We start from the raw sequence: 288,358 nt of genomic DNA on the forward strand, positions 1-288,358 counted from the left end.
AAATATTCAACAACACTTGGAGGCACTGAACCCTGCAAGCCTGTGCACAGGAAGCGAACTGTACACTGGAAGGTTGCCTTTCCTTTGATAGTGCACAGAATGATGTCAAAAGGAGGTGGAAGGCTCACAGTTACATTTCTTTGCCACGCCGGGGATGTCCAACACAGCCTACACCCCCAGTGAGCAGACTTCTGAAAGATATGTGAGGGGAGCTCGAGAAAGTCCCAAAGTTGCACAAGGATAGAAGTCCACAAGGCCGATGCGGCTTCAAAGTTAATGATGAGGCGATTGCAAAAGTTTTCTTTTCTGAATCTGCCACAAGCCAAGGAGTACCGTGCCGCTTACACTGTCTGTCACTGATATGTGCGTCAGAACAGGGTGTTGACACTATGATTTGTGACTAGGCGCGCTACCAGCTTCCTGAAGTGGAAACCGCAAGGCTGTTGCAGAGGCACGGCTTGTCAGGCGAACATCACGCCGCTCCCGCCTCTCATCCTAGTAGTGCCAAACTCACCGCAGACACCTCCTGTCACAGTGCACTTCTTGCTTCCTGACGCTGGCGCTACACTGCAAGGTTGCCCGACTCACGTGATATCTGTCTGCTCCACACGCCTCCGTGACCCCTGTCACCAGTTCACACACAGTCTTCTCCCGAGTTGTGGGTATGGGCACAGCACGCCTTCAGAGAGCTGACGCATACATTCCGGTTTTCCGACGATTGCATCTGGGGTCTCTCCGCAAAGTTCTTCAACTCCCGCTACGTACAGCTGCTCCACACGCCTTCCGTGATGCCTGTCCCCATTCACACTCAGTCTGCGCTTCGTTCGTAGGTATACACACCGAGTGCCTTCAGACAGCTGGTCCTTCCAGGCGTTACCTTTATTTTCTTGATCCGGGGCTGGTACTTTTCAACTCTTGAACCCGCCGCCGCTTCTCATTACGTTTCATTCGCAGCACTTCAGTCTGCCTTGGGAGCGTCCCAACACTCTTCTTCAGCTGGCAGCGCCTGCCGATCTCACGGGCGTGTTGAGGTCGTAGTTTCAGAATGACCCTCGTCGCCAGTGCGAAAGCGGCCACAAAGATGTAGAGACGATACGTTAAGGAACATAGGTCATTTATTAGGTTCCAGGAATCAAAGTATAGCTTAACAACCTCAGCTACAGCAACTCGCAAAGATGACAGCTTACTCACGCCCCCGGAGCTCGCCTTGGAACGCTGGTCGCGGTGGCATTCTAAGTGATGTCACCGCGAGCAGCTCCATTACATGCGGAGATGCCGGGGGGGAAACAAGGTGGAAGATACCACAGGATCCCCTTTCAAATTTTCGTTTCTTGGGAGCCAAGAACATGAACTAAGCTTTTCCCAAAAAGCTCATCACTGTGCGCAACACATTCTTCAGTGAGCACCTTCAGCTCCTTCGCACTTCATTTTATCTTTCTTTATCTGCTATAACCATCATTATCCGGTTCCTCTCAAGACATGATGGCACAAAGTTGTAGAAAACATTAAAAAAACATTTGCAGTATGCTCAGGACAACATTCATGCCTTCTTATCTGTTACAGAGGCCACCACAGAGCATGTGCTAAAACTCCTTTACTGTGATGTCATCAAGCAGTTTCCGAATGTGACTTCTTGCAATTTGCATTACCGAAATACTGATCTGTATTTTTCCAACTTCGCATTTGGAACTCAGTAAACTGCGCATGAGAATTATACTGATTCATAAATTGGAATAGTATTTCTTAGAACATAGGTTATGTTATGTTATGGAGATTTGTAGAGAGCACTATCACCCGGTACGGTATACTGGCTCTGGGCAAGTGTGAGTCGAGGCACTCGAAAATCCAGGTCTTCAGCTTCTTGCAGAACTCAAAAAGTGAGGAGGCTCTTATGTGTAAAGGCAGGTTGTTCTATGCTTAAGGAATAGTGTAGGAGGAGGCTCTATCATAAAGAATACTGGTTCCCAAGTAGAGATTCGGTTAACATCGCAATTTGTGATTCAGTATTCTTGTGCTTCTTACATCCAGCCCTTACTTGTTTCAAAGTATTTCACTAATTCAACAAAACAAGGTTGATTTGCCCGGCTGAAAAGATCCTCACTTCCCCAAAAAGTTTCTAAGTTTAGGGCCAATGCTGAAAACAACCCAGACAATGCCTTCCTGCGCTGTGACTTCAAATTTGGCCACTTCAGAGTCTTCCTGCCTTCAGTGTTGAGGGCCTCAACCTTCCCGTTGGAGCTGAAGTTCCCACCGAGGTCCTGTGCTTCACCGGGCTACTGTGGCTTGGTCCCTCTTCGGATCCTGCCGATGATGTCGTCAGTTAGGGATCTTCTACAGAAAAACGACTAGGTCAGAAGGTAAACTTTCCACTAGAACAAACTTGTTCTCTGTATCCAACCTGCGCTCCAATGCGGGCTGCCTTAACTATTGACGTTCACCCAGTCTAACGTGACCAGATACCTGCGGTTGGCGCTTTGTGCTTTTTGACTCTAGAAACACTAAAACCTTTAAAAACACATATCTGGTTCCCAAAATAATTGTTTTGGTCATTTTGTTGTTGATTTGTTCATTAAAACTTTCTCTAGTTTATAAATTTGAGTGGTCTTTTTATTGTTTTGTGTTTTCTACTTTCTACCTATTTTGGTACTGATAAATGCTTTAAAAAAAGGTTCTCCAACTTTTTCTGTTATAAGAGCTACGTACGTTCCATGAAAATCATCCTGAGCTACCAATAATATTAGTTTTGTAATCGTGAGCACATAAGAAAAAAATATATTATTGATCACCATATTCAAGTGTAGTGTAGTTCCTATTTTCCCAATAGGCTCTGCGCATTGGAATAACATAAACTATAGTTTAGACGTAGGACTGAGGTCGACTAGGTCTCTATTGAATATGTTAGACTTAATTTAGGTTTGCCAGCTAGCTCAGAGGTCACTAGAAACTTTCTTGAATGAACAGGGATGAGTGAACTTCCCTAATTAGACAAAAAGGGATTCAGCTTCTGACAACCGCATAAACATGACAACTTTGCTCCCCCAGAATAAGGAGTATATCTCCAGAGTCGTGTAAAAACAATAGATAGCTATTTCACTCAGTCAATCGTGCATACTTAGTTTCACCAGAGTGCAGAGAAATAGAGAGACGGATGTTTTCAATAAAAGTTGTTATTTATTGAGCAGTCTTCTTTCTCATGCAAGAGAAATTAATTGCCACAATTGCAATACTTGTTATAAAGTAAAGTGCGTACAGTAAAAGGAGTATTATGAAATAATACTGTAAAAGCATTGATATGGTTTCTGAGCCATATGATACTTAAAAGGTATAAAATATATACAGTTACATACAATGATAAAAGTTTGACTTAACGTACTCAACTGGTGCTTCTAAGATACGCCTACCCCGATGTACCCAACCTAAGCCTAGTACGTGGGAAGGAGTAAGTGAGCTGCAGTTTAAGTTAAGTTAGTTTTTGCCAAGAATCTGACTCAAGAATTCTCTAAGGATCTAATCAGCTCCGTACCTTGGTTTTAGAAGGAGGTCTTGTATCTCGCTCTCAGGACTCGATCTCCCAGTAACCCTCAAGGGTGACTGGAAACACTGGAGCTGGATTTTATCGGCAGGAGAAAAAAGACAGCGTCTTTCTCAGTGCGTCAAATGGGGGGGACGGCTTCCTTCGGCACTCGCATCAGCTGGGCTTCGGATACGTAGATAGCCGCTCTGCTCCAAACCACTGTGTGTTGCTTAAGGCAAACGCTGGTACATTTATACCTGGAAGGTGCCGTGTTTGACGTAAGGTTGGACATAAGACGTCAATAAAAGATGTCACTAAGAACTGGCCGTTCTTTCAGTGCTCGCAGGAGTTCTAGGACAAATCAAAACAAAAGCATGGGGAATTCCCAGGTTGCTGGAGGTTTGGTTTGTTGAAAGAACTCGTTGTACTTTCTAGGAGTCTAAGGAAGTAGCCTTGCTGTATTTGGTTTGCAATGGCTATTACTAAATATGGATTTGATTCTTATGCCTTTATAAGGGTATGATTTGTGATAACCATATAAGGGCATAAATCGGGACTATTTAATTAGGGTCCTAGATACGATCACAACACCCACTCCACGTATAATGTCCATCATTACTAAATACTAAGCAATATATAAACATATAGGTATGCATGTGTTTTCCAGCCCACTCCAAAATACATCAAATGCATTTGAAATGGTATAGATACACGAAAATGAGTATTATACTGTACGCTTTCAAGCAGTGGTATCATTCAGATAATGCAAATATAAATATCAGCTGAATGAATTGCGAAAATTACATTTATGAAATGGCTCTTAATACAGAAGAGAAGGTCGAGACAATTTCATCACATATTTATACAAGATTGTACATGTGCTAGAGGCTGATTCAAAATATTGTCTCTAGAGTCTCTAGGAATAGAAGCTCTGTTCTCTAAGAATAGTTCTACTTTAAGCAGAGTACCTTGTGCCAAAAAAAGGTAAATATTTTGGAAGTTGGGAAAAAAAAATTTCTTTCAAGGGAAAAAATAGTTCCAAATGTTTTCAGCAGTGTTGTTTATAAAAACTGAAGGCCGAATTCAGAGTTCAGGGAACACTGTGTGCTCACTATTTCAATTGTTATTCTCGTTGTTAGGAGAGAACATTACTTCAGCTAGACCAGCAAAAACATTAGTCTACAACAGTAGGTGAAAGTTGGGCCAACGCTGAAAAATCAAAAATAGTGCATATATGCGATGCATAGCCATCCTCGGTGTTAAGATCAGCAATGTTCACAGAAGGTTGTACCTGTGTGCTGCCGCTTTCATCTCGTACTTCACCGCCACCTAATCGTCGTAATGGTGAAGTCTCAACAAATGCTGTCATCAGAATCGGTAGCCGCTGGGGACAACACGTTGCATGAGTCGTTACTAGACAAAGCAAAGCGTCGATATCCATTGGTACTGCTGATGGTACTGTAAGACAGACGTCCAATACGGGAAGATGCCCAGAACCGTTTCAAAAGGTGTTGACAGTCCTGAAAATATTGTCTTAAATACATGTGCAATGCCACTGGTATCTGACATGTTTAAAATTTGGCTTAACATTTCTACGAAATGCACGGGGCAGTTTGTTGGTAATAGGGTATGTATCTCTGCCGCTGTCCTTGCAGCTTGCAGAACATACGTCTCTTTGGAAGAGATCAAAGGCACAGTTGTCTGTAAAAGAATAGACTTCATTCTGCTTAAAGTATCAATTCGAATAGAAGAGATATTCACAGAAGGCCATAATGCCGCCTCCATGTCTGGATTGCTATTTGGATACAATACTTGCATACAACAAATGACCCTGGAAGTAACGCTCACGAGATAGGGTTTTCCTGGCATCTGTGTAGCTGGGGTGCCGTGCAGATGGCATGAAAGGTTGTTTGATGAACCTTTGCAAGATCCATGCAAGTTTATACCTTCACATAGGAGTGTAACGCTCAGTGATGTTTTACAATTATTACCACTAAGAAATACCTCTTTCTTTCCCCCACTCCAACATCTATGTGTATAGGGTAAATTCCAGGTTGATTTGATGTATCCTTTACCCAACCTTTCATACAGGCTTGCTGGTATATACTCTTGGCAGTATTGAAACTGAAAAGTTGTTATCGGGATTGTAATGGTGCCATGTATTATCCATTCAATGACAGGTCTTTCTGACATTGTCAACGGTAATCTCTCAAGTTTTTCAATGCTCAGCACCGTATAGTCTGCTCCTTTTTGTGCCAACGAGATTTGTCTATCAGTAAGGTTAAAGGTAGAAAATAATGACGTTATGTTGATTAGACGCCATGGCACGTGACCTGAACGGAGGTTTTGTAACGTCCAGCCTAGCTGTACAATAGAACGCAATTGGGACTGACCATGTTGTAACATTATCATATCCTGTTCTATTATATCAATAGCAGATGATACAATGCTGTCCAGTGAATAGATTCTGGAGGACAGAGTCGTTAACCCATTGTCCACTACAGAAAGTCTTTTTTCCAAATTAATACGATCAATTTCTCGTATTTTTTCAGCAGTTTCAATTTGATTTAATTTCCAAGCTTCATTGTAAGCTGCGTATATACCGGCGTATATGAAACGTTTTTGACGCTGTTTGTGAGGTCCCAGTATGAAATCTCGGAAGTCAGCACCGTCTTTAAGTAAAGTTAAGTGTTGCTTAATTTCGGGAAGTGTGGATCTCTGTAGCCAGTCGAGGCATAGTTTTCCTATACTGTATGTTGTAACTATCCCTGGATGTTGTCTCTGGGAATATCTTGTGTCTGGCCTGTTCTGTTTGAGCCCCTGTATTTTGTTCAGGAATCTATCATGACAGTTATTAGTGTCTGTGGGCCAGATCAACCATTTGTTCCAATCAGGAAGTGTTCTGTTTTGTTTTAAAATATAGGCCACGTCTAACCCTTCATCTGTAGTGGTGTTTCTATCAGGCATTGGCTTTGGTATAGACGGGTTGTTTAAATCTTTTATCTTGGCTAACCCAAGACAGGTTGTTTGCTGAATTGTGTCATTCAGGAACATTATTTGTTCTGGGATCATGCAGGCACTGAACAATGCTTCCAAACCTTGTACCTGCCATTCTTTTGTACCCCAGATGGTTTTTGTCTCAATGTTAGGGAGATAGAAAGAGAACCGTTTCCACAAATAAAATGGGCCCTGATTGTAGATGGCCCTGAGGGCAAAAGTAAGGATCTTAAAGATAATTTGTTGCGAGACCGGAAGCCAGTGCAGACTGCGAAGATAGTGACGGACGCTATTCCGCCTAGAGATGTTAAAAAGGAGTCTGGCAGTCGCATTTTGGATTATCTGGAGATGATTGGTCAGGTATGCCGGAGAGCCACTGAACAGGGCATTAGCATAATCGAGAGGAGAGAGAATAAGCACTTTAGCCACTGTTTCTCTCGCTGTTCTGGAAAGAAGGGGAAACATTTTTCTTAAAGCCTTAAGAGTTCCAAAGCAGCCACAGGTGAGTTTCTTAATGTGGGACTCAAATTTTAAGTCTTCCCCCAAACCACACACCCAGTTTTTTAGCCGGGATGTTCACAGAGCTCGGAAATGTGACGCCAGCAGGCCACAGTAATTCTCTAAAATGTGGGGGAAACTGCCCATGAAGAAGAATTTCAGTTTTATCTTCATTACATTTAAGCTGGGCAGAGGCCAACCAATTAAAAACTGAGGAGAGACAGGTCTGGATGGCAGCAGTGTCCAGATCCGTAGCAGGCCAGGTGAATAACAGCTGTGTATCGTCGGCATAAGCTATTATTTTAGCACCCAGTTGTTCGGCCAAAGCAATTAGAGGGGTCATGTATATATTAAACAGCAACGGGCTCAAAGTTGACCCTTGAGGCACCCCGGTAGAAAGAAGCTTGGCTGATGACGAAAAAGGGAGTAGCCAGACCTGCTGAGTCTGGAGAAAAAGAAAAGAAGTCAGCCACTCTAAGGCCAAACCAGTGACGCCGATGGCTGACAGACAGGAAAGAAGGAGCTGATGGGGAACCGTAACGAACATGACAGAGAGGTCCAACAATATTAGAGCCGCTCTACCGCCATCGTCCAAACAGTCCCTAATAGCCTCCGAAATTTCCACCAGTGCCGATTCTGTGCTGTGAGCAGTGTGGAATCCGGACTGGGCAGGGTGGAGAGTGTGAGATGTTTCCACAAATGTGTTCAATGTACGGAAGGCAATTTTTACGCAAACCTTGGCCATCCCTGGAAATAGAGAGATTGGCCGGTAGTTAGCTGGGACTGCCGGGTCCAAACCCACCTTTTTCAGCAGTGGCAAAAGTTTGGCCTGCTTCCAGTCTTCCGGAACAGTCGCCGACCTGAAAGAGAGGCTAACGATCTCGGTAATCTCCTGACTCACCACCACAGCCACCCCCCCAAGAACCCTCGCTGGACAGGGGTCAATAGGTGATCCTGATTTCAAGGATTTTAGGACTGCTAGTATATCAGCTCCCGAAGGTGGAGAAAATTCCTCGAAGGTGTAAGCCCAGGAGGAAGGGGGAGAGGAGGTCTCAGGAGCCAAGAAGCTCTGGCTAAAGCAGGTAGTCTGAAGGCTAGCCTGGATCCCTGCTATCTTTTTTTCAAAAAATGAGGACAGATCCTCACACCAGCGCGCAGAAGATGGCACTATTGGGTGCTCGGCGCAAGGGGAAAGAAAGCTATTGACAATGGGAAAAATTTCCCTGCTGTTACTGTTGGCCTTAGCAATCCTTCCCGCAAAGTATTCGCTCTTAGCCATCCTGATACTAGCATAGTACTCTCTCTGAGCTATACGTAGGACCCTGTACGGGATCAGGACCAGGAGAGGTGGGAGGGAGCGACTCTGACACGTTGAATAAAGCTTTCAAAGAGGGCTTTATTTTTAAGTATGCTTTTCTCCGTCTACTAGTTTGTCTAATGCAAGCAAACTCGTCGGGTTCCGTCCTGACTCCTTTGGGAAAAGATGAGAGTTCCAGGGCGTTTCTTCCACGCAGGTGCCGATAGTTCTCCAGACCGGAAGTGTTCAGTGGTCGTCGGGGGCCAAGGTCCTCAACTCCAATCGTGCGTGGGAAGAAAAGAAACAACAAGGAGTCAGGCTGACGGACCTCGCAGGATGATGGGGACCAGGGGGTGAGGGACACCGAGTGAAGGTGTGCAACGAAACGTTACCTCTAGTGCCTATTAGTGCTTGTGAAGGAAAAGGGACAGTGAGGCTACGCTTTTAGCAGTTTCACTCAGTTACTGTACTATTCCGATTCACCCAGCCCGCCACTTTGCCCCATACCTTAGCAAGCCACACTCCTCCCGCGGGAGTGTGGCGGGGCGATTCACAGGACCGTTGGCCTCCTGGCTTGTTGTCCACTGCTGGGCTCGTCAGGGCTTCTTCTCCGCAGGGCTCCGGTTCCGTACTTCGTCTCCAGCCTCGTCCGTCTTCTCCTTGGGAAACGCTGTCCGCCACTTTCCCGATTCCGCCTTCTTTTGAGCGTGTGACGTTGCCGGTGGGTGGAGCCTCGTCTCCCTCGTCGGCAGAGTTAAAGGAGCCGTATTCGTTTCCAGCTTCGTGTCCCTAGGTTGCTTCTGAGCCTGCGCGAGTCCATTCGTCCAACCAGGCTGAGTCCGGCTGCTTGTCGGAAACAGAAAGGGGAACAGCTGGCCACCATTCTTTTAAGCTATCTGGACTGCATTTTCCAGTATTGTCGGACACGAGTCCCACCTCGTCACAGACCCCTTTGGCGGCAGGGCAATAGGAGAGCCGCCAGCATTTTTCTAATCTTTTACAGCCAAGCTTAAGCTCTCTCAAGGCCGGGGAAAACGAGGGTTTGGAGAGGGTGGAGCGGATTTTAGATCTAACGCTCCCTTTAGAGGAGGACTCCACCCCGGAGCAGATCCAGGTATTAAAGGTCTGTTCAGCAGCGGTCAGCTCCGAGCCTAGCTCTGGACGACTCCTACGAAGGGCATTGGACAGGGTAGACAGATTGATCTTCTGGGGGCAAATAATGGATTTGCAAATAAAGGGGATTTTTTTCTGAAGACCAGGAAAACCTGATCGGCCTATGATCTGACCACATAAGGATTTCAGGATCAGATACAGATAAGGGAAAATTAGAACAGACAACATCCAGGGTATGGCCCCCGGAATGCGTGGGCAGTGTGACCCATTGAGTTAATTGGGCTAGGCTAAGGGACTCCGACAAATTTTTGGACAGGGTATCATAGAAAAGTCTTCCTCAATTCGGAATGCCTTTATATGGGCAATACATAACAGCCATAGCTGCGTGCCTCTGGCATAGAGCAAATAATATTAGTAATAAGTCTCTTCAACAACACATGATTTATCACTCAAATATCAGTTGTAAATATATTTTGGTAATTCAACCATTTTTCAACATAAGGTTATGAGTTTTAAAAATACACACATTTTCATTATGAATACACAGTTTTAAATTATTGAGACATAACTGGATCTGGTAAGGAATAGTGCCATTATTACCTACAAAAGACTGGCATCTACTTCAACTAATAATTAAGGCTCCCAGTTTTCCGTTTTTACTGATTTTTACAGATAAATACAGACAGAGAACAATATGTTTCTTCTCTGTATTTATTTTTAAAAGCGGAAAAATGCTGAACATTGTGCTTCTAATGACTGACTTTCCATGCTATCTGCTGTGAATTCCAAGACAATAGATGAGCACTGAGACAGCGTGGGAGTTAAAAAATGAGTTCAGCTATCTTTAAATAAAATATTGGAGAGTGTGGGGTAAATGGCTGGGTGCTGTGGAAGACACTGGATGATTTGCTATATCTTTCCACTGACATGCATTCCCTGGGGAATGAAATTGAGGGTTGCATTGATTTTGACGATGTAAATGATCATTTTCCTTCCGTGATTTTGCTGATTTGTTTGTATTCTTTAAATTCAATACAATTTTAATATAAAAATATATATATATTTAAATACAGGCATATATTAAAATATATTTTTAATAAATTGCGAAAATGTACCTGTGGTTGTAGTGTTTTGCTATATTTGCCTGATGAATTTGCTAAAACGTGACAGGCATCACATTATGAGTTCATGTTTATCAGTTAAATAAAGGTGGAAATGTACCATTTTATACTACATTTATTAACATACCACAAAATAAATGTGAATAAATACTAATAAGATGGCTCAAAAATAAATATGGATAAATACAGACGGAAATGTAAAGAAAAAATACCATAAAACCGGGAGCCCTACTAATAATTCACTTTCTCACAACTCAATTCTAAGAATTACAAAAGGTAATTATTTTGGTCTTATCAATGTTACTAGCAAGCATGTTTTAATGCATAGTGCTCCAAAACTTTCAAGGCTGCCTGTACCCATTTTGCCATTAAGGCATAAAAACTACGTAATGGGCATAATGGAGAACTGCTAATAGTCTCCACCCAATCCTCTAATAGTTTCCACCCAATCCTAGGTGGGATCAGAACAGCCCTAATGAAATCCCATGCCAAAATATACAGGTATGATGTAAACAGGAGAAGAGTCAGCACTCCGCTCTGGTGGACCCCACTACCATTGTAGATCTTAATACGGACTATCTAGCTTGACATAATCTCTGCCCAAGTATCCTGTGCCATAAGTAGTTTTCTCCATATCTGACCCTATCACTGTTATGAAAAGCTGTGGAGAAGTCCACAAATGCACGCTGCAGCAGCACAGCACCTACTACTACAACTCACTTAGCCAGCTGCATGAATACATTGCAAGTTGTGGCTAATCTTTTTATAAAATCTACTAGCAAATCTGGATTCAGTGACTCGACACCATTTCTCCGGACATCGCCTTTCTAACAGAAACCTGGATGAATGCCTCTTCAGCTCCAGACATCGCCATAGCCATCCCGGACGGCTACAAAATCATCCGTAAGGACCGCACCATCCAAACAGGAGGCGGCATCGCCATCGTCCACAAGAACACCATCCGTGTCTCAACCAGCTCAGAAGACAACCTCGCTATCGCCGAACACCTTCACTTCCAGATCCACACCGACCCCAAGACCACACTTAGAGGCACCCTCCTCTACAGGCCACCAGGACCCCGCACTAGATTCAGCGAAGACATCACTGACTTCATCACCCCACACGCCCTCCCCTCAGAAGAATACATTCTACTGGGAGACCTCAATTTCCACCTGGAAAAGAACAACGACAGTAACACCACCACCCTTCTGGACAACCTCCTCAATCTCGGACTCAAACAACTTGTTAACACCCCCACACACTATGCAGGACACACACTCGACCCTATCTTCACTTCCAGCAAGCATATCTCCTTCACGCACACCACACCCCTCCACTGGACGGACCACAGTTGCATCCACTTCATTTACAATAAGACCACGATCCACAACCACCCTCAACCAACTTTGCGAAGAAATTGGAACAAAATCACCATCGAGCAGATTTCCACATCGCTTCTTCAAAAACCCCCGGCCAACTCAACGAACCCTAACCAAGCCGCCATCAACCTCACACAATGGTTAACCCAAACCGCTGACAAACTAGAACCCTTGAAAAAACATCAAATCAAGCAAGGAAGCAAGAACGCCCCCTGGTTCAACGATGACCTTAAGAAATCCAAGAAGCTCTGTCGCTCCCTTGAGAAAACGTGGAAAAAAGACCCAAATACTATCACCCAAGCCGCCTTCAAAAACGCCACCCGCAAACACCACAAACTAATCCGGACAGCCAAGAAATCAGCACTCCAAGACCGACTAGACAAAAACGCCCGCAACAGCAAGGAACTTTTCAACATCATCAAAGAATTCACCAACCCCACTGCCAGCTCAAACGACATCACCCCCTCTCAAGTCCTCTGCGACTCCCTCGCCTCATTCTTCCATGACAAAATCGCCGACATTCATAACAGCTTTGACAACCAACCCGCATACAATTCAACCGCACTTACCTCCGAACCTGTAACTCCTCCGAAGAACCTTCTCAACTGGAACCCAATCACCACAGAAGACACCATTCGCCAAATGAACTCCATCCACTCAGGATCCCCTACAGACCCATGCCCCCATCACATCTTCAACAAAGCAAACTCCATTATTGCACCCCATCTCCGAGACGTCATCAACTGCTCCCTCAACTCCGCCACATTCCCAGAAAGCTGGAAACACGCCGAACTCAGCGCCCTTCTGAAGAAGCCCACAGCTGACCCCACCAAACTCAAAAATTACCGCCCCATCCCGCTCCTCCCTTTCCCTGCCAAAGTCATTGAGAAAGCCATCAACAATCAGCTCGCCGCCTTCCTCGAAACTAACAAATCACTCGACTCCTCACAGTCTGGCTTCCGAGCCAAACACAGCACCGAGACCGCCCTCATCGCAGCAACAGACGACATTCGAACACTACTGGACAACGGAGACACAGTCGCCCTCATCCTCCTTGACCTTTCTGCAGCCTTCGACACAGTCTGCCATAGCACCCTGATACAACGCCTCAGAAACATCGGAATTCAAGGAAAAGCATTGGATTGGATCATCTCGTTCCTCGCTGGAAGAACTCAGAGAGTCTGCCTCCCCCCTTTTAAGTCAAAGGCCACCGAAGTCATCTGCGGCGTCCCGCAAGGATCATCTCTCAGCCCCACCCTCTTCAACGTCTACATGAGCCCCCTCGCAACCATCGCACGTCAACACAACCTCAACATCATCTCCTACGCTGATGGCACTCAGCTGATCCTCTCACTCACCAAAGACCCAATCTCCGCCAAAACCAACCTACATGAAGGGATGAAAGAAGTAGCCGAGTGGATGAAGCACAGCCGTCTAAAACTGAACTCGGACAAAACGGAAGTCCTTATCTTAGGCGCACCCCCTTCCGCCTGGGACGACTCTTGGTGGCCAACGGCCCTAGGAAAAGCCCCCATACCGACGGACCACGCACGGAACCTGGGCATCATCCTGGACTCCTCACTCTCGATGACCAGACAAGTCAACGCCATCTCATCATCATGCTTCAACATCCTACGCATGCTCAAAAAAACATTTTGCTGGATCCCCACCGAAACAAGAAAAACGGTCACCCACGCACTGGTAACTAGCCGCCTGGACTACGGAAACACCCTTTACGCCGGTACCGCCGCAAAACTGCAGAAAAAACTCCAACGCATCCAAAATGCTTCTGCCAGACTCACACTAGACATCCCCAGCACAGGCCACATTTCCGTTCACCTGAAAGACCTTCACTGGCTCCCCGTCAACAAGAGGATAACGTTCCGTCTCCTCACCCACGCACACAAAGCCCTATACGAACTTGGACCTGATTGTCTCAACACGCGCCTTTCCTTCTACACCCCCACCCGCCAGCTGCGTTCGTCCAACCAAGCCCTCGCCGCTGTGCCGCGCATCCACAAAGCCACCATGGGGGGAAGATCCTTCTCCTACTTAGCGGCCAAAACCTGGAATTCCCTTCCCACCCACCTACGCCTTACTCAAAACCACCTAGCCTTCAGAAAACAGCTTAAAACCTGGATATTCGATAAGTAAACCTCCCCCCCTTCCTCAAGCGCCTTGAGACCCTCCGGGTATTTAGTGCGCTATATAAATTCAGACTTGACTTGACTTGACTCCACTATGGTTTACAAGTTATTTACATATTTACAACAAGTTTTGACATTGAGCATAAAAGCTTAGAAACTTATAACTGGTAGGATCCTTCAGCTTTCATTTTTTGGCACTGTACCTGAAACAAAACAGGGATTTCTCACTGTATAGAGAGACCACATTTGAATGCTCAAAAAGTTTAGTGGTATCCTGCTTTTTCGGTGATGTGAGGAATCCCAGATGGCGCTGCTATCCAGACTATCAAATCATTTCTAGGTTGAGACACATGCAGCATCATAACACTGGTAGAGATCCCTACATTATCCTCTTTTGATTAATAAGGTTTTTTATATCCTTGCTTCTATTGTCTGAAGTAGTCATAACACTTACCATTGTCTAATATTAGCATCAAGCCACAGTGGAGATCAAGACCAGCAAACAGCCCTGGCAGATTGCTACTCGACCTACCCTGGGAGCGAGGGGGCTAGCAAGAAGCACCGCTCCTGCTTTTGTTACAGGGGGCCGATATTGCAGCACTTCTGCAAAACCGGACCCCAGTGACAAAACCGACCCCCACAGGCCCAAAACTGTCTCCCGTCCCTGGCCTACCAGGGAAATGCCCGGTGCCCGCTATGGCCAGTCCGGCCTAGGTGATGATGGTTGTAACTATTTCTGCTGCCTTGAGCAAAGTTATTTGACCTCTTTATCGATACAGCTCAATAGAGCACCATATTTGGAGGTCTGGTGATAGCCAAGACCTTTTGATTTTACTAAGATGATATACTTGTAGTGACGTTCAGCCTGCCCTCTTTATCCATTGATCTGTTATTGTGTCATTCGCATTTTTCTTCCTCCCACTTCAGCTATTGGGTAACTTCAATGCCAGTGATAGCATTCAGCCCTTTTACATTGTTCACATCCACACACAAAGTAGTTCGCTTTAGTGACAGGGACTATTAAGGCAATGTCTGCTTTGTGAGACTAAAAATAATATTTGTACTTCTAGCCATTTAAATTTTCATTGACAAGGGCTTCACAACTTCCTGAACAATAACGTTTTTGCATAAACCATGACAAAACAAAGCAAGCACTGACAAAGCCAAAAGGCTGGTAGTCAACCCCAGACCTATCTGCTTCGGCAGTGCTTGTTGAACACTTAATATTAGTTCAACTTTTGGAGAGAAAATGTCCTTCCAGACATCTGTTTCCCAATCAGTCTTGAAACAGATTTGAATTAACAGGTGTCCTCTTTATTTTATCTGATCCATTCTCTTTCATTGAAGCAGTCCGGAGCGTTATCCTTCTATTTTAACAATGAAAAGAAGTGATCAGAGCCAGACTGGCCATATATCTCATCAAGCACGGAGCCATCGGAGGCCATTTTTGTGAGAGGGAGAGAGAAAAAAGAAGAAGGATGAGAAAGGGAGACAGAGCGAGAGAGAGAGAGAAGGAAATGGAAGGGGGAGATGCTGGTCAGAACATACTCCCCATGACTCCTTTATGTCTCAGCTCGTCCCAGGTATTAATAGCTTTTAAATATAAAATATATATCAACGGAAACGTACGGCACAAAAAAGTCCAATATAAATGTATGTAGAATTAATTACAGACTGAGATACACCTTGATCTCGACCAATATGTGCATTTGCACTGTTGATAGTACATGTTAGCGACTGAGAAAGAATTCAAAGAAAACATATTTTTGCACACTGGAAATTACAGGAGCGCCCTGGATGGATTGTTATAGCCAATAGAAATCCTGGAATGGCAGCTGCCAATAACGAGTACTGTTTGCTACATTCTAGATTCATCAAGGTTGTGACACGGGGATATGGAGCAGAAAGGGACAATTAGTCTGTCTGTCCGTCTGTTTTTTTTGAGAATGTGGGCCAGATGTCTTCTTATCCGAATAGCCTTATTGCTTGCATGCTGCCAGGCATAAATAGCACTTTGGCTCACGATTGTGGCATGGGCAATGAACAGTGGCTATGAGCAATACGGCTTTATTAAAGCAGAGCTGCAATGCCAAAAACACACCGCTTGTCCTTGGGGGAAATTAACAGTTGACAGTTATCTCCTTTGAACTTCTAATCTCCATCACAGCTGCAGAACCAAGCCGAATAGTCAGTAAGATTTAGTTAGAACTAATACCTCAGGTAGAAGAGCAAAACAAGCTTGGGACTGGGTGTCCTCTTCATGTACAGACTGCTGATCTCATTAACAGTGGTGTAACTCCCTTGAGTAGGCCACTCTGCCACAGCCCTTATTTCCTTATGCATTATATAAGAGTGTTTCAAATGTTGAATGAAATGTGATGATTGTGGGTGGGGCTCTAAATTGTTACATCCCTGGAGACACTAAACAATGGAGGAAATTACTTCCTGCTAAAGATTCAGATGTCGATAACTGTGGATCGCATCAACTACTACCAACACGTGCTCATCATGGTCCTATTTTCTGCCCAGTAGAATAAATGGTCCCTTCTACACTCCCATCACTTCAGAGTGATCATAATCATGATTCTGAACAACCTTGTTGTCAATAATTGCAAATTCCACAGACAGTGGGTAACTGTTGGGTCCTGGCTTGGTAGAATGAAGTGATGGAATGTGAAATGTAGCCTTTTGACACAAATATAACGTTCAAAGATCAGTTACTGGTGTAGTGACTAGAGCATTCTCGTATTACACGTTTAGTATACCTTCAACCTCGATTTTAGAGCAGGCAGACTTCAGGCCATTTGAATGACACTGTTGAGTGCATGTTTCTCTCTAGAGGTAAGGCCATCATTGTCATCAGGATGGTATGCTGGTGCAGCCATATTGCCATTTGAAGTACCGGCTCTAGTTATTTTCCTCTGGTGCGGTATTACTGCTCCATTCTGAGTTCTGCAGGTAGGAATGGGGTAAGAGTGTTGTGGTATTACTAAGGACTAATTATTTAGTCAGTTTGCACTTGCTTATAAAATTAAGCAAAAGACTGAAAGTCCCATCAATATGCTGCTACTGTAGCCGGGGGGTACATTTACTAGTGCCAAGCAATTATACTCCGTAAAGTGACGTTAAGTAAATTAGTGGTACCCCTAATACTATGATACTCAAGGTACGGCCCGGGGGCCGCATGCGGCCCTCCTGACCTTTAAATGTGGCCCCCTCGTCAGCAGCAGCACTGGGCTGCTGTTTACCCGTCTCAACACTAACATTGAAAAGATGTGAAATAAGCATGCAAGCCTTTATTTAAAGGTTAGTTAAAGTTAAAGAAAGGAAGTAACTAGGGTGTCCTGCATTGCTTTTAAAAAAACACCTTTGGTTTTAAAGAAATCTTGCAATAAAAGTGTAGTAGTATGATAAAAGTCTTTAAAAATTCAAAAAGTGGGGGGGAGGAGCCAAGATGGCGACCGGAGCGGACGTGTAGTCGCCCGGCTCCGCCGGCCCTTGAGCTCCGCAACGCTATCCTGACTATCTTCCTGGTTGACTCCGGCGGCGGAACGCGTGTGAGGACGGGCTGAATGCTCCGTTCCTCTTTCGACTTTCTAGCGCTCCTAGGTGCTGGAGAAACTGGAGGTACGACTCCCGCCCCGGACCCTCGCTTACATGGCCGCATGATGGCGGCGCCTGGATGTTCGAGTGTGATCGGCTCGGCTGGACGGTGCGGACTACTCAGTGGAGGCGCCTTCCTATCCGCGGCTGTCAGTACCGCACTGCTGCTGAACGTCATCGCGGACTACGCTTGCATTAGAACGGCCGCTTTTGAGTAACCCGTTGATGGTGTTTCTACGCTCCGCTGGAAGGTGAGCGACGAACGGTATCTGGCGGTCCACATCAGCGCAGACGATTGCCCTCTTCCCGCTGCTTAGCCGGGTGGGAGACGTCCTTTGGGGGGTGTAACTGCTTTGACTTTGCCACTGCTAATATCGGAGCTCCTCAGCGATATTTGCCTCCATTACACCCTCCCCAACTCTGCTGCTTTGCTATTGGCGCCATGTCTCCCTTTGTTCTCCCGCGGCGAGGGAGAGATGCCATACCCCTGCCAGTGGACAGCCGAGCCCTGCCGGAGCGATACACTGAATTGCGAGCACCAGCGCTGGCACCCGCCTTAGAAGAACATCAACCTGCAATATCCTACAGCACTATCCTGGCTGCCCTCCGTGATTTTCGGTCGGAGATGCTTGCTGGCTTCCAAGCACTGGGTGATCGGCTGGACGCCATGAGGTCTGCAGTGGCTCGCGAATGCAGCGCTAGCCCCCAGCCGAGTGAGTGTCTGCCTTTGCCTCCCCATGATGAGACATTGTTTCCCTGCGCCTACTCTGCAGTTAGCCTTGTGGATGACTCAATTGGAGCCGACGACTGGCAGCCCTTTCGTTCCGTGCCTGTTACATTGTTTCCCTTTCCCCTTGGGCTTGCTTTAATGTTGCCTGCACCGCCGAGTTCAATGGGTGACTCTGCTGAACAACTCCTATCCTGTGTGTCAACTTCTGACAGGGGGCTTTCGATCCTCTGCCCGCCGAATCTGTACTTTATTGATGCCCTGATGGACCTAATCATGGGAGACAAAGGACTTTGTGCTGATGACTGGTGGCCATTTTGGGATCCTGCTTCTTCTCACAGACAGCCCTGTTATCCTGAACTGCACGGGGGGAGGGGCTCTCCTGCTGTGGTTGGCGTGAAAATCCGTCCGCGATCAGGCCAGGGCTAAGCTGCTCATTTACTGCTGACTGATTTGCTGGTTGTAAGGGATGGGGCTGGATTTGACTAGGGTTTTTGATGGGCGCATATCGTATGATGTTTTTAAACACTCGCATTGTAGGCTTACTTGTTGATGTATTTTACCTTATTAATGGCCGATGTTTCAACTGTGGGTCTCGGGAGGGCCGGGATATCCGGGTGTTTAGTAACGAATGGCTCCTCCCCGCCTCCTTTTCTCTCTGGGAATGTAGATTGAATTTTTTCCTTTCTCTCTCACTCCCTATATCAAAGGTGTTAATGTTCTTTTCCTTTTCATTTCTTTCTTATTCTTTCCCTTCTATATTTCGGGTTTCTGGGGCGACAGGCACTCTGTGGGGGGGGGGGCAGGCCGTAGCCTCCACAATGTTGCAGGGTGGGTGGGGTAATTAGCTGTACTCTTGGTTCTATGGGCCTTTCTTTCTATTTTCTGTGCTTTAAACTCTGATTCGTTTCCGGGACTGGGTTGGGGTTGGTAGGGTTGGAGCGACGATGTTTGGGGTGCACGATTGCTAGTAAATTGTTGCCAATGTTTTGCACCGCCACGATATACCAGTTGTTAACCTTCGTCGATGTTTTCAGAATATAACGTCGCCTGCCCGTAGCGTGAAGAAACTGTGCGGACTCGAATCTCCTTCTTATTTTTTCCTTCACTGTATCTTTTGGTGAAGACGTTTTAAAAAACTTAAAAATTAACCTTCACTTCTCCTCTCCCCCGGCGATATGACTCATTCTGATGCAAAGTTTATCGCTCGCTAGTCTTATGGTAGCTGCTGGGGGTCCGTAATGCATGCACCTGTGCTGATGATGTTTCGTGGCCGGCCCGAAGGTTGTAGGCCCGTATTTGTTCTGCTGTTTATGCACAATAAAGGTTTGCAAAAATTTAAAAAAAAAAAAAAAAAAATTCAAAAAGTATATTTCATTAACACGCAGAACCGTTTCACCTTAGTACATCAGATTATATCCTTGCATTTCTATTTATTTTTTAAAGTGATAGTTTTCAAACATGAATTTAGAAACATTAATGTTTCCCCTAGACCCTGACAACAATCTCAATAGTGAACTAAGAGGCAAGTCATTTGTTATGTGCACTCTTTGGGTGGCCTAGGTTTCAATTATACAAAAACAACATTAGTGTTCATTAAATCAAACACAGGGCAAGGTTTTGTATAGCACACATCCCGAAGTGATGTATTTGGAGGTCCTCTTATATGTGATAATGAAGAAAAAGGAAGGAAAGTCAAATAAAACAATTGCCTAGGATCACACAATGTGGATAAGTGGAGAAGACGGAATTAAACCCGAGTTTTTGATTTCACATTGTGCATTTCAGACACTATGCTTTGCTTCCCCTACACCCACATTACCGCCAACTCCTCCCTCTCAAACGCTGACCGCCACCCTGCTGACTTCAATGTGGCCCTTGGTCACATCATAGACCAAGCTTTGTGGCCCCTGGGAAAATGTTTGCAAGTACCTAATAGGAATTTGTGAAAAGCTGCTATGCGTATTGCACTTTGTAATTCTGATTGGGGTGAAATGTACTGTTTGCTATTGGTTAAACGCGCATTGCACTTTAAAATGCTATTGGGCTGAATTAAATGTTCTTATATTGATACGTTTTACTATTTTTAGTGAACGGTTTTAAACATATGTGAAACTTTGGGCTGAAGATTGTATTGGGTTTGGGTAGGGAAAATTGTAATGTTTATATAGTTGAAATTGTATACAAGTAGTGGTGGCGGACAGATACAACCATGAATTCCTGTATTAGTTCACTAAAATTGTCTGGTGTTATCTTTGCTTTTTTCTATGAACTAGAAATGTGTGTAAATATTCCTATAAGAATATATTTCTTGGAAATAAAGTACTTCTGATTCTAGTGCCAAGCAAAAAAGCAGTTGCATCCAACACCAAAGTCAACTAGGACAAAGAGGTGTCCTTTTGTTGTTTGCCATTATTTTCCAGTAAGAGGAAACTGGCCACAGTTTATTGTTTCACATTACATACTCGCTTCAATGCAGGCAACCGCAGCAGTAGAAATGTAATGTTCACATCAAGCCCCCAAAACACACCCTACAGGCGAATTCGAAATACCAGTTATTGCCTTCATGTGATACATTATCTCTTTGGCCAAGTTACCAGCAATTCCTGGAAGGATTAGAAGGACAGATGAGACTGCAGGTATTATTTGGAGGGGGACAGCCTTCTTGTACAGAAGTTTGTCAAAAGAGAAGAAAGGGGTCTGAATGCTGGGGCTGGAAAAATGTGCCCAGAGAAGCTCATGTTCCACTGGAAGTGTTCCTCGCTTTCCTTAAGATGGCCTTTTTCCTGAGTAGCGGTAAAGTCGATAGAGAAAAAACAGATATTGCACAGTGCGCGTTTCCCCAGTGTGTGGTTTGTTTTTCTTATGCGAAGTTCACCAGGTTTTACCAGCAAAATCTGCATGGAGGAAAGTCTTAGATGTATGCTAATTTCGCACACCTTGCAATGGTGAATTGGGCACTCCTTCCATCACAAGGTAGCTTCACCTCGGGACCCCATGTTGAGGAGCACATCTGACTGAGTATTTGAAAGCTACCGTAGGATCTTTGTAGAGCTGAAGAGTTTCTAGTATTGTTCCCAGTTACCCTCGTAGACCTCAGCACGCGCCCACAGGAGTGACAGGCTCATTTTGCACACAACGTGATCCCTCACCAAGTCACACAAGCCACAAGATTCAGTATTTACATGTTTCCATTTTGTAAGTATTTTTTGAACCTTCCCATATTTTTACTAGACTTGTTGGTTCATCATGATGATTTTATTGTGCTTTATTTCTAATTTGTATTTGTTTCTTGACAGGAAAGACTGTGTCCGGAAGTGTATTTAATAAAACTGAGTTGCACTGAAAATCTGCCTACGGCTGTATTTTGATTATGTGTTATATGCCTCTTTCAAGATGTTTAAAATGCTTGATTTGAAATGAAAAAAAGTATTCTGAAAATAAAGAAGAAGCGGGCCAATTGTATTTTTTTTACTGCTTCCATGCTTTCCCAGGCTTCGTCACAATACAGGCAAAAACTTTGCCCTGGCTACATACAGGCCACTGTATTAGTGGTAGTAAATTTTTGATGTTATGCAGATTTATAAAGCACCACCAGGACCCTGGAGGTTATCCTGGCTCTGAGCAGGTGCGTGTCTACCTAGATCTAGGGCCTAGTGGGACTACTTGAAAAGCCAGGTCTCCAGCTTCTGGAGGAATTCAAGAAGTGAGGAGGAGGCTCTTTTGTGTAGACACAGGTCATTCCATGCTTTGGGAGAGATGTAGAAGAAGGCTCGACAGCCAGATCTCGTTTTCTGTATACTTGGAATTTGTGCAAGTAGGAGACCAGACAAGCAGAGGTGTCTGGAAGATTTGTGAAAGCAGATGCAATTGTTGAGGACGGTTAGGGTAAAGTTGCTCCATGCAGATAACAGTACTGCAGGGTGTAGTATTTTCTGGGTCTGGCACTACCACACATTTGTAAGGTATGAGTAGGGGCATAATGCCGAAATACTGTATGTTTCCCCTGTTCAAAGCTTCAAAACTCAGATGTGTGCTGTTTTGCCCTGTTCAAAGTCTGTCACATTCTAAACTGGCAAACTTTGTGTGGGGAAAATGCAGTATTACTGCACAACTAAACATCTTGGTAATTCTGCATGTTTTCCTTCGTGCCAAGATGCAAAACTGTGATTTTGCGCTATTTTCCATGCAGAAATTCTATAACGTTTTAACTGGGCGAAATGTGCATGGGAATACAGTGCAGTGTTACCTCACAAGTTGTAATTCATATTGGAAAGATAGCTTGTGTGTTTTTTTTTAACTTTCGGCCCATTCACAAAGGCATTTGTGAGCACACCATGTAGTACGACAGGATTGCTACTTCTAGTCTCATGAATACCTTTCCTTTGTAAAAATGACCTCAAAATGTCTAACTCCTTGTTTAGAGGAATTCAAAAGCATGCAAAAGTACAAGCAGTGGTCCTAGAGGAGTTGGCCCCATAGTTTATGCCGGGTTGTCTAGGTATTAACATTGTTTTTGAGAGTGCAGTTTGCCAGATGTCCTACCTGAAAACAAACCTTGTCTGAGCCTATATTTTATCCAGATGGAATCAACGAAATATGGCTTATATTTATCGTTAAACAACTTTGCAGGAAATGTTACAACTATTCACAAGAACCCTACCAAAAGCTACAATAATGGCATCTTTATGAAAGAAATTGTGTTTCTTCCTCTCTTCTTACCGAGTTGAAAATGTGGTTGGCAGGATTGCTTTTTTAATACTTTAATGTTGGGTTCAATAATACAGCTTAGAGGTCTTAGCCATTACTATACAATTACAGACATGCTCCGTCAAGCCCTGAAACACCGTGTGAATTGCAGTTGACGCGTAGATATTGTTTCAAGGTACATAATCTGAAGTATCTTCCTTCATTTCTGTACCATTTGCTATTTAAAGTTTCCTTTGGGAGTTTCACACTCCTAGACGTGCACATGCTAAAGAAGATTTTAAATTGTTAACACGTTCTCATGTTTCCATGAATTATCCTGCCGTTGTCATAGTAATTTCTCTTTTTGCTTTTTAATCCAATTAAGATGGCATTTGAATATGACCCTTTAGTTAAACTCATTTTTTCTAGCTGCCTTGCTTTTTGGCATTTTATTTCACTGTATATTATGTTAAAATCTTTTGGTATGAGGGATGAGGAAGAGTGCTTTCTTTAAGACTCAGAGGGTCGCAGGGGTGAGTGTAATGGGTGAGGACTGAACGTGAGTGAGTGGGTGAAATCTCTAGTTTGATATCCCTCTCCCCACTTCTCCTTGGCCTCAGTTTCATCTGCTACTTCTTACTGTACCGCACAATGACAATATCTGGCAGCTACCTTACACAAACAAGCATTGACAAAGACTGGCTTATCACCAACAATGCTTCTTTGTTGAGTGGTGACTTATGTGTGAGTGTTGTGAATGGGCGAGTAGGTGATTGCAAATATAAATCCTAATGAGCTTTAAGCATGCATAGCTGCCTGGTGAACCCACTGTATGAGTAATCCAGCCACAGAGTTTATTCAGGTAAATTTCATAGTTGTAATGGGAAAACCAAATTATTATCACATGTAGCTTTGCTTTTTGCGGTCGAAGCCTACCAGACAGTGCAGCTCGCTGGTTTGCTAACAGCATCTTGGGGACATCGGACAACTTCGCTTGAAATGCATTCTGCCTATTGCTGGCCATTGGCTTTGTGGTTTATTAACTCACATTTGCTTGCTTTCTATTTGTTGGCTCTGTTTTAGGCTGTCAAAATTGAGTACTCCCTTTCCTTGCCCAAACCTTATTTAATGTTTTCTTCCACCAGTGCTGGATTTCTGTAAACAGGCCTTTAAATCTTGATCTTATCTTGTCACATTTGCTGTGCATTCAGAGACAGACGTTTAATGTCAGGCTCTGTCTTCCAAGGAGCTTGGCGACTATATACATTTCTTTCTCTGACTTCAAAGTGAGAGGATTTAAGCGACAATCATGCTGGCTACTGAAGAAGTGATTGAGAAGAGCTGTGCAAAGTTTTTTTTTCTAGTACACAAAATGCAAATGTCTTTAAATGAATTGTGCAGCTATTTCAGAATATATCAGAATTAGAAAGCACCAATGAAATACATTTTTTGGTAATTCTGAAGTGTGAGGGAAACAAATATTGAAATATGATCAAAACAATTTAATTCGCAAGGTGATGACGTTTCCACAGGTTGTTTGTGCACTGTATACTTTTGTCGGTAAAACAGTATGTCTGCGCAAATGTAATAGTCAGTTCAATTGAAGATGTATCTGTTATGGCAGTGTGCTACGACACCATGCATAATCCACTCTACGTCACTCTGGTGTACTCTGCACCACTCGACACTACGCCACTCCACACTGCGTCAATGCACTCTACACCACTCCACTCTTTGCCACTTCACTCTATCCCTCTCTACTCTGCACCACTCTACTTTGTGCCAATGCACTCTACCCCACACTACTCCACTATGCACCACTGCACTTTACACCACGTCAACCAGTCCCAGGATGCTTGTATCTGGTCCAGGGAAGACCTGGCTTGGCAGTTCAGGCTGGACTGTTCCCACGAGGAGCTGTGTCAAAACTGATTAGCATACGGCTCGGTTTGAACTGGAGTGGCGAAGTGAGCAAAAGAACGATGATGGATTCAACACAGATCTAATAGTGAATAGGGGTGAGTGTCAGAAAAGTTTTAGCGCTCCATCCTTCATCTTATTGTGTTTGCCCATTCCACTCTATACCACTCTACTCTGCAACACTGCACTCTACTCTGTACAACTCCACTCTACACCATGCCTGTAAATTAAATCCAATATAAGAAACAAGGGAACCTGTCTAGGTAGTAGAGGACCTCGGGTAGTTACTGATTTTAAAAAAGACAAAGGTCCTAAACTTTTAGATGCAAGGCAAAATAATGAGCACAGATTTAGAATAAGAACTGTGTATCTTTTTCCTCCAATATCCAGCCGGACAAGATGGTGTTTATTTCAAAAGGTTAAGTAAAAGAATACAAAGTTTTAAGTGAAACAAACCACAAATTGATAACTGGGCACAAGCCTGTACTAAGTAAGAAAGGGAAAAACAATACATGGGGAAAAGATTAACAGGCAAACAGATTGGAGCAAGAGGTGGCTTACAATACAATGTAATCTTGTGTAAGCTCAAACCAACAGTGACTGCAACACATATTACAAAATAGAAAGGAAGCAGTACTGTAAATTAAATGCTACAAGTAGGCTGCAGCATTCATTGTGCCATACACTAGAGTAGAACTGTAAAACATGTCTCAGGTCTGCCACTGCAGCCTGTGTGTGCAGCTTAAACTGCCATTTCGACTTGACAAAATAAGCCTACTGCCAGGCCCAAACATTCCTTCATAATACTTATAAGTCACCCCTAAGGTAGGCCCTAACTGCTCATAGAGTAAGGCTCATGGTATTTAAAAAGTAGGACATGTGTACCTATTACATGTCCTGGCAGTAAAAAACGCCTAAAGTCATGTTTCACTGCAGCAAGGTTATCTCTCCCATAGATTAATACTAAGTTACCTTATTACACTAAGTGATTACTTCAGTTTCGGAGAAATACCCCTTCCACTCATTGATTTGTGATTTAAACTCCTCTTTAATGGTAAAGTAGACCTTTAAGTTACAATTCTGAAAATGTCACTTTTAGAAAGTTGGAACTTTTCTGCCTATTTCAAATGTGCGTTCCAGCTAGTGTCCAGGGTCTGATGACTGAATGACTTTCTAGTGGTGTGATGTGTAGTCCTTTCAGATATGGGGACAAAAGGGCTGTGGGTGTGGGGCAGGGTATGCCTCTCCTGAGCAAGATGGTCTGGGGAGGTTGCCTTCAGCCCTTCATGAGCTTCAAAGGGTAGCCTGAGGGCTGTACCTACTCCCTTCTCGACTTCTTGAAAGCTACCTGCTCTTTTGCTGGTACATGCAGCTCACATCTAGGCCTGCTTGTCTTTTGTCTCCCTAGAAAGATGGGAGCGAAATCAAGGCAAAGGGGAAGCTTAGACAAAGAGGGTATCGCTCACACACAGACTGGCACTGGGTATAAGAATGCAACGCCTTGGTAGATTCAAAAGGACTGTCCTGCTCTCTGAGAAGCAATGCTGGACCTGTTTGCCTTGAACTCAGGATACACACAAGGGTCAGCTGTATGACCTCCTATTTGAGCTTTAGGGACAAAACACACTTCCAGAGCACCCTCTTTCCCCGCACATCTTCCCGCTGACCAGTATCAACTGAATCTGCCTGGGCCCTGCTATTGGCCTCCGCAGGAGTGAGTTCTGTTCCCCAAGAGGTGTCCCAAAAGGGCCCTGGATCCTAAGCTTGCATCAGAGCGTACTCCTACTTCAAGACTGCAAAACTGAACTGCAGGGGAAAATCCAGACGTTTTGAGCTGTTCAAGTCCGCCATCGGCTGTTCGCGTTAGCAACAGCCAACGTGTCTCACATCAACGTGACTGAGACATGCTCTTCGCATGAAACAGTGACTGCCCACATCTCCCGGCAATTCAAACTACAGTGGAGACCTGCTCCTCACGCTGAAGACGTTTTCCTCACAGCTCCTGCACACCAAGCTCCATTTTGACTTGTGAATGTAAACAATGGCCGAACCTGGTTCCTATATCCGACCCATGCTATATCGTAGTCAGCCTGAACTTGTGACTTTGACCTGGTCAAGTGCCACCTGAAAAATGCAAGAGGCGCTTTGTGCTTTATAGCACTATTTTCACCTGAAACTTAAAACAGTTATAAATCTGGTTCTACTTACTGGATTTTTGTCGTTTTGGTGTCCTTTTAGTTTTGAAATTGACTCTATTTTTCTAAATTGGTTTTGGGTTTTCTTGTTTTTTCACTGTTGGAGTGCTGCATAAATACTTTACACATTGCCTCTAAGTTAAGCCTTTGGTGCCAAGCTTCCAGAGGTGTAAGTACAGGTTTTTTTGTGAATTCTGAGGTTCACCCTGGCAAGGACTCCGTTTATTATTTGAGCGAGGCGCTCACTCTTCTCAACGAAAAACCTAAATTCTTAAAGTGGGGGTCCACAAATGTGTGCTTTAGTTATGTTAGAATGTCTGCCATGTGTAAAAGATGGGTTTTGGGTGAGGCCCGGCAGAATACATGAAGCTGTTCCTGGTGCTTTATAGACCATATCTAATATTTCCTTATTCTTCTCGCAGGAAAATATCCATCAATAAAAGACTCCTAGCACAGTTAAAGCCTATTAGAAGAGCATCCTATAAATGCTAAAAACAAAAGGCAACACATCAAAGAAAGTTTTACTGCACCAAGTAGCAATTATTCTAGGTTCTAGGCCTCATCTTAAGGAACAATGTTTTGTAACCAAATATGTATGGAAGCAATACACGGTCAAGTTAAAAAATATTCTTATTGCACAAACATGTAGCCCTTTAACATAGACCCTGGCACAATCCCTATGTGACGCCTGCTTGATAATATGGCACTTCAGGGAAAATAATATTGATGAAAGCAAAGGAAAATCTATGAGTACTTGTGTAACAAATATAAACGTTTGACATCTTTGTGGAGCAGTATTTAGGCGTCATACAACATGTGACCTTCGAACACATACATACAAAGTGTTAACATGCTCAGGGCACAAAAACAAGGGAGGATAATGCTTACGGAATAAAACACATTTGGCGGCACACCTATTACTAAGGAAACTGCTTTCACCTCGCAAGCGTCTATGGAGAGGATTAGAAATGTGGACCTGTTGAAAGCCAGGCCGGTGGCTCATGCAGACAGCTGGGAGCTAGATGCCCTTGTAAAAACTGGGATTATTATGAGTAGATATTCAAAAAATGTAATTGGCAACAAATGTTTTGCCAATTATCTAACTTTTTTGAGTCATATACGATAATGTCAAGTTTATTGGGAATGTTTGATAACATGGCCCATAAATGTAGCCCCTGTGCTGGTACCAAGTCTAGTATTTTGCAAGAGAATAAGTGCCACAGTTGAAGTGGTAATGCTACCTCAGTGTGTGTCAGTGTTATTTTGTCTGTACGGCCTATTTGAAGGGGTAGATTGTCTACCAAAAGGGGATTGCAAGCTCCAAGGTGTTTATTCCTTGTTTGTGTATTTTTATGTTTGTGCTTTTGTGCAGGCGATTCTAGTGACAGTCAATGCCGAAGTGCCTCAGCAACATCAATGGAATGTTGGGAGTGAGCTTAAGAGAGTGTGAGATTGTTGATAGTATCAGATTGAACAAATAAGAGTTAGACGAGACGCTGAGGGAGGGCTGCGGCAAGAAGCAGCAGAATTTACAGGTAATCCTGACAGAAGCATTTGTACAGACAATCCCTCTAGTAACTTATAATTTAAGAGTTATTCTCTCTCAGCCTTTTTTGTGAGAGGGGGCCGAGGTTCAAGGGTTTTAAGAACTAATTGCCCTTTCTGAGTGAGGGAGACCCTGAAATAACTATTTTTTCAGGTGAACTCCCAGGATTCCACCTATTAAGCAGCATTGTGGTAATAAAGGCATACCTTCATTTGCCTGAAATTACATTAGAAGATTGCCAGGGATGACTGAAAGAAGGGTAAAGCCTTAATGTAAAGGTAACAAGAATGGGGATTTTTTCTATGTACATTGAATCATAATGACTTCACAGTTATAGGGAAGAATTCAGAGTGAAGCTGTTAATAATGCAGATTTTCCACAGTTTTAATGGGAAGAAAATCATGATTTAATTAAAGGCACGGAGGTCAATATTATGCATAATCCTTTATTGCTCCTCAAACACAACAACAGGAATCTTAGAACTAGAACAACATAGAACTCTAGAACATGCATATAAACCATACACAGGCAGCCATATTCCTCTTTTACTGCTGCAAATTAAACAAGATCTTTTCATGAATTGCGTCGTCCATCTCCTTCTGCTTCTTAACTCTGACCTGAATAAGAAAAAACAACAGACTAACAATGGTCAAATGGGTTGGGCAAATCATGAGAGGGATAATATTAGCCTCCGTGCCTTTAATAAAATCGTGATTTTCTTCCCATTAAAACTGTGGAAAAATCTGCATTTTATGGCAAGGCCCGGAGGACAATACTATGCATGTTCAAAGTTCTTCCAAAACATTCTACAACACATTTTCCAGAGGTTTTAAAGTAGAACTTCTTAAAAGTTGTATCATTAGACCAATCTGCCGCCTTCAAAATATCACTCAAACTTGAACCCCTCATAAAAGCGTTACTTGCCATAGCTCCTCTTGGTGAATGAGCACCAAAAACACTCACGTCAACACCTGCCTTACTCATCACCTCCTTAACCCATCTCGCAAGAGTTGGAGCTGACACTGCCCTAAATGGCTTCCTGTAAGAGATTACAAGCTGTGAACATTTACACCCTCTCAAACCTTCTGTTTTCTTCTTATACTCTTTCAAACAACGTACTACACATAATTTGCTATGCTCTTCCACATTAGGGTAAAAAATCATCCTAAACATAGTTTTGGTCCTCTTCCTCAACTCAAAGCACACTCCTTCCTGCTGGTAACTTTGCGTAGTCACCTCAAAGCACTAATATTTGACACTGTTCTAAAAGAAATCAAACATAAGAGTACCGCCAATTTCCACAACAGGAACTTCAGACTTAAACCAGAATTCAACCCCCAACCATCCAATTGTTTCAATACAACCAATACATCCCAAAGAAAAACGTACTTCGCCTTAGTTGGGAACTCTGAGCGTACACTCTTCACCATCCTTTTAACCAATGTGTGTTGGCCAACTGGCACCCCTTCAACCAATACATGACCAGCTGAAATTGCAGACCTGCTTAAATTGACTGAACTGTGAGCATAACCTCTTCTAAATAGACTCAACAAAAAATGTACAACCTCAACTACAGAAGCTTATACGGGATCCAAGTCCCTTTCAACACACCAATCACACCATTTTCTCCAGCTGGCCTATGGGCTTTAGTTGTTCCCTGCACCCTTAACCCTCTGATGAGCTTTGAAGCCTCCTTTGATTGTCCAGACACCTGCCATACTCTCCAAAAATCAACCATCCAACAAGCCTCATTTTGCCCGACATCACTAGATCGTGAACCTTCCCCTGAGCATCCAAAAATATCTCTGGACATTCGGTAGTAAGACAAGGTCTTCCACCAGCAAGTCCATCACATCCGGTAACCACACCTGGGCTTGCCCAAATGGTGTAATTAATAGCATTTCTGCTTCCTCTTTCTTCACTTTCATCAGCACCCTCTGAATTATCGACAACAGTGGAAAAGTATACAGCCTCCCTGTTCCTCACTCTTGCAGGAATGCATCTATTCCTTTCGCTTCTGAATCAACTCAAATGCGCATTCAATCTGTTCGCAAAAAAAAAATCCACCTGAAGTGGACCCCACATTTCCTGTAATCTCAGGAACACTCCCCTGCTCACATCCTGCAGATACATTGAATTCCAATCCGCTTTTACATTGTTCTTCACTGGAATATACTGCGCCTGCACCATAATCTCTCTGTCCAAACAAAACCTCCAAAACTCCTTTGCCAACTCCGCTAAACCCCTCCCAATTTGTTGCCGTAACGTACTGCCGAGATGTTGTAGATCTTCAACATGACGTAGCATTTTGCCTGACCTTTTAGGAGTTCCAGATATATATGTAAATCTTTCTCTTCCAGAGTCCACTGAACCCCAGTCAACAGTGAACCACATCTCGCTCCCCAATCATGCAGACCTGCATCCGATTCTATCACCACCTCCGGGGCGTCCCCAAAGATTGCTCTCCCAATCTATGCCTCCAGGCTCATCAACCACCACTCCAACTCTTCCTGGCTCTCCTGATTCATCTTCACTTTTTGAGAATACTTTGCTCCCTGTCTTAAATGATATGAGAGGTGTGGCTCACTGGTTAGAGGCGGCAGACCCGAGTGCAGAGAACGGCCCGGGACCAGGGTTCGATTCCCGACGCGGCAGGGTCTTGGACCAGGATCAGCGGACTGATAATTCTCGCATCGGTGCCCACTCCGACCAGGGAGCACACTCGGCAACTCTGGGCATTAGCTTGCCTCATCTCTACAACGGCCCCCACAGACGCCAGGGATGCCTGGTTTCACCCTGGAGATACCCAAAAAGGGACCATCTCACAGGGAAAGCCAGGACGGGTTCCCCAGCAGTCTACAGCGCCGGGACACTCGGGTAGAGTAACTGTGCGCTATACAAGTATCCCACATTTACATGCCCTTTGCCTTTGTAATGCCCTGAAATGAATGGCACTGGAAAAATAGCTTGAATTGATGCAGAGAGCAGCCCAAATAAACTTGCCAACTGGTGCAAATGTATCCAAACCACATTCTTCACTCTCTTCACTTCTCTGCAAATCTTCTTCACTTTCTCCATAGGCAGCTTCAACACACATTCCAAGGTCTGAACCTGAAAACCTAAAAACTGCATCTCCTGCGCAGGCTCCACACATGATTTCTCTCTGTTCACAATGAAACCCAAGTCTTCAAAACCCTTCACAGCGAACTCCATCTGCTCCAAAGCCAAACATCTCTCCTCTGCCATAATCAGAATATCATCCAGGTACACTATTAATTGAATTCCCCTGGACTTCAACCATGCCACAACAAGTCTCATCACCTTTGTAAAGCACCATGGAGCCAACGTCAGCCCGAACGGAAGACTTTTGAATCTCCATTGTATCCTGTTCCACCTCAATTGCAGAGAATTCCTGTGCTCCACACACATTGGAACTGTCAGATATGCATCCTTCAGATCCAACCTAGTCATCCAATCTCCCTTTCTTAACATATCTCTCGGCATATGGAGGCCCTCCATTTTGAAGTGCATTTTAACACACCCAGTCATTCAACTCTCTTAGATTTATCACTGGCCTCATTCCTTTGTCCTTCTTTTCCACCAGAAAAATATTGCCTACAAAACACCCTGGCACTTCTTTCGCTACCTCCAATGCACCTTTTTTTGGCAAAGCATTGAGACACCAACTCCTCCAGATCTTTTGCAAATCTTAACATGCCCGGACACTCCCCCTGAACGGGGGCCTCCATGAAATCTATTCGATATCCTTCTACCATTTCCAAGATCAATGGATCCTGAGTTATTTCTCTCCATCTTGAAACAAACTGGGCTAGTCTGGCACCCATTTTTACGTGAACAGAAATAGGGTCTTTGCAACGTCTACCCTGAAGAACCTCTTCCTCTCCTTTCTGAACGCATCCCACAGGATCTCGTCCTCTGTTTCTGCGGGTAGAAACCTCCATGTTCAGATCTTGTGTTGAAACCATACCCATAACCATAACTGTAGGGTCTGAATCCTCTCGCAAAAGATCACAGAGTGATTCCCTGACCATGGCCAGGGAATCAACCCTGTATTCTCCCAGCTGTACCAAAAACCTTCCTTATATCTTTTTGTGCATTCTGCAGAGAATTGAAGGTATCCACGTACCTTGACATGTCCCTGACAAACTCTTTACCAAAGAGCATCCCTTCACTCTCCAAACTCCTTGTTGGCTACCTCAGACAACTTTGGGTTGATCTTCATCAAGATGCTCTTGTGCCTCACAATGCACAAAGCCGCATTTGCATTTCCCAACAGACAAATAGCCCTTTGCACTCACTGGAGCAACTCTTCAACATCCACTCCTACATTATTTGTATGAGCCTCCTTGCACATTTCAAATACCTTTGTGAGGGGACCAAGAACATCAAGCAACCTGTCTTGACATCCCTTCAGACCCTGGCATCGGAACAACTGCAGGGTATGTAAAAGCAGCGGACGGTCAGGGACCACGATGACCCTCTAATAGCTCCTTACTTGGCGGCCAGAGGGAGCACGGACAAGGAGGCAGCCTATCTGGGACTCCGGTGACCCTGTGAGTGGAGCAGAGACACCAATGTGGCAGCGGCGGTCCAGGCGCAATACGGAACCGCGATTTTGCTCATCTGAATGGCGGCCTCACCTGGCAGATGCAACCAGCAGCAATAAAGTTCCCCCGGATGCGCGGATCGCATTTGATCCCAGGAGGGGGCCGCTGAGTGTGCATTTGCACCCGAGTGAAGGTGGCTGGTGCAGAGAGACCTCCAGGCCAGACACACACATTAAGGTGAGTGGCCCCTTCCCCAATGCTCATTGACCACTAAAGCAGCAGGCAAGGAGCTAAATAGCCTGAAGACAGGTAGAGGAGAGGGTGGTTTACCCAGCACAATCCTGCTGGGCCACATTGCACGCTGGGGAAGGTGGGAACCCCTCAAGGAGATGCATAGTCAGATCACAGTGACCCCAGCACCGAGAGCGACAACTGAATCCACGCACCATATGAACCGGGGGAATCCGTATTCTAGTGTGCTCAAAAGAACCGCATGGCACACTTGGAGGTGGGGTGTGTGCCTGGCCCCTGGTGCTCCCACAGATTCGTCACGACAGCGCCGCTCTCCCTCCTCTGACGCTGTGGCTCCAGAGTGGAGGGGTGTGGGGTGCGACAAAGAACTCCCCCTATGCCACCCAAAAAAGAGCCGCCCAACGCCCAACAAGGTCTTCATCTACTTCGGGGCACCCAAAGCAGGAGGGGTGCAAAAGGAAGAGGGCACACAGGAGACGGGAGAAATAGTGCTCTTCTGGGAGTACCTCCTTGCGACCCTGAAGGACTTCAAAAGGGAGCTCAGAGAGGACATAAAGGTGAACATTGGAGCCTCCTTTGCCTCCTTCGACTCCTTCAAATCGGAAATGGGCACAAAACATAATGCGCTCCTGGCGCACTTGGACTCTATTGGGGCACACACCCTTGACTTAGAAGCGAAATGCCAGGTCCTGGAAGGTCAACACCAACCCAAGCCTGTTCCTGCCCTCACACCAGGACATTTACTCTGGGATCCCTCCCTCAACTATTGAATGATACCCGGTGGAGCTACCCCAATAGCTATTGGAGAGAAGGGCTGTGGATTCCCTCCTCTGCAGTCTCCTGATGCCCGGTGGAGCTACCAGAGAGCTAAAGAGGAGATGGGTTGTGGACCCCCCCTGCCGTCACCTACCCAGCCGGACCTTGGGCAGATATTCCCCTCGTCTCTACCTCTTATCTTTCTCCTACCCCTTTACCCTATCCCCTTACCCTTCCTTGCTCCATTCACCTTGTCCCCTATGTTCTTTAAATGCTTTTCTTGATACTTATGTAACTTTTAACTGGTGTTAATTGCAACAATATTGTTCCTCATGTAAAGCACTCTGATTCCTTCGGGTCTAGCCAGCGCTATATAATAACTCATTAATTAAATATGTTCCCATTTATTACTCTTTCTCTCTTTGTCTACTTCCCCAGCTCCTATCCCCTCTCCCCTGAATCTCTCCCCTTGCCTGCTACTCTGCCTAGACCCTATTCTTTGTGCCCTTTGACTAAGCACTCCTTCTCCCCTTGTTGCGGAAAGATTCAATATTTATACTCTGGAGTCTCAGCGAACCCGCTGAGAGAGTCCACTGCGCCAAGGGAGCCACTCACAGCTGAGGTATGGTATGGCACCCCTTTTCAAAGCACTCCCTCTCCCCTTTTTGGGGAAGGATCGAGTATGTAGGCCTTGGAGTCGAAGAGACCCCTCTGACAGAGTCCACTGCGTAAATGGAGCCTCTCGCAACAAAGATAGGGAAGTGATACCAATTCCATTGGGATCACAGCTTACTGGTCTTTGGACGTTGCTTTGACTCATCTACCGGTTTGTGTCCCCGTCGCCCTTCCCCTCCTCTTTCCATGCAGTGTCTTTCACCCTCCCACCCTCTTTCCCGCCTTCATTATCTGTCTACTTCCCCTGCTCCTACCCCGCTCCCCTGAATCTCTCCCCTTGCCTGCTTTTCCCCTTATGTATTTAAGCTTATTGTTTATCTCGACCTTACAAGTTACTATGTTACCATGCTCTACTAACTGTGTAACCTTTTATAACAATGTAACCTGTAACTATGATCTGACACTCATATAAAGCGCTCTGATGCCTCCGGGTCTAGCCAGCACTATATAAAACATTTAAAATATAAAAATAAAATAAATTATCAAACTCTTCCTTGGGTCACGGCCAGACTTATTCAGAAAAGTCAACATTTTTGTGTCAAGTTCAGGAGTGTATGCTACTATGTTCTCTAAGGTTCGCCTCAGACACTCAGATCTAAGACATGTCTCAGGTCCTTAGGAATCTCCCTTCGAATCCAATATGTTATGTATTTTGCCACATGCTCTGCTGGCATCCATTGTGGCGATAAAGGGTGCTGAACAAGCAGAGCATCAAACATCTCCTCACCAAGAGGATCCACAAAATCGCCCAACTCTAACTTTATTTCTTTGTCATTTACCCTTCGCTTCTTACTTACAATTTCTTCTCCATTTGAATCCTCAAAACTTGTTGAACATGTAAGCTCCACATCTCCACTTATTGAAGATGAATCGCATACCACCACACTGTGGCTTCCCTTCCTTTCCTTTATAGCTACACCTTTTGCCTTTATAGCATACCTTTCATCCTGAACCTTACGTTCAGATCCGTTACCCATTTTTTTTGTCTAGACATTTTTCTTCTTCTGAGTTCTTTTAATGGCTCCTTTTTTGATCCACTGGCCACAACCTCCACCTCCTCTGTGGACCAGAATATCTCATACTAATCTTGTCCTATTCCCTTGCTTGTTCATCCTTTTCTCTACACTACTTTCAATCTCCTTATTCAAGTTAGCGGATAACTCACAAAACATCTTATCAATATATAGCTTCTCTTCTCTCTTCAAAACCTGATCCCTCAGAGTTCTCCAATGTAATCTTTCTTTCCTTACTATCTACACAACACTATCACAAAATCTAACTTTCCTCCTATTCTTCCTCATGAAAATAAACACTCCTTAAGCTCCTCCAACTCTTTACTTCACAAAAAACCTCTCTCTAAAATAGTAATATTAATAATCCTTCTCTTAATATTTACAAAAACTTTTTTTAAACTTTCCTCTGTTAAATTTTGCCCTTTGTAAATTAATAGCTCTTTATTCACCGACCGACCTCCAACTGTACCGTAAACTCCTCGGTCAATTGGCCGATCGATCTCACTCCAAAGCATGTCTGATATTAAACATATGCTTTTAATGCAATTTTGCCCAAGCACTCAAAATGGCCACCTCATGCTAAGTAACGTCTATGGTGGCTCCAATCTGACAATAAAAACCTCCTCAGTGAACATTCTGCTCTTGCCGAGGACACACGCTGAGCCTGTGAAACTAAAGCAGCTGCGCACACGAACCTGGAGCTAAAATAGAATTCTCTGCTCTGCTTGTGCGCCGATTGCCTCGCTCACAACACGTGCAGCTTCAATTACCTTCACCAACGGTATGGCTTGATCTTACTTACCTCATCTACTTATATGGCCGCAAATACCTAATAAGCATACATGAGCGCCCTCGCTTACATTAATAAAATCAATCAAAAAAACAATGATCCCTTCTTGACATAATTTTCAAAACACCCTCAATTGACATGAGATTACTACAAAGTCAACAACATTCATCATTCATCAACTTTTTGCAAAAACTCACATCCTCTATAACTCCTATGTTGAACACTGAATATTCAAATCATTAAAACCATTCAATCTCATACCTATATTGAGGACATTTAAATGATATACTTATCTGTGTATGAGCAACAACAAAAGACTGAAGATGGCTGCCTGTGCATGGTTTATATGCATGTTCTGTATTCTAGAGTTCTATGTTGTTCTAGTTCTAAGATTCCTGTTTCTGCTGTGTGTGAGGAGCAATAAAGGATTATGCCTAATATTGGCCTCCTGGCCTTGCCATAAAATCACCAATATCTAGTGAAGACGTCATATTTTATTGCAAGGTGATATTTACAAATAAGACAGGCTGATTAACAGAGACAGAGACGGTGTAGCGCTCCCACTAGCCATATAACTGTGAAAGGAACAATGAAAAACATGCCAGATCAAGAGCAATGTCTGGTCTCTGGCTCCCATCAGTCACCACTCGGAACCGCCCTTCATCATTTGGGGCTCCGAGGACCAACACTATACTGGATCTTGGTTTCACAACAGAAAGGAATGAACCTCCCTGTTGGTAAGTAAGTGTTGGTGTATTGGTAAAGACCATATGTGTTGGTGAAGTAACTGACAGGGATAAAAAGTGTAGTGTGCAGTGCAAGGAAAACCAGGAAGGGTAGGGAGGAGTGGATAAAATTGGTTAAAAGGAGCAAAAAAATAGTTTAATAGGGTATAGCTCCTAACACCAATATTAAAAGATAGCCAAGACAGGGTAAAGCTATGACCTGTCTAGTGGTGTAACGTGGTCGACATGTTTCAGCAAATATTGGCCAATAGCCTTGCTTTCTTCAGGACAACAAATATACGGCTACTGCAAACAAAACACCAAGTGTGACAGATAAGTGAAAAATAATTAAAATGAAGGAACGACACAGAAAAGTCACCTGGACCTCCAGGGGTGTCTGTTCCGAATCTTCTCACTTGATCAGCAATGGGCTGAAAATAAAAAGCATGGCATGAGCTGATGTCCCATCCCTGTCTGTAATAAGCCTGTCATTTGCACCTGTTGCAAAACTCAACATGGGCGTAGTTCATGTCTCGGGATCCAAACAACCACATTGACAAAGCTAGAGTATACCAACGTTCACAGAAATTGAACTTTTTCAAGTTTCACAAGATCCTTCTTACCTGGCCAGTAAGAAGTATATACCTCACCTCGCCTGGCTACGGCTCAGGACTGGTGAAGCACCGCTCTAAAAAGGTGAATAAATTCAAAAGAAAGAATCATCCACCATGTAATGCCTGGACTTAGTAAAAGAGAACCATTATAGATGCTAGTAATTAGTGAGAAAGCAGCGGAGGGTGTTACATCCGCTTTGGAATTAGAAACTGTACCATATTTATGAGCCATTATTACATGCTTCCTTCAGTGCCAACTAAACTGTGCCAGCAAAGTAAAGAGACCGTCTACTGATCTACACCTCACAGACCAAGGATCGTGGGTGCCCCGTGAGCAAAGGGCCGCCAAACCAAAAGAGTACACCCCCGAAATCAAAACGACCCGCTAAAGAGCGGATCGCTTACCAAACATGCGTGTCGCCGCTCGGAGCAGTTAACAGGCATTGTAGCGACCACTCACCTATCCGTCGGTACTTCCTCGCGGCATCTGTGCCGTCTGGGGAGGTACCGGCGGCACAGATGCCGCGAGGAAGTACCGACGGATAGGTGAGTGGTCGCTACAATGCCTGTTAACTGCTCCGAGCGGCGACACGCATGTTTGGTAAGCGATCCGCTCTTTAGCGGGTCGTTTTGATTTCGGGGGTGTACTCTTTTGGTTTGGCGGCCCTTTGCTCACGGGGCACCCACGATCCTTGGTCTGTGAGGTGTTGATCAGTAGACGGTCTCTTTACTTTGCTGGCACAGTTTAGTTGGCACTGAAGGAAGCATGTAATAATGGCTCATAAATATGGTACAGTTTCTAATTCCAAAGCGGATGTAACACCCTCCGCTGCTTTCTCACTAATTACTAGCATCTATAATGGTTCTCTTTTACTAAGTCCAGGCATTACATGGTGGATGATTCTTTCTTTTGAATTTATTCACCTTTTTAGAGCGGTGCTTCACCAGTCCTGAGCCGTAGCCAGGCGAGGTGAGGTATATACTTCTTACTGGCCAGGTAAGAAGGATCTTGTGAAACTTGAAAAAGTTCAATTTCTGTGAACGTTGGTATACTCTAGCTTTGTCAATGTGGTTGTTTGGATCCCGAGACATGAACTACGCCCATGTTGAGTTTTGCAACAGGTGCAAATGACAGGCTTATTACAGACAGGGATGGGACATCAGCTCATGCCATGCTTTTTATTTTCAGCCCATTGCTGATCAAGTGAGAAGATTCGGAACAGACACCCCTGGAGGTCCAGGTGACTTTTCTGTGTCGTTCCTTCATTTTAATTATTTTTCACTTATCTGTCACACTTGGTGTTTTGTTTGCAGTAGCCGTATATTTGTTGTCCTGAAGAAAGCAAGGCTATTGGCCAATATTTGCTGAAACATGTCGACCACGTTACACCACTAGACAGGTCATAGCTTTACCCTGTCTTGGCTATCTTTTAATATTGGTGTTAGGAGCTATACCCTATTAAACTATTTTTTTGCTCCTTTTAACCAATTTTATCCACTCCTCCCTACCCTTCCTGGTTTTCCTTGCACTGCACACTACACTTTTTATCCCTGTCAGTTACTTCACCAACACATATGGTCTTTACCAATACACCAACACTTACTTACCAACAGGGAGGTTCATTCCTTTCTGTTGTGAAACCAAGATCCAGTATAGTGTTGGTCCTCGGAGCCCCAAATGATGAAGGGCGGTTCCGAGTGGTGACTGATGGGAGCCAGAGACCAGACATTGCTCTTGATCTGGCATGTTTTTCATTGTTCCTTTCACAGTTATATGGCTAGTGGGAGCGCTACACCGTCTCTGTCTCTGTTAATCAGCCTGTCTTACTTTTGACCCTCTGGTACCCTTTTGTGATTTATGTTAGGTGGGCATGTACTCAGAGCTGGTCACTAAATTGCCCGTGGGTCCCCTTTACTGTGTGTGGTTTAGATATTTACAAATAGCCTCCATATACATTCTTAGATGTTTACATGAACTATGAAGTAGTGGTAAAAGCTACCGGAATCCAGGTTGCACAAAGAAACTGACTGGGGTTTTAGAGAATACATTTCTGGACCAGTAGAGGATGTGACCTATATGTTCGGATGCCTGTATACAAGTTAATGAGCAATCAAATATTTTAACCCAAGGAAATGGTGTAGATAATCACTTATTGCAGCTCATTTGTGCATCCTATATTTCAGCATGATGTATTTGCCTGTCTTATATGGAAGAACATGTAACCTAGATATTTGGAACTAGTCAAAGTGGGTCACATTATGCATTAATTCTATGAAGAATTTACTTTATCCCACATTTTAAATTTGTGGTTTCCATAGATTGTCCCTGTACACTTTGAGTTTTCAAATACATCTGATCAGCTTAGCTGCAATCACCTTGTTGAGAGAGTAAAATTGTTTCTTCTGTTACACACTTTAGATGACCAATATGTAAAGAAAGAGCATTCGGTCCATAGTTCTTTTGAGTTAAATGCTAAATACAGTGTCTAACCGACTGTGAATTGCAATGAGCAAGGAAATCCTCTGAATAAAAAGTGTCATTAAGGTGTGGATTCAGGTTTGTAACTGTTGTTGGCAACTTGTGTGCAGTCGTTGGCAATTTGTGTGCAGAATATATCCCACTGTTAGAAGCAGTGTCTTCCAGGAGGCAACTTAAACATAGCTGGTGCAAAATCAGAAGCTCACCACACCTGTATAACTAAATTCAAAATAATATTGTAACACTGAGTAGACAGACACCGGCACTGCGAAATTATGCTGAATAGTCAATCCATTTATTGGGGTTCACATGGCAATATGAAGAGAACATGTTTCGGCTGGTACAGCAGCCTTGCTCATATTGGTTGCCATTCCATACAGACTTTAAAACCTTGTCATTACGTTGCCATGCTGGCCAGTCATAAATCAGTTGGATCCAACTTTAATTTATGTCTGCCATACTGAAACAATCAATTCCTGATATACAGCACTGTATTATGCCCACAGAAATACATGATTTCGCAAAATATCCAACCTAATAGACTGTATAAATCTTAATCTGGTAATAACATATTACTTTTTAACTCATTCTTACGTTTGTCTCAAATACAATATATTGTGAGAAGCAAAATCAGTAATCATAATTGCCAAGATGGACACCATTATTGACATGATCCTCCAATGCTATATTATTTTGTCCCATAATGTGATAGGAATTAATATTGAATCTCACCTATATTTTAGATATAAAATATTTATAAAGTTAATTTCATTATTTCAAAACATCAACCTTTGATATTGAGGCAGCCATTTTGTAATGACCCTTAATGTTGAGGGAATATATCTTAATTTGTAATCAGAGTTCATATTTCTAACCGTCAGTTATGATTCAAACTGAATTAGAGTGACCATTTCGATGTAAAGAGGGAGAAAAGCTCATTTACAATTTAGCAAAGCACATGCTGTACAAGTGTACAGAAACACCGTAATTCAATCTTAGATACACAAACTTGGAAGACATCCAGTTTCAGTTCCCATTTTTAGTCCATATCAAAACACGGTATTTCAAATCTTCAATCCTGCTATCATGCTTTTCTAAAAACAAAGAAATGAATATGAGGTGTTCTTATTTCGATTTGCTCTTTAATGTTGCAGAATTCTCTTGTGAACCACTAATTTTGTGCGTCCAATGTACATTTTATTACATGTGCCTTCCAAAGCATAAACAACAAATGTAGTTTTACAGTTCAAGAATTTAGTGATTCTCATTGATTTCCTTGGTAATGGATTGGTGAAGAACTGGCAATTCCACTCATATGTACATCCTTTGCATTTACCACAGGTTCAAAAACTATTAATTGGGAGGGAGGAGCCAAGATGGCGGACGGGACGGACGCTTGAGCTCCCGGCTCCGCAAGCCGTCTGGTTTCTTTCGGACATCCTGATCATTTCTCCTGACCTGCGCCGTCCTACCACGGTGAAATACTGGCGCTGAAGTGACTGGCGTTCTTCTGGTTCCTTTCCCGGCGGAATTGGTGGCAGACTCGGTGTTTTTCCGACCTCTGGCGCTTCCCCTGGACCCTGCGCTGATGGCCGCCGCTGGACGCCGAGGGACGTGGATGGGGAGACGAGCTGGTGAAACGCTGACGATCATGGGGGAGTAGAGCGCTGCCCGGACGATCGGAGTCGGACCCTTCCAACTGGGTCAGACTCTCTCTCGCGCTGCTGGTGGCGTGGACGACGCTGAAGCCCCCCACGGTTCGCTTTCCCCCGCCACTCCATAGAGAAACGGGTGGACTCCATCTTGGTGCGTCTTCCCTGTGGTGGACGGTCGATACCCACGGGAACCTGGAGGGCTCCCATCCTGTGCTGCCTCCGAGTTGTTCACAGAGTTCCCCCGGCGGCTACACTATTGCTTCTTGAGATACCGCTCTCCCCCCCGCATCGCCATTCATTGTGCGCAGCAAGCATAGACATGGCGCCTGTTCTCCCTGCCGAGACGTTGGCTGATCCTGGGTCTGCAGCGACTGGGGGCCCATATGCCCTGGTGCCGGTGACCGCATCGAGGAAACAGGGGGATAATGCAGACCGGCTTCCGACACGGAGTGACCCGACCTGCGGCGACATCCTGACCGCCCTCATGGAACTAAAAGCTGAAATGCGGAGCACTGTCCGGGCACTGGTCCGGAGACTTGATGAAGCGCTGCCTGACATGGGGCGATCCCGGCTGGATGATCCCCTGCCGCCCCTGTTCCGACCTGGAGGGGATACAATGTTGCCGAATGAAGAGACGGCGGTGGGGCATTCTCCTGGCTACAAGGTACTGTGTTTCTCCATCGACTGTGTAACAGTTGCAGAGGCACCCTCTACTTTTGACGCGACTGCTCTGCCTACAAACTATCCACCGGGGCCCGGTAGCTCTTTTTCCTCGTCATCTGTCCCCCTCGCTGCCTCTATCATTGGAGCCCCTGGGGTATGTTATTGCACTGTTTGGGACCCTGCGGCACAAGGAGTCTTCATTGTCCCCTCTCCTCGTAAGCGGCCATCTTGCTTCTTTGTCCTGGTTACAGGCGCCTCGCAGCAATGGACAGGCCTGGAGAAATTCTGCCGGTCCGGACAGGGTTGATGGATTGTCTGTTGTCGCATTGATTGGATCGGATGGCGAGGACCTGGACTGAAACACGTTTTATGATTTTGGCTGAGTAGTCTTTAATGTCCTGTTTCTCTGCTGCACGTCACTGTCGATTTCTCCTGTTGTTTATTACATCTGCTGGGGGGGGACTAGTGCTAGACTGAGGTACTGGATGTTACTGCTTCTGATCTACTGGGAGTACAGTTTTTTGTCATTGTGTTGTGTACGGCGCGGGAGACATTGACGGCGAGGGAGGCCGGGAGTTCGGTTGCCGGGTGGGCTCCTCCCCGCTTTTCCTTTTCCTGGGAGTAGTAGGGTAGTGTATTCTTCTCTCTCTCCCTACGTGCTACCGTGCATTTATGGACTTTTTCTTTTCTTTCTTCGCTTGTTCTCTATATTTCGGGTTCTCTTTTTGGGGCGACAGACACACTGCTAAGGGGGGGGGTAGGCCATAGCCTCGGCATGCGTGTAGGGTGGGGGGTCTTCATCGGTTCGTTTTTTGTTTCTATGGGCCTTCTTTTTCTCTTTTTCCGTTCTTCTTTCTTACACGCTTTTTCCTGGGTCAGTGGGTGGGATTGGTGTTAGGAGGGTAACGGCGGGGGGGCACACCTCACTATGTTTTGTCATCCTGGTATCCTGGTTTTGTGCCGCCATTTTAGACATGTTTATTGTAAGTGGAATCTCCTGATGGACGTTGCCCATTTATTACTTGGATGTATGTACTGTACACTGATCCGTTCTAGCTTCTGTATCTCCTTATATATAAAATTATTTTAAAATTAACCTTACTATTTCCTGACACTTGGGGCACGTGGATTCACTGTAACGCATATCGTAAGCTTCTACATTCTGACGTGCTACCGAGTGGATGTATACTTTGCTACCGAGCATCAGAAGTGTCGAGGCCGGCCGGATGGTTGTAGGCCCGTATTTGTCTTATGATTCGTGCTCAATAAAGGATTTCAAAAATTAAAAAAAAAAAAAAAAAAACTATTAATTGGAAAGGTTTTTCTCATTTTTAGTTGTGTTTTCTCTTCTTACTAGCGCATTCTGCATTTATTTTACTTTTCCTGAATATCAGAGACGATTTCCTAGATATAAAGTTCCCCATAATAGGGTCACGTTGAACTACTTTCCTTTGTTTGTATAGTATATAACAAATCTGTATATATTCAGTGCAGAATGTGGTGATAAACCTTCCATTTTCCATTTTGACTTTGCTTTATTTTTTTACTCCAAATAGTGATTTTTCCCTGCTTCTGAATTTAATTTTCTTGCTAGCCTCCCCTAATACTTTCTGTGAACATCACCTATCTTCATAACATGATCTTCTCTTGCAGTTCAATTTTTTTTTGGTGCTACAATTACGATTTGCTCTTAAAAAATTACTGTAGGAGATATTCTACTTTTGGGGATCAAGTGGAAAACTCATAGTGTGTAATACATTGTTTCCAGATATAGATTTTTCTACATGAAAATTTTCCAAAAGGATATCCAACAAAATTAATTTTTGCCTTGAAAGTAGCTACAATCTACAACACCTTCCCTGCTGAGGCTCGAAATTGTAGAGGCCTAGGAACCTGTCTGAAAGAATTGGCTACCTCAAATGGCCTTATTAAAATCACTGTTTCCTCTCTCAAGCAATTAAAAGGACTCTTTACGCTAATTAAATCAGGATCCCGTCTTGACCGGCATCGCCAGAAATCCTAATGCAAGGGATTCATGTTATTTTCCCCCACCTACAGCAGCTCATCTCTATGTCATTCATATGAGGTGAAGTCCCTCAAAAAAAGGAAGTATGCAGTTGTGCTCCCCCTACGGAAAAGAACTGATCCCATGCAACTAGAAAACCTCAGACCCATTTTTCATCTTCCTTTTTCTGCAAAAATAACCGAAAAACTTGTAAACATCCAACTAACAAGCTTTATTGAATCTAACAATCTGCTACATCCATCTCAATCCGGTTTCATGGCCTCTCATTCTACTGAGTCAGCACTATAACTGGCCGCAGAAACTTTAAGGCAGTATGCTGAAGGAGGGCAAACCGCTGCCCTGGTACTGCTAGATCTCAGTGCAGCCTTTGACACAGCATTGCATGGCCTACTTCTCCAGAGCCTTATGGGGTGCAGTGTAGGAGGAACTGCACTGCAATGGATGGTTTCCTTTCTCCAATCCTGCAGTTTTCAAGTTGCCCAAAGACCGTTCATGTTGGATACTATATCTTTGCCTCAAGGCGTACCTCAGGGCTCGATCCTGAGCCCTACTTTATTTAATCATTACATCTGCCTCTTAGCTGAGATTATGGAAAGACACAACGTGAAAATGGTGTCATATGCTGATGATACGCAGCTTATTGTTACACTTTCTCAGGACGAGGATGCTGCTGCATCACAGTTCATTTCATGTCTGGACGAACTAGCCTCCTGGTTGGCAAACAGCTGTCTTAAGCTGAATGGTAACAAAACAGAGGTACTGATAATCGGTAAATCCCCTTCCATATGGATATCGGTTTGGTGGCGGGATGTCCTAAGTTAGACTCCCATCCCCAAATCTAAATTCAAAGATCTGGCTGCATGGTTTCACCCTAAACTGTAATTCGAGAATCAGATAAATAGCATAGCGGGTAAATGCTTTGGGATCCTTAAAATCCTGAGGAATACCTTTGACCTGCCCCCTATAGCGGCCAGGAAAACCATTGTGCATGCCATAGTAACCTCTCAAATAGATTATTGCAATGTTCTATACCTTGGGGCTGCTAAAGGAAGCCTGCAGAAACTTCAACAGATACAAAATGAAGCAGCTTGCTTAGTTCGGAAACGTCCTAGAAGGATGTCAATCTCAAATGCTCGTGTCTCTCCAATGGTTGCCAGTGGAAAAAAATAATCATCTACAAGGCTATGTGCTACTGACACAAAATTCTAAAGGGCAATGGCCCCAAATGCTTGCAACCCTACTTACCCTCACGTAACTTAAGATCTGCCAGGACCAACCTAGTGAGGGTACCTCGAGTGCAGAATGTCATGCTAGAAGGTCGTTCCTTTAGCCATTTGGCGGCTAAGATATGGAACTCCCTCCCAAAGCACCTGAGAGCTAAACTAGCAGAAAAGACCTTTTGTATGGGACTTAAAACTTAGCTGTTTAAGTCAGCTGAAACTGTCTCTCAGTGAGCCTCCCGTTCTCTTCTGGTCAGGTCAGGTCTTAGCGCAGGGACACACCGTTGGGTGTAACCATGCACTTTATAAAATGCTTTATCATTGTTATTAAAAAAGCACACTTTTCCTGCTCAATTGATGAATTCCAAATGTAGGTCATTATTGTTCCGCATATCCACAGAAATAGCTATCTGCTCCTCATCCCCTCTCCAAGTAAAAAACAAGTTGTAAATATATCTTGTCCTGATAATAATTTTATAAGCTAAGACTCATATATCTGCTACTCCTACCAGCCCATATGCAAATGTGCATAGCTGGGGGTCAGGTAGGTACCCAAAGCAGTGCCCCTGATTTGTTGGTGCAAACAGCTGTCAAAAATGAAAATGTTTTCTGGTAGACCGCATCTTTAATATCCCAGAAGCATTTCTGAATGATCATAAAGTCAAACAAGTCTTGACCTCAGACAAGGGTGACAAACCATCCTTATGTGAAATGCTGCTATAACCAAGATAACTACAAGGAAGGGTAAGATCTTCCTGAGCTGTTTAAGGAGAAAAAAAAACTTTAATGGAATGTTTTATTTGGCTCGCCAGGGAGAGTTCATGTTCTCAATAAATCCCTAGATTTTTTTGCATTTTAGCAGCAGTTGGAATTTTTGTCCAGCGACTGGGCCAAAAATGATGTGGTAGTGATTACGGTAGATGGGAATGTTTGATCCACAACAGCTCAGTTTTGTCTGAGTTGAAATTGAGTGAGTTAGACTTCAGCCAGTCAGACACCGCAGCCATACAGTGAATAAATGGTTCTGTAAGCTTGGCACCTGACCCATTTAGCAATAAGATAAGCGGAGTATCACCCAAGTAATTCATACACCAGAGACCCAAAGGATGTTATGAGTCTCAATTACGGACAGATATAGATATTAAAGAATGCAGGTCTAAGTGATAAACCCTGAGGACCCCCTGGGCTCAAGGTCTTAAACTTAAGATATGTGTGAAGTAGGAAAACTGCCTGGGGCCTAATGGTCAGGTAGGATCTGCACCACTCCTGGGCCTTTCCTCCGATGCCAATTTCCTGTAGCTTGGTCAGAAGGATAGAATGAGATACTGTGTTGAATGCGGCGGATTATAGAGGGGACATTTTGTAATGAATTCATTACAGTATGCAACTTACTACCTCTCTGATTCGGCTTTGGACGGCATCGATATATCTTAATATTTAGAGTTTTGGGATCATTCATCATCAAGTTGTTAAATGTGTCTGTAGAATCAAAAGGCATCTGGGGTACATATGTAGGATGCGTTTTGGAGTGGGTACTGGCACTCTCTAGTAAATGTTTTCTCATCAGTATCAATCTCAGTACTGTAATCTTTGGCCCTAGTTGCCTCCTTTAGAATTGTTGGTAAATAAAAAAGGCATCAACATTCTTGATACGTAGTTCAACCCCCTGATTTGGCTCATGATTTTCTTTTACCCTTTTAGGTTAAGCTAATGTAAAGAATTTCAGGGATTTCAATCTAATAGGTACCTTCAGATTCACAGATTCAACATGCATTGGGATGCTATGTGGACTGATTATTATATATTCCTGAATTCTACCCATAGAGGCCAAAAAACTATAGAACAATTGGGTAAAAAAATATTTCAAGGGTCTATAGGTCCTGGGCCTGCGGGGGAAATGGGACTCAAACCTGGGAGAGTTGAAGGATAAAGAAAGTACTGAGGCAAAAATGGCATCATGAGTTTTAGCTATCCCTGCTTACCTCAGGTTGATTCAATTTAAATACCTGCATAGAACATACTTCCATCCCCCAAGACAATGACACATAGGTAGGGTTCCCCCGCTACTCTGCACACAATGTACTGATTTGTATATATTATTTAGTCCTGCCCTGTTATTGTCAGTTATTGGACAGGAATACACTGAGGTCTGGAGAGAGTCAGGGGTTATAAAGTACCAATGAACCCAAAGCTTGCAGTACTGGGGATTTTGGATGGATGGGAGGGGGAAGAGGACTGAGAACCTAGGTGGGAACTGGTTTCCTAATAACCAAGCATGATACTGCTAAGAAATGGAGAAGTCTGGATCCACCCATAGTGAGCAAGTGGAAGAGGAGAATGGACCAATGTCCATTAGCATAATAAAGTGTCTCTAGGGCGAGGGGTTGCCCACAAAACATCTAAACGATTTTGTCTTGCTGGGAGAAAGTTACAAATATCCGAGTGATAATTGGGCTTTTCTCATTGGTTGGAAGGGATGTCCCACCTGTTTATTGCTGCTGCGATATCAGGTCTGTGTTCTGTTTATCGATTCAAATCAAGCTGTAACTGCTGGGCCATGTACAATGATGCCTTGTGTTGTGATGTTGGTCATATGTTAAAAGCTAAAAAAACTTTTATTTTAAAAAAATCAATCTACGAATGAGCTTCTAGACATCAACTCTAGTTGACAATAAGATAATTCCAGATTTAACAATTGTGATTCAGCCACATTCAGTTCTCAAGCAGATAAACGAATTTGCATTTTATCATCATATGTTGTGTTTAGTCCTTCTTTGCCCTTGTCCTGCGTTGGCAATCTTTGATGGCCGCTGTTCCCAGACTTTCTTGTCGTTTCCTGCATCTTTTCCTCTTTCTACCATTGCTTCTTTTGATCTATTGTCTTTCCTAACCACAGCAATCTGAATTCCTCCAAAAAGGTCTGGTGTTTTTTTCAGATTATCGGACTTTGAACAGCCTTTTTTTATGGTTAATTTCAGGCCCAGGGCTGACTTCAGAGCTTAACTCAGTTGTTGTAGAAGATTCTTGTTTCAGTCAGTTCATCTCCATATTTTGTTCTTTACATAGAGGCACAAACCTCTGGCAAATGTATAAACCTGTCCAGATTCAGAGTCTATTTTGATAGTCAAATACTTGACCATTTTTTTGTTTAATTATTGACTTTTCTTTTGCCAATTGTAATTTCATTTCTTTTTCAAAAATGTCAAGCATTCGCTGATCCTGATAATTTTTTAACTATTGTCCTAGTGTTGATATTTCATCTAATAGTTGGCTTGTGTCTATATTTGCAATTTGTTTGGATTTTTTTTGCATTTTTTCTGATGCCACCGTATTACTATTCGCCCATTCGTTTCACCTCAAAGGATTTGAATTTTCACAACACTGCATTAAAAGTATTCTTGGACCTCCAGGTACATATTTCACATCTACCTACTTTTTGAAGTGATGTGCTCTCCCACCATTTTAAACTTCACACCTTTCAAGCCTATACCATTTGCTCCCAGAATCAACTGTGGGCAGGATGACTTTAGGTTTATCATGTTTACTACTCGATATAACACCTTCAGAAAATAGTTCTAATACAGCATTTTCGTGTTCCATTTCTACGTCCATTGCCATGATTAAACCTCTGCTTACAGTATCAAAATGCACAGTCTCATCCGAGCAGAAACTCTGGCTTTAATTGCAAACGGTGAAAAGACATACCTCGGAAGTCCCACTCAATTCTCAAAGAACATGTTCACTGCTTTGGCCCTGGGATCTGCACACAAGCTGAAGTATACCAGCAGTTGATTATTTAACTTGGACATGAAGAGATTTGACTCATAAGATCCCATCTATGCATAAGAGCAGCAAAGAACCTGTGGTCGAGCAACTAATCGCTTGGTCCTAAATGAATGTGAAGTTAAATGTTAAATGTTAAATGTCGTATACTTGTAAAGCGCACAGCTGCCCCAGCAAAGGGGCGTCCCGGCGCTGTATACCGCTGGGGAACCCATCCTGGCTTTCCCTGTAAGATGGTCCCTCCTGGGCATCTCCAAGGTGAAGACAAGCATCCCCGGCGCTGATGGGGCCGTTAGTAGAGATTAAGCAAGCTATTGCCCAGAGTTGCTGAGTGGGACCCATGGTTGGAGTAGGCACCGAGGCGAGAATTATCAAGTCCGCTGACCATGGCCCAAGACCCTGCCGCGTCAGGAATCGAACACTGGTCCCGGGCTGACCTCTGCTTTCGGGTCTGCTGCCTCTAACCAGTGAGCCACACCACTCCACTTTTCCAATCGCAATTACATTTTGGGACAAAGAAGGCACACCGCTATCAGTGAAATCTAGCATACCGGGAGAAAATGCCAGAGGTCTTTCACCATCTCTGCCAAACCCTTAGAATGAGTCGACTCCATCCCCCCACCAGGAGATGTATCTGCATATGGCCATGTTCTCCATCTTCTGAATGATAAAGCACAACATTCTGTCCTTCGTCAATGATTTGATAGCAAACAATCCCATCATTAGTTCCAGACAAGTAAAAGTGCAATACAGTTCTGCATCCATCCATCTGCCTTCTATGGATGTCATGCCACACCTGGATACCCAACCCCAATGACTGAAATCTGGCTCTATGATCAGATCTGGAGATGCGCTGAAAATTGATCTCCCATTCCAAGCCTTCATGTGATCCAGCCACAAATGGATCACTATCCTTGCTTCTTGTGACAATGTTATCCACTACAAAGAGGTTCATTCTCTCCTTAGATGAAAGGCCTTGAACCTCCACAGGGCCCTGTAATTCAAGGGATCCAGAAATATTGCCAGAATGGAGGATAAAAACAGTCCCACATTTCTGACCAGCAGCATGAGAGAGAGCGACAGTGCTACAACTGAGTACTGATGCGATAGGTTGAGTGATCCTGTAGGAGTGATAAATTCAAAGAAGACAGTTCCCCACACCTTCTAGAAACAGCCACAGTCCGAACACAATTCTGCACTTCAACCTGAGCAATTTCCCAGAGGAAACGGGAAATGGATTCTTGAGAAAAAGAAAGAGAGATATCCCTTGGTCTGCCAGGCCACTCGCCACATAGGCGTCCCTTCTATTTCTTCTATTTGGTGTCCTCAATTGTAGTGGGGATGATCATGTGTCTTCATCAAAAAGAAAAAACAAGTATGTGTTTTAATCCTTTAGAACTAAAACCTAACATCAATTTTTCTAAAGCTGGGTTACCACAACATCCATTGCAGGTCTTACCTGCTAAATTCCTCTTTCCTATTAGGGAGGTTAAAATCCTCAGTTTCGGGACAGTGTTTATGTTTAAATAAAATGTCTAAACCAGATGTCTTCAATCTGTGGGATGTGCTCTCCTGGCTGTCCATGGCTGTCTTCCCAGGGGGCACAAATGTGTCTGCAACTATGTAAATGATAAAGCCTCATGTTTCCTGCCATAAGGCCAGGAAACAGGAGGCTTTTCCAAGCTGTCTTCATGTACATAAATAAAGTGTGTGACCTACGATCCTGAGTGCCTTGGGGCAGGATCAGTGATGTAGCCCGGGGTAAAAAAAATGGCTGAAAAGAACAAAGTATTCTGTAAGTATTTTGTTGTTTTTTCAGGTTCAGGCAATTGCTTGTAAAATAATGTGCAGAAATTGTAAATGAAAAATAAACGCAAGCTAAGCTAATCAATGGTAAACGTCCTCTTTTACCATGAAATGTAAGTTCGCTAAGGCAATCACTGCAGCTGCGTGTGTGACCAGAGGTTCGCAGAATTAAACACTAGTTGGCACTGGGGACTGATGACTTGTTTATATTGCTACAAGGTCCTAGCATGTGACAGAAAGCACTGGGAATATGTAAGTCATTGCTGTAAAAGCGCCTTAACCACCCCCTGTGCTCAGCCCTGCCCTTCACACTCCACCAATACTTGCCGTAAAATGTTGGAGGGGGCCCGACTTCAACACATTTTATTTAGGGGGGCTCAGTGCAAAAAGATTTGAAGACCTATGGTCTAAGCAAACAAAAACAAGCATTTACAATGCAATAGGTCTCAAATTAATTAAGTTTGAGCTATTGGCATTGCTAAATATTGCAACACCAATTGCAAAAAAAGTCTATAAATTGTAGGCCAAAAATGTTGTATTAATTTTTGTAGCAATGGTGGCATGCTGCGCTTTAAGTGAATATGTTTAAAAGTAAAGTGCGCTATTCTGCTATTGTTCCAATAGTTAATTGTGGATGCTGTAGCGTGCTGGGACTAGGCCCAACACGTGGGTGACCGAACTATAATAAGGGACACAGACACAGTTAGATTATCAGCCGGAAAGACCCCGAGCGGTCTTCCGCATTGTTTATTTATACCCCGGTGCGAGCCCGCCCCGGGGTATGCGTGCGTGCGTGTGTTGAGGAGATACATTGTATGGGAGAGCCCGAGTGGCTCTCTACATCCCTCCTTCAATTTAGTTCTGTCCTTGCAGCATCCACGCGTTTCTTTTGACTCACGGAGATGTCCAGGCAAAGTCCCTCAGATGTTGATTGGGCCTCGGTTTGGGCCTCAGATTATAACGCTGGTTCCGGGCACACGGCGTTCCTGCAAACCCAGCCGGGGTTGCCCCTGCATTCTCGCCACTGAGGGTTGCCCAGGGTCGGTTGTTCTCAGCAGTGGGATTCCGCGGCGTCATTCTCAGTGGACTCTCCCCTTTGTGCGTGGTTGTGGGTGACTCTTGCAGTGACTCTCCTAGATCTAGCCCTTCATCATCTACTGCCTCCTGACCTTCCTCGGTGGGGCGGGCTCCAGCCCCCTCCCTTAGTCTCTTAAAGCATGACACATTACGGGTCACCACTTGTCCATTTCGTCTTGCCGTCACCATTGTTCCTTGGACCTTGTCTACGATCCACACCTCCGACTCATAGGGCATGCGGAATTTCCACCCTGGGTGGCGATCTCGCACTACAACCCTGTTACCTTCCTTGATAGTGGGTTCCTTTGTATGACGATGTTCGCTCGCTTTCTGGTCGGTGTTTCGCCTCCGTGCTTGAATGGTTGCAGCATCTCTTTCTTCTGGCGTCCAGGTGCTGTCTGACGGGATACTGTCACGGGGTGCTCTTTTAAACAGCACATGTGCTGGAGCACATTTGGTAGTGCTGTGAGGCGTCTGTCGGTATGCTCCTAGAAATTGGTCGAGGGCTATTTCCGGATCCTCCCCACTGTCCACCGCGATCCTCAGTGCTCGGTTGAGTGTCCTCATCAGTCTTTCGACTTCCCCGTTTGCCTGGGGCCACAGCGGGGTGATTTTCCTATGCTTGATCCGGAGGCTCTCGAGGTAAGTCTGAAATTCCCTCCCTTGGAAAGGAGGTCCATTGTCGGACTTGATTTCATCGGGAGTCCCATGGTTGCAAAGACGCGACTCAGCACCTTTTTGACTTGTGGAAATGCAGTTGACGATATAACCTCCACTATCGGAAACTTTGAGAACGAATCGACAAGGACCAACATGTGTCTGCCATCGGGGAAGCTCCCAAGTCTATGCTGAGGTGTGTCCAGGGCGTCTGGGGTGCCTCCTCCGTGATCACTGGTGCCGGGGTTGGATCACTGCCCGTGATTGTGCAGGCATGGCAAGAGCGTACCATCGCGTCCACTTGGCTGTCCATGGCGGGGAACCATACTTTGCTCCTTAGACGTGCTTTTGTCTTAGCCATGCCTTGATGGCCTACATGTGCCAGGGCTAGCGCTCTCTGTTGGAGACTCTCAGGCATGACGATGAGATGCCCTCGAGGATGACTCCTTCATCGCCCACGCTCAGCTCACTACGGATCTGCCACAGTTGTTGCCTCGCTTGGCTCACCTCCAGTCGAAGGCTCGGCGCACCATCCAGGAAATGGGCCCAGCGGTTTCCTTCCAGGGCCTGGCGGACCTTCACTAGCGTCTCGTCCGCAGCGGTTGCTTCCCCAATTTCCTTCAGTGACATATTTTCTGGGCATGCGGCCTGCGAGATCATGTGGACAAACTCTTCAGCTTCCACGCCTTCTTCTCTTGGTGGATATTGGCTGACAACATCGGGGTGGCGGGACAGATAGTCCGCCGGGTTGTGCGCGCCGGGTCTGAACACAATCCTGAAGTTGTAACCCTGTAGCTGGACTGCCCAGCGTTCGATGCATGGGGGTGCGAGTCTGGATGACCCCGCGAACAGTGGCAGCAGCGGCTTGTGGTCTGTCACCACGGTGAATTCCTGCCCGCACAGATAAAGATGGAAACGCTGACAGGCCCATTTTATGGCCAGGGCTTCTCTTTCGATCTGTGCATACCTGGTTTCAGTGTCCGACAACGCCTTGCTGGCGTATGCGACAGGTTTCCACTCTTCTGGACCCTATTCCTGCAGGAGCACCGCTCCCAGTCCCACTGGGCTGGCATCGACGATCAGTTCTATCCTGCGTCGGGGTTGGAAGTATGCCATCACTGTGTCGTCGAGGAGGCTGGCTTTGATATTTTGAAATGCCTTGTTGGCGGCTGTTGTCCAGTCCCACTTCTGGTCTATTCGTGTGAGGGCTCTGAGGGGTTCTGCGAGTGCGGCCAAGTTGGGTATGAACCGCCCGCAGTAGGTGGCCATGCCTAGGAAGCTCCGCACCTCTGTGGGATTCCTCGGGGTGCCTGCTGCCTTGATCGCTTCTGCCTTCTTGGGATCCACTTTCAGACCTTCCCGCGTGAAGGTGTAGCCAAAGAAATCTATCGACTCTTGATAAAAGGAGCACTTCGACCTGTGTAGGATCAGTCCGCTGTCTATGAGTCGTTGGAGGGTAGCCCTCAGGTGGGCATGGTGTTCTTCGAGGGTTGCTGAATAGACTAGTATATCATCACTGAGGTTGATGACTCCACTCAGTCCAGATAGTACTTCTCGTATGGCATTTTGGAACACCTCCGCTGCGGAGGAGACACCAAAGCTTAGCCGTTTGTAGCGTCAAAGCCCCACATGGGTCGAGAAGGTGGTGATATACCTGCTAGCTGGTTCCAATTCGAGCTGGTGGTATCCCGAATTGAGGTCTAGTTTTGAGAACCATTTCGCCCCATTTAGATCGGCCACTATATCATCCATGGTAGGAGTGATGTGTCGTTCACGTTTAACGGCTGCGTTGGGTAACCTCATGTCCACGCATAACCTGATCGCCCCAGGTTGCTTCGGTTTTGGTGCGACTACTAGTGGGTAAACCCAGGGTGTCGGGCCCGACACCTTTTCGATGACGCCAAGGTCTTCTAGCTTCCGGAGTTCTTCTTCGACTTGTGGCCTTAGGTTGAAAGGCACTCTCCTGTGCCGGAGTGCAACCGGCCGTACAGACGTGTCTATGTGCAGCTTGAATGTCCGTCCTTTGAGTTTCCCTAGGCCCTGAAACAACTCTGGGAAATCCTTCAGCATGGAGTCCGCATGCGCCTGATGCACCTGATTGGCGAAGAACACCAGGCCAAGGTCTTCTGCCGTGTGGCAGCTCAGAAGGGGGCCTTTTTTTCCCTCGGTGATGTGAAAACGGGTTTCTGTGGAATACTCGCCATTGACGACGGTCGTTTGGATCACCCCTCGTAGAGGTAGTGGTTCAGTGCCTCCATAGGTGTATATTCTCGCAGTGGAATGTGCCAGCGGGGGCTTGGGAGACATCTTCTCATATTGATCGGAATCCATGACATTCACGGACGCCCCCGTGTCTATCAGGGCTTTAATTTCGGTGCCTTCAACCGCTATGGAGCACATAGGCGGCGGCATTCTCCTGGTGGACGCTCTGCTTACGTAGGAGACGACGTACACCTCATCGTCCTCATCGTCTTCATATCTCGGTCGTCTTTCTTGAGCCTGATGGTCAGGGGGGGGGGGGTGGTTCTTGGTCGAGCGACAGCTGTCGGATGCGCTGCGTCACTGCCCTGGCTCTCGGACCAGCTTGCTTGAATTTTCCTCACCTACAGACTGCGGCGAAGTGGTTCAAACGCCTGCACTTCAGGCATGTCTTCCCTTTGGCGCCACATGTGGCTGTTGCTGGATGGTCTTCACAACAGTACCAGCACTGATTTCCTCTGGACGGGGCATTTCGTGGGCGAGTGGCCGGAAATCTTCTCTGGATTGCGTCGACTCTCTCTTCTTTAATTTGCGTCATCCTCGCGGCAGCCGGGGCGATCACCGGTGTGCGTAACGCTGCTTCCATCTCCTCCGCCCTCGCATCAGATAGTGACCTGACTAGGATTAGTATTTCATCTAGCGATATGCCCGGTTGGCGGAGAATGAGCTTTCTCAGCAGTTTCGACTTGCATCCCACTATGATTTGGTCCCTGATCTCCTCCCGTGGGTTGGTAAATGGGCAGGTGCTCACAAGTCGTCGGAGCCTAGCATAGTACATATCGACAGATTCCAACTCCGTTTGCCATGCTCGTTTGAATTTAAATTTTTCAAAGTCATTATTGAGTTGGGGATCAAAGTGTGCATTCAATGCAGCGACCGCGGCGTCGTAGTCATGCTCGGGTCCCGTGTTAGGGAGTGATTCAAATAGTTCATAAATCTCTGGCCCACCGTACAGAATGAGGAGCGACCTTTTCACGGTTCCATCCGTCTCCCTTGTGCCTTTAAAGTATAGGTTGAGTCTCCCAATCCACGCCTTCCATCTCAGCGCCGCCGTCGCAGGGTCTGCCGCCTCACTAAACGGGGGAATGGGCGCTGTTCCGGCGTGTAGGTGGGTGGGTGTCGCCTGCTGGGGAACACCTGCCTGGATTTGGGCCTGTGGCAGCGGCGCGACAATTGCCGGGGGGGCACGACCGCAGGAGGTGGGTTCCGGCCAGCCCAATCCTGGCCTGCCCCTGGGGCCACTACCGACATCGTTCAGTCCTCTTTTAGCCCTTCTGGTGCTTTCCGGTGTGTCCCTGTGTGGTGGAGCTTCCGACTTTTGGTATGACGTGAGGACACTTGCACTTACACCGCTTCTCGTTTCCTACAGGACAATGAATTTTGACCACTCTTGGCTTGATGTGGCTTGTGCTTGTTTTTTTCCCCGTGTGCTTCAGCTCTTCAGTTCGACGTGCGTTGTGCTGTGAGCACAGATTGACGGCTGGGGGCGCGGCGCGGGCCTTCTGGAGCGTGTATTTCCGCTTGCGGCTGCAGCGAAGGCTGGGGGCAGGTCCTAGGTCTCGCCGAGGCCACGTGGTGTTGCAGCGCGAGTCGCGCTAGCTTCTTCTCCTGCCGGGAGGCACTCTGACTCCGCGCTGCCCGAGGGAGGAGGAGGGAGGGACACGAGGGGTGTCGCGCTGGCGGGGACAGGCAGACTCACCCGCAGTTCCTCACAGGATGCACCCTGGGCTCTTCGAACGAGTCCCGCCGGCTGAAGGCGCTCCCTCCTGGGAGGCACGTGGGCGGGTCTCGTGAGCCGGGACAGGACGACAGCAGACGCGGGTGGGCTCCGCAGCAGGAAGCAGGCATGCAGCGGCGCCACCGACAGAGACAGCCTGGCACGCGTGCAGGTAGGCCGGCCTCGTCGCCAATGTGGCGTGCTGGGACTAGGCCCAACACGTGGGTGACCGGACTATAATAAGGGACACAGACACAGTTAGATTATCAGCCGGAAAGACCCTGAGCGGTCTTCCGCATTGTTTATTTATACCCCGGTGCGAGCCCGCCCCGGGGTATGCGTGCGTGCGTGTGCTGAGGAGATACATTGCATGGGAGAGCCCGAGTGGCTCTCTACAGATGCGTTAAGAATTGATTTGTGCACTGATGGCTGGTAGTGTGTGTGTCTGTAGAAATTGTGCACTGATGGCTGGTAGTGTGTGTGCCTGGTGGAAGTGTGCACTGCCGGCTGGTGGTGTGTGTGCCTTGTGGAAGCGTGCACTGACGGCTGATGGTGTGTGTGCCTGGTGAAAGCGTGCACTGATGGCTGGTGGTGGGTGTCTGATGAATGCTTGCACTGACGGCTGATGGTGTGTGTGTGTGCCTGGTGAAAGCATGCACTGACGGCTGGTGGTGTGTGTGTGCCTGGTGAAAGCGTGCACTGACGGCTGGTGGTGTGTGTGTGCCTGGTGAAAGCGTGCACTGACGGCTGGTGGTGTGTGTGTGCCTTGTGAAAGTGTGCACTGACGGCTGGTGGTGTGTGTGTGCCTGGTGAAAGCATGCACTGATGGCTGGTGGTGTTTGTGTCCGGTGAAATCGTGCACTGATGGCTGGTGGTGTTTGTGCCCGGTGAAAGCGTGCACTGATGACTGATGATGTCTGTGCTTGGTGAAAGTGTGTACTGACGGTTGGTTCTGTGTGTGGTTGTGTGTGTGTGGTTGTGTGTGGTTGTGTGTGTGGTTGTATGTGTGGTTGTGTGTGTGGTTGTGTGTGTGTGTGTGGTTGTGTGTGTGGCTGTGTGTGTGTGGGGCGGGTAAGGTGACAGATAAGCGTAATGTTGTCAGCTCTGAGGAGCATACAGTTTATGCTCATATTCTGAAGCATGTGCTTCCAGACTCCCTGCTCCCCCTTGACGGTCGATCCGAGTTATACCTTGCATTGCTGTTAAGCCTCAATAAATCCCAGGCACACTTCCGTTTTGCATCTATCGCCACTGGGAAAAAGCAGTGTACCAGTACATTGATTAATTGGCAGGCTGATGGAGACCCTTCTGTGAAATCTAAAGCATTTAATAAAGTAACCCTCATGTTAGCTCTTAAAGTGACCCTCACAATATATCCTCAAATGACCTTCACGTGAGATCATGAAGTGACCCTCCGGTGGCAAATTAGCCTCTTGAGATCTAAGGGTGATTATACCTGAGACGCCAAAAGAAGCTGCTGTGACATGTCCAGGAGCCACCTAAATTACCCAACTGTATTTACAAAAACTACCAAAATGTGAGAAAATAGATGCAAAATAGGTCATGTGTAAGACCCCGACACGCCGCCCCAACGCTAGACGATTACAAAAGTATGCACATGTCTATTTCTGAGCTTTTAAACTCTCCTGACATAGAAATAGTGGTCTAACTAGAACATTATATCTAGGACCACTGGTATTATGTGGCAGTGATGGACCAAAGCATGCCGCTAAATTATATGGCAAGAAAAGGCAGATTGTGCGGCATAATGCAACACATTTTGTTATATTACTTAACTATTTTGTCTTTTTTACTCACGGTAACACCATCTCGGCAAAGATTTCACCTTATTAGCAGTACCTGTTTAACATCCAAATGCACCAATAAACAAATGAAAGATAACTAGTCAACTATTGTAACAGGTCATCCACTGCGCTTGAACTCAGCGTCAAGCTTTAGAGAGGCTTTAGTGAGCTAGAAGCATGCAGCTAGGAGAAATTAGCTGTGTGCAGAGCGATGCGCTACTGGAGATAGATGTACAGAGAAGGAGAAGAGACGCCTTGTGCGCAGAGCCATCAGGAAGGAAGCGAGGACTCGTGGCATCACCTTACAGTACACTCTTTGTTTAATGCTGTCCACATCAGCAGAGCACAGGCCTGTAGAGAGGTCCTGACAGGCTCGGCTAAGCTCCCTGAATACTGGAGAGGGGGAGGGGGAGATGCCTGGCTGTGGCTCAGCCCGAGGTCCTGTTGGCACCTCGAACCCATGAAGAGCTGAGCCTCCATGTGGCATTGCCTGCCCCTCCCCCCGGGTTCGAGTCACGGAGTCGCTCGACATCCTATAGTTCTGTACGAATTAGCTAATATTCCCGGGACAATAAAAATGAACGTGACTTTGTGTAAGGTAACTGGAATGAATGACGCCCCTTAACAGGAGACACGCCCATCCAAAACCTGCCCTCTCTGAAGAGAGCACGCAGCGATGGTCAGCTATGTGCGAGTGTGTGAAGGGGTGCACAGCGCAGAAGGAGGTGACAATGAGTTGAGAGGGGGTGAAGGATGAAATAACTTGAAATACCACCTACCATCGTTCTGCCCTAACAGCGCCATATGCCGCATTAATTTGTTCGAATGTGAGGGACAGTACAGCAGCAAAAAGTGGATTGCAAGGATAATGCCAGCAGCGTGGGTAATGTAATAAAGGGAGTGGCTTAAATAACGTGAAAAAGAAAAATCGTGCTTAGCTTAGTGTGCTGCCTCACTTGTATTTTAGCTGTTTCTGTCATTGCATCCAGATATATGATACGAGTAGCAGCATACTGACAATAAGTCGGGTTATTGGCTTTGTCAATGGTTGTTAGTTGCATAGGATAAATAAACAGCAACGATCGCTTGGGCTATAGTATGCGGCAGGGTTGGGTATAAAAATAAATAAATTTAAAAAAGAGGCCAAATTATGCGGTATATGCAGCACATTTGGGTGCATGGGGGGACTAAACAGGCGCAAGCTGCGGAAAGCTAGTGGGAACACAAGTCACTTGGGGGACATTACCTGGCCTGTAGTCACATAACACGGCTGATGTACGCCCATCCAATACCTGGCCTCTCTGAAGAGAGCACGCAGCGATGGTCAGCAATGTGCGAGTGTGTGAAGGGGTGCCCAGCGCTAAAGGAGGTTACAATGGGTTGAGAGGGGGTGAAAGGTAAAATAACTTGCAATACTATTTACCATCGTCCTGCCCTAACAGCCCCACACAATGCCTTAATTTGCTAAAATGTGAGGGACAGTACAGCAGCAAAATGTGGATTGAAAGGATAACGCCAGCAGCGTGGGTAATGTAATAAAGGGAGTGGCTTAAATAACGTGCAAAAAAAAAATTGTGATTAGCTTAGTGTGCTGCCCCACTTGTATTTTGGCTGTTTCTGTCATTGCATCCAGATATATGATACGAGTAGCAGCATACTGACAATAAGTTGGGTCTATTGGCTTTTCAATGGTTGTTAGCTGCATAAGATAAATAAGCAGCAACGATGGCTTGGACTATAGTATGCAGTAGGGTTGGGTATAAAAAAAAAAAGAGACCAAATTATCCGGTATAATGCAGCACATTTAGGTGTATTGGAGGACTAAACAGGCGCAAGCTGGGGAAAGATAGTGGGAACACAAGTCACTTGGGGGACATTACCTGGCCTGTAGTCACATCACACGGCTGATGTACGCCCATCCAATACCCGGCCTCTCTGAAGAGAGCACACAGCGCTGGTCAGCTTTGTGCGAGTGTGTGAAGGGGGGAGTGAAGGACGAAATAACTTGCAATACCACCTACCATCGTCCTGCCCTAACAGCCCCACATAACGCCTTAATTTGCTAAAAGGGGAGAGACAGTACTGCAGCAAAAAGTGGATTGAAAGGACAACGCCAGCAGCGTGGGTAATGTAATAAAGGGAGTGGCATAAATAACATGCAAAAAAATTAATAAATCGTGCTTAGCTTAGTGTGCTGCCCCACTTGTATTTTGGCTGTTTCTGTCATTGCATCCAGATATATGATACAACGAGTAGCAGCATACTGACAATAAGTCGGGTCTATTGGCTTTGTCAATGGTTGTTAGTTGCATAAGATAAATAAGCAGCAACGATGGCTTGGGCTGTAGTATGCAGCAGGGTTGGGTATTAAAAAAATAAAATTAAAAAAAGAGGCCAAATTACGCGGCGTAATGCAGCACATTTGGGTGCATGGGGGGACTAATCAGGCGCAAGCTGCGGAAAGATAGTGGGAACACAAGTCACGTGGGGGACATTACCTGGCCTGTAGTCACCTCACACGGCTGATGTACGCCCATCCAATACCTGGCCTCTATGAAGAGAGCACGCAGGAATGGTCAGCTATGTGAAAGTGTGTGAAGGGGTACACAGCGCTGAAGGAGGTTACAATGGGTTGAGAGGGGGTGAAGGGTGAAATAACTTGCAAAACCACCTACCATCATCCTTTCCTAACAGCCCCACATAATGCCTTAATTTGCTAAAATGTGAGGGACAGTACAGCAGCAAAAAGTGGATTGAAAGGATAACGCCAGCAGCGTGGGTAATGTAATAAAGGGAGTGGCTTAAATAACATGCAAAAAAAAAAGCAAATAGTGAAGTCCAGCACAGGAAAGTTATTGATATAGGTAGCAGCACAGAAATTTTGAAACCGGGGAAAACTTTAAGCATTTAAGCACACCCTGGACTGAGTAGGGGTCCGGGTTCAAGCAGAGTATAATAGAATCTGAGCGCTGGACACTCACCGAAAAGAACATGTATTAGAGAAAAACGATGAGGGTGACCACCTGAGTGAACGAAAGGCAATCACAGGGGCTGTGTCGAAGCAGGCAGGGAGAAAACAACAAGCGGTGCACGTTCTGTGCTGGGGGAGGGCTATTAAAGGAAGGGGGCAGAGAGGAGCCTGTGAGAACTTGCGCTGAAAGTTCAGTGAAAAGCAGAGATCAAAAGAAGGGTGTGAGGGACTTTGGCGAGGGGGTGAGGGGGTGTGCAGCCTGGTGAGCTGAATGCGTGTGGCAGCAGAGACGGAGCGCTGAGCGCGCGCGCGTGCAAAGTGTCTGGTGGCAAATGGAAGCTGTGCATAATGCGCGTGGTTGTGCTCACATGCACTGTACCCAATCCGCAAGGAGCACTTTTCAAAGCCCTTACTTTATATCTCGCAAGTATTGCTAACGCAATGGCTCAGTGAGACCTAAAAAGAGGTCATGCACTTATTTCTTGGTACACTGAATCATCTGTTCCTTTTAAGAACTTCTCAAAAGAGCCCTTTCCTTATTAACTGATCTCTGACACAGAAATGATTGTACCAATTTTGCATTCAGAAATTAATACTTAATCCTCAACAATTCAACACACTCCACTGTTTTCAAAATAGTTAAAAAACACGAATGAAGGTAAAAAAATAGGTCTAGTGGCCAAGTTTTGTAAAATAACAATTCAGATTGGTTTAAATCCTTTAAATGTGCCGTGTAAAAGTGAGCAACAGAAGCCTGTAAACTCGTAAGTGTGAACCAAAAACAAACATCTTGCCTAGGTGTCTGAATGTCCGAGACCCTTGAATTGGACAAATTCTCACAAGTCTAGTGCCTTCTTGTATTATACATACCATTGCACTATTTCACTGCAATTCACCATGCTATCACTTGAGCGCAGGGCATTTTCTTTGTTTTATTTGCAGATCGACTGTTGACAGATATTGAAACTAAAATGATATGCAACTCGATCAGGCTCCAAGTATATATGTTTGATCATTGATGTGACACCTGATATGTGACCTTGCATATACTGTATCTGCAAATCCCTTGGCCCACCAGGAACTAGGGTGGTCGCCCCACTAATATTATATTGGCACCACCAGTAATTCTGAAGGTGGTGCCCGTAATTTATAAATAACGGCAATATATTAGCCAGTAATTTGTCTTTTTGTTCTGACAAGCATATTTCCTGGCCTGTGAAACTGGGAGTAGGGTCAATTTAACACTCTGTTCCCGCGCATTTATCCACTTGTGCTGACACTTCGCCTGGGAGGGTGAGTAATGGCTATGTCCTTCTGGAGGAGTTTGGCACCTGTACAATCGAATACCTCACTAGTGGCAAGCCAACATCTCTATAAAATATGTTTTTATTGAGTGCTAAATTATGGCCGATGTAGTGAGCCACTGGGGTACTACGGTATGACCGGGAAACCCGGATGTAGGGCATGACAAAGACACCTCCAAAAGTAATTCACGTCCTCTCTATTATCTGAAGGAAGACCTCCCAGTACTGAAAATTCTATGCTCCATGACTATGGAAGTTCCTTCCCAATGTGTTCTTGTGGTTGGAGTGTTTGCCATTTATTGCAGTATTATCCTTGTACCTGTGTTTGGTACTCTTTTGTAACATGCACACACCATTTTTCTCTTGTAACACACTGTTTGCTACCTCTCAAATTTTGTTTGCCTTTGACACTTGCACAAGTGCCACCATTGCCTTTGTAACGTTTGTTCTTGTGCCTGAGTGTCTAGCATATATTGCAGTATTATACCTCTAATTGTACTTTGCTTTCTCTTGTAACCTGCACACTTGTCACTTTCTCCTCCTGTGCACTGTTTGCTACCTCATGTATTTTGTTTGCTCACAATTGTCACTTTTACCTCATGTAACTTAACGTCTGCTTTTGTAATCTGTTCACGTGTAATGTTCTCCTCATGTATCAGTTTTGTTCCTATTGTGAAGCGCTCTGATGCCTTCGGGTAAAGTCTGCGCTATATAAAAACGCATAAATAAATAAAGATAAAATGCAATGCTCAGGTCTGAGCGCGGCACAGGGTATAAATAAATAGGGTGAAGACCACTCATGGCCTTTCCCTGCAAAAGAACATCGTGTCCAGTGTCCTGCTTTAGTGTGGTCGGGGCTGTGTGAGCCACGGGTAGGCCCCAACACAACATCTGGCAAGGAGGTAGCCCTCGAGCTGCCTCCGATTTTATGCGCCTTTCAGAACCTGTGCAACGCGTTCCGCGCTCCTCCCTGCACGGCCTCGACCGCGCTGCGGTCTGTCGGCCCCAAGCCGCTGGCTCCGTGAGGCGGCAGGGTCCGCTCTACAGGCATCCCGGACGGTGCTGCACCTCAAAGCAGAACAATCTAACTCTATTGTATCCACAGAATAACAATCATTTATTTGTTGTATCTGTTCATAATTGTATACTGTGAGATAATTCTCTGAATGTATCCCCATATGCTGATCTAATCTGATAAAATTCAGTTTCTAACTAATAGGTTTTTCCCGTGTGCTTTCTTCTATTTTTACCTGTCAACAGAGTTTTAGATGCTGACATCAAAGGCGGGGGATCCAAACTTGCTGGGTTCTATCGTACAAAAAGGATTTTGATCACTCCCCGGCGACGCCGATGATGCCCAACTTCTGCAGATGGGCAAGGAGAAGTGAATGGGGGACAGTATCAAAAGCGGCTGAGAGGTCCAGTAGGACCAAGGCGGCCCTGCCCCCATCATCCAAAGTTTCACGAATGGCCTCCGCTACTTCCACTAGGGCAGACTCAGTACTGTATGAGGCCCTAAACCCCGATTGAGCAGGATGGAGAAGGCCCTGCTGCTCAATGAAGAAGGTGAGCTGCTTGTTGACCATTTTTTCGCATACTTTGGCAATGGCCGGAAGCAGAGAGATGGGGCAATAGCTGGATGGGAGATAGGGATCCAAAGTCGGCTTTTTAATAAGAGGGACAAGCAACGCCTGTTTCCAGTCGGTGGGAACGGAAGCAAGTGTAAGCGAGGTATTAATCAGCTGATTCAGGAGTGGACTGATAACAGCAGCTGCTTTAGCCATGAATTTGGCAGAGCAAGGATCATGAGGGAAGCCCAATTTAAGACAAGATAAAGCACCAAGGATTCCAACTGAGATACAGAGTCGAATGAAGAAAGAGTAACATTGGCAGAGGGATCGGATAGGTGATCAGAGGACAGCAGAGAGGACTGGGTATCAAGGTTATGAAAATGCGATTGCAACACCCTGACCTTATGGGTAAAAAAGTTGGAAAATTCTTCACACCATGAGAGTGAAGGGACATGGGCCAAATTCATTGCATTGGGGGAAGTAAAGCTTTTTACAATGTTAAACAGCTCTTTAGCGTTATTGCTTGACTGGGCAATAAGATCAGCGTTATAAGTCCGCTTAGCCAATACAATAGCTGCATAATAAACATTTTGGGCTGATTTCAATTAGATCTTGGCATCTGAACTATAGTTTTGTCTCCATTTCCTTTCCATCCTTTTACACAATGCGGTTTCTGAAATTTAAGCTGTGGCGAGAGCCATGGTTTAAACAGTGGGGCATCATGGCATCTGGGTTTAAATTGCGGAGTGAGATCGACCACCACCTCCTCAATCCAGCTATCAAAATGAGCAAGGGCAGGAGCAAAATCAGCAGGGAGCGAAGGCTGACATTCTGCTAGAGCAAGAAAAAATGCAGCTGGCTCAATTTTAGGAGGCGCCCTACACAGGCCATTTAAACAAGGCCTGAGAGACCTTTGGAAATCTGCTAGAAAAAAGGGATCAAATAGTGGTCAGACGAAGTGACTGGCAAAGGGGGAGTCAGTACCAAGGGCAGACTAGAGCAGATAACATCTAATGTGTGGCCACCACAATGAGTCGTTGCAGACACATATTGTTGGAGTAAAGATGATTGTACCACAGCTAGAAAGTCACGCGTGTCACTCCCATCCGTGTTATCAATATGAATGTTACAGTCACCTGGGAGCAGAAAATATGAATATCGCAAAGTCCTAGGCATGATCCAGATGGTAAGCAGCTTGGGGAAGGAACCATCAGGTCCACAGGGACGGTAAAGCAATATCACACCCAGACAATAGTGAGGAGAAATTTTGATACAAAAATCGAGGGCCCAAATGTAGGCGAATCCATCAGTTCACTAAATTAACACTCCCACTCTTCTCTCACAACCAAAGCAACACCCCTGCCCTGCCCCATTTTGCGATCAGTTCTAAATATCTTAAACCCGTTAGGGATCGCCATTTCAACAACGGGACTAGAGGAAGGGGGAAGCCACGTTTCTGTTACAAAAAGCAGGTCCAAAGACTCATCTGTGAGCAAGTCAAAAATATCCTGATAAGCAGGAATTAATAAGCACAGCCTTATTAGCACCAGACACATTCCCGCCCTCACGCTCACCGCAGAAACGAGGGGGAAAGGGGGGAGTTGAAGCTTACACTTATCGCAGTGTAGTTGTTGTCCACCGCAGCATCCCATCTCCTACATTCCCCACAATTATTAGAGTTTTTTTTTTATTTGTTTATTGACATTTCAACGATTTACAATCAGACATAGCATAAATGGCACATTCAAGGTGATGACAGTACAGTAACTTTATGGCAAGAACACATTTAGCAAAGGCGTCATCACCCCACAGCCCCAGTTCAAATTGACATCACGTCTATAAAATGCCATCACCCTCTCCACTTCACTATATTTAGCAATGCACCCTCCTTCCATCCCACTGTTGGTATCAAGGGCAAAATCCTGGCTGTCTAAGGCAAAGTCTCTGCCAGTGGCGTAACGAACCTTGAGGGGGCCCCCCCTGCAGGGTACGTGAAGGGGCCCCCTCCGGACTCAATCTACAGCTCCCCAGCAGAAGTGCGGTGCTGACGGGGCCCCCTGGAGGGTGAGGGCCCCCCTGCACCGCGGGGGCTGCAGGGGCCTGTGTTACGCCCCTGGTCTCTGCGTCTTCGTGTATTGGTACATCCTCTCGTGTGCCTTCAGTTTCTATAAGTGAGTGTGTGTCACTTGAGTCGCCGTCCCCACGTATAGGCCTCCTCTCCAGGTACAGCGCCCAGTAATTCCTAGGTCGGTTGTGGGGGGGGGGGGGAGGGGGGGGGGGAGTAACTTGCTGTATAGCCCCGTTTGTGTATAGCAATATAGCATGTCATTTGTCCACCTAGCCATCGTCGGGGTCCGGCCACGTATCCAGGTGAGCGCAATCGTTTGGCTATTAAAAAGGCCATATCTACCAGTCTACGTAAAGCTGGCGCTATGTCTTTAGAGTATCCCAGTATGGCTAATAGTGGAGAAGCGATTAGCGATAGGCCAGTGATTTCATTCACTTCTTTGTACACTGCTAACCAGAAGTCTGCTACCTTCGGGCATAACCAAGCCAGATGTAGGAAGTCCGCTGATTGTGCTCTACACCTCTCGCAGCTCGGACTGTCTCGCAAGCCGTATCTGAACAGCCGTTCGGGGGTATAATAGACCCTATTAAGGAATTTAAAATGCAATAGGCGGTGTCGGCTGTTAAGTGATACTTTCTTAACGCTAGCACAACAGTATCCCCATTTGTCTTCTGGGAGGTCAGTGTTCAGATCAATCTGCCACGCCAAACGTGGTTTCGCATAGTGCGTTGTCCGTTCTGTCAGCGTGATTCGAGAGAGACGTGATATTAACTGGGTTGGTGTCTTGGCGGAGACTATGAAGTCGTACGTTAATACCACCTGTGGCTCCGTCATGTCCTCTCCCAGCAGTTTCCGTTGGGCTTGTCTCACCCTGTGGAACTGAAAACGTGGAAGAACTAAGGCACTCGGTCCGCCTCCCGTATCTATGTCCTCCCAGGCGCGAGCCTTGCCATTGGCGAAGAGGTCACCCATGTTGGTGAGATTCAATTTTGCAAGCACAGATAGGACACCCCTGTCTCTGCAGGGGCTAAGCCAAGTGCACCAGGACAATTTCGCCTTCGGGCATACAGTAGTGAGCAAGCCTGGGCATCCATTAAGTGATGCCAAGCATGCGTCACAGCGTTTAGTAAGTCTAAGATGCCTGTCCGCCTATCTCTGGGTTGGGCAAGCAGCGCCGGTAGTGGCGTTGGATCGGACACTATTCCCTCAATTTTCAAGTGTGGAGCATCCATTGGGCCATGCATCCAACCATATGCGTGCGCACCCTGGGCAGCACGGTAATATAATTCAAAGTCCAGGGCATGAAGGCCGCCCTCCTCGTAGGGGCGAACTAGGATGTCCCAGGCCACCCTGGGCTGTTTACCGGCCCAAACCAGCCGCAGTACCAGTGCATGAAGTTGTCGGAAGAACGTGCCCGACAGTACCATTGGGATGTTACTGAAAAGAAATTATAATCGGGGAAGTACTATCATCTTCAATAATGATATGCGGCCCAACAGTGATAAGGGAAGTTCTAGCCCTTTATCAATCGCATCTTCCAATTTGGAGATCGCTACCCCATAGTTCTCCCTCAGTACCACCTCTGAGTCTGTGTGTAACCGTATACCCAAATAGCGTACTGATTCTGTGGTCCACTGTATGGGGTAATCCGAGTCGACTCTCTTGGTGGCAGGGGTAAGTGGGAACATAACGGTTTTGCCCCAGTTCACGTGTATCCCAGACAGTGAACTGAATAGCACTACTTCTCTCAGCACTCTCAAGAGGTTTTCCTCTGGTTTCCGTACATATAGTAGGGTGTCGTCCGCATACGTGGACACTATCAAGTTGTATCCAGGAAAGCGAATACCTCGGTGGCTATGGTATTCCCGCAGAGCGCACGCCAAAGGCTCCGCAACCAAGGCGTACAGGAGAGGGGAGAGAGGGCAGCCCTGCCTGGTGCCACGACCTATCAAGAAGGGCTCAATCGTGAGCGATCCAATGCGTACCCGCGCTGTTGGGGAGGAGTAGAGCGTATTCAATAGTTTGAGAAAGAGGTCTCCAATGCCCATGCGATGGAGTACTAGACGAAGGAAAGGCCACTCAACAGAGTTGAAGGCCTTTTCCATAACAAAGAAGACAGCAACTGCAGGCACATCTTGCCGTGTATGTTGGAATGCCGCAAATACAGTGCGCAGGTTATATGTCAAATTGTGATTGGGGACAAAGCCCGCCTGTTCAGGAGCAACTAGTGTAGGAATTAGGGGGCTGAGACGGTTTGCAACAATCTTTGCTAATATCTTCGCGTCCACATTTAACAGCGACAACGGCCGATAAGAGGCACAATCTCCCGGGGGTTTATCGGGTTTAAGGATGGCCACAATAATAGCTTCCCTCATCGTTGGTGTCATCGTCCCACTCTCCGCCATCTGTTCGATCAGCGTCATAAATTTGGGTATCAATAAATCCAGGAACGTTTTATATAATGAGGCCGGGAAGCCATCACTGCCCGGAGGGCTTCCTGCCTTCATGGATGACAACGCCCAAACGACCTCTTCTCTCTCAAATGGGCGCACCAAATATTCACGATGAGTGTCCGTTAGCCAGGGTAACTTAATGTGCGTTAAGTAATTAAGAATGCAGTCCTCTGGGACCGGGCCTCCAGTGGCATAAAGATTCGCATAGTAATCCTTAAATCGGTCCGCCACCTGAGCGTCCGACAGTTCCTCATCAGTCTGTGGGGATCTCAGTATCGGCGACGCCGCGCCGTGTCTGCGCTGTCTGGCAAGCTTGGCCAAAACTGCCCCCAGGCGCTCTCCCTCCCCGTACGATCTGGCTATGGCATATTTCTCCAGGTGTTTCACCTCTGCATCCGCTTCATCATGATATTCCCGGAGTGTTTTCGCAAGTTCCTGAGTCAACTCAGCGCTGGAGTCTCTATGGCAGCTCGATTCAATATCTTTCAGTTTACTTTCTAGCAACGACAAGCGACCATGGATGGACCTAAGGACGCCTGCATGTTTCGAGATAGCTATGCCTCTTATATAAGCCTTAAAGGCTTCCCAAACTATCAAGAAGGAGTCAACCGAGCCTACATTTCTTTCAAAGAATTCTTCGATGGCTGACGCCAGCTCTTCTCTGAACGCGTCATCCAGAAGCGCGTACGGCGGAAGCGCCATGAGAACGTCGGAGGTCGGCGCGGCGGGGCTTTTAGCGTAACAAGTACTGGGGAATGATCCGAGTAGGTGCGGGGTAACGCCGCGCATGCCTGTACCGTGGTGAGGAGGGCCGAGGAAAGAAGCCAATAATCTATACGAGTGTGAATATTGTGTTGCATTGAGTAGTGCGTGTACCCCCCTTGAGTCGGGTGTCTAGCTCTCCATACATCTTGCAAATCCATTCTGGTCATCTCAGCCTCCAGCGCACAGGCAGAGACTGAGGGGCGTCTGTCAGGGCCATCCGAGCGATCCAGCGCCAGCTGACGTGTCATGTTGAAATCGCCACCCCACAGGACTGTCTTGTGTATGGGTTTCGCCTTTGCACTGTGTTAAGTTGGCATGTGTTAGTTAGAGTTTTAAACGCCATTTTTCCTTTCCTGCTGCCTCTGCACACAACACATTTTATTATTAATGCTTTTCGCCTAGTTAGGTATTTTTCTTTACACAAGAATAACATGTTTGCTTATAATATCAGTCTTGCTTGGTAAGCTATGTCTGTACAGTGGGTGCCGAGGCCTTCAAGGTTATCTCAACACAGCGCTTATTGTTTGGATTGATCAGCGCACAGAGTAGACATAATATGGATGCAGCTGTGGCCAACTTTGGTTTTAGGCGCGAATGACATTGCACTGCGTAAAGCAGGAGACACACACTTGATGAATATCCGTATGCAGAGTGTTGGTTTAGGAGATGATGCAATCCATTTCCACTGAACCTAAAGGTATGGGCCCGCCCTTCTAAACCCAAAGAGACCTTCTGTAGATATAATATACTAGCTAGGGAGGGTAAACTGAGGTACTATTTAGTCCTATTTCCTTTGGCATTTTAACATGCTTGCTCCCTTTGTTTTTTATGGAATAGTAACTATGTTTTTAACCTTGATCTTTATAATATGTTTGCTTGTATTAGCTAAGATACTGCGTATGAGATCACTGCATTAGAAATAAACATTTCAAACTTGCATGTGTCATCCTTGACTCCTCATTCTGGATTGATATGTTAGTATAATGAAAGAGTGTTCATGTGTTCCACGTTACCTGAGGTGTTCTAAGTCCATGTTCTGGGTTGCTTAATCTTTGGGGTTTTGTTAGTACCAATGAGACACTGATTGCTAGTCTGGTAGGGGATTTTGAATACTAAGGTGAGTTTTGGCACACCCTAATTCACTGAGGCTCTAAGTCTCTATGCACAGTTCTGTGTAGGAGCAGAATCCCTGCTACATGGTGCCCAACTTGGGGCGGTCTTATTACATGACAAATGAGTAGTGCTTATATCGGTCCTTAGCCACCCTTCGCTATTGTTTCCGGAAAGCAGTAGTGTCGGACAAACCTACCTACATTTATGTAGGTCCTTTCAAGCTTGATTCTTACTAAAAAGGTTTCCTTGATTCACTACCCAGTTGTGCTACGTACTTTTTGTTGTACCTTTCTCTTTCTGTGTCACTATGACTGCGGCGGACATTCCGCAACATAGTCGCATTGCGGTGCGCAATCACTTTCAGAATTATCATGTCCCCGTGGATGGCATGGCCATGATTATGGTGGTGAGTGCAGAGGTGGCTCACCCGTACGAAAATTTTTATTCGTGGGTGACCTTCCTGGCTGTGAACACTAATACCAATGTGTTCGACACTTACACTCACACCGCTGTGCCGCAGGTATATGCTCCATATAGGACACAGGAAGTTCCTATTGATGCTTGGCAGCACCGAGTTTGGTTTGATGGCGCCCTACCCCACTCTTTGACGGCACCGATGTTAGGTACTTTGTCCATTCCAGGCGCTACATGGCCTGTTTTGGCTGGATTTACACCGCATCCTTGACATGGAGCAGTTGCCGTTGCTGATTTGCGGCAGTTACATACTGTTGCAATTAATGTAATTAGGTCGTTAGTGCAGTACATTACCCGCAATCTCCCAGGCGGGGCCTCAGGTGGTGCGGCGCTTCCAGCCGGACAGGGCGGAATGAAACTTAGCCCTGTAATGGTCAACGCAGTGATGGGCAAGCGCCCCCAAGGTAAGGATGAATTTCCTTTCTGGCTTGCCGAGAAGTTTGACCAGCTGGAGGCGGTATTTCCTAACATGACTCCTGGTGAAAAACACAGGATTCTGACAATTAGCATGCCTAAGGACTTGACCCCAGAAATTGGTGACTGTGAGTCATGGGGGAAGATCTTTGCGGCAGTTTATGCGAGGTGCTTTGGCACTCCGTCCATGACTGAACTTCCGACGGTCATTAAGCGTGTTCAAGATGAGCACGGACCTGAGGCAGCGGTTGAATTGGGTATCCTTTGATGTAGTTTCCGATCTCATACTTGCGAATGTCAGTGAACTTTCAGGTGTCCAATGCATTACAGGCAGTTCCCGATGCCGACAAACCCCGACAGTTACCGAGGATTATTGTGGCGGCTTATGAAACCGTGGGGCGCAATAGCGTGTGTCTCAAGCCTTTTTCCACTAAGGAGAAAAAGCAACCCCAAGGGCCGAAGTCAGAGAATGACGATCAGCCCAAGTCCAAAAAACAAAATTGGCCGAAAAAACAAAAACAGGGTGAACAACAGCAGAAACAGGAGTCTTGTCCTGCATCACCAGTGCCTGCGCCTACAGAACGTATTTATGACTTGCGCGATCGCGCGACGATAAAATCGCCTGATCGTTTTCAGATTTCTGAACAACGCTCTCCTTGTTCTTTTCAGGACTCATCGGCCTCATCGACCGGTGGTGGAGGAGGCGGCAGAGGTCGGGGTGGCCAGCAAGGACACGACCAGCCCTACCCGAAAGACAGTAAAGGCAAGCAGGACGATTCAACACCAAAGAGACCCCAGTTTCAGAAAAAGAAAGTTGCCGCTTTAACAGCGAGATATGCCACAGATAGCGAGAACGCAGCTTCGGAATCAGACATGGGCTCTGACCTTGCTGGACAGCACGGCGGAGATTACCATATTGCGAGAGGCCCTGCGTACGCTACTGAAGGTGATAGTGACTGATCGATATGTTGTTGTGGAGACGACTGATACCAGAGTAGCTCCCCCTGATAGACTTTATGAAATAGTCCTTTTTATTGAAGGTGACATACAATGTACAATCAAAGGGGTGTTTTGGGAGAATCTTACGAATACATATGATATTTTGTTAGCGGAGGCTGACTGGCCCCCACCTTTTGTGCTCGCAGCTCCGAGAGGGGAGGAGGTAATCCTCCCTAGTTTCGCGCACACGGTCTCGAAAGATCATGCGCTGAATTTTGCAGAAGAGTGGGCTAAGGCTCTTGCGCCGGCTTTGTACCGTACACAGTGTGGTTGGGATAAATTTTCCCCACACCACGAGATTCCTTTACGGTCTATGTCACAGCTTCAACCTCAATATCCCATCCGACGTGAAGCTAGGGCGTCCGTCGCAGAAATCCTTGAACAATTGGAATAGCAGGGTGTGATTGAAACTTGTGTGTCACCGATGAATAACCCTCTTTTTACTGTGACCAAGTCGGATGGCTCATATCGTTTGGTATTGGATTACCGGCATTTGAACTCGCATTGCTGTACCTGTGCAGTACAGAATACTCACGGCTCTGCTCTAGTGGCTAGTCTTGTGCGTAAACGTATTAAAACTACACTTGACATTTCCAATGTTTTTTTTGCCCACAATTTGGACGGACTGAGTTCCCAGTGGACCAGTTTTACCCGTGGTGGCAAACAGCGCCAATTTAAACGCTTAGCGATGGGCTAGAAGAATAGTCCAGGCGTGTGTACTGCCCGTATAGTCTCTCTTTTAGAGAGGATAGACACTGATGCGTGTTCGTATGTGGATGACATATATCTCACAGACGACGAACTTTGGGCGCATTTGTGTCGCGTTGACCGCATAATTTGTAACTTTGCGGACTTCGGTTACAAGTTTAACTTTGCAAAGTCACACATTGCTGAGTACACAGTGTTGTTCCTGGGCTATGAGCTCAACAAGGAAGGTCGAGGATTGGCCCCTCACTTCTTGGAGACATGCGCACAACTGCGCGCTCCTACAACTCTGAAAAAATTACAGTCCTTACTGGGATTTTTGAATTTCGCGCGTACTTATATTCCAGAATATGCCCAGCGTATCAAGCCTTTGTATGCTCTGATAGAACCTACTTTTAAGAAATCTTGCTGGCTGCCGGAACATTCAGCGATTTTGCAATCTTTGCAAGCTGATCTTCTAGAATCTAAATTCTTACTGACCCGTGATAACCACACCAACCTGGTGATAAGAATCATCCCTGGGGCGGTGGGTTTCACATACCTTACTTTTAACGAAGGAGACGCAGTACCTATTGCTTACAAGTCATACTTGTACACTTCGGCTGAAATGCGGTTTTCCTCTGTGGAAAAAGTTTTGACAGCAGTGCAAATGGCGATTCTCAAGGAACGTGCACTGTCGCAGGGAAAACGCATGTTGGTTGTAACCCCGTTTCCTGCATTGGAGGCAGTGACGAAAGCCAGTTTACCAAATTCTAAAGCTTTGCATCCTTGGTGGATAAAGTGGGCAGCATCTTTGACGTCTCTGGATGTCACGTTTATTTTTGATGCATCCTTACAGTCGCAGGAGTTTTTGCAGTATGAATTTGTTCATCCTGCGCCTTTGTCTAAGTGGCCTTTGGAGGACTTCCATTGCATCATATACACTGATGGTTCAGCGCAGGTTGCGCATGGGTCTAAGCACGCATACGTTTCTGCTTGCGCTATTGTGGTAGGTGCCATGGTGAATGACGAGTTCAAGTCCAGGGTTGTGCACACGCAGACTCTAGGGGACTGCACCGCACAAGTGGCAGAGCTTCGTGCTCTGATGCTTGCATTGGAGTACGCTGATCCTGGTGTGTCAACTCTTATTGTGATTGATTCCTACTACTGTGTCCAGTCTTACAATGAAAACCTTTTCTTTTGGATTCAGAATGATTTTTGTGATTCCAAGGGTAGTACAATAAAACATAAAATGATCTGGGTCCGAGTGGCTGAGCTTAAAGAGCAGTTGCCACTCGTTTTTGTGAATCATACTCTCGGTCATCAACGCGTGGGAGTCCACGCTGTTGGCAATTCGCTTGCCGATGAGGCAGCAAAATCAGCAGTATCGACATATTTGGTTGCAGCAGTTAAACGTTCCAAAAGTAAAATCGATGATGATATCTTGGCAGCTGTTGCTGCAACTGAGAAGGGAGGTATATATCCAAAAGGATTCCCTTCGAAGTATTCATACCACTTAAGTCCTGATAAAGTTCCTTATGTGAAAATTCCTGACGTTGGTGAGAGATTGCTTCCCAACGCGGACCGTAGGCCGACTCTGATTACCGCAGCCCATGAAGGTGTTGCGTCTGCGCATGCGGGCGCTTCGGCTACTGTAGCTCAGTTACAACAACGTTTCTGGTGGCGGGGACTGTACAAACAGACGCGTGATTATGTCCTTCAATGTGACATATGCCAGCAGATTAAGCCTTCAACTGCTGCGCGTCCGCCTCAGACTCAGTTGTACATTTCGAATAAACCCCTTGGGTGTGTTTATTTAGATCACTGCGGTCCCTTTTCTTCTGATACTGCGTATAAGTACGTCTTAGTAGCAGTTGGTTCATGCACACGCTTTGTGTGGGTCTGGCCGTACCGCAGTGCTGATTCACGGACTGTCATAAGAGACTTGCGTACCTTTGTAGGGATTTTTGCCTGTGGTACCTTCCATTCGGATCAGGGTCCGGCTTTCGCCTCTAAGGCGTATAAGGATGCCATGACTTCGTTGGGGGTACAAGTCAAGTTTTCGTCTCCATACAGACCTGGGGGTAATAGTGTTGTGGAATGAATGAACCGAGATTTAAAGCAGTCTTTGACGGCCCGAGTTATAGGTACTGGCAGGAACTGGCTGGCCCATCTCAATGGCGTGCAGCGTGCTCCTAATGATCTCCCTAGAAGGTTTCTGGGTGGGCGGACCCCATACGAAATGCTCTTTGGTATCAAGCTCTATGTACCGGACCTTGACAGTCTAGACTCGGTGGCTCAAGCCGCCTCCTTTGACGTAGATGAACATTGCAATGTTTTACAGGATGTACACAAAACAAGAGACAGTCTTGCAAAGGAACATTTGCCCTCCACCTTGGGTGATGGCTGCAGATCCCAGTAGTTGGCTGGCTACCCCAAGTTGGAGAACTAGTTCGTGAGAAGATCGATAACAAGAAAGAATGTGGTCCCTCTTATCGAGCTCCGGTTCCAGTGCTTGGTGTGAAGGGCACAAGAACAGTCATTTTACCACCACTTCCAGGTCGTAAGGAGAACAGGTATATCTCCATTGACAATGTCAAAATACACAGAGTGGCCGATTCTTCTTTGTATGACACCGGCAGTCTCATGTCCTTCGATTTTGAGAAATTCTGTTTTAGCCCCGGTTTCCAATCCTGAGCCTGATGTTGCTCTCGAGTTGCCTGCAATTTCCTTTTTATTTTTTTTTTGTTTTTTTATTTTTTATTTCCAGGGTTGTTTACAGATGACACAACAAATTAGATTTATACACTTGGCATAATCGATACATAAATAACATTATTGCTGACTTCTTATTTTTTCCCTTTCCTTCTTTCTTTTCTTCCCCCTTTAAAACATTTGCTTCCAGCACAGAGCAAGACCATAAAGAAAATATTAAGAGGACAGAGAAAAATATAAAGCGACTAAAAAAAAAAACACATAGATCTAAGTTATCTCATAGTATTTGCGATAGGACTCAACCAGTCTCTAGAAGTCTGTTAAAGCTCCCCAAATTGATGAGCCGTTATGCTTTTTCCTTACCCCCTTCACTGCATATAAACTCCATTCTAGTTCATAAATATTATAAAGTTTAGCCCTCCAGAATTCGAACGTAGGGGGCTCTGGCTGTAGCCATTCCGTGGTGATACATAGCCTAGCGACAGTCATGGCTAAGAATAAGAAGAATTTGTGTTTGCCTAATACTGAATCGTCATCCACATTTGGATCAGTTCCCAATAACATAAGCATTGAGGATATCTTAATCGGGCTATGCAATACAATGGAAATGAATTTCTCCAAACCGTTCATAAATGGGGACAACTTAATGCAATAATAGAATATATGCGACATATCAGCATCGAGATCCCCACATCGAAAACACTTCCCATCATATTTATTGCCCCAGGTGGCCATTCGCTTAGGGGTATAATATAGCCTAAATACCGTTTTATATATTTGAGCTTTTAAGTTGGCTGCCATACAAATCTCCTTGGCCATACATAGAGTATCATGAATATCGACTTCTGGGACAGCTAACTGATGTTGCCAATAGTGATTAAATTTATACATATCATCATCTCTGCCCTCCAACATTAACGAATATAATGATCCGATCTTTTTCCTGAGACGGATCCCTTCAACTAGTGCGTTTGGTACTGGTTTAATTGTATTTTTAAACAAAAATCGCGAATTTGTAAATACTTAAAAAAAGATGCCGAGACAAATCATATTTTTTTACCAATATTCCAAAAGTAGCAAATGTAGAGTTCTCATCATATAAATCTCCAATTTTTCTTAACCCTTTATTTGACCATCCCTTTGTGACATTATCCCAGAAAATAGAAGGTAATATTTTGTCCGCAGTGAAGGGGGTGTAATAAGAGATTCTTCCTAAATTAACTAAGTTCCGAACACTTCTCCAAACTTTAAAGGCTGAAACTAACACCTTAAAGCGAGTACGCTTGTAATAGTTACCCTTTAGTTATTTTAATAAACTCCCTTTCGCTTGTTCTCCTAATAGCAGATAAAATATAGAGGGTGAATCTGCTACATCCTCTATAGGTTCTCGTGTCAGCATAAAGCGCATCCTTTGCAAAAAACAAACATAGTAATAAAAAAAGAAAATCGGGTAAGCCACGCCCGCCCCTTTCTTCCGGAAGCGTTAGCCATTTCATGGCACGCAGAGTTTTGCCCGGGAACCAGAAAAATTTCAGACACACAGTCTGAAGCTGAGGTAAGTATTTTACTGGGAATTCCAGTGGAATGCTCCGAAATAAATATAATACTTTTGGTAGAATATTCATTTTGATAATATTCCCTCTTCCTATGATAGAAATTTGCAGACGCCCCCATCTTTCCAAAGATTGCTTAGTTTGATTTATTGTTTCTTCCCAGTTGCTATCTACTATTCCTTGCATTTGAGCTCTGATTTTTATACCCAAGTATGTGACCTCAGTAGTAACTCTTGAATCGTTAAATTGTATAGTCTCTGTACATAAGATTTGAGTTTTTGCTGAATTTAATTGATAACCAGACCTGGCGCCGAACTCTTCTGCTAGTTGCTCTATCTCTCCTAATGCCTGCCCTGGTTTGGTAGTTATGATCGCAACATCGTCTGCGTATGCAAATATTGAGTATGAAATCTCTTTGACAACAAAAGGTTTAATGTTGGGTGAATTACGCAAACTAATAATAAAAGGGTTTATAAATAAAGCAAAAAGCAGCGGGGAACACGGCCACCCTTGCCGAGTCCCTCGAGTGATATTAAACTTTTCAGATTTTAGACTCATAGCAGCTATTCTTGCATTAGGTGCCTTATATAGTACCTGAATGGCAGTCATAAAAGCTTGACCAAATCGCATCCTCCTCATCACCTCCCAATACTATACCCACTCCACTCGATCAAAAGCTTTCTCGGCATCAAGTAATATCAATGCTAAATCCCTCTTTTCCACTTCCGCTATATCAACTAATGTGATGACCCTATTTATATGTGAAACTGTGCCTCTTTTGGGGATAAAACTATGTTGAACAGTTGATACCAATGGTGTAATAACTTTAGACAATCGATTCGCTATCATTTTAGAATATAGCTTACTATCACAGTTGAGCAATGATATGGGGCGATATGAGCCAGGTAGCTCAGGAGGTTTCCCTTTTTTACTAAAGACGACAATCGCGGCGTCATCCCAAGTGTTTGAGGCTATCCCGTTCTGTGCCATTCTAAAAGTATCCAACATAACCTATTTTAATGGTTCAAAAAAACATTTATATACTTCGCCCGGGATAAAATCGGGGCCCGCTGCCTTTCCATTTGGTATGTTTTTTACTGCTACCTCTAATTCCTCCATCGAGAAGGGACTATCCAGAGATTCCGCCTCGCTTTCACCCAACTTGTTAAATAAACCATCATTCCAATTCTGTCCTACCTCTTCATTAGCTTGCCTAGTATATAGTTCCGTATAGAACTGTTGAAATATATTTAAGATGGTTCCCGGCTCTTCATGCATCACCCCGAATTGATCCTGAAGTCTAGGGATCAGACGAGACGGTGCTTTCATTTTTAATCTTAGCGCAAGTGAACGGCCTATGGACTCTTCATATTCGTGAATATGTCTTTTGTTGACTAGGTATTTACTTGCTATCTCTTCCGACCAAACACTAGTGATGCTGGCCCGACACCGTGCTACTCTGCCCTCTGCCTCTGCTATCGTCTGTGAAGTGTCTCTTTGCCCAATTTTTACAGTCAGTTCCTCTTCTGCGACCCTTAATTGTTTATACAGGTCTCTCATGTGTGAGCGAAGTTTGTTTTGATGAAATATCCCATAGCTAACTGCTTCCCCCCTGAAACAGGCCTTAAATGTATCCCATACTATTTCAATACTGGCGGTGCCCAAGTTAACATTAAAAAATTCTATTATCCATTTATTCATATATATTGTATATGACTCATCAAAACACAGTTTCCTATCAAATGAAAAGCTCCTTGGACAAACTGTCTCTGTTTGAATTGGGCATTCAATTAGAATTGGGGAATGATCCGATGATATTCTGGGAAATGTCTGTATATTTATTCCAGACTGAATAGATGTAGAGGTAAAAAAATAGTCCAACCGGGCAAGTTTCTTATGGGGAGCAGAGTAATAAGTATATCCAGGAAGTGTCGGATGCTTCTTGCTCCAGATATCTACCAAAGCATGGTCAGTTACTAAATCAAATACAGCTCTAAACACTCGCGGTTTGCGACCCTTATAATTTTCTGGGCCTGCGGCTAATTCCATATTATTTAAATTTATATTCATGTCTCCACATATAATTAATGGAGATCTCCAAGTAGCTAATTCTATATTTAACAGTCCCAACACCTCATCCTCATCCATGTTAGACCCATAAATTTAGCATATTGTTAAATTTCCCTGACCCAATTTTAACTCCGCAATTGCCCATCTACCCCATTTGTCACTAAGATTGCGGACTGAAATACAGAAATTCGGCCTAACAAGAATCATCACCCCTCTAATCATATTAGTCTGCTTGGAAGCAACTATTAAAGTATATCCTAAGTCCGCTATAAGCTTCCTTTTATCCCATGCTAGATGGGTTTCCTGCAGGCAGAGGCTATCAGGTTGCATAACACGAATTTCAGCTGCAATGCTTTTCCGTTTATTGGCATTGTTGAGCCCGGATACGTTGAATGAACAGATTTTAACTTTTCGCGCCATCCAGTATTATGAGCACCCTCCAACATTCAACATAATTTCTACAAAAAAACTTTTGTATTATTCTGTATAAAATAACTAAATAGGTGTCCCTACGCCAACGAAAATCTTCTCCTTCAGCAATGTCACCCGCCCCAACCCTGGATTTTACCCCCTTTTTCCCCCCTACCCCGAGTACCCTCCACCTACACCCACTGTCCCCCCCCATCTCCCCTCCCTCTCCCACCCAACCCCCCCCCTTTACCGAGGCCATTGGACTCGCGGTCCAGTTGATGGTGGTGAGCATGCAACCCTCTCTCTGACACCGTCCACAGGGTCAAGTACAAATAATAGCTCATTTACCACAAATCTCAACTCTTCCAGCTCTCAATTCCATCATCAATACATTGAAACCTATTTACATTGCCTTAACCATTGCCTAAACCTCAATCTAGGTTTAAATCTAAAAACAACAACAGAAAAAAATAAGGAGGCATTCTATCATTATCCAAATCAACTACCAAACTCTTGACTATGACCCAATAAGCCTATACTTAAGATTCAGAAACACTCTGTAGATATTCTTTTGCAGCTGAAACATTAGTGAAAAAACGAGTTTTCTCCCTATAAATAACTTTAAGTTTTGCAGGGTTCATAATGAAAGCTTGTGCTCCTTTGCTTTGGAACTGGCTCACCAGCTGCCGCAACTGCCATCGAGTGTCCATTGTATACTTGCAGTAGTCGGATGTCGCAAAGAAAGTAAATCCTACTCCCATATTTTTACTATTTGGGCGAGTATGCATATACACATCTTCCTTAGCCCGGACGTTATTGAAAGCCACAAGAAGGGGTCTAGGTTTAGTGTCATTTTGTCCTGGTCGAAGTCGAGTATTAAAAGGGTATCTGTGCGCTCTCTCAATCTCTCTCTCCCAATCCCATTTACTCAAATCGGGGAATGCCTTCTGGAAGAGCTCTACGACAAACTTGCGGGGGTCTTGCCCCTCTTTACCCTTTGGGTATTTGCATCAGCCTTAGGTTGTTACGACGAGCGCGATTTTTGAAATCGGCCATTTTCCACAATAAGTCCTCCTTGTTTGCGCTTAAAGACTCCGTCACTGCTTTCTGCTTAACCAACTCGTCCTCCATAGTAGATACCCTTGTTTCCACCTCTGTAAACCTTTCACCAAATTCAGAATGGGACTTAACTAACCGTCTGATAGAGTTTTGTAGCTTACGACAAGAGTTCTGAATTTTCTGAGTATCCTGCTCCGTTTTGTCCATATGACTCAGTATCGTTTGATAAATGGTGGCGAGGGTGATATCTTCACCTGTGTCTACTTAATATCCGCCGACAGCCCCCTCTGTAATAGAGGCATCTCCTCCCCCTCTCACCGTAATCGGACTGTCTTCAGAATATTCTCCCCTCTCCTCTTCCTCATCACCCTCACTCTCCACCTCATCCACACACATCTGTTTACTATACTGTGTTGTCAGGTCATCACACGAGGAAGCAGAGTTCTCGGATACTGACTGAGTAAAAATCTCCAGATTCAGCCTCATTAACTATACCCAGATTCTTTTGAGTAGTAAGCTCCAGGTCATGCTCTATATTATCAGAATGATGTACATTTTCTACATTTTCTGCTGTTGTCTGACCTTTCTGAGTGGGAAATGGTGCTTTAACCGCCGGATCTTCACTTCTGTTTGCATGAGTTAATGAACAGCCAGTTTGTAGCTCCACAGTCAATGCCCCCTCTACAATACTTTCCGATGGTGCCGGCTGTTCCGCTTCATTTTCAATATAGCCATTATCAGCATCCAAGATCAGCAAGGGAGTCTCATCCACACTAGCTGTAATAAAGTCTGACAAAGAACTACTCCCTTGAACAGTTTGTGTGCCATGAGCCTTCCCTTTTCGTTTCTCCTCAACTGCAGAGAAAAGTGCCGAAATAGTCTGTTTATTCTTATTTTGGTTTTGGTTTTCTGCCTGTTTGTCACTGGTCAAGACTGCTGCAGTTTTACTCACCGTAGCCACATTTGTGTCCTTCTCTTTCTCACCCCCTGCAGAGCTCGTCATGGCGTTCTGCTCCTGGCCCCTCTTCGCCCGAGCTCCTTTCGGCGGCATTGCAGGGAAAGCCTTCCAGCTGTCTTCCCTCGATTTTCGTGACCAGCGCTCTCCACTGAGCCAAGCTGCAGCACCTGTGGAAGGTACCGCCCACAAGGCTAGTCGAAGTCTCACCAACGCGGGAACGATCAGCATCGGTATCCGATCTACACAGCTCTCAAAGCGGCTGACTACTTCACCCTTTCGCGCTCGTATACTTGGTAGAAACTCCACAAGTAAGTCTTTTAGCGATGCAAAGCTGAAGAAAGTTTGCATGGATCTTGCAGACACTTAAAGCCTCTAAAGTGCCATGGCATTACTTGAATACGTCTGCCTTGTTTGCCCCCTTTAATTTGACTGACAAACAACGCTTACTATCAATGAAGGATGCTTCTTTTTCCGTGTTGCACATTGAGAAGTTAGAACCTTTACCGTTTTCTGTGGCTGAAGCAAATGCTGTTACTTAGCTTATTCATGGTTTGATTACTCTTCCTTTTCCTTTATTTGCATTTACGAATTGTGTAAAGTACTTTGCCATTGGCAGATACGAGCCTCTACGAAGTTCTTATCTCCATGAAGCCTGGTCGCTTCCTTTTACATACAGATGTCTTAGGGAAGGAAGAGAAGTTTATTTAAATGGTGAAGAATGCACTGAAGCACCAGATCATTCCTTGATGTGTCGACATGTCCAAATACATGGCTCTTGCAACCAAGATGAGCCTAATTTAGCCTGTGTTTTGAAAAGTACACCCGTGCCTGCAATAGTTCCCACATTCACATTGCTGGCTAACAGGAGTTTTTTACTTTTAAACAATGAGGATTGCTGTGGGTTAATTAAAGGGATTGCTTATGTTGTTACAGTCAGTGAACGTGTAATTTGTGGCAAGAATGTAATGTATCCTCCCCACATGGGAAACTTGATGTTTCCATCTGGCCAAAGATTCCGACCTTGAAGGCAGAGTTCAATAAGATGAGTTGCATAAGAGCTCTATTGTCCCAGAAAGAAGTTGCCCTCACATCTGCTCGTGAAACGTTTGTCCTTCACGTGGCTAACACCCGCACAGAAGTGCATGCCTTATTAAATACTGACCTGCCCTTGCACTTCGGTGAGTTAATTCATACAATATTCAATGCGTCCTCCACTTCGGGGCTGGCTCACTTTTTTACAGTTGTAAGCAGTGGCATGGGGCCATATGTATCAAGATACCAAATAGCGAATCTGTAATGGCCATTTTTAAGAAATCGCTATTTCAGAATCGCTAATTGGTATGTATCAAGAAAATCGCAATTTTTTAGCGATTACTTGATATTCCTTAATTGCGAATTCGCAAATTGCGAATTCGCAATTAAGGAATATTCTCCCATTCATTTCTATGGGCCTCCTGGCCCATAGGAAGAAATGGGAATGTATTCTCGATTTGCGATTCGCAATTTGCTAATCGCAAATTGAGAATAATTTCAAGGGTGCAGGGGTGTCCAAAGGACACCCTGTTGCACCTCTGAAATAAGTATGGGTGCACATGTGGTGCACATACATGCCCTAAGGGCATGTATGTGCGTCACATGGCACTTTGAAAAATGCTGAAATGTGCATTTTTCAAGGAAATTGCAACTTACCACCAACTAGAAGTTGGTGGTAATTTGCGATTCCTTAAGGGCATTTAGGATTTTTTTTTTGCTTAATACATTGCATTTATGGAATCGCAAAATTTGCGATTCCTTAAATGCAATTGCAAAATAAGGAATCGCAAATTTTTGCGATTTCTTATTTTGCACCCAAATTCTTTCATACATACCATTTTGCTAAAATGAGTTCGCAAACGCCGAAATTCGGCCTTGATACATATGGCCCTTAGTGACTTCTTTCCCAAAAAATTTTGGAGTCATTCCAGCATTCTTCCATTCTATTTTCTCCAGCCTGTTTGGTGGATTTCCCCTACTACTGGCTCTTGCTGCTGGCGTACTATTGCTGTTCTGTCTATTTCAAAATGGATGCACATCCTGTGTTGCAAGACGGGCTGTCTCGGCTGGGGCTTCTTCGTGCCCGGATGCTTGAGTACTATGGTGCGCTGCCATTTGCCACACTGAGTACAGTGTATGGATTATCGTTTCGATTTTCCTACTTTACATGCGTTCAGCTTGTTTTCCATTGCCTGAGATGCAATTTCGAATGGACCCTGGATTTGTGTCTCTGCAATACGGTATCTCCCGAAGCGGACTATAATCAGCTTATTTGCTCATGAATTGCTTTGTTCTGATGGAGGGATTATGGCCTTTGCAGCGAAGCATGGTGTTCTGGGCCATTGGAATGTGTTCGCAGTGGCGCAAGATTTCTTGGTTCGCAGTTTCCTCGAGAACCCACCGAGTTGTCCTCTGATGGTGCAAGAGGCTCCGGTAATCGATGAGCATGTATGTTCTTTCCCTTTGTTTTTTGTTTTTTTTGGTGAACCTTTATTTGTAGTACATGTGATTACAGGTATGGGCCTACAACCAGCCCGGCCGGCCGCTAGACAAAACTAAAATACTGCAAGCAATATGCATAGTTGTAACAGTTCGGAGCCCAGGATAATAAAATAACAGTACATAGTTTGTAAGCGGACACAACAGCTTGAATCAGGATTTAAGAGGTTCATTTTCAAATAAAGAACTAAGGAGAAGTGCCGCACAGTCGCACACAGTCCCGCGATAGTGTGCGAATCAGGATATCTGGAACAGTAGCAATACGGGGGAGCATCAGGGGATAAAATATACAAAACAGGAGAAGTGGAGGCACAACCCCATCGTGTAACAAGTCTAACCCCCGCCCCTCAACACCAAACATACCGCAAGGAGCATGAGCGACGACGACACTAAAAGAGAAGAAAGACTAAAGGGCCATAGAAACAAATACTGATCTAACACCCATCCCGCAACCCCCCACCCTGCACACCCGCAGAAGGCCATGGCCTACCCCCCAGCCGCGTGCCTGTCGCCCTAATAGAACCCGAAATATAGAAAGATAGGGGAAAGAAGAAAAGAAGAGAAAATAAGTGGAGGAGGGCCCTCATCGTGCCGCCCGGCCCCGCCCTTCACCCCTACACCTCAGAAATCCCAAAAAGGAAATAATACCATAATGAAGAATAACAAATCCCGAGCACAATAACGATGAAATATCGATCGAATATACCCACTGCACCGTCTGTCAGTAATAAAGCCAATAGATCGTGAGCCACCTCATCCCAGACCCTGTCTGGCAGTAGTACCGCCAGAAGTCCTCTCGTTAATCAATGTAAAGCACAGTCCTGAGGGTCCAAACAGTATGGATGGGCCCGGACGGGGCGTAGCCATAAAAAAGCATAGTAATCCAAATCCATCCAAATATAGACAGCAAAGATCAGGCAACATAAACGCCGGTCCCATGAACCTCCCAAAGCTGACAGATAATAACACCATCCAGGGGAGGAGAGTCACACAGTCCGGCCACCGCCGCGACACAACCAGGCCAGTCCAAGAAGGAAAACAGCGCTCCACCCCCAGCCACCAGCCGGACATGTGTCCCAAGGATATATCCACATGAGCAATCAAGTCGGCCGGCGCGGGCATGGGAGCCCTGTCCTCAAGCGGCCCTCGGTGCCCCCGAGGAGCCGAAACCTCCTCCATGGACTCAGCAGCAAGTTCATCGGCAGACCCCTGGAATAGGACCGTGGCCGCCATAGATGGCGAAACAGCAATGGCGTCCATCCTTGCACCCAGGTCTCGGACATGGCAATCCATGGTCTCGTGCAAAACTGTTAGGGCAGCCAACACGTCCCAGGATGTGAACTCCTTCGTGTGTTGCGAGCATCTCGGCCCCATCCGTGCAACAGCCGTCTGACATGGACGTGGGCCGTAGAGAAGTGCACCAGCCGCCATCTTGATCCAGTCGGCCCCGTCCCTCTTCACCATATTCAGGGACCAGGCCTTACTGTGAGGGCGCCACGGGATGCGTCCCCAGGGCAAACAAACTGTGGGGCAGGGTCCAGAAAGGAGAGCCACCAAAAGGCTAAAGTCCCGCCGGGCCCCGGGAGTCGCCCGCCTATGTCGGGGGCAGTCCTTGGCTATGCCCGGGCAACAAAATTTGGGGAGGGGGCAGGAGTCATGCGCCCCCTCCGATCCTGTGCCACCACTCTGCCCCTCAAGGGTCACCGACAAGCGGATCGAGTCTTCACCGCTAGCAGCGGTCCTTCATATCATCGGCACCCACCGGCAGGCTCCCCACCGCCATCAACGGCCTTTGGTGCTGCAGCTGTGGCCAGTGGCCCCGCCGAATCAACGCCCCGGTCTCATCATCGCGAGGGCCACAGAGCAGTCAGGGATAATTCCCAGGATCGGCTGCACGTAGGTGCTCGTTTTCTTTCCTCTATCAAAGTATGCCTTCGTGGCTCAGGATAGTCGTCAGGATAGACGTGTGGGGCGAAAGGGCTCGCGGAGCCGAGCGACTATGCGTCCATTTTGAATGCCTGCTTGGCTCCTCCCCCCTTCTTTCCCTTTGTTAAATTGGATGGCTGATCTGTTTTCGGATGATAATAGTGACTTCCTGTTGGAGGCTGTTGCTGCTTATTTTGCCTATTCATTATTAGGATGAACTGGGTTTGCAGTCTCAAGTTTTTGACCTGAACATCTCGTTTGCTTAAAAAAAAATGTGGATCCTCCAAAGGATTTTTTATTTTCAAAAAAGATTGCCTATTGACTTTATCAATGTTCAATGCTGGGTTTTTTCACGACTATTGCAATTTTTTTTCTTCTCCTTCAATTTTTTAAGTGCCAAATTGGAGACTTGTGTTTGAACTATCGAACTTGAACTCTGCGTTCCTAAATTGCCCCTTTATACTTGTCCTATCAGTGCTTGGATCAAAGGGATCGCCTTTGCACTGTGTTAAGTTGGCATGTGTTAGTTAGAGTTTTAAACGCCATTTTTCCTTTCCTGCTGCCTCTGCACACGACACATTTTGTTATTAATGCTTTTCGCCTAGTTAGGTATTTTTCTTTACACGAGAATAACATGTTTGCTTATAATATCAATCTTGCTTGGTAAGCTATGTCTGTACAGTGGGTGCCGATGCCTTCAAGGTTATCTCAACACAGCGCTTATTGTTTGGATTGATCAGCGCACAGAGTAGACATAATATGGATGCAGCTGTGGCCAACTTTGGTTTTAGGTGCGAATGATATTGCACTGCGTAAGGCAGGAGACACACACTTGATGAATATCCGTATGCAGAGTGTTGGTGTAGGAGATGATGTGATCCATTTCCACTAAACCTAAAGGTATGGGCCCACCCTTCTAAACACAAAGAGACCTTCTGTAGATATAATATACTAGCTAGGGAGGGTAAACTGAGGTACTATTTAGTCCTGTTTCCTTTAGCATTTTAACATGCTTGCTCCCTTTGTTTTTTATGGAATAGTAGCTATGTTTTTAACCTTGATCTTTATAATATGTTTGCTTGTATTAGCTAAGATACTGCGTATGAGAACACTGCATTAGAAATAAACATTTCAAACTTGCACGTGACTCCTCGCTCTGGATTGATATGTTAGTATAACAAAAGAGTGTTCATGTGTTCCACATTACCTGAGGTGTTTTAAGTCCATGTTCTGGGTTGTCTAAATCATTGGGGTTTTGTTAGTACCAATGAGACACTGATTGCTAGTCTGGTAGGGGATTTTGGATACTAAGGTGAGTTTTGGCACACCCTAATTCACTGAGGTTCTAAGTCTCTCTGCACAGTTCTGTGTAGGAGCAGAATTCCTGCTACAGGACGTGTCCGTCTCCAAGTCCTCTAATCGTGCTGGCCAGAGTTAAGTAGAAGGAGGGGCAGTCAAAATTGGGTCCATACGTGTTAATCACGTGAAAGGTCATGCCTTTACCAGTGCATTTCGTGATAGTGTATCGTCCCTCCACATCTGTGGCCAAAGGAGTAATGGTCAGGGAGGCCTTAGGATTAACCCAGGTGAGTACTCCCCTGGCATTAGAGGTGAAGCCGGTGGCATGTGGGGCTGTCCGGTCTCAAGTGAGTCTCTTGAAGTAAGGCTATGTCAATCGCATGCCTCGAGAGGTATTGCAGTACCCGTCTGACTTTTCTGTGGTCATTTAAACCTCTTACGTTCCATGTCAGGAGTCTGATAGTGTCATTTTCGTGAGTGTGCTGTGTCATTGCAGTGGGTGTGGTGTGCATATGTAAGGAGGAATGGTTGTGCGTACCTGTGCCCAATGTGTCTGTCTATCCATGCGTTCGCCTATCCGTTTCAATTCCAGACACACAACATCAAAATATATTCTGTCTTCCATAAACAGCAAATAACAAAAACCATAGAACTTTACCTCGACCCCCTCCCACACTTGCCCAACCCCAACATGGCCGCGCCCCATCCCACCCCACCCCCCGCTTCCCACCACCCCTCTCGAATTAACACAATACACTCCCTCCCCCTCCCGTCTTCCCCGTCACCAAAAGAAAAAAAAACAACAACACATAACTAAAACAAATCACCCAAAGGTGGAACCTAAATAGGGAAACGTGGTTCACACACAGGGGTGTAGGTAGCATGCTCATAATTAGTTTATATCAATATCCATTTAATGCTTTGCCACATCGCCCCGCCCCTCCGCCTCTGTAAAGAAAAAGATAATCAATAGCCAGTTCCCCCTGAGATATCAAACAATCTGCTATGACAGTATGGAGCCTCAGCGCCCTGCTCAAGATATGTCCATCTCACGTCCTCCGCCACTATGTCATCTATCTTGTGCGTCTCACCCAGCATAGGCTATATGAAAAATATGCAGTAATATATCATCCCCAAGGTAAAGATAATAACCCTGTGTGATCACTGATAGCCAGACATCATGCATCTCGAGCTTTCCATGCCTAAAAGGCAACCAAGCAACATTGCAGTTATATCTCTAATGGGAGAGCGCTCCCTCCCACAGCACCATCATGTGTCATATTGTCCCTGTAGTAGCCCACGAGGCTCCAGCAGAGTACAATCCCACCAGAAACCTCCACTCATACCTGGGTCGGCTCCCTCAGCAGACAGAAACAGCATCTCCCCAATATACAGACCGCTGGAACTCAAATACCTTGCTTGGTTGTGAAGTACAGTCTTAGTCCTGTTCTTCCATGGAACCCCCAGCTGCTTCTTCCAATCCTCCATCGCTAGACGCGTTGCGGGTTTCCCTGCGCCAGTCCTTCATAGCTTTCTGAAGATCCCTTGGATCCGTGAAGATAGTAGACCTTCCTTGCCTGTTAACCCTCAATTTGGCAGGATACAGCATCGCATAATCGACTCCAAGATCCCGCAGTTGACACTTCATGGGAACAAATTGGCGCCTTGCTTCTTGCACTTTGGCAGTGAAGTCCGGAAACAACCATAGCGTGCTCACCTTGTAGTTTAGCGGTTGCTTCTCTCGAGCCAGGCGCAGTGCGGTGTCGCGGTCCCTGTAATTAAGAAGCTTGGCCACAATGGGACGTGGTGGAGCTCCCAGATTCGGTCTCGGGCCAAGGGTGCGGTGGGCGCGTTCTATGACAAACATTTCTGAGAAGGCAGTGTCCCCCAGCAGTTTTTTGAGAAGCGATTCTACAAACAGTTCCATGTTGCCCGTTTGGGTGTTTTCCGGAAGTCTCGTAATGCGTATGTTACATCTAGGCGAACGCGCCTCCAAATCTTCGGCCTTATCTTGTAAGAGTTGGATCACCGTACCTAGCTGTTTATGTTCTGAGTCCAGAGTCTTCTGCGCCTCCTCCACCTCACCTATTCTGCGTTCTGACATATCTAGTCACTCTGCGTGTTTGTCTAGTCATTCCGCCATACGATCCATGCGGTACATGAGGGCCTCCATTTTAGTTCCTAGAGAGGCGATGCCGCCCTGCAAGTTTTTCTCCATGGCCAATAACATGCAGCGAATATCTGGTTCAGCTGCGTCTCTTTCGCCCGAGTTCCCAGCTCCATCATTCGCTCCACCCGGTGGGGGGTCCGTGGTTTTGGATGTTTTGCTACTGTCAAACAACAGTTTAGGTTGCGTGCGGTCTGGGCGGCCCATGGCGACTCAGTCCGTTCCCACCTCAGCCGGATCAACCCACCAGGCTCACCCACGGGTACTGCAACTCTAGACCAGGGCAGGTAATGTGTGCGCGCCAATGTAGGTCTCGAGACTAGGCTGAGCGTGACGACTTCAGATGCACATTCAGCCTACAATGGATGATATTATGGCTAATCTCAATGGTGCTTGGTCATTTTCAAAGCTTGATCTAAACGCAGGTTACCACCAACTTCCAGTTGGATGAGATCACTCGATACATAACGAAATTTTCTGCACATCTTTGTTTGCGCAGGTACAAAAGCATCCATTTCAGAGTATCGTCGGAAGTGAAGGTGTTGCAGATCTCCCATTTCTCTAGTGGGACTTCTTCTGGGGCAATCTTAAGTTCAACGTTAGCTGGACATATGACCACTGTCTCTGTTTCTGTCTCTCCTATTACGGATGGCATACAGTTAGCTCCTGAACTAGAAAACCTCACAGTCTCTAAAGGCGATAATGAGACTCTTAATGCCCTAAAAGCCAACACGAGCGATACTGGACAGGTAGACCCTGATAGTAGTAACACCTCTGAAATAAGTGAGAATCAAGCATCAGAACCAGATAATCAACCTCAGGGGACTGAAGGGCTTCCAACCTCGGATCAGAACGCTCAGAGTACTCAGGGCACTATACAGCAACTAAGTCAGTTTTCCCAATCTCTCAGTTCTGAAGAGCAGTCACTACCAGAAGTCGTTGTCTCTACTCCCCCTTCAGACCTCTCTACAATATTATCTATGATTACTAAATTGACAGTTGACATTAAACGTGGATTTGAGGAGTCATCTAAAATTCAAAGAGAGATAAGGTCCTACTGTGAATCACTAGACAGTAAGATTGATGGGTTATACTCAAGGACTGGAATCTTAGAAGAGACAACAGCAGTAATGTCCATAGAACTTGACAACGCCAAGGAGGAGATATTGAAGCTTAAAAGAGAAGATACTGCACTGGCGGAAAGAATAGAACACTTGGAAAATAATTCGAGGCGGTGTAATATCCGCATTTTTAATGTACCAGAAGCAAATGAAGGTACCAATATTAAGGCATACATTATCCAACTCCTAATTAAAACCCTAAATCTAAAACACACAGAGGAGGAGCTTAATCTGGACATTCAGCGGATTCACAGGGACCCATTCAGGCGCAATCCGCAACGTACAAAGCCCCGCAAGATATTAATGAATTTTCACACGTTTCAACTCAAGGATCATATCTTAAACTTAGCTTTAAAACAAAAATCCTTGACAGGTGAAGGTTTCTCTTTCCAAGTGCGCTCTGACTTGTCGCGGGCGACCCTTGATAGACAATGGGAGTTGGGTCGGAGAATGGAGGCGTTCAGAAATCTGGGAGCATCCGTCCAGTTGAGTTTTCCTGCAGCTCTTAAGATTATGCTGAACAACAAAATGTATAACGTTCACACTGTCCAAGCAGCAGATGAACTATTGTTAAGTTTAGGTACCTCCAAAAAGTAATTTCAGCTGCTTCTATAGCTGCTTCTATAAAATCAATTTCATAGAGTTTATAGCGCTTACTCAGGAGTGAGATTAAAAAAATCCTAACCCAACATGATCCTGTTTAATAGAAGGTAAATACAAGATAAACTTAACAGTTCAACTTAGAAAAGAAGAGAAAAAAGGGAAAGGGTAAAGGCGATTACTTTAATATCACTCTATTACCACGAAATGCTTTACTAAAAAAACAAAGAAAAACTGTGAGGAAGGAAAGGAAAGATAGTAATAATAAAAAAATATATATATATATATTTTCCACATATTAAATCAATAAAGAGCACTAGTGTATGAACTTCTTTTCTCCTTCTATAACACCACGTATAGATACCACTTTAAGCTACCTAATTATATCTTCACCGTAGGTTTGGACATATTAGTTATATCAGGTCCTCCATTACCCTAATTTATGAACGTCCCGCCTGAGCCTAGATAGAGCATCAGGGGTATCACAAACCGGATCACTTCCGGTTGGATAATCTAGGGTTCCTCAGGGTTGGGGGGGAGGTGATCACGAGGGAAGGGGTTAGGGGAATAAAAAATAAAATGTTTCTCATTTCTAAAATGGCGGTCGATAATTACATAAATAAAAAATGGGCGAGTTTTGCTTATTTTAGCAATATTAAGGGGAATGTATCGGCAGGACTCTCAATAAATATCAGTAGACATGCCAAGTATGAGCACCATTAAGATTCTCTCCTGGAATGTTAATGGCCTGCGCACCAAACCTAGAGCCAGCACAATAGTACAATATATTCGGGATTTTGGTGCCCAGGTCATTATCCTCCAGGAGACACACCTGGTTGAAGTTGAAATTTTAGACTTGGTAAAAAAGAATAGCTGGATAGACTTAACAGTCTCAACTTCTCAGACAGTTAATACAAGAGGGGTTGTCATTCTATTTAAAAAAACCATCACTACAAAACTCTTGAAACAAAAGGTCGATCCTCATGGTAGATGGGCAATTGCGACGGTTATGATTGGGGGGTCAAGCATTACACTGGTAGGTTATTATGGGCCTAATTGTGATGACCCATCTGTCCTGGCCACGTTGTTCTCCGAGCTGTTACATTTTCCAGAACCTATGATAATAGCGGGTGATTTTAACATTGTGCTTGATCCGAAGTTGGACAAGTCTACTTCTACCAGACAACAGTTACATTCTAAATCTAGAGATCTCCTAATCAAAAATATGCATCAATACGAATTTATTGATATTTGGAGGGTAACGTCGGGCTTGAAATCCGGCTTCTCTTTTAGAAACTATAAATATCGACATAGATCAAGGATCGATTTCATATTGGTTAACAAGTGCTTGGAAAAGTCAGTAAGGGATATAACTTTTTTACCATCACACCTGTCCGATCATTCGGCAGTACTTTTAGACCTTGAACTACAGTCCCAAAACACGACAAGGTCTTGGACAATGGACAGATCCTTTCTTACATCCCCTGAGGATCTGGACTATGTTAAGGTCGAGACGCAAGAATTTTTTAAAACCAACATTGGCTCGGCGTCATCCAGTTTAGTATGGGATGCATTTAAATGCTCTTTGAGAGGGATTGTCAAGAATAAAACTTCATATCGCAAGAACCAATACATTCAAGAGGTTACACTGATAGAGGCCAATATACTAAAAGCTCAATCATATTTAGAAAACTCAAACAACTGTTCAGACTACGCTATACAGACCAAACAGGAGAAATTACGAAACTTAAAAGACAAATGGCTTCTGTACTAAACCAGCGTATCCTGCAGAGGTGGGAAGCTAGTAAACTAGCTAATTTTGAATTCGGTGAAGGGGCAGGCAAACTATTAGCCTGGAAGTCCAGAACAGACCAAAAACGTAATAATATCGCCTCTATAATAACGGATTCTGGTACAGCATCTTCAGACCCAGAAATAAGGTCAGCTTTTAAAGATTTTTTCCAGGCTATCTATAGGGAGGACAATAACATCACCCCTATTGACGTAGAAAACTGGCTTAACAAAATCACCCTACCGACACTCTCTAAAGAACAGGCGAACCTATTAGACCACCCAATTATGTTAGAGGAGGTAACATCAGCCATATTAAACAGTAAACCTGGGAAGGCGGCAGGCCCGGATGGTCTTCCGGTAGAGATCTATAAACATGTTGCAGCCGATATCGCCCCTTTTCTCACCAAGTTATTTAACCTGATACTGGTTGAGGGCGACCTCCCCCCTCTATCATGGAGCAAAGCTTCCATTACGCTAATCTTGAAACCAGGCAAAGTAGCTACGGCCTGTGGCTCATATCGCCCAATTTCAGTCCTCAACGCTGACTATAAGATCTTTGCGTCTATACTAGCCAAACGAATGGGACAGGTAGCTCCCTCAATCTTACATCCTAACCAAAAGGGTTTCGTTAGGGGTCGCCAACTCTACGAGTTAATTTATGACCTAATAGGTGCAATTGACATGGCAACTAATTCATCACTGCCCTTGGCCATTCTTACCTTAGATGCAGCTCAGAACCTGGCTATATGCAAATTAGTCTGTCCCTGGCCCAGTGTATCATGGGAACAGGGCAAACCAAACTACCAAGCCAATTCTTTCACTGGGAAGGAAACAAGCTACCGGGGACCGGTTTCTGGCATTTCAGCCGTCTTCGGCCCGGCTTGCTTGAATCCTGATGGTTTGGTTTGCCCTGTTCCCATGATACACTGGGCCAGGGACAGACTAATTTGCATATAGCCAGGTTCTGAGCTGGGATGGTGCAGTGAGCTAAAAAACGGTGTTGGATTAAGCCCTGATCTCTTGACTGGGTGAGAGTATTCTGCTTAATTCAGAAACTCTGTCCATCACCACCCCCTGTTGTTTAATTATTTTGTCCACGATAAGCGTGGAAGGGTATACTCAGACGTGAGTCCCTAGCTCATTGCACCATCAGGATTCAAGCAAGCCGGGCCGAAGACGGCTGAAATGCCAGAAACCGGTCCCCGGTAGCTTGTTTCCTTCCCAGTGAAAGAATTGGCTTGGTAGTTTGGTTTGCCCTGTTCCCATGATACACTGGGCCAGGGACAGACTAATTTGCATATAGCCAGGTTCTGAGCTGGGATGGTGCAGTGAGCTAAAAAACGGTGTTGGATTAAGCCCTGATCTCTTGACTGGGTGAGAGTATTCTGCTTAATTCAGAAACTCGGTCCATCACCACCCCCTGTTGTTTAATTTTTTATTTTTTTTATATCTGTCAAATGACGGCAGCGATGTCATAAGGTCTTGAGAAGCCAAGGGTAGAATCTGCATCCTAATCCTCAACCAAACCAAAGGCTGAAAGATTCTGTGTGCGAACTGAGACCTAATCATTTAGAGTAAAGTGGGAAGAGGTGTAGTGAGCCACCTATCTACTATGGTATGACCAGGACGCTAGGATGTAGTGCATGAAACCCTCAGGGTTTGCCGAGGGTATAAATAATTGGGGTGGAGACCGCTCGTGGTCTTTCCACTTACTGAGAGCATTGTGTCCAGTGTGCTTCTCTAGAGTGGTTGGGGTCCTGTGAGCCACGAGAAGGCACCAACATGCGAGACACTGTTTTTGTGAGCTCTGTTTCACTAAAAAAGGCTTTTTTTAAATGGCATACATTTTATGGAACAGAATGAGGTGTAATTGTAATAATTATGACCTTCCTGAACTAACGCGGAAGTATAAATTTTGGGGGCAACATCCTTTACAAAAAAACTTTTTCCACGCAGTACCTTTACACCGCAGGAATTACAACGCAAGTCGTTACAACGACTTGCACTGGAGGGCGCTGTAGGATAGGGAATAGTTTAATTTACTATCCAAAACCTTCCCTACTATCCACGGGGACTGGAGTTGGAATAGTAAAATAAACTATTCACTATCCAGCGCCCCCCAACACAAGTCGTAACGACTTGCGTTGTAAAACCTGCGTTGCAAAGGCATGCGTGGAAGAAGCATGCGTAGTAAAGACATGCATCCCATTTTGGGCTTATAATAGACCTGGTTGTTGTGTTTTAACACAGCATTGTGAAAAGTAATTACCATTTGACTTAATAAATGTCAGATGCCAGATTCTGTTCTTTAAGCTAAAGAAATGGGCACATTTAAGATTTAAAATCAGGTGAAATAGTTGGAGCATTCTGTGATATTCATGAGCGAATGACTGCTTGCTATTATCTGACTGTTGGCGGAAAAAGTTCCAAACTACTTTAACTTTTAAAAAGACATGAACGGGGGGGCGTGGCCAAGATGGCAGGCTAGGAGGACGCACTCTCCGTGGGCTCCTATGTTCCCGTAGCCCTGTACTGCTTCTAAGCCGCTGATCTCCCCCAGATCGAGCGGAAAAGACGCCTACCGGAGACGAAGACCCGGCGGTGCATTCCGGACCCATCAGCGGTCCGGTAGCCCCTGCTGTGCGGTGATCGGGGCCCATGGAGTGAAGGCCGGCCGGGAGGCAGACTGAGGCCCGAGAGACCTGCGACTGGAGTCTGCCGGAGGGGTCCGCGCCTGGCGCCAGAGGAGCAGCGGGAGACCTGGAAAGGGAGTCGCGCCAGAATAGGCGACACTGCCGGGCGCTGAAGGAACCGGCGCGAGCTGAAGCGACCGGCGGCCCAGCCGGAGTGACGCAGAGAGGAACAGGCGGAGGTAGACTACGGCAGCCCGGGGATTCGGAGGCCCAGCTAGGCCGGAGCGCTGCGCAGACCCCCGGGCGCGCCCTTCTCGCACCCGATCGGGTGGTGCATCAGAGGGCCCCCACAACGTAGACTCGAGTTTTGGGCCCCGCCCTGGTTCGGCGTCTGGCGGACCTGTCGTGGGAGGCAATTGCATGGACTCGAAACCCGGACTGGACTTGGGCCTCTGCTTCTCTCCATAATGGAACGGGGGCCGGCGATTGTAGCGAGAGTGTCCCGGCAGACCAGGGGCGAGCGCTGGGGACTTTCTGATCTAAACGCACAGGGGCAGTGGCTGCGCTGCTGACGAGGACGGATAGGGGTGCGACCTGGGGCACCTCTCGCTGCCCCTCTGTATAGCGCGGCCCGCAGGCCAACGGAAGTGGCAACGGGAGTGGCACGAGCCGGGTGCAGGTCTGGAACGGTGGTCTACACCCCGAGGAAACGGTGGAACGCTAGTGGAGAGAAGGAAGACGTATCGGCAGCCGTCACCGCAAGGCCTATCCTCCTGTTCGGCTGGGCTACTAGAGGGACCTCCCGTGACCTGCAACGCCCTTCACTGCACAGATCTTTTGACTGCCCTGGGGCCCTGTTGACTGAAACTGTAAGGAGAAATGACGCCTGCTAGGGGGTCTTGCCGCTAAGAGCACCTGGGGCATCCGAACTTTTGCATTGCCCTATCGTTCAGACTCCGAGGGTGCCTTTCAGGCTACTGCACGCCCAGTCACTCAAGATGTCGGGCTCCAGAGGGGGAAAGAAAGGTGACCGCACCTTGCCCGAGATGCTGAGCAGAGGGGCCCCACGCCAAGACAGAGGTCAGATGGCCCCGAGCCCCCCGACTGGCTCCCGGGGAGCTTGGGGGGGGAGCCCCCGGTGACAAGATCCTTTCTGGAGTCACTATTCGGCACCCTCAGGGAGGACTTCCAGGTGCTAAAACAGGAGGTGGCAGGGGAAGTCCGCGAGGTAAGAAGAGAAGTCGACTCGCTTGGAGAAAGAGTGTCCTCCGTGGAGGAAGGGGGCCACTCCCGGGACGAGGAGATCGCACACCTGCAGCAAGAGGTCCTGAGGCTCAGGGATCAACACATCGACCTCCAGGCCCACAATGAGGACCTTGAGAACAGGTCCATGCGCAATAACATTCGGGTACGTGGTGTCCCGTCTAAAGAAGAAGGGGAGGACGTGACCGCCTATTTGAGAGACCTATTCCGAGACATATTGGGGGAACCCGAAGACTTCCCTGTGAGGATTGATAGAGCGCATAGAGTGGGCCCGCCTCGAAGGGCTTCGGCACCGCCGCCAGACATTCTGGCCTTCCTCCCGGACTTCCCCTTGAAGGAGCGGATTCTTCGCGAAGCGCGACGACAGCAGCCCCTGACTTTCCGAGGACAACAGGTGGCCCTCTTTCAAGACTTGTCAGCAGTCACATTGCAAAAACGCAAATCATTTAAAATAGCCACAGACTTCTTGCGAGATCATGGCATGCAGTACTCTTGGGGCCACCCCTTCAGAATCATTTTTCGATGGAACGGGACTCTGCACCAGCTGCGGTCTCTGCAGGACGTTTGCGGGGTGCTGGGCCTCACGGCGGCAGAAGAAGAAACTCCCACGCCCCACCGCCGACGCAGCACCAGAGACGGATGGCAGTCGATCCGGAGGCGGCGCTCTGCTTCCCAACCTTTGCGACCCGACTCGCCCACGATACGGGCTGGGATGGACAGTGTGCTTCAAGAAGTGTCCAGAGAAACGTCGACCGAGGAAGTGGCCTTGACGGCCTGAACAAACTCCGGGGGGGGGTCAACATAGCCTTATCATTCATGCAGGTGCGAGGGTTCCGGGGACGGGGGGGGCTAGGGGGAGTGGGTTGTGGCTGGACGTCCACTTTACTAACTTTCCACGGCCTTGCCCAGTATGGACCGGACTGGGACAATGAAGTTGATTGAAGGGTTGTGCGAGAAGGGGGAGAGGGAAGAGAAAGGAGGGAGGGTGAGCCATCGGCTCGTGGACTCCTCGGACAAGGGGGGGGAAGAATTGGAGTTTGAACGGTTGGGTGTGAGGGGGCGAGTGCGGGAGTTGATTTTGGGGGTTTGGGGTTCAAGGGGTTGCAAATCAGAGGGGGGGTTGGGGAAGGGTTGTGTTTGGAGGGGAAGTTCTTAGAACGGGGGTGGGGGAGTGGGGAAGGGAGACCGTACTGTGCTATAGTATCACTTGTTTTCACCGCGCGCCACTTTCATGTATTGTTGACCATGAGGCTTTCCCAACAAGGCCGAACCAGACTCGCTAAGCATTACCTCTATCCTCCTCATTGATGGCCCTTAAGATTCTAACCTTGAATGTGAAGGGACTGAATAATCCAGTTAAGCGTAAGGCCGTATTGTCCCTACTCGATGATGCCCAGGCAGACATTTGTCTCTTACAGGAGACCCACCTCCTAACCAGAGACTGCCACAGACTGCGTACACCGAAATTCCCCACACAGTTCTTCTCCTCCGGCGCCTCCAAAACGGCGGGGGTCGCAATCCTGGTGTCTGGGAAGTTCAGGGGGGAGATTCTCCATAAGGTGGCTGAGCAGAAGGGGAGGCTCTTGGCTTACAGGGTCAAAATAGGAGGACTGGTGCTCATTATAGGCTCAATATATAGCACCAATGATCGTCAGGAACAGTTTCTGCTCAAGGCCCTGGAGGAGGTGGCGACCACTCTGGATAGGCATATTATCCTGGGGGGAGACCTGAATATGGTGTTTGATGCACCTTTGAACAGGTCGACACAGAGACGCTCGCAGACAGGAGAATTCTCACAATTGGTCAGGTCCCGTATGGAGGATCTTGATCTACATGATCTGTGGCGGCGCCTCCACCCTACGACCCGGGCCTATTCATACTATTCGCACGCCCATAAGTCCTACGCGAGGCTGGACCATCTCCTGGTGACGGACCCAGTCTACGAGCTAGCTACGACCTCTGACGTAGGGGTGCTTTCCTTATCGGAACATGCCCCGGTGGTAGGCACATTTCAACTGCCCCCTGTTTCCCCCTCACGAGGGGTCTGGCGTCTCAGGGACACCCTACTCCACAAGCAATCAGTAGTAAAACGTATACGCGATTCCATAGCAGAATACCAGCAACACAACGATAATGATGACACCACTCGCGCGACACAATGGGCCGCCTTGAAGGCGGTACTTCGCGGCGAGTTCATCGCGGTCTCCTCAGCGGAGAATAAGGAACGTCAACTAAAACGGGATGAACTTACGAGCAAGGTGAGGGAATTGGAACAGGTACACCAGAGAACAGGGGCACCCAGAGTCTGGAGGCAACTTAAAGCCGCCCGAAAACTCTTGTCCGCGCTAGACATGGATAGAGCGGAATACGCGGTGCTACGCCTGAAACATAAGTACTATACCGGCGGGGACAGATGTGGCCGACTCCTTGCGAACAAACTTCGCATGCAACACCAGAGGCACCGGGGGAAGGAGCTGCTGGTTCCTGGCGGTGGAACAGCCACAGAGGATGACCAGATTGCGGATGGCTTTCGTCAATACTACGCCGATCTCTACGCAGGGGTGCCCCCCTTGACGCAAACTGAAGAGGACTATCTGGAATCAGTCGATCTCCCCTCCCTTACCCCGGTCCAAGCCCAGCACTTGGAGCGAGAGATCAGGATCGAGGAGGTAGTCACAGCTATTTCCCGTCTCAAACTGGGGAAGGCCCCGGAACCCGACGGATACACCCCCCTCTTCTATAAGACATTCTGCCAAGACTTGGCGCCGCTGTTGACACGCCTCTTCAACTCGTTCTCGGAGCCCGGGACTATCCCTCCGGACTCCAGGCGACAGTGTCAGTGATCCCCAAGCCTGGTAAAAACCGGACCGAATGCGGATCCTACCGGCCGATCTCGCTCCTAAACGTGGACCTTAAACTATACACGGGAGTCCTCGCGGCGCGTCTGGCATTACACATGCCGGGGCTAATTGACCCGGACCAAGCCGGGTTTATTCCAGGTAGACAGACGATCGATAATACCAAACGAGTGGTCCATTTACTGGAGAAGGCCTCCCGAATCCCCGGAGAACGTATGCTGTTCTCCATTGACGCAGAGAAAACGTTCGACCGGGTACACTGGCCATACCTGGAGAAGGTGCTGCGTAAGCTAGGTGTGGGAGAGAAGTTTCGTCACCTGGTATTTAATTGCTACAGATTCCCGTCTGCAGTGGTGAGAGTGAACGGTTGCAGCTCTCGGAAGTTCATGATAGAGAGGGGCACCAGGCAGGGGTGCCCACTGTCGCCGCTCCTCTTCGCCCTTTATATGGAGCCGTTTGCTCAGAGGATTCGTCAGAACCCTGACGTGACGGGCATCCGAATGGGGGAGTTCATTCACACCCTTAGTCTCTATGCAGACGATGTGATTTTAACACTAGAGGATCCCAGAGAGTCCCTCCGGCTTGCATCACCGAGCTGGAATACTTCCCCCAGGGTTCAAAATGAACTTGGGGAAGTCGGCGGCCCTTGATATCTCGTTATCTCCCGCCACGAGAACCGAACTACAGAGGCTCTTCCCCATGAACTTGTCGAGGGATCTAGTGCCTTATCTGGGCATCCTCCTGGCACCCTCTATTCCTGCTATGGTGACGGCCAATTACACGGCCTTAGGTAAAAAAATCAAGGAAGAACTAGCCCGCTGGGACAAAGGAACGCTGTCACTGCTGGGCAGAATAGCTGCGGTGAAAATGACCCTCCTACCGCAAGTCCTGTATCTCTTTCGGGCCCTACCGCTTCAGCCCCCTAAGGGGTGGATTAGACAAGCCCAGGCGGATATCGCACGCTTTGTATGGCAAGGCCGCAAACCCAGACTTAAAAGAACCTTGTCCACGCTGTCACCTGAATCCGGTGGCCTTGGCATACCGGACCTGACCAAATATTTCCAGGCGACGCAACTAAGATACTTAGTGGAGTGGAGCAGATGGGAATCTGACAAACATTGGTTGTTTCAGGATCAGGCGGTGGCGGGCCGGACGTTACAAGAGGTGCCCTTCTTGCGTAGACCCCACCGCCCCCCCAACCTTTATGCGTCATTTGTCACGCGGGTTCCACTGCAGGTGTGGGACGCTGTGAATAGCAAACACGAACTCACCACCTTCCCGTCTCCGTTCACACCGATAATAGAGAACCCAGATTTCGGCCCCGGCATGGAACCCGGAGCCTTCGCGCGCTGGCGTATGGCTCGATGCTCTGCATTGTTCCACGTATATGGCCCGGAAGGCGCCGTGCCCTTCCAGGACCTCCGACGAGAGTTCGACCTGCCTGAAACAGAACGCATGAGATATATGCAGGTGCGTCACTGGGCACTCCAACCGCAGGTGCGAGACCTGGCGGATCGGAAACTCACGCCTTATGAACGATGGCTGGTGACGCGTTCCTCAGACGCCAAGCTCATCTCAGATCTATATAGGCTCCTGCAGCCCCCGTCGTCCCACATCTACAACCCCGGACGGGAGCGCTGGGAACGGGAACTAGGTAGGCCGCTGAGCCACACCGACTGGGATCACATCTCCTACCGGGCACGGCACTCCGCTTATCACACTGGACTCACTGAAACGTTCACAAAACTCTCCACCTACTGGTACTACACTCCCGCACGATTGCACGAAATGAATCGTAGCATTCCACAGACTTGTTGGCGAGACTGTGGACAGATTGGAACACTTACTCATGTCTTATGGGAATGCCCTTTACTGGGTCCCTATTGGGAGGAGGTGTTGGAGGAGATAGACCGATGCTTTGAAATTGAACTACCACGCTTCCCTGCCTATGTTCTGCTGGGTCTGCCCAATGGCCTGATGTACCCCCTGAAATCTAAGAAAGGCAGACAAATAGCGATCGCACTGGGCTCGGCAATCCAGAACATACTCATTTATTGGCGTACTACCACGCTTCCCACGGCTGTTGGTTGGTTGCACAGGTTGTGGTATGTCTTGGGAATGGAGAAGATGTCCCTTATGGCGGCAGGAGAAGTGGACACATTTAAGGAGTTGTGATTGCCCTTCCATACCTTATTACAGTCAGAATTCAGGGAGATTACCTGTCCCAGGTATCTTAGGCTGCTGCGACTGACATCCCCGGTAGCCCCATCCACATGAAATACTCCTGTGAACGGTAGGGACGGAGGGAATGACCATACTACAAAGTTGGAGAAGTAAGGCCCCCTTAGCACAGTACGGAGGGTGGGGGGTGGGGTTCAGTACTGGGAAGGGAGGGGGGGAGTTGGGTAAGGGGGAGTTGGTTGTTTTTGAAATTGTCTCTCACGCATGTGCGCCTGGCATACAGACTTGAGAACTGCTGGTCCTATATCAGTGCGGTTGCAGGCCGCACCCCTATAACGAACTATTTGCACTACTCCAATTGAGACAATTGTAGTTGTTGATCTGTATTGTTTCTCCTTTTTTTCAATAATGCAATAAAATACTTTAAACCTAAAAAGACATGAACAAATGGCAGGTATTGTTCTCTGGGAAAGTTGGCAATCCTACTAGAAATCTTTGTTCTTTTACGTGAGAAAGTACAGTGCATCAAGTGGGCTGGAGCTTCAATTGTAACCAGCACTAAAGTGCTTGTCTGCTACCGAGTCTAGAAACATCAGTAAAAATACTAAGCTCTTACCTTAAAGTTTATTTGAAATGTACATTTCCACTTACTGTATTGGTTTGCCGGGTTAAACCACGTTGGATTTAATTGACAAACTTTGTTCAGTGATGTACAGCAATAACCATCCCAAATGTCAACCTGCTTTAACTTCCGCGGGTGCAGCACGGGTTAGTCTTCTATTTTTAGTATGTCTCACCTGGCGTTATCAGCGCGCATGCGCTGCCTCGCCATACGAGGACCTCTTGGAATCAATATGGTTTTAGACCTTATGTCTCTGCTCTGCCTGTAATTTTCATTGGCGAGCGTCATTTGTCGTCAGTGTTTATGTTAAACATAGTTTGTTGATTGCACCACAGTGTACTTAGCCCCTCCTGGTTGCCATCCTGTTCAACTTAGGACACACCCTACTCGACTGGATTTTTACTGTTGCATACGTCTTGCATGTGGGATGCATTCCCTTCTATTGTTCATGTTTACCTTAATCTCTTCTCGGCTCAAGGCACGTGGGGCTTGAGGTGATTTTTTTTTTAAAGAATGCATTTGTAGGTTTACCAAACCTTTTGTAACTTTGCCTCACATGAAAAAGAATCTTCCTTCAAGTCCTACTTTTTAAAATTCTTCTTTAATCATTGACCTTTCATTTATTTACATATTTAATTAATTAATATTAATTGACTATCATCGCCGTTCCTCTTGTGTGCCGTTGCTCTGCGGTCTCCTTTGAAATGTGCACTTTTCTTGTGGCTCCTGCCTTCTCCTCTCCTGTGAAGTTGGGTGTGTACTTCTGTTTCGCTATACCTGCTCCATAATGCGCTGCAGTTTGTTACCCTGACGACAGTATTTCTCTGCCCTTTTTCGTGGATTTTCTTCCTCGCTTTCTGAAGCTGGTACTCATGTCTGCTCACAGCTGCCCCCTGATGGTACCTTCAATAATAACATTAAAACCGTTTTTAACCCCTTCGATGCTCATGACGAGCTCAGCTCGTCATGAGGCACAGTGGAGCTGTGCTGATGACGAGCTGAGCTCGTCATGAACAAGGGGCTTTTCAATAATTCAGCACTGGAGGAAAATTGCTCTAGCAGCCAAGGTGTTAAACACAAACCCATGCAGGCCCTGTAAGTTTTTCGGAGACTGGAGGGGGTTCAAGCTGACCTATTCGCTCCATGCCCAGTGTGCAAACAAATGGGACTCCTTTTAAGATTGCCGGGGCACCCCAAAGCATACAGAGACCTTGATTGACACCTAACTAAACTACGGAGGAGTGAAATTAGGGAACTTCTGTGTGTAAGCTAATGATGACTGTGGGTGACTGGGCGTGTACCCGCCACCACGGACGGAGCCTCTTCTAGGGTCAAAGGTCAGCTCGCCCACAGGCCTTGCCCACCTTTAATCACTGGTCCCTCTCATCTCCACTCTCAAACTCGGATTAGTAGTTAGGTCAATTCCATCTAACCCATCACCTCTTGCGCATCCTAGGCTATTATTTCAGAGCGCCACAGTGCTACAAAGATTTCTAATTCTCCAGTGTTAGGTATGAATAGTTTTCTCAAGCCTCTTTTTATTACTTCTTTGAAATGACGCAATTGCAGTACAGCGTTTATCAAGAGAGAAACAAAACTACACTTCGGGCTCTTTCCGGGAAAGCTATGTTGTTTGATTTGCGTTGGCACATTTTTTTTTAATTCGTATGAAGGCTTTTAAGATTGTTGTGCAGTTTGGAGATTGCGAGATACTGAGTAATTGTGCAAACAGAACCAACTGGCCAGGATCTATTAGTCCTTTTAATTAAGGATTGAAACTATGTTGACACCATCTGTGGCGCTTAACAGAAACCCAGGGGGAACTCCTGCTGACTGTTTATTAAATGTTTTGCAGTGGAATAATCCATGTTGTCTGTGTTTTTGAAAAAGAAGACGGGATTTCCACTATTTCATTTAAGAGCAAATTGAAACTATAAGAAAGTGAATGTGTACATAAAACCACATATATATATATATATATATATATATATATATATATATATATATATATATATATATATATATATATATATATATATATATATATTATCCATATATATATATATATATCTGTGAGCAAGGGCAGATGCCCGAAATGCGTCGGATCTAGTGGCTTTGTTGGAATAAAAGAACTCATGCCAAATCTGCTCGTTGGAGTTGCGTGATCTTTCTTTTCACTCGCGTGAGTGGCAGTGGTGAAGATTGCACTTTTGTGGATATATATATATATATATATATATATATATATATATATATATATATATATGCAAATATATATATAAATATAATATGTCCATACATATGTTTGTCTATATACGTGTATATATTGTCAACTGATTGGATACCTACAGACAAATGGGCGCCCACATTAACTGTATCAAGGGTAATGTACATAGTCTCAGTCCGAAGTGGTGCTTCCAGGAAAGTGGATGTGGTTCCAACACCCACAAAGTTTCACCTAGGCGAAACCAAACAACAGACCTAATCTCTCCGAGCACTCTCACTATACATGAAATTAAGTTGTATCAATATGTTTTATAATGCATCTCAATTGGCATTTGTCACTCTCCCAATATCTTTCATCAAAAGTCCAAAATCCCCAGTTCAAAGTTCATCTGTTTTTATTTTCGTATTTTTCCAAATAACATGAATTCTCGATACAGCAGCCACAGCAGCCAACTTTAACAGTCTCACAAATTTATAGCCATCGATTTTAGTCATGTACCAATATTCAGCTCCTCTAAAAAATTATTTTCCACATTGTCGGCAACCTGAACACCATCCACATCCGGGGCTTATAAAACATATTGATACAACTTAATTTCATGTATAGTGAGAGTGCTCGGAGAGATTAGGTCTGTTGTTTGGTTTCGCCTAGGTGAAACTTTGTGGGTGTTGGATCCGCATCCACTTTCCTGGAAAAACCACTTCGGACTGAGACTATATACATTACCCTTGATACAGTTAATGTGAGCGCCCATTTGTCTGTAGGTATCCAATCAGTTGACAGTTTTTGTTCAGCAAGGAGCAGCCACATTGAGGGTAATTTGTACTTGAGAAAATGAATAGGGTTAAAGAAGCGCAGGATCTATTCAGCAACCTGCAAGCAGGAGGTAGTATTGGCTCTGTCACAAGTGTAAAGAAAGCCGCTAAAGATGTAGGACTTAGAGAGAAGTTTTTGAAATTCTAAAACCTAAAGAAGCAAGAGCTTAACAAATGGTGGGACGCTGTGACATTGAAGCAATACCTGACCCTTAACAGGATACCAAGGGGTTTGAGGTCACAAATAATGCCCACTTACGAGGATCTTGAGCCTGATTTATTAGCGACCTGGGAAAAAGAGCTTACCACTTCATCTAGGAATCTTATGAATATATTGATTGAGAATGCGGAACGGAAAATCAAGAAACTCCTAGATGTGATCCAAAAGGTGGAGGATGAAATTAAAGACTTGAACCTCCCTGAGGCGACAGTAAAAAACTATACCATTTTAGATAGCTATTTGAGTGACTTGCAGGCAGACATTAAACGCAGGAAGGCGAGGAAGTTAAGGCGCAATGAAAATGATTATAAGGCTGGACGCGTCTTTACTTTTGCTAAACGATTTGATTATCTAATGAAACAAAATTGTGGTTCCAAACAGCGAGTTGCAACCACCCCTACTGTCAGTGACACCAAGGCCTCATCCAATATTTCGAGTAGTGAGAACGAGGATGTGGATGGTGTTCAGGTTGCCGAGAATGTGGAAAATAATTTTTTAAAAGAGGTGAAGAGGCTAAGTATAGGGAATCGAGACTCTACAACCAGAAGCCGGGGTTTAGGTATCGCAAGACAAGGAGAGGAGCTAGAGGCAAGAGGACAGCAAGGAATAAGACGCGGAATGAGACTGAGATCCTGGAAGAATTGAATGCTTTAAGAGAAGTGGAAAACAGTGAGATAGAAATTATTAATCTATCTAGTTTGGAATTAACTCAGGATATGGTAAATCTGTTGAAGAAGGGTATGGGATTTTGTCCTAATGTAGTACCAGATTGGTACATGACTAAAATCGATGTCTATAAATTTGTGAGACTGTTAAAGTTGGCTGCTATGGCTGCTGTATTGAGAATTCATGTTATTTGGAAGAATACGAAAATAAAAACAGATGAACTTTGAACTGGGGATTTTGGACTTTTGATCAAAGATATTGGGAGAGTGACAAATGCCAATTGTGATGCATTATAAAACATATTGATACAACTTAATTTCATGTATAGTGAGAGTGCTCAGAGAGATTAGGTCATGTGTATATATTAGTGCATATGTATATACATATGCATACGTATACATATATATGCATAAATATACATAGATCTATGCATATATATTCAAATATAAATGTATACATATATATGCATACAAAAATATATACACACATATATAAATGAAAAACATACACTAATATATACAAAACTAAAAAACAATACCATTCACAACACAAATTGCTTTAACTTTAACAAAGGCAAGACCTATTGCATTTCCAATGCTTGTTTTACTACATTGTTCTAATCACCTTTCGACAGTTAGGAGCTCAATCGAGACACGAACCAGTTTATTGTGTATTGAATGACGCTGTGAAAGAGATCAATGTTACTAATACAAAGAACTGTCATTTTAGAAGAGTTATGCCAGTCACTTCGCCGAGCAGTATGCCAATATTTAACGAAAAAGTATAAAGGAGATTTAGGGCCCGATGTAGGTAAACGCGATTTTCCGATTTCAAAATACCGAGGCGGGCCGAATCGGTATTCTGAAATCGGAAAACGAGATGTAGGGAAAAAAAAGCGAATGAATACCGATTCGGACGTCATCGGTAATGAGAATCGGTACGTTCCGATTCGGCACGGACCGAATCGGGAAGTACCGAATCGGCTAACAACGAATCGGAAATTACCGATTCGGCTAACACCGATTCGGTAAAAGCCGATTCGGTAAAATCCGATTCGGCAATCATAGATTCGTAGCCATGAAAACACACCCATGGCGAAAAAGCCCATAGGAATGCATTGAAGAAACCGAATCGGCTTTTACCGAATCGGATAATACCGAATCGGATTTTACCGAATCGGATAATACCGAATCGGATTTTACCGATTCGGTAATATCCGATTCGGTAAAAGCCGATTCAGCCAATGAGGTGGCTCCCCCTCCCCCACCCAAACAGGGAGTGGCAACCCTGGCAGGTGCAGCTAATTAAGAAGTTTCTGGAGAGCCAGCCTGAGCTCAACACTCACAGTTAGCAGCAGTGGGAGTAGGAGGTTGTCAACTGAACTGAAGAACATGGCAGAGCAGTGCGAAAGCCAGAAGTCCTCCCAGAAGAGGAAGCCGAAGTTCACCACCACCGAGCTTCAGGTGCTGGTCGAGGAGGTGGTGAGGGTGCACCGCCAGCTGTTTGGAAAGCTGTCCCTCAATGTGCCAGACAGCACCAAGAGGAGGATCTGGGCCGAAATCGCCCAAAAGGTGAATGCTGCGGGTGTCACCCCCAGGTCCGTAGAAGAACTCAAGAAGAGATTCTACGACATCCGCAGCCTCACAAAAAGGAAGATGGCTGAGATACAGAGGCAGGCTGGAGGCACTGGAGGAGGCAGGAACCCGGCGCCACCCCTCACCGAGCTGGAGGAACTGGTCTCCAGCACTATTGAGAGGGAGAGTGTCAGTGGAATTGGGACCCTGGACAGCTCTGCGAGAGCTACAGCTACAGGTAAGAAGCATGCGCATCATGACACACCCTACCAGACACCACCCCATTAGACACAATGCATAGGCAAACCCCAGCACAGTACTGTCACCAACATACAAGAGACAAGCATCATGGTACATGTAGTCAGCAGAAGTTAGCTAAATATGGCAGTGCAGAATCACAAGACAGGAAACAGTGTGACACAGTGTAAGGAGATGCAAGGACATGTGGAATGCTTTAATTGTACTGACTGTAATACATCGGCACTCAGTTTACAAATGCTTCTTTGTACCTAGGGGCACCATCAGGCGGAACAACATTGACATCAGAGGGAGCAGCACCGTCTGACACTGCACTCGCAGGGGCGAGCACCAGCCAGGCTGCCCAGGAGGAGGAGGAGGACGGAAACACCCTAGGGCTAGGTATGGAGGGAGACCTGGTGATAGACTTCGATGCACTGCACTCCCCACAAATGGCCAGCACACCCCCCCTTGCAGTTCTCCCCAGAGAACTCCCCTACAAGGGACACCATTCCGCCTACACCAGCTCCTGCCACAACCATGGCCTTGCCACCTGTACAACCTGTCCTGGGAGCAGGGGCTCAGGGACCGGCCAGCACCACACCCCCACCAGTGGCACCCCAGCCCACTCAGCAGGCCGGAAGCAGCAGTGCCCGGCGCCGTACCATCACCACCACTGCTGCACCAGCACGGGAGGGCAGTGTATTCCTGGGCCTCGAGGGACAGATGGTGAAGATTCAGAGGCAACAGGCAAGATCCACGATGGCCTGCCAACGCCAGCTCCTGCAGCACAACCTGCAGATGGGAGAAATAAGCAAGGGATTTCAGGCCTTCGTGGAATCGAACAAGGAGGTGGCAGCAGGGTTAGGCAGGCTAACCACTGCCATAACCCAATCATCTAGCAGACAGGAGGAGCATGAGCTGGTGCGCAGGCGGGATGCCCGGGTGCTGAACCGCGCCATGAGCCGCCTTGCTGCGGCGACGGCACAACTGTGCCATCGCAGCGCGAACATGGAATCTAGCCTGAGTCAGCATACGGCAGAGCTCACAAGGGGGATGGCCCGGATCACCACTGCTATGGAGGCCATGATTATTTCGAACACGGCCTCCAATCCTGCCCTGGACCTGGGTGATGCTGGGGACAGCAGCAGCCGCAGCAGCCCGGCCAGCGCTGCGTCTGAGCCACGTAGGAGCACCAGGCGCTCCGCTGATGCTGCTGGGCATTCAGAGGGGGCTGAGGGACACCCCAGTGGGTCTGGCAAGCGGGCAAAGAAATAGCCTTGCAAGGGCGGGTGAGGCAACCTGAACCTTGGACTTTGTTTTTTTCCTATACACCATTTTTTGTTGCACATCAGTGCTGTAACTGTGTTGCAACAGTATTAAAATTTGTTTTTTCCCAACCAACATTTAGCTGTCTTTGCATCTGTACTCACTCAGAAATAGTTCTCAGTAATCTCCTCACGTCTGTATCTGCCATCACTTGGCGTACACACCCCAGCTGGCTGTGTCAGTGGCACAGCTTCGTCGTCGTCATGGTCCTCGTAGTCAGACAACTCCACCTCAGTGCCCTTCTTCACCGCAAGGTTGTGTAACATTGCACATACAGCTATGATCTTGCAGCAGGTGATGGGGGTATACTGCCTTGCACCTCCACTCTTGTGCAGGCATCTGAATCTACTTTTCCAGATGCCAAAGGTCCGTTCGACAACATTCCTTGTGCGTATGTGGGCCCGGTTATACCTCCTTTGGCTGGGTGTGGAGGGGTTGAGGTAGGGGGTGAGTATGAATGAGCGGAGGGCATATGCACTGTCGCCTGGAAGAGAAAGGGGTTACATTACACACATGCATACATGTAATCCACCTAGCTTCTATGTGTTATGGGGGTCTGATGATGTGTCTCACCTAGGAGGTATCCTTCACCAAATTCGCCAGCCATCAGCCGTGCATAGATGCCGCTCTGTTGGAAAATATAGGAGTCATGGGTACTCCCTGGAAATTTTGCAACCAGGTCTGTGATGGTGCACTTTGCATTGCAGATCACCTGCACGTTGATGGTGTGTGTAGACTTGCGATTGCGGTATATGTATTCGGTGTCCGCTGGTGGGCAAATCGGAATGTGCGTGCCATCTATGCAACCGATGATTTGGGGAAATTGTGCCATCTGGTAGAAGTCAGCTTTGGTTTGTAGCAGTTCTGCGTGGGTTGCAGGGAAAGAGATGTATTGGTCCATCCTGTGTATCATGGCGTCAAGGAATGTGTGGAAGAACCTTGACAGGCTGCTCTGGCTCACCCCTCCTGCTGCTGCTACTCCACTTTGATAGCTGCCAGACGCTAGCAGGTGTAGGCTGCATAGCACCTGGATGTGCGCAGGGATGGCGTGTGCCCTTGGGGTGTGGTGGTCCAAGAATGGCTTGAGATCCCTGATGAGCTCAAGTATGGTGTCAGAGTCCAGCCTGTATCTCTGTAGTATCTCTGCCTCTGTGAGCATGAACAGGGTTATCCTCTGTCTGTAGACCTGTTCATTTCTTAGCCATTCCCTCCGTCCTTCCTGCTGTAGCCGTAGCCGCCTCGCAATGACATAGAAAGCTGCCATCCTGCAAGTTGCAATGCATTTTGGGCCTGTTTATATGGGTTGGAGTTGGTTACCACCTGATTGCAATCCATGGTAAATACCGAGTGAATTCTACCGATTTTGAGCCGATTTCGGTGTTTCTGTGCCTCCCTACATCTCCCCATCTGTCGGAATCGGGAAATTTCCCGATCGGCGAATCATACGATTCGGCATGTTTTCCGATTCGGCTCATGTCCGAATCGGTCTATCTACCGATTCGGTACATGGACCGAATCGGTGATTTTCCGATTCGGTGTCACTAACGATTCGGTACATGGACCGAATCGGTGATTTTCCGAATCGGTGTCACTAACGATTCGGTACATGGACCGAATCGGTGAATTTCCGATTCGGTGTCACTACCGATTCGGTACATGGACCGAATCGGTGTTTGCATCCGATTCGGTGTTTTTCCGATTCGTTACATATCCGATTTTCGGTATGTACGTATCGGATTCTTTCCCATTCGGTACTCATTCCGATTCGGTTTTCACTCCGATTCTTTATGTTTTTTGTTCCCTACATCTCGATGGCTGTTTACCGATCGGTAAGGGCCAAAAATCGGTATTTTCGGCCGTTACCGATCGGTAACGCCCTACCTACATCGGGCCCTTAGTTCCATTAACATATAAAAAAAAAAATCGGAGTTTTATATAGCGCGAACTAGACCCGAACGGAATCGGGTATCAGAGCGCTTTACATAGCACCAGTTACGTTACATGAGGACACACATTCATTTTAGGCACGCGGAGATTAAGTGATTTGCCCAAAATCACAGGAGGTTTTGGCGTCGTTACGGAGACTGGAACCCAGATCCCCAGGTCCGAGGTCGAGCGCCCTGGCCGGTAGACTTATTATATAGTTCGATATAGTTCGAAGATGTCTAAATGAGAAATATTATCGGCGGTTGTATTGTGAAGGAAAAATGTAATCGCCTCAATATCGATTCTTAGATTACAGAAGAAGGCAGTTATGTGGCGTAGGCAACTACGTTTTGTTTTGGAATCACTCATATTTAAAGATGGCCGCTGCATATTTTGCAACCTCTCGCTCTTTCTTTTTTCTTGTCTTATTTCTATGTCGATTGAGTGTTGGCGTTTGCGGCAGCCGCTCCATGGCCGCCATTGGTTGGACGGAGTCTGGGAGGCAGTCTAGGAAGCGGAACATGTCCGAGAGCGGGGCGGCTCTGGCGGGAAATAGCGAGATGCCGGGCAAGAAGCAGAAGCTAAGCAGCGATGAAAATAGCAACCCCGACCTCTCCGGGGACGACAATGTGAGTAACGCCGGCAAGGGTTGCATTTTCAATACATAAAGAACGGAGAATGCACCCTGGTTACTTTAACTAACGTACACATTTTGCATAGTTTGGCAGAGAGGGAGGGGATTTCCAACCTGTGACTTCTTTGTAGTTTCTTTTTAACAAAATATAAATACTCTGCTTTAAGGATCAATTGTTTGACCTGAAATAAGATATGGGCGTTACATAGACTATATACATACACGCCAGAAAAACCGGCAAATTTACGTCTCGTGGTTTCATTTTCTATCAGATGTCGCCCGAGGTCCACACTTTAGAGGGAGATGTCTAGTCGGTGTAATTTACGCAGCTGCGTTAGTTCACTTGAGGTTCTTAGTTGTAGTTAGCTGGTCTATGATCGTAGTTTTTCTGAGAAATAATGCAGCTTTTACGTGGTTCGTGCCATCCTTTTGTACACACGTTATAAGCAAAGTACGACACTAATTACCGAGGTACGGTTTAGAGGAGCTCGTGGTTGGGATGTGTAGGAATTAGTTGTGGTTGACATTTTGGAAGACCGTTTATACAGGCCTATAAATTCATTCGAGCTATTGTTGTACCATGATGCTTGATTCAGGGAGAATAATAACGTTGTTGTTCTCCCGTCCCCACCACCCATGTGACCGACGCAAATTTTGAGAGGAAAAGTAATACACTGTTTAGGAATGCAGAGTTGGTGTGTGGCTTTTTTTTGTACTGCATCTTGATGTTCCCTATAGCAGCAAATTTGGGAGGTTTGAGAGGTCGACAGAGTACCAAAAACCTAATTATGTAGCCCATTGTATTAATCAGCAATGTAGACATTTAAACTCACTGATGTACAATTCAAGCATTATAAAAAAGTTTTATTAATTGACTTACGCTTTGCAGAAGACTTTTACTAGTTAACATTGATTTTTATCTGTTAGAAATGGGGGTCTCTAGTTGGCAATGGTTTGCACCTTTGTCCAAGTAGGGACCCTTCCTTCCTTCTAGTCCGGATAAGGGGGATACTCTACTGAAATAACCCATGCTCACCCCTTTTGTAGCTTGGCAAGAGCAGTGAGGCTTAGCTCAGAAGCAGTGTGTAAATCAGTCGCACATAACCAACAGTAATAAAGTAAAAAACACTACAAAAGGACACCACACCAGTTTTAGAAAAATAAGCACTATTTATCTGTTCAAACTCGACCAATATGATAGAAAACCAACATACAGTAATCAAAAATAGGCACTTCGCAAGTATGACTTTAAAATGCAGTTCCTTAAAGGTCCATACCTCGGTTCGGGGCTACAGCATTGCTGACAGCAACAGAATCAAACTGTTCCGGCGGACCGGCATTAGTGTCCGCAGCCTTGTAAACAGAATCTTTTGGTTCTGGCGACCGTTTCGATGTGGGCTGGTTGTGGCAACTATCGCGGTTGCGATGTGAATCGTAGGGGTGTTACAGGCGGTGCCCTCAACTCGCAGTGCTGGCAGCCACTCTGTGACAGTCGTCCAGCTGCGTCAGTGAGACCAGAACTGCATTGTGGGGTGAGGTGGGGCTCGTTGCGGCGGTGCTGATAGGTCACAGTGCAAGCAACCGTGTGAGTTGATGGGAGCTGGTGTTGGTCGGCCCAGACTGCGTTGTGGGGCGGGACGGGGCAGTGCGTTGTGACTTACGAGCGGTGCTCCCAAATCACTGTGTGATCACTGGTGTCAAGGTCAGCAACATAGTCTGTGAGACCAGGGCGACAGAGTGCAGCGTAGTTGTGGGTGAGACCAGGGTTGTGGTGGTGCCCTTTGTGGTGCCTTCAGGACATGGAGCCTGCTGCGGTGTCGATGGTGTCTGCTGCTTTCCCCCTTTATGGCGACTGAAACCCACGGTTCGAGAGGCGGTACCCAGAATTAAGTGAAGTCTTTGCTGTCCCTGAGAAGAAAGTTCAGTCCATTCCTTTCATTGCTAAAGGCAGAAGTAGCAACTGCAGGCCAACCCAGCAAAGCAACAACAGTCTAACTCGGAACGCTATTTAACAGTTACTTCTTGGTTAACGGTCTAAGCTTGAAAAAAGTTGGAAGTAAATTAAATAATGCTAGTCAGAAAGATTTTGTGCATCTTCCATTTAATGTATCTTTTTGAAAAATTAACAAGCACCCTATAGTGTAATAATTGTTCCAAGTGCGTATTTGAACATTGATGGAGCTATATCTTTAATATCTATTCTTCTCTTCAGTCGTATGTTTCACTATTGTCTAAGTGAGGAGTTACTTTGGGCTTTTTGGTAGAACTTGTGCTTGTGTATGTCTTTGTTTTCATTGGGGATTGTGCTAGTTTTGATTTCAGACCTTGCATACGGCAGATATCATAGATTGGCTCTATTAAAAAGGAGGAGGAAAAGGCTGAAAATCAAATTAAAAAAGGAAAGCGAGGACTCAGTATGGATTAAACTACGGGAGGCTGCCTTCAGCGGCCAAGCTAGACTATTCTGGTCGCTCATTGGGGAAGGTTGTGGTGTAAGATCTAGATCCTTACCAGTCCCGATTGAAGAACAAAAATGGGTAGAATGCATCTTGAATTTGTATGCCGGAAATGGAACGGTAGTCGTTCGCGGTAAAACGAAAGAGAATAATTCCGGCCTTGTCCCGCCTTCCGAAAGGATTATTGAATTGGTTATTAAGGGCATGCGTTTGTCGGGAGCTATGGGCCCGGGTGAGTTACCTATCTCTGTTTTAAAACAAAATAGTGTTACTTGGAGTAAGATTCTCTTCCATGTGTTTAAGTTTTGTTTTTTGCATAACATAATTCTTCCCTCCTGGAAGGGTAGCATACTGGTCCCCCTGTATAAGAAGGGAGACAGAAATGCACTCCAAAATTACCGTCAAATTGCCCTCTTGGATGCTGTTGGCAAAGTTTTTGCTAAATGCCTTTTGCAATTAATTAATGATTGGGTAGTGGAGAATAATATACTGCCCCTTGAGCAGACGGGGTTTCGACAAAGGCATGGCACCATGGACAATTTGACCGCCTTGCAAGTTTTATCGGAGAAATACATCAGGATCCGGGGAGGAGGAATTTATGCAGCATTCATAGATTTCTCCACAGCATTTGACAAAGTTGATAGTCCCCTGCTGTGGAGAAAACTATCGGACCTAGGTATGCCAGCTGAGCTCTTGGACTTGGTCCGAGAGCTTCATTCCGATACATGGTGTAGAGTGCTTTTGGGAGGGGAAAGAGGCCTCTCTCAAGCTATCCCATCTGCCAATGGGTTGAAACAAGGCTGCCTGTTGGCCCCATTACTGTTTTCCTTATACCTATCAGATTTTCCCCAGACTTTATCGGCAAGTGATGGGATTGCCCCAGTACTGGGGGGCAAACCGATAGTATGTCTGTTATATGCAGATGATATACTAATTTTGGACTTGACCCCTAGTGGATTGAATAATCGTTTGCAAGCACTCCACGGATTTGCAGAGACACACCATCTAAGGATAAATGTATCCAAGAGTAAAGTTATGTGCATTGTAGGAAGGAAAAAGCCAAAATATGGGAGTTTCTCCTTGAAAATAGGGGTCATGGATTAGAAGTGGTTCAATCCTATGTTTTTCTGGGGAAAATAATTTCTAGTACGTTAAGTGACAAGGCCCATATAGCTAATAACATTCGGAAGGCATTGGCTCATGGGAAGGGTCTAAACACCCTTTATAGATCTACTGGCCAGAGACATTTTGCTTATTTGTTGGAGGTCTTTAGAGCTAAAGTACAGGCCTCCCTACTATATGGTATAGAATTACTTGAAGTGGGGAAATGGGGTTTCCTGAACACCACGGAAGGAAAAAAATTACGGAATTTGTGCGTGGTTAATACCGTTTGTAATACAGCGGCTCTTAGGCTGGAATTTGGCCTACGAAGTGCTTAGGTTCAGGGCCTTGCTGGGGTAATACGGTGGGTTTCCAGTTTGGCAAAGGGTGAACCAGGCACCTTAAGATATTTGATCCAAAAAGTACTTCTTGGAACCCTAAAAGAGTACTCCTTAATCATAAAGAATTTTAGATTAGCAGTTGATCTCTTGAAATTAGATGAATCGACTTTTTTTTTCTCTTAGATGAATCGACTTTTTTTTTCTCTATCTGCATACCAGTTAAAATCGACCTTAAAACTGGCTTCATGGAAACTAAGCTTTGTAATGGATAGGGAGGCTCTCATTGTAAAGAGAGGTCCCCTACCAGTTATTAATTCCTATTAAATTAGGATTATTCAACCTTATGTGTCCTGGAATCTTCCCCATGGGGTACGTCGTTTTTTGTTCCTTCTGAGGCAGGATATACTTCCTTTAAATAATTTATTGTCAAGATGGTTTGGCTCATCGGTAATGTGCAATTTTTGTAATAACTCCAAACAGGATGTTAAACATGTATTATTTGTATGTCCGGCTTTAAAACTACACCGTCTTAAATGGTTGAGACCTACTTGTTTAAGACTAAGTATCTTGTCTGCCCCTGCTTTCTTAGATGCTATTTGTAATCCGCCAAATGAGAGGTTTTGTTGTACAATTTTTTACTTTTTTAAAAGTTTCTTAGATATATATTAGTTTCGTTTTCTGTATCACTTCTTCTTTTTGCTATATTTGATGAAAACTGTATACATTTCAGTTTTGGTGATTTTATGTGGACCTCTGTTATGAGTTCCAAAACATAAATAAATAAAAACTTGAGAGCCGCTGCTGCCATCTGGGGAAAGCGGTGACAGCCAGTTGGAGCGGAGAGGGCAGGTAAGGAGGGAAAGCAGGGCTGAGCGCCTACAGTGAGGGTTGGTGGTGCTGACATTTTTTCACTTATTACAGGCATGCCTGAGCCACCATCCCACACAGGCATAGTTAACGCCCTCCACGATATACTGCGGATTCAGTTATCTCAGACTGACATCTATTTCCCCCATTTCCTCTTCCAAACCAGTTATTTTTCCCAGCAGTCATCTCATCTTGAATGTTTTCCCCGCTCCTCCATTACTTGTTTTCTACTCACTGCAATCCCTCATCATATACGTCATGGGTCACATTTCACCCTGCCCCGTTAGTGTCCACTCGATTGGACACTCACGATCGTGTCACTTTGCTTATTCTTGTTCCCCACCACTATCACAATGCCTTAACGCTTTTCATTCTCTGTCGACGTCTAATCACTCATTTTAAGCATTGGCCCATGTAGTGGGTATGTAAAATTGTACCACATTTAGAGGTGCCTCTTTGAAATGCTCATCCAATAATTCATTAAGAAAAGTTCTGTCTTCTGAAAGTACCGTGTTTTTAATTAATTTCTTAGTCAGTGAGGCAACGTGTAAAATAAGCCGTGATCTAACTACGCATTAAAACGCAAAGTCCTGCCTATTGAGAAAGTTCTGCTGAGGGCCGCTGCAGCAATTTAGCATTTTACAATAAAGCAACACGTCGCAATATTAGGTTTTAAAGTTGCAGTATCTGCTTATATGTTGGCGCTGACAGGCTTGTGTCCTTGTGACAACAAGGTCCATATGTGATTACTAACTAATCCTCCCCGCAAAACTGAGCTTCATGCAGTCAACTTTTTAATGTTGAAGAACTAATTATGTAAATATTTGTACATAACTTCAAAATGATTGCTTGTGGAAATCCTACTTTCCAATTTAAACAGAGCATGTTTGATACAGTGACATTTTTACTTTCCAATTTAAACAGCATGTTTGATACAGTGACATTTTACTGACACCTTATGGAATGTCGTATTATACTGATTTCATATAAGCAAAACTCATTCTCATTACAGAATGGCAAAAATATATATTTTTTTAATATTATCCATGGGTATTTATTTACGGTAACAGTTTTATTTGTAGATTGAAATCAACTTTATCTTATAGTGCCTTTTCAGATTAGACCGCTAAACCGATAGAGCACATTATTGTGGTAGTTGGCTGTTTGTCACTCATCTGGATTTGTTTTTCTAGAGCAGTATGGGTTGGAACTTTAGGAAGACTTCTGTGTTCACTGCTTCTTATTGTTCTTATCAGTGTTTGCCTGATTTAGGAGAGAAAAATGAGCCAGTAATGTTATACGCCTGATTTAGTTGCATTTGAATAACCAAAATGTATTTGCTAATCTTAAAATTCCAGTTTTTTTGTATTGGCGAAACAGCATGAATTTGATAGGTTTAGATGTGTTCCCATACCTGGCGTGTCAGTCCGTTTGGCGCCTTTTTTCCCTCCAGGTTAAAGAACAGTAGATGTTTCAGCACCCAGGCAAATTTGCTGCATAGCTAAATACATATAAGGTCCCAAAGGTGAGACCGATTTGCATTGCAAATGCTTGTTCTGATCGGAAGACACCCCAGCCTTTTTACTGGTGCACTTTTCAGAGGGTGCAGATTAAGTGCTTTCTTCAACCTTGCACTTGGTTATGTTGGTTTTTGCCAGCTTGTGTGACTGGGTGTGAAACTTGTTGGGCTGCACTTTTGTTTGTGTGCGGTGGTGTCCTTGTGGGATATTTGGGTGTTGCTTGTTGAAGATAGGCAAAGTGTAAGTTTGGTGTACAGCGTAATTTAGTAAAGTAAGCTGGGGTTGTTATGGAATTTCAATTGAGGTGATGTATGATTTAAGTTTCTGTTTTGTGCATTGAATGAGCAGACTTTGGGATGATGGCAAAACCCTTTGCTGAAGAAAGCCGGCAGGTTCGAGCTGTGGCAGTCTTCTGACTGGGCATCAGCGACTACGTTTCATGTAAGCATAAATGTCGAGACGTCATTTTGTGTGTGCAGCCATGGTGTTCATGTTCAAGGGGGTCACAAGACTTGCACACTTTGTCTTTGTGTGGTAGTCTCTGTATTTATTGTTGATTCATTTCTTTGGCATGAGGTGTAAAAAATCTCATTTCTTAATTAGTCACAATTTCAGGGACTGTTAATTGTTGACTGTGGATATTGGAGCGTTTAACAGGTTGTTGGGTAAATGTGTAAGCTAAAATGTTGGAAATTGAGTTGTTGTTAATGATTATACATATACTTTATATGAAAGGGAATCACTGTTCTTTGTTTCTTTTGTAAGAAAAAGGGGTGCGTAGTATTTTGTGAGTCCCCCGTTCTCTGGATGTCTGAGCTGGTGTCTTGAATGCTGAGAATGAATGGTGTAATAGAATATTTTTTTGTGGTGTGGAGTAGAAGCTGTGAGATCTACAGTTGGAGGGAAGGTAAAGCCCTGACAGTACATACCTCCTGCTGTTATAGCCCGAGGGCATAATCTGAAATAAATAACTTGACTTTTGAGTGGTTCCAGACTCTTGCAAGAAGTCCCTGACTTCAACACAAGCCTACATGCCTTCAAATTGTTGTACTTTTACTATGCTCTTCTGAAGTGATGCCTTAAAGATTCGTTCATGTTGGGTTTACTTTGTGTACTTGCTATTATCCCTTTTAAGTACCTCTTTTCGTTAAGCAAAGGCCCCACAGTACCATACAACTCATGCACATTCAATATTCTAACTAGAAGGCATTTTAAAACCCAAGATAAGGGACTTTAAAATGACAGGTACACATGTTTGATTCTTCACTCTTGAGTGCCCTCTTGCAATACCCGCTTGTGGTGCACACCAATGTAAATTTTACGGAATAATCAAACCCGTCATGAGGAGTGGTTTCCGTTTGAATTACGTTGAACTTGGGGGTTATATGTGATGCAGCAGACAGCAGCTGAAAGGTGCACCAACAGCTCTTTTCGCAGTAGCATGTCTATCTAATCGAGGGACACATTACCCATCTTTCCTTCCAGCATCTGCTCCTCATTCATCTCTCAACCAGGGTGGTGGGCCGTGCAATAGAACAGCCAAATTCTGCCACTTGGTGAAAGCATGTAGACAACACTATTTCTTTTGCAGTGTTTTCTGAAGTTCATTATTATTTAAGTATAAAACTGCTCAATAACAGCACTGCTGGTAATGTGCTCAAACTCAAGCACATTCTCTCAATTTTATAGATCAACAAAGCTCACTCACTTGTAAAAGGATTGGCATAGTATGCTGTTAACGGTCATTTCACCAGGGGTGTGATATGTAATAAAATATTTACTTGCCCAAGGGGCAGGTTGCTACATACATCTACTTGTTCTGTAGTAAAATACACTTGTCCTTTTTGTGCCATGTAATGCAGCAACAAATTAGGACTGCAATAATTATATAAGAGCTCTGAGATAGCCTCTCCGATTATTCCAGGGCCCCTTCCATAGTAGGATTTGAATACAAGCAATTCCCTTATATTCCCATGTTACTGCAGATCCACATACTGTGACTGAAAGTAATGGTAAACAGTTCCAGGTTTGGAATACCCTTTGAGTCTGTGCAAGCCTACTAACTTGCATGTTAAAAGGGTTTTCACCAACTCTTCTCTAATCATTTCTCATACTGAGAGAGGATGGAAATTTACCCCTGACAATGGCAGACATAAAACTTCTTCCAGGGTTGGGGTAAAAAAAAGTGGTTGGAGGGAAGTGAACCTGCAAAAACAAATCTACACCTGCAGTTTTGCTCATACTAAAATGCAGTTCACAAATATTTTATAGGAGTACTATTTATTGGCCTAATTCTGTAAAGTCTTTTTAATTCACATAAGCTGTATATCTGCATTTAACGCAAGGACATGGGTGCACTTTTGACTTTATTTAATAATTGGGGCCCTAATTAGGTCTAGCGTTAACCATGACCTTTTGTGTTTAATAAAATTCTCTCACTGTCCATCGGCTAGCTTCACTGTGAGTGACTGCATTCTGTTCTTTCACAAGGAGCATATCAACACATAGTAATTTTGTTTGGTGCCAGGAACTACTGTGGCTATGTGTGCTTTTTGAGACAAAAGCAAAAGTTTTGCTTTTGCCATGTTTGTTATAATGGTGAGGGCCTGGCAGCTCCTGCATCAATAAGGTTTTATAAAAAACATGCCAAAACAAGTCAAGCATTGACCAAACAAAAAGATGCTGACCAACAATTTCAGACCTATTGGCTTTACCAATCCTTGTTAGTTTTTGTTTTCCATAATCTTTTTAAAACTGGTTACTCGTTGCTTATGGGGGTCTTATATGTCCAGGAAATGGCATTTTTTTTCCCCCCTTGAAGGAGTCTTCCTTTTAGTGATGCGTACTCCGGTGTGTTCGTTGTCTACTCCCTCAGCATGCTAAGCATGCTGCAGTTGGATATATTTGTATCTTTGACTGTCGCACAGTTTGAAGTCTTGCTGCAGGGCATCGAAATGTGATCAGGGTGCCGTCCTCTATCAGGTGACCTAGTTTGGATATTCTGATCATGTCCCATGCTTGAAATACCCTGAATTTACCTCTTTCTGGGAGGCATGTGCCTTCCCATATGACTTTCCTATCCCATCCAATTTGTCTCTCTGCTCCCTTCCACGCTTCTACTGTCCTTTGGGTAGCCGGTAATAGGTGTCCGGACCCTTTACTCCTTTATAAGTAGTGTAGGTGCGTGCGTGTCTCAAATTGGCACAGTTCCAGGGCGTATGCTGGGTTTGTCCCTGGCAAGTATCCCCACTCATTAATTAGTAGCAGATGTGCTGCACGGTAGTATGATCTTATGTCAGGGAGAGCAATCCCCTCTGTTATATTTGCTGTGGTACAGCGTCTGAAGCACTATCTTTGGTTGCTCTCCCTCCAACAGAAGTGTGCGTACCTCCTTGTCTATTGTCCCAAATGTTTCCTCTGGAATCTTGTAGTGGGTTTTGCAGGATGTACAGTAGTTTGGGGAGTGTAATCATTTGTACATTGCTGCTCTGCCTAATAATGTTAGGGGCAGCTGTCACCACCTTTCATCGTCCGTATGAAGGTCTGCTACTACCCTCTGGATGTTATCGGAAAGACTCAATGTGATATCTTTTGATGTTTAAATGCCTATGTATTTGAACATTCAGTGATCACTTGCAAGTTCTCGCCTGTCTATTTCTCCTCCTACCGGATATAAAATCGATTTGTCCCAGTTAATTTTATATCCTGCACGCCTCCCATAGGCTTGGAGTTCGCGGAAGAGGATAGGTAGCATGGAAGTGGGGTTGGTGACGTATAAAAGGGTATCATGACCCTTGGGTGGGCTCTGACTAAACATGCTAGCGGCTCCAAAGTCAGGGCAAATGGCAATGGGGACTGCGGGTTCCCTGCCTAGTGCCATGTTCTATTGGGAACCCATCCAACATTGTCCCATTGACCTGGTCTTTAGCCTGCAGTGACTTGTAAATCAGTTCGATCCAGGCCAGAAATCCAAGTCCAAACCCAAACCTCTTCCACGTCTGCCACATGAATGACATCGAATGCCTTTTCGGCGTAGAGTGATGGCAGTAAGTGTGGTTCAACTCTTTCTTTGAACGTGTTCAGCCAGTTTGCTAGATGACGGAGGTTAAACCTAGACCCTCTTTGCGCATGAATCCTGATTGGTCGGCATGTATGAAGGAGGTGATAACCGGCGCCAGTCTGCTCGCTAGGATGATGGCTAGTATCTTAACCTCCACATTTAGGGGTGAGATTGGTCGATAGGACACACACACTGTGGCCGGTTTTCCAGGTTTGTGAATTACCACCACCATTGCATTGTGTAGGTCAGGAGGAAGTGTGCCTTCCTTCCGTGCCACTTGAAACATCTTGGGGAGACATGGGCCTAATAATCCAGGGTTCGCCTTGTAAAATTATGCCGGTAGACCATTGTGTCCCAGGGTTTTCCCTGTTTTTTGTTTATGTATGGCCCTGTGACTTCCTCAAGTGTGAACTCTAGCCCTGTCTTCTGGTGATGGTGCCGGGAGGTCTATCTCACGCAGATACACCTGAATCTGCGATTCTTCCACCAGTGGTCTCTTACAGATTGACATAATAACTCACAAAGGCATTTGCTATATCTTGTGCCGTGGTGAAGGTACGCCAAGCCCTGTGGTTGGCAATCAAGCACCTGTAATTCATCTCTCTCCTCCCCAGCCATGCCAAGAGCCTCCCTGCCCTGCCCCCTGCCTCATACAGGTGGTGCCGTGAGGCCAGAAAAAGCAATGTTGTCTTAATAAAATTAGTATTTATTTATTTTTGCCTCTTGACGCACAATTGCCAGGTATTCTCCATGAGTAACCTCCATCTGACAGAGAGTGGAATAGATGGGCCTGCACCAGCGTCTCCTTCCAGTTTCAGGAGTTTGCTTTGAAGGGCCAATATCTCCTGTCTCACTTTTGCGCTTGTGTGCAATTGAGTTTTGGGCTTTCTCGCAGCACTGTTTTGAAGGCCTCCCACAGGACTATTTCTGGTGACGCTGAGCTGTTTTCGAAAAAGTGTAGTTCGCAGTCCACTCTTACTTCCTGTGCTGTTGTTGAGTCTCTGAGATCCCATGTGTTGAGCCTCCACCCTCGTGTCTCTCCGTTGGTTCGACCACCCACCTATAGCCACAGGGGGGAGTGGTCGGCTAAGCCATGTGCCAATAACTCCACTTTGTCTACCCTTCCTAATTCTCCTGCAGAAGAGAAAAAATATTCCAGCGTGCAGAACACCCTGTGTGCCCCCGGAGAAGATGGTGCCGGCGCCAAATATCTAGTAGCTCGAGAGTGATGGCGAAGTCGGCCAATGGCGTGTTCCCCCCTCCTTCCAACTGTTGTTCCCGAGCTGTTGTGTAGTTGCTATAGTACCCATGCAGGACCTTCACGTTTTTATAACATAAACTATGGGATTGGTGGCAGACTAGTTCCATACACCCCTCCAAGAAATGTTAGCCTATTTGCATTTAGCTAGCTCACAGTGCCACTAGTGTCTCCTTATTGGGGAGTGATTCGTTTCTGGCAACCTTAGAACATGACGTATGACCCTATAAAGAATCGCAAATCTTTTATAACAGTTTGCGTGTCAGCCGAGGGCTGAGGCCAAACCCATAGGAATCTGGAGCATGAATCCATTGCCACAAAGATATACTTGTACGCCCTATCAGATTGTATGGGGCAGCAGTGGTCCAAATACACACATGCAAGAGGTTTGTCTGATTAATAGTGGTGTCTGTGCCAGGCGTGTTATGGCAGAGCCCTTAATCTGCTGACAGATGTCACATTTCAAGAACTAGTCCTTAGTTTGTTTTGTTAGACCTGGCCACCAATAGCGTTGTTTCAATAAAGAAATAGTCGCTGTTGCGCAGAGCCCAAACCCTTGTGTGCTGCTAGTATTAAACCTTGCCTACGATCCATATTTGGTATTGCTCTGTCCCCCATTCCAGGAATTTGAGCATATGGAATGTAGTGTGCATTTAACTTGTAGGAGTACTTGAGTGGAAATTTTGTAGGTACTGCTGAGCTGCCCTCGTGTGAAGCAATGACAGCCACCATTATATCACTGTCTATTCTTGTTTTAGAGCGAGTGATTGCAGCTACGGAAGCCGTGCGTACAGTTCCTTCTGCGGCTTCATCAGCCAATGAATTCCCTTCAAAGTGATGACTGACTTAATGTTTTTATCACGTGAGCCCTTGGTATTATGTTTTCAGCTCAACTACCTGTTCCCATCGCATTTTATGCTTAATTGTGCCATCTTTCGCATCTTTAAGCCTGTTTAGGTCCCAATGATGTAAGTACTCATTGTACGACTGTACGATGTAAAAGGAATCGCACACATTAAGTGTGAGGAATTCGTGGTCCGTATTTACGAGTGCCCGTATCAGTGCTTTTAGTTCTGCCAACTGAGCCGTACAATCTTCTAGAGATTGCGTTTTAGTGCAACTTGGATGGGACTTTCCACCCTGCATGCGACTTTTAACGACGGAACATGCCGCACCATATTGTTGCTTACTCCCTATGACAGGTTGAGCAGATCCATCAGTGTAAATAATCTATTCATACTGATCGAGAGGCAAGAGTTCATTTGGTAGAGGATATTCTTGTTCGTATTGCAGGAATGCTTGTGTTTTTTAGACTTGGTTCAAATCTGTATTCAACGTCTGTTGCAGTAAGAGAATTAGCCCATTATATCCATCTCGGATGTAAGGCTTTTACATTTGGAATGCTAGCCTTTGTAACTGCGTCTAAAGACGATACAGGGGTTACGACAATTATACGTTTCCCCTGACCAGTGCTCTTTTTCTCCCTACAGCGGTCTGAACTGATATCAGGATTTTTTCTGTCGAAGTAAAAGGCATTTCTGCGTTTGTGTACAGGTGTAATTTGTATTTCATTGGTACCGTTTCGCCTTCATTGAAGGTTAAGTAAGAGTACCCGAATTGACCCGCTATTACACGGATCACCAAGTTGCGTACATTTACGCGTGTCTGTAAGTGTTTGGAAGCAATCATGTCTTCTAATGAACGTAGGATTTTGGAATGTTCCCGTGTCCAATGTCTAACTGAAAAGTCAGGTTTTATGAAGTCGTGGAAAGGTTTTACTCTGCGTAATCGAAAATGTATGTGCTGCCAAAATGTAGGAATCCCAGTATTGATTGTACATTTTTTCTAATGTCTTTGAAGGTTTGAGCAGCACACACTTTTCTAAAAAAGTTGGCTGCCAGGCTTTTCCCTTTACTTAAAAGCTTGTATCCTAGAAACAGGACACTGTGGTGGGCTGTTTTTTGATTTTTTAAAGTTTAACTTGTAGCCCTCAGAAGCGAATCCGATAATAATGGTGCTCACTCTGGTCAAGTGCCTCTTTAAGTCACCATCTGTCAGACAAATATCATCCACATAGGGCAATGCTTCATCAAAATTTTGGAGTAACTCAGTTACTCTTGCTGAATATACCCCTTTTCGTATACCCTGGGGGAGAGAACAAAATTGTCGCTGGGACCCTAACGCAGAGAATGCAGTCAAAAACCTGCTTTCAGGTGCTATATTTTAGCAGAAAAATCCATTTGAGATATCAAGTGTTTTGTATTTTTTTCCGCACAATTGTATTCATTATTGCGGCACTGTGTGCGTTTTGGACAGCAAATGTTTTGTGCATGTGTTTAGATGTCTGTAATCAAACTGGACGATATGAATCAAATGGTTTTGATACGGGAAACAAAGGATTGTTCATTGGTGAGGTGCAATTTTCGATCACCCCTTCGTATTCAAGTTGATCCAAGATCGCCCTGACCTGTTTTGTAGCTTCTTCCTTAAATAGGGCACTGCCTCTGAGCATTTGGTGAAACTTTTAACGGAATCACGTGGTGGGTTGACTCCTCATCCTACCCTGCATGATTTTTATACAATGCTGGAGCTAGGGCAACTGCCCACTCCCGTACATAAGCGTGTTTAAGATGTATGGGGACGAGGTCAAAGAATGTTGGAAAAATTATGTTTTCCCCCCTAGGGCACTCCATAACGAATGCTGGCGGTCAATCTTGTTCTGCTAATAGGATGTCTTACCCAGATGACAGATTTTCCCAAAAGATCCTTAACTTTCCTGGGCTTGTCCTCTTCCATTCGGAGTGTTATCTTGTGTAACTTATGTGGGACGCTCACCCTTGTGTCTGGTGTTTCCACCATGATGTAAGTCCGCCAGAAATTCCTTCAGGTTCTGGCGAGCTATTGTTACTTCTGCCGCACTGTCTAGCATTGTCTGAGCCCATTCACCGTTCAGAAGCTGTGTCCTCAGAATTCTGGGCATGTCTGATCTTCAGACCTGCAACTTTCTTTTTCTTAAATTGAGGTCTTGACTTTGGCTGGTCTTCTTTTTTGGAAGTATAGTCTTGAGCGTGCTGCTTGTCTCTGGACTTTGTACGCTCTTCTTTGTGGTCTGACAGTCCTTCTTTCTCGGATGTTTTCGCCGAGCCCTGAAAGGACCTAGCGGCACGTGTATCAGTATACCTATACCTGTCGGGTTTCCTAATGTTTACCTATTCCTGAGATTATACCACTTTTCAGAGGGCTTCTGTGAAGGAGATTTACCTGGGGATTGACTTCTCTTTTCTATAGTTATGTTGTTTTTATTATCCCACTTTTTTTTAGAAGAAGCAGGTATCTGCTTAGAAGTGTCCTTTTCAGGACTGCTCGTCAGTTGTGGTTTGAAAGCTTTCCCACCCAACGTGTCTCTGCCTAATTCTGCATACGCAGTTTCGATTATTTTGGGCAGTTTGTGGTGTTGATCCAATGGACCGAACTCCCATAGGCTTTGACGGATTGCCACTGACACTGCTTCCCCGTTAATATTAGCTAGTATTATGGCTATCTGGTCATAGTTATCTAATAACTTCATCCCTAAGTTCAGAGCAGGCTCTGCTCCGTACTCGTTCTTATTTTCATTTGCTACTGTATAGTATGATCTTCGAAGCCACTTTTAATTGACTGAAGTAGGTTTGTCTTGTTACCCAACTAGGTTTCTCAAATAAAAAATAAATATAAAAGGAAATGCATGCAGTAAACCAAGTTAGTGGACAGGATAGACCTCTTTCTTGCACACTGGTTAGGGGCTTTAACACCTTTTTGGTATAAGTAGGTTGTGCTACAGATCTCTTAAATATCTTCTTGCACCCCTCTTTTTCTGGTTCTTCTAAGCTTGTAAAACTATTTTTTTTCAATGTGAGTATCTTGATAAATGCTAATGTGGTGATTCCTAGTCGTTTTAGAAAACTTTTTTTTTTATAGATGGCTTCCTTAACATTAGCAACAATCTTTTTGCTTTGTGACTCATCCTATGCTCTTCTGGAACTTTTCCATCTCCCCTCAATTTCCTGTTGAGAACACAAGTTGCTCAGTATATATTCACATGTGGGCAAACATGTTTGGCAGATGGGATGTGAAGTTGCTGGTTCAAGTTGCGTTTTTTGTTCGGGCCAAATACATAGATAACCTATATAGAACAGGTACTTATTTTTTGCATCCTCAAGTAGTGTAAGAGCTGCAGTTGTCAGATTGAACTTTTTTTTTTAAAGAGTAAACCAATGCATTAGTGCATTAAGATAATTTGTATATTAGGTTACTTACTTTGAGCACCTCATTCGTCCTTTTGTTGGACAGTTAAGATAACTATTTGCTCAAAAGGTGGCTGCTTGGTGTTATATGTTTCAAAAGCTAGCAACCCTAGAAAAGTTGGTCAATTAAAGGAATCCTTCACAAAACTTGGTAGTAGCCTCTCAGTAGAAATTGATTTGTCAACCGAACACTGTGTGCATTGTTTCATTTGGCCTTTTGTTGTTTGCGGTCTCAGACTTCCACTGCAACTGCTGTATTGCTTTAACCGCCAAATGATTGCCTCTGAAGTTGGTTCATATTTTAGAGCAGTGATTCTTAACCTGTGGGCTGCAGACCACCAGGGGTCCACAGAACATTCGTTCATGTGAAAGGGTGTGAAGGAGATACAAAGATGCCGAAATATGGACAGGGTTGAAATGTTTACTGTTGAATGGATGTGTTCTGTGTGAGTGGGGAAGTGAGTGAGATGCCAGGAAATACGTGCTGGAGAGTGAAGAGGGTGCAAAGAAGAAAGTGATGTGTGAAACATAAAAATCTATGATTTCAGAATGCCGTCAAGAGAAATGGCGTCTAGTAGTAATTTAGTAGGGATCCTCAGACGTCAAACGGTGCCTTACAGCATGGCATTTATTGCAAACGTGTTTCCCATTGTTAATTATTGAATGTTACGTTGCTTCAACTAAGTGCGTCCCACACTTTTCCTAGATATAGGTGGTTTTGTGTTTGATACCCTCTCTTCAAATATCAAGTCTTTGGTTGGTCTCAGTGCCCTCTAACTTCTCTCTGGTTGCATTGTAGCTGGTCTATTAGTATTCTTTCTCATCTTTCTCTTGATGTTTTTTCTATGTAATATTTCATTTTCCACTCTCTCATTAAACTGGTAGTAAAGAGTTTGAGACATTTGTTAAGTATTAAACTTTTCATGTTTTATTTTTTTCATAGGATGATGCTCTGAGCATAGAAAGTGGCACGAATACTGAACGACCGGATACCCCAACCAACACTCCCAATGCACCTGGCAGGAAGAGTTGGGGTAAGGGGAAATGGAAGTCCAAGAAATGTAAATATTCCTTCAGATGCGTAAACAGCCTCAAGGTATGTGTGCATGCTGTGTGTGAGGTGAGATAATTAATGTACAATGTTCCTGCATGGTAGCCAATCCAAACATATTCCACAGCTATGTATTTGAAGCTGCTAGAGGGAAGAGGAATCTATTTCCTTTGCAATTCTTCACTGTTTATTTAATGTGAGATTAGTAAGTAAATATTATTGCTAGATTAATTAAAAATATTGCAAAGCAAATCACAAACACACAACCGCAAATCATCTTGTAAATTAAAAGCAAATCACACTACAACCATTGACCTGCAATAAGTTAAGACAATAAAAGTCCTCTGACTATTACCTGGGGAGTTGGGGGAATACAAAGACATGCTAAGCTGAGGTAGCAACACTTTCCCATGGGGCCGCTCTTCCACCAGAAAAAAAATTCCTGGTGGCCCAGTGTTGTGTACTCTGTCATGTAAATGTAAATGTATTTGTACTTGTATAGCGCACAGCTACCCGCAGTGGGTTTCCCGGCGCTTGCGTAGGGAACCCGTCTTGGTATTCCCCTGTGAGATAACCCCTGCAGGGTATCCACAAGGTGAAAGCCAGGCATCCCGCCGCGAGGGGGCGTTGTGGAGATTAAGCAAGCTATTGCCCAGAGTCGCAGAGTGTGAACCCGTGAGTCGAGAAGGCACCGGAGCGAGAATTATCGAGTCCGTGGAATTTTTGAGCCCAAGACCCGCCGAGGCGGGGAATTGAACCCTGGTCCAGGGCCGATCTCAGCTTCCGGGTCTGCCGCCTCTAACCCCTGAGCCACACTTCTCCACATGCTCTCGCCAGGGCAGGGCCTGGGGTGGCAGTGGAAGTGCTTCCCCTGCCAGCCCTGGTGTGGACATGTGTGGGTGGGGGTGGGGGGCAGACACGGGGAACCCTAACTCTTCCCTCATGGGTGGGTGCTAGGACATGATGGACACAGCCTTTCCATCTGAAAAGCACATGCAGTTGGTTTGAAATGGTACTGTAGCATTGGAAATCCAGCTGTCGTGTCCTGCTCAGAACGTCTGGGCATTTTGTAGGCTATTGCCCTCTGTTATATTTAGTGAAGGTTTTTAAATAACTGGAAGCAGCTATGTAGCAGTTCATTGAATGATAAACCATTTTGAACCAAATACCGAAAAACATAGGGTTTTACCTTTAAATGTAGTTGTTTTATTACTTTAAGGATGTGTTGACTCCCAGAAATGCAAAATGCCTACCTTAAAATTAAATTTGTGTTCGCATTAATATTAACCCCGACCTGGAAAGAGTGGTCCGTTCGGGAGGCAGTGTACATTAGGAGAGGTTTGCACAGAGTAACTTTCCCATACTATTTTGTGTGATATGTTTAAAGCATCTTTTTTTTTTAACAAGCAAAAGTGGAAAGAAATTTAGATTAAGGAAAAGGAATAAGGTTTGAAAAGTGAAAATGTTGGCATTTTTTCTACAAGAATGTATTTTTGTCTTTAAGAACATTTACTATTGAGACACTGCATATATAATGTCAAGGCTGTTGGGGACTGTGGAGTTGTGCAGTTAGTGCTCGGACAATGGTGAGTGCCAAAGATGCTTTTAATCCCACCTGCAATGGTCTGCTTTTCAGCTTGTGAAATGGAAGGAATCTCCAACATTATTATCCATTGTGAGCAGCAGTGATTCAGACTGCTTGTGTGTTTACCCGAATGTGATGCTTTTGTTTGGCAGCCATCAACCCTACCAAGATTAACAACATGGGACCTCTGACACAGAGGTCTACATATAGTTCTGCTTCACGAACTTGGGCAGAAGCCAGCCTACGAAAAATATTATGTACAAGAAAAATGCACTGCATCAATCTGTGAAATGTGTGTGGTACTCTACTTTTTTCTTGTTTATTCTTCAGGAGGACCATGGGCAGCCTTTATTTGGAGTGCAGTTTAACTGGCACAGCAAGGAAGGAGACCCACTTGTGTTTGCTACTGTAGGCAGTAACAGGGTGAGTTTACCCCAGAAGTTTGAAATGTTAATCGATGCTTGTGTCTGGAAGTAACTTGACTAGCAGTGCAGCATAAAAAAGCCTTCACTCTGCTGTTAATGCTCTTTCACTAGTCCAAATGTTGCCATAGGTAAGTGCTTATCACTTTTACTCTATCACCTAGAGGTTTGAGCTAAATGAATAGCATCAACTTTTTTCCCCAGCTGGCTACAGAAATAAGGAAGTTGTCAGTGGTGCAGAAACAATTTTCAGAATGTGGGTGCTGGCCATCAACGTTCTTGGGGAGTCTGTTGGAACAATTGGGAGAGTATTTTCAAAGGATATGGTTAAAACACAATGTGGTAGTGTGTGGTCATTCATTTTTAGAATGTTGTCCATTAAGTTTGTCCCAGTCATCAAACCGAAACTGCTGCTAACGCATCTTTTTTGGGCCGGGAGGGGGGGCGGGGGGAGGGGAGGGCGGTGGAGAGATCCACTGAAAACTGTGGTGTCATTTTATCATCCTGATTAAGCACTGTGCTATAAAGATTCCATCCCATTCTACAACATAATTAATGTAAATATGTGAGAGAAGTAAGGCTCAACTTGTAGTTGTTGTGCTTTGCCATTTTAGTGTTAGTGTTTTTAGCACATGCAGAAAATTAATTGACTGCGTCTTGGAGAAGAAACTGGATACTTAGACTTGTAAGGAGCTTCTCTTGCTTCCCTTTTACCATGGAAGAACCTTCCCATAATTCTATTTGTGGAGGTGATGCAGTTTTCAGACTCTACTGTGCCGCTCACAGAGGGTTGCTGGATTGAAGGGACGACGTGGGACCTCTGCGCTCTGCTAGCGCTTGCAAATCCGAGTGGGGCTACTTCAGGGCAAAGACTGCAGCACACGCCGAGGGACTGCGAGGACCAGCAGTCTCTGTGCTCACCAGCTGCTGCCTCTTCCCTCGGCGTTCCCGCCCCCCTGCCTGGAGCGTTCATTTACCTATCGCGGCCCCCGCTTCGCGGGGGCCGCTCACAGAGGGTTGCTGGATTGAAGGGACGACATGGGACCTCTGCGCTCTGCTAGCGCTTGCAAATCCGAGTGGGGCTACTTCAGGGCAAAGACTGCAGCACACGCCGAGGGACTGCGAGGACCAGCAGTCTCTGTGCTCACCAGCTGCTGCCTCTTCCCTCGGCGTTCCCGCCCCCCTGCCTGGAGCGTTCATTTACCTATCGCGGACCCCGCTTCGCGGGTGCCGCTCACAGAGGGTTGCTGGATTGAAGGGACGACGTGGGACCTCTGCGCTCTGCTAGCGCTTGCAAATCCGAGTGGGGCTACTTCAGGGCAAAGACTGCAGCACACGCCGAGGGACTGCGAGGACCAGCAGTCTGTGCTCACCAGCTGCTGCCTCTTCCCTCGGCGTTCCCGCCCCCCTGCCTGGAGCGTTTTAAATCTCGCTCCTAATCCCGCGCCGCGGGACGCGCGCGGGACATAGCCCGGGGCGAAGCCCGGGCAAAGGGCGGGCCCTCCACGGCCCTCAAAGGCCGGAAAAGGACGGGACGGGCCACCCCCCTTGGTTGCTACATTGTAGGCATACTATATAGTAGGTAAAGACCCCCTATAAGTATTCTGTGTCCCTATTAGTGGACTCATTCTCACATCAAGGTCCTACATCCCTATACCACCGTGACCACCAAGGGGGACCATTTTACCTACGAAGACAGCAGTGGGCAAACGTGCTCCCTGTTAGATGAGTTGAATCTCCTCTGCAAAACCACATATGCCTCATTGGATACTCCCCTTCTGCCCAAAAACGTTAGTTTACTTCCACACAAGGCTATACCTCTAGATCTATCCATATTTAATAATAAATCCTGCAGTCCGAATACACTAAGTAATGAGTCCCCTCAGATCCCATCTCCACCCACTGCAAACTCCCCAATGATTCCTCCGTCTGTGGAGTTTCCAGAAGCCATAGCACCCCCTTCCCAACTGCAAATAATACCCATTATCGAACAACTGCTTACTTCCATGATAGCACCGTTACTAGAAAAAATGAACTCGTTAGGGGAACGGCTTTCCGAGATAGAGAAAGCCATTATGTTAAATCCGTTGGTTGGCAAACATAGTGCTACACCCAATTGCCCTAAGACATCTCCTACACATCTAGCCTCAAAACCACCTGTGCAGGATAAAAGGCATCAAATAAAACCCACTGGCCCTACTGCTTCAGGGCAACGAATACCTAAATTCCCCACTAAAATGTCCCTCCCACAGCTGACCGCACCGAGAGTAGGTCAAAATAAAATTAATTCTATCCATCTTCCTCCGGAAGCGGCCCCATACGTGTGCATCCTTGCGGGTGTACCTTCTCTCCCACCGGGAAATATTGAGAGACAACATGATTTAGTCAATAAAACCAAATTTTGGCTGTCAAAAAATAGACCATTGCCTCCCAATCTATACGGAGTAATAAGGAGTGTTAGAAGGGTTGGTTGGCTGGGCTATCTTCCCAAAGACGTTGCGGGGGACCTGGTACTCGTGAGATTCAGGGACCGAAATATAGTACCTTATTTGAAATCCTGCCCGCCTCGAGTAAGAGACGGCCCAATATCAATATGGGACTTACACGACTTTTACCCCATAATCCCGTGTTTTCCCCCCTGAATATCCGGACATGTAACAAAGGCTAATCATGAACTCCTGTGTTTAAATCACGAATTCATTTGATACTGCCATAATCTGAGAGCGGAAAATAACTTTTTATGTCAGAGACCCTTCCTCACTGTACTCTGGTCATTTAAAAGGTTTTTATATAGATTGTAAATTGTATTTATCATGAACTTTTATGGTTTTGTTTTTCAAAAGCCGAATAAAGTATATTTGAATTTGATTCTACTGTATAGTTAATCTATGTTGTCCCATATTGATCAACAATGAAATAGTATCTCTCAATAAAATATCACGGAACTGCTGTGATTGTTCATTAGGTTCATCACCTCTGCTCACCTCTTTCACTGCTTCCACTCTTGTCGTCCTCGATGTCTGCAGTATTCAACAGTGAATCCCCTACCAATTACACACACTGCTAAGGGCACTGCTTGCTCTGAACTTAAGTGTTTCAGACCTAACTTGTGGGCTACTCCTATGTATTGTGGTGCTAATTCCACTCTCCACTTGCACCCTTTGCTCAGTTCCTGAGTCCTGCTTTTCAATGTTTACTCTACCTCCATCTGTCAATTAATCTTTTTCCAGGTTTAAGCTGACATTGGAATTGTCTCTTTTACTACGTTCTCCTTAAATCCCGTCTCTGGTCTGCTTGATGAGCTCTTAATTTTGCATGCTGACATGCTTTCCACGATTCAGAAAAGGGGGTGGTGATGAACAGAGTGTCTGAATTAAGCAGACCACTCTTACCCAGTCCAAAGATCAGGGCTTGATCCATCACCGTTATTTATCTCACTGCACCATCCCAGCTCAGAACCTGGCTATATGCAAATCAGTCTGTCCCTGGCCCAGGGGACCGGTTTCTGGCATTTCAGCCGTCTTCGGCCCGGCTTGCTTGAATCCTGATGGTGCAGTGAGCAAGGGACTCATGTCTGAGTATACCCTGCCACACCTATAGTGGCCAAAAATGATTCAGAAAAGGGGGTGGTCATGTCTGAGTATGTCCCTTGCTCATTGCACCATCAGGATTCAAGCAAGCCGGGCCGAAGACGGCTGAAATGCCAGAAACCGGTCCCCGGAAGCTTGTTTCCTTCCCAGTATAAGAATTGGCTTGGTAGTCTGGTCTGCCCTGTTCCCATGATGCACTGGGCCAGGGACAGACTAATTTGCATGTAGCCAAGTTCTGAGCTGGGATGGTGCAGTGAGCTAAAAAAACGGTGATGGATCAAGCCCTGATCTTTGGACTGGGTAAGAGTGGTCTCCTTAATTCAGACACTCTGTTCATCACCACCGCCTTTTCTGAATCGACCTGCTTTCCACATCACACAATGCCAGAAATATGAGAATAATTTCAGTAACAAAATACAGCGCAAGTACTAACCTTATTTCACCACTAGAGAGAAATTTCACTTTTTAAACCTCCATTAAATTAGCCCTGCTCCCCCCCTTTCCTCATCTGCATATTGCATTGGCTCCCAGGTGCTGCGGACTTTAATGTTGTGTGCTGGTATGTATTTTGTGTATGCAGTGAGTGTGTGAAAACCATTCTGCTATATTCTGGCAGTGTAAGGGAAGGGTGTTGCAAATGCACACTGCTAAAGAAGAATGAAAATTGCCATGTGAAGTGTTTTTTTTCTTCTAGGTTACGTTGTATGAGTGCCATTCACAGGGAGATATTCGCCTGCTACAGTCATATGTGGACGCTGACGTATCCTTTTTTTTTTCCCCCCAAAGTGTCTGTAGAGGGAATTTGAAGCAAGAGGTTAATTAATGCTAAAGGGGAAGTGATATATTTAACTGTTCCAATCAGTTGCTCTGATCAAAGGTAACATAACTGTTTTTTTAAATTGACATATATGTACTGTTATTGCATACCTATTGTTAGTCTAATAAAACCAGTGTGGGTTAAGACCTGAAAATCCCTAGTGGTAAGCAAATTCTCTGCAGACGGTTAATTCCTTTTCTTGAGGTACCTGTAGCTATAAAGTGATACTTCATGCTATTGATTTACAGTATTTTCGCTGTTTAATTTTGCTATTTTATTCCCCAGCTGACTCGCGCACCTCCCTCTTTTGGCAATACGGCTACTTTCGTTGCTATAGGTTGCTGTGTAAACCACACGATTATTTGTGTAATTTCTATGAACAACCGTAGGCAGTACATCTTTTAGCCAATTCCTACCATATTACTTTATTGTAGTGGACAAATACAGACACTGCAATATTTTATGAACAATACATCTTCAGCATGCTTGTGTTTAATTGGCGACTGTAGGTTTACGTGGCCCTTGTTTTATAGTATGTTGAAACCTACTTCTGGGTCACTGAAGACCTGGGATCAATTGGTCAGATTTGAAGTTTTAATGTGCTTTATTAATTTAGCTCAACAATTTTAGGATAAAGAAATTCTCCATGATTTTGTACTTATCTTTTATTTTTTAATGTTCCTATTGGAATATTTTGTTTTATTCTTTGACATGTGGATTGCTTTCACTCACTTGCCATGAAAATACCCTTTAAGGGAATTGTGCTACATCCTAAATTCTGCATTTATTGCATGACTAGACTGTTTCCAACCTTCTCTGAAGCATTTTTCAGTAGTAATGTGACATGGGGTGACACCTTTTGTCAGTTTACTGCCCCACAGATAAAATTGTCATTTGATTTGGTCACACTAACTTGTATTTCCTGTTCATATTCTCTTGAAAAATTATGGGAAAGGGCACATAAAGATACAATTTGGTGGAGAGTTGTATTTTAGGGGATTAGGAAAATAGACTAGGCACTTGCCAGTAGGGATCTGCTACGCACCATCAAGCTTGTATCACCTACTCTTCTCCAGTTAATGACGGCAAAGGCTATGCATTAACGTAAAGGCTGCTGCCACATATCTCAAGATTAGGCAGTAACACTTGACCCAAACAGAATATTTGGGAGAGTGTAGGGAAAGGCATTGGGGATTTTTTTGTTTGTGTTCTGGTGCGAGGTAGCAGTGTGATAAATGCTCTAGGTCAACTGAAAGCATCCTGTTCGATCTGGTTTGCTTCCATGAAGTTCACGCCATGCAGAGGGTGCTTTAACAGCTGTTTGCAACCACCTAAATGTGAGCAGCAAGTCGCTAGACAGGACAGGTGATGGACGAGGAAGGTGTTTTAGAGAAATTAAACTCAGGAAAGCCAGCCCCTGAGTGATTAAATGTATATGTTTGTGTTATGCCCTTAACTATGCATCTCTACAGGCAGATGAAAACTTCTACACCTGTGCCTGGACATATGACAGTAACACCAGTCACCCGCTCCTTGCTGTGGCTGGGTCAAGGGGCATCATTAGGATAATAAATCCTATCACTATGCAGTGTATAAAGGTAAGCAACTGCTACGGTATGCCACAAGGCTTTCCTAGCGTACGCAGAACTAGATGTTTGTGGCATTGTTGCATTAAATGTATATTGAGTGGAAAGCAATGTCTGGTTTATTATTTTAATGCATTTATATTTGTAGTGCCTAATATCTGTGCACGCATGTGCATGCCCATTGTGCCAGATTGTTTTTTATTGAGGTAATGGCCTAAGATGCAAGCTATATGAACAAGTTAGTTACTTTTGGTAATACTTTTTCTGGTATGGTCTCCATCTAACCACAGATTGCTCACCATAAAATCTTCCCCTGCTGTCAGCCTGGTTCCGGAAAATTTTGAGCAGTACCTCGGTCTGCCAGTAAGTGGTGTTGATCCCCCCTCGGCGTCGAAGTGAAGTGCAAGGTGCCTCTACAGGTGTCACCCCAGCATGCTGACACCACTTTCTTTCGTGAGTGTTCCTGCGCCTAAAACGCAGAGCCACACCAGAAGGGATTTTTTTGATCAGTGTGCAGAATGTAACAGGACGTTTTGTTTGGAGAGCCCGCTTCGCAGAAAAGGGAGGATGGGAAGGTAGGTGAGTAATCTGCTGTTGGTCTCTACCAGAAAAGGCATTACCAAAAGTATTTTGTTATTCTGATAGAGATGTCTAACTGCACATTCATTACCTTAGAATAGTTACTCAAGCGATACCTCCCCGGACGGAGTCTGTAAATTGGCTCATACCAGGAAATCAAGGAGCACCTAATGGGCTAAATGCCCTCTCGAGAGACCAGACTGTCCAAACCATAGTGCTTTGTGGACGTGTGGAGAGATGCCCACACACTTGAAAGATGTCCAGGACCGGTGTTCCGCATGCTAAAGCAGTAGTAATGGCCTTGGCCCTGATGGACTTGGCCCACAATCCCTGAGATGGCTGCTTCTCTGCTACTGCATAGCAGATTTTAATGCAGAGTATACTCCATCGAGAGCTGGTGATCTTCTGCACTATCTTGCCTTTTTTGCCCATGTGAATCCGATAAAGTTGATTATCCACCCAGTGGTCTTTGGTATGATCATTGTAAAAGGTCGGAGCTCTTTTTGGATCCAGACGGAGTCCCTCTTTCTTGGAAGGATGAGATGGAGCAAAAAAATGCACCTTGACGTTTTTGCCGTCATTGAATTCGGTCACAACTTTCAGTAGTAAAGATGCAGAAGTCCCAAGAAGCAGTTTTTGGTAAAAGTTTGTTTAGGGAGGGACCAAATTAAGGTCCTATTGGGGAATGCTGATGGGAGTAGAAGGCAACAGATGTTGCAAACCTTTAAGAAAATGTCATAGTTGGTGACTTAAACAATGAGGGTTGATCTGGCAACTGCTAGAAATCAATTTGGTTGAATGATAACCTTTAACTGTGCCCAAGGCCTTGCTGGTCTGAAGACTGCACAAACTGTTAAACCTTCAACAGGGGGGCCAAAAGTGGGTAAATGTGCCAGGAGGAGCACCAAACTACACATTTGTTTCTGCAGCAGATGTTTGCAGTCTTTTTTTGTAGGATGCTTGGCTGCCAAAATAACATCACTAATCTCAGGAGGAAGATCAAAGGCGATCTACTATTGCTGCTCCATCTCCATGCATGAAGTTGAATAATGGGCAGATTTGAGTGCAGGACCCATCCTTGCCGCTGCGACAACAGGTCTCCCCAAAGAAGCACCCTGATCAGAGAACAGATACTCCTTGCCTGGTCTGGAGCCAGTAAGATGACTTGGGGCTGGTCATGATCGTCTTGAGAATCCTGGACAGGAGCGGTATCAGCAGATTGGGATACAGGAGTCCCGAATTCCAGTCTAAACAAATGCGTCTCTGAGCGTGAGCCGCTTTGCAAAACTCCAACGTGCAGAAGAGCTGATGTTGTGCATTCTTGGCTGTGGCCAAGGTTTCCCCATTTTCAGAAGAGACCTTGCGCCACCTACTGGTATAGTATCCATTTGTGATCTCCAAGGCATCGCCCTATGCATTAGTCTGCCCGGGCGTTCAGAGATCCTGACTGGTCCAAAGGCGCAGGACCTCCTGGCACAGTCCATGACTCCACTCTACTCTGTTTGTTGTAATACCACATGGCGGTGGTGTTGTCCATGAACACTTGAACCAACCTTACTTTCATGGATGAGGGAGGCTTTCAATGCCAAGCAAATCGCCCTCTGCTCCTGATGATTTGTGTGGGGGGGAGGGGAGGTGGCGATGATGCTAGTCCAAATGCATTTTTTTTTTTACCCACCAAATCTTTTGCCGTCTTCTTCAAAATCTAAACCAGGTCAAAGAGATTCCTTTTTTTTTTTTTTTTTTTTTTTTTGGTAAACACATTTCATTGGGGTTTACAAGCTTTTCCAGGGACCATCGCTGTATCACATTTATCCTACAGTTAGATATACACTCTGATGTGTACATTTCCATAATGCATCAACATAAAGAAGACTCTGGATTGTGCTGTCCTCGTGAGTCAGAGATTCCCTTGATGCTGCAGCCCCTGGGACATTGGGTCCTTCTGCAGAGCCTGCAAGTGCCACTGGGCGGGCTTCCTTGGCAGGATGCATGAGGCCACCAGTTCCAGCAGCCTGCCTGTCTCGCAGTCTTACAGTATTCAAAAATAGATACAGTGCATTTTCTGGATTGTCAATGTTATCTCAAAGAGGAAAAACACATTTATTAGTTAATTTGGTCTGGTTCTTTCTTCATCGAGCCTCGTTTTATTTGTGCGTTGATGAGACGGAGAGGGGGTATTTGAAATGAGTGCAGTTGTAATCTGTTTATACATTTGAATGCACCATGACCCAAATAGCGTCCCTGTTGTCATGCAGGGATCAATTGGAGATACCTGATGAAAATGTAATTATTGCAAGATGAGGGTGATCTTTTTGTGGTCACTTCCTGCTCCCTGACTTCTATTAGGTGGCACACGCAAGGGCCTTACAGGAGAAGGACACCTGTGGAGTAAGTTGCGCTTGCTGAGGCAGCATTCCACACCAGTGTACCCATTCATCTGTGTGCAGATCAACACAAATCTCCTTGCTGGACCGCCCCATAAGTGAGAGCGCTGTGCATTCTTCAGAGTATTATCAATTACTGCGCCCAGGAGACCCTTTGCTGATGGATTCAGTTTTCTGTGAATTCCCCATAAAATTGGGAACACTTTTTTTTGTCTTTCTTTTTGGAGGGGTGTGTTTTAGACGACAGAGTGATTGACAAGCTGGGGAAAAGCAGTGTTTCTCTGCAGCTGACAGGGTTCGGTTCCTGTGAAATGTGGGCCCTTCACAGATCCTTATGAATGTGGCTATCCAGTCTGCTGTGAACATGCTCCCCCTACCCCTTTGGGGCATGGGGAACTCTAGCAGAGTCCTCCTCTTAGTGATTGTAGTTAGTCGCACCACAGAGATACTGTGCCAATGTCTTCAACAGCTTCTTGTCCAAGGCAAAAATGGCAGAAAAAATAAAGGTTTTTTTGGGGGGGTCCAGACGAAGGCTCTTGAACACTTAGAAGAATGACATGCTGTTCAGTGAATGTGCCTTTGACTCAAATCTTCAAAAAACCGCCACCACTGAAGCAGCTGTACACTGTAATGAACAAAAGTTGGAGGGGTTATCCAGCGGAGTGGTACAGCTGGAGAAGAAACCAGGAGGTTGAGCAGATTATGCATCAGATTGAAAATACTGTGATCGAGTGGGGCAGATTTATTCTATTCTGTTAATACTGGCTGGTGCAAATATCCAGCGGAATGGAAATACAGGGGATTTTACAACTGTCCTCTTCTCGTTTATACTGCTGTCTCTCCACTGGCACTTTCTCCAACTAATCTCATATCAAATCTGCAGTGATTGAGTTTGGTGTTGATAGCTGGGGGAAAACGTATAAATCAATATGTAAAGACGGAGTATAATCTTGTGGCTGGATAACATTTGGCGTTTAATGTCTGGGGCTAATGATGCTCTATCGTTTGATATTGCTGCTAAAACAGATTCTGGTATTTTTTTTAATCCAGTTTGCTTTTTTATTAGCGAATGCGAATATACCTGTGACTGTCACTAAGACTTGCTGCTCAGGCAAGGATGAATTTGTTTTGCGGATTACTGCCCCACCATTAGGCTCTATTAGGATTCACTTTGTTTGATCTTTTGCGTTTTTGTGCAGAATGCCCTAGCATTTGTGGCGATGTAGTGAAGATCAGTTCCCTAAGCATGTCTCAATTTTTGACACCCATCTGATCTTTTGATAGGAGTTACAGAAAAGTGTTGAAATTGGCGTGCACACTGAGTGTCGGTCTTTGTGCTTTTTCAAAGTTGCTCTAAATAAATTGTTGCATGGTTGTTTTTTGTGCTTTAATTTATTTTTAAGTTCTCAGTTGGGAAGTGTGCATGCAGATGATTTATCAGTGGATGTAACTGAATGGAGCTTACACTTTTGCTCTGTTCATGAGTGTGAGATCCACAGACTTGCAAGACAAGCTGTCTGCAAACTATATTGATTATCAAAATGGACCCATGCATTGCGGTAGAGTGGGCGCATCCCACCCTTCAAGTGGGGTTTGAGGTAACCCCCAAAGGCTGAAATTGTAATTTTCACCTAGGAAAATAGGTATTTTTGTAGAAACAGGGGCCCTGAAACCTTCTTGGAACACTATGCATTTTTTTCTTTACCTCAAAACTTAAAATGAGAATTCAATAGTAACACATTGTCATTTATTTTTGCCACAATCGCTCTATTGTTACCAGTGTGTATTTAGGCCAGTGTTGTGTCCTGCAAGTTGGACCTATGTGGAGCATCCCAAAATCTGTAATCACTTTCATCGTGGTTTGTAGAGTGCCAATTGATTATTGATGGAGGTAGTCACAGTGGGTTTCAAATGTTCTCTCCTTTGAATTGTTTTTAAAATTGTTAATCTTAATATGTGAAATAACAAACATTCTGCTGGAGGACAGTGCCTCCCACTGGTACTAGTGTGTTGACTAGAATATGTATCTGACAGACTTGTTCACTTTGGCTGCTAGGCATGACTGACAGCTGCTGAAAGTTTTAGCTTGAATCCAGTTCTGCTGCACATGGCCTTTAAACACACCTAACAGCTAAAGGGGGGCATGTGTAAAGGCACATGTTGCGTTAAAGTAACATGTTGCACATTTAAATGGGTTTGTAGTTTGACTATATTTACTGTGGTTACATTTGGTTCATACTTTCATGCAATGTTTTATTCCAGTGTGTCTATGCATAACTTGTTGATGGCATTGTCGTGCTTTTAGATTCAGCAAGAAGTTAAATGTTATAAAACAGTAGGCTTCCCATGAATCGTAAATGTTTTTGGGATAACATTCTGACCATTTGACACTATTGTTTCAGCATTATGTTGGCCATGGAAATGCCATTAATGAACTCAAATTCCATCCGCGAGACCCGAATCTCCTTCTGTCTGTAAGCAAAGGTAAGGGTCACACCTTTAAATATTGCCCACTAATGGAACATTGGCTCAGTAAAATTGATCTCCCAGAGTTGATTTTTGTTAACCAAGAATGTGAAGTGGAGTGTGCTGATACTGGATTCCTTTCAAATAACAGGTACATTAATAAACCATACAACCTAAAAGGAATGATTACAGCATTACTCTATTTACTGTTGTTTCCAGCATTCTTAGTTAAAGTTTCAGTGATTGAGACACTTTGGTGAAGCTAACACTTGAAAGGATGTTTTAGCCTGTGCATGTTCGGACACTATGTGCACTGGAGTGGAGAAGAAAAATCTAAGCTCTCACTTTTGTGTAATAGCACTGTAGTGAGTACTGTTTTTTATACTCTACACCTGGATATTGGAGCCTCCAAACTCATAAGTGAATAAAATAAACCATTAACATCTCCGCAAGTCCTTTCCAAAGCAGTCTCCCTCTTTTTATCTTACATTTTCTCAGTGTGGCTGTTGAGCATTAAAGGCATTCTGCAAACACATTGTTAACCTCTTTGGTGTTGCTTGAAATTGCATTGCCTCTTTTTAGGAACCTCACTTTGAACAGTATTTTTGCCAATATACCTTATCATTTCCAGTTGTTAAAAAAAAAATATATATATTTTTGTGGTTGTACCTTGATCCTAGTTAGTTACTTTCAAGTAAGATATCCTGTTGGCGGGAGTACACTCTGAAAACTACAGACACAGTCCAAAAAACTGCGACTCAGATCAACTGTGCAGAACACCTGGAAGCTTTTCAGAAAAGTTTTTTAATTTATTTGATATTTTTATGATGTGCAAATGCTGGTTATAAACCATACAATAAATACATGAATTAAACATGTAACACTAAGGATATCGTAGTGCAGAGGCGTGGGATCTTGCGGAAATAGTTATTTTGTGTTCAAGATAAAATATATTGGAAGGATTACTGGATAATTAAAAGGGTCAACCAGAGACCTGTGCCCCAATAATGACCCAAAAACTCAGTGAGGTCATGCAGGAATTAAGTGTTCAGGACGACTGGCAGGAGACCCACCCCACACTCCTACTTTTTACATGCCGTTCACTTACTCACGGATCCCACAGTAGGCTAGACAGAGTATGGGTCCCAGGTACTCCAGCTTTTCTTGATGCAGAAGTCACTCACTTGGCACACTTCCTGTCCGACCACGCAACGGTGTGTTGCTCAGTGACGTTGGGTGGGGGGGGAGGGCTCTACTGTGCTGGGTCAGAGGGGATGGAGATTTTTGCCAACTTACTCTAAGATTCAGTAGGGAGGGCAGCCCTCGCAAAGGTGGCAACAGATTACCTGGCTCAGAACTTGGGGAGGACCGACTGAGGGCAACCCAGTGGGAGGCTCTTAAGGCAATGGCATGGGGGGGGGGGGGGGCAGCATGGGACTGGTGTATGGGTTGGAAAGACAGCTATTGGGGGTAATGTGAGGGGACCAATCGGGCGTCTTTTGGCCTGGATCCTGCACAGGGAACAGGCGTACACACTGACCACCACCTTGATGACCAAAGGAGGGAACCTAGTCCACACCAGAGCTGGAGTGCTGAAGATTTTCCAACGGCACTTGCTTCGGGTTTACACTACGGTCCCAGGGGTGACCGCTATATTCCCTTTGTTGGGGAACTGGCTCTTCTGCGACACTTGCCCACAGGTGTGACAGAACTGGACGCTAAAATTACTGTTGACGAAATCCAAGATGCATTGCGAGCTATGCTGGGTGCCAAGGCCCCTGGGTCTGATGGTTTTCCAATGGCCTTTTGCAGGTCTATTCAAGCCAGCTGGCACAGTCTTTGCTGCAGGTGTATGAGGAGGCATTTGAGACTGGGATGCCCCTGGTCATGCGCGTGGGAAAGATAGTTATGCTGCTTAAACCTCTGAGGACACGATGGATTCTGTGGCGTACCGGCCACTCACCATGATAAACTCGGATATCAAAATACTTTGCAAGGTACTAGCAACCAGACTGGCCCCGCACATGGTGCACCTAGTCAACGAGGACCTGTGCAGGTTCATACCATCTCGCAATACGAGTATGAACATCAGAAGGCTGACACATCCTGCATGAAGTGCTACATTGCGACGAGGAGCTAGCTGGTGTCCATAGATTTAGAAAAATCAATCAGTTTGGTGGACTGAGGGTACCTGCTGGAGGTGCTGTGTTCGGTCCTTGGTTCAGCCGTTGGGTGCAGATACTATACACGGCACCCAGGGTCAGGGTGGGACATAGGCCGGAAGGGTGGCGGCTGTAGAGAACGAGACAGGGTTGTTCACTCTTGCCGCTTTTATTAATTAATTAATTAATTAATTGTGGGTTTATATAGCGCTAGGATAGACTCCCGGAGGAGTATCTCCGCGCTTCGACCGCTGCGAAACCCTTCCTGGCTTCCCTGAGAGATGGTCCCTTAATGGGTATCTCCAGGGTGAGACCAGGCATCCCCGGCGGTCTGGTGGGGCCGTTAGTGCAGATGAGGCAAGCTTATGCCCAGAGTTGCCGAGTGTGATCGCTGATCAGAGTGGGCACCGAGGCGAGAGAATTATCGAGTCCGCTGACCCTGGTCCAGAAACCTGCCGCGTCGGGAATCGAACCCTGGTCCCGGGCCGTCCTCTGCTCTCGGGTCTGCCGCCTCTAACCAGTGAGCCACACTACTGCACATTACCTGGCAATTGAGCCGCTAGTGATATGGGAGCGCAGGGAACTGAGGCATTAGTACGGGCGGAATCCCACACATTATATCCCTATATGCAGACAATGCTTTGTTCTACATCTCCTCACCCCTCTAGACTGTCCCGAAGGGCCATCAGGTATTTATGGGGTGTGGTAGGTGTTAGTTGTTGAAGCTAAACGCACACAAATCATTGCTCTTCCCCCTTAGCTCGGTTGCCTAGCCTACCCCGGGTTGACCTCCCATGGCTGTCTGCAATGGGAGACGGAGCACTTCCGGTACCAGGGTAATCAGGTGGCAGTAGAAGATGCTCAAATATTGCAACTCAACGTCTACAAGAGGATTACACGCCCTGAAGCGCTCACTGAGCTTCTGTACCACCCTTCACCTATCCTCAATTGGCAGACTGGCGTTGGCCAAAATGGTTGTGCTACCCCGCTGTTTATACATGTTGCAAAACGCATTATGTCCCATACACAGGCGGATATTCAGAACGCTGGACTCCATACTAATTGAACTTTACTGGGCAGGCTGCTGAAGCAGAGTGGCTCTTGCCACGTTGACCCGCACATATGAAGACTTCCATCTCGAGGCACCGAAACTGGATCTTTATTATTATGCCACACCGCTTCAGCGCGCTGCTTGTTGGCTAGACGAAGTGGATAACTGGGATAAAACATTGCAGTGCGACCGGGCACCGGCAGTTAGCCCACCTGCACTGTTACTGGAAAAGGCAGGAATACCTGACGCAGTCCCATATGTTGAGTGAGACTGCAAGCATTTGGCAGACCTTTGTGGAGGGAATCTAAAAGCGCGCACTGTTCCATGGTGAACTATCTGTGTGGGACCTCACCCCGGTGGGTAGGGTTATGTCCGGCATGTCATACCGGGCATGGCAGGAGGGGGGGGATGTGGCATACTGGTGGACCTGTACGCGGGCGAGAGCTTTATCACCTATGAATAGGCGTGTAGAGATTTGGGCTGGGTCAGGGACATTACTTACAATACGCCACACTGTCCAACCTATTTAAAGAAATATGGCCCACACACCCCTTAAAACACTCTGACCTTAGATGTAATGCTTACATGCGGAGCAGTTAGACATGTCATTTCCCTGTTATATAAGACCATGAGGGCAAATGTGGTAAAACCTCCCTCAAGGGCTTTCACTGCATGGAACGCAGATCTGGAGGAACCCGTGGAGGCTGGACACTGGAGGACAGTGGGCGTGACTGCAATTCTCAGGGACGGAGACCTTTTCCCACTGAATTAAACCAAGCACTTAAGACTGGGGATAAAGCTAAATATAAGAAGTTATGCCCTTTAAAACAATAACTAGCGTTGGAAAGACTTTCAAGCTGCTGCAAAACCCTTGAATTGCAAATTCACCAACCTACTGCCCCATTCTAAGATGATGGTTACAGGAAGGGGATCGAGAGGAGCAATTTAACATTTCAGGCTAGCAACAGGTTTGTCTTTTAAAACTCCATGGAGGTAGAATTTGCATACAGATCAATCCTGGTAATCCAGAAATAATTTTGAGAGCCATTAAATGTAAACTTGTCAGGTGTGATTGTTTAAGTGATCATAAATAGTCAAGACTTTTGCTTACCACAGGGTCTATGGTGCAGTCTGTGCACCATCTTTAGCCCCGCCTCTGGTAGTAGCACATGACTTCAATGCAGGATGTGCAGTTACGTTCCAAAAGATCATCAAGTCAAGTCAAAAAGGCTTTATTTCGACATATAACAATATCTTAAAAAGCGTACATACAATTAAAATTCGTTTCAGTGCATTTTTTTTTTTAAAAAACCGCAAGTTTTTACTATAAATGAATTTATAAGTTTCCTAAAATAAACATAGATTTAAAACAGACCATGGTAAAAAACGTAATTAAACAATTTGTCTAAGTCTTTTTGACCGAATTCGCCATGCCCACCCAAGGTACTTCGAGGTGGCACATGCGTAAAAGGTACGGGTGTCCGAAAGAAGAATCCTTAGGGCCACGTTACAATGCCTAGTACCCAGTGTGCGACACATGGGTTTTAGCCATTTTGACCGTGGGACTTTATATGCAGGACACTCAAATAAAAGGTGGGGGACAGATTCTTGGCGCTGTGGGCAGAAGGGACACCACGGAGCAGTCTGGTGTGGAATTTTCCAATGGCTAGTAAATTCCATTACGGGGAGAAGACCAATTCTAAATTTAAAATACAGGGACCTTTCCCAAGGGGCTGAAATAATGTCCAAATACAGCTCTCTAAAGGGGGTATCTTTGGACTCCATAAAATTTCTGGTCGACTTGCATAACGAGGTGGAAGAATTCCTTCTATTTGTCACCCAGTTCCAATAAAGCCGTTTTATTGTTGATTTGGGCGGGGCTGACTGTTGGTACCATGCTTCTTCCAGCCCCAGATTGGTAAGTAAAGCTTTGATATCCGTTAGCCACTTTATTTTCGCCCACCCTGTCGATCTTAATATCTCCCGTAGACCATCCGCATAACTTGAGAGTTCAGGGACTCTCCAGATGCGGGCCCACAGAAGCAAAGGGCGTAACTTCGCTAGATCTTCAATAGCCCGACAGCCCATGTCCAATTGCAGAGGCAAGATGGGGACAGAAGGACCAAGGGACATCAGGCTTCTCAAGAAGGTGTTCTCAGCTCGAGTAAGGTCTTTCAAGTTCGACATTCCCCATAGCTCCGCCCCGTACAAAGCAGCGCTTACTCCTCTGGCCGAGTAAATGTCCAAAACTGCAGCTATGGGTTTGGTTGAGGCTGCTCTCTGCTCTTTTAGCAGGGTCCCAGTTACTCTTTTTAGGTTTAACAGCATTTTGAACAGATGCTGGTCCCATCTCATGGAATCCACCAACCTGATGCCCAGATAATCGAAGGTTTTAGTCCTCTCCAATGCCACGGAGCCCAATGTTGGCGGAGGGCCCAGTTTTTGCGGAGGGTTCAAAATGAGGTACTTTGTTTTATCTGTATTTATGCAGAGTCCTCTTTGTTTACAAAAATCGTCAAAGCCTGAAAGAAGCTGTTGTAGGCCCATTGGCGATTTTGACAGGAGCAAAGTATCGTCCGCAAAAAGCAGGGTGGGAATAGAACGCCCTGCCAGGCGAGGGGCATCTGCTGGAATCCTTGACAAGTGGTCCACCACCCCATTAACGTAGAGCGAAAAGAGTGTTGGGGCAAGAACACACCCTTGCCGCACTCCTCTGTTCACATCTATTCTTCGGGTCTTTTGACCATTGGGGCCCCAGCGGATTTGGGCATAGTTATTTTCATGAAACTTCATGACCAAGTGGAGCAGGTAAGGTGGCAGGCCAAGATCACTAAGAACCTTCCATAAGTTATTTCTGGGGACCAAATCGAAGGCCGCCCGGAGGTCGATGAAAGCAAGATATAATGTGCCCTTCCCAATCGTAACGACCTTCCAGTAAATCATAAGTAGCCTTAGCGATTGTTCAATTGTTCCGGTGCCAGTTCGGAACCCTGCCTGGAGGTCCGAAAGGATCCTGTTCTCATCTGCCCATTGCTGTATTCTAGTTAGGAGGACCTTGCCTGCTACTTTTTGTGAGCAGTCTATCAGGCTGATTGGCCTGTAATTCCCTGGATCTTCTCTCGAACCTTTTTTGTGCAGGGGGACCACTTCGGCGGCCATCCAGGAGGCAGGCAGAGGTGCACCCGCCATGGCTGCATTCAAAACAGATGAGATCAGCGTACTCCAATCGTCTAGGTCAACACGGAGCAGGTCACCCGGAAGACCATCGGGGCCAGCCGCCTTGCGCGGGACGAGAGATTTTATTGCACCTTCCGCTTCTTTCTTAGTAAACAGACTTTCCTCAGGTCTCTCCACCACTCGAGAGGGCTGTGGTAATACGAAATCCAACGCTTCAACTGCGGTTGCCGTATACAATTTCGAGAAATGTGTAAACCATAGGTCCTCGGTTATGTTACAGGTGATGACTGTATCAAGGGGTCTGTTTTTCTTGTGTACTAAGTCCCAAAAACCTTTTGCGTTTTTTCCGATGCTGGCAGTTCGGAGATCCTGCCAAAACTTGTCTTCCCAGTCTCTCTTTGCTGTTTTTAGCTCCGTTTTATAACCCTTCCGTTTGGTGGCTATTAGGGTGGCATCTCCACTTTTCACAGCCAATATCAGAGCTCTCTTCATGGCACGACACTCCTTCGAGTACCATCCTGGCTTGCCCTGCCGATTATTACGATTAGGGTTTCCCTTTTTTGCTTTGGCCTTGAAGAGGTCCCCAATTGACAGCGAGACCTCACAGAACAATGCTGTAATCTGATTTGGGCAAAAATGGCTGACTTTTTAAAAAGGCACAGGCTGTAGAGGTAACAGCTCTGATGCATGCCATTTTCTCCTCATCTATTGCCACTTTGTCCCATTTCAGACGTCTTAAGCAGTTTGATGGAACCACCCCTCCCAATGGCCCTATCGCTAGTGCATCATGGTTTCCACTTCCTGGGATATTCTCTTTCCACCAGATTGAAAGGGTCAAAGAAAGAGCATTATGGTCACTATCCAGGGAGGGTAGGACTATCATATCCTTCATATGTACCCACAAAGAAAAGTTTAAAAGGATATAATCAATCCGGGATGAATGACCAACCCTGTTATGTGTGAGCCCCCGCTAAATCTGATGGTGTCCTCCCATTGGCTGCCCTTAGGCCGTGCTCTAGAGTGAGGGAATTTAGCTGGATGATTCTGGGGGTCCAACTGTTTATGATGGGAAGATCAAGTGACGGGACACCTCTCCTAGAATCTTCATCATATAAATCCAGGGATTCATCGGGCAACAAAGGCTCGAATGTACAATTGAAGTCCCCCATAACCAAAATTAGGGAATCGCTACTACACTCACCCAGGGCTGCCTCCAGGTCCAAGAGCGTTGGTGACAAGGCTCTCCCGGAGGCCCCTCGTGTATAGATGTTGATAATCTCCAGTTTTTCCGCTCTCCTCGGACAAGTTACAGTGAGATGCATCAAATCTGGAGATTTTTGGGGGTGATGGTGTACCCTCCATCCCAAAGAGATGTTTACCCAAACCAAGAGACCTCCATAGGGGCGACCTCTTCCCGAAGCTGGAATTTTTGCCGGGACAAAAAAAGTGGCATAACCCACTCGGTGCCTTGGTTCTACGCACCACGTCTCTTGGAATGCACAAACTGAGTGGGGTTCAACGAGCGCCACCCAGTCTGGGACATCTAGCTTGCTACTTAAGCCTGCCACATTCCAACTAATGATTTTCAGGAGTGCATGGTGCTGGGGCTCATTGCAACCGCCATTCCCACCCTGTGGACCTGGAGTTAAAAGTCCAGCCGCTAATTCAAGTTTATCTGACCCATCGCCTAAAAGAATGGGTAGGATTGGGGTAGGCGGGTGATGGGGCACGACATTATTGGACAAGGGTACCTCCCCTACTATACATATTGTGTTAACCCTAAGGGGGGAGACATTGATTGCCACTGAATTATTAAGTCACCAGCCCCAACCCTGTGGAGTGGCTGGTTGGGTAGGAGTCCATACCCTTGCTCTGGGATCCAAGGTAGGATAATGAGGAAACCATGCTCCTCTACCCCCATCTTGGAGAGATTTATTAAGCCCCATTAAAGGGGGGGGGTGATAAAAGTACCCCAAATCCCTGGTTTGTATGTCGCAGAAGTTGTGATGCGACTGTTGGCTACAAATCATGCCAGCTGCTCTGGGATCATTAAAGTAGATCAACACACAGTCCCCGGTAATAGCCTTGCGTCTGTTGCCAATCCAACCCACGCGTCGGACGAAGGCTATTCTACCATCAATGTGCCCTGGGAGGGGTCTATTAGCTTTTAGCCAGGAGAGCGTCTTGTGTTTGAGATCAGAGTAGGACTCACAAGAACCCTCTTCAAGCTCTGGTACCCCTGTTAGAATAACCACATAAGGCTTACAGCCAGGGGGAAGGCTAGCGTTTGGCGTGCGCCGTTTTACCCTGTCTTTGGCCGGAGATTTTACTGTGGTTTTTGCTGGAGATTTGGGCACGGCCTGTGTAACAGGAGTTGGAGGAGATGGGGTTGTGACACCCTTACTAGCGGTCATTGTGTTTCCAGTTACCTTAGTGTTAGGGGGTATGGGCTTGGGATTTGCGGCAAATTTGACCTTAAGTGCCTTGGGAGCCTGGATACAAGATTTATTCATTGGACGGACCAAACTAGACTCAAGGGTAGAAGTAGGTGGGGGGGGTATGGTTCCAGTGTTGGGTTGTTGAGATTGGGGAACCTTAGCCAAGGCGAGCGTTTTTTGGCAAGATGTAGGCTCAGGGAGGGCTGTAGAAATAGAGGGGACTAATGGAGCAACACCACTCCTTAGCCCACCATTTTCTTCAACCTGGGATTTAGCGTGAAATTTAACTAACGATTTCACTGCATAAAAGTTGTCCAGCATTGACTGCTCAAGTGAGGCTAGTTTGCGTGTGAGGCCATCAATCTTATCTACGAGAGGCATCACCACAGACTTAATGATGCTCTCAACTTGAGGGAAAATGCTAGCATCTATAGGAGCCATTTGACCAGGAATACCCTCAAAGGCAGAATCTCCGGTATGGGACGCTTGAGGGTTTAAGTGAGAAACCTGATTCGAAGTGGTGCCCCCTTTTGATGTAATGTTCCTGCTAACTTTACTGTGGGGTTTTAGAGAGCCTCCCCTGCGGGGACTAGCGGGACGCTTTCTCTTCTTTTGTGGGACTATGCCTAGTGCAGGGTTCCCTGCCGGTGCAGTTTGGGGGGCTACTACTCTAGAAGTGTTAATATCAGAATGACCTGCAGTGAGTGGGGAATTCACAGCTTCACTAACAAGCTCAGAGGTGCACGAGGCGTCAAGGATTTCGGGATTACAAACTAGGATCTGACCCCCTGGTGATGGGATACTAAGAAGGGAGGAAATGGAGTGTGTCGGGTCAAGCACAATACTTGGTGCTGTGGTGGTTACCCTTTCTAAGCTAGCCCTAATCCGACTCACTCTCTCGTCAATAGTAGGGGAATCAATTATTAACAAAGGAGTTAAGGGAATATGACCAGGGCTATCAGCTAGGGCAATGGCGCCCAGAGAAGAGCGCTTATTAGACATACTCAGAGAATCCCGGGATAACCTTCGCTCTGCCAAGATTATCTCCTTCTCAACTATGGAAACTGCACGGGTTATGAACTGGTCCATAGTACCTAGAACAACGTCTCCAGCAGATTTCTTTGTCTTGCAGGATCGAGTACCTGAAGCCATTGTCCTGGTGGCTGGATGTCCGCTTTGCGGAGCCAAGGAATGTAGCCCTGCCCGGCCCCGGACGGCCACAGACGGTCCCGCCCTTGTCCCGGGCTTGTCCCGGCGCGCTCCCGCGTAGCGGGTGCGGCTCCCTCCTTTTAATTCTACAACTGATGACACGAGAGGTGATAGGCGGGGGGCGTGGCCAGCGGGGAGAGCAGCCCAGGTGTTGCTGGTTGGGCGCGCAGGGACTCCTGGATGCTGGAGTCCCTGCCTGTGTTCGCTGCCCCGCTGGTCGACTTGCCTTTCCCCGCGCTCCTTCACTGGCAACCAGGAATCACCAGCAGCAGATGGCGCGCTGCGGGACCCGCGAAGCGGGTCCGGCGAGGTGCTGGTCAGCAGGCGATGAAGGTCCGTTTCCTGCTAAGGGTAGCAGAGAGTCCACACTCCTTCTCAATCCGGGTGAGCAAAGATCAGCTTCCAAAGGTCCCCAAAAGATCATGCTGTCTTGGAGCCCATCCAGTTCTTCCCATTTGCTTGGTCTCAATAGTAAGCACAGTTGTGTTTGGTACATGTATAGCTTTCTTAGTCTAGCTTCCTCTCTGAATTGTATAATACCTTCATTTTTTTGTTGTTGCTTGCTTGGGCATAGTGGTTTCCACTTTTCCAGGCTCATTTATTTCGGGCACTTTCTTCTCCTTAATGACACAAAGTCCAACTGTAGAAAAGTGTTCCTTTTTAAAATGGTCACCTCCAGTTTGTGCCTTGTATTTGATGCAATATTGGGTGAAATGCACTGGGTTCCTGCTACCAGGTCCCCAGTGCTCTTTCCCTAAACCAACTCCACTATTCAGTTGTTCCCCTACAGGTAAGACCTTTAACACTCCTTTAAGCACCTAGTAAATGGTATCCCTGGTACCTAGGGCATGGGTACTAAAGAGGGTCCCAAAGGGCTGCAGCATGTAATATGCCACCCTAAGTGACCCACCACCAAACCCATGTTGACTGCCATTGCAGGCTGCTTGAAATAGGGCAAACAAGTGTGAAAACACGACACGGGACACACCCTGTATGCCAGGCCCCCAGACACAGCATGCAATATATGCAAGTCATCCCTACAGCAGGCCTCGCAGCCCAAATCTGGGTGCATTATATTACATGTGAGGGCATATCTGCTTGAGCAGATATGCCCTTGTGTTCTCTAGTTCAATTGCCAGATAGTACAGGTGAACAAGGAACCCATCTTGAGTACTACATGTCCTGGACATTGGTAATTGAGTTCCCCCAGCTATGTTATGGCTTCACTGAATCCTATGGTTTTTGGTATCGAACAATAAACACAAAGTAAACACCTGGGTCTAGTAAAGAGAGGGGCGGAAAATTAGACCGTTAATTTCCCAACCCACCAGTGGTGGAATGTTTCATCATAGGTAACCTACTCACAATATGATGCCTTATCACTCTGCGGGCTACATCTTCCTCACTATCGGGAGGCGCTCAGAGAGGTTTTCAGGGGTAAGATAAATACCTTTATAAAGAGTGCAAAGTGGTGAGGGAATGCAGGGAGTGAATGAAAGAATGTGTTCTAAAACTGCCTACAGGGTAGACAATGGGATTTATTCATGTGTCCATGGGTCAGTATTTCAACTAGCAGTAAGCCAGTCTGGCGTGATTACATCTGCTGGATTTTCTGAAAGCGGTAGGTCGTCATGTTTCTGGCTTTGACCCTCCTCCAAGGTGTTGCTGCATTTCTCAGGACCTATGTGACAAATGCTCCTGCTTAAGTGCTCCAAGTGAAATGACTGAAATTAAGATACACCACCATTGGTCCAAATATATGTCCAGAGTAAAGGGATCCACTGCTAGTCTCCTGTAAAAGATAGTATACATAGTATTAGCCATGCAAACCACATTAGGAAGTGGGATAATAACCAATTCTCATACAATTGACCCACACTACCAATTGGGTGATCGTGGGAGTCATTTATACACATTTTCTATAAACATCACCCATGCAATAAACCTGTGCCCTTATACCAAACTAAGGGGAAAGGAGAGTATCACAGAGGAGTTAGTCCAGGCTTACCTGCTAATGTTTAGTCTAAGGCCTTTACTCAAACCCTGGCGTGAGGCTCCGGGTGTATTATCCCTTCTAAACATATCGGAGGAAAAACGGAAACACCCGATGGAGAGTTTTAAAATAGAGAGCAATTAAAAGTACTGAGGATTAAAATTACTACCAAATTGATCAATATATGACCAGTGACTACCATCTTATGAATATATCAAGCCCCTGGGAGAGGTTTATGGTCTGTGCTGCAATATTTGTTATAAAAACGTGCACAGAATTAGCCCAAATACATAACATACTCATTCAGGTGTGTTGTGTGGTATATAAATATATAAAGGTCACCACTCTATTCCTTAATACTTAATAAATAGAAGAATTATTACTGAATGGTCTAAAATACTTAATAAATAGTAGAATTCTTAGTCAATGGTTTAATGTATGCCTCTGAGCTATCTAGCAATATGTTTGGAATAGCAAGCCAGTTCTAAACGTTAGTAACAAGAATGGCTAGAGTTGTGTCAGTCAGTCAGTCAAAATACACTTTATTCGATTTTTGTTAAAATCATAAAAGGCAAAACATACATATATTTAAAGAGACATTTTAAAAATACCCACAGTTCATTTTGTTTATACATAGTGTCCATAAAAAAGTCACTGAATTAGTCACCATTATACATACAAAAAGTAACAGTTAATGTATTCATTTTTAATTTAAAACAGAACAGTTCTAGGGATTCTTTTATTTCTACCTCTGTACGCGGCTGTTAAAAAACTCGCTACACAAAAAGTGACATGTGCGTCCGGTAACCTTTGGAGGTAAAGCAAGGCAGGTCTCACTTGTATAAAGCCCAGTGTTTTCAGGAGGGGAATTAAATATTTTCTCCTCTCAGAATCGTAAAATGCACAAAAAAACAGGAAATGAAGAGTATCCTGATTAGAGAACTGATCGCACTCACAGGGTGGTGCATGTTCTGGTTTACCCCACGTAGGGAAGGAACCTAATGAATAGTGGATTAAATTCAATCTGAATCTGGTTAACAAAAATCTATGCAAGGGTTTAGAGACATATTGCAGGTAGGGTTCCATCGAGGGGGAAGAGGACAAAACCAGATGTGCTCTTACTAACGGTTTATTAACCTCATATTCCTCTCTCTCTAAGCGTGTCCTCCCCTGGAATTCCTTCTTAATCCACGCAATGTCCGCTTTCTTGATTATGGATGGTGTTGTATATAACTCAGGTCTTCCGAGGGCAGTGAATGATGACTTTATATATCTCAGCCAAGCTATTTTCATTGCCCCCTCCCTTGCAGTCACGTCTTTAAGGATTGTGTGATTTAAAGACAACTCAGTGTTTAACCAGATATTGGCCCAAAAAAGTAAAGGGGCCATTTTCAATCCATCTATGATATAAGGTAGGCCAACTTCCTCATGTATGGAGTAGGTAGGTGTGGAGTTGTGGTTAGTTTCCCACCACAATGAGCAGGTCAAGCAACTCTTTAGTAGCCGGATATTTTACGAGATAATTCATTAAATTCCCCGCAGTGTGACTATACTAGGACAACTGTTTGGATGGTATATTACTCGCCGAAACATCAGTACATGACCTGCAGAACTGGACTATTCTTTAATAGCCAGTTCCTGGCTGGAACTTCAGTGAATGCCCGTGAATTTAAGTCAAACAACTCACCAGCTGTGACTGCTTGTTGGCAGTGGTGCCACGCAGAGTCTTTTGTTTTTCAAGAAGCTGGCATCTTCCATACCCGCTTTCTGTTTCCGGCAATCCAGAAGAGTACAGGGGTGCTTGGCCTCATGGGACAGGTAGTCCTTTATAATTCGTACTCACTAATACATCCTGGCCCCTCAAAGTGATGTAAGCAGCTCACAACTGATGATGTGCATGTTCACCACAATCATAGGATTCTCATTCCAATAACTCGTAGTGCTGTGGCTCTAATGACAAACTAATTTTCTCTCTTTTCCCTTCTTTGGGTGCCTGATAGAGCTAGAGTTGCTTTGAAGGTCCTTTGTTTTACCTATTGTAATGAGCCTTGCGAGGTAGCAAAGTATTTTACTGGCTATGCATTATGAAAACATTACTCTGATCTATACTGTCCCCACCACTCCTTTATCTGTGGTAATCGAGCTCATCAAAACAAAGGCAACATGTAACAATTACTTAATAATTGATTATCAAGTCTTTCTACAGTACTTTTACTCCCTTTGTCTAGTGATCCAAATTGACCGCACAGTTATGAACATGTCGGCTGGAAACATTAAGAACTAACTGTGAGGCAAGCCACAGGAAGTGTATGTGTGTAGTACCAGGCCCAATGTTAATATTTATCCGCTTGTAGGTGCCACCATTCAGTGATGTGATAACTAGAGAAAGTAGTAAAACCTTCGGGAGAATTAAGTCAATGCGGCATAAAAGCAAATCTTTGTTTCTCATCCTGTTTAACATTAATATATTTTATCTTTTTAGACCATGCACTGAGATTGTGGAATATCCAAACAGATAACCTTGTTGCAATATTTGGAGGTGTAGAAGGTCACAGAGATGAAGTTTTAAGTGCAGTAAGTTGAACCTGTGTTCTTTATACATTAGTTTTTTGCTCGTTTTATTTATGGAAAAATGATTATTCGTGGAGAACCTATGGCATGGACTAGAAGCACAATCTCAGTATGTAATCTGAGAGGTTTTGCTATATAAATCTCAAAAGATGGACAAGTCAGTGCCCATCTCTTCAAGGCGATTCAGGTATTCAGTAATTTCAGCCTTCCTAAAAGCATTTGGTCTCTAGTAGACCTGCTGTAACAGTGAGCACTGCTTTTATTTTGTAGAGTCATTTGAAGGAGTTGTAAATTAGCAGACCAGAGTATTGTTTCTTAAGCAGATCAGTTGAGAATCCACCCTAGAGTTAGGATGCTTAACTTGGGCTTTTGAACATAGTCAGGACATTTGCTGTTCCTAGCTGCACAAGAATCCTGATTACCTTTAAAAAAAAATTGCATGAATTTCGATTTTGGTAGTGCTGCACCATCCAGCTATGAATAACAGTTTATTTTTATTTTTTAAAATATTTGTTTGGCATACATTTCTCAACTATCTGTAACCAAGGTGTTTTAATGGATTTGAGTGAGACTGAACACTCCAGTATTAGAAGTGTGTGTTCCTGAGTGCTTTAACAGCAACAAATAAAATAGTGATGCGTATATGATTGAATTAGTCGCAGCCATTGGCGATCACGCTGACATAGCAGACAAAAACAAAAGATTAATTCAGGCCATTCCACGCCGATTTGCGCATGGCATTTCTGTCTTGCTCCAGTAGTAACAGTCCAGCCAGAACTCCCAGTTCTCTCTTCCTACTCCACTAACCCCCAACCCCCTTGCAAAATTAGGGATTCCTTCTATCCTATCTTTTGGGAGGCATGAGCTTCATGCCTGAGAACAACCACCGCACTAGTCATTGAGGTATAGCTATCGTTTTGTTGGCCCTTAACCTACACTTGGGCATATTAACTGCAGCCTGGCACTGCTCCATGATCCTACCAGCCACAATTCCACAGTATAAAGAAGGCAGGTATCTGGTGGCCATAAGTAAGATGAGCACATTTGACGTCTCAACTGCAAATGTGTCAAGTGAGTTAGCCTTTCTAGGCAGATTTAGTTCCAAACCATGGCACAATATTACACCATTAATTACACTGCTTCTTGAAGAAAGGCGGTGTAGAGACGAAGAGAGTGCAGTAGATGTTTTTTTTTCTATGGAAACCACCATAGTAGTGAATACTGAACAACTTCTCGCAGCTGTATATTTCCTGCAAGGCTAGTAGCATTTTCTGCAGCATATCATCCTGACCTGATGTCCAAAATATTCAGTTGGCCAAAGGATGATCAGTTCCTTTTCGGGAAAATACTTAGCTGCACTTCTCCTGCATTTGCTATTTATAAATTCCAATGCCATTCTTTCATTTGCCTTAATTGAGGTCTCTTAATTTATCATACAGTACGAAAGCTTTGAGCACACGCCATCTTTAGTCCAAATGAAAGTACCTCAGTGATCTTGTCTTTTTAATCGAATAGCTTATTTCGCACCAGCCAACACGTGTTTAGTCTTCGGGTGAGTCACCCTACGACTTCTTCAGGGCTGAAATATTAACAGTGATTGTCTATGGTTATTTGTAAAACCATGCCTAGGTGCCTTTTTAAGAACAGCCTGACATTGGTGCTCCCCACATTGAAAACCTTGAAATCTAAGTTTAAGATAGTGTACATATAACAGTCTATTATTAGACAAAGTAAAGTAACCATGAGTAACTGAACCTAAATAAATCACTATATATAAAACGGAAGAAATTCATTGCCCTTGTTTTCAATTGCCACTTCCACCTCAGGAAGCTGTGAGGTATGTCTAAGATCACACATAGTAGCAATATTTATCCCATGCAGTGTAAAACCAAGATAGAGCATGCTCCGAAGCTCCCAAAATCACCTATATTTATACTTTTTGTCTGCAAATAAAATTCTTCGTTCTAAAGAAAGCAAACTCTAGGTTATATTATAATCCCTCTATAGTAAAATAATGGCAGTATTAAAAATTCTCACAAGGTATACATTTTATCAAGAAACACGTACCTTCATGTGATATCTGACTCGTATGCATCATAACCTTACTATTTATAATCAACGTATCACTATCAGTTCGTTTCTCTGTGTGTTTCCAAGGAACTGGCAGCTGCATCCTACAATGTAAAGTAAGGTAACATAATGTTGTGTTTCTAAGTTCTAGCAAGTGAGCAAATTAAAGCTCTATATCACTATGGTCACAATGTTCCAGCGTGCCTAGTTTCTCTCATTCACCCGTATCAATTTAATTCTTAATTTCTCTCACTTTAGTGATAGGAAAATCTGAGATTGTGGCCACAAGTAGAGTAGAATTCAAAACCAATTGGTAGCTGGAAGACTAATAAATGAAGTGTAAATGAGAGTTCAGGGTTCAGTTGCTGTTTAATGCACGTGTGCAGGTCCTGCGGATTTAACATTAATAAAAATCCCCAGACTGAAGATTTGGAATGTTTCAAGCATGTGACTTTTTGATAGAAACCAGAGTTTACAATTTTTAGTTAGCCTGCGTTATGGGATACATGTTGAGGCCTCTTATAGTAAAGCCTTTCATAAGTTATTTTTGGGTGGAAACAGTCCCAATCACTCGCATTGGGTATTATTGATATGTGAACTTTGTTGCTGTGTAAGGCAGTCTTAAAGTTCAGTTTATCTTTGGCAGGGGTTGTGTGTGTGTTCATGAGACTACTAAATCTTACAATAATTAAAAGGTTTAATTTGGGTAATTGGTATTTTAAGACTGTCCTCTTTGGGCTGCTCTCCCATCCTCTGCATTTGTTTATTTACTGTATTATTTAAACCAGTCTTTGGTTGCTAGCATTAAAAGCAGTTTGGCTGCTACAAACTACATTGAACTGCTCAGTTGCAAGGGGTCTTGTTAGTTACCAATGGTTGGAACCAACATGCAGAAATGGATATATATATATATGTAGTATATACATTTTCTTTTTAATTTAGGACTATGACCTTCTGGGAGAGAAAATAATGTCCTGTGGTATGGATCACTCCCTCAAACTCTGGAGGCTCAACTCCAAGAGAATGACTAACGCCATTAAAGACTCGTATGAATATAATCCCAACAAAACTAACAGGTAATTGGTGTGCAATAAAATCCCTTTGTGGCAGTTTGGTGTAACACTTCAATTGTTTTGATTCCTGTCTGATGTACTTTCAAAAGCTGTGTGGTTGTATATGTTTGTGTGTGTGTGTATATATATATATATATATGTACATATCCTATGCTCATATGACATATATGCTAAATATATATCTCTCACTTTGTACTAATTGGTATAACCACATTATTCCTTTAAAGGAAGTTCACATGCTGAAATATTTTTGTAACCAATAAACCGGTCTCCATGAAGACCTTTATCAACTGCATAAATGAAACTGGAGACCTATGCAGATAAACTGATTCACTTGTCTATTAGTAAATAATTCATGTTTATTGCTAATGTCAAACTTTACTAGATTCATGCATTTATTGCTTGGTTGTTGACCCGCAGGGCCTGAAGTCCTAGGAGTGCAAAGAATGTCTTAGAGGGTATTTTCTTGGGAGATAATTGAAGGTGATTTCCTTGCTGGAATCAGATGTGCAAACCTGAAAGCTCAGCCCCAAGCGTAAGGCATCTACCAAATTGGAAACTGGTTTCCTTTTCAAAACGTTGCCTAGCTAAAAAATCTAGCTCCGCAGGAAAGCAAACGCTATTGAATGACTATATGTTAAGCCCCAGCACTAGAGTAAAATGGCACAGATTGTAGGTGCGCAAGAGTTTCGTCTCAAATGGGCATCCCCAACCTCAGATGTATAAAAAAGTTTTCAATTTCAGTTTCCTTTCTGAGAATCCACTCCTTCAAAAATCCAGAGGGTATGTTCCCGAAAATTAGCGTTGGAACCACATTTAAAAATGTTCATCCGAGAGGAATTGTCCATGCTCAGTGAGGGCAGTCTTCCATTTGGAGACGAGCCAATAGTCTCTGATGGTAGATGGATGATAGTTTCAATCTGGTACTAAGGGGAAGTTCTAATATTCTCCTTTATGTTTTTAGGAGTGCAAACCAGTGCCCATCTCCAGAGGTGGACTCGCCCTCACAAAGTAAGGACTGTGATGATGGAGAGAGAACAAACAGGTAACAAGTAGGCATGTATTACCCCAAACTGTTTTAAAGTGTTACACATCACACAGTTAAGTATCATTAGCTCTCAAATGCTTAACCCAGTAAAAAGTGGATTGGAAGGTTAATAGACCAGCAGACCAGCATTGGCAAGGCTAAAAGGGCTTTTGCTGGGTGCCAGCCTTTTGAAAAAACCACAACAGAAAACACAAATTGGCAAACGTTTTCGTTTGGTGAGCTTCTGGGCCATCATTAATCCAAAAAAAGTATTGGTTGAGTTTTAAAATATTTTTGGTCGGCAAAAAACACCCATTACTGCAGTAGTCCCTGGCACCGAAGAGAACTACTTTTTGTTTGGATGTACTCCTTGTGAAAGGGCAGCATGCCATGACTCGCAGTGAAGTTAGCCAATGGCACATGGGGACTTATTGCTCCATCATGCATGCTGGAGTGGGTGGACTAAAAATGTCAATGACACAACATAAAAATTGATGAATTCTGGTAGAAAAGCCATATAACTGTCACTCACACAATTTTAGTAAAATCAAAAGTTCTTGGATAACACAGACCAAAAAAAGCTAATTTTCGGCTGTTGGCTGGCAGCCTCCTTTGCTAGGGCTTTTTTATGTTCTGTTTTTGTAAATCTTTATTACAAATAGATAAGAAGGCTTGCAAAGACAGTTAGGTCTGTATAAATAAGTAAACTGGCTAGATAGCCAAGGTTTCATACTTAGACATTGCTGCATAGATATAGATAATTGCCTGGATAGATGCATAGGTTCGAATCCACAGATACACACACAGCCAGGTAGGTAGATAAACAAATATAGCAACAGACCGACAGAGAAGATCGGTGGATGGGAGGTCACAGACTAGTAGATGGGATGTGCACAACACGTGCTGGTAGATGGGATGGACGCCCACAGACCTGTAGATGGGATGGACGCCCACAGACCTGTAGATGGGATGGACGCCCACAGACCTGTAGATGGGATGGACGCCCACAGACCTGTAGATTGGATGGACGCCCACAGACCTGTAGATGGGATGGACGCCCACAGACCTGTAGATGGGATGGACGCCCACAGACCTGTAGATGGGATGGACGCCCACAGACCTGTAGATGGGATGGAAGCCCACAGACCTGTAGATGGGATGGACGCCCACAGACCTGTAGATGGGATGGACGCCCACAGACCTGTAGATGGGATGGACGCCCACAGACCTGTAGATGGACGCCCACAGACCTGTAGATGGGATGGACGCCCACAGACCTGTAGATGGGATGGACGCCCACAGACCTGTAGATGGGATGGACGCCCACAGACCTGTAGATGGGATGGACGCCCACAGACCTGTAGATGGGATGGACGCCCACAGACCTGTAGATGGGATGGACGCCCACAGACCTGTAGATGGGATGGACGCCCACAGACCTGTAGATGGGATGGACGCCCACAGACCTGTAGATGGGATGGACGCCCACAGACCTGTAGATGGGATGGACGCCCACAGACCTGTAGATGGGATGGACGCCCACAGACCTGTAGATGGGATGGACGCCCACAGACCTGTAGATGGGATGGACGCCCACAGACCTGTAGATGGGATGGACGCCCACAGACCTGTAGATGGGATGGACGCCCACAGACCTGTAGATGGGATGGACGCCCACAGACCTGTAGATGGGATGGACGCCCACAGACCTGTAGATGGGATGGACGCCCACAGACCTGTAGATGGACGCCTACAGACCTGTAGATGGGATGGACGCCCACAGACCTGTAGATGGGATGGACGCCCACAGACCTGTAGATGGGATGGACGCCCACAGACCTGTAGATGGACGCCCACAGACCTGTAGATGGGATGGACGCCCACAGACCTGTAGATGGGATGGACGCCCACAGACCTGTAGATGGGATGGACGCCCACAGACCTGTAGATGGGATGGACGCCCACAGACCTGTAGATGGGATGGACGCCCACAGACCTGTAGATGGGATGGACGCCCACAGACCTGTAGATGGGATGGACGCCCACAGACCTGTAGATGGGATGGACGCCCACAGACCTGTAGATGGGATGGACGCCCACAGACCTGTAGATGGGATGGACGCCCACAGACCTGTAGATGGGATGGACGCCCACAGACCTGTAGATGGGATGGACGCCCACAGACCTGTAGATGGGATGGACGCCCACAGACCTGTAGATGGGATGGACGCCCACAGACCTGTAGATGGGATGGACGCCCACAGACCTGTAGATGGGATGGACGCCCACAGACCTGTAGATGGGATGGACGCCCACAGACCTGTAGATGGGATGGACGCCCACAGACCTGTAGATGGGATGGACGCCCACAGACCTGTAGATGGGATGGACGCCCACAGACCTGTAGATGGGATGGACGCCCACAGACCTGTAGATGGGATGGACGCCCACAGACCTGTAGATGGGATGGACGCCCACAGACCTGTAGATGGGATGGACGCCCACAGACCTGTAGATGGGATGGACGCCCACAGACCTGTAGATGGGATGGACGCCCACAGACCTGTAGATGGGATGGACGCCCACAGACCTGTAGATGGGATGGACGCCCACAGACCTGTAGATGGGATGGACGCCCACAGACCTGTAGATGGGATGGACGCCCACAGACCTGTAGATGGGATGGACGCCCACAGACCTGTAGATGGGATGGACGCCCACAGACCTGTAGATGGGATGGACGCCCACAGACCTGTAGATGGGATGGACGCCCACAGACCTGTAGATGGGATGGACGCCCACAGACCTGTAGATGGGATGGACGCCCACAGACCTGTAGATGGGATGGACGCCCACAGACCTGTAGATGGGATGGACGCCCACAGACCTGTAGATGGGATGGACGCCCACAGACCTGTAGATGGGATGGACGCCCACAGACCTGTAGATGGGATGGACGCCCACAGACCTGTAGATGGGATGGACGCCCACAGACCTGTAGATGGGATGGACGCCCACAGGCCTGTAGATGGGATGGACGCCCACAGGCCTGTAGATGGGATGGACGCCCACAGGCCTGTAGATGGGATGGACGCCCACAGGCCTGTAGATGGGATGGACGCCCACAGGCCTGTAGATGGGATGGGCGCCCACAGGCCGGTAGATGGGATGGGCGCCCACAGGCCGGTAGATGGGATGGGCGCCCACAGGCCGGTAGATGGGATGGGCGCCCACAGGCCGGTAGATGGGATGGGCTCCCACAGGCCGGTAGATGGATCGATGGGCTGGAGCAAGCGGATGGATCGATGGGCTGGAGCAAGCGGATGGATCGATGGGCTGGAGCAAGCGGATGGATCGATGGGCTGGAGCAAGCGGATGGATCGATGGGCTGGAGCAAGCGGATGGATCGATGGGCTGGAGCAAGCGGATGGATCGATGGGCTGGAGCAAGCGGATGGATCGATGGGCTGGAGCAAGCGGATGGATCGATGGGCTGGAGCAAGCGGATGGATCGATGGGCTGGAGCAAGCGGATGGATCGATGGGCTGGAGCAAGCGGATGGATGGATGGATGGGCTGGAGCAAGCGGATGGATGGATGGATGGGCTGGAGCAAGCGGATGGATGGATGGATGGGCTGGAGCAAGCGGATGGATGGATGGGCTGGAGCAAGCGGATGGATGGGCTGGAGCAAGCGGATGGATGGGCTGGAGCAAGCGGATGGATGGGCTGGAGCAAGCGGATGGATGGGCTGGAGCAAGCGGATGGATGGGCTGGAGCAAGCGGATGGATGGGCTGGAGCAAGCGGATGGATGGGCTGGAGCAAGCGGATGGATGGGCTGGAGCAAGCGGATGGATGGGCTGGAGCAAGCGGATGGATGGATGGAGCAAGCGGATGGATGGATGGAGCAAGCGGATGGATGGATGGATGGATGGATGGATGGATGGATGGATGGATGGAGCAGGCGGATCAATGGGGATGGAATGGAGCGACTGGATGGATGGATGGATGGATGGATGGATGGATGGATGGATGGATGGATGGATGGCGCGGGCAGATCGAGCAAAGGCTGGGTCAAATGAAGGGAGTGGATTTATGGGTCGGGTGGATGGAGTAATGGATGTCCTGGATGCATGGAGCGTACTTATGGGTCGTGCAGATGGAGCAATGGATGGCACGGGGTGGGTGGATGAAGGGGACTTATGGGTCGGGCGGATGGACAGACCAACAGACTGGTAGGTTGGCAGACAGCTGACTGATAGACAGTTGCTAAGATAGGACGGAAAATTGAAAGAAACGGCAGCGCTTGTGATTGAATAGTTACATGTCTATATAAGCATGATATACAAGAGCACTGAAAGCAATCTGGAAAGTCATACAAGCAGGATACACAGACTAAAATGGTTTACAAATATAACTAGTTATCAATTAAAATACACGCCTGCATGATATACACAGGGCCATAGTAAGAAATGCACTACAGTGTGTGCATACTGAAAAACTAAATGTTAATTTCTTGAAGAATTTCATATGGACACATGTTGGTTGTGAAATATTAGCAGGAGACAGCCACTGAAACCTGGAATGTGCCTTGAGATAAACCAGGAGAGCTGAGCGGAAGCTTCCTGCTATCTCCTCAAAATCTAAACTCCAAGGCAACACCGAAGAAGTAAAGCAAAAATAAAAACACTGGCACTGAAGACACATTTTGTGTGAATGCATTCCTTGTGAAAGAACAAAATGTAGTCCACGAAAGTGAAGTTATCCAGTGGCTGAAGTGGGCTGACCCCATGCTGTGTCCTGCAGTGAGCGTAAGCAAAATGTGAATGACTCCAACAAACCAATGGTTAAAGTCGGCTGATTAAAGTCTCTTTTAATAAGTATATTTTACATGTTTTGTTTTTTGAAGCGAAAGGTTTTGGCTATCACCAGACCTTACCTGACCTAAAAAAAGAATATCATTAAGTTTGTTTCCAAAATACAGGATATCATTATAATTATATTCAGACATTTGCCATTTTTTTCTTTCCTGAAGAATTTTTATTTTAATGTTCATAGACTTTCGTTGATTTTGATACTGTAGCCTTCAAACGTCAAGTGCACTTAACTGATTTGCATAATCTTGTTTTTGAAAAACCTTTGAAGAGGCTGCATGATCATTTATTCAACTTAATGCGTAAACTTATTTGTCCAGGACTAATGTGAAGTAGAAGGAAGCCTTATCTAAAAAGAGAAGCCCTTCAGTTATTTTGCATTTTTTGTGTGTATTGTGAAAGTGACTCTAACATTGGTAGAGTGCTTTACTAGATGTCATATCTAAATTGTGTAGTGAATGCAATAGATAGTTTACAATGCCTGAGCGAAGATACAATAGTAATTAATATTTGCTGTAATGTATAGGAAATAGCACCTATACCAATGTTTTCCACCCTTTTTAGAATCGCTGCCCATTTATTAGAGCAAAAAACATTCGCGACACACCTACCTTTAATGGATGAGACGCGATTTTTTAATGTAACTAAATCATCATGTGGTAGTGCATTGACATTTACAGGCAGAACATTTATCATTTGTGCATCACCAAGGAAGTGTCATTAAAATTGGTTTCCAGTGCACGTCAGAATTACCAAAAAGTACTTCACTTTTGCTTTCCTAACTGCTGGATGCAGTATATTAAATTTACAGTTCTTTACATTTTGTTGTGTATTGTAAAAAAAAAAATCAACATCCTACGTTATCACATTTGCTTTAAAAACTACTCTTACTTTGCAGTCGGGGATAGAAAAGTAAACACTAGTACCAATGTTAAGATTGAAACAGCCTAACATTTGACCTATGTCTTTGAATCAATGGTAAATGTGAGAAGTTAAACACAGAATTTAAAGGCATCTTTATTTATTGCTCTGATATCGCGGCCCACAGTTTGAGAAACACTGATCCATACACAGTTGGAATTATTTCTTAAAAATCTAGTCTGTACATCAAAAGAAGGGGTTCGACTGCTATATTGCATTGTCTTTGCTGTGTTAGGTTAGGGACTGAAGGCCCCTGTCCATTAAATGTGACATGGCCCAAGAAGATTTGCACACATTAAAGGCAGAAAGAGATGCTTTATGGGTATTAAAAAGTTTGGAGAAAGAGGATTTAGGGTGTTGAGCACAGGGAGAGCAAGTAGAGAAATGATTGTGAAAAGGTTTGAGCATACATATGTTGAGGATATTTGAATTGACAACCAAAGCAGATAATAGTCCGGTTTATAGCTTGAAAATATTTGAAGTCCGAGTCCAGTCTAGGTCTAGCAAATCTGTTTCTTGTCTCTGAAGCAGTGCTTTCCGAAACTCGTTTTGTTTGGGGTTTTCACCTGGGCTGTAACTCAGTTCACATCACTTTCACCTGCTGCACCCGCTCAACCGTATCCAGCCAGTGTTACCTTCTCTGCAAGTGCTAAAACATGTTCTCAGCTCTTATTGGTTGACTGTGTTTAGCAACTGTGAGAAGCTGGCTTACTATATGGTGCTCACTTATGTAAGTGTAGCCCCCGGCACTAATCCAGGCCACCCTTATGGTGATTTTAGTAGTCTTAAACAACCATGGAAACCTCATTAAGTGGTAGTAGTGGAGAGCAGCCTTCAGGCTTAGTCCAGAAGGAGTGTAAATCAGCTTCTTTTACCAGTACTTACGCTTATGGGATAAGTTAAGTGAAAAATAATCAGTGTGGTTATACAAATATGTATTGTATTACAAACCCTCACTAACACACTTGTACTATCTCCTACCCGGAGATAGAATCACAATACACAAAATACTTTTCAATTGGAGCATGTAATTAGCACAAATACACAGTGGTCTCCAGGGGAGACCAAAGCATATACTAAAATAGTGGAATGCAAACCACAAGTCAAGAATGGACCCAGAAGACGTAGAAGAGCCGGGGACCCAAGGAAACTCCCATGGTGAGTATCTAAGCACCCCACAGAGGTTGTGTGGAGAGTGAAAACACGACAGCGTGCTCAATGTTAGTCAATGGGTAAGTCGTGGTTGTAATTTTATAGAAGGACCCTTCCCAGCAGACCCTGAAGGAACCCCATGGAAGATGGAAAGTTGGAGAGTCATCCCACCCATGGATACCCCAGGAACCAGGATACGTATATCAGGGATGCTGGGTCCATAAGTGTCCAGTGACGTCGTAAACTGCCGTAGACCACAATGGAGGACTTCAGGAAACATACCGCAGGGAAAGACTAAGGAGTCTGGTGGAACCCAAAGGTGTATTCAAGATAAGAGGTACCTGCAAGCAGAGGGCACAGTCTATGCCACTCAGGAGTGACCAGGAGGCATGGAAAACGAATGCCCACTGATGTCAGAGATGCAGGTGAGGTTGGTGCCAACAAGCCTTGGCAGCGGCAAACAACGTAGTCGACTAAACAGGTGCAGTGTCTGGACCAGCAAGGTCCAAGTGACACACCACGACCAGCAGGCCTGAGCAAGCAGGGGAGCCCACTGAAGCCAAAGACCCTCAAGTGGACCCATGGGCCGAAGGCGCAGGAGTACCAAGAGGACCTCGAGCAGCTCACCAAAGAGGAAGGCCCACAGTGCAGAGGAAGCGGTGAGGGTGAAGATCTTGGATGCAGGAGTTGCTTGAGGCTGGAGCTTTTTGGAGCCCGAAGATCTCTGGAGGAGGGTAAAAAAGCCTGGTCAATGGCAGGTTGACGCGCTGCACAGGGGTTCTGTTCCAGCGGTTTCGACGAGGGATACTGGCCTCAAACTCTGTATGAAGACCGTGCAGGCCTCGAGGGAGTTGCAGAACCACCACCACCACCTGTGTTGCTGAGCCTTTCAGAGTCCGTGAGAGCCCAGGATCAGCAGACAGGTCAGTTGCTTTACGTTAGGTGCAGAGGAGTGACTCCTTCACTCCATGGGAGCTTCCTTCGAGTGTCTTGGATGTCTACAGACCTGGTGAAGCTCCTGTATGGAGCACTGACGATGTAGAAGACCAGCAGGCCGACAATCAGGAGCAGCAGGAATCTTCCCCAGTGCAGTCTGTTTCCAAAACGAAGCCCCGAGTGTCAAAGTGGAGTGGTATTTGATCTGAATCTTGTGCCATGACGAATATAGGGATCCACCCACAGGTAATGTTAAGAAAGGGTTGGGACGATCCAGGGCTCCCTCCCAGAGAAGGTGCTTCGGAATAGACTGTATTGTTTCCGCTCGGTGCCTATTACCTCAGCTAAACTTCCTTCATCTCTTCAGTCGTCGACATGGCCCGTTGGGCCTTTCGATGCCACGTGGGCCTATTGTCGATGAAACGGAGTCCATTTAAAATCTGCCCACAGTGCCATTTCAAGTACCCGCATACTGACAGATATCCAGTATGCAACAAGTGCTTTTCACCAGACCATAAAGAAGATTGCCTCGCTTGTGCCCTATTCCAGTCCAAAAAGACGATCCGGAATCGACGGGCCGTTAGGCAAGAGATGCAGAGACCAGCACCAGACCCGGAAAATATTTTCGTCGACGTAGAAGACTCTGATCTAGAGATCGTGGCCGTCGAGGACGATTCGGAAGATGAACAGACCTGCAGGGGCGAACCGTGAGTACACTGCCCCTGAAACCCACTCTACCGAGGACAAAGGCTACGGTCGAGGCATTGCCAGCAGGCCTTAGCCAAGATCAAGACACTGATTCAATAGCCCCGCATTCAAGCTCTGCTACGAATACAAAGAAAAAGCCTTTTGACACTCCAGGCCCAAGTCAAGTTCTCAAAAAACCAAAGGTTGTCGATCTGATGGCTGTCGGACCAAAGGTCATCGTACCGAAAGTCGCAGACCCAAAGGCCGCCTAGGCTCGACGTACCGCGTAAGCCTTTACAACCAAAGGTCGTCGACCCGAAAAGGGGTGTCGACTCGTACGTCTCACCGAAGAAGCCGGTCGAACCGAAAGTCGACAAACCGAAAGCAGTCCAACCAAAGAAGGTTGCGCCAAAGCCAATCGACCCGGGCACAACTGCTCCAAAGAACCCAGTCGAATCGAAGAAACCAATCGATTCGGCAAAGGACAAACAGCCAAAAAAGGTCCAACCTCCGAAAAAAAACGGTCCGACCCACAATTCCGGTCGATCCGAAACCAAGCCTCGGCCCGAAGAAGGCTGAAAAAATACCAAAGACTATCAAACCGACAACCTGTCGATCCGAAAACAAACGTCGATCCAAAAAAGACAAAACCCAAGGATTCGACTCCAAAACCAAGGACCGTGGAAGAACTTTCACCCTGATCCTATTTAAGAGGAACAATCAAAACTGTACATAGACCCCGAGACTGGCAAAGTAACAGTTTACCGCAAAAAGAAGAGACCAGTGGACAATGAACCTTCTTCACCAATTCCTCTAAAGAAAAAGAAAGAGACTGCCACTTCTCCACTTAGACCTTTCGAACCTGTCTCTCCTTCTATGCCTACTACGCCTTATGCCCCTTACTCTCCTACACAGTCCGAGTATAATGTAGATTATGTAGCAGAGGATCCTGAGCAGGATTATAAGTATCCACAGGACCCAGAGACACATGATAACACATGGTATAATCCACAAGACCCATATGATACACATCCCATCCCTGACACCTCCTCCTACCCAGTTAAACCATCACCCACAGATGCTACAGTAGCATTTAACCTACTAGTGGACAGGGCCGCACTATACCTCAATGTTGATATGCATAGTGACCCAATGGAGGAGGATTTCCTTTTTGACACATTTGCCTCTTCTGATAGAACAGTTAGAACACTCCCTATGTTAAAGGGTGTATTAAAACATGCCACTGATATCTTTAAGTATACAGCTAGAGCACGTGTTATCAACCCTAGTGTTGAGAAAAAATATAGGCCTACCCCTACAGACCCCACATACATTAGAGGTCAACTACCACTTAATTCACTAGTTGTAGCTAATGCAAGAAAGAGGGCTAACTCTCAGACCACCTCCCGATAAAGAATCAAAAATCCTTGACGCCTCAGGGAAAAGAGTGGCTGCACAGGCAGCCAATTCATGGAGAATAGCTAACACGCAGGCTCTATTAGCTCGCTACGATAGGGCACACTACGATAGACTAGAAAGCATACTGCAACATCTACCTGAGCCATTCAAAGAACAAGCTGATGATCTTATTCAGGAGGGGAAGCTAATCACAAATGCTTCTATTAAATGTGCGTTAGACACAGCAGATACCGCAGCAAGATCCGTTAACACTAGTGTCTTGCTAAGACGACACGCATGGCTACGCATCTCAGGCTTTAAAAGCGAGGTGCAATCTACTATTCTAAACCAGTCGGTCAATCCGGACTTCCTCTTTGGACCAGCAGTAGATAATATTCTGGATAAGATGAAAAAAGACAGACTGCAAAATCAATGGGTGCGCTGCAGTTCCAACAGCATAGACGCTCCTTTCGGCGCTTATCATACAGAGGAGCTGCACGAGGCAACACGTCACACGGTGCCTCCACATACAAAGCCAATACCCAGTCCACCTTCAATAAATGTCCCAATCAAGGTGGGTACAGAGGAAGTAGCAATAAGGGGAGAGGACGTGGAGGCAATAACAGAGCCTCCACTGCTACAAAACAGTGACTTCAGTACACTACCTCCAGACCACATAACACCGGTCGGAGGAAGAATACAACAGTTCCTACCTGTCTGGAACAACATTACCACAGACAGGTGGGAAAGACAAATTATCCAGTATGGCTACTGTCTAGAACGGACTTCTACTCCACCCAACATACCACCCAGACACCGTCCAATGTCCACGGAACACATCGCTCTGTTACAACAAGAGGTAAAAAGTATGCTGGAAAAGGGGGCCATAGAGCCAGTCCCTTTCCAGCACCAAGGAACAGGAGTGTACTCACTATACTTCCTCATTCCCAAAAAGGGCGGGTCCCTCAGACCAATACTGGACCTCAGACGCCTAAACCAGTATATACTTTCGGAGCACTTCCACATGATCACTCTACAGCAAGTCCTCCCGTTGCTAAGGCAAGGAGACTTCCTAGCAACTTTAGACCTCAAGGATGCATACTTGCACATACCTATACATCCTTCTCACAGGAAGTATCTTAGGTTCACTATCCAAAACCAGCACTATCAATTCAAAGTTCTCCCCTTCAACGTTCTCCCCTTTGGGGTGACCACAGCTCCGTGAGTGTCCACAAAATGTCTAGCGACAGTAGCTGCACATCTAAGGAGACAACACATTCACGTTTATCCATACCTGGACGATTGGCTGATACAAGCAAAATCGTACGAACAGTGCAAAAGCCATATGTCTCGAACAATTCAGCTGCTACACAGCTTAGGCTTTTCCATAAACTACCTAAAATCCAACCTACAGCCATCCCACATACAGCAATACCTGGGAGCTACTATAAACACCTCGCTGGCAAAGGCATATCCGAATGCAGCGAGGATAGCCAGTATGCAAATGCTCATTCGCAAATTCCAACCACAACTCCGTCAGCTCGAGTGTTCATGCAGCTCATAGGCATGATGGCCTACTGCATTTTCATTGTCCCTCATGCCCGACTTCACATGCGCCCACTGCAGGAATGCCTAGCAAAACAGTGAAACCAAGCTCAAGGACTATTAAAGGATCTAGTGTTGGTAAACAGTCGTGCATACAAATCTCTGCAGTGGTGGAACCCACAAAACCTTTCCAAAGGACGACTGTTCCAAGAGTAGGTTCCACAAATAGTGATCACTGCGGACGCATCACTGATAGGTTGGAGAGCCCACGTACTCCAATACACAGTGCAAGGGCTTTGGACAACCAAGCAGAAAAAATTGCATATCAACCATTTGGAGTTGCTAGCAATATTTCTAGCTCTAAAAGCATTCCAGAAACACCTGTACAACAAGGCTGTGTTGATCAGGACGGACAACATAACAGCCATGTACTACATACAGAAACCGGGAGGAACGCACTCTCTACACCTGTCTCACTTAGCGCAAAGCATGTGGAAGTGGGCAATTCCCAAAAACATTTTTCTCCTGGCAGAACACCTCCCAGGGAAGGACAATCAAATAGCGGATCTACTCAGCAGACACAGCCAGCAACTACACGAATGGGAAATTCACCCTCAAGTACTCCAACCATTCTTTCAAAAATGGGAGCACCCAGAAATAGACCTGTTTGCCACAAAAGAGAACTCAAAATGCCAGTACTTTGCCGCCAGGTTCCCACATCTATTGTCACAGGGCAATGCGATATGGATGAACTGGTCAGGCAGATTTGCGTACGCTTTTCCCCCAGCTCCACTAATTCCACTAGTGGCACGCAAACTCCGGCAACAGTCAGTCACAATGATCCTAGTTGCTCCAACATGGGCAAGGCAGCCATGGTACTCTCAGTAGTGTCATCAAAGACTAAAACTCACACCCAGTCTTCTGACTCGGAGCCATGGAGAAATCAAACACCCAGATCCCAATCAGTTGAACTTGGCGATCTGGCTCCTGAAGTCTTAGAGTTTGGATACCGTAACTTGCCTTCAGACTGCATAAACATCATTAAGGAGGCAAGAAGGCCAACTACTAGGGCATGTTATGCAGCGAAATGGAAGAGATTTGTTATTTACTGTAACAATAACCAAATCAATCCATTAGATGCTTCTATACAGAGCATCCTATGCTACCTATTGCACCTTCAAAGGTGCAACTTAGCTTATTCTTCTATAAGACTACAGCATACCTCCAAAACAGACAACACCTTTCACTGTTTAGAGTACCAGCAATAAAAGCGTTCATGGAGGACCTCAAAAAAGTAATTCCTCCAAAAAGCCCACCTTCACCAGCCTGGAATCTAAATGTTGTACTCACCAGACTTATGGGGCCTCCTTTTGAACCCCTACATTCATGTGAACTACAATTTCTCACATGGAAGGTGGCTTTCCTTATTGCTATTGCCTCACTTAGAAGAGTTAGCGAGCTACAAGCACTAACTATTCAAGAACCCTTTATGCAAATACACGCAAACAGGGTAGTACTTAGAACAAACCCTAAGTTTATGCCAAAAGTCATATCCAATTTCCACATCAACCAATCTATAGAACTGCCAGTGTTCTTCCAAAATCCACAGTCAGTAGCTGAAAGAGCTCTACACACCCTAGATGTCAAAAGAGCTCTGCTATATTATGTTGACAGGACAAAGGCATTCAGAAAAACAAAACAGATGTTTGTTGCTTTTCCACCAAACATAAAGGAAATCCCATATCAAATTTAGGAATAGCCAGATGGATAGTTAAATGCATTCAAATATGCTATCAAAAAGCTAAACGCACTTTAACAGTCCCCCCAAGAGCGCACTCCACGCGCAAAATGGGGGCATCCATGGCTTTCCTAGGAAATATCTGTAGAGCAGCCACATGGTCTACCATACACAATTTTCACAAAACATTGTGTAGATGTACATTCCAAACAGCAAGCTGCTGTAGGACAGGCTATTCTTAACTCTTTTTCAAACTGCTGCAGCTGGCACAGGTGACCACCACTAGAGGAGATACGGCTGTACAGTCTATGCACAGATATGAATTCAGCAGTCCACATGCCTTGACGGAATATGCTACTTACCAGTGTGCATCTTTTCTTGGCATGTAGGGCTGCTGACATTCATATCGCCCACCCTCCTCCCCGGTGCCTGTTACAGCTATGCATTCTCTCTTTTGCATGGACATTTCTTACTGTACTATACTCAATCTCTGCCACAATGGCGAAAAACAATCTGAAGATGGAGAGGATGCCCATGCGCACTATAGTTCAAGGGAGTGATACTTCGAAGACTCTTCCTGGACAACAAGGTGCAATCATCCGGACCCAACACTAGGCGGCGATCTATGCAAAGATATGAATGTCAGCAGCCCTACATGCCAAGAACAGATGCATACTGGTAAGTAGCATATTCATTACTTTATTTCCTAGAACCAAGCAAGCCTGGCACAGGTAAGTGATTTATACTTTGCAGTTGTAATACAGTTTGGAATGAGAATTTGCCTAGCCTTGGTGCTGGTAAGTTCCAATTCTATTAAGGACTCGGAGGCGAGGATTATGCCTTACTTCCTTCGCTTTATTGCCAACACAGCAGCAAGAAAAAACCCACAAACTACATTTCCCATGAACATAAGGGAAAGAAAAAGACATAATGGCAGTCCTTTGTCGCTCTCCGGCAACTCCCATCATGCTCCGCAGCTGCTCCCTCTTTCTTCGCGCGAAGCTCATGCTCCATCCAACTCACGAATCTTGTTTATTACCGTCATTCCCTGCAAAATACGCGGTGTCAGACATCGAGCAGCCACTAACAAGTGTAAAATACATGCTAAGAGATTTGCAGGTACAAGCAGTATAACGGAATTTAACTTTAAAATGCATTACTTACATTCTGTACGGGGAGGGTCCACTTCCCTGAAGTCACTGGGGGGGGATAATCCTCGCCTCTGAGTCCTTAATAGAATTGGAACTTACCAGCACCAAGGATAGGCAAATTCTCATTCTATGGCAGGACCGGAGGCTTCGGATTATGCCAGTTCAAAGCTTGTCGACCACCAACCGGGCAACATCCAAAACTGTCTTAAAATAAAACCTCTTGAAAGTGGAATCTGAGGACAAATCGGCCGCCCTCATCAGATCCTCCAATCGAGCCCCAAGGGCAAACGCTTTAGAGGCCATCGCCCCTCTCGCTGAATGGGCACCAAACTGTTTGGTATCAATCCCCGCCTCCTGCATCACCCAACGCACCCACCTGGCGATAGTCGGGGAAGAAACTGCCTTGTACGGTTTACGTAGGGCAATAAGTAATTGTCTCTCGCCCAGAGGACGAGTATTTTCATTCAAGCTCTCATAAGCACAGAGGCACTGCACCACACAGTTTAGGGGAGTCCTGAAAGGCCGGGTACGAGATCACTCTCGAACGGGATTTGGTCCGCCTGCTGACAGTAAAAGACACCCCGTCAGGGGAGAAAACTCTAGCCGTGATGTCTAATGCTTGCACATCCGAGACTCGCCTGCAAGACACCAAACACAGCAGCATAGCCAGTTTAGCCGTGAGTTCTTTACGAGACAAAAAACTATTCGGCTGCCAGGATAAAAACAGGTTCAGAACCCTGTTTACGTCCCAGAGGACGGAATAACGTGGCTCCGGAGGTAACGAGAGGCGAATTCCTCTCAAAAGCCGACACACCAAGGGATGTTCTCCAATTGGGGAACCCTTAACCAGGTCATGAACGGCCGAGATAGCTGAACGGAAAGTATTCACTGACCGGTAGGCCAAGCCGACCTCCGCTAATCCCGCCAAGAAGTTCAACACTTGCACTACATCTGCCTCCACGGGATCAAGACCCCGTCGCATACACCAGCGGCGCCATCGATGCCAAGCAGACCGGTATCTCCTGGTCGTTCTATTTGCCCATGCTTTGGAGAGTAAGTCTTCTACTGTTCCCGAAAGGCCCGGGAGTGTCCAGCGACGCCGGAGATCCGCCAAGCCATCAGACGCAGAGACCCCTCCTGTACTAACCTGTGGGGAATCCCCTCCGGACTGAGCAGAACATGTGGATAGTGGGGGAGTAGGATTGAAGAATCCCAGGAAAGTTCCAGAAGAACCGGAAACCACACTTGAGACCTCCACCAAGGGGTGATCAGAACCTCCTCCGCCAACCGACGGCAGAGCAACGCTGATACACTCGTTATCATTGAAAGCGGGGAAACGCATACCCTTGCTCCTTTGACCAATCCTGAAGGAAAGCATCCGTCGCCTCTGCCAGAGGGTCCGGTCGCCAACTGAAGTACCTTGGAAGCTGGTAGTCCAGTCGCGATGCGAACAGGTCCACCGAAAAAGGGCCCCACCTGTCTGCCAGCCAAGAGAACACCAGAGGATCCAACTTCCACACACTGGCGTCTAGCAGGTGCCGGGAGTGCCAATCGGCCACTTCGTTCTGTCGACCCGGCAAGTATTCTGCTGTGACCGATACCTGACGGTCCAGGCAAAAGTTCCAAAAATCTTTGGCAAGGCCTGCTAGGACTTTGGACCTGGTGCCTCCCAGGTGGTTGATATAACGGACCGCCGATATGTTTTCCATCCGAAGTAGGACACAAGACTGAACTCTGTCCTTCGTCCAGCACTGGACCGCAAAAGAGCCTGCTAGTAACTCCAAACAGTTGCTATGCAACGACTGCTCGAGTGCCAACCAGGCTTCCCCTGTGGAAAAATCTCCACACCTGGCACCCCAGCCAGAGCGACTGGCGTCTGACTCTATTACGATGTCCGGAGCGGAGCCCAAGATCGCACGGCCATTTCAGGCCTCCATGTGCGTAAGCCACCACCGCATCTCGTCCCGCACTTCCTCCGACAATGGATTAATTTGCGAGTAGTTCACCCCCCTCCGGAGGTGATACGCCTTCAGGCGTTGCGTAGCCCGATAATGAAGGGGACCTGGGAAGATGGCTTGAATCGACGATGAGAGGAGACCCACCACCCGCGCCAAATGGCGCAACAAGGTGTGAGACCTTGCCAGCGTCTGACGCAACTCGTGCCTGATCCTCGCCATCTTCTGAGCAGGAAGGCTCAGTTTGGCGTCCACTGAATTGACAGTGAACCCCAAGAAGGTGGCGCACTGGGTGGGAACCAGAAGCGACTTCTTCTCGTTGATAACGAAACCCAGAGTCTGGAGAAGGTTGACCGACATCTGAAGCTGGGACGAAAGGTGCTCTGGACACTGGTCCATGAAGAGCATGTCGTCCAGGTAAACGATCATCCGAATAACCCGAGCTCGCAAGGCCTCGACGACCGGGTGCAACACTTTTGTGAAGCACCACGGCGCCGAGGAGAGCCCGAAAGGTAGCGTGGTGAACTCGTAAACCTGACCTGCCCATGCGAACTGAAGGAAATGACGGTGAGGAGGAAAAACGGGCACCGTCAAATAGGCGTCTTTCAAGTCGAGCCTGACCACCCAATCTGATGGTCGCAAAACGTCCCTCAGAAGGTGGATTCCCTCCATCTTGAAATGGCGGTAGACCAGCCATTCGTTGAATTCCTTCAAGTTGATGACTGGGCGACGGCCCCCATCGACCTTGTCGACCAAAAACAGATTGCTGAAAAAAAAACCCTGGGTGCTCTCGCGTGCAACAAATCGCCCCTTTTTGGAGGAGGGCGGACACCTCATCGCGCACTAACTCTGCGTCTCGCTGCGAATAGACAATGGGACGGGGAGGCTGAGGCTGATGAGGACGGCCATGACACTCCAACTGGAAGCCCTGGACCGTCTGCAGCACCCAAGCGGCGCTGGTCAGGGATGCCCATGTGGGGAGAAACTGCGCCAAGCGCCCCCAACCCGCAAACTTGCTGAAGGCTTTACACTCACCTCTACCAACACTCTGTTGCTGTCTCCTCTGGCCTCCTCCACGGCCTCGAAACTGTTGGCCCCGGGTGGGGTAGAAGTTGTTAAACCGGGTATTGTGTTGGGCGCGCCCGCGGCCGGAGCCTTGACCCCGATCAGAGGGGTTGCCGCGGCCGAACGGGCGGCCCCTGCCACGCCCGGCCCCCTCAAAAACCTGAGGTGCAAACACTTTCTTAATATTGGTCTGCGCCCGGTCCAACGAGGTGAAGGTTATGACGAATTTTCCGAGCTCCCTAATGAAATGGTCCCCGAACAGACCCCCTTGAGCCACAGGTCCAGCCTCTGACGAAGCAAGGTCACCCAACTTAGGGTCGATCTTGATGAGCAGGGACCTCCTCCTCTCCGTTGAGAGAGCACAATTCGCATTCCCCAGGAAGACGATGGCCCGTTGGGCCCAGCTGGACAGGACCTCCGGGGAAATCTGGTCGCCTGTGACCTTTGCCTCCTCTGCCATGTCCAGTATTTTAGTCAGAGGGCCCACCGCATCCAGCAACTTGTCCTGGCAAGTGCGCCAGGATCTGTCGATACCCTTGCGGGGATCTCGCACGAACTTCGCTAGGAACGTCGCCATTTTCGGATCGATGTCCGGCATCAAAGCCACCTTGCCCTCCAGGGTATGCCTCGGGCATTCCGCTCGCAGGCAGTTGCGCGCGTCTTTCTCCACAGGCTTGTGCAAGCGACCGGCCACGTATTTGGCCACCTTGTCACCCGGGACCCAGTCCGAGGACCGAGGATGGACGATGTTGTCTGGGTCCAACATATCCGAAGGTCCCTCCGAGGAAGCGGACTGTGACGGGAGCCAGGACCTCTATGAGCAAGCCTCCTCATCCGTATCCGGCGAGTCATCATCGTCCCTAGGAACTTAGGACATAGTGCGTGGGGTCGGGGGTGAGGAACCTCCGCGTGCTTGGGGTCGGGTTGGGACTCTTTGAGCGCTGACGCGGGCGAAAGCTTCTGCGTCGACCCCCTCTGTGCAGGGCTTCTTGGGGGGGGGTGGGTGAGTGGGGGAGGGGGGTGTGAGTGGGGGAGGAGTGGGAGAGGGGGGGTGAGTGGGGGAGGAGTGGGAGAAGACGGATGTGGGACTGGGCCCGGAGCGGGAATCAGAGCCACCAACTTAGAATAGGCTTCATCCAGGCACGCCGTGAGACGTTGCTCCAAGGGCACCATGGCCTGGTCCACCGCCCGATAAATGGAGTCATCTACGGCCTGATAGAAATAGTCGTCCCACGGTACGTAGCTGAGGGGGGGTCACCCTCCGTATACTGCTCTTGATCTCCTTCCATGATCGAATCTAGTTCTGGCAAAGGCGGATCAGCAGTAGAGCCAATAAAGTCGGGCCCTAGCGGGCGCCCAATGTAAGCTGGGAGGGAGCCCAGACAATGAGGGTGGCACCAAGGCGCACAATTTACGGGACAGAGCCCAGGGAATGCTACGGCCCTCTAGATCACAGGGCGCCCACCCGGCTATGCGTTCCTCGCAACAGCACGCTGGCGCCAATTACGACCTCGTAGGGTGTTCACCACACAGAACAATAAAACCCTTCCCGGGCGTTCAAACAGGGGAAAAACCTAAATTACAACCCCGCAGGCTGTCAAGCCAGGGGGCAGGGGCACAGGCGCTCACACTGAACGCTCACCAAACGTCCCACGGGCACACACAAGGTACGACGGGACTCTCCCCCTACCGGTGGAAAGCACACACCGTACAACGCACTAGGGCCAGATCGCGTGAGGAGCGCTAAAAGTGTCCAGCGATCGTCCAGGGACTCTGAAAATGGAAAAAAGGTCAGCGCTTGCCTTAGAACCCAAAACGCTACCCACACAGTCCCAGAAATCAGAGAGAAGCAAAAAACACTACTTCACTTGCTGCTGAGCAGCGAAGAAAGAGGAGGGAGCAGCTGCGGAGCATGATGGGAGTTGCCGGAGTGCAGAGAGCGACAAAGGACTGCCATTATGTCTTTTTCCTTCCCTTATGTTCATGGGAAATGTAGTTGTTTGTGGTTTTTTTCTTGCTGCTGTGTTGGCAATAAAGTGAAGGAAGTAAGGCATAATCCGAAGCCTCCAGTCCTGCCATTGTATTGTAGTTGTGTATATATATACTTTGGTTTGATTACAGTAGTAATCAATGCTTTGAAATATTGTACATCTACTTTGTATTGGCTTTTCAATAAAATGTCAAGTAGATTACTTTGCAATTACTTTTCTTACACAGTGTTTTATAGCTGAATACTGCACTGAGACATTTTGTATAAACCGGTAAGTAAAAGCGTTTATTTGGTTATAGTTTTAAAGACTTTTATAGATTTTCGAACTCCACACTTACAAACTTTTCATAGCAAAGCAGTCAGTTATCCTATGGGAGGGAATAGTGGGGGGGAGGGGCTCCCATAGTCAAGGATGCACTCTTGTTACACCCTCAGCTGCACTAGGGCGGCCGGGTGCAGAGTGCTGAGGCCAATTCTATCCAATGGGGGATAGGGGGCCTCCTGTTGGTGGCTGCTCACAAGCAGGCCACAAGGTTGTGGGAGCAAAGCTCCTGGACATAAGCTTAGGGCAAATGGGGGTTCAAGATGACACCAACAGTACACGCTCAGTAGCACTAGGGTGGCAGGGTGTTGGTTTGTTGTTGGCTGCCTTGCTACTTTCAAAGGGGAGTCTCTGATTTGCAAACACACTGCAGTCTCTGGGACGAAGGTCTTTTGGGTGCGACCACAACTTGGTGAGGTAAGTTGGGGTGCTGGGGGTTGGCTAGACACCGTCGGTTGGGCCACCCAAGGCCATGGGGCGTTGGGTGCAGGGGTGTCTTTAGGGTCGGATCTTCTTACCAGCTCCTGGTCGCGGTTGGGGGGACCTTCCGGATTGAGGCTGCAGGTGTCTGCTTGAGGTAGGTCAGGGATCACCGGATCTTGGGTCAGGATCGCCGGTGAGACCTCCTTGTGGTGTTGGGTCACTCTAACTTGGGCTGTGGGCGTCTGGTGCAGAGTGGTGCAGACTTGCGGATTTCGCCAAAGTCTGTTGGTGAACAAATCCGGTGTTCACAGGAGACAGTCTTTTCTTTGTAAGGCAGGGCAGGTCCTAGTGGTTTTGAGGTTGCTGGCTGCAAGACACACCAGAGTTTTGCTTCTGCAGGTTCGAGGTGGGGACATGCCGGTAGGGCTGGGGCCAAGTCAGTGGGTGTCCCCCTCTTAGCTTCGGTACGGCTGTTCACTCCCTCTTCTTTTCTTCTTGTGGTTTCTTGTCTGAGGCAAGGTTCGGGGTGACCCTATATACTAGATTTAGGAGGGTTACGGGTAAGTTAAAAGGTTTGGACCATTGGGTCCCTTCCTTGGGGTGTGTACACCCCCTATTATGCCACCCTCAAGTGGGAGGGGGGCATATGCCTCACTCTGGTTGGCTGGGTCCCAATCTGCAAGATGGCGGGGACCGAGTTGTGCTTCACCTCGCCTATCCCTCTTGAGGGCTGAAGTTTGCAAAGGTGGGCACAGCTCCCTTCCTCCCTTGTTTTTCCTGCTAGTTCTCCCTCCCAAAGTGGGGGTCAGAACTGGTGGGGGGGCGGTTTCTGAAAGCAGCAACAGGCCTGGGGAAGCTCACAAGGGCAGCAAGCATTTGAATCTTTCCCTTTGTGGACCCTGCCCATCCTGGGGAAGGAGGCTTGGCAACTCGTCCCAGGATGTGCATGGTTTCAGGCCCACAAGTGCAGCAGGCTCTCGACCCCAAGGGTCCAGAAACATGTCTCGAGGTGGCAGCTGAAAGCAGCCACTCCGCCTGGACACTAGTGGTATGTCGATTTTCAGGGGGAATCTCTAAGATGCCCTCTGTGTGCATTTTTCTTCAAATCCCACACTAGCATATGTGAGGGTTTAATGTGCTGAGAAGTTTGGTACCAAACTTCTCAGTATTCAGTACAGCTAATATGGTATTGTGGAGTTGGTAATGACAAACTCCCAGTACCATATACTCTTAATGGCAGCACTTTACTTACAATGTCTAAGAATTGACATAGACACTGTAGGGGTACAGGACTCATGCACCTGTACCCTGGCCACTGGTATAGTGCACCCAGCTAGAGGGGTGACTGATCTATGCCAGGGCAGTGGGTTGTAGGTATGGCACAAGGGGATGTGTGCCATGTCGACTCTTCACTGTTCTGAACCAAAAAACGCAGCCTGCAAAGGCAGTGTATGAGTGTACAGGGTCACAGGGCCCTGGGTACCATTTACCAGGGACTGACCTGTGGCTGGAGAGTGCCAATTTGGTTTGGTCTTTCTTTTCCGTTTTAGGAAAAGAACATAGGCCCTGGGAACCTGATTGGCAGGAGAACAGGGCACACTCAAAGTACATTAGCAGTAGAGCAAAAAGTGGGGGCAACCATGCAGAAAGAGGGCACTTTCTCACACAGGTTACCTATTCTACATTCCCCTGCTCGAGCTTGGCTCTTCCGTAGGAGGGCAGAAACGTGTCCGGACAGCAGCAGCCTTAGCTTGCTGTCCAGTTCTGGAAGACTGGTTTCCAGGAGCACTAGGACCTTCCGTATGAGCTTTACAGTCCATGGAATCCAACCCCCCCCCCCCCCCCCTTATGTGGTGTTGGGGTATGATTCCAACATGTTTGAGACCAAACATGACTGGGTTCATTACAGCCAGTTTAGAGATGGCCATCGCATAATAATGCATGGCTAATCTAGATGTCGTGATAGCTGTTGCACTTACAACCCAGGAGAATGGACTCCGAAGGGGTGCCCTCACACTTCGGTCCCAGCACCCTGCCTTCAGGATTGAAAGGCCTGCCTTAGGGGCGAGTTGTAGGTTTTAAGTGTAGTGACCTCCGATCTAGGGAACACGTGATTATGTGAAGCTGAATAAAATGCATTTTACGATACCTGTGGATTTTCTATAAATGGCTTGAAAAGACAAGAGGAAACTTGTGAAATTGTGGATTAGTCAAGAAGAAGAATTTGAAAAACAAAGTCAAATGTTGCGAAAAAGTTTAAGGATCCAGTATCCATTCATGCAGTGCGACTGGAGCGCGAAACGCGCTCCCCACAGCATTATATTACTTATGGTGCTTCTAGGGCAAGCACGGCCCGGTTCTGCATGCAATAAGTAAAGCTGACAAAAACATGGATTATACTCTGATGAACACGGTATGCAGACCTGACATTTTAAGGAAGAAGCAGAGAGACTGTGGTCCTGATTAGCAGGATCCCTGTCAGACTAGTCAGGAAAACATGACGACACCAGCAAAAAGTGAGGGTGACCATAAAAGCAGATCCTACTTTTCCACAGCAACACTAGGTCTATTAGCTTCTAAAGAGCATATCTTCACACCTGCATCAATTACAGAGAAAAGGAACATAACTGTTAGTACATCTGTAGTCCAATACGAAGTAGTACCATTCTTAATTTCCCCTGAAAAAACAAATAATTACCTAAACCTAGATGTTGCAGCCAGATTAAGAACTCATGTTGTTGGGTAAACTGACTTTAGTGCCTCTAACAGTTTTGCCAATAAAGCTAAATAATGTTAGTAATTAAACATTAATGACAATCCTGTTTACAAAATTAGTATGGAAAATTAAAGCACAATAAAGAGAAACCTATTTAATAATTAAATATCACAATTTTTCGATTTTCCAAACCTTTAGATTGGAGTCGAGAAATCAACCTGTAAAATGTCAGCCTAATGTTGAGTTTTTTTATTTTTTATTTTCATCTTCGGCTGGGCTTCCAGTGCTACGGTTTCAACTTCCTGAGAACTAGCTGACTGATGCTCTGCTGCTGAAACCAGATCCTAAATGATTCATAATGGGATGGCAGTTTCTGAAACTTTTCTAACCCAAGACAATTTTTTGTGCAAACCATAGAACTATGAACTTGATTCTTGTCTCCAACAGAAGCCAGTGGAATACTTTCATTGCTGGTTTTACTTGTTTTTTTCGGAGGGTCAGGCACATTCTGGCTGCCTGGTTTTGTATCTCTAGGTTATTTCTTTACCTGTAGGTGCTGAAACATGTCGACCTATTCTTGTTAAAGGATGATTATTTGTTGAAATCCGTCCCTGCACTGTTTTTAATATTTGTTCAGGGTCAGACAAGAATAAAATCACAGCCTGATTTTGCTTCAATTTTAAATTCACATCACATATTTTTTGCACTGCACTAATTTCCCATACCTGTTTACTATACTCGTTCACATCTGTAAGATACCATACCTTAAAAAAACATCCTCCATCATTAGGATGGAGTTGTAGCCCTAAAAAGGAGACGCAGATGATGAAACATGTCACCGGGCTCGGTGAGTGATGGGAATCCGCACAGATTTTGCGTATTTTTGGCCTATCAGTACATGGATTTACACGGTCTCTTTTTTTGTCTTGTTAATTGTCGACTGCAGGATATCTTTTGTTTATTGTGTCTATTCAAATGCTGTCAGAAAGTAAGCAAATACAATATTTGCAAAAAGGGCGATGCATAATTGGCCTTTAAGACTTATTTGGTGCTTGTGAATTATCTAAAGCATTGATAAGGTGTCAAATTTCTGTTTTGGGTGATTGTATTATAATTAATTCTGCCTTTTGTCACTGCCTTCTTGAAAACTTGTTGTATAATCAACCAATGGACTAATGTGGGATCTGCATCCAGTCACATATTGAATTGGCAGACCACCACAGCAAGGATACAGCAAAAAACAAGATGCAGTTGTAGTCACAGCCATACACTCTGAGGACCCACAGAAAAGATTTTAGAAGAGATCCCAATCTTAAGAATGGCTCCAAAGCTTAAACAATGTGTTGAGTATTAACTGTAGGGAACAATTAGTCCACATCATTTGAAGCTTTAACGGATGTTTCCTTACCACTGGCTAATTTTGATTTTTGGCAGCTAAAAGTTGTCCAAATTTAGACTAAAGCAGTTCTCAGTTTCTAAAAATAAGATGTCTGGAATTCCACATGCCTCCATCCTGATTATAATTACTTTTCCTTACTGGCCCCATCACCATCTTTAAAGCTGGTCCATGCATACCATCGCAGTGCATGTCTCTTTTGAAATGTTCTCATTGGAGGGAATGGATTTGGCATAAGTCAGGAGCCCCTCGGCAGGAGGCTAATTCTGATTCATGTCATACCCTTAGGTCACGGCCTCATAGTTCCGGCTATAGCTCCATTCTCTTCCATCTGCAGTTAACTTCCCTCTGCACACAGCCGTCAACATTTATTACATCATCACATTCAAATAGCTTCCACGTTCAACATTTCTACAGCACGTGCACTCAGCTCATGCATCTCTACAGGATGCTTTTTACGTTTTTCTAGAAAGCAGGCTCTTGTCGCTTACTCAAACTGGACAATATGTGCTATACCTAAAATCAAAACAAAATAAATTATTGAAATTCTGGATTGCAATTGTAAGATTTCATATGAAAGATGGTAAGCATTTACTTTGAGCTTGTCAATCCACAAGACGAGATTACTGTCACTTGTGTTTTTAAAAAAAAAGGCATATCCACGGGAAGGAGCACATAAATCCTGATGAACCCTTTCAAGTGATCTGGTTTCGCTCCAGTACCGACAAATGTAACATGGCATTCTTTTGAAAAGATGTGTTGAATGAGGCACATCTATTATTTTCCCACAAGCATATGTAGCTCGTCACTTGGTATGATGGAGTCGAATTGCATTTGTAATCTTTGCTATATGGAACATATTGAATTGTCAGAGGAATTGGTAATCGTAACTGAAGAACTTGCATACATTTTTTTTACAGGCCATTTATTTCTCAAAAGATTCACTTTCCTGACTTTTCCACACGCGACATACACAGGAACTACGTGGACTGCGTGCGGTGGCTTGGAGACCTTATTTTGTCAAAGGTTTAGTATCCACTTAAGTTTTATTGCGGTTTTACTATGACAGTCAATTTTTCTATTTGGAGTACAAACTGTTACAAACAGAGATTGCGGGTAGGAAAATGTTCTCATTTCTTTGCTAGTGTATCAGCCCTGTCCTAAATATTCACCAACTTGTTCTTCTACTGAGTTCGTGCATGTCCTCAGTTAATTATTTCACAAAGCTGTTCCCGGAAGTTGCAGAGAATGACACGTTTGTTGACCGTCTATTAAAGAGGCCAGTGACATTAAAGGACTGTAGACTGACCTACTTTTTTTGTTATCCGAAGTGTCACAGGCTTGCCCTTTCCTATGGGCCACTTGGGTCCCGTCCTCTCACTACAGCACCTCAGGGCCACAAAATCCATGTGACGGTTAGTGTAAAGGTTTGTAGATATATGTTCGAGGCATGTGGGCTGCTGAATTCATCTGTGCATAGATCGCCGCCTAGTGTTTGGTCCGGATGATTGCACATTGTTGTCCTGGAAGAGTCTTCGAAGTATCACGAGATTGGTGGCTCCTCCCCTGGACTACAGTGCGCATGGGCATCCTCTCCATCCTCAGATTGTTTTTCCTCGCCATTGGGTTTGTATGTACTTTCCTTTACTCGAAGTTCGGAATCGAAAAAAACTTTTCTAAAAGGCCTTAGGACGTCGTCGGATTTGGTTCTGCTTTATCTACAGTTTATTCAACTCAGAACGTAGCATCGGGCCGCAGGCTTTCTCGACGCCAAGAAGATCGGTCGTCCAGGGAACGAAGTCCATTCAAAAGATGCCCTCTTTGTAATTCTAAATACCCACACATAAACACCCTGTATGTAACAAGTGTTTATCTCCAGAACATAATGAAACAGACTGCCTAGCCTGTGCACAATTTCAATCCAAAAAGACACTTCGGGTTCGACGGGCCGCAAGGCAAATCATGCCGAAACCAGCGCCAGAGCCCGAAAATATCTTCGCCGATGAACAAGATCTCATCGAGGCCGAAGATTCAGATCAACAGTCGGATCAAGATTCAGACCATGACTCCAACTACTATGTCGACGAAGACGTAGTCGAGGTAGGAGACGACGAACAAGGGATCGGGCCGTTGAAGACTACTCCAGTGATGAAACGGGGCCAACCGTGAGTACAACGGCCCAAACATACACTTCTGTGGTTCCACAGGCTCGGGTCGAGGCATCGCCAGAAGGCCTTAGCCAAGATCTCGAAACACATTCTATAGCCCTGCGATACAGCTCGGCTAAGAATATTACAAAAGAGCCATCGAATCAACGTAACACAAAGTTGTTGATATCGAAACCAAAAGTGATGGAACCAAAAACTAAACCAAAAGTAATAGACATCACAGTCTTCGGAAATAACTACGTCGATCCATCGGAATCGATCCCAAAGAAAATCGTCGACAATACGGTCTTCGGACCCAACTATGTCGATCAATCGGAGTCAAACACAAGGGTAGTCGAGCCAAAAGCCGGCGCACCTACATCCACTCCAAAACAATAGGCCGTCGAACCGAAGAAATCGGCGTCGACAGTGGACAACACAAAAAAGGGATTGGATCCGAAAAAGGTTGTCGAACCGAAGCAGAAAGTCGACAAACCAATGGATGTGCAACAAACATATCGAGCCGAAGAAAATCGACCCGAAGAAGAGCATAGACCCGAGACAGCAAAGCATCGGTCCAAAAACACCGGTTCCGAAGATGCTACAAAGTCATAAGGGCTATCGACTCAACAAAAAATGTCGAAACTATAAAAACATCGGCTCCAAAGAAGCTGGCAAAACCTAAAAAGACTGTTGAAACACCGAAAACTCTTGGACCGATCAAATTTGGTCTACCTATTTCCTCTAAAACTAAGGCAGTCGACCCAAAAACCGGAATCGAGACGAAACAAACTAAACCAAAGACATTGGCAAAACAAACAAGAACTACTGAGCAGGAGATCTTATATCAAGACCCCTCAACAGAAGAACAGTCAACTTTACATTGACCCTAATTCTGGCAAAGTCACTCTCTACAAAAGAAAAATGAGACCAGAAACTGAAAAAGAGACTTGTCCCACTCAAAAAGAAAAGGGACTGTGCAACCTCACCTATTTTATTTGAGCCTATAAAACAAACTATACCACACACCTACTCATATACACCCACACACTCTGATGAAGAGGTGGATTATGAGGATTATGAGGATAATGAGGAATACAATTACACCGTAGACCCTGACCAAGACAGTCAAGCTCAACCATAGGCAGACCCAGTACATCCTGGTGATTCTCAGCCCATTCCAGATGCACCTGCATACCCTGCTAAGGCTTCTCCTACAGAGTATACAGCTGCTTTTAATGCACTTATAGATAGGGCAGCCCTCCATCACAATGTAGAGATGCATGCAGACCCCATTGAGGAGGATTTCCTCTTTGACAATTGCCACATCAGAAAGATCTGTCAAAACACTACCAATGTTAAAAGGGGTACTTAAACATGCAGGTGACCTATTTAAAGAAACAACTAGGGCACGGGTCATTAACCCCAGAATAGAGAGGAAGTACAGGCCAGCACCAGTAGACCCGACCTATATTAAGGGACAACTGCATTTGGATTCCTTAGTGGTATCCAATGCACGTAAACGTGCAAACTCACAAACCACTGGAGAAGCTCCACCTCCTGACAAAGAATCCAAGATCTTGGAGGCCTCAGGAAAGAGGGTAGCTGCTCAAGCAGCTAATATATGGCGAATATCTAATACACAAGCCCTGTTAGCTAGGTACGACAGGGCACATTATGACACCCTAGAGACACTTCTCCAACATTTACCTGAACCTTACAAGGAACAGGCTGAAGACCTAGTACAGGAGGGAAAGCTAATAACTAACGCATCCATTAAATGTGCCCTAGACGTGGCAGACAAAGCGGCCAGATCCATTAACACCAGTGTTATGCTCAGGAGACATGCTTGGCTTCGCACCTCAGGTTTCAAAAACGAAGTCCAGTCTACTTTATTAAATCAGCCAGTAAATCCTGACTATTTGTTTGGTCCAGCTGTAGATACAATCCTAGACAAAATGAAAAAGGACACTGAAACAGCTAAGTCTATGGGAGCCTTACAATCCCAACAGCATAGAGGCTCCTTTCGTCGCTCCAATTACAGAGGTGCTGCAAGAGGTAGCTCATCACAGCAAACCTCAGTCTACAAAGCAAATACGCAAACCACCTACAATAAAAACAATAGAGGTGGATACCGCATCAATAACAACAAAGGCAGAGGATGAGGGAATAATACCACCAGATCCTCTACCAACACAAAACGGTGACTTCTTAGCGCTACCCCCAGACCATACAACACCAGTCGGGGGACGATTACAGCAGTTCCTACCAGTCTGGCAAACATCACTACAGACAAGTGGGTAAGGCAAATTATCCAGGATGGCTATTGCCTAGAGCTAACCTCCACACCACCAAGACACTGTCCTATGTCTACAGAACACCTAAACTTATTGCAGCAAGAAGTCATCAGCATGCTGCAAAAAGGGGCCATAGAACTAGTACCATTAGAACATCAGGGTACAGGGGTATACTCACTATACTTCCTCATCCCCAAAAAGGACGGGTCTCTCAGACCCATATTGGACCTCGGGCCCCTAAATCAATACATTTTATCAGAGAATTTCCATATGCTGACTCTACAACAAGTCTTACCACTGTTGCAACAAGGAGACTTCCTCGCAACGTTAGACCTCAAAGATGCATACTTCCATATACCAATACATCCTGCTCACAGGAAGTATCTACGGTTCACAATACAAAATCAACATTACCAATTCAAAGTCCTTCCATTTGGTGTAACAGCCCCAGGGGTGTTAACAAAATGCCTAGCGACAGTAGCTGCACATTTAAGAAGACAACATATTCACGTCTATCCGTACCTCGACGACTGGCTAATACAAGCAAAGTCAGACCAGCAATGTGCTAGCCACATGTCAAAGACCATTCACCTCCTGCACAGTCTAGGCTTCACGTTGAACTACCCAAAATCTCATCTCCAGCCGTCCCATGTACAGCAGTACCTGGGCGCAACAAATACTCTGGAGGCAAAAGCATACCCAAACACTGCAAGGATAAACAGTATGCAACTGCTCATCCAAAAGTTCAAGCTCCAACACTCGCTCTTTGCCCGAGTGTTTATGCAACTCATAGGCATGATGGCTTTGTGCATCTTCATAGTCCCTCACGCAAGACTGCACATGTGTCCGCTACAACAGTGCTTAGCACAGCAGTGGAACCAGGCTCAAGGACAACTAAAAGACCTAGTGTTGGTGACCAGTCGTGCATACAACTCTCTGCATTGGTGGAATCCACAAAACCTTTGCAAGGGACGACTGTTCCAGGAGCCTGTACCACAGATAGTGTTGACAACAGACGCATCCCTGACAGGATGGGGAGCCCATGTCCTTCAGTACACAGTGCAGGGCCTATGGACGACACAACAAAAGAAAATGCACATTAACTTGTTGGAGATGATAGCAATTTTCTTCTCAATGAAAGCGTTCAAAGTACATTTATGCAACAAAACTGTGTTGATCCGGACGGACAACATGACAGCAATGTACTACATACAGAAACAGGGAGGAACACACTCTCCACAGCTCACATCTAGCCCAAAGCATGTGGAAGTGGGCCATTCAAAGAAACATTTTTCTCATGGCGGAATACCTCCCAGGCAAGGACAACCAAATAGCGGATCTGCTCAGCAGACACAGCCAACAGATGCACGAGTGGGAGATTCATCCCACAGTGCTACAACCGTACTTCCAACAGTGCAGTTAACCAGAGATAGACCTGTTCGTCACAAAATAAAATGCAAAATCACAGTACTTTGCTGCCAGGTTTCCACATCCGCAGCCGCAGGGCAATGCGATATGGATGAACTGGTCAGGTAAATTTGCGTACGCTTTCCCCCAGCACCGTTAATACCGCTAGTGGCACGCAAACTACGCCAACACTCATTGACACTAATCCTGGTTGCTCTAACATGGGCAAGGCAACCATGGTACACAACTTTTCTAGAACTTTCCGTGGTGCCTCATCAAAGACTACGGCTAACACCCACTCTTCTCACTCAGAGCCATTGAGAAATACAGCACCCAGATCCACAACAACTGAACCTTGCAATCTGGCTCCTGAAATCTTAGTTTGGGTACCTAAACTTACCTCCAGACTGTATGAACATTATCAAGGAGGCAAGAAAACCTACCACAAGAGCTTGTTACGCAGCTAAGGGGAAGCGTTTTGTCATTTACTGTAATAACAATGACATAAACCCACTAGATGCTTCAACGCAAAATATCATTTGCTACCTTTTGCACCTACATCGTTGCAATCTAACTTATTCCTCTATAAGAATACACTTGGCTGCCATTGCAGCTTATCTTCAAAACCTGCAGCATCTTTCGCTGTTTACAGTGCCTGCAATTAAACCATTCATGGAGGGACTCAAACGAATAATCCCCCCAAAACACCCACCTTCACCTGTCTGGAACCTAAACGTCGCTTTAACCAGACTAATGAGACCACCATTTGAACCGTTGCATTCATGTGAATTACAGTTCCTAACATGGAAGGTAGCTTTTCTTGTAGTGATTACTTTGCTTAGAAGAGTTAGTGAGCTTCAAGCCCTAACTATTCAAGAGCCTTTCATCCAAATACATGCAAATAGGGTAGTTCTTAGAACAAATCCTAAATTTATGCCAAAAGTGGTATCCCATTTTCATATAACCCAAACAATAGAACGGCCAGTGTTCTTTCCAAATCCAGTCAGTACCTGAAAGGGCTCTACACACACTAGATGTCAAAAGAGCTCTTCTATACTACATTGATAGAACTAAGGATTTTAGGAAAACTAATCAGTTGTTTGTTGCCTTTTCACCACAACACAAAGGCAACCCCATTTCAAAATCTGGGTTAGCCAGATGGATAGTTAAGGGCATTCAGATATGTTTCCTTAAAGCAAAACGCACTTTAACAGTTCCCCCAAGAGCGCATTCCACACGCAAACTAGGGGCATCCATGGCTTTCCTGGGAAACATTCCTCTAGAGGAATTATGTAAAGCAGCCACATGGACCACCATACATACTGTCACAAAACACTATTGTGTTGATGTACATTCCAAACAGCAAGCTGCTGTAGGACAGGCTGTTCTAAAAACTCTATTTCAGACTGCTGCAGCTGGCACAGGTAGCCACCGCTAGGGGTAGAAACTGCTATACATTCTATGCACAGGTATGAATTCAGCAGCCCACATGCCTCGAACAGATTATGCTACTTACCAGTATGCATCTGTTCTTGGCATGTAGGGCTGCTGACATTCATATCGCCCACCCTCCTCCCCGGTGCCTGTCGCAGCATTCATTCTTACTCTTACTTTCTTGCATGGACATCTTTCTGTACCACACTCCATCTCTGCCACAATGGCGAAAAACAATCCGAGTATTGAGAGGATTCCCATGCGCACTGTAGTCCAGGGGAGGAGCCACCTATCTCGTGATACTTCGAAGACTCTTCCAGGACAACAATGTGCAATCATCCGGTCCCAACACTAGGCGGCGATCTATGCACAGATATGGATGTCAGCAGCCCTACTTGCCAAGAACAGATGCATGCTGGTAAGTAGCATATTCCTTATGGAACCACATGAATCGCACCAAGCAGAAGATGAATGAAAAGAGACTCCATCACTTAAAATGGGTACTTGGGATCTAGTCAGGGCACATCACATCGGCAGTAAATGCATTCTAGGGTAGTTGGTCCCTACCTTTTGACTGCTGATGACCCCGATTGAGTCACTACTGGAAGTTGGGGACCCCCAAGCAATTTCCCAGATTATAAATTTCATACATTAAAGCAGTAATTTGCAAAAAAATATTCAAACAAGTGCACACCAAACAAATACTTGAATTACTAAATCTTTTATTATTTTATATTGAAAAAGTTTGCGTAAATCTAACATTTTTCATGGGATTGTTGGTGCTGCATCTCAACGAATTTCTTTTTAATGTTTGGTCTCATTTTGCGGTACGAGGCTCCTGCTAGGTCTGGACTGGGAACTCAAAGCTGCCCTGGCAAATGTTATCAGACCATCCCTTGTACAGTGCATTTCAAGTGCAGTGAGTGCGCATGGCCACTACAAAGGGGGCCTCAGGGGGCACTCCCCCAAGAACTATTGGGGAAAAAATTGTGAAATCTACATCACATTTGTCTTTATATATTGAATTATATTCGCTATTACAGCATAGCAAATGATGGCCTTACTATGCACGAGGATACAACTTTCTTTGTTGGGGCTCTTCAGTAATTCCCTCACTATCGCCCTTCTACAGTGCCTTTCATCTCTCCTTAGCCCTTCTCACATGTATTTCTTTTGTTTTATAGCACCTCATACCAGTGTCTGGTTTCAGAGCACTTTACATCACACACATACAGAGACCATGAATCATGCGTGTGTAAATCAGTGTATAGAAAATGTTACATAAGGCAGGGGGGACTAAAAGTTGTTGGATTCACGTCATCCACACTGGTATGCATTTTTAAAGAGTGCATGGTCTGTAGAAGCACAAACTCAGGATTCAGAAGGAAACGCAGTGGTTAGAGCGGACTTTAATAATAAGAATTTGTTTCTAACCAAACCAAACCAGAACGGAGCTTTAGCCCCACGTCAGGCTGGGTTCCGCCCGCACACTCCACGGAATCCGTGCTGCTATCGGTCCTTGACAACCTCAGAGAGGGCATGGACACCAACCACCCCCAGGCCTTGGTCCTCCTCGACCTCTCCGCCGCTTTGGACACTGTTGATTATTCTATCCTACTTTCTCGTGTCAGGGCGGAGGGGATTGGAGGCTCGGCTGTCCTCTTCCTAAGAGACCGCACCCAGGCTGTGCGCCTGGGCGACTTCTCGGCGGACTTCCGGAAAGTACCTTGCGGGGTTCCCCAGGGCTCCTCCCTCCCCCCCTCTTATTTAATTTGTACATTGCCCCTCTCATTTTTGCCCTCCAGCAAATGGAGGTGACAGTCTATAACTACGCGGACGACCTGCAGCTTATTTTTACTTTGTCCCCATCCCCTGAGTCCATGACGAAGTTCCAGTCTGTCATGATCTTCATCCGGGACTGGATGAATCACAACCACCTGAAGCGAAATCCTGATAAAACTGAGCTGGTTCTGACAGGTCGTTGCTCCAATCCCTGGACTCCTCTCTTCTGGCCCCCTTCCCTAGGTCCCGCCCCCCCTTCTCCTTCCTCCTCGGTGAGAACTGGGGATAAAATTGAATGACCAACTCACTCTACATTCCCAGGTCAGTTCAGTGGTGTCCTCTTCCTTTCTTTCTCTCCGCACCATCTGTAAAGTCTCTCGATTCTTTTCCTTCTCTGCCCTTAAGCTCATTGTCCTGACGATGGTAATCTCCCGCCTAGACTATGGCATCGCCCAATACTGTTGCATGCCCGCCTACAGTATGCGACTACAGCTGGTCCAAAACCAGGCTGCCCGCCTGGTCTACAACCTGGCCAAATCCCACCATGTCACGCCACTCCTCAAATCCCTGCACTGGCTCCCTATTCGAGAACGAGCCCAGTTCAAGATGGGATGTATCACCTTCCAGGCCCGGGCCGGCGCTGCCCCTGGCTCCATCTCTGCAGAAATCAAAGCCTACGCCCCTATCAGGGAACTTCGTTCATCCTCCCAACACCTGTTGACAGTTCCCCGCTTCAGGTGTAAAAAGTGGGGGGGCTCGAAATTCTCCACACTTGCCCCGGCCTGGAACTCTCTCCCCACCCATCTTAGATCTTCCACTCACTATTCGCATTTCCGAAAGGCGCTTAAAACCTTCCTCTTATCACAATAACTGTCCCATCCCCCCTTCCTTCCCCGACCTTCCTGCCCTCACGGGCTCAGTACGTCATAGCGCCATGAAACCGCCAGGTGTACGCGCGCTCTACAAATGTTTTAAACTCAAATTTCTTTGTAGCAGTATCACGATAATGAGACTGGGAAAAAATAACGCTATGCACATAAAATGCTGGCTTTTAAAATGCATGGTACATGTTTGCAGCAGGCATATTAACCATCTCTGCTACCTTAGATCAGTTAAAACTGACACTAGACCAAACTTCCATCTCTCTCCAGCATGTACATTAATCACGGAAGTTCTCAACGTCTTTATTGTTGCCCTACAACTGCTGATGATACAAGGAACTTTGCAATGCCTTTAAAACTGGTGCCTGCTGGCCCACTCAATCAATCAATCAATCACGGCATTTGTAAAGCGCGCTACTCACCCGGGAGGGCCTCAAGGCGCTGGGGGAGAGGGGAATATTACTGCTCGAACAGCCAGGTCTTGAGCTGCTTCCTGAAGGAGAGATGGTCTTGGGTTCGCCGAAGGTGGGTGGGGAGGGAGTTCCAAGTCTTGGCTGCCAGGTAGGAGAAGGATCTTCCGGCGGTGGCTCTGCGCATGCGTGGTACGGTGGCGAGTGCATGGCTGGTCGATCGTAGCTGGCGGGTGGGCATGTAGAAGGTCATGCGGTCGTTGAGGTACTTGGGAGCCCAGGTCGTGAAGAGCCTTGTGTGCGTGGGTGAGGAGTCTGAACGTGATTCTCTTGCTGACGGGGAGCCAGTGCAGGTCTCTGAGGTGTCCGGTGATGTGGCTGTGTCGGGGGATGTCCAGGATGAGTCGTGCGGAGGCGTTCTGGATGCGTTGGAGTCTTTTTTTGAAGTTTGGCTGTGGTTCCGGCGTAGAGGGTGTTCCCGTAGTGCAGTCGGCTGGTAACGAGTGCCTGGGTGACGGTCTTCCTGGTTTCAGTGGGGATCCATCTGAAGATCTTGCGGAGCATGCGCAGGGTGTTTAAGCACGAAGATGAGACGGCGTTGACTTGTCTGGTCATTGACAGGGATGAGTCCAGGATGAAGCCCGGGTTGCGTGCGTGGTCCGTTGGTTTGGGAGCGGTGCCCAGGGCCGGGGGCCACCAGGAGTCGTCCCAGGCGGAGGGTGATGATCCCAGGATGAGGACTTCCGTCTTGTCTGAGTTCAGTTTAAGGCGGCTGTTCCTCATCCAGTCGGCGACGTTTTTCATCCCTTCGTGTAGGTTGGCTCTGGCGGTGGTGGGGTCGTTGGTGAGGGAGAGGATCACCTGGGTGTCGTCTGTGTAGGAGATGATGTTGAGGTTGTGTTGGCGTGCGATGGCTGCGAGGGGGCTCATGTAGACGTTGAAGAGGGTTGGACTGAGTGAAGATCCTTGTGGTACGCTGCAGATGACTTCGGTGGCCTCTGATCTGAACGGAGGGAGGCGGACTCTATGGGTTCTTCCGGTGAGGAACGAGATGATCCACTCCAGCGTTCTCTCGGATTCCGATGTTGCTGAGGCGCTTCACTAGGGTGCGGTGGCACAGTGTCGAACGCCGCAGAGAGGTCCAGGAGGATGAGGGCCACTGTTTCCGTGTTGTCGATCGGGGTTCTGATGTCGTCGGTGGCTGCGATTAGGGCGGTCTCGGTGCTGTGGTTGGCCCGAAACCCGAACTGCGTGAGGTCGAGGGATCCGTTTGTCTCGAGGAAGGCGGCAAGCTGTTTGTTGGCGGTCTTCTCGATGACTCTGGCCGGAAAAGGAAGGAGCGAGATGGGACGGTAATGGTAAAGTGTTACTGACCCCCTGGGGGTCTGCGGACCACAGTTTGGGAACCACTGTTCTGGGGCATTCTGCCATGGTTTCCTACAGGGCTCTCGGTTGATAACAGATGAGTGGAGGTGAGCCACATTATGTCTAATCAAGGTTTTACAGCTTTAACAATTGTCTTCACCTCTTAAACCCAAAATTTGGTTTGTAACCCAAATTCGACTGTGTCGTGTGTCGTGTGTGTCGTGTGTGTCGTGTGTCGTGTGTGTGTGTTCAGGTTTTACCGATTCTGTCTAATGGAAAATGTGTTCTTAATATAGCTTTAAGTCTTTTGGTGCCATTGGACAGTGAATAGAGCAAACTTGCCTGCTATAGGTTGACCGGACACTGACGTTGGGCTTGCAGAAGTGTTGAGACCACCAATGGTGGGCTAAAGGCAAACAAAAGGGCTAACATCCAAATCAAAAACTGTAGAGTGCCTAATTCATCTGCTTGTTTCTCCGTAGCCCATTCATCATCTGGAAAAAATGTGCGTTTTCAACTTTTTCTTTTTTCAATAGTTTTTGTTCAGTGGTTAAGACAATTCCACCATGTGAGCCCAAGGCATTATCTTGATTTACAATCATTCCTAGAGGTCATCCTGTTCGTTGAATGCTGACCAAGTACAGATGCATTCCATAGATCTGAAAGAAACACGTTAGTGTTAGATTCCTTACCTTAGAATATCCCCAGGCGTCAGTCTGGATCCGGAAACTTTTGCGTAGCAGTACCCCTGCGCGTCGGTAGGCGTCGTCTGCAGGCGTCCCCTGCGGCTCCGCGTCCGTCGTCGGCGTCGTGCGCCGTGATGACGTCGCTGGAGTACATAGACGCCGCCTCCGCGCGCTGACGTCAGTTCTTCTTTTTTCCGCGCCAGTGGACGCAGATCTGGAAGAGCAGTACTCCGGTCTTTGACCAAGTTTTTCGACTTTTTTCTCTATTGTGCCTGATAGGATGCCTGGATTTAAGAATTGCGATGACTGTGAGCGCACGATGTCGGTCACAGACCATCACCGCCTCTGCCTCCGGTGTCTGGGCCCCGACCACGACGTGGAATCGTGCCTCGACTGCCGGGCCCTTACCAACAAGGCTAGGCGGGAGCGGTCCCGCAAGCTGCTGGAGCTCCGGGTGTCGGCCCCACGTCGGGACCGGGAGCGGTCCCGGTCCGGCCGGAGGTCGGGGGAGCGTTCGAGGGAGCGGTCGCGGAGCCGCGCTGGGCGCTCCGGAAGTCGACACCACTCGTCAGGCTCGTCAGGTAGGAAGCACAAGAAGTCGGGGCGTCGTCATCGTACCCCCGACTCCCCCCGACGCTCGCGCGATGCGGCCGGGGGCTCGGGTGACCCCAACCCCGCGGCTCCGCGAGAGTCGCCGGCGCGGCCTGCCTCATACCCTCCGGTCCCTGGGCATGGCGCGACGCCTGAGGAGATCGAGGCGTTCCTCATGGCCATGAGGGCGCTCGCTTCTCCGACGGGGCCTACGGCGCCTTCGGGCCCAGTGCTACCGTCTGGGGGCCCTGGCGGTTCGGGTGTCCCTGCCTCGGCGCCGTCGGGTGCTCCGGGCCCGGCGTCGCCGACGGCTCCGACCCCGGCGCCGCAGGGGCCTTCGGGATCGGCGCCGGCTGGTCTTCCGGCCTCCCCGGCGCCGTTGCCATCGGGGTTACCCCCGGCGCCGTCCCCGCGCGGCGCCGGTTCTCCACTGCCGGTTCCGGCCGGCGGTGGGGTTCCGGCGCCGGCTCCGGGCGGCGCCGTCCCCTTACCTTCTCCGACGCCGGACGCGGCGCCGGATGGGCGTCGCACGACGCCGGTCCCGGCGCCGATGGGGCCCATGAACCCCGAGGAGCCGGTCTTCATCATTGACTCCGAATACGGAGAGGATGAGGAGTACGGTGAAGGTTGGGAGGGGTCCGAGGACCCTCTGGCTCGCGAGTGCCAGTATGACCCGGACTGGACGGGTGACTTGGGGGATGCCAGTGGTTTGGACGACTCCCCTAACCCTGGTTTGATCTCTCCTCCAACCGTGGCATCGGTGGAGGGAGCTGCCTATTCTGTGGTGCTGATGAGGGCTGCCAAGGCCTTAAACCTTGAGCTCCCCGTCGCGGCCGTGAGGCCTAACATCCTCACCGAGGTCTTCAAGCCGCAGTCATGCCCTTTGGAGCCTCTGCTGCCGTTTAATGAAGCCTTGTCTGACGTTCTGTTGGGCACGTGGTCCAGGCCCGCTTCAGGTGCGCCTGTTGATCGGAACGTGGCCAGGCGCCACCGTCCTTGTCCGGACGACCCCAAGTACCTGTCTACCCACCCCACTCCTGAGAGTCTGGTGATCCAGGCCTCGACCTCCCAGTCCGCATTCCCGTCGGCCCCGCCCGACCGGGAATCCAAGAGGTATGACCAGTTTGGAAAGAAGGTCTTCTCGTCCATTAGTTTGGGCCTGCGGTCTTGCAACACCGCCTGCCTCTTGGGCCGCTACACCCACTCTGTGTGGGATACGGTCGCGGAGCTGCTGCCAGAATGCCCCATGGAGGTGCGGGCAAAGCTCGGTCAAGCTGTAGCTGAGGGCCGGGATGCAGCGAAATATTCCATTCGGTGTGGTCTTGATACGACCGACTCGCTGGGCAGGGCTATGTCTACGACGGTGGCGATTCGCCGTCACGCCTGGCTGAGATCCGCCAATTTTTCGGCTGATGTCCAAAATACCCTGATGGACATGCCGTTTGATGGCTGTCACCTGTTCGGTGACAAAGCGGACCACGCGCTGGAACGCTTCAAGGACTCCAGGGTCACGGCCAAGTCCTTGGGTCTCTCGACCCAGCGTCAGCAACCGGGTTCGTTTCGTCCCTTTCGTGGCCAAGGAAGGGGCGCCCCCACACGTGCTGCCAGCCACGCGCCGCAACAATCCTTCCAACGCGGTGGCGGCCGTGGAAACCGCCGTGGTGGCGGTCGGGGACAAAGGCGGGGTCAGACCACACCTTCCCCCGCAGCATCTACCCCAAAATCCTCCTAGTCCGTGCTTTCGGCCCCATGTGACGCCAGTGGGTGGCAGGGTTCGCCATCACCACGCTCACTGGCGCACGATCACTTCGGACAGGTGGGTGCTGCAAATTGTCCGAAGGGGCTACTCCCTCCCCTTCGAGACCTCTCCTCCAGCCATGCCACCGCAGAACCACCGTGTGTCGGGGGACCACTTGACACTTCTGCAGGAGGAAGTTACGGCCCTCTTGGCCAAGGGGGCCATCGAGCGCGTTCCTGGGCCAGAAGTAGGGCGTGGTTGTTATTCCCACTACTTTCTGGTGCCCAAGAAGGACAAGGGGGGCCTACGTCCTATCTTGGATCTAAGGAACGTCAACGGCTTCCTCCGGAAGGAGAAGTTCAAGATGTTGACGTTCGCTCAGGTCTTGGCTGCTCTAGACCCGCAAGACTGGATGGTAGCGTTGGACTTGCAGGACGCCTATTTTCACATCCCCGTCCTGCCGGCCCACCGGCGTTACCTGCGGTTCACGGTAGGCCAGGAGCACTTTCAGTTTATCGTGCTCCCCTTCGGCCTTACCAGCGCCCCACGGGTGTTCACAAAGGTGATGGCGGTGGTCGCAGCCCATCTGCGCAGGTTAGGGGTTTCAGTCTTCCCCTACCTAGACGACTGGTTGTTGAAGGCGGGCTCGCCCCAGACAGTCGTCCACCACCTTCAGATGACGGCAGACCTCTTGCACGGCCTGGGGTTCTCCATCAACGTGCCGAAATCACACCTGTGTCCCTCTCAAAAGCTCCTTTTCATCGGAGCGGTTCTGGACTCGGCGCAGTTTCGGGTTTATCCTCCGGAACGGCGGGTTCGGGATATTCAGGCTTTGATTCCCATCTTTCAGCCGCTATCCCGAGTCTCGGTCAGGTTGACGCTGCGGCTGCTGGGACTGATGGCTTCCTGCATCCTTCTGGTGCATCACGCCAGGTGGCGGATGCGGGCTCTGCAGTGGGACCTGAAGTTTCAGTGGGCCCAGCATCAGGGCAACTTGTCCGACCACGTCTTGATCTCGGAGGGCACTGCGAGACAACTGCAGTGGTGGCTTACGGACCGCGATTGGGTCAGGGGCAAGTCCCTCTCCCTTCCCCAACCGGAGCACGTTGTCGTGACGGACGCGTCCCTCCAGGGCTGGGGTGGCCACTTGGGAGAGGCAGAGATCAGGGGCATCTGGTCTCCGGCGGAGTCCCGGCTCCATATCAATCTGTTGGAGCTACGGGCGATTCGTCTGGCACTGAAGGCATTCCTCCCCTTTGTCAACGGGAGTGTAGTGCAGGTGTTCACCGACAACACCACCGCCATGTGGTACTGCAACAAACAGGGCGGTGTGGGGTCGTGGACCCTTTGCCAGGAGGCTCTGCGCCTCTGGCAATGGCTGGAACGTCAGGGCGTGACTCTGACGGTTCAACACCTGGCAGGTTCTCTGAACGCCAGGGCGGACGAACTCAGCCGTCGGTGCTCGATGGATCACGAATGGCGTCTGAACTCGGACGTGGCGCAAGGCATCTTTCTGCAGTGGGGAGAGCCTTGGTTAGATCTATTCGCCACAGAAGAGAACGCGCAATGTCATCAGTTCTGCGCGTTGGAGTTTCCAAGACGGCACTCGCACGGCGACGCCTTTCGGCGCGAGTGGAGTTGCGGTCTGTTATACGCCTTTCCGCCTATACCACTTCTGCCCAGAGTGCTGAAGAAGATCAGGCGCGACCGGGCCCAAGTTATCCTTGTGGCTCCGGACTGGGCTCGAAGGTACTGGTATCCCGAGCTACTCAGCATGTCAGTCGGTCCCCCGATCCGCCTGCCCCTTCAGGAGGACCTTCTGTCGCAGCAGCAGGGGACGGTCCTCCACCCGAACCTGTCCAGTCTCCACCTCCATGCTTGGAGATTGAGCGGCGGCAGTTGAGGCCATTTGACTTGCCTCCTGAAGTCTGTGATGTTATTCTGGCAGCCAGGCGTCCCTCCACTAAGTCGGTATACGCCTGTCGGTGGAACAGATTTGTGGCATGGTGCACAGCAAAGGCTGTGGATCCTCTTTCTGCCCCTCTTTCGGAGGTTCTTCTGTTTCTTCTTTCTCTTGCCCAGCAGGGCTCTGCTCTGGGCACTATCAAGGGCTACCTTTCTGCCCTTTCAGCCTTTTTGAGGCTTCCTGATCAACCTTCTTTGTTCAAATCCCCGATTGTAACTCGATTCTTGAAAGGCATCACTCACATGTTTCCACCTGTTCCGTTTGTGATGCCTCAGTGGGATTTGAACCTGGTTCTAACTTTCCTGATGTGCGCTCCCTTTGAGCCCCTTCATTCTTGCCCTCTCCGTCTCCTGACTTTAAAGACGGCTTTCCTGGTTGCCATCACCTCTGCCAGGAGGGTGAGTGAGCTCCAGGCTCTTTCTGTCCAACCTCCTTTCCTGTCCATTCATCCTGACAAGGTGGTTCTGAGGACTAGACCTTCTTTCCTGCCCAAGGTTGTTTCGGCCTTTCACATCGGGCAGTCCATCACCCTCCCTTCCTTCTTCCCGCCTCCGCATCCTTCAAAGGATGAAGAGCGGCTCCATCGTCTGGACCCAAAACGTGCGCTTTCATTTTACATGGATCGCACACGCCAGTTCCGGGTGGATGACCAACTGTTTGTTGGCTACGTGGGTGCGAAGAAGGGACGGGCGGTTTGTAAACGAACCATCTCTCGATGGGTCGTCCTCTGCATCAAAGCGTGCTACTCTTTGGCTCGGAAGGAGCCTCCTGTTGGGCTGAGGGCCCATTCCACTCGGGCCACGGCGGCTACTACTGCCCTGGGCCGGGGAGTCCCCTTGCAGGACATTTGCCAGGCGGCTACGTGGGCCTCGCTGCACACCTTTGCGAGGCACTACTGCCTGGACAGTCAAGTCCGGAGGGATGGCTTCTTTGGCCGTTCTGTCCTCCAGGACTTTCTGGTGTAGTTTTGTATTGGTTCGCAGACCCACCACCGGGGTTGGTATTGCTGGGGTATGTATTCTAAGGTAAGGAATCTAACACTAACGTGTTTCTTTCAGATGAACAAGTTACTTACCTTCGGTAACGATATATCTGTAAGAAACATTAGTTAGTGTTAGATTCCTTACCGAACCCACCCATCCTCCCCGTTCTGCGAACTGATACCTAGGGTTAAGGTCATCCCTTTCAGGGCCCTAGTTTGTACATGGCACCAGTGTTGGTTCTCTCATGGCTCTGCGTCTCCTGGCGCGGAAAAGCTGTGTGCAAAGAACTGACGTCAGCGCGCGGAGGCGGCGTCTATGTACTCCAGCGACGTCATCACGGCGCACGACGCCGACGACGGACGCGGAGCCGCAGGGGACGCCTGCAGACGACGCCTACCGACGCGCAGGGGTACTGCTACGCAAAAGTTTCCGGATCCAGACTGACGCCTGGGGATATTCTAAGGTAAGGAATCTAACACTAACTAATGTTTCTTACAGATATATCGTTACCGAAGGTAAGTAACTTGTTCGTTAGTGGGAAAGAGACAGAGACTGGGTGGAGAAGGAGGTGTGGGCTGTGAGGAGAATGATCACTGAAAAGGCTCACATATGTGGGACACTGATTAGGCAATGAAGTGGGTGGGATTTGGAAGTTATGATGAGGGAACATATAGTATTGTGTACAAACGTGTTGCTGATGCTCCTCATATAAGGGTTTTTAGAGGAGTCTTCTTCAAGGCTCTGGCGAGGACTTGTAGCAGCTCTATCTGTCATAGATCCCACCAACTTACTTAACACCCTCAAAGCCTCCTTTTATGAGGATGATGTCATACCTTCGTCCTTCATCAAAGCTCTTGCTTTGGACGCTGTCATCCTCCTACTCAACCATTGTCAATTACCACACTCGTAAAGAATCCTACATTAGACCTGAATGAGTTTGCCAAACCCCACCTCCATGGCATAAAAAAATATATGGACAGGGGGACTAGGCCACTCCCTCCGCTCTACCTCCTCCTCACTCTCATACATCACTCCCTCTACCATACATACCATGTCCTCCACCTTCAGCGGAGGGGTCACAACATTCTTCCTATGGGGAAGGCAGCTCATTGTACCTATGCCTCATGTACTCCGTGCCCCCTATGATGCTGAACACAGCGACGACTTGTGGGTCTACTGATATCGATTCTCCTGGTAAAAACCCTTAGCTCTACCTGGCGAAAACGTCCTCACCTGTTGAAACCACCTTGTACCACCAGGCTATGCACAGATCGGCTACTTTTCATAAAGTGAATATTCAAGTCTGCAAGACTATGACTTCCTTGTTGAAACACTTTCAGAAACCCAACTCATCCTCCAGTTACTCCCCATACTAAAGGGGATGCTCAAGACAGCATCTGAGACCTTCCAAGAGCCGGTCATGGCCTTGATACCTGGGATCGACACATACAAACCCTCACCCAGTGACCCACCCTACATCCCCACACAATAGTGGTCCACACTGCGGAAATGTGTGAAGGCTGAGGTTACAAGTGACACCACCATCTGACAAGGAGAGTAAATGGATTGAATCAGTGGCCATGAGGGTGGCAGTACAATATGCCACACCCTGATTGATTGCTAATTCAGTTATCTTTCTCATCAGACAGAACAGGGTGCATTGGGATGAGATGGAGGTACTCCTCCAACACCTCCCTAAGCACTATAGACCTCCTGGGTAAGAGCTGGTTACTGAAGGCAAAACCATCTCAAACGCCACCATCGGCTGCGCTCTTGCTCTTGGCGCAGCTTACACTGTGGCCAGTGGTGTGAATACCAGCATGCTGGTCAGGCATCATGACCAACTCAGTTCCTCTGGCTTTAAGCCAGTGGTCCAACAGCATCTGCTGAACCTACCGCTAAAGGGTGAACACCTCTTCGGACCCCAGTTAGGCTAGGTGCTTGAAAAGCTGAAAAGGGACACTGACACAGCCAAGGTGATTGGTGTCCTTCGAATATCCACCCCACAGACAGGTCACAGCATAGGGGAGAGCAGTAAAACCACTTTCCAGACTCTCCTACCAGAAGCAGCAACAATAATACCACCAGCAGTCAACTTGGAGGGTTTTCAACAGGAGGTTACAGAGGTAACCATCACTGAGAGGCTCGACTAATGGACCTGCTTTCTCCAAGCAGTGACTACCTTCCACTCACCCTGATCACACTACGCCTGTCGGAATGACTACAGGAGTTTCTCCCTCGCTGGGAATCTGCTCCGACTAATAGGTCCTCCATCATAAAACAAGGTGACTGCCTGGAGCTAACTGCAATCCCACCAAACACCTTTCCCGTGCAACATCGGCGCCTTCTTCAGGAAGAGGCTCAGGTGCTTATCTTTTAAAGATACACAAGAACCAGTACTATTGCAAATTCGAGGCAAAGGGGTGTATTCCCTGTACTTTCTCATCACCAAAAACGGTGTCTCTAAAGCTAGTAATCGACCTAGGGCCCTTCAACAAGTACATCCTCTCAGAAAATTTCTACATGGTCACTCTGCAAGATGTCATTCATCCGTCTGCTACGTCTATGCTACTTCATGATGGCTCTTTATCTTAAGGACACCTACTTTAACAAACCCATCCAGCCTGCTTTTGGGAGTGGACTAAATTTGTAGACCTCAGGAGGTTGTAGCTACAAGTTCAGAGTAGAAACACTACCCACAGGTTCTACTCCTGTACTTCCATGTTGGAAACAAAAAATGTGCTAGAATAAAACTTGAGACCTCATGAAAGAGACTCTTTCTAAATATGATCTTCAGAAAATGATTACTGCTTGGATATTGCAATATCCACAAAAAGGAATCCTTTTATCTGGAACGAAGATAAAGGAAGGTATAATGCTCCCCTTTCAAAGAAAAAGGTGATGGGTGAAATACGTTCAAATGTCTTAGCCACTGGCAATCCTTCCTGCTGTATTCAGTCCAACATTTTGTTCTGCACACTGAGACTAAGAATCAACCCCATGCAAATCCATCTGACATTTACTTTGATAGGAACAGTTTGAGCTGGCAGATCAGCGGCCCACTGTCTGGGAACACATGCCCCCCCAGACTGTGTGAAACAGCTAATGGTTTTAGACTGGCTCTTTGTTCATGGCACTAACCAAATTGAGTTGCATTCTCTGTAAATTAGATGCTATTATTTAGGACCACTAAGCAACAAAATGGTGCAACAATGACCTTAGTATTCGTATATGTCAGGAGATGGAATAGGAAGCTGATCCTCAGGTGGTGTTCTTATCCGCCTTTAACACCTTTGCTTACAGAAATCTGAGCCATCTGCAAACTATTTTCCTGTTGTGAAATTAAATAAAGACATATTTTAAGTACTCCTTTAATTTTCTCTTTCGCTTTAAGTACCGTATATGGCCAAGGAAAGAAACTATTTTAATTTTCTTTTATATTTTATCGATTGATTGCACTGTCCTGAATTGCCTTAAAACGAGTTTTAGATGGAACACTTACAAAAAATATTTGTACCCTATGATTCATCTCGCCTACATTTTACAAATACACCTAAAGATGAAAAAATAGTAGTTCACTAAATGCAAAAATGCAAATGGCTTTATATTTTGACTTAATAAAAAAAATGCATGTATATGTATCATAGTCAAATGTTTCAGAAAATGTCAGTGATTTTCATTGAGACCCTTTGAAAAGCTGTTGGTAAATCATACCAACCTCTTTTCAAAACCTATAGTTACAAATGGAGCACTATTGTTGTACAGCTCAAACGTATGTAAAAAGCAGTGTTTCTTCTTGTGCTTCCTCTGCAGTCTTGTGAAAATGCCATTGTGTGCTGGAAGCCAGGAAAAATGGACGATGACATTGATAATATCAGATCCAGCGAGTCAAATGTGACCATCCTTGGACGATTTGACTACAGTCAATGTGATATTTGGTATATGAGGTTTTCAATGGATTTCTGGCAAAAGGTGAGATGCTGTTTTTGTTGACTTTGTGATTTAGAATCCACCAGCAATCTAACTATAATTCAGTCTGTGGTAATGCAGATAGAGAGCGTAACGTGTGCTTCTTTCCATCACCATTTTAATCATTTGTATTTGAATTCGTAAAAGCAGTGGTTTTCATTTTCCTGTTTAAGATCAGTTATTAATGAATGAATGAATGAAATGTGCTCCAAAGTAATTAATGCACTTAGTATGCTCAATATATCTAATTCTTCCTGAGGTGCATTTCTTTCAAAGCTTATTGTGCAATGGCCATTGAAGCTCTCTGTAGTATGAGGTTTCTAATGCACTAAAATATTAGGTACGCAAAAGGTGGCTGCATATCTGAGCTGCCTTCAGCACTGTACAATCCAAGTGATTCTCTTGCTATCAAATCATTTCTTAAAAATCTGGCCATGTCATGAAAATGAAGTGCCTTCTGGACCTAGAAGTATTTTTATGCTACTTAATTATTTTCTGTACATGTAGCCTCTGCTATTGAGTTATCAGCGACTATGTACCTTGGAGCAGGTTGAGTACTCTTGTCATATTGTCTTCAGCATCTGAGTGCCTTACCTGTTAAATAAGCTGGACAAAAAGAAAGCATGTTTTTCTTTTGAGGACCCCTCTGGATTCCACTTATCTTTGATGTTTCTCTTATGGGATAAAGGACCCCTAATGTGTATGAACTCTGCAGTCCTGCTTGTTGTAATTGTCTCATATGTACTTGAAGTACATTTAAGCTGTCTGTTGACTTTCCTCCCAGTTGGCACTTTTGCTAGATTAAGACTAACCTTTCTCCAAATGGAGAATATATCTGCATTTTAGGACGATTGCTTGTTTACCTTGCTCCTTGTGCCCTTTGACAAATACTCCTCCGTTCCAAGGGGCTACCTCAGTGACAACTAAGTGAATAGTGTCACTGTCACTCCTAGGACAAGCAATGGAATCTAGGTCGATGACTGGAAATTTTCACGTTGCAGGCTAGATTCACTGAAGTGCTGGTCTGTGAATAAATAAGCATCAGGCTAACATGGAAGTGAGGTTTTTCAACAATGAGATCCAACTTGTGGACTATTTGGGCGTAACAGGTGAACCATGGAGAGGCTGGTGGTAGTTCACCAGACATGTTCTGTTCTACCATGACAGTTTATCTCAGACTAATGGTCCCACAAGTCGATCCAAGACCATGGGTGATACATTTTATAACCTTCCTGATTGCTCTTCACCCTGATGCACTTTTGTGTCGGATTGCAGATTGGGTTAATTTGCATCAAGAAATTGTTTTATCAGTCTTATGAGTGTCTCGTTGCTGCCTTCAGAAGTCCGTGGGACACTTTGGTAGTCCTTCTCTTTATCCGGCAGCTACTTTGAGTTTTTAGCTGTGGCTTTTGAACTGAGGAAAGCCTCTGTTTTGACCTGTAGACAGAGGAGCCATAATGTGCGACAATTTTAGTGCAGCGATGCGTGGAAACACTCAAAGCGTTGTACTAACCCGCTCTGTGTGGCATTTGGCAGGGCTGGGGATGTGGTGTAATTTCGAGAGCTGCCGACTTTGGAGCTGGGGACACCAGGTTCGAGTCTCCGGCTCTGTAATACTGTGCATTCCCAAAAAATAATGTAGACACATGACAATTCTTAATTAAAGCAATGGCCTTAAAAGGAGCTATTGTAGTAATTATTACATGTAAACTCACTCTACTTCTGTCTACACTTCTGTCTACAGGTCGACGGGCTCTGCTCTAAGTACAGCATTGTACACTGCCAGAGCTAATAGGAAAATATTTGTAAAGTTTCAAAACCTTCTGTCACACAAAAAAATACAAGCCCAATCCTCCTTGAAACAAAGCCCAAAATCGAACAAACATCCAACTAAAAAATTGCCCAACAGACGATCGATATCGAATTGCTAAAAGCCTATAAATATATAAGCAATGAAGCAAGAGGCACTGCACAAGAGGTTGCATTAATATAAGTTTGGAATTTAGAGGAGGAAGAAGGGAGAATAGCTATATTTAAATGCAATCGGCTATGGTGCTGAAGTTGAACACAGGCAACCAGTAACCGAACAGGAAACCAAGAATAAGATAGTCCCACACAGAACAGATGAACTGTAGCATAATGACAGTACTTAGTCCCTGCTGCATGGGAGGAACTGAAGAGAAAAAAGAGGGACAAAGAGGCAAGACTGACCACAACCAAGGAAGGATTTTTAAAGGACACTGACATAGACAAACCAAAGGCAAGCAATGGGTGGAGTTAGAATTCCACAAAGCAGTTACTACAGGTTGCTAAGCGACAGCGCAAGCGTGCCTTAGCTCGACCTAGAAATAGTAGGAAGAAAACAATTCCGGACCCAACCTTTGAATGGCGGACTAATGCAAAGAATGTGAAACCAAAAATTCTTCAAGCTGCTAAACTACACTGACTGGTAAACTATGTTTTCTTCAGCCTGTGCTAGCCATTCCAAGTATATACTGGGACCTTTAAGGGCATACTCGAGTGAGCTGGACACTGATAACAGAAATGGAACCTTTTTCCATAAACTTGGGTCGGGCTTAGACTGGGAGTTAGTTCATCTCCAGAGGTGGGGTAAAGGAAGATGTAATGTGCAGTGTGGCCTTAATCCCGAAGTTTTTTTATAACTTGTCATAAGCCATTAGCAGTCGCTACTAGGTAGTTATAGTTGGGACCTACTTTCCATAGGAAGAGCGTTTTATTTGCCAATAACTTTGGCGCCGTTTGACAAATCCTCGCTATTTTCCAAACTAGTTTGCTACTCCTTTAGCTGCGGTCTTGAAAATTCCGGAGTGATTGGTAAAGTGTAGACCGAGAAAAAGGGGAGGAGGGTGGGGGTGGGGGGGGGGGGGGGTACAGAGATCCCACAGGACCACCTCGGGGCCACAACAGCATTATTTTTTTTTCCAGAAGAAGTGCAATCTCCTAGTGCTAAGTTATTAACTAGCCAATGGGTGGGCCAGGTCCCAAGGACATTTTCGGAATACAAAAAGTCACCCCCCTCTCTTCCTGGGGCTTACTAACGCCCCTGGGACCACCGCCTTCCCGGGGGCTTAATTTCAGGTAAATGCAGGAGAGTCCCATATGTCCTCCCCGCTGCCCCAGGGACCACTACCTCCCTAGGGCTTATATTTTTATATTTGCAGGGGGCTCTTGGAACCCTAAGTCCTGGGGGCCGCCACCTCCCCCGGGCGTTGTGTAAATAATGCAGGGGGTGTGTGGACGTGCCCCCGGGGACTGCATCTCCCTGCTGGAAAATTTAAGCAAGGAGGGGGACTTCGCGGTCCTCCTCCTGGAGCTATACATGTCCCTGGATATTCGTTTTGGTGGCAGGTTTAGTGATAATGAATTGTAGGTAGCTGTTTAACATTTGAAGTGGTGGTCCAATTTATCATACAGTACAGTTGAGGGCAAGTCTTTTAATTTACCTCCAATGCTAGTGCATTTTGCGTATTGCTTGGGCCTTTAAATGTGACTTAAATTGGAACCTTTGAATTATTGCTTGTCAATCTGAGAAGTGTCCCCTAGATTGCAGCACATATACTTTTCTTATCCAACTTGAAGACAAACCTTACAACAATTATAATCTTACACCACCAGTGATAGAAAATATCGAACAATCTTATGTCCTTTCTGGTGTAAAAACCTTATACCAAATTCCCAGATCTGTAAATCTAGTACATTGATTAATAGACTGCCATTGTGGTTTAAAAAAAGTCTTTAAACATTTTTCTTTCTTTCAAAGATGTTGGCGCTGGGAAATCAAGTTGGGAAACTCTATGTTTGGGACTTGGAAGTGGAAGACCCTCATAAAGCTAAGTATGTTCTGATAAAACGTTATCCTTTACATATGTTTAGAGCAGTATATTGGCTCATAATGATATTGTTCTGTAAGCGAATTGATGCCTTGCAACATAAGCCCATCATTTGATTGTAATGATTAATACAAGCTATGTGGTAGATATGGCTATTGAAGAACCCATGTGCTAACCTAATGTGGCTTACCAAAACTTGGAGTGCATTGGTGTGTCATGGTGCTAGAAATAAATGTGTTTATTTTGATGGTTCTTTATGAATGCACCTTAGCCTCCTGATGCGGTTCTAGAGTTTAACATGAGGGACTTGTGTGTCAAGTACAAAACCTATAGGTATTCGTCACGAGCCACTAATGTAGTAGTGTGCAGGTGTTTTCTGAAAGACTCAACAGAGGTCCTGCAGGAAATTGATGCGCGGTGTTTAGAGAGTAAGGCTCAGCGGCAAAGGATTACTGCGGTTAGCTCCAAAATCATTTAGTTGAGAGGCAGTGGTTTGACGCATGCATCATGAAGTGCCCAGGTGTTTATGCCAGAATGACCGAACAGCAGGTAAGCTACCAGACTCAACTCTGTAGAGGCCACTTATTCTTAAAGAAATACTGCTTTTGTAAAAGGATTACTACAAAAATGTGAAGGTGACAGTGGCGTGTAATAAATGCTAGTACATACATAATAATCAGGAAAAGAATTAGTCCAACAAACAGTAAAGTGTACTCAATGGAAAGATAACACAATGTCACTCAGATGGTGTACAGTATATAAGAAACAACTCCCTGATATACAGAAGATATATATTCAATGTCCAGAGCACCACCAATTAAGTAGTATGCAGTCCGTTAGTGTCACAGGTCCAAATTTGTACAACGAAAACCACACTTAACAAAGTAACTACAAGAGACTGATGGTTTCAGTTGTTATATTAAACTCTGGGTTTGATATATATCTTTTAATATATATCTTTTGCAAAACAATGACTGGTAAATCTACGTATAGGAAAAAGCAAGACCGGCTGAGAGGCCAATAGCACAGCTTCCCAGAAGAGACAAATTAATGACACGGAAGGCAATGTCTTAGTCACCAGCAACTTTATTCCAGATCTTGACAGTTTGTCTATGTTTGAGGTGGTGACTGCCAGGAAGCAAGGCATGAACAGTAACCACTTTTAAAGCAAACATTTAGGATTCAGCCATAGGAAAGCATACATATTGGACCTCATGCACCCGCCCATTGGGGCCCTGGCTATTGTTGAACTATTGGGGACCGGGTGCCTAACCATTTCCCATAATTGCAATTCTCGTCCTTTTTAAATAACCTATCAAACTATTCTAGACAACAATTTCATGCAAGGTCACAGTATGTGCATTATTTTTAAAAAGGGGACATCTCTTACTGAACCATAAATCTTCCCTTCTGTGTACCTTCCTTTGAAGTGAATGCACCCCAAAAAGTATCCCAACATGCATCTTGATGGGCTCCCTCCCATGCCTTTCAGCTGAATATCTGGTTTGCAAAGAGTGATCTTGCTTTATAAGCCTTTTTTTATAGACCTCTCTAGCAATCAGTGTTATTTTTGCAGCCGAGTCAAACAGCATGCACACCAACACATTCTCTATTTTGACCACCTCTAAACAACCACCTTCACTAGTCTCCATTAGCTGCAAGGTTATCTCACGATCTATCTTAATAAGCTATTTCCTGAAATGTATTCTTAGAATTCCCTCTTCTACAACATTTTGTTCCATTACCTTTCTCCCACACGTTTTGCAAGTAACTTTCCATCCATCACATTCCTTCTTATTGGCCAAATGCCCATTATCACCACATCCAACGAACAAACTCTGAAATTTCTTTCTCCCTTTCTTTCTCAAGATTATGTTGAGCAGATTGCTCTTTTTTTGTTTTGTAAGATTTGGCAACCTGTATTTCTCCTTTTTTATTACTAGCAGCTTGGAACCCCAAGTCCTGGGGACCGCCAACTCCCCCGGGCGTTGTGTGAATAATGATGGGGGTGTGGACGTCCCCCCGCTGTATCTTCTCTGCACAGGCTAACTAAGCTCACGTGTCTTAGCAACTGTGAGTAGTTGTTAATGAAAGATTATCCTTTTGCCAAAAGGATTTTTTTTTCCGAATTGCAGCCCAGTACTTCCTTGACTGAAGAAGCATTACATAAACTAGCTCTTTTTAGAGCATGGAGTTTCACTTGGGAAGGTGAAAACCAGCTGTCCCTCTCTGTTACTCTGTATCTCTTTCCCCACCTCCAGAGATTACCAGCTTGAAAGTTGGATTCATAACTGCTGAGTAGGAGAGAGCTCATTTACAGTGTAAGGAAGAGCTAAGCTTGCTGTGTTTTCAGTGTTTTTCCCCTTGAATGTCTGAGAAGTGGGTGATTAGCAGGAACTCATGTATGCTAAGGACGTTCTAAAACACCATTAAGGTGATGGAATCCTTTGTAGAGATGCCCTCTTTTAACGGAGCTAATTCCAGTCTTGTCTACTGGCGTACATAATTACCAACCAGTTGTGGAGGAGAGAACCTGATCTAAGATTTCTGGCATTCACATAAATGAAAACATAATTTGCTTCTCCAGTATTGGGGTATCTTTCATAGATTCACATGCTTGAGTTATTCCCCGTGGAAGTGGGAGACCCACGGTACATAAAAAGCAGTAAGTAATTACTCTTAAAGTTAGTAGAGAAAAAACATTCATATTAATATCCCGTCCTAGTCATTAGGTATGGTCCAAACATCAGGCAACAGTACCTTGTAGAACCCTCTCCACAGTGGCTCCAGGCTCTCAGATTTTCAACCTCATGTCGTGTGAAGGGAGTCTCCCTGAGCTCTGCTCAGTACTTTCTCTTGGCCTTCTAGGTTTCTACAGATCTTCAGTTCAACGTGTCATCTTCTAAAAGATCTCTCTTCAAGCATTGTGACTTGTTGGAAACTCAGACTTCATTCAGATGATTCCCACCAGAAGTGCATCTACTGCCTTCACCCTGATCACCTGGTGAGACTAAAATTTGCAGGACTTACTCTCAAATGACCCATGAGAGATAGAGAATGACTTCGTCTTCTGTGGCTACAGAAGATTAAAACTAAAGACAATCCTGTTTGATTGTAAGTGATTCCTCACTAAAAACTACAGCTTCTAAGAAAAGGGCTAGTGAGGCGGAGCTTTATCTTTTTAAGGCTGCTAAGATATTGAAAAAGCATCATCACACCTCAAAACCTGAAGATCAGCCTTCATCTTTAAAAAAAGGAACTAGCCTCTCACGGGTCAGTCTGTGCCATCTACGCCTTCTTAATACTCTTCAAAAATTAAGCAGAAGTCAAGGTCTCTCCCAGAGACATGCTTACCTCCTAAAGATATTCCTTCAACAAAGCAGTTGACGCAGTCGGCAAGAACTTCCGTGACTACGACTTATACTTTCTCTTCACCTCAGGCTAAGATAATCAGGTCATTTGCATCCTCTCTGTTGACGTTAGTCTATGAGGGTGCAACCTTCATTGAAGACAACTTCATCTACTTAGTTGACGAAAAAGAAAGTAATTCTGTCAGGATCATAGTCAACTGAAACTTCGTCGCCGCTGCGGCTATCAGCGGCCCTGAAAAACTAGTCTCTTTCAGTGATGTTATTCTGGACGATGGTAGACACGTCGACGGTAGCCTCGTTGACGGTAGATGAAGACTTCAGATGTAGAAACTCGTCGACGGAAGAACTGTTGACGTAAACTTAATCCACGACCACCTCGTCGGTGGTTGGTTTGACTTGGTGGTTGATGCTAGAACCATCGATAAAGTTGTCCACGGGCAATACAGGACTTCTGCCTGAGAGAACACCTTCACAGGAAGTAAAATGGCCTATTCATACTTCCTCAAGTAAAGTATCTCCCTGTCCTCCAGGGCAAATATTCAATTACGGAGCAGATGAGGAGCAATCAGAAGATGATGGTATGTTTGGGTTGGGCCTTCTCATTAAATTTCAGGAGGAGGTAGATGAGGACTGTATTACCCTCAGGCCCCCAACCAGGATAGACAGAGGGAACAAATACTCCAAATGCCTGTTTCTCTGGTCTCAAACTTGCAGCATTTGGTACAAAATTACTACCACAGATTCCCTCCTTCAGAGCCGGCGTCCTCAGTTCCCCCAGATTACCATTACGCAGCCTTCTTTAATAATTAGATCTTCCCCTCCTGCTTCTCCATTACCTACAGCAACACAGCAACAGGACCAGGAGGTTCATACAACTGATGAGGAGAGAGAAGAGGGAGAGTTGGATGAGATATGCCTTCCCAACAAAGGGATGACTGTCCGATTCAGACACCTTCGCCTTCCACTCTTACCTCCAATAGATTCACCACCTGAGGATCTAGGGGGCTTCCATACCCTTATGGAATAAGCGGCAAGGAGATTTCAGCTCCCCATTTATTTTTTATTTTATTTAGAAAGTTTTATATAGCGCGAACAGGATCTTTGCAGATATCAGAGCGCTTTACACGGCTGGGAATGCCAGCAAGAGAGTGGTTACACATAAGTAGTACAGCACATCAATAATACAAATATAACAGTTAAATGTGTGCATAGATAGTCAGTAGCATCAATAATACAGGTGAGATACATAGTCATAGAATTCGAACAAAGTAATACAGGTCGGAGTAGGGTCTTTCCAAATCCACGCTAATAGGTCAAGTGTATTTGGCCATAAAAATAGCTTTTACTTCTTTCTTAAAAAGTGTGAAGGAGGAGATGAGCCTGGTTTCAGGAGGGAGTGAGTTCCAGATCCTGGGTGCCATTCCTGAGAGAGCGTTTATAGGTTTTTACCTTCCGGAATCTTCGAGGTTTTAGCAGAAGATTGTCTGTGCCTCTAGTGTTTCTAGAGCCGCCAGAGATTGACAGCTTCTGAGTGAGGTATCTGGGAGAGCTCATGGTAACTAAACAAGCTGTTTCCTGTATGACTTCAAGGAACAAACCAAGGGACCAATTCGCTCTATTCCCATAGTAAACTTCATATGGCAAGAAGGCTTAAAAGTCATGAAAACACAAGCCTCAATTCCAGCAGTATTGCTCAAGTTGAGGAGAAAATATAAAGCTCCTAATAATTCGCCTGCCTGACTTATTGGACAACCCAAGCCGGATTCTGTGATTTCACAAGCGGCTCAATGTCGTTCCAGAAATCCTACTTCTCCACTTTCAGCCAGATAGAGATTGGAGGTGTCTCGACCATCGGTAAACAAATTCCACCATGGCAGCAACCACTGTTCAAATTCTCTTGCCCTTCTGAGTATATACGACTGCCAAATGTTGGATATTTCACAGTTTATAGAAATGTTACCAGAGGAATCCAAAGCAGAGGTGCTTACGATTCTGCAAGAGGGGGAAAGGATCTCGGCTGAGAATAAAGACTGCGCAGTGGATGTTTCTTCCAGAGGATTCAGTCAATTGGCTGGGGCACCATTCCTTAGGCATTGGGGCTGGCTAAAGGATACTTCTTTCAGATAAGAAGTTCTAACGAAGGTAATTGACATGCCCTATGAAGGTGTATCAGTATTTGGTCACGAAATCAATGCCCTTCAAACAATCAAAAAGGACACGTATACTGCAAAGTCTCTTGGCACTCCTCAGTTCAGGAAGCAGCCCTTTTGTGGGGCAAGAGGACGTGGTTTGTCCTCCTTTCTGACAGGTTACAGCCAGTACAAGCAGTACCAGCCACACCAGGGTCAATCACAATACCCATCACAACTTTAGCAGTTGTTTAAACCACCTCCTGCCGCTTCCAACAGACACTCCAGAGGAAAGACTGCCTTCAAAGGCAGAGAAAACTCCCAAGAAGCAGTGACAAGCGCCCCCTGCCGGCCACAGTTCCCATCAATTCTGTCAAAGTTGGTTGAAGAATTTCCCTTTTCCTTCCTGAATGGTCTACTATAACAATGGACAGATGGGTTTTAGATCTAGTTTTTAACGGTTATACTTTGGAATTTCTGAAGATTCCTTTAAACTGCCCTCCCAGAGGCCCTCCTCATCAAAACTTTTTTTTTCAGATAAAGAATGTTTAACAAGCATTTGCAATGCAATAGATCTCGCATTTACGAGATCTAGAGCGATTGGCATTGTAAATGACAATGTCTTTAATTCATGTGTTATTAAAACCGCTAATCAACGAGGAGAAATCGGAGGTGCTCCTGTTTGGAGCGTTTCCTGCGGGTTTTAGAGCCAGACTGTGGCCACCGGACTTTCCGCCCCCTCAATCAGACAAGGGCCTTGCAAAAAATTTTGGGGTTTGGTTCGAGGAAAATTTGACTTTTGCGACGCATGTCAAAAAACTTACAGGGACTTGTTTTGGCATACTTAAAACCCTGCGAAAATTCCTCCCCCCTTATGCCTGCGGAGGCCAAAGAAACAGTAGTCCGGGCATTGATCCTTTCTCGGTTGGATTATTCCAACGCGCTTTTAGTTGGATGTCCAGGCTATCTGATAAAAAAGCTACAGGTAGTACAAAACGTGGCTGCCTGGCTCCTACTGGGTCTCTCTTCCAGGCAGAGTGTGCGGGTCCATCTCCGCCACCTTCATTGGCTCCCAGTTGAGGCCCGTCTGAAATTCAAAATGCTGGCTATTGTCCAACGGGCCTTGAATGGATTGGGCCCACTCTATCTGCAGAAGCGCTTTGCTTTCTATATCCCTTCTAGGATTCTGCGGTCTTCGGGCCAACTCCTCATCCAGAACCCGCGCTTTTTGCAACAGAGGTTAGGTGGCTGCTCCTTCACCCGTAAAGCAGGCCTAGCCTGGAATGAGCTTCCTCTTGCTCTCCGGAGGGTTTCTGATCCGGCTGTCTTCAAAAAGAACTTAAGAACACAATTGTTCTGAGCCCATTCTTTTAGAGGCTCTTCCTGCTTTGCTGGTTGGTGGGGGTTTCAGGGTAGCAGCGCCGGGACACTGAGTAGCTGTGCACTTTAGAAATGCAGTAGAACAGAACATAACATGTTGCACAATATCATTCCAGCAGAAACCAATACAATTATTACACAGTCACGAGTATAGTTCAGTTCAACAGTTAAAGTAGGAATTCTCATAGCATTTAGAGGTTTTAGAGTCCTAATCTGAGGCATTATCATCACTATCCGAGGGAGGTTCGAAGATGTCTCCTCTGTACTTATTCCATGCCCCCAAAATTTTACTCCATTTGTTAAAACAGCCCCTGTTGCGGAACACCGCCCTTTCCGAAATCATTGCTGCATCCATATCCTATTCCCAAGCCGCTAGTGAAGGTCTTCCCGCCCCACCCCATCTCTGTGCTATGTTTCTCTTCGCTACTAGCATACCCATCATCATCCAACCTTGTCCGGAGTGTGTGAGATTGTTGGGCTCCCATATATTTAAGAGGCAGCGCCTAGGATCCGGCAGCAGGGAAACTCCCTCCGATTGAGACATAGTTCTCATTACTTGTGTCCAGTAGTCAGTCAGTCTTGGGCAGTCCCATATGGTGTGATAAAAGGTCCCTTCCTCACCGCAACCTCCTAGGCAGTATGGGTGTGTTGTCCGTCCTATCTTGTGTAGAGTGGTTCTAGTGTAGTATGATCGATGTAGTATTCGTAACTCGACTAAGCGGAGGCATGAGGGGATGCCTACGTCCTTCGGAGACGCCAGCGCCTCTTGCCATTCCGAATCATCAATTGCCCCACAGTCATGAGACCACTTCTCTCGCAATGGGCCTGTTGGGTCGGGTAAGTTATTTACTAACTTACGATAAATTAAGGAAGTCTCTTTCAATGGCATGTAGTCTGTCAATAGCTTGTCTTTGAGGGGGGACGCTTCTGCGACCTCTGATTCAGGCGTTAACGCCGTCATTAGGGCGTGGCGTATCTGTATATATCTGAATTGTTCTGACTGGGCCAACTCATATTGCTGTCTCAGGGTCTCAAACGGTAGTACTCGTCCTTTCTTCCACATATCCCCAATCGTCGAAATGCTGATATCATCCCAACGGTCGAAGCCCCTGGTGTGCCTAAGCTTCCCCAACCTCTTCGTGTCCCACAATGGAGTCAGCTGTGTCAATACCCCGCGCCATCCCAACTTGGCCTGTGCTGTATGCCATATTGTGAGTTTGTGCTTCTTCGGTCCAAACTTTGTGAGGGATAGTTTATCATAAAGGGGGGCCAACATACCAGACAGTCCCAACTGTGCTCGGTCTGTCTTTAAAGCCGGTTCAGATTGCGGAAGATGTAACCACTAATAATTACTGGGCAGCACAGCTAAAAGTCATTAGAGACCAATGTGTGGGAGCGCTATACCGCCGTCGTACCAGCTTCCTACTAACTTGGCTTGTGCTATACGTGCAGGTTTATGGCCCCATAGCAGAACAGACACCTGCGCTGCGATCGTTTTAAAGTAGGTGGTATTTACCGGGTACAGTGTATTTTCCAAAATATACAGGAAACGGGGCAGAGCCATCATTTTAAAAACTGCTGCTTTGCCCAGCAGAGTCAGCAGCAGCGATTCCCAGTGTCACGTTTGAGACGTTCAAGAGGAGGTTGCAAATTGTATTTATAGAAGTCGGCAGAGCGAGCCGTGATGTGAATCCCTAAATATTTAAATGTGCTGTGTGCAGTCTGTAGCGGGCAGCTGTCCGGTAAGCGGTGCGATGGGCCATGCAGTATGTACATGGTGGATTTGGACCAATTAATAGAGTAACCGGACGCTCTCCCATAGGCTGTGCAGACATCCAAAAGAGTGTTAATAGAACACTTAGGGGAGGAGAAGTACAACCGGATATCGTCTGCATATAGGGAGATCTTATCTTCCCAATCATCAGTCCACTTAAGGCCCTTAATAGTAGGTTCCCATCTTATCCATTCCGCCAGTGGTTCCAAAACTAGGGCAAATAGTAGTGGCGACAGTGGGCAGCCTTGACGCGTGCCTCTGGCCAGGGGAAAATCTGAAGACATATGGCAGTTAGCAGTGACATGTGCCATAGGCTTCGCATACAGCAGGCGGATCCAGGCACAGAACCGCGGGCCAAACCCCAAATGGTGCAGCACCGCAAATAGGAATGGCCAATGGACCGTGCCGATCGCCATATGTGCGTCCAGCGAGTATCACCGCCTGTTCTTGGAGGTATTCCGCACGCGCCATCACTCCATGCACCCTCCTCAAATTAAGCGCTGTGTTTCTGCCAGGCATAAAGCTAGACTGATCTTTATGTATGAGTTTAGATAAGTGTGGTGAGAGACGTAGCACCAGTAACTTGGCAAGTATTTTGGCCTCGGCATTCATGAGGGAGATCGGCCGATAGGATGTACACTGGTCCGCCGGTTTCCCAGGTTTCAGTATAGCTACTATAGTAGCTGTGCGTTGGTCCGGCGGTAGTTCCCCCTGCCTCCAGGCTTTCAGTAAACATATTCAGTAGATGTGGTGACACGGAGTCCGACATTTGTTTATACAATTCAACTGGTTTGCCGTTGGGCCCAGCGCCTTGCCAGACTGTAATGCTTTGATAGCTAGCGCCACCTCATCTGGCATGAGGTCCTAGTCTAGGGATTGCGCTTCCTCCGGGGTTAATTTGGGCATCTTAAGGTCCCTGACGTATGTGAGTGCCTCCTCCTCTGAGATTGTAGAGGTTGAGGAATATATTGTTGTGTAATGTTGTGCTAGCATGTTTACGATCATGTGTGGGTCGGTAGTAGGTTGTCCTCCCATCACTGCAAGCTGCGCTATCCATCTGACCCGCCTTTCCCGTTTGTCTCGCCATGCTAATAGCTTGCCTGCCTTGTCCCCAATATCATAAATTTTGTCGCGTATTTGCTAGTTGTTGCGTGACCATTGCAGTCAAGTGTGCCTTTATGTTGGCGCTGCGCTAACCGTAGGCTAAGGGACAGTGCAGGGGTTGGGTCATTAGCGTGTCGTGCCTCCGCATCCTCTACCGCAGTTTCTAAAGCTAGAAGTTCAGATTGTCCCTCACGTTTGTGATGCACAATAGAGGCTATTGCCCTCCCTCTAAGTGCTGTCTTATATGCCTCCCATAATGTAACAGAAGAGGAAACAGAACCAACATTGTCCTGAAAATGTTTAGTCACCGTTTTTAGTCCCTTCCTAATCTTAGGATTGTGAAGGTAGCCAGGACGTATTGGATAGGTGGTATGTAAACTGATACAATATTAACAGGCTTCCCTTCCCATTGCGCATGTATAGCCGCAAATCTACCTGCGTTGTCTGATTTGACTGTCTGTATAATTAAGGGAAACTTTTTTTTAACCAGTATACCAACACCCCTAGAGCCCGAGGTAAATTCGGAGTGGACCGCCATCCGGAAACCCCACCTGTCCAATGCCTTGGTAGCCGTGCCTGTGAGGTCTCTTGTAGGAGCACCACAGATGCGCCCCCCCCTTTTTATGCATTGTAAAACCAGGCCATGTTTAACTTTATCCCCAGTCTGCGGACATTCCAAGTGAGTATATTCAGGGACGAGTTTGACATAAGGCCCTCCCTGTGAACTAGCTTGTGAGTCATCCCCCATCATCAGATTGAGGGAATCCAGGCCTGCAAGTGACCTGTTTGGCATAAAGGTTAAGAGCTGTTTCTGTGTGCATTGATACAGTGCTAGACAAATCACATCCGTGTATTGCATGAACATTAAACAAAAAACATAGTGAATTACCCCCCTCTCCATCCCCCCTCCCTGCCTTGTGGAGTCAGAACTGCCGCCACCCCAACTTAGAGTGCTTAATAACCCCATCCTGAAACTTCGTTGCTTATATGAACAGGGGGTGGGAAAGTCCAAGGAGGACCAGACAATCCCCTCCAGTTCCAAAGTCCCGATCCACCATTATTATCATTGTCATTAGGCAGGGGAGGTGAGTCCCAATCAGTAGCCACAGGCACTGCAGTATATACTAACAGAAGAAAAAGGGGGAGATACTTCCCTTGTGCGTGAAGGAATCATTCCCCGGAGTCCTTGTTCGCATTCGCCTCCTCTCCTGCTCAGATCCTTCAGTTTCGCCAGTCTTTCCCTGTTTATGCCTCCCGCTCTGTCGACCAGACCCCTCCGCCGTACGCCATTCTTCAAGCCAGTCGTGTGCTTCCTACGGCGTATCAAAAAACCATGTTTTCTTATCAGCCAACACTCTTAAGGCGTGCCGGTAAGAGCATGGAGCATGGGAGTTCGCGGGATCTCAGTCTTCTTTACCTCAAGAAAGCTTCTGCGTCACGCCGACACTGTTACCGTGTATATTTACAACAAGGGGTGGTGAGGGACAGAGTCTCTGAATTAAGCAGAAAGCTCTCACCCAGTCAAGAGATCAGGGCTAGATCCAACACCGTTTTTTAGCTCACTGCACCATCCCAGTTTCAGAACCTGGCTGTATGCAAATTAGTCTGTTCCTGTCCCAGTGCATAATGGGAACAGGGCAAACCAAACTACAAAAGCCAATTCTTACACTGGGAAGGAAACAAGCTCCCGGGGACCGGTTTCTGGCATTACAGCCGTCTTCGGCCCGGTTTGCTTGAATCCTGATGGTGCAATGAGCAAGGGTCTCACATCTGAGAATACCCTTCCACGCTTAGGGTGGACAAAAATATTTACAACAAGGGGTGGTGAGGGACAGAGTCTCTGAATTAAGCAGAAAGCTCTCACGCAGTCAAGAGATCAGGGCTAGATCCAACACCGTTTTTTAGCTCACTGCACCATCCCAGTTTCAGAACCTGGCTGTATGCAAATTAGTCTGTTCCTGTCCCAGTGCATGATGGGAACAGGGCAAACCAAACTACAAAAGCCAATTCTTACACTGGGAAGGAAACCAGCTCCCGGGGACCGGTTTCTGGCATTACAGTGTACCGTGTAGTCGGGGGGGGGGGGGGGGGGGGGGGGTAAAGGAGACCTCCGAGTTTTGGATCCGTATGGGCGGTGCCACCTTCGCCGTCTGGAGAATAGCGTCTCGGTCCCTGAAATTGAATATGCGCGCCAGTACAGGCAGCGGAAGGGCCCGATGTCTTGGCGCCCTCCTGGTACCCTGTGGGCCCGTTCCACAGTGAAAAAGTTTGAAAGGCCTTTGGGTTGTAGTGTGTTCTTTATAAGATCCTCCACGTAGAGGTCCATGGCAGGTCTTTAGTATAGACATATTTTTCAAGCTTGCGCGATTGCCCACTCATCGCGGAAGGAACAGTGTCCGCGGTCCTTCACCACACTGTTACCGACGCCGTGTGCGCCGTTGGTGTTATAGGTACCCCTAGCGCCTTCAACACGTGTGTCGTGGATGTGTCCGTGTAGGCCCTCGTGACACACTGTCGGTCCTGATTCTTGCACCGCTAGTTTAGCATCCACAGGGCCTCAACCATGGACTTTGAGGCTTCCTGAAACCATCCAGGCTGTTAATGATCAGCAGAGCAGGCAAGCCGAGGGGTAAGCGGCCAAACCCTAGACCCACCGTGGTCCAGAGCGATCGTGTATGTAGACCCTTTAAGCGGACGCCGTGCTGCTGGGCTTATATCCTGGATATTTTGTGTTCCGGCGCGGTATGCTTCAGTGGCGCCGTTTTCGCACTGTGCATAGAGTGGTTTGACGCCAGCAATTGCGCCAGTATCATGTGCCCCCACAAGTATCCGTCCACTTCAGTCCTGCCGTGCCTGGCTTTCAACTGGTGTTTTACACGGTTGGCTCGTTAGGATTGTAGAGGCTCTCTTGGAAGGCTGCTGCCAGTAGCGCGAGGATGATGGTTCGGTCTGATCAGAGCCTCTATCGCCGACTTAGGATTTTTGTATCAGTGCGGTAGCCCCGCAGCTCACGCCACACTCAGATAGTCTGCACGCTCGCACCGCAATTTTCACCGTCTGCACCTCTTGGCGCCAGCCGTCTCTGCCTCTCCCTGTCGGCGTTTAGATCTACGCCGCCCCGGCGCCGAGTCAGCTGCGCCGTTCACGTTCTGGGGGAGCCGCTAAAATTTAATCCGGTGCTGGAAGCGTGGGCAGAGGCCGCAGTCTTCCGGTCGTTGGTACTTTGTGTTCCAAAGTCGGAGGGGCTTCGGCGAAGGATCATCCGAGTCCGCTTCACCTCCGCCGCCAAAATATTCACCGTGGGACAATGTTTGAGCCGGATAATTGGACTGATTTACATGGGGAGTCCGTCTTCCCCTCGGAGCTCCACTAGGCTGCGGCCATCTTGGTTGGCTGCAAGCCACGCCCCCCATCTTTATACATTTTGACCCCAATATTTATTTGCGGCAATTTGAGTAGGTGAGTTATTCCCATATGAAAAGGTTACTTTTAGTCCCTCCTCCATGTATTCAATCTCAGGAAATGAGGCGTGCTCCTAGAAGAGGCAGGCAAAAGCTTTTCATCTTTAGCACATTGCATCAAGTATATTGCATGCGTAGCAGGCTAGTTGGTTTGGGATATATTACTGGAAATTGTTTGCTTTACTACTGTCTTTGTGGAGTTAGAGCGCCAGCTGACTAGGCCCTGTCCTTGAATATCCTCAAACAGTCTCCACGCTCCAACCCTAGTGAAGCTCCTTTCTGATTTCACACTTAAGTTCGAGGCTCCTAATGGATTGCCACTGATTGCACATTCACAGTGTGCAGACACTAGCATGCTCCAAATTGACAGGCTGCACAAGAGGAGCTCATCAATTAAAAGGTTCTGGGATCACTTTTTCTGTGATGTATTTAGAATGGGTTCTCAATGGTTTTTCAGGGCAAGCTCTGAAATGTTAAGAGTGCCTGTTTTTTGGTATTTTGTTAACTTGTAAATGTGTGAAGCCTAACAGAGTGCAATGGTTCAGGACTGTAGGAAGAAAACAAGCAGGATTTTACTGGGGAGAATTGTGGTAATAACCAGACAAAACACTGTTTTACCCATAATCTGCAAACATGCTCAATATGTTGTAAAAATAGCTACTGATAATATTCGCACTGGAAACTGCATTTCTGCAATGCTTTTGGCTGTATTCGTTATTGGGGCCAAAACCGCTCTCACTGGTCTCCCTTGTTTATCCCACCAGCGTGTTTTTGACGAAATGCAATTGCACACACATTCTGCTGTTTTGCCTACCACACATATAATCTGAAAGCTTTAAAAAGTGGACATTCCCCTAAAGCCAGCCGCAGAAAAATTAGCATTAATTCTTATCTCGTAGGTGTACATTTTGAAGATAACCTGCAGCTGCGCTCCGTAATATTCCCAAATCTCCATTTAGTATTCAGCTCTCGCTCCATTTTAGTAGCCCAAATGAACAGAGCCAGGCCTCATAAGCCAAGTGTTGAGTTTCAACGGGGTTTACCCAGTTGAACTACCTGACCTGGGTCATAACAGATCTGGAAGCTCCGAGCAGACACTTTCGGGCTGACTCATCAGCAACCACCAACGGGAGACCACAGGCATCGTTGTTCAAACCATGGCCAGAGAATGAGGAATTGTATCTTGAAGCAAGGATATTTATACCCTATGCTAACCCACGACCACCCGAACATTTAAGGAGCAGTTGGCTGCCCAGCTCAGACGGTTATTCATTGCTAGCCGAATCTGAAGTGCTCACAAACCGCTTTGTCCTGATGAAGACCCCAAAATGACGAAACACTAACCCTTTAATCCTACAGGGGTGGAAACGTAGACTACCTCACATCCTCACACCATAGGACAAAAGAAATTGAATAACCAGAATCTGTGTGATGAGTTTATGGAACTACGGACCACTCTAGGCTGTAAAAGTCTAACTGTATACAAGTGTAATTGTGTTAATGTTACATCACCTTTACCCAGTCCCCCACCAACCTAATCACCCCAACCTTACCCAAATACCTCCTTTTCTCTATCCTCACTGAGAACACTTTAAGACATCAAATGTGATTTAACATGCAGCAACATTAATACTTTGATTTACAGAAGTCATTGATGGAGTTCCCCTTTCTTTTTTGTTAAACTATATGTCCTCCGACACATGGAGTTGCATAGATGCTTTGAATTATAAAAGCAGTGAATATTTATGACTCTTATTCTTTTGATTTAAAATAAAACCAGAAATGAAGACTAAGAAATTTGTTCTGTGGTGAATACTTAATGCAATTGTAGAATTAAAGGTATTATCCTGACAATTTCAAAACGTACTGTAGAATTAAAGGTATTATCCTGATCATTTCAAAACGTACCTCATAAACCAAAGGCAGAGCCCCAGACTTTATCTTCCTGGGTGTTCAGATGTCTGCAGTTCACAGCAGGCTTTATGCCTTGGAGTAGTGCTGCCTTAAAAGTGAGGGGAATTGCGTGCCTGGAATTTGAACAAAGCTCACAGAGGAGCCCCGGCTCTACCCTGCCAGGAGTCCCTGGAGATGAAGCTGTATGCAGCGCTCGAGCATTCAAATTCCTTGTTTTCTCCCTTACTCTTTAAAGGGAGATGGGACCATCGCACACTGAACAGTGTAATGGCCAAACAAAATTCTCGCTAGCTTAAATCACCAGAAGCAAAGCTAAGCACACAAAGGAGGGACTGTTCCTGAAAGAACGCAATAACAAAGCTTCATTTCTGATTAACACAGACAACAGCCAATCAGAATCGCTGAGTGTGCCACAAGTCATAGGATAGCCTACAACCGGTCTTGCAGGCAGTGCATGTGCTGTCTTAAGCTCGACTTAAAATGGGAGAGATCGAAGTGGTACCAGGTGAACTGCGAGGAACCGGGTTCTATTCAGGGTTTTTGCTCGTAAAAAAGAAGTCTGGAGAGTTGGTCTCATTTTGCAGCTTAGTTGTCTCAACAAATCTCTAAAGAAAAAAGGCAATCTTTCCGGATGTTGTCACAGGGGGGTGCTTCAGTTGGTAAATCAGGAAGATTTCATGACTACCATACACCTTCAGGGTGCCTATTTTCATATCCCTATCCTCCCCAGGCCCCGGAAATTCCTACGATTTGGAGTGGCTGACCTGGATTTTCAATTCGGAGTCCTACCATTTGGCCTTCGTTCATTGCCCCAAGTGTTCACCAAGGTTCTAGCATCGGCTCACCTACGTCAGGCAGGAATTCAAATTTTCCCTTATCTGGAAGATTGCCTCATAAAGGCGAAATCCTTTGCAGCGGTGAACAGTCCTACTCAAAAATGTCTCTCTTGCTTCCAATCCTTGGGTCTCGCCATCAATTTCCCAAAGTCTCATTTAACTCCCTCGAAGGTAAAAACATTCTTAGGAGCAACTTTGGACACTGATCAGTCAGTCTTTTGCCTCGCTGGAAAGACCGGAAAAGATCCACAAATTGGCAACTTTACCCCTAAAAAGACAGTCGGCTTCTGTTCGCAAGTACAAATCGCTTCTGGGAATGTTGTCCTCCTGCATCCCCCTCATTCCAAACTCTTGCAAGAGGAACTGGAAAGTCAGTGGCTGCAAATATCCGGGTCCTTTGACAATATTATCTGGATAACACCTCAAATGAAAGAAGCGCTCCAATGGTGGACTCCCATTCCGAACATAGCTGCAGGCTTACTGTTCCTAGTGGACTTGCCAGGTTTCATGATAACTGATGCATCCCTCGAGGGGTGGGGAGCACATTTAGAAGGACTGACAGTAAAAGGATAATGGAACAGTCACCAACTAACATTACACATAAATGTTTTGGAGTGATATTCCTGGCCCTGAAATCTTTGCTCTCAAAAATATCAGTGACATCACTTTGAATTCAGACAGCCAACACAACAAGCATGCACTATTTAAAAAAAACAATGTTGAACCAGCTCAATTTTGCTATCCCTACAGGCCCAGCAAATCTGGGATTGGATAATTCAACACCAAATAACATTAACAACGGAACATGTTCCAGGAGTGGCCAACATCCTGGCGGATTCCTTGAGCAGGTCAATTACAGCCAACCACGAATGGGAAGTCCACCAACCAACGCTGGATCACAACTTTCTGTTGTGGGGAAACCGAGGTTGAACCCATTTGCGACCAGTCTGAATCGCAATTGCCAATTCTTCGCTACCTGGCTCCCCCGACAAGGATCGTACTGGAATGCGTTTTCGATAAATTGGTCAAAGATTTACACTTTTCCTCCAATACTTTTGGAAGATGAGGAAAGAACTCTGCCAAATACTACTCATAGCGCCCAGGTGGTCTCGCCAGTTCTGGTTCACAGAGCTTCTGCTTCTATCTGAGTGCCAACCCAGGTTGTTACCCCATTACAGAGCTTGCTGACAATGAATTGCGGCGAGGTCTGCCATCCGGACCAAATATCTCTACGATTAGCAGCTTGGCTCCTGAACACGGAGTTCACCGACCTAATACCTGTTGACTGTCGAAGTCCTCGCCAATGCTAGTGTGCCTTCTACTATCAAGACTTACAAACTCAAGTGGAAGAGATTCTGCCAATGGTGCGCAAGCTCAGTTGTGTACCCTGTTCAGTCTTCACCATAACAATTACCTTTTCCTGCAGCTGGCTAAATCTGGCCTTTCTCATTCTTCTATTATGCTGATCCTTGCCGCAATTTCCAGATTTCGGCGGCATAGTGCATCTCAGTCGCTTTGGTCATCAAGAAGAATAACACAATTTCTTAAAGAATTGTTTAGAATGTTCGCTCCAATTAGGTGTCCACCTCCACCTTGGCATCTCAACATTGTTCTAGCGTAACTTGTGAAGGCCCCCTTTGAGCCTATTCATAGGGCTGACCTAAAATGCATTACATGGAAAACGTCTCTTCTGCTGGCGCTTACTTCAACCAGGCAAATAAGCGACGTTCATGCTTTCACTATCATTCATCCAAATCTTACCTTTATCCCCAAGGTCCCGTCAGACTTTCACTTAAACAAGTCCTATTGAAAACTGTCTTCTCAAATCCAGACGCCAGCAGAAAGATCTTTACATTCCCTGGTTCTAAAAGGATGTATAAAACTCGACTTGGAGAAAACAGCCAGCATACGCAAGGCTGATCAGCTTTTTGTGGCTTATGGGAAAATCAGAAAGGGATATCCGATCACTAAGCAGACTGTTGGATGTCTTCTGCGATCCAGTTTTGCCATCAGTAAGTAGGCAAACCTCTACCTTCAACATTGAAAGCTCACTTTACAAGAGCAGTTTCTTCTTAAACGGCTCATTGCTGGTGTGCCTATTCAGCAGATTTGCAGAACAGCAACCTGGTCCAGGAGGCACACTTTCACCAAGCATTACTGGCTGGAAGCTGCAAATAATGCTGATACAGCTGTAGGACAGGCGGTGCTACGTAATCTTTTTCAATAAGGTGAACCTCTATCCTTCCCACATTCCTTTGTTTGACAATTGCTATTATGATAATTGAGGTCAGTTATTCTGTACATATACATTGTCCGATACTAGTGTATATGTATACTTTAAAAAATATATTTGTGTATATATATATATATATATATATGTATATGTATATATATGTATTGAGTGAACAAGGGCACAGCCCCGTGTCCGAAACGCGTCTGAGGCATGCACCGTTCCAGCACTAAAAAATAAAATAAATTGAAAATCTGGCACCAGCATACTTTGTGTCCGTGATCCTGTTTGTGCGAGGAGGCACTAAGGAAAAGTGGAGTTGATATGTATATAGGTGTATGAAGAAGTGGTATGACTTATTTTTACGTTTGGTGGGGGTACACGATTTTATACATTGTGCACTGTAAATCTTTTTATGAACAAACGCACCTATGATTATTTATCTATTCGGATTCAAGCATGTGAATCTTTGAAAGATACCCAATTACTGGAGAAGAAACTAAGTTACCTGTAAACTGTGGTTCTCCAGTATTGATATCTTTCATAGATTCACATGCGACCCACCCTACTCCCGGTCACAGCTCCCCTGTTTTATTTCATTGGTTTATGCTACACTTGTGCTTGAAAGTCTGGGAGCCTGGAGCCTCTGTGGAGAGGGTTCTAGGGGGTACTGTCGCCTGATTGGTGGAGTTTGGGCCATACCTAATTTAACCTAATAACTAGGATGGGATATTAAGGTGAATGTTTTTTCTCTAATTTTAATGTTAGAGTAATTACTTGCTGCCTTTTATGTACCGTGGGACTCCCAATCTAACGATGGGGAATGATTCAAGCATGTGAATCTATGAAAGGTACCATTACTGGAGAACCACAGTTTACAGGTAAGTAACTTAATTTCTTCTAGGTCACAAAATGGCAAACCGTGATAGCAAGTGATGTATAAAAGTTATTAATTATCAGTACAATCTGCGAGCACATGTAGCGTAAACACATTAAAGCTAGGCAGAGAAAAAAAATACACCTTTGAAGCCTCCCTTCAATATTGTCCTCTTTGTTTCTATTCAAAATAAAGATCAGATGGCAAGGAACTCATTATAGACCTTCCATAGTTTCTAAAATGTAATTAAATTGTTCTTACATTTTTTGTTCAATTGTACTTTTTATCCACTAACCTATAGGCCTCCTCTTCCTTTCTTTGCAGGTGTACAACACTTACTCATCCGAAGTGCATAGCTGCCATACGACAGACCAGTTTCAGCAGAGACAGTAGCATCCTAATAGCTGTTTGTGATGATGCCACCATCTGGCGTTGGGACAGATTGCGATGAAGATCAGTCCAGGATAATACATTTTGCTCATCTTTTCACCTGCTCATAGTTGCATATTCATTTTCCGGTGTTCAATATCTGGTGCTAAACATAGCTATGTTTACATTCTCTGTGCTTGGCTTGGGTCTAGTGCTTTTAATAAAAAAAGAGTACATATTTTTGTAACCGTTTGTATATTGTCTGTTCCAATTATTTGTAGTACATAATTGTACACTGATACATTTCCTTGGTTAACTTTCTGCTCATTTCAAACTTGTGGAATCTGATGGTTCCATGTACTACTAGACCACAGTGAGCCCCCACTTCCATTTTCTCCACAATTGTAGGCCCTGGGATTGTAACACTGACATTTGTTTTTCCTTTCTCTACTCTAGAGAGGAATGAGATTGTTTGTTATGGGTGGGGATGAATACCTTCACCTTTTCTCTAGCTACACTTGCAGATACGCCACAGTTCTCCTAGAGAGTATCTAGATATGAAATCTAGATTGATGGTGTTGTTGGGGGTAAAGTAAATATTTCTCTGAATATTTTACTGCTCTCTCCCCTAGTGTAGTAGACTGAGCTCTGGCAAATCAATTTGTGTTTTGAAAACCCGTTTTTAAATGTGTTTTTATACAGTACCCTTAATTAGGAATGAAGATATGGGGAGCTGCTTGTTTTAAGATGAACAGTGCAATGTATTATTGTGCACCTTTAATGTTTTATTCATTATGTGATTTTATCATTTGTAATGTAGCTACAACCCTTTTTCCAAAATACAGATCACTGATCTGCTCAACCTACATCGGTAATGCAGACCTTATCCACCCCTAAAAAAATCAGCTTTCCTTATCAAACATGTATGTCGAGAAGAAGATAGGGTGTTCTGTGAATTTATTTTCAACTTGGAAAAGCCCTTTATCATGTTTGTAATTCTTTACTCCTACCTACTGCTGACCTCCCTTCCCCCAACAGCGGTTTTGTCATTAGATATGCCGCGAAACCTGTAAGGCACCTACATGTCATTGTTATTGACCTCCTACAAACCCTCACCACCACTTTTGCCAAAACCATCCTGTGCTCTAAATGGTTACGGTCTGGTGTTGAAAATTAACTAACTCATCCTTTAATGTGGCTTGTCTTTTGTAATGTGATATTGTAATATTTATTGGACAGTTAAGTCTACCTTACAGTCGTAAACAGACATACATCGATGTCATTCATGTCTTTTTTGCCTCTTCAATTGTTTGTGGTCTTTGTGGTAATGTGTCCATAAAACGTTTGTATTGTGCACTAGGAAAGAAATTTGTCAATTTTAAATTATTAAATTCTTTATTAATCAAATTGGTGTACTGCATAGCCTTTTCACTGAAATGCCAGCTCTCCCACATCACCTTTGCATAATCTGTTCTATAAGTAGTGTGTTTTGCAGCTTAGCTGTATGCTGTCATCTTAGTGATGACCTATTTAAAACAAAAAAAGCTATTTAGACAATCAGTGGTGTGTATTAGGACATTTGACCTTCTGTTCTTAATTGAGTCCTGACAGTAGATGCATCTAACTTCATGTAGCCAATGGAACACCAGTTTAATCTTTATTAAACAAACCTCGGGCTACAGTCAGCAGCTTTGTGTGGAAACTTTGCACCTAGAGAGAAAAGTGTAAAACCCATTTGGCATCAACCATTTTAAACAGCTCCTTTAAGTGTTGTTCTCATAGTGTGGGTGGAGTTCAGGCCCCCTCCTTACAAAAGTTTACGCTTGGTGCTGTTGAGAGCATGTCCGCATCTCTTTTGGCCCCGCCACAGCATTTGAATGGGGTTGAGGTTGTGACATTCACATGCCCAATCCAAATTCTTTTATTTCTCCATCCATTCAGGCCTAGATTTACATGTTTTTTGGATCATGCCTCTTTTTGCAGAAGACACATTTGGCTGAGCTTAGCTGTTGAACAGTTCTCATATTTTGTAGAATGTGCCAATTTAGGGACCAATACACAATAGACTGAATTGTGAGGTGTCCAATTTATGCCGCTGCCTGAATCAACCAAACTTTAACCACCATGCTTCACACTTGGTGTGAGATACTTGTGGTGAGACGGAGTGCTTGGCTTTTTGCTCTACCAGCTTTACTGGCAAAACTGCTCCATTTGGAATTGTCTATCCACAGGATTTATTTCCAGAAGACTGGTTGGATGTTTAGTTGCTGGTTCTTTTTTGTTTTAGAGGTGTCCTTGTCTAGCCTTTTCCTAATTTTAGACGTGCACTTTAATGTTCATCATATTAACTGAGGACCTTAGATCCCTTTAATTGGCTTTTGACTTTTTGCAGTTTCTAGGTTTTAAGAGTGCCTCTTTTGACATGGTTAGCCTCCACTGTCTGCCTGGAAAAGGATGTGGTTTCGATTGTAGTGCACTGGGTCCCTGTCAACCAAGTCTCTTGTGCTTGTACTTCTTCCCTAAAAACTATTCCACAATTGGACAAGCAAATGGTACCCGGTTGCCTGGGGCATTGGGATTGAAGAGTCCCTTAACCTAGGCCATATAGACTGCCACTGCAGCATGCATGGCCTGTTGCAGACAAAATGGCTAGGTCGACATGGCACACTGCCTGTGTGCCATGCCAACGAGCACTGCCTAAAGTATAGGCAAGTCACCCCTCTAGCAGGCTTTCTAGCCCTAATGCAGGTTGTACTGTATCACAGGTGTGGGCATAGTTGCATGAGCAGATATGCCCCTACAGTATTTAAGGTAATTCTTGGCTATTGTATGTGCCAGGAAAGCCATAGAGAGTACATGGGCTGGAAAGTTGACAACTAGAGTTCCCCAGCACCATGATTGCATCTCTGAACCCAGAAGTGTTTAGTACCAAACTACTACTCTCAAACCCACACTGATGCTAGTGTGGGATTTTTTGAACGATGTACCCAGAGGGCACCTCAGACGCTCCCCCTGAAAACCTACCAACGCTGGTGTGGTCACAGACTGACTGTAGGCAGCCTGTCTTTACCAGACTTGTTTCTTGACCCTGGGTCAAGGGCCTCTGCTCTCTGGGACCACAAACTGCACATCCTGGGTGGAGGTGTCGCACCTCTTCCCCCAGGATGAGCACATTGTACTAGAGGGAAGCTTCAAAGGCCTGCTGCCTTGGTAATCCGACCCCCAGCCTCTCCTCCTAGCAGCAGATGACAGGCCACGGATTACACCCACAGTTTGGGTGGGAAAACTAGAATAGGTGTGCCCACCTCTGACAACTCCACTCCTAAAGATGGGGAGGCAAGGTGAAGCACATCTTTCAGTCTCCACCATCTTGAAGATGGGGAAGTCCCTCCAATCAGGGCTAAGACTGTGCCCACTCCCAGAGCAGGGTGGCATAATTGAAGGTGTCGTCACCCCAGGTAAGGTGCTCATTGGCCCTACCTTCTACTCTCCTAAGACACTGCTAAATTTAGTTTTAAGTGGCTCCCAGAGACCTCGAAACGAGTTCCTGCCGACCTAAGAAAACGCGGTGCAGCAAAGCATCAAGACAACTACTGACTTGGCTCCAGCCCTACTAGCCTGTCTCCAACTTCCAAGACCCTGCAAAGATGACACCTGCACTGCAGCCAGCGACTTCCCAAACTTGAGGAAGACTGCATGCTCTTTGACAAACACCAGACCCCTGGTCGCGGGATCTATCCTCAAGAAACCTACACAAAAGACTCCAGTGCCGTCCTGATCTGCGAGTCCTGCCCGCTCTGCACACAACGCCTTCGGCCTGTGTCCAGGTGGCCCACAGACCCAGAGCAGGTTCCTCAGCGATCCTGACCTCATGTCTAGCGTTGGCTGACCCTTCCTGGACTCCATGACGACGCCTGCAGCCTGAATCCAGCGGCTCGCTTACCTTGACCGGCTCCGGTAAGAAGAATGAAATGTCTAAGAACACCTTGCATCCAAACCCTCTGTGCCTTGGTGAGCTGAACTGGCGGTGCCTTGGTGAGCTGAACTGGCGGTGCCTCTATGACCCCCCTACACCACGCTCTGCTGTCTCAGCCTCTATTCCTGCAGCCTCCGGTGCAACACCTACAGCCTGTTTGTCTGAACCCAGTTCTCCATTGAAAAGCATTAGGTGCCTAGCTCTGTATTTGCACCTGGCTGCTCCTGTACCACTGGTGGAGTATGTTTGGTGCTGCCTTGTGCCCCGTGCTTGCTTCAATCCTCAAAGCTTGGCCCCTGCAACCAATTTACCTACCTGCAAGGAGTGCGGGTCTGAGCACCACCAGTCTCCATTGAAACTCTTTGGGTCCAGCTATGCATTTGACCTCTGCACCTGGCCACCCCTGGGCTTTCCTGAACCTTGTCCTCTGCAAATCTTGGCCCCTGAAGACTGAAAGATATTTAAAAATGCACAAAGCTAGAGGGGTGTCTTACCTATACCGTAGGCAGGTGGTTGTAGGCGTGGCACACAGGTATTTGTGCCATGTCGAGACTTCACTTTTCTCTCCAGCAAAACACTGAGCCTGCAAGGACAGTGCATGTGTTTTAAGGTACAGGGCCCATAAGGATGGTGCAATATGTGCTGCAGTCCTAATGGGCCTTCCCTGGTCACAGTGCCCCTGGTACCCACAGTACCTTTTTACAAGGGGCTTGAATGTGCACAAAGTTGCCAATTGGGGTTGTAAGGGTGCAATTTTAGGGAAAAAAGATGGGGCCTGGCTACCTGGTTAACAGGAACCTATGGTATGTTTAGAGCATCAACATTAAGCAAAAAGTGGGGGCAACCATGCAAAAAGGGTCACTTTCCTTCAAGCGTTCTACCTCAAAGCTGGGAAACTGAGCTAGTCTTGGCAGGGAAGCTTGACATCTTTAGATTCTGGGCAAGTCACTTAATCTACCCATGCCTAACAAAATGAATGTGTCTGTCTGTTACACAACTGGTGCTAATGTAAAGCGATCAGACCTTCAGGTCAAGTACGTGCTATGTAAAACACAAGGGGGGGGGGGATGTTTACGTTTAGCTTCTGTTAAAATTTGGTGAGGATTGGATGAACATCATATATATATATATATATATATATATATATATATATATTACAGCCATAGACTCTTACTTAAGAGCAAAATGTTACTGACTTGGTGAGCAGTGGAATCAAACTAAGACATTCCCAGATGGTAGCAGAACTTCCTTCTGAAGTCTGCATCAGACGCACCTGCTTTTGTATCTTGATTAATCACCAACAAAGTTGTCCTCGATATAAGGTTATACCCAACCTTAATACAGTTTTTTCAAATCTATTGATATCTGATTTTCAGAAGAGGGATATAGTCCACAGAAGTCCTTGTTTCTACCATATGAATTGTTTGCATTACTGGGAGAGGAGAATGAACTCCAGTCCACCCCAGTTTTCCCTGGCTTACTTTAGCTAAGTCTATCCTTTGAATGCATGGATAAATGCGTATGGGTGGATAGGTCGGAATGGGAGGGAGCCTCCATGGATGCTTATGTGGGTTATCGAACAGGCGAAGTGTTAGATTGTGCATGAAAAACATTGACTGTGTAAACAGGCAAATTAGTGATTTGACCGGTGGATGAGTCGACTACTGATTGAGCAGGTGGATGAATAAGTGAGTTGGTGAGTGGGGTGTATGTGTACAAGTGGAAATAATTCTGTTCTAAAGGAAGACCTTGACTACAAGGTCAGTTTGTATCCCTGTGGTGGTCAGGTTGTGTAGAAAGGCTGAATTGTGTGGGGTAAATGGTCTGCCTGGATGAGAGGAGACTACATGAAGGTGGCTCGTGGTGGTTAAATGGAGCTTCTGTGGTATGCTGTGCCAGTACTTCCATCTCAGTCTATGGCACACATGTGAAGACATATTGGTACTATCAGTGACTGGTTAAGACCAGTGCCGCAAGCTGTATGTTCAAGACATATGCGCGGCCTCACCCATCTTGTCTCCTCTTCTCGACAATGCCTTGACTGGTGGAACGGATGCCCTTCAGACACTGTCCTCTCTGTCATGTGAAATATCCCTGTAACCTCTACCTCTCACCTGAGCATGAAGAGGCTGCCTGGGACACTTGCCATGCCTTCGGCTCGAGAAACACCATCTGTGACCATCTGCCCCTTCGCCTCGAGATGCCGTGTAGGAGCGGAGCAGACACCCCAGATCGAGGTCCTGAGTGTTCAGCACTCAGGACCTCGAGGGGCAACAAAATGCTCAGCCGACTGCTGCCTGTGAGGCTTTGTCGCCAAATGCCATATCCGGCTCTGATCTGGAGATCGAAGACCTTCCGGAGCAGATGGTGGTGAGTACAGCTCCCCATCCCCCTTGACAGCGTTCGCATGTTGATCAGCCTTCTGCGAAAGGGCATCCTGCTGCTCTGGACCCACAGACCACGATGTTTGGGCCATCACCGCCTTCGAGCCATGATTGGCACTGAACCTCTGCTTCCAACGCAATGGGCAGCCTCCGCTCCGTGCCGAAGAATCCATAGAAGCCGCTGGTTCTGTATCGCTTAGTCCAGCCGTGGCAATAACCCACCCGTCTAAGACGAAACCCTCTGCATTGAAGCTGAAATCAAAGCCAGGCCTGAAGACTTGAGCGCCTGAACCCCTCAGTGCTGACAACTGTGGAACCAATTTCACAAAAACTGCAATTGAGATTGAAGCACGGCAAGGGCGCATTGTGCTTCACCCACACATAGGCCTCATCCACCCACTGGTGAATGTTCCACAGGCCCCAAACGCCATCTGATTTCGAGGAGACCTCAACATTACAATTCCAACAAAACCTATGCGGGGCATAGAGCTAACACCACCCTCTTAATCTACACCTAGACCATGGCATTCTTCATCCCTGCCTGATTCACCACCTGTCCCCCTCTTATATACACCTGTGGGGTCACCGAACTCTGAAATAGGGGTACACAGGGGAGATACTCATGATACAGCTCTACATGTCAAAGCCTGGTACTCCTATGACCTGGAGCCTCCAGTGTAAACTGATCCTGATCTATATCCAACCTGGTCCTCATTCTCTGACTACACATTTTGCCACAAGCTGGGAGCTAGGACAGCTTCGTAAGATAAGATCAACATGTATGTTGACCCCATAGAAAAGGATTTCCTTTTTGAAGCCTGCTCCTCAACCTACCACTCTATCCAATACATGCCTATGCTCAAAGGAATGTTGCGACTAGCCCCTGATATCATCCAAGACCCAGTCAGAACCAGGTTGTTCACCGGCCCATTGGAGAAACAGTATAAAGTGTCCCCAACTGACCCATTTACATTTGGATCCAACTACCCCCAATTTCACACCGTGCAAGCAAACTCGCAGGGCCCTCTACCGGATAAGAGCAAATGTATAGACTCTGCAGGCAAAGAGTTGCAGTGCAGTCAGTAAATCCACTCTCCCATTACGACCGTGCCCACTGGGATGAAATGGAGGTGCTCCTCCATTAACTCTCAGATGAGCACAGAAAACGGGGACACAAGTCTCAGAGGGCAAACTCCTCTCGAACACCACCATTCGCTGAGCCCTCAACTATGCCGACTGATTATGTGGGCCTTAATTCTTGTGTACTCCGTAGGCACACTTGGCTCCATATCTCCAGCTTCAAGCCTGACTAACAGCAACACCTCCAACATGCTGTTTGACGGCCAACACCTATTTATACGGTAGGTTGATCAGATGGTTGATAAAATGAGGTGACATGCTATGGGTGCCCTGCAAGCTCTGGATCCTTTCGTAGCACATCCTATTGTGGAGGCTTAAAGACCTTCTCTCAGAAGCTCTGCGGTTTTCAACCACCCACAGGCCCAGCAACCCTCACCTGGAGGCTACTTTAGGGAATCCTGCTGGGACAACAATGCTAAGGGTAGAGGAATGGGTGGTTCCTGCTACCGCCACTAAGCCTGGACGTGCTTCTTATCTCCACCCCCCGGACCACACATTTGTTATCGGGCATCTATAAAGGTTTTTACTCATGTGGCGGATCGTCCCCTGCGACCGGTGGGTGTTACATTACCACACATGGTTACTGTCTGGAGCTTACTTCTATGCCTTCCACCATACTACCCTGCAGACTCCCAAGAACTAAATCTGCTCAGGGACGCAATCTCAGTGCTTCTCTAAAGGATGAGGCATGAGTGAGCTCCAACCGCAAGACCTCCAATATTTTCAAAAGCGGGGGTTCATGCAGTTTAACATCTTCACATTATGCAGAGAACGCCAAATGCCCAAGCTTTGCTTCTAGATTCCCAGACCCACAGTCCATGGACACAATGGATGAGCTGGTCAGGGATATTTGACTACATTTTCCTGAATCTCCACATACTTCTGTTTGTGGTTTGGCAGCTACGGCAGGCAACCCTCACCCTGGTGGCCCCCATTTGGGCCTGCAAGACCCAGTTCACAAACCTGCTGGAACTCTGTGGTTCCGCATGAGATGCTCCCCGAAAAGCCAGATCTTCCCCTACAGAACCATGGAGAAATTAGTGACCGCTTAATCGTGCGATTTGGCTTCTGAGCTCTTAGAATTTGGGTACCTTAACTTACCACCCGAATGCATGAGCATCCTAAAGGAAGCATGCAAGCCTACCACATGCGGCTGAAACGGTGCCAAATAGAATCATGTTGTGCATTATTGTCATTCCAAACATGCCAACCCTTTGATAACGAGTCTCCAAGTCAGTCTGCTACCTACTCCGCTTGCAGATGTATTGTTTGGCAGTCACTTCCATTTGCCTTCATTTGGCCACGTTGACTACCTATCTTCAGAACTGGCAGCACGTCTCCGTCTTCTGAATACCAGTCATTAAGGCTTTAATGGAGGGCCTCAAGGGAGTCCTACCCTGCCCGCCATAGAATCTCAATATTGTCCTCATTTGACTTATGGGTCCCCTGTTTTAACCCCACCACTCCTGCCTCTTTAAATTTCCTTTTTAGGAAAGTGGCATTCGTCATTGCCATAACTTCACTAAGGCTTGTGAGTTCCAGGCATTATTACTAGAAGAGCCTTTCTTTCAAGTACACTGAAATATGGTTGTGCCCTGCACCAACCCCTAATTACTTCCAAAGGTGGTCTTCCTGTTACACTATAACCAGTACATTTAACTTTCCATTTTCTTTCTACAACCTTTACATCTAAGTGTGGAGAGCCTTGCAGAACATGCTCTCCACACTTAGATGTAAAATGAGCCCTAATGTAGTATGGACAAAACCTTTCAGAACGAGACTGCTACTCTTGTGGCATTTTCTAAACCTCATAAAAGGCTCTACCTAAATCCGGTATAGCCAGATGGATATTCAAATGTATCCTGCAACGCTAAAGCTAATGGTGCTTTGTCTATTCCTCCGAGTGCCCAGGTTGCCTGGAAAAGGAGGGCCTCTATGGCTTTCTTGGTAGACATTACCATAGCTGACTTCTGTGATCGATGTGGTCCACACTACACACCTTCACAAAACACTACAGTGTGTATGTGCTTGTCCACCAACAAACCAACGTTTGCCAGGCAGTACTCCATACCTTCTGTTTTCTGCAATATGCACAGGCTAGCCACTGCTTTTTGGGGAGGACTACTTTCCATTCTATGCAGAACATGTGTATCTACCGCCAAACATGCCTCGAACGGAAAATGTTACTTAGCCTGAAAGCATCTGCTTGTGACATAGTGCTTCACATGCGCCCACCCTCCTCCCTGGACACCTATGGTTGTTACAGTAATCACTCTTCTATAATCTTCTCTTGCATAGACATCCCCCTATACATTACTTCACTCTGCATTGATCCTCAGCTGCTGTACAGGAAAACAATGTGACAGTGGGTTCGATCCATGCACATTACCAACAAGGGGAGTCTTCGCAATACCATGTGACTCAAAAAACTTCTTCATTAAAAATAACTTGCACACATCGGGACCCAACACCAGATGGCAGGAATATATGGAGCATGTGAATCTACAGCACTACATGTTACAAACAGATGCTTATGGGGTAAGTAACATTTTCATTTTGGGAAAGTTTTTTCAGTGGTACTAAATTTGTTCCAATGAAATGCCTTCTCCTTTACACTATGTGCTGTGATGGGAAGAAGCAAACTGCGTGTTCGAGGCATGGGGGCTGCTGAATTCATATCTGTGCATAGATCGCCGCCTAGTGTTGGGTCCGGATGATTGCACATTGTTGTCCTGGAATAGTCTTCGAAGTATCACGAGATAGGTGGCTCCTCCCCTGGACTACAGTGCGCATGGGCATCCTCTCCATCTTCAGATAGTTTTTTTCCGCCATTTGGTTCGGATGTACTTTCTTGACTCAAGTTCGGAATCGATATAAAACACTTTTCGCAAGGCCAAAAGGCCTTCGGGGCATCAGTATTCTCTCGTTCGGTGCCTGTACTTAATCCAGTTCTTCGAACAGGACGTCGAAGGCTGTTTGCCTTTTCGACACCAAAGGCCCCAACAACGATCGACGATGGAACGGAGCCCGTTTAAGAGATGCCCCGTCTGCAACTCCAAATACCCTCACATTGATGTGCACCCAGTGTGCAATAAATGTTTATCTCCGGACCACGACGAGGCCAGCTGTATGGCTTGTTCCAAGTTCCGGTCTAAGAAGACGCTTCGACTTCGACGCGCCGCACGACAGTCGGCGCAGAAAACGGCGCCTGACCTGGAGAACATCTTCGAGGCCGATGACGATGAAGGCGTCGATGAAGAGGTTCCTGACCAGCAGTCTGACCCTGCGTCTGAGCAAGACTCTAACTTCGATGTGGACGAAGAAGACTACGTCCATGAAGAAGACGTCGTCGAGGTAGGAGACGACGCAGAGGCCATCAGAGCCGTCGATGACTACTCAAGCGATGAGCAAGGCCCACCCGCAGTCGCGGGGCCCAATACTGACACTGTACTCTCTACGGCTCAGGTCGAGGTATCGCCGGAAGGCCTTAGCCAAGATCTTAATCCACATTCTACAGCCCTGCGTCAAGGCCCGGCTAAGAATACTTCTAAGGAGCCATCGGTCGATCCACCGAAACCGACAGATGCAAAATCGAAACCGAAACTGCTGAAGACAGTTCTCGGATCGACGGCCTCGGATTCGTCGGCTCCGATCAAGTCTAAAAGTGTCATCGACCCTTCGGGGTCACAAGGGGGCGTCGGCCCGAAGAGCGAGGCGCCGAAGCCTGTCTCTACGGTCAAGCACGTCGCTTTGACGCCGTCGACATCCAAACAAAAGACTGTCGATCCGAAGCTTACAGCCTCCAAGCCAATGTTAAGCAAGGCCTTCAAGTCGAAGAACAAACCCGACCCGAAAGAGCATATCTCGTCGAAGCAAAAGACCGTGCCTGCTGCGCACCAGGTGCTCGAGTCGACGCAAGGCCGCATGCAAGCTGGTGATCCATCGAAGTCAGTCGGATCTAAGACAACGCCACCCTCCAAAAAGGTTGGTTCGTCTCCAGTGCTTCCTCCACCAGTTAAATACGGACTGCCCCCAACCGCTCGACCCAAAGCGTTTGAGCCACAGAAGAGTATTGAGACGTCCAAGAAGGTGTCGGTACTTTCCAGGTCTCAGTCCATTCAGGAGGAGGTGGTGTTCCAGGCACCCTCATATGACAATCAGTCGAAGCTCTTCATCGACTCGGATTCTGGCAGACTCACCATCCACAAACGGAAAATCGCTCCAGAACATCCTTTGGAGTCATACAAAATCCCTCTCAAAAGGAAAAGGGATTCTGCCACCTCACCTGTTCTCTTTGAACCTGTGGAGTCATATGCACAACACTATGCCTATTCTCCCCCACGCACCAATGAGGATGTGGGGGAGGGATACCATGAGGATGAATTTACTTATCCTGCGGATGCAGATCAGGAGGAACCTCACCCCTGGACTGACCCTGATGAGCCACACACCACGCCTGATACTCGGTCATATACTGTGAAGACCTCGCCTACTGAAGACACAGCAGCGTTTAATGCATTGATTGAAAGGGCAGCCAATAACCATGTCGTGGAAATGCACGCTGACCCAGTGAAGGAAGACTTTCTGTTTGATACCTTCTCAACCTCCGAGAGATCAGTAAAGACATTGCCTATGCTAAAGGGTGTCCTTAAACATGCTACTGACATTTTCAACGAGACCACAAGGGCAAGAGTTGTAAACCCAAGGATTGAAAGGAAATACCGGCCTGCGCCTGTGGACCTGGACTAATGCTCGCAAGAGAGCAAACTCTCAAACAAGTGGTGATGCTCCTCCTCCGGACAGAGAATCCAAAATCTTGGACGCTTCTGGCAAAAGTGTAGCAAACTGCTCAAGCGGCTAATATTTGGAGGATCTCAAATACACAGGCCCTATTAGCCAGATATGATAGGGCTCACTACGGCACGTTAGAGCAGCTCCTACAACACCTGCTTGATGCTTATAAGGAGGGAGCAGAAATGCTGATACAGGAAGGAAAGTTCATTTCAAATGCATCCATCAAGTGTGCACTGGATGCAGCAGACACTGCAGCTATGGCCATCAACACTAGTGTGATGCTGAGACTGCATGCCTGGCTCCGCATCTTTGGTTTTAAACCAGAGATCCAATCAAAACTAGTCCTGGCGTTCACGTTTTTAATCCTTGTGATTAGCTTCATCATTTGGGTATCCCTAGATGTACAAAATGACAGACTGGCTCTATGAACATCAGAGCTTACGAATGTCAAGAAGGTGTATTAACCAAGATGAGCAAGATGGAATATGTGGGACCAAGTTTTTTTGTAATATTTTTTAATGCAGTGCAAAATAGTGGGGTGCAAAGATATAAAATTGGTGCGTGAACAGACTAACAATTCTTATTCGTGTCCGTCACGATCAAGGATTAAAAACGTGAACGACAGGACTAGTTTTGATAAATAGCTATCCTAAGCAGTGGTGGTCAACATGTTTCAGCACTTGAGGGCAAAAGATAAAGCCATGTGCTTTCGTCAGGACCTTAACAAAACAAAATTACAATAAGTGCTATTCATAATGCATCAAAAAAGGATATGGTGTGAGTACAGCATCTCACAATCCCGATACCCAAATGATGAAGCTAATCACCAGACTTGGTGAATGATGGGAATCCATACACAAACTTTTATGTCTGTTGCCATTTCACATCTTTGATTCTTAATAGGAACTTCCTTTTTTTTTTAAACAGCTTTATTAATACAGTCGTAAACATACACAGCATACCGCCTACAACCCCCTCGGGCCGGCAATGTGATTAATAGATGTGGTCAATAAACAGGCAGCTAGTAGTACACAGCCATATGCCGTCAACCCTGGGGTACGGCGGCGCAAGGGAACTTTGGGGAAAGCGTTCAAACCGCTAGCGACTGCAGGTGTCATGACAGTGCATACGTGAAAGCCCCCGTTCACACAAATTGGCTCGTGTAGGTCGTATGCTGCAAAGTCAGAAATGTAGGTGTATTTTATGTTATAAGATACCCCCCCCCCCTCCCAACAGGAAACTCCCCTCTCTCCCCTCACCCAAAAACTCCCAAGAAACCCCCGTCCCACCACCCCCTGTTGTCCAACCCGTTCGCTAACCTACGTGCTACAGAAATGCCACGCAAAATCTTGTGCCAGTGGCCACATCCCTTGCCCTGAGTGTAACCCCTTCGAAATGTTCCGTGTGTGTCCCATTCTCACCCTGTGTAATGTTCCGTGTGTACCCCTACCAGCCTCTCACCACATGACAGCCGGGCATCGATACTCCACCTAGCCGTCACTGTGTCTCCCAGGTCGCTGACGCACCCTTCGCTCCTTGAGTTCACAGGGGTTTCCCGTCTGTGTTTTAGTGCACATCCTCCCCCTCTTCCCGCTGTGTGTCCGCAATGTCATCCCTAATGCATCTAAAAGTGTTATATAGGCCCCAGAAGTTTTTCGGCCTGCTGGTGGGAGGGAGGAGCTCACTGAAGTGTTCCGCTTGTGTGCAGCAGTATACCATATCTCTAGCCCACCGTTTCTTGGTCGGTGTCGGCCCTCTCATCCAACACTGCGCCACTGTACGTCTCGCCAGTAATAGTCCCATATCTGCCACCGGTAAGGGCTTCGAATAGCCCAACAATGCCAAAGCCGGGTGTACCGGAAGGTCATGATCCAGTATCTCGCTTAGTTCCGAAATGACCGCCACCCAGAACGTGTAGGAAATCTGCCACCGGCGCGTGGCAACGCTTGCATTCGGGGGACTGTCGGAGACCATAGCGATGTAAGCGCTCAGGAGTATAATACACCCTCTGCAAGAATTTAAAGTGTATCAACCTGTGGCGCCCATTCAGTGACAGCTTCCTAGTATTGACACAACAATACGTCCACATAGTCGTCTATCACGATCTCCAGGTCGTTCTGCCAGGCTAAACGGGCCTTGGAAGGTTCTTGCACTCTATAGGATACAATGCTCTTGTATAAGTGCGCAGTCGTATGTCACGGAGATGCAGTAGCTATAACGTATGAGAGTTCCGGAAGGTCCGGTGGCTCCGCCAGGTCTGGGCCCAGGGCATCCTTCAGGGCGCTCCGGACTCTGGAATTGAAACCGCTGTAACGGCGTCGGGCTATCCACTCCCTGGGCAATCTGATCCCACGTTTTAACTTTCCCGTCGGTAAACAACTCCCGTAGTCTTCAGCCCCAGCGCATGCAGGGCTCGGATCACGTTCCCGTCCCTGATGGGGGCCAGCCATTCTACCGCCATCGAGGGGGAGTATAGCAGCTCTCCCTCCCTGGCCTTCAATATCTCGTTCCAGGCGTGCTTTGTAGCAGTTATCGAGTCTAGTACACCGACCCTACGATCCACAGGGGTGCAGGCTGTGGCTGGGAGCGGAACAGGGTCCGCAAAAAGCTGCTCCATCCGCACGTGTGGGATGTTCCTATCACCATGAATCCACGTGTGCAGATGTGTGGCCTGAGCCACCCTATAGTATCTCTCTAGATCAGGCGCTCCAAGCCCACCCAGCTCATACGGGAGCGTGAGCGTGTTCCACTTAACCCGCGGCTGCCCACCTCCCCAGGCCAATCGAGTCATGAGTTTCGTTAGGTTCAGAAAGAAGGCTTTCGAGAGTATAATGGGCAGAGTGTTAAACAGAAATAAAAATCTCGGCAGAATCACCATCTACTTGATGGCTATGCGGCCCATCAGGGAGAGTGGTAGTTTACACCACCTCTCCCCATCGTCCTCACATTTACTGAAAGCCACCCCATAGTTTTCACTAAATAGAACCTCCGGGTCCGTGTGAATCATTATGCCAAGGTATCGTACCGGGTCCGTAGACCAGTGTAAAGGATATTCCATCTCAAAGCGATCTGTCACCGGGGTCAGTGGGAACACCACCGATTTCTCCCAATTAACCTTTAGGCCCAAGAGGGCGCCAAAACGTACTACCTCTCTTAGAACGGGGGAAAGATTCGATTCCGGATTTCGCACATAGAGTAATGTATCGTCCGCGTACGTCGAGACAATTATTTTATAGGTCGGAAAACTAACCCCCCCGGTGCCAGTGATATTCTCGCAACGCACACGCTAGTGGTTCAGCAACAAAGGCGTACAGTAACGGGGACAGGGGGCAACCCTGTCTCGTGAGTCTGCTGATGGTGAAAGGGTCCGAAACGCGATCTCCCAGTCGCACCCTTGCCACTGGTCTCCAATACAGAGCGCCAACCATTTGTAAAAACTGCTCACCCAGACCCATGCGACGCAAGACCCTCAGCATGAACGGCCATTCGACAATCGAACGCCTTCTCCATATCCAAGAAAATCGCGACTGCTTTTGCATCCTGTCGCACATGTTGCATTGTGCCCAACACTGTGCGTATGTTATAGGTCAAGTTCCTTCCAGGTACAAAGCCAGACTGTTCTGGGGCAACAATCTCAGGCGCGATGAGGGACAGTCGGGTGGCTAGGACCTTGGCATAAAGTTTGCAGTCTACGTTCAATAGGGAAAGTGGTCTGTACGAGCTGCAGACATTGGAGGGCTTGCCCGGCTTCAAGATGGTAACCAATAGAGCCTCTCTCATCGTACAGGGCATGCTACCATCCTCGCATATCTCGTCAAACAAGGACAACAGGTGGGGAATAAGTTTGTCCTTGAAAGCCTTGTAGAACCCCACTGTCAAGCCATCTATCCCGGGAGCGCTGTGCACGCGCATGCTAGCTAACGCCTCAGAGATCTCGTCTGCTTGTATGGGTGACATGAGAAACTCCGTCTGACTGAGCCAAAAACGGTAGCTGTATATGTTCCAGGTAGTCTTCCATGTCAGACTCTAGATCTTCTGTTTTAGTAGTGTACAAGTCAGAGTAATAGTCACGGAATGCCGTGATAATCTCCTCGTCCGTCGTGACCGTGCTCCCTCCTGAGGTTACAAGTTCTGTCAATCTGGGGGCTCTCCCAGTGTTATGCAATATTCTGGCTAAAAGCGAGCTAGGTCGCTCGCTCTCGCCGTAAGTTCTTGGTGTCTTTTCGACAACTAAATATAAAAAAAGTTTACCATAGGCATTGTTTTTTGTTTAAATTAGTAAGTTCTCGCCGAGGCATGCTTCCCCATGTAGCAGACCTCCCTATCCGCCTCCTCGTTGAATTCCGAGATAAGGGATCGTAGTCTGTCAGCTACAGAGGGGTCTGGGTCAGTCAAAAGTTGAGTCTCCAGGTCAGCTAATTGGGATTCCAGGGAGCGCAGCCGTATGGCCTTTAATACACTGGAATGCTTGGTCATACCTATCCCGCGAATGAAGACCTTGAACGGCTCCCAAACCGCGTGAAAGGTATTCACGGAGCCTAAATTCTTCTTGAAGAAGAGGTCGATTTCCTCTGCCATTTCCCCTCTAAAGGTGTTATCTAACAGGGCGTACGGAGGGAATCGCCAGGTGAATGGGGGGGATCCTGCGATTCGGCGTCTCCAGAACCAGTAGTATCGGTGAGTGGTCAGATAGCGTTCGCGGAAGTATAGTGCATGCCAAAATTCGGCCAGTGATTGAGTGAGAGGCCAACCAGTAGTCAATCCTGGTGTGTGTCATGAAAGGAAGAGTAGTGAGTGTACCCACCCCTGCCCGCGTTCCTGCTTCTCCACACATCAACCAGATCCAGTGTCAGCAGCTCAGCCTGGAGAGTCACCGCCGCTGCAGCCGGTTTCCGCGCGGGCCGGAGGACCTGTCCAACTCTGGGTCCAGCACTAGATTAAAATCACCCCCCCAGAGCATGTGTGCCGAGGCATACGTTCTACAACATAGGGCTAACTGGGCGAAAAAGTCAGGGGAGTCATAATTCGGGCCATATACATTAACCACAATTAGATCATGTCCCTTCCCATCTCGAAATTAGATAACGGCCCTCAGGGTCGGCTTTAATCGGCTGCAGAACCAGCTTGGAGCGAGGGTTTACCCACGTCAAAACTCCCCTAGAGTCTGTAGTGAAACCCGCCACTGTGGAGTTCCCCAATAGGCCCCTGTGGTGTAGCATCTTGCTCGTGAGTGGTAAATGGGTTTCTTGGATGAGAGCCAGGTCTACATGGTGTCGCTGTAAATAATGGAGCACCTTCCTCAGCTTTCTGTGATCGTTCAGACCCCTGACATTCCAGGTTAACACTCGCAAGGTATCAACAGGATTTTCCAAGTTCGTCACAGGGGCACTAGGCATCGGAGGCAGCTCAAGGCAACATAATAGTACACGGCCACAATACCACAAACAGTTCCAGAGTCATCTGAATAAGTCCGCAAACATTCTGCGAACAGTCCCCTACCCACCCCCCATCCCCCACTCTGTCAACCCTCCACAAAAACATTAACTCCCATAGTACCACACTCCATCCCCCCGCCCACAGCAGACCCACCCCAACCCGGTCCGACAGTAATCTACCCACCCCACTCCCCAGCAGACCCACCCCAACTGTGTTCAACCAACACAGCAGTGTGCTTAACGCGCGGGGGCCTAGGTAGCCAAGTGTCATAGTCTCTACCTATGTCTCAGAACGCTTGTGAGCCCCTCCACCCGCACCCGCCATGCACAGTAACCACAATTAGTGCAACGCTTCATAACCGTGAAAATTATCTGGTTCGCACCACACCTGTGTGAGGCGCACTCAAGACCATGTCCGGTAAGTGTTCCCAGTTCCAGTCCATTCGCCATCGAATGTCAACAGAGAAGACTCATGTGCTAGTCCCCAGCGGGTGCAGGAATCAAGAGTGTACTAACATGCAACTAGTGGAGCCTCTCCCTACATGCACCACCCCCCTCCCAAGACCACTTATCTGTATATCTTGCAGGCTCCGTAAAGTGCATCAGGTGTCCCATCTCCTCTCCAGGTGGGAACTGCTAAAGACTGATGCGGGACACCGCTGCTCAGACGCAAGGTGAACAATGGGGCAATGAAAGAGATCCATCCTGATCGTCCAGTCTGCTGTCGTTCTCATCGTCCTCGTGGTTCTTTTCCGAGCTCGTTTTCAGTTCCTTCGACCAACGCTTCATCGCTTGTTGCAGCACCTTAGGATCCGTGAAGTATGGGAATGGCCTCCCTTGTTGACGCGCAGCTTGGCCGGGTACAGCAACGCATAGTCCAGGCCCATCTCCCTGAGACGCTTTTTGTGCGGAATAAACTGTTTCTGCTCCTCCTGCACCTTCGCTGTAAAATCTGGGTACAGCGAGATGGCGGACCCCTCATATTGTAGTTGTTGTTTTGACCGCGCCAGGCGGAGTGCAGTGTCCCTGTCCCTATAGTTAAGTAGTTTTGCTATGATAGGGCGCGGAGGCGCTCCAGGCTGCGGCCGAGGTGCTAGCGACCTATGCGCTCTCTCCACAGTAAACATAGCTGAAAACACTCCGTCTCCCAGGAGTTTCGTGAGGAGCTGCTCCACGAAGCGCTCCATAGGGCCTGTAGATGTGCTCTCCAGAAGGCCCGTGATGCGTAGATTACAGACCCGTGAGCGCGCTTCCAAATCTTCAGTCTTGTCCTGCAGGGCCTGCACCATCCTCTCAATCTTTTTTTGCGCCGTATCCAGGTCCGTCTGTGCCTCTTCAACTTCCGTCATCCTCCTTTCAGCCATGTTGTGTCTCTCAGCGTGCTTGTCTAGCCGTTCCGCCATCTGATCCATTCTGTACGACATAGCGTCTATCTTGGACCCCAGGGCAGAGATACTGGTCTGTATGCCTTGCTCCATGGAGAGCAGCATGGCCTTAATGTCTGAATCAGTGCCCCGAGCCTCCTCCGACCGCGTCGTAGGGCCATCTTCTGTATTCGGGCTTTGCTGTAGTAACCGCTTCTGCGAGAAGGGCAGCTTACTTTGGGTCCTGTCGCCTTTGCCCATCTCGCCACGATAATCACTTGCTGACTGCAGAAAGGCGTGGGGCTCCTGAGGCCGGCCACGGAACGCGTATTCACAAGTCTATGTCTCCCGAGGTCGGCTCCACACCCCGACCCACCCTTCGGCGTGTGGCAGAAAGGGAAGACGTCCAGCCCTATGCAATCGCCGCCTCACCCCGAGGGCCACGCACTACTTCGACCCAGGGCCACCAGGGTGTGCGCCGCAGTGGCCAAACAGAGCAGGCCGCGGCTCCGAAGGAAAGGCCAGTCGGGGGAGTGAGGAGGTGGGGGTCCCGCTGCCAAAGGAGCTGGCCCTGTGTCGACCAGGAAACGCAATTCACACCAGGCGCGATGGCATTGGCCGCCCTGCGAGCGCCTTGTCCCGCCAACTCACCAGGCGCGGTATAGAAGAATGGCGCGAAGTCCCTCCAGGGGGTAGTCCTCCGCACTACTCAAGTCAGCCAGGGTAGGAGCCTCCAGTTCAGCCCCCAACGGTGGTCGTCACGCTGTGAAACCTCGGAGTCATCCGAGGTCAAGCACTCGCCGCCTGCCGCTTCGGGGGGGGGGGCCGTGGCGCCCCTTCGCTGTATTGTTTGTTCTTTTATTTTAGAGGTGGGGGCAGTCTCTGGAGTGTCTGCGCCGATGAGCGGTGGCGCGGGGGGGGCGCCAACCCCCGAAAACACCCCCGGTATGCCCCCTGCTGCCAGGCGGGGGGGAGACTGCTGGACCGGCACTGTGCGTCGCCCGCGGCTGCACGCCTCGTTACGCCGCACGGGCGCCGTGTGCACTCCGGGCCGCGGCTTCCCGGCCCTGCTCCTCAGTGACGCGGTCACAGCTCCGCTCAGCTGCGGCTCCTCCCTCCCGTTGCCGTCAGGGCGCCCCCTCGATCCCCACACTCTGGGCAGTCTGTGAGACCCGGAATCGGCCCTCTATCGTTGCTGGGTCAGGATAATGCAGGATATTATCGTCTGTGCACTGTGGAGCCGCGGGATCAGGCAGCCATTTCGCTTGCCGGCTAGCTCCGCCCCCCAGCAACTTCCTTTTTTGTTCTCTTATTTTCCAGACGCTGGAGTGTATTCTGTATGTACAAGTCAGTTTAGGGGCTACATATTCCAGCTAGTCTTTAAATTTTGGCCTCTGACCCTAATTAAACTTTTTTTTGTGTTGTGTACCTCAACTTACCCCCGACTGTATGAACATCATCAAGGAGGCAAGGAGACCTACTACCAGGGCATGCTATGCGGCCAAATGGAAGCGATTTGTCATTTACTGTTCCAATGATGACATAAATCCGCTGGATGCATCCACGCAAAACATTATTTGCTACATCTATACAGATGCAATCTGGCATACAGTTCTATCAGGATACATTTGGCTGCAATGGCAGCTTATCTTCAAAACAGACAGCATCTTTCTCTTTTCAGGGTGCCAGCCATTAAAGCTTTTATGGAGGGACTCAAAAGAGTAATTCCTCCCAGACACCCTCCTTCTCCTGTCTGGAATCTGAACATGGTTCTCACCAGATTAATAGGACCACCCTTTAAACCTCTTCACTCTTGTGAGATACAATTTCTAACATGGAAAGTGGCCTTTCTAGTGGCAATCACATCGCTAAGAAGAGTTAGTGAGCTTCAAGCACTAACTATTCAAGAGCCTTTCATGCAGGTTCATGCTATTAGGGTAGTACTGTTTACCAACCCTACATTCATGCCTAAGGTGATGTCGCAGTTCCACATTAACCAAACCATAGAGCTACCCGTTTTCTTCCCAAATCCTGATTCAGTGGCAGAACGAGCACTGCACACTAGATGTTAAAAGAGCTCTCCTGTATTACGTTGACAGGACAAAGGATTTCAGGAAAACTAAGCAACTGTTTGTTGCCTTCTCCCCACAACACAAAGGCAACCCCATTTCCAAATCGGGTATAGCCAGATGGATTGTTCAGTGCATACAGATCTGTTATCAAAAAGCTAAACGCACATTAACAGTTCCCCCAAGAGTGCATTCCACACGCAAGTTAGGGGCATCCATGGCTTTCCTAGGTAACATTCCCATAGAGGATATATGTAGAGCAGCCACATGGACCACCATACATACATTTACCAAACACTACTGCGTAGATGTACACTCCAAACAGCAAGCTGCTGTAGGACAGGCTGTTCTCAAAACCCTTTTTCAGACTGCTGCGGCTGGCACGGGCAACCACCGCTAAGGAGGTAACTGCTATTTATTCTATGCACAGATATGAATTCAGCAGCCCACATGCCTCGAACGGAATATGCTACTTAACAGTATGCATCTGTTCTTGGCATGTAGGGCTGCTGACATTCATATCGCCCGCCCTCCTCCCCAGTGCCTGTCGCAGCTGTAACACTCAGAATCATTCTCATGCATGGTCAGCACTTACCGTATTACACTCCATCTCTGCCACAATGGCGAAAAACAATCTGAAGATGGAGAGGATGCCCATGCGCACTGTAGTCCAGGGAAGGAGCCACCTATCTCGTGATACTTCAAAGACTCTTCCAGGACAACAATGTGCAATCATCCGGACCCAACACTAGGCGGCGATCTATGGACAGATATGAATGTCAGCAGCCCTACATGCCAAGAACAGATGCATACTGGTAAGTAGCATATTCCTTTCCTCTTAAACGCAGAGAGCCATCAGGAATGCTAACACTACTTAACTTGTAGCAAGGCATTTTGGCCTGGTACACCAACAAAATGTATTGAAGCTACTATTCTTTGGAATGGACTGGGTACGCAGGAAGATGTGTGGTGGCAACAAAGTCAGATGATTTAAACAATTGGAATCTAGATATATTCTGGACTTAGTCTAAACATCCCACAGGTCTGAATAAAGCTTTAGAGGTTTGCCCTTCTCTACTTAGGACCTCCTATTGGAATTAGGCTTTTTGTTATTTATTAGTTTTATTTAGCTTTTTTGATTGTGTAGTTCCTATATTCCCAATAGGCTCTGCGCATTGGAATAATAAACTTTAGTTTAGACGTAGGACAGGTCTTCTAGGTCTCTACTGAATATGTTAGACTTAATTAGGTATGCCAGCTAGCTCAGAGGTCACTAGAAACTTTCTCGAGTGAACAGGAAGGAGTTAACTTTCCTGAATATACAAGAAGGGATTAGATTCTGACAACCGCATAAACATGACAACTTTGCTGCCCCTAGAATAAGGAGTATATCTCCAGAGTCGTGTGAAAACAATAGACAGCTATTTCACTCAGTCAATCGTGCATGCTTAGTTTCACCAGGAGTGCAGAGAAATAGAGACGGGCATTTTCTATAAAAGTGGTTATTTATTGAGCAGTCTTCTTTCTCATGGTAGAGAAATGAATTGCCACAATTGCAATACTTATCATGAAGTGCGTACAGTAAAAGGAGTATTATGAAATAATACTATAAAAGCATTTATATGGTTTCTGAGCCATAAGATACTTAAAATGGATAAAATATATACATACTTAAAATCATTGACTAAATGTGCTCCACTGGTGCTTCTAAGATACTCCTACCCCGGTGTACCTAACCGAAGCCTAGTACGTGGGAAGGAGTACGTGAGCTGCAGTTTAAGTTGTTATTTTTGCCAAGAATCTGAATCAAGAATTCTCGAAGGATCTATTCAGCTCCGTACCTTGGTTATAGAATGAAGGAGGTCTTGTATCTCATTCTCAGGACTCGATCTCCCAGCAACCTGCAAGGGTGACTGGAAATACTGGAGCTGGATTTCTCGGCAGGAGAAAAGACAGCGTCTCTCTCAGTGCGCCAATGGGAGTGTCGGCTTCCTTCGGCACTCATATCAGCTGGGCTTCGGGTAAGTAGACAGCCGATGTGCTCCAAACCACCGTGTGTTTGCTTAAAGCAGATGCTGGTATATTTGTACCTGGAAGGTGCCGAGTTTGACGTAAGGTTGGACTTAAGACGTCACTAAGAACTGGCAGTTCTTTCAGGACTCTCAGGAGTTCTAGGCCAAATCAAAACAGAAGCAGGGGGAATTCCCGGGCTGCTGGAGGCTTGGTTTGTTTAAAGAATGCGTTGTACTTTCTAGGAGTCTATGGGAGTAGTCTTGCCGTATTTGGACTGAATTGGCTATGACTTAATATGGATATGATTCTTATGCCTTTATAAGGATATGATTTGTTATAACCACATAAGGGCATAAATCGGGAAGATCTAATTAGGGTCCTAGATACGTTCACAACAATTGAGTATGCTGGTATTTTCTATATTGTTGAGAGCGCACTTTATTGGATTTCCAGTTATTTTTTATTTATTTTATTTTTTAAATATATTTTTATTGCAGGAATTAGTCAGTTACATATTGGTCCACTGTGAGTCAATCGGTGATGGAGACACCGAAGGTGAAATGACACTAATACACGGCCATTTAGCCCACAACCCGGAGGTCGGGCGGCGTTTGTTGAATCGGTGCATGTGGGCCCAGCGGCCTTCTAGTGACGACCAGTCATAAATTAAAGGTTCGCTTCTGCTTTTCTAAACAATATGAAAAATTCCGCCCCTCCCTCCTATTAAACAAAACACCCCCAAAGGACTAAGTTCCAAACCTTTAGTGCAATTAGACTTCAGTGCAGTTGGAAGCTTATGACTTTTCCTCTTCCCTCTATCCACCTCCCCCCTCCCACCCCGCCATCGGTGATCTGGTAGACGTGCAAGGAGCGTGTGGTAGGAGACAAAATCTTTCTTGACGGGAATACCGCGTCATCATTAATCTACGGAGATGTAGGCTGATCATCATCGCTATCGGTGTCACTGGGTGTGTTGTGATCGCGCAGGGCCTGCACCAGTGTCTCCCACGCCTGTGCTGATTCTAGCGCCTTCTCATTCTGCTGCCGCCTCGGCAGCTGATATCTCAAGGTGCTATCACCCTTAGCCCATTTAAGAAGTTCATTGCGCCATTTAGTGCCTGTTGGACCTACCCGTGCCTTCCAGTGTATGGTTATTTCCCGCTTCGCCAGGAGTAGCCCCATGTCGATGAATTTACTAGTAACTTTGTTTTTGGGGGTATGTGGAAACCAGTGCAAGATCTCCACCGCAACGTCGAACTGTAGGGACCTTTCAGTGACCCTGTTAAGGGTATCCCCTATCAATGTCCAATATGAGGACAAAGCGGAGCAGGACCATTGCATGTGAATGAGGTCAGCCCCAAGCGTCCGGCATCTAGGGCAGGCCGCCGTGTCCGAGGCGAAGTATTTCTGTATTTTCTCCGGGGTCAGGTAGGCGCGATGCAGTATGTAAAAATGGACCAATTGGAATCGAGCGTTGCGCGTGCTCTTCCAGGCCCGGCGCATCAATTGGGCCCACGTGGTCTCCGGGATGTCCTTCCCTGTGTCTGCCTCCCATCGGTCCTAAGTGTGTCCAATGGGGGTAGTCGCTCGTTGACCATCCTAGAGTACAAGCACGTTACGGCTTTGACCGTCCCTGCCGCCATCATGACATACTGACACGCCGCTGACGTATGTGGTTCCTCAAGACCATTCTGCCAGTGTGCTTGGAGTGCCCGCGTGACCGCCGCATGAAGCAAGAAGTCGCCCCGGGGGATGTTAAAGCGGTCCAGAATCACCTGGAAGGGCATCAGCACTCCATCCTCATAAAGGTCTCCTATGAGCTGTATCCCCACGTCCTCCCAAACCCATAGCTGCGACCAGTCGCCACCATGCGGCAATGCATTGAGCATCCCTAGTGGGATTTCTGGGGCATAAGGGTGTTTCATAGCCGACCTGCGGTGCACCCGGTTCCAGCACAATCGTATAGTGCGTTCTTTCTGTGTGAGGTCCCTCAAAGCCAGCCTCTGTTGTAATGCAATGTAGGATAGAGCGTGTCTGGGAATGCCCAGCCCCCGCTCCTCCTCCGGGCCTCAACTCCCGCGCTATCTCCTGAGTGTAGGTCTGCAGTTGGGCAGCCAAGTAATACGTTTCAAAGTCTGGTACAGCCAACCCCCCTGAATGAATGAATGAAATTAAATTTATAAACGCGCTACTAAGCCCGAAGGCATAAAGGCGCCTAATCAAAAAAGGAATCATAAAAGGCAAATCCAGAGCTAAGGGTAGGCTTTGGCAAATAGCCACGTCTTGAGGGCCCTCCTAAAAGCTTGCATTGAGGGTAGGGATTTAATCTAAGCCGGCAGAGTGTTCCACAGATTTGGAGCCAGACTCGAAAAGGCTCTGCCACCCCACTTGGCTCTACGAACACGGGGGACTGATAGCAGGGATTTATTAGCGGAGCGCAGAGTTCTGGCAGGGGTATAAGGCACCAATAGGTCCTTTAGGCCTCCAGATCTATTTGTAGCCAAAGCCCCATAGATCAAACACAGGGACTTAAAGGAGATCCTGGCCTCAATCGGAAGCCAGTGCAGTGTCTTTCTTGCAGCAGTGGCAGAAGCCCGCTTAGGTAGATCCAGTACAAACTTGGCAGCGGCGTTCTGCACCATTTGAAGTCTCAGTAACAGACCCTTGTTAATGCCTTACAATAGTCAAGTCTTGAGCCTATTAATGCTATTACAATTTGCTTTCTAGCTTGTGGGGACAGGTAGTGTTTAATCTTCCGCAAGATGTTTATTATGCCCCAGCATGTGGAAATAGTCCTGTTAACTTGCTGACCCATCCACAGGGTAGGGTCAATCATGACTCCTAAGTTCCTGGCCAGGGCAGTGGGTGTCGGACAGACGCCCAGGGAAGTAGGCCACCATTCCGCCGACCAAATGTCCTCCTTTCCTCCGAACACCAGAATTTCTGTCTTCTTGCCATTAAGCTTCAATGAATTGCAAATCATCCATTGAGCAACTGCCTCCATACAGTGTCTAAAATTGGAGGCATCGGAGATGACAGGTTGGGCGAGAGACATCAGTATCTGCGTGTCGTCAGCATAGACTACCTCCATCCCATATGATCTAATGAGCCTGGCAAGTAGGGTCACATAGATGTTAAAAAGGGTCGGACTTAATGCCGACCCCTGAGGGACCCCACAATGCACAGGAAGGGATGGAGATAGGAACTCCCCCAGCTTAACTCTGTTCCCTCTGGCCCAGGAAAGAGGCCAGCAAACTAAGTGCGGGCCCCTCAACCCCTATCTCCCTCAGACGAGATGTTAACACCGAGGGAGACGGGGTATCAAACGCAGCCGTGAGATCTAACAGGATAAGGAGGGTAGTCTGGCCCTTATCAACTCTAGTGTGGATGTTGTCAAGCACAATGGTAAGGGCCGACTCCGTACTATGCTCTCTCCGAAATCCATGCTGAGAGTGATCCAAAAGGCCAGAGGTTTCCAGAAAGGCTGCAAGATGTTGGTTGAGATGGGTTTCCAGCATATTTGCAGGGGCTGGGAGCAGCGAAATGGGGCGGACGTTTTTGAGAACCCCCGGGTCTAATGTGGCCTTTTTAACAGTGGCTTAACCACCGTTCTTTTCCATTGTAAGGGGAAAGTCCCATCCCTCATTGCCCTGTTCATGATTTCTAATAACGGAGGCAGAAAAGTCTCCTTACATTGTTTCAGGAGTTTCAAGGGGCAAGGGTCTAGGGGAGACCCAGACCTAGTCTTGATCAAAAGGACTTCAAGTTCCTGGAGGGAAAGGGGTGGAAAATTGGACAGACACCCTGAGGACACCTCCTCGTATGATGTTAGCGGTGGGACAGGTAAACACGGAGAGGTAGATAGTGACGTCCTCTGTAGCTCTAATGCCGAATACATGTCCACAATTTTAGATTGGAAGAATTGTGCAACATCATTGCAGTGCTGCTGTGAGCTGACAACGGGATCTGGCACCTTCAATGATGTGAGCGTGTCTACGATCTTGAACAGCTCTTTTGGCGAGGAGAGTGAGGTGGTAAGAGTTGTAAAATACTCTTGCTTAGTCCTTATCACCTCCGCCTTATAATTCCTCAGGAGGGTTTTATGATTATCCCTATCGCGCATATCCCAACTAGTCCTCCAGAGACGTTCCTGTCTCCGTACTCCCTGCCTAAGAAGTCTTAACGGTTCCGAGAACCATGGGGCCGATGGACTTTTCCTAGCGGAGTAGCGCAATGAAGCTGGTGCAAGTTCATCAATAGCTGTTTTTATGGCACTATCCATCCTCAGTACTGCAGAGCCTACATCCTCCTCTGGGGAGATCGCCAAACTGGGCAATCTGGGGGCGAGCACGTCATTAGTTATGCTTTTGAGGTTACGCCTCAATTCCATTTTACTTGGCTCGTTCCCCTTGCTATTGACAGTGGCAATCATTAATTCTATAGGGACCGCGTAATGGTCCGACCAAGAGAGAGGGATGGGAGTCTCAATGGTCAACCGGGTATCATTCGAGAAGACCCCATCCAGCGTATGGCCCGCCTGATGGGTGGGACCCTTGACCAGCTGTTGCATCCCGCAGCCAGTGAAAGTATCCAATAGGGATAGGGTTTCATTTGACTCCAAATTTTCCAAATGAAAATTCAGGTCCCCCAGAACGGTAAAGTGCTCACAGCCAAAGTGTGGCTCTAGAATGTTGAGCATATGATGGCCAAAATCTGCTCTGGTCCCCGGAGGTCTATAGATAAGAAAGCCGGTAAACGGAACTACATATGATCCGTTAATCGAAAACTGAAGGGCCTGAAAAGCATCTTGAGGTTCTGATAGTGGGATAGTATGGCAGGAAAAGCAGTCTCTATAAAGGATACCCATCCCCCCCCCCCCCCCCCCCTATGCGTCCCACTCTGTCCTCCCTAACCAGCGTATAGCCTTCTGGTACAGCCTCCACCAAATCAGGTCCCGTGGAATCCTTGGCCCACGTTTCCGTAATGAAGACCCAGGAGGGTTTTCTGGCCAGTACAAAATCCTTAAAAGCGAGATTGTTCTTAATCAATGACCTCGCATTTATGAGAAACCCCTTATCACTCCTCAGGCTGCTACCCGAATTAACATTCGGACCTACCAGTATAGCGTCCGAGGACGGAACCGGCACCATAGAAGTATTTTGAAAACGGCGGCAACCGGGGGAAGTCTGAAGCGATTCCGGGGCGTTCCTATGGTGGCATGGCAGCTTAGGAGGCATAAGAGTTGTCATATCCTGCCAAGAATACCTGATCCCTATGTACTCACCTTCAGTATGCCCTGTCTCCCAGCCATCCAGCCCGTCCTTAGCGCGGATGGGCGCAGACGGGCTGGACTCTGGCGTGACTCCGGCGTTACTGCGGCACACACGCCGCGCGCACCCGCTGCGCGCCTGCATGTTAAGCCTATATAGGGCTCTGGCCAGTCAGCCTGACTGCTAGAGCACTACCTGAAATGGCGTCCTGTCAGCGTCCCCTCCGCTTTAGGTCTCATTAGTGTCTTAAGCGCAACTCTGCGGCGGCCCGATCCCCAAAGGAACGCCACGAGCAACGAGTTCAAGTTCCGGAAAATGGACGGCGGAATTCAGACCGGAAGCGTCCTGAAGTAATATAGTAGCTGAGGAAGCGCCACCATCTTCAGCAGTGCAATACGTCCTGCCACCGATAGTGGTAGGGTGGGCCAGAAGGACATACTACCCTTTTAACGCCCGGACGCATCGAGAAATGTTGCCCTCAAGGATGTCAGCAGGGCTATGATAAATGTACACCTCCAGATATTTAAGGCAGCTAGGCGCCCATCTGATCGCCCTGGGAGTGTCAGGTTTGGGCTCTCCCCCACGAACCGGGAACAGGCAAGTTTTCGCCCAATTCACCCTGAGGCCCGACATCTCACCAAAAGCAGTGAGTATTGCGTCCGCCCCGGCCAAGGCTTCTCCAGCATCCTCTAGGAAAAGCAACAGGTCGTCAGCATAAAGGGAAATGTACTGCTGCCCAGACAAGGTCCGCAATCCCCTGTAATAGGCCCCGGTGCGAATCGACAGCGCCAGGGGTTCCACCGTGAGCGCAAAGAGCAGCGGGGACAGCGAGCATCCCTGCCTCGTTCCACTGGGGATTGTTGGGAAATCAGCGGGCCTGATCGTACTCTAGCCATCGCCGAGGCGTATAGCACCGCGGTCCATCGCCGGAACCCCTCACCCAGGCCAAAGCAACCAAGCACTCTACGGAGGTATTCCCATTCTAAGCGGTCAAAAGCCTTCTCTAGGTCAATCGATAGGATCATGGGATGGGGGGCCTCAGCGTGGTCCTCCTCCAACAGGCGGAGCAGGCGGCGGATGTTCATCGTAGTATTTTGCTTGGGGATGAATCCCGCCTGGTCTTTATGCACTAGGGAGCCCATGTGACCCAGCAATCTCGTGGCTAGAATGCTGCTCAAAATCTTATAGTCGACCGTAAGCATCGAAAGCGGCCTATAAGACGCCGGGTCGTTGCCCTCCTTATCGGGTTTGAGCAGGGGGGACCACCAGGGCCTCACGCATCGAGCCAGGTAGGTGCCCCAGGCGCTTCGCCTCCCTGTAGAGTATCAGAAGCCGTGGGGCCAGGAGGTCAACGTAGGCGGAGTAGAACTCCACTGTAAGTCCGTCCAGGCCTGGAGTCTTGTTTCGCGCCATCTTTTTTATGGTGCTGCGGATCTCCCCCAGCTCCACGTCTCTCCCCAATTCCTTCGCCTGATCAGGCTCCAGGGCGGGGAGCGGCAAATCCTGTAGGAAATAGTCAATAGGGGCAGTGTCCGGTGACATCCTACTTCGGTATAATCCCTCATAGCGCAGAAAGCAGCCAAGGATCTCGGGTTGGGTATAAACCTCTATGCCCTCCGCGTCTCGCATAGCCACCGTGGGAGAGGTACGCCTCGTAGGGTTGGCCAGCCAAGCCAGGAGTGCTCCTGATTTATCACCCTCAGCAAGCGACCTAGTCAGATGAGCCTTGTAGTCGAAACTACGCAGCCGTTCAACTTCCACTGCTACCGCTTCCCTCGCCGCCGAAGTTTGTTGTTGAAGCTCCGGGCGGCCGGGACGGAGGAGCTCCATCTCGCGGAGTTTCTGATCAGCTTTAGCCAGGTCCTCCAGAAGGGCCCGTCGCATCCCCACCTTCTTTGTTATGCAATAGCCCCTAGCCACCACTTTAAATGCATCCCATTCGATGGCCCTCGCCCCAGCTGTGCCCTCGTTCTCCGCGAAGTACTCGGCGATTCTGTCTTCTAGTTCACTCCGGAACACCAGATCTTCCAATATCTCGGGGCGTAGCCTCCAAGTCGTAATGCAGGGGGTACCCGGTAGCCACCTAAAGTCTGCCAATAGAGGATTGTGGTCGGAGATGGTCCTCGCCAGATACTCAGACCTCACGGCCGAGAATACTAGTTCCGTCAACCCAAACAATCCATCCAACCGCACATGCAACTCATGCATGCTAGAGAAGTGGGAGTAGTCTCGGGCACGTGGGTGCTGGGCTCGCCAAATGTCCGTCAGTCCCCACTTAGCCTGCCATTCCAATCTACCCTTGGCTACCCGGTGGGTTGGTGAGTACGTAAGGGGAGCGTGAGATCTGTCGAGATCGATGTCCACCACCGAGTTGAAGTCTCCCCCGATCAAAAGAGGTCCCGATAAGTAATGGGCCAGAGAGCCCGACAGTGCAGCCAAGAAGGCGAGTTGGTCCATGTTAGGCGCATAAATGCAGCAAATGTTCAGATCCTTTCCCCCCAGGTTGCCAGCAATGGCCACATACCTCACCTCCGGATCCACAGTGTGTTTAGTTACCTGCAGTGGAACGCCGGCCCGCACCCAGATCAGCGCGCCCCTAGCATAAGCTTAGTATGTGGTATTGTATACCTGCCCTCTACACCTACGCTGCAACGCCAATCCCTCTGACTTGGTAAGGTGTGTCTCCTGTAGCAGCGCAATCTGTACTCCTCTGCGTACCAGGTAAGCATGGACCTTGTGTCGCCTGGACATGGAATGCAGGCCTCGTACATTCAAGGTAATGCACTTCAAGGTGGATAGATCAGCCACTGTCCCATGGTATCTCACCAAGTCTCCCCCAACAAAGCTCAAGTACAGTTAAGCACAGTGGAAGCCCCGCACCGATGGCGTGCCCTCCCCTCAACAACAACAGAACATCCCCCGAACACTTTCCCCCCTCCACCCTCCCCAGAACAGGTCCCAAATAGTACCATCCAGTTCCCATCCAAACTGCACCCACAAAAGAGCCCCAAACTAACCTGACGGTAGCCACCGCAGGTGTGCCTTAAGGGCAAAGTGGGGGTCGAGCGTCGACAGGGGGTCTCCGCACCTCAAAGCTTCCGAAATGCGATCGAGCCCTGAGTTATGAGGGCCGAAAGGGGGTGCGACCCCGACCCACCTAATAATCAATTATCCAACAGTTCCCACAAAGAGTCCCCCCCCCCCCTCCAACTGGAACCGGCTTACCCGAAATCATCCCTGTCCATCAAGCAGGCCCTCTACCGTCTCTGGGGTTATCACAGGGAGGTTCACGTTATCAGTCTCGGAGTCCTCCGTGTCTGTGTGGCCTCCACCCCCGCCAGGCTCCGAGTCTTCAATTATGGGTCCGCCTTGGGAGCCTGACATACTGGATACCATCTACAATACCCCCCGCCGTTCTGCTGTAGTCTCCACTTTCGAGGGTCGGCCAGGTCTGCCTCGGCGATTCCGGATCCTTTTAGACCTCCGCTGTAGGCCTATCTCAGAGGTAGTCTGGAAGTAGGACCCGAAGCCATCTTTGCCAGCTCTGTATAGTTCAAGCCAACTGCACGCGTCCTCCGGGGTATCGAAGAAGTTGGTTGTGCCGTCCAGGATGATGCGGAGCCTTGCCAGAAATAGCAAAGAATACTGTATGCTCTCACTCCTCAGTTCTCGTTTGATCGCCAAGAAGGAGGCTCGCCTCCGCTGGGTCTCATAGGTGTAATCTGGAAAAATGTTCACTCAACTGTTTGCCACCTGGTATGGCCCATTTTGTCTGGCGGTATAAGTATAAAGGGGTCCCAGACCAAGCATACATTTACTCATTCATAGTCACACAATTAAGTTAAATTGATCCAAAACCGATGAGGGTGCAGTGTTTTTATTTTCACCGCACCATTACCATTCAATGATTGAAGAATCAATAATAATCTATACAAAATTCAATGCGCCCACAAGGGGAAAGGAGGGAGTGCAGGGAAAAATACACATTTCTGATAGTTATACATCACTTATCAATTTCTCATATGCATAAATCCACAAGTCAAATCATAAATGTCATTGATCCACATATGCGAGGTCAAATGAAAATGCATTTATCAAAAAAAATAACATTTTGACGTAGAAGAGACTCCTAAGTTGCTGAATCTATCACGCTAATGTTAGGAGTTCATGGTTGTAGATGAATGTCTACGTTTCGACCCAGAAAATGTAGGACAGTAGATCCTTACTGAGCGGGTCTTCGTCAGGACGTGGGGGGAAGGTGGAGGGTAAAATGGGGCTGATTCCTGATAGGAAGACAAAAAGGCGGCCCGAGAAAACGTGGTCCGTGACAGGGCTGGGGCCTTTATAGTAGTGGTTGTCGCTATCCGTAGCTCTCCATGGCGGGATAGTAGGAAGTAAGGGAAAAGCTGGTTTCTGCTTCTCTATCAATTTCAATATTCCTTAAAGTGAAAACAATCACTTTGCATATCCGAAGGGATTAAGCTCTCCGCGAAGCGTCCGAGCCGGCGTCTCACCGCGTCTACTGCAACCAGGAAGCTTCCGGACGCTTCGCGGAGAGCTTAATCCCTTCGGATATGCAAAGTGATTGTTTTCACTTTAAGGAATATTGAAATTCCCCGCTATTGATAGAGAAGCAGAAACCAGCTTTTCCCTTACTTCCTACTATCCCGCCATGGAGAGATACGGATAGCGACAACCACTACTATAAAGGCCCCAGCCCTGTCACGGACCACGTTTTCTCGGGCCGCCTTTTTGTCTTCCTATCAGGAATCAGCCCCACTTTACCCTCCACCTTCCCCCCACGTCCTGACGAAGACCCGCGCAGTAAGGATCTACTGTCCTACATTTTCTGCGTCGAAACGTAGACATTCATCTACAACCATGAACTCCTAACATTAGCGTGATAGATTCAGCAACTTAGGAGTCTCTTCTACGTCAAAATGTTATTTTTTTGATACATGCATTTTCATTTGACCTCGCATATGTGGATCAATGACATTTATGATTTGACTTGTGGATTTATGCATATGAGAAATTGATAAGTGATGTATAACTATCAGAAATGTGTATTTTTCCCTGCACTCCCTCCTTTCCCCTTGTGGGCGCATTGAATTTTGTATATATTATTATTGATTCTTCAATCATTGAATGGTAATGGTGCGGTGAAAATAAAAACACTGTGCACCCTCATCGGTTTTGGATCAATTTAACTTAATTGTGTGACTATGAATGAGTAAATGTATGCTTGGTCTGGGACCCCTTTATACTTATACCGACTATTCACCCAGGTCCCTCTGACTACATGGGTCTAACCCAATTATCTACAACACCATTTTGTCTGGCGGCATTGAGAAGCAAATCCCTGTCACGGAAATGTAGTAGCCGCGCCACCACCGGGCGGGGGGGTCGGCCCTGTAGCGGCGGTCTGGCCGGCACCCTGTGCGCCCGTTCCAGAGTGTAGAAGGAGGAAAGCCCCTCGGGCGCCACCACAGTCCTAAGCCAATCCTCCAGATAGGCCACCATGTCATCACCTTCGATTTTTTCCGGTAGGCCCACCACACGGATGTTATTCCTTCTATTGCGCCCTTCCACGTCCTCCGCCCTTCTTTCCAGAGCATCTATGCGGGTCAGAGCGTCCTTCATGGCGGCGGCTAAAGTTTTTTGTGCGGGTTCTAAGATCCCCACCGAGCTCTCCACTTCCTTGACTCTGTCCGAGAGCTTACCGTGGTCCGCCCTGAGCAAGCCCAGGCTCGTCACGACCTGGGCAATGTCTTGTTGGAGGGCCGATCGTGTATCAGTGATCGCCGCCAAGATCCTAACGAGTTGTTGTTGAAGGTGTGGGCTCCCCGACCTCTCCGGATCCAATCGATCGTCTTTATCAGGCGCCTCCACATCCGAGGCGGCCTGAGTGCCGCCCTTAGTACTCTTCGGCTTCACCATATCGCCCGTGGTCTCCAGTGGGGGACCCAGTGGAGGCCCAGTCGAGGGAGGATCATTCAGAGTGCCTCCGGTTGTCGCCGAAAGATCCGTGCCGATGCGGACCGCTGGTCGGTCCCCGGTGTAGAAGTAGGAGATATCTCAACTATTCATACACCAATTGCACAGAGGTGGGTGTTCTCCCAAGGGGGTTTGTCCGTTCGCCGAGAGTGTAGGAAGCCAGTGATAGTGTCAGTGGGACTTCGCAGGCTCGGCGAGGTCGCCGGGATCAGGTAGCAATGGCGTCCGTCGTTGATGCCACGTGGCGCGGGTCCCCAGTGAACTCCTTCCTCTGCCAGTCCGCGGAGACACTAGGTCGGGCGGGGGCCAGCAGCCCCTCTCCTGGAAGCAAAAGGGCGGCAGGGGGGGAAAGAGGGGTCACTATTAGGCAGTAATGCACCACCTGGGTCTTCGATCTCCTCGAGGCACCGCTGCCTCCGCCACCAGTTGCAGGCCTTGCCGACCACCTGGCGACTAGACCGAGCTCTGTCCAGCCACTCTCGCTGTCCCTCAGTTCCCGGGTTGGGCTCAAATCTCTCCCAGTGTGGTGCAAGTGGACCCACATGCTGCCGGTTCTGAGGGCCAAGATGGTGTAGGACCGTGTCGTTCCGGGCAGGATGAAGTGTCCGGCCGCTCCCCTTTCCCTTCGAGGCTTCGTGGCGCAGTTAGGGCTCGGCCGAGCGGCGGTCCCGGTGGGCACCGCTTGGAAAGTTCACAGGTGTCTCCAGTCGCCCAGGCAGTCGGCACTGGCGTCGCCCCTCCAGAGGGGGAAGGAATAAGAAGGTGTCACCGAAGGCACCGGTCCTCCTAGGCCCTCGGGCCGCTTCAGGACCATGGAGACGGAGCGGGCACCATCTTGAGCTCTGCTCGCCCCGTGGGTTCTCGTTCGCCTCGAACGGGCCTCGCTGCAGGTCCCCAAAGTCGCCTCCCGGCTCAGCACCCACAGCACTCAACGATCTGGGGGTCGGGGCACCCGTGTCGCCCGGAAATCAGGATTAATGTCGGCTCGATCGCGGAGCCGAGCGCTCAGGCGACCTCCACCATCGGCGCTCAAGCCACGCTCCATATTGGATTTCCAGTTATTATACACACTTTGTTTCTGGTTTATTAATTTCTGATATTTTTTATGTTCAGGTATATTAATTGAGAAAGGGGTCTTCTTTCTCTGATTTTCTTTAAGTTATGGATCGCCATTGATTTACTTCTAATTCATAATTTGTTGGCCTTCTAATTATGACATACTAGGAGCAGCATGACTCAGTGGGGTGGAATTGTATATGAAAAGTCTCATGCTCGTTAATTCCTCCCTCTTTAAGACTTGCACCAACAGTTTTAACAACCTCCTGTGCAATGTAAGATCTCTGTTCAAACATGCAATCGATTCCTTTTCACCGAATATCGGTTTCCTCAACGGACCCTTGCTGGGCCCTGCATCTACCTACTATAGTGTTTGCTCTCCCTAATAACTATTGCATGTTCAGGTTGAACAGAGGGGTTAGGAAGGGGGACAGCCTAACTATTGTTTTCAAGGATACTGTGATACTTTCACTCATAGATTCTCTTTTGATTTGGGCAAAATATTTGTATTTAAGCTGGAACTCTCCCCCTGAATGTTGGTTAGGAGCTCTATTAAATCGTCCAACTGGACCACAAAAAAGAGTTCAGCCAACATCCTTTTGATTTTATTGCAACCCATATCTTTGCCTTCGAACAGTTCCTATTATTGGGAGACTTCAACTATCATGGTGAAGACTCCCTAGATGAGGAAGTTGCCAGCTTAATGGCAGATTTAGCCATCATTGGCTTATTTCAGAAAGCCAATGGTCCAACCCGCCTAACAGGACAAATTCTAGACCTAATTTCTACCAACTATATATCTTTGAGTTGTGAAGTCCCTCAACCATTACTCTAGACCGCTCACTCTTTAATCTGTTTTAAATTTGCAGACACACATGTGAGTAAAAGAGCTAAACAGATGCAAGCTGAGTAGGCTTGGAGGAAAGTTATTCCTGACTCCGTAATGGTATATGAATCCCCTGCAATGTCGACTGTTCTGTATATTGAGCAAGAGTTAGCCATAAATCACAAAGCAGTAAATACAGTGCTTGATAAGATTGTCCCCTTAAATTTTGCTCCTCACTGAGACATGGCTCTCGTGCACCTTTGGTATACGATTGAATTAAGAATGGAAAAAGACCGTTGTAAACGTTCTGGATAGACGACGGCGGCTGATAACTTAATGGATACTGAGGCTTACCGTTTCTTCTTAACTAGGTACCACTGTAATGTTAAAGCCAGAAAGATTTATATTTCTAATCAGTTTAGTTAATTAAGTAACACCTCTAATATGGCCTTTAAAGTTCTTAACTCCTTTATTAACCTTCCAAGCATGCACTCTAAGCACACAGGCCTCCCAAACTTCATGGAACTTCCTTGCTATCACTTTGAAGTCAAAATCATTTTGCTCTACCAAACGTTTTTCCAATGCAAGACAGCAGTGTATTTGCAGGGCAAAACCTACGTATTGCCTGTTACTTGTTTTGCCAGTCTTGTCAAGTTTGTTGCTTTTACTCCTGAGCTGATTGAGAAAGCATATATAGATATATATCGTCATGTGATCAAGGCTTTTGGTAGCCGAAACGGGTCATGGCTGACTGGTGTTGGGCAATAAAATAATTCACCGAATAATTGAGTCTCGCTTCATCCTTCTGCTCGGCTGAGTAGGCTGTGTGGACGACTACGTACCGAATATAATATATATATATATATATATAGATATTTTTTTTTGCTAAACCTATATTGCCCCCATGATCTTGGCCATCGTGAAAGCTCAGCTATATTAGCCAATCTGTGTGCCCCAGCGATAGGCTCTTTATTTCACTTATCTATCAACTGTGGGAAAAGTTCTAATAAATGGAAAGTGGCACAGATCATTCAGATCCAAAAAAAAGCTAATCTTGCATCCTCTGATCTCGCCAACTATAGACCTATCACTGGTTCCGCTGTTGGGGAAGCTATTGGAAGGTCACATTAACAAACAAGTTTATGGGTTCCTTAGAAGCTAATCAACTTCTAGATTTATTCTCAGTTTGGATTTTGATCTTGATCCTTTCACAGCACAGAAACAGCCCTAGTAGCCTTTGATGATTTAAGATGCTCCTTTCATGCCAACATTCCATCTCTACTTGTGCTGTTGGACCTATCTGCAGCATTCAACACTGTGTTGCACTCAAGGATGCTGCAAAGGCTGAGGGAGATCAGAATCCAGGGCACTGCTTTACAATGGTTTGAGGACTTTATGAATCTTTTGGATTTGAAATACTATCATATGCTGATGACACTCTGTTTATTATAATCTCTTTTCATAATGATCTGATACACGTCAAAGAGCGTTTTGCAGTAAGACCGAGAGCTATTGATGCATGGATGATCAAAAATTGTCTTCAGTTGAATGGGGGGAAAAACGTAGATCGTGTTGTTTGGGGAGGCCCAACAGCTATGAAAAACATAGAAAGCACCAGATAACACCCCAAGATGTCTACTTGGTCACCCTAGAGTAGATTCCGTTGGTACACAGGCTGATTGAAGGTGGTCTAGAAATCCATCAGCGCCGTGGACTGCTCCACCAGATAGAAAAGGTAAAAAGCTCAACAATATTGAAAACCTTTTACTATAAGAGCCTTGAATGCTCTAGCAAAATATGATCATCAAATGTGGTTCAATAAAGATTCGTATCTTAGCCACCTACCGAAGGATAAAAAATCAGAGGCAAAAACAATGTTGCAAGAAAAGAAAGCTCTTTGGTAATTATTGATGTTGTTACAGATATGTTACCTACAGATTTTAGACAACTGGATAGGATGGCTAAAAGCAACCTCCTTTACACCGGAAGTGCAAAGTAGAATTCTTTTATTCTGGTGAAGCCATTTTTGGTCAGCATATTGATGAAGCATTACAATCCATAAAATCAGACCCGGAAACTACAAAATATCAATGTGCCATACAACAAAGGTGCCCGCAGTCCTTTTGAGTGGTTTAAGGAAGGGGTATGGGTTCCTACAGAGGAGCTTATCAGCCGCATAGATACCAACAATATGGTACATCATTTTAATATAACCGTCCCAGCTACAATATGGAGCCCCACTTTCAGCAGCTTATCGATGTTAAGCTCTTTGTAAAAGAGCAGGAAACCACGGCAGAGGCAAGAAGAGTTCTAGAAGAAAATGACAACTGAATGTATGAAACAGAGTTGCTCTAGTAGACCGCATAATCTCTCTCCATTACAACAGTTGGGCCAGTATTACATCAGTCCGCTGGATTTTAGACCAGATAAAACATAGTCGCACATTAGAATTTGTAGAAGAACCTCCAACGACCCTGCCACTCAACGTGAAGCATCGACGCCTGCATCTGTTACAGAAGAAAATAGACCTCATGCTAAAGAAGGGAGCAATAGAACTGGTTCCTAAAATGCAGCAAAGCTTGAGGGTTTAGTCAATTTTTTTCATCAAGGAAAATGACAGGAGAGTGGAGACCATTATTAGATTAGAGAACCTCAACAAATATTTGAAAAGGCAAACATTTTGTATGATAACGCTGCAGGAAGTTCTGCAATTTCTAAGACAGATTTCATGACATTTCTGGACCTACAGGACACACACTTTCATATTCCTTTTTAACCTACACATCGAAATTTCTTAATATTCTAATTAGTCAATCAGCATTATCAATTCAAAGTAGTCCCTTTCGGCCTCAAAATTGGCTCTAGTGATCTTTACCAAATGCATGGCACCAGTGCCTGCCCATCACAGGAAAAAACGTTACCAAATATTCCCTTACCTAGACGATTAGTTAATCAAGGCATGAACTTCACAAGCAGCTGCGGAAGCTACAGCAGACACTGTTGCACTATTAAAAAAACCTCTGCTTTACATTAAACCAAGAGAAATCTTCTCAGTATCCCCAGCAAAGAATTCAATTCTAAGGGGCAGTTCTAGATGTATAAATAGACAAAGCTTCCTGACCGAGAAATAATTGCCATTGCTCTGCATAACAGCCATGGTAACACGTCAACAAAGAGAAAAAAACAACCACTGAGAGAATCTTCAAGTCCATTTAAAGGATGATGTCATCATGCATCATTTGCTCCCACATTGCTTTCTTCTAGTTTTTTTTACTGCTTTCTCCTTCCTTCCCCTCTCCTGTTTTTCTGAGTGCTTTTGCCTCGTTTTTAGGTCGAGGACCGTCGCACTGTGTAGCAGTGGGTGGAGTCCGAAGATTTTGTTTTTTTAGTTAGGGGGCTTGAACCCGCCCCTCTTCTCCATTGGCTGGCTTCCTAAACGGAGGCCAGCCATTGGAGGAGAGGGGCATCACTCTGTTGAAGCCCCGTCTTTTTCGGATTCGGGGGGGGGGTGTTTTTGCGTTCTTTCTATCTGTGACGTCATCCGTCACTCAGAACGCCAAAAACACGCCCCCGAATTCGAAAATGGCAGCGCTTTTCTTATGCCATTTCGCGCCGACCGCCGCCGCAAGAAGTCGCGGAGTCCTCGCCCCTCATCAAAAATAATAGCACGTGCTTGCAGTTATTTTTCATAACCAGCTCTGCTGCTGCATTACTACAACAGAGCTCTGGGCTCGGGGAATGCTGGTAGGCAGCTTCTGCACGCTCTTCCCGAGAAACGGGGGGAACTCACCCTAGCTCTCCTTAGCTGCACCTCGGACACACGCCCACCTACCTGCCTGCCAAGTGGGTGGAGGTAAACAACTCGGCGCGCGGTCTGCCCACCGGTGCCCGCTCGCACCATGCTGCTGTTGGTCGCTGCCTTCACCGTGGCCTTCGTGCTGCTGCTCTACATGGTGTCCCCGCTCATCAGCCCCAAGCCGCTGAAGCTGGCCGGGGCATACGTCGTGGTGAGTGCCTCGAGTCTGCTGCCTTCTCGCTGCGAGCCTGCTTATACTCAGGGGGTGGGGACCCTCAGGCTTCCCTTGTCACCCATCAGCCTCTGAGGTCACGGGGAGCCCTGAAGTGTGAGTGGTAGCGGCGCGAGCCCCCCAGGATAGCATTAATGCTGTGTTGCGCATACTGCCGTGCTTTTACTACCTTTTCTGATTGGCGTCCACACCAGGGTTAACTCAAGGTGCAAATTCTTCGCAGTTCCAAAAAAGTGCATAAAAAAACTTTCGAAATTGTTTGTAGAGCTGTCTCAGTCTGTGAGGCACTCGTGTATAAACTTCTATTCTTTTACCTCCACTGTTCACACCTGTCAACGTTTTCTTTCAGTGATACAAGGGGTCCGCTTGTTGCTTTCTATCCGACCATACGTCGAAGCTTTTGCAGATGGGTAGCGTCTTACGCAGGATGCTGTCAAAATTGTTGACTTTGACTGAGTGCTCCTGAGGGTGGCATTGTACACCCCCGTGCAGCTTCGGGCGAGTGGAGGATTCTACTAGGACAAACACATACAGAACTGACAAGGGGAGTCCAGGACAGTTCAGTCTTTCTACTTCTTTCAGCAATATGATATTGTGGTCTCCGTGTTTATCAAATGTGGAAACCACAGTGCATCACGAAGAGCCAGACCTATTAGAGATCAACAATGAGCACATCCCCTCTCTTCCTCTTACAGACTTCTCCGCATCTCTAATCGGGGCATTTATTTAATGTGCAAATCGAAGCTTCTTGTCACGTGGAATGCAGTTCACAACTGCTTGCCAGGACCTCCTGCGGTGCAGGGGACAGGGGTTGACTGCGAGGCTCCGGTTTCATGCTGTTCGTGTGCAGCAGACACTGGCATGTGCTTGCCTTTACTCCGCCTGTGGGGGTTCCGTCGAGTAGGCAGGGTGGGGAATAGTTTTCTGCGCTGTGTCGAGGTCAGCCTGCTAGGGCTGACCGTTTCTGTCTCCACACAGAGAAGAGAATGAATACTTTTGGACTGCTGCGGTGCCCTCGGTGTAAAAGAACGAGCGCGCAGCGTCTGACATGTTTCTAGGCGATTCATAGCAGCGCATCCGGGAACTGCAGTTGCTGCTGGGGTAGTGGTTTACCAAGCCATCCCTGCCCTTTTGCTAGGTTGGATACTCCTCTCAGGTACCGTGGCACGTACTCTGACCCACAGCCATGTGCCTCTCAAATCACACCTCCGAGCACAGGCAGCGCATACTGATCCAGGCGCGCCTGGAGCATCCGAGGGACAAAGCGCGGGCGAGATACAATAGTTAGAACCAAAAATGAAAACATTTGCCGAGGGCCGCTCAGACCCCACCAGGCTCCACGGCGCGCTGAGGAAGACAACGGGTGCTTCATTACTGAGGGCTGCTTTTTATCCTTCTGTTTCTCAATCTTTGCTCTTTTTCTCATACAGTCGATAGCACACAGGGGGATAACTGACAAGCTACCACTGGAACAGCGACAGACCACGGGAGGAGAGAGGAGCGTCTGTGGCATTAACAGAACAAGCACTGGCGTTGCCAATAGGTTTCACATTTGGAAAGTTGGAACTATTGGTTTCGTAAATGACATTTTATATTTATATATTGTTATTGACAATGCCAATAACGATATATAAATATAACATGTCATTTACAAAACCAATAGCTAACTTTCCAAATGCGAAACCTATTGGCAACACCAGTGCTTGTTCAAGTTACGCTGGAACTTCATTTTCTTTCTCCATAGCCTGCCCTTTCTCTATGTTCACTATTCTTCACCGGGTCCAGTGTCTTCATTTCCGCTTCCTGTTCTTCGCAAATTAAGCATGGGGAAACGCAGGGTGAAGATTGCAGCCCGTAGAGAGCTTACGTTCGACGAGGAGAAGCGACGGTGAGTGGGCAGAGAAGACTGGATGGAAATATGAGGGACGCTAGGTACTCCCTACCGAATTTAACAGTTTGTTTTTACCGGAAGCAGCATGTTACACATCGGAAGTAGTTGACCAGAGCGAGGCTTGGAACTGTAGTTGCTCGCGATTTGCAGAAAAGAAAGCAAAATGTGCAAGTGCTGAAATAAACGCTTAGAATGAGCCTTTATTAAATGATTATGTTCGTTGGTTGGAGATCGTAGACGACAAGGTAGACCATTGGCAGGGGAAGAGGCTGAGTTATTTAATTAGTTGGTACTGAAGAGCAGGGCGCTTGTTGGCTGGGGTGCTAGAGCAGGACCATGCCAATCGGTGGGAATGGGAGAATGTATGCTGGCAAATGGCCGGAGGGAAGCCGGATGGGGGCGGGAGAGCCTGGTGGGGGGGCGGGAATGCGAGCGAGGGGAGGAGAAAGGGAGATGCGCGGATGGAAGCCGGATGGGGGCGGGAGAGCCTGGTGGGGGGGCGGGAATGCGAGCGAGGGGAGAAGTGTGGCAGGCGGATTAGGGAGATGCGCGTGCTTGTGTGGTCATGTGACCCACTTTTGTGGTCACGTGACTCACATGAACTGTGGAAAAACCGCAGTGGTTTGACGAGTCAAATGGAGCACTTGAATTTTCGCCTATTACATTCGCAAGCGACTGATAATAGGCGAAACCTAAAAAACTCCACAGTGCAACGGTCCCCAATGCCTTCAATATGAATGAGGTGAAAGCGCGCACACAGGCAACTATCAATTAAGGCGGGAATATAATTACCTGAACAGTCTTGAGGCAACAAACCGTACGCAGTTCTGCCTATGATTGGTCCTACAGAAGAATTTCAAGGTAACCTCCGTTTGGTAAAATTTTAAGCCGGTGCCTCGCAGCTCGCCCTCTTTTGGACGTTGTGTTAGCAAAGCAGTTTGCAGTTTTCTGCCAGGAAGCTGCAGTCTAACCTCACAATTAACTTAAATCTGAATGTACAATAACTTCCATGAGACATGAACGCAGAGGCACTGGTTGCTTCTTTGAAGAAAAGTGTGTGGCTGCACTTTATTGGGCTGCAGGCCCAGATGTTCTGCAGTGACTGCACCTGATCTCTCTGGTATGCTAAGCTCTACATCCTAATGATCAGGGTTGGATTGGGATCAAAAATAGGCCTGGGCACCAAAAAGAAAAAAATGCGGGCCACCTTTGCGGATTTCACCCTTTTGCAAAACACTGCTTCAGTGTTTAAAGTATACTGAAAAGAAGCGGGGGTCTCTAAAAGAGGCATGCTTTCTTAACCTCACAGAGTTAAAAAAAAAATGTGTAACTGTTGCCAGGACTAATTGTGCTTGTTTACAATGGTGAACCACACCTAAATATGAGTGAGGTGAGGCAACTTCTGCTCGGGACTCCGCCCGTTCAATCTGCATTCATTAATTGGACGGCCCCGCAAGAGACTAGGAATGACACCTCCACCCTGCTGATAAAAGGGAGGTAACCTAGTCCAATCTGCCTCCATGAAGGCGCTCAGGCCTCCACTGATTCAGAAAAGGGGGTGGTGATGAACAGAGTGTCTGAATTAAGCAGACCACTCTTACCCAGTCCAAAGATCAGGTTTAGTCTGCCCTGTTCCCATGATGCACTGGGCCAGGGACAGACTGATTTGCATATAGCCAGGTTCTGAGCTGGGATGGTGCAGTGAGATAAATAACGGTGATGGATCAAGCCCTGATCTTTGGACTGGGTAAGAGTGGTCTGCTTAATTCAGACACTCTGTTCATCACCACCCCCTTTTCTGAATCAGGCCTCCACTGGGCCGCTTTCAGCATCTGAACAGCACAGACACAGTCCAATTCGGCCACCATGCTGGCCGAAAAAGCAGCTCACAGCTGCAACTCTGATACTGGCCCATTGCCCGAGTGCCCGCCCTACTGATCCGACCCTGCTAATTAGGTCCTTGCTGCTCACTACTTACTGGGCACATAGTATAGACCATAAATAGTGAACAGCTAACCCCACCCCAACAACAGAGATCAATGAACGACATAGATGGACTGCTGTATAGCAGCAAAGAGATATATTTGTAAGGGAAGAGGATGTCTAAAGACATTTGATAAGACATCAGATATCTGGGGAGTACAGAGCCATTTCAAGACTTCGGAACAGTATAATGTAACTTGTGAGTGCCCACATATTAGATGAGAGAGGTGAACTGGTATTGCGTCAACATACTTCTCCTGTACGTATATCCAAAATTTGGTCTGGGGTAGTTTTGTGCATTACACATGATGCAAGTCTAAAACTCTAGAGCCTGAATACATTCCTAGAAAATGCATTTAGATGATCTTCTGCCTTTTCATCATCATTACGCTGTACTTGTAGAATGGTGTTGATTTGGGGGGCTGATGGAAAAATCTGAGTTAAATGTGACTTCCAGGTTTTTACTTTCTGTGATAGAGTAAACATCCTTACCATATCTTGTGGCCAAACAAATGTTATTGTATCCATGATCACACCTTCCGGAGTAAACATTTTTGTTAACACTGACTAATTCAGGCATGGGTAATTCTCTTTAACCTAAGCTCTGTGTGGGTGTAAATGCAATAGGTCATGCATTTGCGAGCGATTAAGCTATTGGCATTGTAAATGACAATGCCATTTATTTAATGATTACGCTATTGGCAGTGTAAATAACAATGCCATTTATTTATGATTTAAAAAAAAAAACACCCAAAACAAATGTCATGAGCAATGCCAATAGCTCTACCTTTAATAATGCCGAGACCATTGCATTGTAAATGCTAGTTTACTGCTTTCTCCGTTCTCTCCCCTGTTTTTCTGAGCTTCTTTTATGCTTTTGCCTCGTTTTTCCTGCTTTCTTTTGCCTTTCCCTCTCTTTTTGTGAGTGCTCTTATGCTTTTGCCTAATTTTTTACTGCTGCCTCCTTTCTCTCTCCTGATTTTCTGTATGCTTTCTCCTGCTTTTGCCTAGTTTTTTTTGCTACTTTCTCTCCGAAGCAGCTAGCAACTCCAGCGCCTTGAGACCCACACGGGGGATTTGCCACGCTTTATAAATCCTGATTGATTGATTTTGTTTACCTACTTGTTAAGCAGCCATATTTTCTTATTTACATCTGTTGTAGCTGATATTGTACATTGAGGCATGTTGTTATTTAATATTGAATTTTTTAATTGTATTTCAAAGTTTTAATTTTTTGCAATGGTTTTTATTAACCGAGCACTAATGAAATAAATTACAAACCTGAAACATTCCCTGATAATTAATCCATGCTAAGTCGTCACTGTTGAGAGCACTTAAGCCTTCCTGCTCCCACTGGCAGTTTCATATTTACTATTTCCCCAGACTAAGATCATAAATTGTATTTTTATTTCACAGTCACCCTGCTCAGGGAAAATGTAGTCAGGCCTACCCTTTGACAAACCGCTTTTGGCAATTGTTCACTGTGGCGACATGTTTTTCCTTAATATTTAGTATGTCCCTATTTTATATATTAAGTAAACATGTGTGTAGGCTTACAAGACACGGTTGACTAAGATAATACAAAGTTTCAAACGTGTTACCCCCCCCCCCCCCAAATCTTTGAAACGTGGTGAAGGACTTTTCCGTCTCGTGTGTCACTGCAGTGGTTTTGAAACTGCGGCCTATGCAGAGCATACCTCTGGAGCCATACATGTTTTTCTGTGAGTGTTTTAAAGATATACTGTAGACCATATATGACATTTAACTTTTACAGAATTAATGCATATTCTGCACCAAGTTATCATTGTTTACATAAAACTATGATTTTGGACGGTAGTGATGTATGTTTTTGCACATAAAGACGTTCCTCAAGAGTGGGTGCTCTACTGTTCTGGGCTAACCATAACAAAAACCCAAGCACAAATTAAATCAATAAAAATAATAAAAGGCTCACTGCATGTACAATAACACATTAATAAGGGCCAGCCATAAGATTTAACAACATTATCCTGAAGTGTCATGAGCCGAGAACACACAGTATGTTTTAAAAAATATCCTTTATTTCATATTTGCAGCAAGATGAAAGATACAGTCAACACATTTTGTCCCAATCAACAGGACGGTCTTCCTCAGGGCTGTCATAAAGGAGTCCAAAAAAATGTTCAGAAAACCAGTTTGAAAATTAGTTTGATCATTAAAAGTGCCACACGCCACAACCTTAAAATAACACCATTTGAAGGCTTATCACCTCTACGGTGAAATAACACAATGTATGACACAAAACGTGAAATTAATAATCTAACTACAGGAAATGCTTGATACAAATTCATATATGATTCTTATTCCTTCACAAATTAAAATAAATACATAATCATCGAATAACAATAATGTAAAGAGGTTGGTCTGCTTCTTGATTCACAATCACAGAATTTCATATTCCATAAGTACAAATGTTCTACTATTGTTTTCATTGGAATGTGTTCTCTCATACCCATGCCAAAAATAATTCCGGATCCCTATAATAGAAAAGTGTTAGACACTCACTTCATACACCAATCGTATCATAATCCTGTTTGATGGAATCATTTTCATATTCTTTGTTTATACATTGGAACAGTGGCAGTACATAAGTCAATCACAAATGCTATGAGAGTATGCCATTTAAAAACAGTTGACAGTCTGTTAGGGCGGGTGATTATTGTAGTTAATGGTATGTAATACATGTAGCAAAAATGTCACAACTTTCTTGAATTCATATTTGGCATAGAAATACTACAATATAATTTCATCAATGAATTAAATTTGCGCTTTGTAACATAATGTAGCACAGATGGATTTTTTGTGTGATCTTATTTCAATCTGTTCTAAATTCTTTCAAACCATCACAAACTGTAAGCATGCATGAGTTTGCAACAGCCCGTCTACTAGCATGACCTTTAAGATCCTGTTTCCCCTTGAATCATTCAATAAATGTAACTGACATGTTTTCAATTTGCACCCTAGACAGATGTGTATCAGCCCGGCAATGTTTTAAGTCGTATCTATAGGCAGCGTTTGGCTGTCTATTGTTGAAGAGCAATTGTGTACCATACCAATAATTACAGTGGACTTTGAGACAGCCCATTGCTTACCTTTGGTTTGCTTTCTTGTCAATGTTATTTGCTAGCCTTTTAGTCAATGGGTTTGCATCTCATTATGTGTTTGTCTAGTGTCTGGAGCATAGCTACTTTATCATTCTTTTGATTGGGCCACTTCTTTTCTTCCACTCCTTACATTCAGCAAACTATTTTTTTCTATTCCCTCTCCATGCACTTGTTTTCTTTGCTCTTTTATGTGCATTTTCCACCATTCAAATTTCAATTCTCTTTGCTCTGTGTTGCTCATCCTCCCAGCTTGTCTGTTGCTTCCCCATCGAATATTTAAACACCTCTTGAAGCTACAGTAGAATTCACATAACCATTTCAAGGTCCTAAATGCTTGTCAAGCATTTTGCTTCCTGGTGTGGTACCTGCAGTGACCACACAGAGTGACATCCAGCAGGCTACAGCTGGGTTACCAGCTCAGCAAGTCAACCTCCAGAAAATCTTGGAAACCTTAATATTGCCATTCAGTACACTCCTCGAAAAATGCCATACTATTCCCTATGAAAATATTGACAAAAAAATATAGAAACACATATAAATATCAAAAACATATCTATGGAACCAATAATATTTAATCCACATTAAAACCAATGAAACTACCTAGAACATGATAAAATAAATATTGCGAACAAAAATAAATATAGGAAATACATTTATAACCAAATAAATAAAGAATATACACACATTTTTGACAAACAAAAAACGCTTATTTAGGGAAAACCTTATGAGATAAATTAAAAAATGAATGTTAACAAAACATTTCATTAATGACATTTAAAATAAAACTGACAGGAAATAGAAAACGTTTTAATTAAAGAAGACTATAAATAGAGAAAGAAAATATGCAACAAAATGCTCCACAAGAAGCCATATGAGAAGGAGACCCTACCCTACATCAACAGAGAAAGACCACCAAACTGAACAGAAAAGACCTCAACAAATATGAAGTAAGTAGAAAATAATATAAGTTAAAATTAAACTAGCACACTTTAAAAATATTAATGATAAAGGCTAAATACTATTAATTATTTTATAAATCTATCTCCAAAAAAGAGATACCAAGACTAAAGAAAACTAAAGCAAGCTAACAAAAATAAGAAAAACACAGAAAATCAACAACAAAATATTCCAAGGACAATATAAATACTAACAAAATGTAACTATGATATATTATAAAAATCTAGTAATAACACTAACAAATACTTCAAGATAAATAGAACATATTTTACTGAAAATATAAACCATTACAAATATAATATTAACATCAAACAAATTAAATAATATACATTTTCTTTCCCGCAGTAAAATTTGAAAAAGCAGAAAAATAGGGGAAAAAGAAACCTTATGGAAACAGAAGAACCAACTTGCCAAAACAAAACACAAAATGTAAATATATAATGTAAAATGTTAAAAATGTAATGATACATCTAATAGAATTAACAGAGATAATATATAAAATATTCTTTCAATATTACTACAACACACAGAGATGAAAACGTCTGAAACTGTGATATTTGTAACATCATAGTAAGGAAAACATCTGTTAAACTATAGTAGATACATTGACAGCAACTAGAGTACCAGTAATGAAAGAGCACATTAAAAATGCACTAAATATTATTCTAATGCATGCTATGGTGGAGCTACAACCAACGATGACACAGTAAAGTGTAAGAGAATACAACCATTCCCCAAACATAACTGAAGTGCAAGTAAGAAATGGCCTTCAGAGAGAAAAGTAAGTAAGAGAAGCAAGCACTATTTTCCAAGCACCTACAGGAACTATACTAAAAGAATCAATACCTCAAGTTTAAGAGGAAGCCAATGGACAATTGCTAGCTATATCAAATCAAATAACACTGACCGCAAAAACCACAAAAGTAGTAAGACAAACTCCAAGAACGTTAAAAGTAACACAAATCCCACAACACACCAAATGACCACCAATCAAGAATTCCTAATGTTTCCCAATGAAAACAATGACAAGAGCATCCTTGTTTTTGTAACAAATTATAAACAAACAATACTAAATCCATGCCAAAAGTAAATGATGAATGAGACATTAAAATGTTGTCCCTACTATTGTCGCAAATGTATGTGGACAATACTACAGTCCAAATGTGCCAGTAGTTTTATTTAAAAAAAAGCATTTTTCGACATTTGCAGTCATAAAAGCAGTGTGCAAATCAGCGAGTACAATTTTATATACAAAATCACAAAAAGAGAAATCATTAGATAAAACACTTCGTATCCCCGTAAATAAAAATAGATCTATAAAATTGTTAAAAACAGCAGGTTAAAAAGGATAAAACATTAGAATATGTGCAAATTACAGCATTATGAAAAAATCATTATATTTTTTGTTTTCAAATACTGTGAGCAATTAGGCGAGCCCTCAAAATCCATACCCAGCCTAGAAATTTTGCCATGGCTAGTGCAATAGGTAATGATGTGTCAGTACGCAAGATGCGTTCAGCTTCCACAGCCATCCTTGTGCCCAGGAGCCTACAAATTGGTAGCAGCCAGGCCCGGCACGGGGCAACATAGGCATCACAAGCAAAGAGAATATGAGCCATAAACTCATTAAAGGATCTAAACCCCGGGCACATAGTTGACGATTGGGCTGACCATTTAATGGTAAATAATCTCACTGGGAGTGTTCCCACCCTGAACTGGAAGTACAACGTCCGATCCATGGGTTTAGTGATAGCATCCCAGTAAGGTTCCAACCTCGGGGCGACTTTATAGTCCAAACGTGGCTAGTAAGGGAAGTTGACGCTTGTTGTCTTGCATTTTTTTTCCTGAAACCGTTGCCAGTATTTGGTCTTCAGCACAACTTTTGTTGGAAAGTTGGAGTTTACAGGATCAATCGACAGCGAAATCAAGCATAGCTCTACTAGAAGGTTTCGAACTACCCATAACCATTTAATACGATATAGTGTATCAACCCTAATTATTTCGAAGAAACCCTGCGCATAGCCTGCGAGTTCAGGTTTAGACCATAGTCTCCTCTAATACAGAAGGGGGCGCTATTTAGCTACTGCTGCAATAGGTTTCTTACCCAGATCATTTAACAACGGGCACATAGGGGTACTCTGGGGTAGTCTAGTAATATTTCTTAGGAACCTATTCTCAGCGATGGTAAGAGCTAGAAGGTTCTCTAATCTCCAAACTTCCGAGCCATATAATGCTGAATTAACAGCTTTCAAATTATAAATTTCAAGGGCTGGACTAATAGGCTTAAAATGAGAGAGATTATGCTCCTGACAGAGCCCCTGAAATCTGTGAGTTTAAGTGAGGCTAAACCAATTTGGCGATCCCACTTCATACTTCCTTAAAAGTTCACTCCTAAATAAGTGAACTCATTTACTAATTCTAGTGGGCCATTCTTCATATTAAAACCCCTCAGATTTGCCTTACGGCGTTAAATGCCATTAGCTTTGTTTTGTACACGTTGACCTCCAAGCCCCTCTGGCAGCAAAAATCCTCAAAGATTTTTAATGCCTTCTGAAGCCCACTAGGGGTCTTGGAAAGGATCAATGTGTCGTGGGCAAACATCAATATTGGTACTTTTTCTCCGGCAAGTGAAGGGGCATCAGTTGGTATTGCACTCATACAATCAGCTATCCCGTTGATATATAATGAAAATAGCTTAGGGGCCATCACACATCCCTGTCTCACACTGCGTTCCACCGGGAACAATTCAGTGGCTTCCCCCTGCCCCCCCATCATCTAATTTGGGCATTGTTATTTTCATGGAGCCTTCTGATCAAAGTTAAAAGGTCCAGGGGAATCCCAAGCTGTTTCAAAACTAGCCATAATTTCCAACGGGGAACTAAATCAAATGCCGCCCTAAGGTCTACGAAGGCGGCATAAAGACTACCCTTGCCTATAGTCACTATCTTCCAGTAAATTAGAGTGAATCTGAAAACCTGGTCGATGGTGCTTATGGACGCTCGAAATCCAGCTTGCAATGGGGATAGGACTCCGAACTCCTCTATCCACCCCTGTAATCTATTTAACACCATTCTACCAATTATTTTCTGGAAGCAGTGAATTAAGTTAATAGGCCTATAGTTCCCCGGGCATGCTTGGTCACCTTTTTTTTAGACAGGGATGATTTCCGCACTTTTCCAAGACGCGGGAATCGGGGCTCCTTGTGCAATCGCATTGGATAGCAAGAGGATATATCGGCTTCAACTAGATTAATCATGTAGAAAGATATCGCCCGGAATGTGCCAGTAGTATATCTCCTACTCCCAAATAAACAAAGCACAACATTTGATCCTCACGCTAGTAAAACCAAGAACTAGCGCCTCTCAAAAATTAATATTGACTTTGAACAAGCCAGAATGACAAAGACAAGAGCTTCTACAACTCTGCACTCAGACGTAACCATCAGTAGATCAGAGCAATCCAATTGCTCTGCGCTCACTGACCGCAATGAAGATAGCACCAACAGCACAAAGAAAATCTTTGCCTTAGTAGAAAATGTCACCTCCCCAGCAGCAAAATTCACAAGAATCGCTCGCTTTCAGGACCTCTGCAATAAACTGTCCCTATTCTCAACCATTAATAATACCAGCATCACTGCACCTTCAAGCCGGAAACGACCCCTCCACCTTTGCAGCAACTTGCCACCAAGCCTGCCATCACCACAGAGCAAACTGCAGCAACCATGCAATCCATCCACTCCAGAATACCCTTGGACCCCTGCCCTCGCCATCACTTTATCAAAGGACTGGACTCCATCAGGGCAACACTCCCCCCAATCCTGAATGACTCATCACCACAGCCATCTACCCAGATGCCTGGAAACAAGCCACAGTTCTCCCCATCCCTACGAAATCCTCAGCAGACCCTTTGTGGAGACACCTTTAAAATTCAACACTTGGGCCCTGATTATGAGGCTGGTCAGATGCGCTTCTGACGACATTGTCTCAGAATGGAAACCGATCAACTAGTAGTCGGCGGTTCTATCCAATTAATTAGGATGCAACTGTCCATGAGGCAGTCAGAAAGATCAATTTTTCCATTGCGGCTTGTGCTGTGGCCAGAAAAGGGCCACAGCACAAGCCGCATTAGAAAAACGGATATTTGCAAATATCCATACCCTGTGTGTCAGGCACCACATGGTGCCTGGCACACGGGATATGGATGTTTGGGGCGGGGGGCACCATAGGTACCCCCCCAACCAAGTAAGGGGGCCCTGCTAGAGGCCCCAAAAGTCTGTTTCAGACAGCCTTTCAATGGCGGTCGGACTGCCATTGAAAGGATGTATGAAAGGGTCATAGTAATCCCTACTACGGTGCCTGAGCAAGCACCACCATTTGTAGGGTATTACATTCCGACCGACAGTTGGAAGGGCTCCTTGAGCCTGTCAGAAACATCAGTAGGTAGTATTGCGCTATCCCAAACGTGGGTAGCGTCACCAAATGCACTCGATGAAAGAAAATTTCAAAAAACGTTGTTATGCGTTTGAAGTTGGTTTATTACGAATAAAGTTTTTTTATATCTTGATGTTGAATTCACACCATAAAGTTCATGAAAAACATCTGTGTTTGTTTCTTATTATTCATTCATGGTTTCGCCATGGTTTCCCAATGCATTTCGGGCCGAATGCCCTTCATCAGGGGATTAATCGGTAGGTCCCTCCGGTCGGTCCCTCCGACAACAGTGCATCATAATTAAGGCTCCCTGTTTTTTCTTATTTTTTCAGAAAAATACAAACAGAAAACCATTTATTTTCTTGTTTGTATTTATTTTCAAATGTGGATAAAAACGGAAATTGGATGCTTTTTGAGTGATTCTAAATACACTTTGCCATGACTGCCAAGCCAATAGCGGAGTGGCTTGATAGCTAACAAAGAAAGACATTTTAGTAGAGGCTTAAACAGCAGTAGCTATGAACAAGGCTCATTGATGTATCTTCTGTGGGTGTTCATATCACTGAAACCTGGCGGGCATTCAAGCATGAATGCATATTTATTGGGTTAATAAATTAGCAAATATACCAGTTTCAGCTTTACTTTTTTCACAAAACCCATAATAAATATGGTTAACTACAGATAAAATTGACAAAAATAAATATGGATAAATACAGAAGGAAATGACAAAAAAAATATACCATAAAACTAAAACTGGGAGCCCTAATCATAATGCGGCATTTGGAATGTGGCACCAGATGTTGGATGGACCGCAACGGACAGCCTGTCGGTTGCGATGTGAGCAACATCATAATGAGGCCCTACATTTAGATTATGCAACAAATGCATGATATGCTTTTGAAATTAAGAAAACAAATCCTAGCTTTGGCCCATGGACCTATCACTGAAGTAACAAACAAAGCACTAGGACTTGCTAATTGAATCACCCTTTTACCAGAGAAATGTGCAAAAGGAGACAGTTGGGTTGGACACCTGCAACAATCAGGACAAAGATGCAAACCCAAGTTTCAAATAAATGGTGGATCGTCTAAGACAGCACAATTTCACATGAAGTCAAAACAAACAATACTTTGGCAGGATGGCACAATTCCTTCCAAAGAACACTCAACATTCTACCAATTCTATGAAATATTTAAAAAGGGCAAAGGTACCAAGGGGTTAAAATGACCCTCTCCACATATAAAATAAAACTGAAGATATCCAAACAGACAAAATAAATGCATGAAATGCTAACTAACAAAATGCTATTATTCCCCAGCAATCCAGGACTACACTACCTTGAAACAATAGCCAGTCTACAAATCTTAATAATTTACACATAAAAATATACAAAAGGGGGGGCGTGGCTGGCCGTCTGAGATGGCGGCTGTGGCTCGATAGTGCTCCGGAACCTCCCGGGGGGGGGAATCACTCTCACAAGCAGCATACCTGACTGCGATCTGCCTGGGGACACACATATTGTGCAGCTATAGCCCCCGCCACAGAGGAGTGCTTCGTTTAGCGCCAGAAACAGCTCGGAGCCGCTACACAGTCTGAGGCCTGCCCGGCGCTCACCGCGGACGGAGGCCGGGCCTGGAGTGAGACTGGGGCCTGTGCATGGTACGACTAGCTCGGCGTGCTGCGGTCTGGGCTTTTACCATGGCCCGGAGAACGTCAGATTCTCGCCCGGATTCCTGCTCTGGGGCCATCGCGGGGGTACGGGCTTCCGCCCGAAAGTCCCTGGCGTACTATTTTTAGAAAAAGCACCGCCTGGCTGTTGGACGGCCCGAGGACATACGACCGACGGGCGGAGGCGGAGTGTGGGAGGAGTGCACCCTGGGCCGACGCGATGAGTTGAGCGGCCGCGAGTTACTGCGTCAGATCCCGTGGCCTGCCCGTGATCTAAATGAACAGCGGGGATACTGGTGGACCCAGGGACTCAGGCCTTCTGCATGATCTGCATTGAGGGGGCGGCCGGGCCCCAGAGTGGCCTGCGGGCCTGGCCGCGTTATAGCATGGGTCCTGCCCTGGGCCTGCACATGGCCGGATCTCACAACTCTGGACATGTGACCCCCCCCCCGCCCCCTACCTATGCCCCATGAATCCCTAGGGGCGGACACACCAAAGACCACCCCAGCGCGCTGGAGGACAGTGACCCTGGGACCTAGGATGCGCGGGAGAGCGGCGAAGACACGGTGGAGAGACTCTCACGAAGAAGCAGAGGTTGGTGGCGCAGACCCATGGCCCCCGCACTGAGCCCTGCAGTTTGCCCCAAGGCCTGCTTAATCGTGCGGCGCAGCTGAAAGTATCCCCCTCTTGCTGGATTATGGGCAGGGGCCCGGAGATGTGACGGATTTTTGAGACGCTCGGGGCCTGGTCACAGAGAACAGCTATTACATCGTGTCTGGGACTGGGGCCTCTCTCCCCATCCTCCCCCACAGGGGGAGCCTCCATGCACTGGTCCTGGGCACTTGCTACCACGATGGACGACCCCACGCTCTACATATGAGGGCCACATTCTACTTGGGGAGCGTGCAGTGTGCCACCGCTATGTCCTGTACTAGGCCTAATGTGGAGGAGGAGATAGGCCAACGGCTGTTGGGCGGCTGCTCCGTTTATTCAACACAGGACGTGTTTCCCTGCAACAGACTGGGCCTACTTTACACGTGTTGAGGCGCCATATCCAGCGACGGAAACCCTGAGGGACCCTGCGGAGACATATACAGTGCCCAACAAACCGGAGAGACCACGCTGACTAGAGGCCTAGCTTAACGTCTAGAGGCCTAGCTTAACGTCTTGAGGGCATCACTGTCCACTGACGCCAGATCCATTCGCTCTGCCTGGACTCACACAGCGGGACACCGGTTTTCCTGATCCTTCTCTCCTCCATCGATACTCGTGCAAGACACGAGAAAAAGCAATTATACTGTGCCATACCGGTATCTGATCCATCACCAGTACCTCATTGAGCTCGACCATAAAGTCGGCTTGGCGCGATGACTGGTGGCGGTGCTGAGTCATGGACAGGGTTCGGTCGAAGACGCTGGAAGGGCAACAAGGACCTGACCCTTCTCCTACCACGACAGACCACACTAGTCGGCCCTCCTTGCCTGGTGCAATATCGACGGGACATGAAGAGGGGCTACCGGATAAACTGAACCTCATCCTTAAGGAAATCCAAAACTCTAGAACGGCGATGGAACTTCAGATGAGTACGCTCACCACGGGGCTAACACTACTGAAGGTAGCCCATACTAAACTGGCGGACACGGTCAAGACCACAACCAATCTCTCGCTGACCTAACCCCCAAAGTGGCGGACCATTCTTCCAGCTTGCAACAACTCCAACAGCAGGTGACCACGCTCATGGACCGAGTGGAGGATGCAGAGGGCAGAAACCGACGCAATAATATCCGCTTTATTGGTCTGCCGGAACGCTGTGAAGGGAGTAGAGCGGCAGACTTCATGGAGACATGGTTCAGAGATCATGTGGCATCTGAGGGGCTTTCCCCATACTTCTGTGTGGAACGGGCCCATAGAATCCAGGCGGGGGAGCCCAGGCCTGGCACGCCGCCCTCTGATCGTGAAAATCCTTAATTATAGAGACCGTGACCTCTTGCTACAGAAAGCTAGAGAAAACGCGCTAATCCAGTACGAAAGCCACGCATATCTCTGTACCCCGACTACCCAGTGTTGGTACAGAGACAGAGAT

At 46.3% G+C, this 288,358-nt stretch overlaps 1 protein-coding gene across 2 annotated transcripts; it reads left to right on the forward strand.

Annotated features, from left to right (window-relative positions):
* Window positions 1–113,320: 113,320 nt before the first annotated feature.
* Window positions 113,321–233,258, forward strand: EED (embryonic ectoderm development). 2 transcript variants are annotated; one of them, XM_086933972.1, is made up of 13 exons: window positions 113,321–113,487; window positions 130,322–130,474; window positions 132,345–132,437; window positions 136,721–136,786; window positions 138,316–138,441; window positions 143,798–143,879; window positions 158,374–158,465; window positions 161,475–161,608; window positions 162,570–162,650; window positions 187,820–187,925; window positions 208,400–208,558; window positions 212,337–212,410; window positions 231,807–233,258. In XM_086933972.1, the coding sequence occupies exons 1-13, from the start codon at window positions 113,329–113,331 to the stop codon at window positions 231,931–231,933; spliced, it is 1,452 nt and encodes a 483-aa protein (XP_086790098.1). In that variant the 5' UTR covers window positions 113,321–113,328; the 3' UTR covers window positions 231,934–233,258. The 2 variants fall into 2 exon arrangements, with proteins under 2 accessions (XP_086790098.1, XP_086790099.1); XM_086933973.1 differs by having other exon boundaries at window positions 113,353–113,487; window positions 130,322–130,439.
* Window positions 233,259–288,358: the final 55,100 nt, after the last annotated feature.

The sequence above is a fragment of the Lissotriton vulgaris genome, chromosome 8 (assembly GCF_964263255.1).
Source record: "Lissotriton vulgaris chromosome 8, aLisVul1.2, whole genome shotgun sequence".
Taxonomy (NCBI): Eukaryota; Metazoa; Chordata; class Amphibia; order Caudata; family Salamandridae; genus Lissotriton; species Lissotriton vulgaris.

Bases quoted from the DNA above. Each gene is read 5' to 3' on its own strand.
- EED (XM_086933972.1), top strand. From the start codon at position 113,329: ATGGCCGCCATTGGTTGGACGGAGTCTGGGAGGCAGTCTAGGAAGCGG. The intron at 136,787-138,315 runs GTATCCTTTTTT...GCATCTCTACAG, and splicing joins AGTCATATGTGGACGCTGAC to GCAGATGAAAACTTCTACAC. The intron at 208,559-212,336 runs GTGAGATGCTGT...TTTCTTTCAAAG, and splicing joins CAATGGATTTCTGGCAAAAG to ATGTTGGCGCTGGGAAATCA.